The sequence below is a fragment of the Canis lupus genome, chromosome 13 (assembly GCF_048164855.1).
Source record: "Canis lupus baileyi chromosome 13, mCanLup2.hap1, whole genome shotgun sequence".
Taxonomy (NCBI): Eukaryota; Metazoa; Chordata; class Mammalia; order Carnivora; family Canidae; genus Canis; species Canis lupus.
Window position 1 is genome coordinate 31632440 of NC_132850.1, and position 288358 is coordinate 31920797.

Consider the following 288358-nt stretch of genomic DNA (forward strand, 5'->3'; position numbering starts at 1 on the left):
ACTGATGCCATATTAATCATAGCAACCTTTCCTCGGAATTTATAACAGTAAGAGTCTTGGCCTTCCTCCGTGACCCATTTGCCTGATTCATCCATCCCCATAAAAATTGATGACTTTAATGAGAGCAGGATAGAAACCACACACGGATCAACCTTTGTTATAGCAACACGGCCACTACCGTGTTCGCTTCGGCAGTACATATAATGATAGTTTGACCTCTACTAATGAAAGGTAACGTTCATCTGACACATACTGTAAGTCAGGGCCTAGGCTGAGTGTCTCAGGTAATTCTCTCCTCTAATCGTTCTCCCAACCTGTTCGAATAGGAATTATTATCAAAATCAAATCGAAATAATTTGATAATCAATTATTATCAAAACAATTTTACAGATGAAGAAATTGAGGCTTCGAAGGTTAACTGTGCACTCAACAACACAAAGCCATGTCAGGGTGGAGCCGGTGTCTGAAGCCAGGGCTCTCTGATGGTGGAACCCTCTTTCCTAATCACTGTTCTAATTAGAGGCACAGATTATTAGAGTCGGAGCATCAGCCAATTCCCTATTTGAGGCACAAGGCAACAGAGGCCCCAGTGGATGAACGGTCCGCTAAAAGTCAAACAATCGGCCTTCCCCAACTGGATGAGACTTTGCTTCCACCTGGTCTCCCCCAACTACAGAAAAGCCAGAATGAGGCTTCGGTATTTACCTCTCCATTTACAGAGGAATATCTTTTGAGAGTGTGAGTTGAGTCCATGCCATGTAGAGTCCTGACAAACATACTCAAGAATCTAATGATGAGGTTACTTACTCAACTATAAGACACATTTCTAAACAATTGTGACCTAGCCATTTTCCTACAGGAGGCTCTGACCCCACCTGGATGTGTTCTGAGAAGAACAGGCCTGGAGAATGATTAGCTGTTTCATAAGAGTATATTTTTCTCAAGCTGTCAAGGGGAGTCATCTTTGAAAAACCCATAAGCAGAAAGTTAATAAGCTGGTGGTGATAATGCAGATTTTATTACTTTTGTTGTTCGGGCTCTCTTTTCTTTTCTTTTTTCTTTTCTTTTCTTTCTTTTTTTATTTTAAGAGCTCAGTAACCACACTGTGATGTTCACAATCCATTAGCTCTAAAAGGAACATTTTTTAGTTCCCAGAAAACTCATTTTACCTCCCAAATCTGAACCTGTAAACACAAAAGCTCTTTGTCTTATAAAAAGCCTTAGTATTAGCGGTTTCCACAAGATTAGCCCCATTGATCTGAAGCAACTGCACTTCTACAAAAATGTAGGACATTATCAATTTTAACCATTTGTCCAGGAAGCTCCACGTAGACTAATGTTATTTATCCAGCTGGCTATCCTGACGAGGACGGAGAAGATCAAAGCAGCTGGCGATTGTGTAACATCTAAGATCTGTCCTGATCATCAGTCAAGCCCAGAGCACATGGGCCCGATTACAGACGCCCTCTTACACATCCGTTTAGGATGCTGATAAGGGGAAGGCGGGGCTCTCTGCAATGGCCACGGTCCACTTCAGGGAGGCCTAGGATCTCTTTTCAGATCATTCTGCACTTCTGCTTAGTTTCCACATGCTGAGCACACAGAAAGCATGAGAGGAAAACACTAACATGCAATTTGCAGCAATGGGCCCCTTGGGATTGTTTAAAAAAAAAAAAAAAAAAGCACATAAAAAGAGGTGTGGAAGGAGGCCTGCGGAACTGTGTGTGCCCCCGCTGGCTGGGCCTGCCTCAGCCCTCTCTGGGGAGGGAGCCTGAGCTACCACAGTCCCCCTCCTCACTCTCTCCCTAAGGCAGGAAGGCAGCCAAGAGCCCGGGAAGAGGCACTCATGGAGTTGGGGGGTAACGGGGGGTCACCCACAGTCCCTGTGCTTTCGGTGAAAGCATGAGGCTGGGGATGGGAGGACCCAAGCAGAAGGAGGGAAAGCACAAGATGGCTCGGCAAGAAGGGAGAAATGGAAAGGGTGGAAGACTAAATCACTGAAAATAAGCATGACATCCATGCAAAAGCCACAGGAGGCATTTTACCTGAGAAGCAAGCAAAGGGGACAACCGTAAGGAGGACAGTGTCAAAGTGACAGGCAGGGCAGGGAGCCCCCAGGCTTTGTCCCCAGGGCTGCTGGCTGGGAGGGCCCATTCCAGCCAGGCCCCGACCACTCCCCGAAGGACACTGGCCTCACCTGGAAAGGAGCTTGCTTGCAGGAAGGGAAGAGGGAAGGGGCTGCAGAGCACCTGCTGGGTCACCCCTTCCGTTTCCAAGTTTAAAAGCTTCTCAGAGACCTTTAAAGGTTGTACTGAATCAGGGCTAAATCCCTGAAAAGATGATCACGTCCTTATGCAACACGAATGACAAGTGAATCCGCCAGCACCTTCCCTCCAAGGTAGTGGCCCGGGCTCCTCGGGGCAGCCCCACCGTCTGGAGATGTTTCCAAGGATAAGGAGGCAGGAAACGTGGAAGTGCGGTTGGTTGCTAATGTCCTCTAGGGAGTGGGGTCCTGGAGGCTAAGCAGCCCAGGGCCCCAGCAGGTGTTCTTTATGGACAGTGCTCACTCGCTCTCAGTTCAGCAAAACTCTTCATACGTGGCATCCTGACTACGATCTATATTTAGGACAGCTGTTTTTCCTTAGGAACTCCAAATGTCTGCAAAAGGAGCTTGCATAAGCCGTGCCACCAGGGACTGGGACTGAATGAAACATGGGTTCATTTGGAGGGAGATGGGCAATCTGATTTTGCACCGGTTTGGTCGTTTTAGAAAACATCCAGGTCCAGTTTCGGTTCAGGCTGGCTAGCCACATGACTTACTTTCCTTAGTTGTCAATGTTCATAGCGAGAAGTCATGCACCCTTGATATGACGAGAAGGCCACTCTACCTCTGGAGGCTTCCTCCCCCAAACCCATAACCCTTGTCAAACCTTGACAAAGACATCAGATAAACCCCATGAAAAGCATCCTTTAAATCACCTAAGCAGTAATCCTCAAACTGTCAAGGTCATCGAAAACAAAGTCTGAGAAACTGTTACAGTCTGGGGAAGCCAAAAGATACACGACAACTGGGCAATGCGGTGTCCTAGATGGGATCCCGGAACAGAAAAGGACAATAGGTAGAAACTGAGGTCATCTGAATAAACTATGGGTTTTAGTAAATAATGGTGTATCATTTTCGGTTCCACAGCTATGACAAATGCACGATGCTGATGCAAGATATTAACGGTAGGGGAAACCAGGTATGGAGTATATGGGAACTCGCTGTACCATCTTCACAGTGTTTCTATAATTCTAAAATTAAATGTGCATTGAAAATAAATGTTAATGGGATGCCCGGGTGGCTTAGCGGTTGGGTGTCTGCCTTCGGCCCAGGGTGTGATCCTGGGGTTCCAGGATTGCGTCCTGCATGGAGCCTGCTTCTCCCTCTGCCTGTGTCTCTGCCTCTCTCTCTGTGTCTCTCATGAAATAAATAAATAAATAAATAAATAAATAAATAAATAAATAAATGTTAAAAGTTAGTTTAGCTCATAGTCCTGCAAAACCCATCATGTGAGTCCGTTTCAGGTTTCCACTTATGGTTGGCTTCCACTCCTATTCTCAGTGTCCCGTTATTACTGATATTTGACCAAGAGGGAAGTTGAAATAGAAAGACTGAATGCAAGGTGAGGGTTCATGTGGTCAAGGAGAAATTTCTCTTCTAGAACTCCTCTCTTTGCTTGTCCACTCAAGCACTTGGTGTATGGGCCTCACCAATACTTCCTGCAAGGATGCTGGGTTATCAAGGAGTGTCAGGTGATCCCATTTTAAGGGTCTGTGTCTTTTATCTGGATATTTGGGCATCCTAAGCAATGATTTTATAATGGGAGAATTTCCAAAACAAGAAGCCCTTGGTTAAGGAGAAAGAATGGCTCCATTGGCCGTCAAGCCCTTTCTACTCATCGGGCGGCCACTGCTCAAATGACACGACGTCAGCCATTCAGAATTAAGGCAGTGGCCATAAATCCTGATTCCTAAGGTCGTGCTCTCCTGGAGTCTCTCAGGGATAACGTGACTTCTCATCTTGCTCTGTGCCCTACAGTCAGTGTGGGAGTGAGTCCTGGAGTCCGTGACAGCAGGGAACTGGGGTCAGCCCTGCAGAGATGACCTGTACCTTGCTTTTTGGTCTTTAATAGCCAGAGATGTTGCCGCCAGCCAATGAACCAATTTCTGCAACTGCTAACCGTGAGGCTATGACAGACTTTGGACTCATAACATCCTGAGTTCAAGTCCCCATTTTCCACTTCCTTCCTGAGCTGTGTGGCCCAGGTCAGGCTACTTCACCTCACCAACCTTCTGGTTTCTCATCAGGACCCAGACTGGTCATTATCCTGCTTTGGAGGATTGCTGTGAGGAATTAGCCACATGGAGTGTTCGAGATCCCCTTGCCCAAAGGTTGGGACACAGGAGGTGCTGAACAAATGTGCTTTTCCCTCCCCTTTGGCTTCCTTTCTCACATAGCCAGGACAGTGGGGACAGATACGGCCTGGACAGCTCAGCCCCTTCCGCAAATGGTGCTCTCTGTTCTCACCAGATTAGCATTTCTAATAGGATCAGGAATTTTGCTAATTCGTTGATCATTAATCCCGAGGTGTGCAAATAATCTCTTCTGATTTGCACAGAGCCAAGCAAATGCTTACTTAAGGGTGTACATTTCTTTATTATTATTTTGTTGTTCTTCAGTTGGGAATGTCCCATTTTGTCCCACCAGAGATTGTCTGGGGGGCTCTCTTGTTGGACAACGAACGTCACTTGAATCCGGGAGCTATGCAAAGTACACACACACAAAAAGAGTTGTTCACACCAAGACAGGGCTGCCTGCTAACCAGACACGTGGCTGCAAAAGATGTCACTGTTTTCTGTAGAACTGTGGGAACAGATAAGCAAGAAGCGTGGTGGCTACAAGGGTGAGCGTGGTGGGGAAAAAGAAGCAAAACAATATATATATATATTTAAGGTAAGTTAACACAATCCAATATAATAAAACAAGGTGAAATAATAAAATAAAATACAAGTGGCCAGGTGGGGTGAACGAGAATCGAACCCTGAATGCAGAGACAATCCAAAGGTGCAAAGGCTGGAGAGAGCTCTGATCTGAAACCCTGACTGGGGCTCAGAAGGGGGAAGCTCTCCCAACACACAGGCCACTTGCATTTCTGAATGGTGGCCCCCTTCACCGTAAATGTGTTTCTGACATGCCGGGTGTATCAGTGTGTGGTTCCACTGGGGCCTTGTCTTTTCTGTAGCGTGGTCCACCGCACCCTACAGTGTACATCTAGCTGATAAAAGAAAGCACCTGTCTCCCTGTAAGCCCAACCAGCGTCAAACAACCAGACTCTCATTGTTGCTATTTTTCACAGTTTGCGTTGTAACAGAACAGTGACAGCTACCAAGTAAGCCATCATGTAGACCAAACATGATTTTGAGGGATTCTATAGAGACATTGAAAAATTTGACCCAAGTGGGTCTTCTGAACCCCAGGAGAGAGGGTGACATGAATGTTAATGGTTTTACTTCCAAGTGCCCTAGCTGTATATTTTATTTTTTTTAAGATTTTATTTATTCATGAGAGACACACAGAGAGAAGCAGAGACACAGGCAGAGGGAGAAGCAGGCTCCTCGCAGGGAGCCCGATGCGGGACTCAATCCCCAGACCCAGGATCACGCCCTGAGCTAAAGGCAGACGCTCAACCACTGAGCCACCCACGTGTCCCCCTTGCTGTATATTTTAGAAAACTTTTTTAATCAAACAGGTATAGATGTTTATGGTGAAAGATTTTGGCAGTGAGGACCAGCTAGATAAACAAGCATCACCCATTATCTCATTAACCGATGACAAGGTTGCTGTTTTCTTTTAAAACTATACTTACAAAAAATAAAAACAAAAAAATAAAGCTATGTTGACGTGCTTAATATAAAACTTTAATTTAAAAAATGTGAAAAGGGGGATCCCTGGGTGGCGCAGCGGTTTGGCGCCTGCCTTTGGCCCAGGGCGCAATCCCACGTCGGGTTCTCGGTGCATGGAGCCTGCTTCTCCCTCTGCCTGTGTCTCTGCCTCTCTCTCTCTCTCTGTGTGTGACTATCATAGATAAATAAAAATTAAAAAATAAATAAATAAATAAATAAATAAATAAATAAATAAAGTGAAAAGGTAGAAAAAATGTCCATAATTATTCAACCTTAACTACTATCAGAATTTTGGGATTTTTTGGGGGGTACTTTTTCCATCTCTACGAATAATATTCCTTCTTTAACAGGGTTGCATAGATACCACCTGTATACAAACTGAATGTACAGTTGAGTACCGGGACGTTTTACCTGACATTGTCACAAGTTTTTCAGGGTTACAAGGTTTCTCTCCAGCAATCTTTATTTCTAAAGTCACCCTGATATCACAGACTAGTTGTACTGTTGCTTGTATATTTAACAATTCCCCTATAGCTTGAAGATAGTTTCCAGATTTTGTTGTTAAAAATATCTCATATATATATATAAAGTTAACATCCTGCAAACACTATGATTTTGTTACCTCAGTTGTTTCTCTTTACATAACAGATATTTTCTGGGTGCCCCGTATGTACAGGGTGCTGAGATACCAGAATGAAGAAGATACAGGCTCTGAATTTGGGAGCTTGTAGTGGAGGCAGGATAGAGTAGAGACAGATGCTTGTACGACATATTTTAGTTCACCTTGAGAAGTACAATAACGGAAGGAAACACCAAGTTCTATGAACTAATGCATAAAAGTCATTTGCACAGTACCCAGTACATAGCAGTAAATGTTCAACAACAAAATGACAACAATGATGATGATTACACCATCACGTTGCTCGTAGAACCATTTAAAGCTGGTTTCCATGATTCACATTCATAGAAAAATGAATAAAAATCAAGACAGCAGGGGATACCTGGTGGCTCAGCGGTTGAGCATCTACCTTCAGCCCGGGGTCCTGGGATCGAGTCCCACATTGGGCTCCCTGCATAGAGCCTGCTTCTCCCTCTGCCTGTGTCTCTGCCTCTCTCTCTCTGTGTGTCTCTCATGAATAAATAAATACAATCTTAAAAAGAAAAAAAACTTAAAAAAGAAAAATCAAGACAGCAGCAACAAGTGCTCCTGGAATTCTAAAAATCAATGCTAACTCATATATGCCCAGGCTATGCTGGTAAATAGCAAAAGCTATCAAATTCCTTCTTCTTTATTATTTTTTTTAAGATTGTATTTATTTATTCATGAGAGACACGCAGAGAGACGCAGAGACACAGGCAGAGGGAGAAGCAGGCTCCCTGCGGGGAGCCCGACGCTGGACTGGATCCTAGGTCTCCAGGATCACGCCCTGGGCCAAAGGCAGGTGCTCAACCGCTGAGCCACCCAGGTGCCCCTATCAAATCCCTTCTAGGGAATTCCTGGGTGGCTCAGCGGTTGAGCGCCTGCCTTCAGCCCAGGGTGTGATCCTGGGGTCCAGGGATCAAGTCCCACATCGGGCTCCCGGCATGGAGCCTGCTTCTCCCTCTGCCTATGCCTCTGCCTCTCTCTCTCTCTCTCTCTGTCTGTCTCTGTGTCTTTCATGAATAAATAAATAAAATCTTTAAAAAAAAAAATTCCTCCTAGTTGCTAAAACAAAGGTCCTCATGGAATAGAAGCTCTTTCCATAGTAATGTTCTAATGCTATGATGTCATCCTAGCTTGAATGCTGTCACGTGGGATGACTTTGCTCTTCCGAACATGACACGGGTCAGACAGAGCTATTTGCAGAGACGAGGTCAATTTAGCTGTACTTTTCTTTCTTTAATACAAATATTATGTATGTTATACATACTACATATAATATATACCTATAAATTTAACATATGCAATATATGTATTACACATAATACACATAAAATAAAACTTGAGCGAATCGGGGCGGATATGAGAACTCTAAAATTTTCCATAGGTAAGAGCTTTTGCACTTCACTCCCGATTCCCGTCATTTCCTCCAGCAGCCAGGTCTGCAGACCTGAACAATGGTTAATGTTTAAAAAGGTACAGCGTGTTCTGCTTCACAGCCCTGCTCATTTCCTCTTCCTGAGGGTGCCGTTGTGATCGCAGGACGCCAGCCAGGCTTTCGTGACACGACTGCACGAGACGTGACGCTCGAGCCGTGGTGAATGGGAGATCAAGGTTGCCTGGAGATGGAGACCGAGTAGCCTTCGCGAAAAACTTGGATGGGCTCGACCTCTGTGGGGCAGGCAGAGGCTTAGGGTAGGACAGGGAAGCAGGCCGCAGCCCCCCTGAATTATGCATCAGGATTTCCGACAGGAAATGAAGGAAATGCTGCATTAGACTTTAAATCCCACTGCACAGTGGGATTTAAAGAAGCCGAATACAGACTGTCGGTGGGCATCTGATCGGGGCGCTGCTGGCAGGGCCCAGCCCCTCGTCTGCGGCAGCAGAGCGGATTACACGGTGTGCGCCTCAAATCCAGGCTGCACAGTGCTTTCAGGTCCTCCCACCATCCTCCTCTGTCGTGCATTGATCCTCTTCTCCCTAACGCCCCGGCCAAGGTTCCCTGAGAGGAGCAGGTGCAGCTACGGGTGTTTCCCATTAATGATCCGCTCTCTTCCTACCCATCCAGTTAGTTCCACCCCCTTACTCAACACCCAACTCCTCTGAGAGGTGTTCCCTGATGACCCCGGCCCTCTTCTCTGTCATCGCTAACCCTTGGCAGGGGTTTGTCCCCTGATTTGCTCTCTCATGATTGCGGGGTGTTTAATATGCTGGGCAGGCAGGAGCCTCTGTGCCCAGCAAGGCCTGGAGGAGGTCACAGCTCGCACGCCGAGGGTGCTAAGGGCCGGGGTGGGGACAGGCACGAGGAAGCGCAAGGACATGCATCTCCAGGGGTGTCAGGAGATTTCCTGGAAGGGCTGGGGTGAGTGGAAATCTTGCAGATGCAGGGAGATGGGCCGAGGCACAGTGGTTTGTGCGGGGGTAGCAGGCCCGGGGCAGGCATGGCAGGAGGGCCCGAGTGCCGCCTTGTGCTTGGCTGTATTTGGAATCTTCCACTTGCTGATGAGAAGTTCTCTGAATTTGGGTTCTTTTCGTGCAATTGAATGATAAGCTCTCCTAGAGACCATAGTGTCTACTTATTTCACCTTCTTCCCCAGTGGGGCTGCTCTTGGGCCTGGGGTTCACCGAAACTCCAAAGAGTGTTTCTGAAGAGTGTGTTCCAGCGTCGTGGGCCACACCGCTGGGTCACTGGTCACCCCCTGCACACCCACCAGCTCTAACAAGACCGTGTAGCCATGGGAAGGTGCACCGTGCTCTCCCCTGCACCCCGAGACTTGACTCAAAGCAAGTACTGTGCTGCTAAAAGGAGGAACCATCCAAACCCCTCACTCCACGGTCCTCATTCAATACCGGCTTCCTGCTATTTCATGTTCTTAGCCTTTGTGATGATGGTTTGCATTTTATATTCCAAACCTCTGCCTCAGTAATTCTATCACCATCTCATGCATGGGGTAATCAAAGAAAAAAAAAATCCACTGAGCAAGTAGGGAAAAGAAGTTTTAATCACCTACAGAAACAAAGTAATCATTTTTGTTTGCTTGTTCCAAAGATTTTATTTATTTCTTTGACAGTGAGACAAAAAGCACAAGCAGGGGGAACAGCAGAGGGAGAAGGAAAAGCAGGCTCCCCACAGGGAGGGGACCCCGGGACCATGACCTGAGCCAAAGGCAGATGCTTAACCGACTGAGCCACCCGGGCACCCCAAAGTAATCATTTTTTAAAAAGTAAGATCCTAGGGATCCCTGGGTGGCTCAGCGGTTTGACGCCTAACTTTGGCCCAGGGCGTGATCCTGGGGTCCTGGGATCGAGTCCCACTTCGGGCTCCCTGCATGGAGCCTGCTTCTCCCTCTGCCTGTGTCTCTGCCTCTCTAGCTCTGTGTCTCTCATGAGTAAATAAATAACATCTTTTAAAAAATAATAAAATAAAATAAAAGTAGGATCCTAGGGGCTCTCTGCTCAGTGGGGAGTCTGCTTCTCCTGCCCTTCACTCTACTCATTCTCTTTCTTTCTCAAATAAATAAATAAAATCTTAAAAAAAAAAAAAGCACAATCTCAAAAGCCCCCCTTTTATTGATAGGTTTGCTAGCTACCTCAAAAATTGCAAATGTTGGGTGATCACTATTGTCTCTTGATCCATTTTTTAAAAATCACAGCTCCGTGGAGTCCCTCTGCTTCCCAGCGGCCAGCTGGATGGCCACACTGGGGTCGAGGCCTGAGCTGGGCCTGTTGCCTCTGGCCTCACATTCGCCCTCCAGGGAGAATGACCTCCACATTCCAAGACTGCAAAAATTGCCTTTGTTCACGGATGGTTAAATCCTAACGCCTTTTCCCACTGCCTGGGGTCAAGGGTGGAGGAGGGGGAGAGTAGAATTAACAGCAACAGGGCAGAGTCATTAAAAAAAAAAAAAAAAAGGGAATGGGGGTGGAGTGGAGAGGGCAAGAGAGAGAAAGCACCAAACAAGTTTTACAGGCTCTGCGGCTCCAAAGCTGTCATTTCAAGGTTAGGGCTTGAGGATGGCAGAGGAGGCCGAGGAGGCCGCTTTCCAGCCCAGCACTCCTTAGTGGAAACAGCCAGGCGCTGGCTTGGCCCTGGAAGGAAGAAAGAAAAACCCTGCATCTTGTAGCCAGGGGGGGAATTTTAGCCACAGAATCGAGAACTTTTGGGATGACCTAATAATACTTGGAAACCTTTGTTTCTGATGGCTCGCTGGCAAGGCCCAAGTCCTCTTTGGTGCGAAAATCAACCTAATGGCCTGTTTTACATTCCCCAGCCGGCCTTTCTGACCACAGGTGACCTTCTAACAAGCAGACACTTGGCCAGTGAGATGGTTTCAGTAAAGCCACGTGCCCACCCAAGGCCTGATCGTGAGGGGAGAAAGGTATTTCTTTATCTGGGGAAACTTCTCCATTCCCAGGTCAAGGAATTCCTTTCAAACGCATCCGAACTTGTCTGTGAACACTCCTGGCGAGCAAATGATGCCTCCTGAACGGCTTTTGCTCTCCCCAGCGTCCTGATTAGAATTTGAGAGATGTTAGCACCTAACTCAGCACGAGAGAGTCCTGAAGACCACAGGAAATGAGATTTTCAAGTCCTCCCAGGACAAGATGATTGGCTTCTTCCTTTTCTCCTACCTTTCTGACTCCCAATGTCTTGGCAGTGGATGACATAACAGACTCGGGGCACTTCTTTGCTCAGGTCTTCTCTTCTAGAAGGCTCTGAACACTGACTGGGGGCCTGCATGGTAAAGAGCCAGGGGTGCTGGCGGCCGTGCGGTTCTGCACCCCCTATGAGCTGCTTCACTCTTGGGTGACGTTTCCTCAAGGACCTATCAAGGTTGGTGGTGATGAGGAAAACCAAGGCAAGCGAAATGTAGATAAAATTAGATGTCCTTACAGCTTGCAGGCTGCTGCTGAATCCCCGAGATGGGCAGAGTGGGAATTCCTCAAGGGACTCACAGCTGCCTCAGTGTCCTTGCTTCGCTAGGGACTAAAGGCAACCTTAGCCTGCTGCTAGCCAGACCACCAGGATCCGGGAAGTCTTCTTGAATGTATAAAAATCCCTTTAGAGGGACACCTGGGTGGCTCAGTGATTGAGCATCTGCCTGTGGCTCAGGTAATGAACCTGGGGCCCTGGGATAGAGTTCCACATGGGCTCCCCACATGAGAAGCCTGTGTCTCCCTCTGTCTATATCTCTGCCTCTCTCTCTCTCTCTCTCTCATAAATAAAAATAAAATATTAAAAAAAAATCCCTTTAGAGACTTCCTTCATCCACACCCCCTCATCCCCAAATATATAATCAGTCCCTCCACACTATCACAGCGCAGGGCTTTCTGCCCACGGGTCCTAGTCCCATGCTATAATAAAAGCCCTTTTTGCACCTTAAAACGTCTTAAGAAGTCTTTCTTGATTGTGGTGCTCAACAGCCCTGCATCAGTGGCAAGGCAATAAAATGCTTTTCTATACTTCTTCCCCACACTTAAAGGCAACAGGCCAACAGGAATGGAACAAAAAGGAAAAAAGTATTTCTTACCATAGGTTGATTTATTCAGATGGCAATGCCTCTATTTCCCAACCGGGACAGCATAGCCAGAGAAATTAGCCTCTCAATGGCTCTCTAAGTCCACTCCCAGCAAAACTGTAAGTTCAAAGCAATCATCTGGCCAAAAGGGCATTTTACAGATAACTCCGCAGATTTGCTCTCTGATCTTTTGCAAAAGACCAGCACCCTTGCAGCTGCCCTCTTGATACTGTCAACCAGCCGGGAGGGACTGTCTGGGGACACTTGGACTTCTCCAGACGGGTGACTCCTAGAGGCAGATAGACAAGGACATTTGAGATTGCCACGTCTTTCATTTCACAGATGAGTAAGCTGAAGCCAGAGAAGTTGTTTCGCCCAAGATCATAGGGCTAGTTAGATGTTGAGCTAGATGAGAAAAAAAAAAAAATCAAACAAAAACCCAAACCCATGGCCAGTAGTTTCTGGCCTGATTGATTTTATTCAAAAAAGGTTGATTACATGCTTACCATGTGCTTAATAGGTTGGGGATACAGAGGAGCATGATGCGATCCTTCTACTCAGGGAGCATGCAGTGTAAGAGGGGCTGAGGGACAAGAGGAACAGTTATACAGCAACGGATGGAGTGATGGATGTAAAGGGGAGCCAGGCGAGACGAGTGAGGCATTCCACTGGTGCTCAAAACTGGCAGGACACCAAAACATCAGTAACTGAGATAAGGAATATTTTCTTCCTGAAGACAACATCATTCCCACTAACTATTCCCCTTGGTTCGGCAAGGCACCCTTGCTGCTCCTCTCTTTATTTAACACGTGAATATTTTGTTCATTGTTTTTTGCATTGTTTTGGTTGTTTAAAATATTACATTAAAATAGTCTTTATTTTGATGACCGAGTTGCTCAGGTGTTCTGCTCTAAACTTTTGCAACTTGGGCAAGAACCTCACTCTAGCCTCCAGGGGGATCTAACAGAGCCCAAGTGGGGATGGGAGGAAGAGGAGGATCCTTTATGGGAGTTTCAACAGAGGTACAAGGTTTTTACATTCTGCTTCCTGGAGACCTACAGGTTCAAGAAGAGCCGCATCAGGGGAGAGGTAGGACATTGTCAGCCAGAGCGGCTCAGCCTTGACCTGTTGTGTTTGCTAACATTTGGTGTAAGGGCTTGTCGAATTCCTAATTTGGTAAAAAGGGATGCTCAGGTCTAAAACACTGAAAGGTTCTTATAGCAATGAGAAGGATTAGGTTCAAATCTATAAGACCTTTACATACATCACAGGGCCTGAGTTAGAGGCAAACGGATGGAGTAAACAGGTGGAGCAGAGAAGGCATGGGGCCCCAGGGAGAGACGGAACGGGTGCCGCTGACTGAGCCACCCGAGATGATGGTTTCAGAGCGCAACTCTTTGCTCTCTCTCCCAACTCCTCCCACAGTGCCCTGGTAGCTGACTCATTTGACAGACGTGTCTGGTCATTTCACTGGATCACGTAGTTTGCATCCCCTTAGCGGTCCACCAAAGAAAGGGTGGAAAAGAATAATCTTTCAAAGTTGATGATCACAAAAGAAAATCCGCTTTCCTTAGACAAATGCTGAATAGATGATGGGGAGTAGGGGAAGGGTAGAGCCAGAGAAAGACAACATCTTAGAAACAGTTCCTAAAACTGAATTAAGTAAGTCCAATCTGGGCAGATTTGGTGGTGGGGGGGGACCACATTATCCAACTCCGGGGGGCGACTTCTCGGTGTAGTCCATGTAAATGGCACCCTCTGGAGTCATGCGATATACAATCACTTGACTGCATGGGGAAGCTATCGTTTATGACGGTTGCCTAAATATCCACTAGGAAGTAATAGGTTTTGTCCACATTTGGCTAATTCACGCATCCTAATCCAATCATCCTACTTTAAACCATCAGGCTCTTTCAATTTTAGCAAGCTAGATTCTCAAACTCTGAAATTTTCTCTAGCCAGATTGTTCGACTTCCATTCTCTTGGATCCCTATAATTATTAGGGAAGAAGGAAGTGTGTGTGTACGGCAACAAGTGATTAAGGTGACAGGGGAATCTGAGAAGCCACAGAAAGTTGTCAGCTAAGAAAGTTTTCAAGATCAGAGTCAAACTGATTATATTGGTTGGATTATATACACACCAAATCTGATAATATCAAGTTTTGAAGGAGGAGATATAAAAATGGACCCTCATAAACTCCCAGCAAGATTGGGACTTCTTAAAGATTATGTGGGGCTATGTGTTTAAAATCTAAATTATATGCATGCCAATAATTTTAAAGCAGGTTTTAAAACTATGCCCACAATGATCCCACCAAAAATACATATGAATATAGGAAAAAAGAATGAGAGTTTACATGAATTTAAATGATGGATAGTGTGGTTATGTGATTTTTTTCTTCACCAGCTTTATTGAGATATACTTGATCTAAAGCATTGTATAAATTTAAGGTGTACAACCTGTTGATTTGCAAAATGATACATATGTATAATGAGATATATATTGCAAAATGATTATCTCTAGAACTTGAACTAACACTATCGTGTTATATAATTACCATTTTTGGGGGGCAGTGAGAACATTCAAGATCTATCCTCTTAGCAACTTTCAAGTATATATACCACAGTATTGTTAGCTATAATCACCATACTGTCCCTCAGATCCCCAGAACTTATAACTGGAAGCTTGTACCCTTTTATTTTAAAAAAGGATTTTATTCATCTATTCATGAGAGGCACAGAAAGAGGCAGAGACACAGGCAGAGGGAGAAGCAGGCTCTATGCTGGGAGTCCCATGTGGGACTCGATCCCAGGACTCTGGGATCACAACCTGAGCCAAAGGCAGATGTTTAACCACTGAGCCACCCAGGTGCCCAGGAAGCTTACACCTTTTGACCAACATCTCCCCATTTCCCCCACCCACTAGCTCCTGGTAACTACCCTCTACTCCCTCTTCAATCAGCATTTTTATTTTTTTATTCTTATTTTTTAAAGATTTTATTTATTTGAGAGAGAAAGAGAGAGCACGAGCAGGGGAGAGGCAAAGAGAGAGGAAGAAGCAGGCTCCCTGCTGAGCTGGGAGCCCAACGTGGGCTCGATTCCAGGACCCTGAGATCATGACCTGAGCAGAAGGCAGACACTTACCAGCCTGAGCCACCCAGGTGCCCCTCTGTAGGCATGTTTAGATTCCTCTTATAACTAACCTCATAGTATCTGTCTTTCTCCATCTTTTTTCGCTTAACATAGTATCCTCAAGCTCTATACCTGTTGTGAAAAATGGCAGGATTTTCTTCCTTCTCATGGCTGAATAATATGCCATTTTGAATTTATGGATGTTTCCCCCTCTCCCAGTTCTCTTATTTTACTTTTCTATCTCCTTTCTGAAAAACGTACTCACTCAACAAACATTTCTTGACCACCTGTCACATGCTGGGGGTTGTTCCAGGGACCAGAGATACAGCAACCAATCTCCTAGTGCTTAGATTCTAATGGGGGATGGGGTGGAGATCTAGGCAACAAAGGAAATACATAAAATATGTAGTGATATGAAGAAAAATAGAGAAGCCTATCAGGAGTACGAGGGAGGGGGTGACTTATGAATAATAAGTGTCAAGAAAAGGGCAGCCCAGGTGGCTCAGTGGTTTAGCACCACCTTCAACCCAGGGCCTGATCCTGGAGACCTGGGATTGAGTCCCACATCAGGCTCCCTGCATGGAGTCTGCTTCTCCCTCTGCCTGTGTCTCCGCCTCTCTCTTTCTGTGTCTCTCGTGAATAAATAAATAAAATCTTAAAAAAAAATAAGTGTCAAGAAAAGCCACAGAGAAAGGCGATCTTTATATAAAGACAGAAAGGAAGTGAGAGAGGAAGGCCTCCAGTGTCCTTGGAGAATGGTTTTGTGCAGAAGGAAGGACACTGCAGAGGCCCGAGTGGGAGGAGAGTGAGCAAGAGGGGCATGGGGACTGATTATGTGAGATTCAAAGGTCTTTCCAAGAAGTTTGCTTCCACTCTGAGCTTGGAAAGCCATCGTCTGATTCTGAGCAGAAGACTTCTAGAGCCTGGCACATTCCTCAGTGGTCCCACTCTGGCCGGTGTAGGGCATCAGGGGCAGGAACAAGAAGACCGGTTGTGAGGCTATTTCAATAATCCCAGCAAGACGTCCTGGTGGCTCGGATCAGAGTGATGGTGACACGGGACTGGATGTATTGTGACAGCGTGCCTGACAGGATGTGTTGCACATTTGGAAGGGTGGCATGAGGGATAAAGAGAGGCCAAGGAAGCCTCTGAGTTTTCCGGCCTAGTCGGAGTGGCTGTTGACTGAGGTATAGGGAAATCTGTGGGAGGAGCAGATTGGGAAGACTAGAGCTTCAGCTTTGGACATGTTCTATTTGCAATGTTAAGGGGTGGTGGGATTTGGAGTTCAGGGGGGAGGTAGGAGGAGGAGCCTGGGACTGGAGCTACATTTGTTTGTGAGTTTGTCAACATGTCTACATCAAGGCCACGAGCCTGGAGATCCCTAAAGGGCTTAGTTTAAACAGTGAAGAGGTACCCAAACTCTGCTTCCTGGGAGGCCAGTTCTTCTGCAAGAGAAGGGAAGGCAGGGCTTACGGCCTATTGCAAAGTGGGCAGATACTGTGGTGAGAGGAGTGGAGATGGTCTGGTCTGGTTGCATCTATCTGTCACTGAAATAGGAAGCAAGTTATTGAGAAGGTAAACAGATATTAGTTAAGGACAAGGAATTCAAGAAAACTAGAAAACTGAAATATGCATGAACTTTCATTTGACGGCATCACTTCCAGGAATTTTTGTTATGAAAACGATCAAGTAGGGCGTCTGGCTGGCTCGGTCAGCGGAGCATGCAACTCTCGATCTTGGGGATGTGAGTTCAAGCCCCGGGTTGGGTGTAGAGATTTCTTAAAAAAAAAAAAAAAAAAAAAAGGAAGAAAGAAAATGATCAAGGAACTTTGCCAAAATACTCTTTGGCAGGGCTGTTTGCAGGAGTAAGAAGTTAGAAACCCTCTAAGAGACTCACATAGCAGATTGGTCATGTTTAACCAATTAATTAATTAGCACAGCCTTTCAAAGGTATACATTCTGATCAAAAGCTATTGACCATTTATTTGGAGGAAAAGGAAAGTTTCCATGTTTGTAAAAAAATACTAATTCGCATCTATATAATCTATCTGTTTAAAATTGATGATCCTTGCCAGACTGGATTATGGATTGCTGATTCCTTTTTGTTGACTGTATTTTCTGATTTTTCTATAATAAACAGAGTGAAAAATTTGTAATGAGAAAGCAAAGTGCTCCGTATTTCCGTGCTATGTGGCACCATTATTTTATTTTTTTAAAGATTTTATTTATTTATTTATTCATGAGAGACACAGAGAGAAAGAGAGAGGCAGAGACACAGGCAGAGGGAGAAGCAGGCTCCATGCAGGGAGCCTGATGTGGGACTCGATCCCAGGTCTCCAGGATCAGGCCCTGGGCTGAAGGTGGCGCTAAACCACTGAGCCACCCGGGCTGCCCTATGTGGCACCTTTAGTTTATGACTCTCATGATGTCCTGCAGCCTCAGCCTCCTCTGAGCTTTCATAAAGGTAAAGCAAACCCTGGTAATGCCACCAGCTGGCGACATTCTTACCTACAATCCCCATTAGCCATCCATTACCACTAAAACTACTGAAACTAAAAATAATGTGATATTTTTATCTATATTATAATTTATTTTTAAAACTTTAGGGGCACCTGGGTGGCTGAGCGTCTCCCTTGGGCTCAGGTTGTGATCCCGGGGTCCTGGGATCGAGTCCCACATCGGGCTCCCTGCAGGGAGCCTGCTTCTCCCTCTGCCTATGTCTCTACCTCTCTCTGTGTGTCTCTCAGGAATAAATACATAAAATCTTTAAAAAAAAAACAAAAAGCTTTTCTCTAAGTCATTTGTGGGGGGGGCATTAACTCAAGTCAATGCAAGAGGCGATTAATTAGATGTGAAGAATCTGAATCTAAATCAACATCTTATGGTTGGTTACTTAGCATAGAGAGTATACTTACGTGAATCAACACTGAAGGGTAGTTAATGAACATAAGAATGTTAGAAACAATGTTTATAGTGAAATTGTGAGTCAGGAGCGTTGAGACAGGACCCAGTGGCCTTGCGTAGGCCACCACTCATAGACTCTGCAGCCCACGCCCACTCAGATCTGGGATCTCTTAGCCCTGGGTCCCTCCACTCCTTGGAGGACCCTCTTGCCTGATCTAACCCAAATGTCGCCTGTGCAGTCCTCCTGTGGGTACCAGCAAGTCGACCTCAGGTAAGATGCTTCTCTGGGAAGATGCTGGTGGACGTGTAGAGCCACAGTGCGGGAGCTGCCAGGCCACGAGTGCACATGCCTGCCTGGTAGTTACCTAAAACGTGTGCATATGTTGCTTTTTTGTTTGTTTTTTAAATAAACTCAGTGCCCAACATGGGGCTTACACGCATGACCCCGAGATCAAGAGTCGCACACTTTACCAACTAAGCTATGTATCATGACACACCAACTGGTTTGGATCAAATCATGCCTACTGGCCTGTTAGAAGAAACTGCAATTTACCAGGAAGAACCTTGTAAGCTCTGGTGACCAGATTGATTGGAGTCATTTGCTACAAATAAAAATAATTACATAAATATATAAATATTTATAAATATAAAAAAATTTATATATATATACACACACATATATATGTCATTTTCTCAGTAGTATATAAGGTGGATATAAAAGCATATTTAGAGAATTTTCCTACTTTTGTGATCTGTTTACATAATTTAAGTTTCAAAAGGGTGCTGCCAGTGACACAGCTTCAAGACAACCCTCGGCCATCCCTCTTTTAACCAGCTTGCTGCCCCAGACTCCTGCTCCATAGGGATTCTGGTGCTGCCCCCGCCCCCACAGGGGAGGCTGGGTGCTCTTTAGAAGGCCATCTGCCTTCTTTCCACAATGTGCCACTTACCTTTGAAACAGCTGCTCCAGAATTCAAATTTCCAGCCCCGAGCTGGCATTACTCTCATCCATTTGTAACTTATGTACTATTAATGTTTGGATTATACTGGATAAATTTGCAGGTTAAAATTGATTCATGCAAATGGATGACTGAGTAAGCAATAAAAACATGACCTAGAATAATCTCATGGTTTGATATGGCAAAAACACGTTTTATAATCTGTTTAACAGCAAACTTGATACTTCCTGAATGTGTCAACCATAACACACCCTTTTTTGTTAGCAGGGAGAAAAAGGAAAACTATATTTCTCTTTTCATTCACAATCAAGGAAATTATTAAACAAGAAAAGCTGGTTGTCCTCAGTAGTGCACTTTCTTATGCTTTTCTTTTCTTCCTGTTTTCTTTTTTCATCTTCTTGTGCAGGGCTGGAGCAAAGACAGCTCTCATACCTAGAATGGTGCTTTTTTTCCCCAAAAAAAGATTGTATTTTATTTATTTATTTGAGAGAGAGAGCATGAGCAGGGGGAGGGGGAGAAGGAGACTGGGAAACAGACTCCCCACTGAGCCTGACATGGTCCCAGGACCTGAGCCCAAGGCAGACACTTCACCAACTGAGCCACCCAGGTGCCCCTGGAATAGTGGCATTTAACCTCGCTTATTATTTTAAATACACCTGCCTGATTCTGACCAGAGACCAAAATGAGCATTGTCAATAATAGGACAGGTTGACATGATGGGTCCTTCGGTATGACACACGCAGGGGAACAGCACCACTTTCATGATATTCCTGGCAAAATGCCTATGTCATCAGAAAGAAATCCATCGGGGATCCCTGGGTGGTGCAGCGGTTTGGCGCCTGTCTTTGGCCCAGGACGCGATCCTGGAGACCCGGGATCGAATCCCGCATCGGGCTCCCGGTGCATGGAGCCTGCTTCTCCCTCTGCCTGTGTCTCTGCCTCTCTCTCTCTCTCTCTCTCTCTCTGTGACTATCATAAATAAATAAAAATTAAAAAAAAAAAGAAATCCATCATATGAACCCAAACAAAGGGAGAGTCTACAAAAAAAAAGTGGTGTGAAATCTTGAAGAACATTGAAGTCATGAAAGATAAAGACTAAAGAATACTAGAGAGACATCAAAGGTAAATATGATACATTATCCTGGATCAGATCCAGAAACAGAAGGAAAAAAAATTTTTCCCCATACTTATCAGAATAACAGGTGAGATTTGAATGGGGTAGGTGATTACATGGTGATACTGTATGTCAACTTCCTTCTTTTGATTGCTGAACTGTGGTTATCAGGGAAATGTCCTTGTCTTCTAGTAAATACACATTGACATTTCTAGTGGGACTGAGGCATCGTGTCTGCAACTTTTGTTTTGGGAAAATAGATGGTGGGGAGATGATAGATGGTAGATAGAAGATGGATGGATAGATATAGAAAGAATGACGGATACATCAATGATAATTAAGCAAAAATGGCAAAATGTTAGCACTTGGAAAACCTGGATTAAAAAAGTATATGGCTTCGAGGGGCCTGGCTGGCTCGGCTGGTGGAGCATGTGACTCTTGATCTTAGGGTTCTGCGTTTGAGCCCTACGCTGGGTGTAGAGATTCCTCAAAAATAAAATCCCCCCCCCCAAAAAAAATAGTATATGGCTTCATAGTCTTCTTTCAACTTTTAAAATGATTTCAAAATAAAAAGTTAAAAAAAAAAGAGAGAAATACTAAGGAGTATTAGAAAGCAAGAGTCATTAGGTTACTTCCCATTATTACTCTTAAAATGAGAATGTTCACTGTCCCCATAAAACAAATGGCAAATATCTCTATGCTATTATATATAAGATATAGAGACTATGTATCCCTGTCTACCATGTGCAGGTGTGTGTGTGTGTATAATTTGCCTGGGCTCCTGCAGACCCGCTGAATCGGAGCTCGGGGTGCTCCCAGAAGGCCCAGGGGTGACGGCGGCTCACAGCCAGCATGGCACATCAGCACCCCTTCAGCAAGTCTTGTCAGTTCCAGGAACCCTGGGGTAGGTGTGGGAAGGAGGAGATCCTGCTTCCTGTCTTCTCTCGCTCCCCCTTTCACTCAGTAAGGTGCAAACCCCCCAAGTGGATGACTCAGCACAGCTTCCCAACCTGTGTTCCTCAAAATCCTAACGTGTTCTATGAAAACAAAACCCCCCGAGAAATCCATCTGGTCTTTGGCTTAAAGAAGTCTCTGTGATGCTTCCTGTACTAGCTCCTTCCTGGGCATACACTTATTCTAAATAGGTGTGGTGTCTTTTAAGTCACAGTTGACAAACTTCCTAGACATTTATAGTATGCATTTTTTTTTTTTTGCTTTTTTTCTTTTTTTTTTATTCATGAAAGACAGAGAGAGACACACAGAGAGAGGCAGAGACCCAGGCAGAGGGAGAAGCAGGCTCCATGCAGGGAGCCCAAGGAGGGACTCGATCCCGGGTCTCCAGGGTCACGCCCCGGGCCAAAGGCAGGCGCCCAACTGCTGAGCCCCCCGGGGATCCCCAATATGCATTAGTTCATCAGTGTTTGACAAGCGATTGCATTTTGTATAATTTGATATTTTGCAAACATTCCTTGGCCACGGAGGGCTTCTCCCTCCCATGTGACACGGGTCACATAACGTCCGGGGACACTTGGGCTTCTCCCGGGTCACCCCTTCCCCAAGGGTGTGCGAACCATTCCGGAGGCTGAAGGGAACCGCCTCAAGGTAGCCACAGGCTGTGGCCCTGCTCGGGCTGCCCCTGGCCCACCCCCAGGTCCCAGGCCATCAGCCGGGGCTCACCCTGGGGCTGGCAGGGTCCCCCTCCTGCCCGGGGCCACACAGAGGGGCGGTGGATCGGAATATGCTTGGGGGGTGGGGGGCCTCAGAATGCTCTGCACCAGGTGGGATTTAAGCCGCAGAGAACGGGGGGCGCTGTGCTGTGACTCGGGTAAACCTCCCGGGCTCCCCGCTTCTCGGGCAGCCCCGAACCCCAGCTTAGGCCCAAGGCGACGCCCGGGGCGCTGTCATCACCCCACTTCCTTCCTCCTGCCTCCCTCCTGCCCCAGAAACGCTGTCCCCAAGGAAGGGGCCAAGAAACCACTGACAGTCCCTGGGGCAAGGGCCTCCCACAGCTGCCCCCCTTGCCCTTCATCATCAGCCCCTCCTGGGATACATTACTATGGGATGAGCTGTGTGTGTGTGTGTGTGTGTGTGTGTGTGTGTGTGTGTCTGACACACACACACACACTTTTATTGTATTTTTAAAGATTTTTATTTATGAGAGAGCGAGCGAGAGCAGAAGCAGGTGGAGGGGCAGAGCGAGAGGGAAACTCCCGTCCAGGACCCTGGGATCATGACCTGAGCCCAAGGCAGACTCAAGCCCCTGAGCCACCCGGGCGCCCCCCCCACCCCCACTTTCAATGTGAGATCTTCAACACCTCACTTCAAACCAGTGACAAGAGGGGAGGATCTCAGGCTTCCTCCTCACCGTCAAACGCTTGCTCCTCTCGTAAACCAACCCTGGCGGTGAACAGAGCAGGATGTTTTTAGGGTCACTCTGGGGGACAAGGGACCCTGTGCAGCCTGCAGTCTGTCAAACATCTGCCTCAGGGAAGAGTCAGAGCCGGATCCTCAGAGTCGCTTGAGGCTCAAAATTCTTGAAGGCCGCCTCGGATTTGTGGGACTCCACCCCAGAGCTCCTTCCGCATTCACCAGGTCAGCAGAGGTAAACCACAGGATCAGGAGATCTCAGGGTAGGAGACGATCCTCAAGGTGCTATTCTTTATTTCCAAGGCACAAACCCCCCGCCAAGTGGTAATCTAGCTTTCTCTAAGACATCGCCAGGAAGGAGCTCCTCTCTATTGCTCGAGGAAGTCCATTTTGCTTTCAGATAGCACTGACAGTGTTCCTCAGATCTGGTTTAGCTCTACCTTTCTGTAGTTTCTAGCTCCTTCTACCTTCTGAAATAATTTTTAAAATGCCCAGTGTTGAGGCACCCGGGCGACTCAGTGGTTGAGTGTCGGCCTTTGGCTCAGGTCGTGATCCCGGGGTCCTGGGAACAGGTCCCGTATCAGGCTCCCCATAGGGAGCCTGCTTCTCCTTCTCCCTATGTCTCTGCCTCTCTGTGTCTCTCATGAATAAATAAATTCTTAAAATATAAAATCTTTTATTTTTTTATTTATTTTTTTTAATATAAAATCTTTTATATTTTAATCGATCAGCAACATGAAACCTAAGGATTGTTAGAACCAAACCTGTTCTTAAATAAAATCTTAAAAAATAATAATAAATGCCCAGTGTTCCTATGTGGCAAGCTTATACCTGGAGCCTGTCATTTCCTATAACGGAATCTCATGCTTGAGCAGGTGGCCTGCCGTGTCCACCACTCCCAGCCAAGGGAAGCAACACGCTTCCTTGTACCCAAGTGGCCATGTTCCGTGTGGGCGATCATTCTGGGCGACCTATGGGCTGATCCCTGGCCTATGGGAAGCCTCGAGTAAGTATTTGGCTCCCTAGGGATGGTGATGATTTAATTCATCAATGGAACTGTTTCTCTCAAGCATTTGGACTAGAAAAACGGGGAGAGATCAATCAAATGGTAACATCAACAAAGCAGCGACAAAACAAAAATAGCCAGGACATGTTAGTGACGAAGCCCCAGAATCGGAGTTCTGTTGCTGGGGGTCTGGTATGACAGGTTACCTGGAACTGTGATGGGCTCTATCGGCACGGCTCGTATCCTGCACCAGATCTAAGGTCTAGGCTCAGTTAGGCCTGGCCAGACCACAATTCCTCTCTTTCCTGACAAACCTGACTGTGACTCTTCCCAGGTTGCCATAATGCCCGCATTGTAATTGAGATTCTTCATTTTCACATAGAGTTTTCTAAAATTTCTGCATAACCTAAAATAAACTAAATGAATCTCTAAGCCTTGAACCCACAGAATTTAAGAGTTCTCACATCTTCTAAGTCTTCTCTGCTTCAAGATAAAGATCTCCAGACATTTAAGCCATCGTTATGAAATGGCTTCCAATTTCTTCTGGTTCTTGGCCTCTCTCTATCCCCTCTCTCCTCTCTAAATTTCTTAGGCGCCCTCCCCCACCTCTAATAGCCAGCATCATAAATGAAGCAGATCAAATGGTAACCCATCCTAAGTGGCCCTGTGTGTCTCTAGCATGAGCAGAATGTTTGTATAGAATCAAATGTGCACTTCTTTCCATTTTGGGGATGATCAGTGGAAAGACCTCCCTATGTGATCAATCAGCAACATGAAACCGAAGGATTATTAGAACCAAACCTGTGAACTGAATTAAAATGGATGATTATGGCATGCTTTTAAAGGGAATATGGGGGATCCCTGGGTGGCTCAGCAGTTTGGCGCCTGCCTTTGGCCCGGGGCGCGATCCTGGAGTCCCGGGTTCGAGTCCCACGTCGGGCTCCCGGCATGGAGCCTGCTTCTCCCTCCTCCTGTGTCTCTGCCTCTTTCTCTCTCTCTCAGTGTCTATCATAAATAAAAATAAACAAATAAATCTTTAAAATAAATAAATAAATAAAGGGAATATGGTGTGGAGCCTTCTAGTCATCTCCTGACTACCCCCTCTCATTGGATGAGATGATCGAAAGTATCGGCTCTCATTTCAATTTACTTAGGTAGTATTAGGAAAGGACGTGAAAAAGAATCTGAACTTCAGATAATGTGTTTAAATTGATTATCTGAAAGAAAATGTAAAGGTTCTTATGTGTACCCGCTTTTTTGGCTGCGAGTAATAGAAAACCTAATGATTACATACACCATAGACCATTGTTTACTGGGGTATCTAAAACTGAGTTTGGGGGTCTGTTCCTACTACCCCACCCCTGAGGTTAGAATCTATAATTCTGCCTCCAGAATTTTGCTTAACATTATTTTTTAAGATTTTATTTATTCATTAGAGACACAGAGAGAGAGAGGCAGAGACACAGGCAGAGGGAGAAGCAGGCTCCCTGTGGGAGCCCCATGGGGGATTCGATCCCAGGACCCCAGGATCACGCCCTGAGCTGAAGGCAGATGCCTAACTGCTGAGCCACCCAGGTGCCCCTTGCTTACAATTTTCACATAATTATGTTAAAGACTGAAAGTCCTGAAAGTCTTGATCCACTCGAAGACGTCCCCTTCCATCTCATTAGTCAGAGCAGAGGCACTTGGCCAATCTGAGCTGTAACGGAAGCAAGGAAGTGAGTATTTGGCAAAGGGAAGTGGGCTTGTCATAACCAGGCCATGCATCTGCTTCAACGTGCTTAGGATGCTTTAAAATAGAATTTTGAAAATAAATAAATAAATAAATAAAATAGAATTTTGTTTTGTTATAGAAGTTAATACATAATTATTAAAGAAAGTCTGGAAAATAGAAGAAATTTCCTAAGGCCCCTTTGATTCTGCTCTCATCCTATTGCACAGAGTATGATTTTCCTTTTTTTTTTTTTTCCACATAACATACGATTATTTTAGAGCTTGATGGTTTTTGAAATATATTGACTGTCTTGAAATAAAATATAAAGTGAAGGAGGCAGCACAGAACGTGGCAAAAGGGCTGACTCAGGAGTGGAGGGGCCGGGCTGTGGCCTGGGTCCCCGCACCCATTTAGCACCACTGCATGCCCATTTCCTCAGGATGAAGAGCTCTGCTTCCTTAGTTCTATCATTTCCGAGTCTGCAAGCTCGTGAGAGCTGAGCCTTTAGATGCACAAGCCGCCTTGTTCAGACACTGACTCAACAGGGCAGCAGAAGACCGGCAGACAGGTGAGCTGGAAGGTGCTGCCAGGGGACACTGGATGCCCCGTATTTATCATAACATAACACACAACACAGAATAAAGGACACGAATACAGTGCCAGGTCTTCCCGTTTCCGATCAGAACCCAGAAACCTGGATTTTCACGAGCCATTGTTTCATCTTTAAGTGTCAGCACCTACTTGGAAATACCACAGACGGGGAACAAAACGTGTGTGCCCAGAGCCAGTTGGGACTCCAGCTGACCCGGCAGCCAACTTGAGCAACACCAGGGAAAAGGGTGTCTTTGGAGGTTATGAGGAGCTGCATTTAGACACTTGGCTCTACAGCAACTGGATTATTACATAAGCCTAAAACATCAAATGCTTGTGCTGCCGGTGAATAAATATAGTCTGGCCCATAGGATGTTATGGGCCCAGGTTTCTTACATCGGCCCCATAGGACTTCCCACTGCTGATTCCCAGGCCCCTGAGCGTACAGATGCTCTCTTGAATATCCACAGCATTGGGAACAAAGAGTCAGGACCCTCTTTGGCCACAACTCCTTTTATGTGTATTTTTCACGATCCCACCTGGTCCAAAACCACATCCGGCGTCTCTGGCCTGACTCACGCAGTTTCAGGAGAAATTAGAAAGGAGGACGCTGAAAGTCTCAGACAGGTGTTCCCTGGTGTAAAAACTGCCACCTCAAGCAGCCTGTTCTCCTTTCGCCCCTCACGTTGGGCCTTTAATCTCTCCCTTTCAGAGGAAGAAGGAACGAGCAACATCACAGGGACCGGGAGCCCCGGCACTTGGCAGTTCTGGCTCTCACTCCCTGAAAGCAGTGCAGAAAGAGGATTTAACGACTTTGAACTTTTTATGTGATTTTTTTTTTTTTTTTTTTTTTGCCTTTGACACAGTTGTTATTAAGTGAGTTCTGAAAAAGCAACAAACCTACAAGAACGTCAGGTTTCTAAATGATTCATCTTCTCAGAGACCTTGATATTCAATCCAGGTGTAGGAATAAACAGTACAGCCCTTGGGGTCTATCCGTGGGGCCTGGAAAGGCTTCAGTGAAATTCTATAGCAAAAAGCCCAGGCGCTTCCCCTGACTTTCTCTTTGTTCTACTACTAACTTTTTATCTCTGAAAAGCAAAGGGATTTCCTTCGGGGATTAAGCAGAGGAAACAACCTAAGGTGGCGATAGTGTTTCATTAGAATTATGAGACGCAAAGGTATCCTGGAGTCGACCTACCAGCCAAGAAGCCCTTTACCCTAGTCTTGGACCTCCTCCCTCCGACCCAGCAGAGAGCTCTTGGTCCCTGCCATTGGGAGTTTCTCGCTGTCCTTTCTCTGGGCCACAGGAAAATCTTGGGCACACACAGAGGTGTCTCATTCCAAAGTGATGACCTGCTGCTTTTTTTTTTTCCTTTGTATTTTTTTGAAAGTTTATTATTTTTTGTTGTTTTAACAGGTATTCTTTCGTTAACACAAAATCATTTTGTGATAGATATTTAAAAATCATCAGGGCCATTCTCCTCCTGTCAGGTCATGGTTTTGAGTCACTAAAAGGAAGAAAGGTTAGAAAGAAGCAGATGATTAATTTTCTTGATACATCTGTACAAAGAATGTGAGGAAAGAGAAATCCTTGTTAAAATACTCTTTGGCTCACAGAAGGCCAGTGTCCTGCTCTTCAAGTTTGTCCTAGCCACACTTTTTATGCCAAACCAGGGGTCTAGAAGGATTAGAGTACAACAGTGGAGAAAAGGATCTGTGTCAAAGCAGCTACACTAATGCCAGCCTGACATCCCCACCTCCCGCCAACACGAGGCAACATAAAAAGTACACACATACTGCCACTCCAGAGCCATGAAAAAAATCTTGAAATCAACAATTACATAACTCACGTATCTATTACATTTGTTTCCCCCAATTTCCCCACTCCGATTAGTGGCTGACATTTACTTTACAAATGTTCATGGTAACCCAAATGGCCAAATTCTAAGTTAGCCATCGTTTTATTAATTACTTTTGAACTAAAACAAGTTTTCTTCTCCTTTTGGGTAGCTTTAAAATTTTCAAAGAGCCAACTATTTTCCACATTTTTTATTTGAACTTTGTTATGCTTTCCTTTCACCTGTTATGACCACTTCGTACATTTTTAGGAAGATACTTGGCTCATACTTTCATTGTTTCGGTGGTATCCCATCAAATCTGATAGATTGCATTTCTAGTTGCATTTAAAAATATGCTTCACTACATTTTGGGGTTTCTTCACTTGGCCCAAATATTATTGAGGAGTGTAAGTTTTCATTTTCATTTTCGTATTTTACTGTGTGATTGGGCATTTTATCTTGTTAGTTCTAATTTTACGATTTGTTCTCTGGATATACGGAATATAGTATTGCAACTTACCATGTAATCCAGAACATGCACAAAATACACTTAGACAAAAAAGAAAATTTGCTTATATCTCCATGTAGTTCTTTGTAGCTATGCTAAGTCTGCTTTATTAGTTTTGTGTAATACTATGTCATGGATTAATACAATTCTGCTTCTGAGCTGTTGATATTCTCAATTATTTGTGTTGCATTTCTGCCAATTTTTTCCCCTCATGTACTTTTTGCTTTATAGGTTTAGAAATTTTAGATGAGTGAGCTATTTCTCCTACTGCTTTTGTTGTGAAATCTACTTTATTTATGAGAAGAATCTCAAAGCAGAGCCTTTATTTTTATTAGGAACATGTTTGAGATTTGGCCCAAAAGAAAAAGCAATTTTTGTTATTTTGCAAAGAAAAAAAGTAGTTACTCACACCCTCTTCACCCCCATTAACCTCTGCCTCTTGGCAAGCTGCTGATCTATTTCCTAGTAAGCCCACGCTGCCATTGTGTTACCTGACCGAGAGTCAGAGTTGGGGCTTAGGGAGGACAACCTGGCAATCACACTGTGTTCCTAGATTCGATGAACATTCATAAATCCTCTGGTGCATGAAGTCTAAAACCACATGACTTGCTACGGCAAAAATACTGAATAAGCCACAGTGGAATATGAATGTATTGAAGATATAATTCCACTCACATATCTGTTACAGACCCATCCACACACGTCTTAGTGAATTTGCCCATGAGTTGAACATGACTATCTGTCAATGACCTCCAAATGCTGGAATCATTTCTTTCTCTCGGCAGCCAAGTATTTCTACTCAGGGACAGAGGGCTTATCTTTCAATCCTCTTAGATGCACAGAATTCATCTTGGGAACAACAGACCAAGTTGGCCCCTCGTGAATGAAATGCTAAGTGAGGATCTGGATCGCTTTGTCTTTAAAGAAAAGGCAGCAAGCAAATGATGCTTGTTCTCCAAATGTCAAAGGGCGAGGATAGTATGAGTTCCGGGTAAGTCTTTGTCTGACTGGCACTTAACTCGGTTCACATGTTCACATTCCAGGCCCGTCTCCCACTTCTCATTTCTGCTCTGCCTCTATTTAGGATAATTATGGCATTTGTATTCTCAGGCTGAATTCCTCTGAAGTTGCTCAGAGGATGGCTTTTGGCCTGAACCTTGAGGTTTCCTGTGTATGGAACGCTAGTTTCTTTTCCTTATTTATTCTTTTTGTTGTGCTTTTAATTAAAAAAAAAATACTAATTTTGGATTAAATATCGTGCATTCATTCATGACCACTTACTACCTGTATCCTTCCCACAGTTATAGTTGAAATCATATTATTTGGAAATGCAGGCCAGGGAAACAAAATGATTAATAAATAGCAGTAATATCTACCATTTGTTGAGCATTTAGCTCTGTGACAGCTCCTGTGCTAATCATTTCACAAACATAATTCAATTATTATTTTCACTTTTTAGAGGTAAGGCAACTAAGCTTTGGGAGGATCTTTCCTAAAGGTCACAATGCTAGAAAAGAACAAAGCCGGAATGTGCACCCAGGTCTTTCCAGCTTCAAAGACTGTGCATGTGGGACGCCTGGGGGGGGGGGGGGCGGGGAGGTCAGGCGGTTCAGTGTCTGCCTTCAGCTCAGGTCATGATCCTGAGGTTCTGAGATCAAACCCCGTATCAGGCTCCCTGCTCAGAGGGGAGTCTGCTTCTCCCTCTCCCTCTGACTCCTCACCACCACCACCCCCAACTCCACCACTCATATTCTTTCTAAATCTCTTTCTCTCTCAAATCTTTTTTTTTAAAAGTCTTTAAAAAGAAAAAAAAAAAAAGACTGTGCATGTAACTAGTGAGTTTACAACAAATAGCAAGTCAGAGCAATGCCCACTCTGCCACAAACATCGAGCCTCTAAATTTTTACCTATGCTATTTCTTCCAGTCCGCTTGGCCTCCTTTTAACTGATGGCTGGCAGTGGATTGAAAACCAAATATATTTAAGACACTTGAATAAATGAAAATGCTCATTTGCTCAACAAGTAGCTGCTAAGCTCCTATGAATAAGGCGATGTGTTTGGCGGGGAAATCGAAAGATGACAGCACTGGCCTTTTGAGAAGGTAGAGCCACAGGGGAAGAAGTAGAATTACAACTGTGTTGCGTTGGACTAGAGACATGCAGGGAATGAATCAAAGTGAGGGATTTCATCCTGGCGGTCAGGGAGGGCACCTCTGAAAAGGCAACCTGCAGGGGTGCCGGGCTGGCTCAGTCTGTGACTCTTGATCGTGGGGTCATGGGTTCAAGCCCCGTGTTGGGTGTGGAGATTACTTAAGAATAAAATCTTAAAAAAAAAAAAGAGTCTTTGAGAGGCAACCTGTGAGCAGGGCTGGAATGTTATGAGGACTGGGGAGAGAGAGTTGCAGGCCCAGGGAATGGCAAACACAAAAGCCCTCAGGCAGGAGCTGTTTTGCTTTTTCAAAGGAAGGCAAAGAGTCCAGTATGGCCAGGGGGCCGTGACTGAGGGTGACCCAAGGCGGAGGGGAGAGGAGGCCCACAGGAGGGGTAGGGCTCACATTACTACTGTCAAGGCTTGAGCTTTTATGCTGCTGAGAAGGATGGGAAGCCCTGGAAAGTTCTGAGCAGAAGAGGCACACGTGTAAGCTTGCTTTTCAGTGACCGCTCTAGCCAACGATGCAAGGCCACCAGGCAGTCCAGCTAGCTGGGGGGCACTTGTGGCCATCCGGGTAAGGGACAATGGTGGCCTGGGCCCAGGGAGGTAGGCGGCAGAGGCAGTGAGAGGGGATCAGGCATTTCCTCCATCCGGACCACCTCTGCTGAAGGAATGGAGGGATGGGAGGCGTGGGAGAAAGGTCTTCAGCCTGGGCACCTGCCAGGACACCACACAGTCTGTGATGCCTGTAAAAATACAGGGGATACCACGTAGTAAGGAGTGGCTTAGCCCTGGCACCAGTTTCCAGAGCGTAGGCCGTGGGCCAACAAGCACCTTCAGCACCTGCGAACTTGCTAGAGACGCAGATGATGGGGCCCCGCCAGCCTGGGGGGCCCGCAGTCGGGGGGATAGGGCCCAGGAAACTCCGACAAATGCTCCAGTACAAGGCTAGTGCACAGGGGACTACGCTGGAGAAGAGGTTTAGTGTTTCAAGGTTTTAACCACTTAAAAAGAAAAGAACAACTTTCTTAAAGGTAAAATTTTGCCTTTATTGTTTGAAGCTTGAGACATTGTAAACAAAAATCAGTATGACATTTCATTTCTTAGTCTTTTGAATGAGGCTATAAAAATACAATGCCACTTAGTCTTTATAAACTCTTGAAAACGTCTAGAAGTTCACAACTAGTAGGATACAAAAAGGCACTTAAAACACACAATGAAGTGATTAAATAAAAAAAAAAAAAAACACAAGACCACTGTATAGATATGATTGAAATTGCTTGGGAAAAATTTATAAATACAGACTCCCACATAAATAGGACTTGACTTTTTCTTCTTTTTTCAAAACATGGATGGCATTTCCCCATTTTACCTACAGACAGCATAAATGTGAACAGCCCTCTCCCACCTTCTTTGTTCTTGATTTAGGTTAACAGAAAAACAAGCTAACATTAATTTGTTTTTCTTCAATTTAATCTCTTCTTTATTTATTACTATTATTTTTTAGGTAAAACAAAATTCTTAAGTTGTAACCAACCATCCTTAGCATTTTTTGGAATGCTAGATTCATTTCCATTTTGTTTCAAATCACAATTCATTTTCATTTTAAAAAGCAGGAAGACAATGATGCGACTATTATAGGTACTTATTACTCAGCCACCAAAATCACCCTAAGCAACAACATTTCTGAAGCACGTGGACATACGTGTATGTGTGTGTGTGTAAATATCACGGCTGCATCATTCAAGCATCAGAGCATACTGAAATCCCACTAGTGCCCTTTTGGAACCTGGGGTCATAAGTCTGGACACAACCCAAATCAGTAAGTGCACTCATCCACGAGAGGAAAGACGTGCACTTTACGCATCTCTAGCTCTTCATTTTCTTTCAGGCTGGGCAAAGGATAAGCCATGTACACCATAAATTAAGTAAAAACCCAATGCCCTGTGTCACATATATGCTGTTGTTAATTAAAATAAGTGTATTCTTGCTGTGGAAATTCTGTGCTTTGGGAATTTTATAAGATCATCATAACAGGGCATTGTTAAGAAAGAATAAAAAAATTTTTTTTTGAGCTGACATTAACATGAGTCAGGCTGCTAACTTGGTCCCTGCATACAGGATGCTGTTTTAGGGTTAACAGCATTACTTCACCCCAAGGACGTTTTTCATGAAAGAAATACATCCATTGCTTTAAGGAATTGCCTGAATGTGATCAGTTGAAAATAATTTAACAATGAAATTCAGAGATTTGCTTCCTTTCCTGGCAGGATTTGGTCTATAAACAAAAACTGGCATTTACAATAATATGGGGGAAAATATAGAGCCATGTGAATACTTACCACTTTATTACTGCAATTGTAAATGGTAATGATTTGAATTCTCCTTGACATTGATTTGTGTGTTTAAATTAGTCATTAATCATGCCTTTTCTGTCTTTTGTTCTGTGGCTCACCCTTTTAAGAAATGCCATGATAATGAGTACATGGTTGTGTTGCATGAAGCATCGTGTCCTACCTTCCTGAGCATATGTGCGTGTGTTCATTTAACATCTGCTCACACTTTTCTGGTTAACTTTTCTGTTGGATAATGTTGAATAGCCTTTGCTGATTTTCAAGGCAGTCTTTCAGCTTATCCTCTGTCAATGTCAGTCGCTGCTCCAAGATTGAAACAGTCTGCAAAAGGAGGACAAAATAATCAATGCCTGGTGACCTGATGGTGAGGACAATGATGGTCATCTCTGCATAGGAGATCCTTTTAGGAACGGGAACCTCCACCCCTCTGCCAGGAAGGGACTCAAAAATTAGCCCCAGAACTTGTCCTGCTTCTGGGCCCTACAATTGACCAAAGGTATTATCAGGAAATGTGAGGAGAAGATAAAAACTGATGCCTTTGGTGAGAAAACAGTAAAAAACGAGGCCTCTGTAGACAATTCTTGTCTGATCTCCTGAAGCACCAACGTCAGGGAAGAGGCCACAGGAAGCATTCAATGAGTCCTGCACGCTACACAGCAGTGTGGGGAGTGGGGAGGGTTGGAATGCCACATGGCCAGCCCAGGTGTTACTTGTATGTCATCAGTGATCACTGTCACAATCAATCCATGGTGCACCCTATCTATACCAGCTGGACACCTAGTTTACTTCGAAAATATTATAATGACCGGCATCAGTTCTCAAACCTTGAAGATAATCACAGCACCTCACAGGGATGTTAGGAAGACTGAATGAAGTAATGCACGTAAAACACTTTATATGAGTGCCCAGCACACAGGACTTGATGAATCTTAGCTCTTCTAACTCCTTTGGCTAATAAATGAGCATGTAATCTCACACACACACACACACACGAGTACTACTTTAAATCTGGCAAATCTAATTTTTTGTGATGTTGACCACTTCATCTTTGATCTCTTAGATTTCTTTTAAACTTTTTATTATAGAATAAAATGGATTCAGGAAGCTGCACAAAACACATGTCCCTGAATGAATCCTGAAGAGAAAAATCCCTTTATAACTGGCATCCAAGGTCAAGAACTAGAACTGTGCCAGCACCCCTAGACTTCTTTCCAAGGGCCTCTCAGAATCCCTACTCCTGCCCTCCCCTGACAATCGCCACTATCCCACCAATTAGAGTAATCGCTCTCTTGAATTTCTTTATGGTTTTATCTTTCAAGTGTACATTCTTAGAGACCATAATTTTGTCTCGTCCATTTTCAAAGTTTGATATGTCATTTAAAGTCCCTTTTACTTTATAGCCTCTTATCCTCTCTTTCTTAACAGTTTGTTGACAGACTCAGGCCATTTAGAGTAGAGTTTGTCTGTAGAGTTTTCACTAGACTGAATTGTAAGAACAGCATGCTAAGGGTGCAGGTCAGTCTGTTCTGGTCTCTTATTTTCTATAAATTGGCAGCTGGATTCAAAGGCTTGATTTGACTCAGATTAGATCTGTAAGACTATAACTCTACTAAGACCTATAGTTAAGACTACAGGTAGTGGTCTATTTCACTAGAAGGCATGTTAATAAGGTTTGATCATTTCTTTTCTCTTGACGTTGGATAACCAAGCAGTTGAGGAAAGTGTCTCTTATTTATAAATTATCCCAACTAATAAGTTTTTTAAATGATGGAATTAGAATACCATCATTTATAGTCCTCAAGAATGAGTAGATCTAGGCGTTAAGCTTGGTTATCCAGTGGTGGAATTCATAGAGGAAAGGCAAGATAAATGCCTCGTTATTTTAGTCCACAAGTTTCAAGATAATAAACTGATTCCCTATGGCTGTCTGAAGGTAAACAATTTTTAAAATATTATTATTTAATTGCTTCTGCTTTCATATTCTATACTATAGATTTTGACTAATTAAAAAGGACGTTGATAATATTTTCTACTATTTCTCAGTTAGCTTTATGGGCCAAGCATTTTGCCATATACATGTATTATCACAATTCCACATGCTAAGGCTGTTGGTGTGTATATTATCAACACCTTTAAGACTGGGTAACTCAATTTATCTACCATATAAAATGTAATTTTATTTTATTTCTGATTATAGTTCAGTGCAAATAAGTTATAAACACTGCAACTGAGTCAAGAGATGTTCAGTCATCTGGAATTAAAGTGAATCAAAACATGTTTATTTTACTTGCTATTTGCCCACAGAGGCACTGTTTCTATTTTGCAAGTGTGTTGTGCTTGCTTTAACCTCTTCAATTATAAAAGAAAGCCAGTTTTTAAAAATTAAAAATAAAAAATCTTAAGAGACATTTAGTAAATCTTAAACTACTCATTCAACCTTGAATCAGGTAAGAAGGAAAGATGGGTCATGAGGCTGAATAGAGAATGGAAAGATTCACTCGGGAGAGGCTCTAAGAAGGAACTGACATTGAATTTGACAGTGTATGTGAAGAAGTCATGGCGATATGGGAAATAAGTCAACCAAAGCCAACTTTGGCATGAGGCCAAAAGGGAAGCTGCCTTTAAAGGGAAGGCATATCTGATAAATACAGAGAGGGTCACCCCTAGCACAATACTGCAAAGTGAAAGTTAGTGATTTTACTGATTTTCATTAAATAAATCCTGTGATGACTCTAAGTTCTCACATGGCTCTTTCCCACAATCTGTCAGGACCCCAAACCCATATACATCCCCTTGCTTTGAAAGGCCCTGAGATGTCATCTATGGTTTTAGTATTCATTTAATTAGTGGCTCTAAACCTTGGCTGTAAAACAGAATCATATGGGGTGCTTAAAAAGACAAATGACAGGGCCTTACCCCAGACCAATGGCAATGGATCTTCTGGAGATGAGAACTGGCCATCTATGTCTGTATGTTTTATAACCAGGTGATTATAATATACGGCCAGTCTTGAGAACAGAATGAGACGGTTTCTATATAAGAGCCATTTCAACTTGAAATAAGTATTCTAGAAAAGTAACTAACATCTCTCTAGCTCACATTATAGCCTCTCTGTATAACTCGTAACAGGGTCTGCTCTGGCAAATATTGGCAACCTCATTCTATAGATCAGAGGAGCAATAAGACTTCTTCAGGGAAAACACTGAATCAGCAGAGCTGGAGGAGAAACCTTTGATGTATCCATTTCAATGCAACACTTCCCTTAAATGACATCTATATCTACTGACCAATGGTTGGAAGACCTTTGGTATATAAAAATCCACAGTATGCCTTCTTTGCGAAGGTAAAATGGTATCAAAGGATGAGGTAACATTCTAAAACAGGTATGCAAAAACCATCACCTCCAGAAGAGCACGACATCCACATAACACAGCTTTGGAATGAGGAAAGCTATATCCTGGATGGTGAGAATATTTTCACTGTGAAGAACTATACACATTGTCAAAATTTCATACTAACCAAATGTATTAATCATTTCTCTCATGGCCCTAAAGATTTCTTTGATAGTGTCCTAATCTGAACATGAGACATCAAAAATCTTCGGGTAAAACATTATTGAGCAGAATCAGAGACATTTATAGCATGGAGTACCACTGCTATCATTCCTAGTCTCCACTGTTCCTTCTGGCCTCCAGATGGCAGGTAGGGCACAATGGCAGGTGCGCACGTGTGCATGAGTGTGTGTCAATGCACACATGCATATGTACACATGGGCTCTGACCTTACCTGTGCGAGATCTTCTGATGGCAGCTCAGCCGAGCATGCCCTGCTGTACTGATTGCCACCCTGAGCTCTGCTAGTTCTGCAACCTGCTGTAGCCAGGACTATTCTGTATAACTTACCCCTAAGTACAAAGCATGCTAGCCCACCTGTGTCAAAACATTGAGTTGTTCCATAATGTGCTCTAAAGCGTCAGTCACAGCGAGCGGTATGCTTCTTTGGCTCTCAGACGGGAGGTCACTCATGTCTTCTGTTTTCTTTTTCAAGGCTGCTGGTGAACAATCCGGTGACAATAAAGAAGGGTTCAAGAAATATCTGTTGATCTCTTCACCCTTGTCTGGTAAGGTCCTAACAGTGGTATCCGTTGTCTTTGACATCATGGAAAAGATAGGAAGAGTTATATTTTCTAAGGTTTAACATGATACATATATATATTTAAATATATATATATTTAATATTCTTCTTCTAAATACCCAGCTTTTATTTAATTGTTTATCTTCAACTCCAGTATTATAGAAATTACGATTACAAGGAGAAAACAAAACTAATAATGAACAGAGAAAATACACCATTTTCCTTGATTTTTAAAATGAAATATGCTCTGTATGTATCTGAGAGATGAGGCATCCTACCACTAAAAGAACTGGTAGATGCAGTATAATTTTAATTAAAAACAAATACCACATCAAGATGACCATTATTTTTTTAAAAATGGGAAATAACAAGTGTTGGTGAGGATACAGAAAAACTGGAACTCTCATGCATTGCTGGTAGGAATATAAAATGGTGCAGCTGCTATAGAAAACAGTTTGGCTGTTCCACAAAAAGTTAAATGCAGAATTACCATATGATCTAGCAATTCCACTGCCAAGTACATGCCCAAAAGAACTGAGAGCCGGGACTTGAACAGATACTGTTATCAGCAGCTTTATTGCCAATAGCCAAAGGTGGAAACAACACAAATATCCACCTACAGATAAATGTAGAAACAAAACGTGGTATGTACATACAATTGAGTATTGTATATACAAAAATGACTGGAATTTTGATACATGCTACAACATGATGAACTCTGAAAATACTATGCTAAGTAAAATAAGCCAGACACAAAGGAAAATAGATATGAGCCTACTACTATAAGGTATGTTGAACAGGCAAATTCACAGAGACAGACACAGTAGAGGTCACTATGGGCCGGAGGGAAGGGGAAGGTGGAGTTATTGTCTGAAGGGTACAGAGTTTCTGTTTGGAATGATGAAAAAAGTTCTCAAAATAGATAGTGGTGATCATTACACAACACTTGGACTACTTCTTGCCAGTAAACTGTACACTTAAGAGTGGTTAAAATGGTTAACTTTTATGTTGTGTAAGTTTTATCACAAAAAAATAAAAATCAAAAAACCCCTCCAAATATATGGCAATGGACAATCTGAAAATAAAATTTAAAAAACAACTCCATTTATAATAGCACCAAAAAGAATGAAATACTTAGGATAAATTTAACAAAAGTGCAAGGCTTGTGCATTGAAAACTGTAGACATCACTAAAAGAAATTAAAGAAGATCTAAATAAATGACAAGGCATCCATGCCCATGTTCATGGACCAGAAGAGCTAATACCTTTAAGATGGTAATACTCCCCAAACTGATAATGTACAGATTCAATACGATTCCTATCAATACCCTAGCTACCTTGTTTGCAAAAATTGACAAACTGAACTTAAAATTCATAAGGAAATGCAAGGAACCCAGAACAACCAAAATAACACTGAAGAATAAACTTAGAGGATTCGTACTTCCCAATTTCAAAATTCAGTACAAAAGTAAAGTAGTCAAGACAGTATGGCAATGGGTATAAAGACAAACATGGCTCAATGTAACAGAACTGAGAGTCTAGAAATAAGCCCTTCGACTTCTGCCCAACTGGTTTTTGACAAGGTTGCCAAGATAATTTAATGGGGGAAAGAACAGTGTTTTCCACAAATGGTGCTGGAAAAACTAGGTGTCTAAACCCAAAATTATGGATTTGAATCCTTACCTCTCACACTATATACAAAATTACTTCACTATGGATCATAGACTTGAATATAAGAACTACAATTATAAAATTCTTAAAATACACAAGTAAACTTCCCTGGCTTTCGATTAGACAGAGGTTTCTGAGATACAACACCAAAAGTACAAATGACTAAATGAATAAATAAACTGGACTTTATCAAAATTAAAAACTTTTGTTCTTAAAATGATACCAACAAGAAACTGAAAGAAAAAAACCCCCACAGAATGGAAGAAAACATCTGCAAATCATATATTTGATGAGAGTTGTTGAAGAATGTATAAAGAACATGTAACTCCTATAATTCAAATATAAAAACAAAAATACCTCAAAAAATGGTCAAAGGATCTATCTGAATGGATGTGTCTCCAAAGATACACAAAATGACCAATAAGCTCATAACAAGATGCTCAACATCATTAGCCATCTGGGAAATGCAAATTAAAGCCACAATGAGATATCACTTCATGCCTACTAGGATGAATAAAATAAAAAAGACAGAATATAACAAATGTTGGAGAAGATACAAAGAAATCAGAACCCTCATATATTTGCTACTGGGATTGTTTAATGGTGCAGACACTTTGAAAAAGAGTTTTGGTAGTTCCTTAAAAATGTTAAAACACAGAATTACCAAAAGACCTAGCAATTCCACTCCTTGCTATATGCCAAAGAAAAATGAAAACATACATCCACACAAACTTGTACATGAATGTCGTGGAAGTATTATCCATAATAACCAAGACAATGATAACAATCCATATGCATCCAAATGTGGTGATAATGAATGGATTAACAAAATGTAGTATATCTCTACAGTGAATATTATTTACTCACCAAAGGAATGGAGTACAGAACATGCAGAACATGCTAGCATGTGGATGAGCCTTGAAAACATTAGGTTAAATTAAAGAAGCTGTAGGATACATTGTATGTACAATCATACATTGTATGATTCCATGTATATGAAATGGTCAGAATAAATAAATATATGAAGACAGACGGAGATGAGTGGGTTGCCAGGAGGAGAGAAGAAGAGGGGAGAGATTAGTAATGGTATGAGGGTGATGAAAATGTTCTAAAATTCTGGGGCGCCTGGCTGGCTCAGTTGGTAGAGCATGTGACTCTTGATCTCAGGGTCATGAGTTTAAGCCCCATATTGGGCAGACGTGGAGACTATGGGGAAGAAAGGAAGAGAGGGAGGGAAGAAGGGAGAGAGAAAAGAAAGGGAGAAAGAAAGTGTTCTAAAATTCTTTTTGGAGTGGTGAAATACTTTAAAATTAGATAGTGGTGATGGTTACACAATTTTGTGAATATACTAAAAACCATTACATTATAAACTTTAAAAGGGTGAATTTTATAGTATGTGAATTGTATCTTAATAAACCTATTATGAAAACAAAAATACAAATATACACATCAGAAAGTTAAAACTTTTTTTAAAGATTTTATTTATTCATTCATGAGAAACACACAGAAGGAGGCAGAGAGAGAAACAGATTATCCTCGGGGAGTCCAACGTGGAACTCAATCCTGGGACCCCAGGATCATGCCCTGAGCCAAAGGCAGATGCTCAACCACTGAGCCACCTGGGAGTCCCAGTTTTTAAAAAATTTTAATCAATTTTACATTGCTGATTATCATGTGAGAGTTCCTGAGAGAGGTTACCTCAAACGTGGGAAGTATACTGATGATGATGATGGTGGTGGTGGTGATGACAATTAGCATACAGAGCTTACTATGTACTTGGCACTGTTCCAAGTACTTTAACTGATTTAATCTTCACAATAATTTCATCAGGTAGGTTCTGCTAATATTCCCATTTTACAAATGACTAAACAGAGACTCAGGGAGATTGAATAACTTGTGCAGACCACAGGAAAGATGTATGAACCACAACCAATCATACATCTCAGAGATGCTGAAGTATTCCAGGTACTGTAACTTTGGGATCAAGGCCACTGGCCACTTTCTTTATGAGGCTCCCAACCATTTTTTTTTTTATTTTTTATTTTTTTGCTCCCAACCATTTCTGTAGGAAGATGAAAACTTCCAAGTTTCCCTCTGTCATAATCTTACAAATTCACCATTTGTTGAAAATAATAAAAATAAACTCAAAATCCACCAATCACAATTCGTTTGTTTTGAAAGGATGTATAACGCACATTTTCATACTCCTACCCAGCTAAGTGTATCTGCTCAAAGTCTCTCTGTTTGTTCACTAGGCACATACTCAGGGGGCCTTGCTCCGTGCTAGGCACCCTTCCAGGCCGTGAGAACCCAGCAGTGGGCAGCGCTCTCCTGAAGCTTTCATTCTGGACCCTTCAGAATGAAAAGTTTGGTAACTTTTCTACTTTTCACCCTCAGAAATTTATGAACTTATATTTTGTTTGATTGTCTAGCAGGCTACATTTATCTTCAAAACCCATCCTGGTCACTGAGTTTTGTCTGGGGTCAGCAACAAATAAATTACTATGATATGACATGTGGAGGTAATGGAAAAAAGCAAGGGGTAATGGCAGAGAAAGGGGGAAGTATGAAGTCTCCATCCCACATCCCACAACGTTAGCCAACAGATGTATCTCTCTCTCTGTTTCTCAGAGGTACCTAGAAATTAGATTATTTCTCTCACCAACCAACCCTAACTTTGCATCCTGTTTGGGGAAGTTTTAACACACTCACTCATTAAATTTAAAAAAAAATTGAAAAGGGAAAAAATACATTTGAGATTCTGGGCTATCCGAAGTCCCTCAAACGAGGCTGCTGTCCATGCTGCTCCCAATCACCTAGGCCCTCTCCTACCTCAAAGATGTTACTACTCATTTCCTGGGTAAATGTTTACTGAGCACCTATATCATACCAAGTATTTACCGATGTTAAATGGGAGTATGGTACAAGCCTTGCTCTTGAAGATTCTCTGTTGTGGTGAGAGAATTAAGACAGAGCAAGGCCTAGAACCCCCACAGCACCTGGCACATCACTGGCATTGAAGAATGAAAAAGAAACACGAGCAGACAAGTGACTGTAAGACTGCAAACAAGAACAAATGCTTTGGTGCTCCATAAAAGGAAGAAATCACACCATGTTCCCTTAGTGCCTACTTTTATTGCTGACAGTTGAAGTACAGTGAGGTAAAGGATTCATTCATTGATTGAGTCAGCAAACGAAGGCCTCCTATGCTGGGCATTAAAGCTACGGCAAAGAGCAAGAGGGATACGGTACTTTCCTTCGTGGAGCTTATAGTTCTCTGAAAAACCATTCATCCAAAAGGATGGCAGGACAATCGTTACCCCTAAGTTTTCCTCAGATAGGTCCACAGTTGCCATCTCAAAGATGGAAGTGGATCCTCACCAAGTGCGTGAATAAATCTGAGTGGCTGAGAAACCCTTACCTCTGCAGATTAAAAGGCTTGACTCTTCCTTTGAATGTACAAAATAAGAGAGAGTTGACTGATGCAGACAACTTTGATATGTCCTGAGAACTAGATACAAAGCCTCTGACATTCTGCGGGCCACTGACTCTTAACAGACTGTTCAGATGCCATGGTAAAATTAATGCATAATTTTTCATTTGTCACTTACATTAGAGAATGAATTTTTTAGATACATTAATAGAAAATGAAAATCGTGGCATTTGCAAGCAAATTTTTATCAGGAAGTGAACCATTCAAAAATGTAATCAAGGTCCACACATTTAAACTATTACTATTTATATCATTAACAATGGAACATTCAAGATACTGTGCTGCTCTGTTACACACTGAAGTTCATGCATTATATTTATTTCCTTCCTCCTTTCCTTCTTTCCTCCTCCTTCTCCCCTCTCACCGTCTCCCAATCCGGGCAAGGCAGCCAGAACTAATCACTGGTGCCCCTTCACTCTCGTAAGCCATCAGGCCTGCCATCAGTAGAGCACTGTCACCATCATTTCTTGTTATATTTGTGTTTACATGTCTATATCCCAACTAGTTAATGAGAGAGAGTATCTTGAGGGCAGAAGCCATAACTTCAACATCTTTTTTTTTCTCATAGTGTCTAGCATAGTGCATGAGATACTGATAAGGTTTGCCAGTTGTTGAGTTGAATTCATGGATCTGATTCATTGCATTTACTGTCCTGTGTCAGTTGAGCCATCAACAAAATATAAATGTTAATAATTTGATAGTATTTAGAGAGAAGTAAAAAAACTAAAGTTAAGCCAATACCATTCTCTACTGAAAATTACTATCTGAAATGCCCCTCAGAGCCACAATGAGGGAGCAATCGAAGTATTTATGACATAACTGCAAATTTGCAAATCACTTTTTGATTTTCACCCCCCCACCCCAGCATATCTGATGGTTTCTTTTCTTTTTTTTTTTTTTTTATTTATGATAGGCACACAGTGAGAGAGAGAGGCAGAGACACAGGCAGAGGGAGAAGCAGGCTCCATGCACCAGGAGCCCGACGTGGGATTCGATCCCGGGTCTCCAGGATCGCGCCCTGGGCCAAAGGCAGGCGCTAAACCGCTGCGCCACCCAGGGATCCCTATCTGATGGTTTCTGATGGCCTAGCATAAAGACCTTCTCAAAAGTAGGCATTTCACGTGTAAAGATAATCAATGATTTGGACTCCAGATATATCTTTAATAAATGGGTTAAAATAAATCAGTTTTGGCTTATAACTAATATTTTTAGTTTTGGTTTAATTCTGTAAGTAGAAAACCGAACAGACAAAAGTCAGAAAGTTATCCAAAAGTGGTTTTGATCTCTCCAGCTAAAAAGTGAGTTTCCCATCATTGAAAATTCTAAAATAGATTTGGGATGGCCACTTGTTGGGGATCTTATGAAAAATATACAAACATGAGGTCAGGAAATTCAACTGAATGCCCTTCAAAGTCCTTTCCATTCCAGAAATTCTGAGATTTTTAAATCTCAACACACACACACACACACACACACACACACAGTCACTTATAAAATGCCTGCTTGAAATAGACTAGGATAACAAAAAGTATCTTTTGCCTGGATAAAATAAAGGTAAATATTATTTTTCAAATAATATTTGAAATTAGTGAATTATTTCCAAAAATCTCTATATGAGATCTAAAATAATGAAGACATAACACTCATACGACATTTTTTTATTTAGCACTTACATGTCAGAAAAATTCTAAATGGCACTTACAGAAGTGTTTTAGTTTCCCACTGTTGATGGAACAAATTGTAAGTTTAGTCGCTTAAACAACACAGTCATTATCTGAAAGCTCAGGAGGTCAGAAGTCCAAGATAGGTTTTACAGGGCTAAAACCAAGGTGCCGGCAGGGCTGTGTTCCTCCTGGAGGCTCTAAGGGAGAGTCTCTGTTCCTTGCCTTTTACAGCATCTAGTGGCCTCTGCCTTGCTTGGCTCATGACCCCATCACTTTAATCTCTGCTTCCATTGCCCTGTCTCCTTCTCTAATTCCCACGTCTCCCTCCTTCCCTTACAGGGACTCTAGTGATTATATTGCACCCACGCCGATAATCCAGAATAATCTCCCTGACACAAGAACCTTAACTTTATCACATTTGCAAAGTCCTTTTTGCCATGTAAGAAAACACATTCACACAGTCTGGGAATAGGGACATGGACATCTTTAAAGGACCTGCATGCTGCCTACTGTAAGCAGTGAATAAACAAAAGAGATTCTGTTGACACAAAGTTATACTCAAGTGGGTGAAACAGGAAAATAAATATACAGATATGTGATGTACTAATGTCAGGTAATGACAAATAAAGCTGGGTAACATGCTATATTATGATACAGTTTCATTGATGATTTTTTTTTTTTAATGGGAAAAGTAGATAACTTCCAAAGGGAAAAGTCATGAATGCCATTGGAAGTATATGATTCTAGATTTCTGTGGGTAAGTTGTGGAGAGTTATTTGAAAAAAAAAAAAAAATATATATATATATATATATATATTTACCAGTTTTTACGAAGGATATGAAGGGACAGTCAGATGAAGAGATACACAGAGCAAGGTCTGGAAAAGTCCCAAGTACAGGAACTTCTGTTGCCTTGAAGTTGGGGCCCTTGGCATGTAAATGTTAAACGCATGGGTCTATGATCACTCAAGGAGAATCAAACAAAAAAAGGGAGAATTGCAAAGACTTCAAAAAGCAGGAAGAGAAGGAGCAGGAAAAATGACTAGGGGCCCATGAGGTGGGAAAGGGTAGTGACCCGGAAGCCAAGTGACAGGAGTTTCAAGGAGGAGGGGGTGAGGACCAGGACCAAGTGCTGTAGAAAGGCTGATTTAGACGAATCACTGGGGTCTTGACATCAGTGGAATGGTGGGGCCAAAAATTTAATTGGAAGTGGACTCAGAAGAGTGGAAAATGAAGAAATAGAGATCGAATAGAGCCAACTCCTTTGGGGAGTTCTGCTTTAAAGGGGAGCAGAGCCATGAGACAGGAGCTCGACAGGGATGAGGGGTCAGATGAAGTTTTCCTTTTTAAAAATGGCAAATACATTGTAAATGTATGCTGATGGAAAAGATCTAGTAGGAAGAGAGCACGGATGTCTTAAGACAGTGAGGTGATGACTATTCAGTAAATGGGTTGGCTAGGCAGTACTGAGTGCCCTGGAACTCTGCATAAAGACATTTCAAGTGCAATCAGTCAGCACGGTTGTTGGCGTATAGGAGGCAAAGAAATGGATTTAACCAGGTTGAAATCTCATGGGGGATACAACAGAGGGGAGGAAGGCACATGGGCATGGCGGTAATAATGGACTACAGAATCTAATGTAAAACAGAGGGACTGAGACACAGGAAGCGGGCAGTGAAAAGGCAGGAGGCTCAGCGGATTGGAGACCCTTCTGGGGTTGATGAATTATCAAAAGTGGAGGACTGGAGGAAGTGGTGGCCCAAGAGCAGGAGGCTTTACACTGGTCTTACCATCAGCACAAATGATTCAGTCACTGACTTCATCTGAGAATCCCGACTCAGAGTATGGGTGCCTTTGAGAAGTGACTCAGAGCGCTGCTCTATCTTTAGCTCTCTCCTTGAGATCAAAATCCTGTGTTAACCAAGGAGTGGATGTACCAATCAGGAAAACAGAAAAAGGAGCTAGAGGCTCACCCATGCGGGGTTGTCACAGGACCACACCAAAAGGTTCATTCTCAATTTCTAAAGTGGTTAGGAAGAAAATCCTGAAGAAGAAAACCACACCTATTTTGTACATCTGCCTAGTGTCTTGTGTATCTTTGTGCAAATATACCCCACCTGCTCGAGTCTTACTGATTTAAAAGTATCTCTTGGATAAAACCAGAGAATGCCATGTGAAATTTGCGTCTCCCAAACTACACTGGCTGAGCTGAGAAAGACTTCTGGTTTGTCCCTTGGGAGAAATCATACGTCTTTTTCTCAAAGAAAGAACCTTTGGGCTTTAGGGGTAAGGTTTTATGGAGGGCTTTGATTTTTGTTCTTCAAACCAAACTGGAAATTTCATTTTTGTCAGAAGATTTGAAAAACATACCCCTATGCAGTTATCAACTCTAACATCTGAATGCTTAATTCAGTCCCCTTGGAAAAGGCAGCTGCTGCAACAAATCGACTGTCTTTGTCTTTAATCTTTATTCTCATCTCTAAAGAAGCTTATTAATTTTGAAGGCACGAACATGTAGGATACAAGTAGGACAAATAAAATCTGTACAAAAATTTCCTTCTGTGTTTCACTTCTCACATGATTAGGCAAACACAAACTATGACACTTTGCTCTTTGTTCAAAAAAGCTGCATGCGTGTGTGTATCTAAATTTTGAGGCAGGTAATAGCTTATATTATACAATGATGTATTTCTTAAAGATCTTTTATATGCAAGTAAGTATTACATCTTGGAAAAAAATGGAAGTTTGACGTGGAAAGCCATATTTGGTTTAGTTTCACCCACATGTCTCAAAAGAGCCATCTGTTCACCTTTCAGAAAGCTGCCCCCTTCTCTGTGTGCACAACAGCAAGCAAGGGAAATGAATACGTGAGTGAATAAGAAATGCAACCTCACTGCAATACTAATGTTTTTCAATGAATCAGTGATCCTTCTTTTTTTTTTATCTAATAACTGTTTAAGTTGCAACTATGCTTTAAACCTTTCAATCAAAAAGTATAAAGAATAAAGCAACCTTTTCTCCTACCTTAAGATATAAAATATACCCTTTTCTGATCTTCTTTCCCTTCCCTCTTAAAGGATACCATCATCCTGAATATGGTATATGGTATCTATCATTCCAATTCACGTCGCCTCGCTCTTATCACATCTGTATCACATTTTTTGCATGTATTAGAACTGCACATAAAAAAAAAAAAAGAACTGCACATAAAATGGTATTGTACTGTATCCTTGCAGTACTTTTTGCTAATCAACATTTTTAGATTTGTCTATGGTGACGCAGCTAAGTCTAGTTCACTTCTTTGCACTGCCAAATAGTATTCCATTGACCATTCTACAATTTATATATTCTCTCTACTGTTAACTTGCTTTAAATGCTACAATGAGCAGTCTTATAAATGTCTCCTGCATACAGATGTGAGAGTTTCTCCAGAACAGAAAAGTTAAGTCAAAGTTTTACCAGATATTATCCAAAATATTGTTCAGATATTGTCCAAACTTACTCTTAAATGAGAAGGCAATCTCCCCTTTTTCTACAAAATCAATAATACTTTATTGTACATTTCCATGATTACTGGTAACTTAAACATATTTTGTGTTTATTATCATTCTTCTGTAAATTGCCTGTTTAAATCCTTTATCCACTTTTTAATTGGTCTACCTCTTTTTTTCTAATTTATATTTAACAGTTCTTTATATATTCTGGATACCAATATTTTGCTGTATATATATATATATATATATATATATATATATATATATATATATATGTCTCCTACTTTGTGGTTTGTCTTCATTTCTATTTTATGGGATTTCCTTTATTCATACAAGTTTTTGTTTTTATTTTATTTTTAAGTTTTTGTTTTAAATGTAGTCAAATTGATCAAACTTTCCATTGTTATTTGTGCATTTCATATGTTTCAGCAATCCTTCCCCTACCTGGAGTGTATAAATATATTGTTTTCTTTTAGAGGTTCTGAAGTATTTTCACATTTAAGCCTTTAACTCTCCTGGTATTGATTTTGTTTGTAGCTAAAAGTAAGAAAATAATTATATATTTTTTTCAATTAGCCGGTTGTCCCAGCAACGTTTATCGAACAGTCTATTTAGGGACTAATCCATTTTCAAGGGTCTGCAAAGCCAGGCCTTTCATATACCAACCATCTAATCTGTGTGGGTCTGGGTATGCACTCCCCATCGTGGACTCTGTCTCTCCCTGTAACAAACACCACATTTAGAGCTTAATGAATCTCCAAACCTTGTATTTCTTCAAAAGTGTCCTGTTCCAAAAATAGGCTATTTTTGGCCCTTTCTTTTCCATATGAGCTTTAAAATCACCTTTTTTTTTAGGTTTCATTAAAAATCTTACTGGGATGTTTATTGGAATTTCCTTGAATTTGTAGATTTAGTCAGGAAAACTAGCATCCTTATGACATTGAGCCAGCTTGCCCACAAACATGGAATATTTTATCAATTTCACATTATCCTTACATGAAGACCTTATACTCTGTATTTTCTGTATCATTTCAATTTTATTATATGTGCCTCAAAAGCAAACACATTGCCACCATGTTAGTATCATGATAATTATTCAGACAGAGCCCAACTTATGATGTTTCAAGTTACATTTTTTCAACTTTATGATGGTGCAAAAGCAATACACATTCAGTAGAAATCATACTTCCAATATTAAATTTTGATCTTTTCCTGAGCTAGCAATATGCATGGGGGATGATACTCTCTGGTGATTCTGGGCAGTGGCAGTGAGCCGCAGCTCCCAGTCAGCCACATGATCTCAAGGGTAAATAACTGATATACTTTCAATCATTCTATTTCTCACTTTTAGTGCAGTATTCCATAACTCACATGAGATACTCAACAGTCTGTAATAAAATCGGATTTGTGTTAGATGATTTTGCCTGACTGTAGGCATAAATGTGCTAGGGCAGGCAAGGTAGACAGGGCTAAGCCATGATGTTTGATAGGTTAGATGTATTAAATGCAGTTTATTGGGAGGTAGGTAACCTCGTTGTATGTCGAGGAAGTGCTGTACACAGAAAGCCAACCAAATAAACAGGTCAAAGTATATCCTCAAATAACTATCCTCAGTATTTTTGTAAAACATAGTTTTCTTAGAATCAAGGACATTACTTAGAATATATTTTTGAAAAATTATTTTCTGGGATCCCTGGGTGGCGCAGCGGTTTGGCGCCTGCCTTTGGCCCGGGGCGCAATCCTGGAGACCCGGGATCGAATCCCACGTCGGGCTCCCAGCATGGAGCCTGCTTCTCCCTCTGCCTGTGTCTCTGCCTCTCTGTCTCTCTCTGTGTGACTATCACGCATAAATAAATAAAATCTTTAAAAAAAAAGAAGAGAAAAATTATTTTCTGAGGTTGCTTATTCTCGCAAATAACTAATGCCATTTCTTAGCCTTTCCTACAGGCCTTGTTTTCTGTTCCTAAAAACTCTTCAAGTGCCAGATTCAAAAGAAGTGAGCTGTGTGTTAAAAATCATAAGATAATTCTTTTAAATTGTACACACAAAGTAAATCATGCTTTACTCAATTGAATGCGACTTTAGCTCCCTGAGTGTACTTGTTTCAGGGCTATGAAGAAGCAATTTTAAAAGAAGGATTTATCTAATCATTCAACAAAGCTACATTCAGAAAACTGGCAAGCTTTACAGAACATCTTTCAAAGAGCAAATATTGTATTTATTTATTGTTCTATTCATCATGTAGTATAATGTGAATATTATAGTACAATTAATAATAACTGTGATTGTAACAGTAATATATATTCACAGCTGGGTATGAGAACCAACCCTTCTATTTATTATTCATTAAATCATTCAAAAAACAGAGAATGAAAGCTTTCTATGAGAATTCAGTATACACAGTGTACATTGTATTAGTTGACTTTAATTTGCATTTGCTAAATAATGCAGTCTTTCCTTATATTCCCCAAATAGATGAAATTTGCCCCTCACCTAAATCTCTATAAAAATTCAATTTTGCTTCTTAAGGCAATTATCAATGTTTTCTTGCATTTTTGCTATTTCTGACATCATATAATTTTCTGTGCTCTCGTATAATACAGTGTCTATATGAATGGGACATCAAGTCACATAGACCCTTAACCTTCTATCTTTTGTGTATTAACCTTGTGACAAATTACTTGACCTGCCTAGGCCTTAGTTTCTTCATTTATAAAATGAAAATAATATTGAGCTACATTATAAGGTCATTGTTAGAATGTATAGAGTCTATAGTTTGTATTCACTTATCTATCCTCAATAACATATTATGTTCTCCCCTAACTCTTCTAAAATCTAATTTTGCAAGTTTCTAGAAGGGCAGAAGCCACAGCTTCCTTTCCTTCACACAGTTGACAACTTGCTGAGTAACTCCTATGTGTAAGGCATATGGTTCAAAATAATCCCTTTATAATTACATAAAGTAATTAATAAAATTTGTTGAATTAAAGATATATCTCTATGCAATATACTCCAAGTTTTCCTTTTTCTTTTTTTTTTTTTTCACCTCTTTATATGTCTGGTTTCTCAAATTAGATAACAAACCATATAAGGGCAGGTGGCAGTCCACCAAATAAATGAATGAACTATAATAAATAAATGCTAACTGGTAGTAAATAAATAAGTATATACTGAATATATATTTAAAATGAAAATCACTGACAAATGCAAAATAAAACATTAATTTTAATGTAATTAAATTTAATGTAATTTATATTTAATGTAATTAAAATGTAATATTAATTTACATTTGAGATGTAATTAAACACACACACACACACACATACACACACAAAGTTTCCATTTTCAGGCAGCTGCCTGAAAAATCTATATAATATTTTTAAAAGACATTTAGTAGAGAAAGATCCAACATCCACTAAAAGATACTGGTCTCATCATTTTCAGGGATAAAAAATGGTTTCCTAATAATAATGCAGGAAGTCAGTCTAACATCAAGAATTTAAATCTATGAATCTCATCTAAAATATTTCATCTCTTGATGAAGATTATATAACTGGACATAGTAGAAAATTACGGCATAAAGCTTCCAGGAAGAATAGCTTATAAGTAGAATATCAATAACAGATATTTCATTATAAATAGCTGAAAACAAGACACTCTGATTAACAATTTACTATTTGACAGAGATCCAATATTTTCCTTTCCTACATTTTTATGTATAAAAAGCTGTGGGTGTTTCTCCCTTTCTTCTTTAGCTGGTGGAAGAAACCCAGAAACCAAAGACAATAAAAACAATGACTGCATTTATAGAGAGATTTTTCTTTTATTTTTAATCAATTACCATGGGGAAAAATGGTCCAGGAGAAATAACTTACAAATATTGCCATAAAACTCATTTTCTACCCAGGGATGCCACTGAGCAAGCGTTGTTAAGGTCTCCCCTCCTACCACCATCATTTCTAAGTCAGAGTCTCCCAGGGTTCCAACAGTTGTAGAAGCTCTTCATCGGAGATTTGAGCTTTGAAACAACCAATGAGAGTGAGGAACCATTCTGAACAACCTGGGGAATGCTCTCAGACTTTCTAGTAATGAGAGATCCAAACACCAAGCACTGCTGAGCCTTTGGGTTTGTCACATGTGCAACTGTAGACAAGGTGGATGCAGCCATGACGCCAAGGCCACAAAAGGTGGACGGAAGAGTTGAGGAACCAAAGACAGCTGTCTCAAGAGAAGATTCTCAAAAACATGGTGCCCACCTAACTGTGAAAAGGATTTTTGTTGATGGCATTAAGGAAGACACTGAAGAATATCGCCTAAGGGATTATTTTGAACCATATGGGAAAACTGAAGTGAATGACATCATGACCGACCAAGGCAGTAGCAAGAAGACAGGCTTTGCATTAACATTTGATGACCATGACTCTGTACACAAGACTGGCATTCAGAAATCCCACACTGCGAATGGTCAAAACTGCAAAGTAAGAAGAGTCCTAGCTAGGAAGAGATGGCCAGTGCTTCATCCAGCCAAAGAGGCTGAAGTGGTTCTGAAAACTTTGGTGGTGGTCATGGAGGTGGTTTTGGTGGGAAAATCTTTAAAGGAGGAAATTCTGGAGGCAGAAGCTCTGGCTCCTAGGGTGGTGGAGGTCAATACTTTGCCAAACCATGAAACTAAGGTGGTTATGGTGGTTCCAGCACCAGCCGTAGCTATGGGCAGTGGCAGGAGGTTTAAATTACTGCCAGGAAACAAAGTTCAGTAGGATAGGAGAGCCAGAGAAGTGACAGGGAAGCCACCGGCTACAACAGACTTGTGAACTCAGCCAAGCACAGTGGTGTCAGGGCCTTCCTACTACAGAGAAACGTCTTCGACAATACTCATGTGAATGGGCAAAATTTCATGATTAATTAATTGTATAATAGGTTATTTCAGTTTCTGTTCTGTGGAAGATGGAAAGCATCCCAAGAAAGGGTTTTAATGTAGTTTATTTTTTGCACTCATGCTGCCAATTGCTAAATGTAATAGTCTGATCACAGAGTTGAAGAAAATGTGTCTTTTTAAAAATGTGCTGTGTAAAGTTAGTTTACTCTGAAGCCATCTTGGAAAAGTATCTGAACAGTGTGAAGTTAGAATTCCTTCAAGGTGATACCAGGTTCTATCTGAAAATGTATTTACAACTTGCCTGGGCACAGAAGCCACAGTCTCCAGAAAACCTGGTGTAGTTGGAACTGACAGTTAATGTGCTGCGGTCGGTCTGGAGTTCGTGGTTAAAAGAACTTTATTTGGTTATCTGGCTATTAATATGATTGCTGGCACATCCTATGCAATATATCTAAACGGAATTACAGTATCAGATAAAATTAGAGATGGGACTGAAGCTTGTGCATCATCCGCTACTACTGTATGCAATTAATAAATAATTTAATATCCTCTTGGGGAAAAAAAAAACACTATCACAAAATTCAAACATACTTTTCACAGATGGCATGAGTCAAAGAGAATACGAACTAGATTCTCTAACTTTGTCCAAGAGTGGTTAGCGATCATGATAATTTATGTGCACACATGGGTGCACACGCGCACACACACACAGAGGGAGGGGAAGGCAGTTCTTAAAAGGGAAGCTGTGCCACCACTAAAATGCATCCAATATTTCCTGCCATCAAACATAACCAGTTTCATGTGCTTCATATTTCAGTTCCGGTATTTACCAGATATGCAGCATTTCTCAAACAATCTAACAATCCGTCCTGATGAACGGGACAGGATCACGGTTCATCGTGATGGCTATAGTACTTACTACGAAGGCAGCCAGGGAACACGTGTGCAACCTGACGGCTGGATCCATCAGGTAAAGATGCTCCAGCCTCCATCTGGGCTGGATGCTCTACCCAAGCTCCGTGTCCTATCTTGGTAAATGATCTACATGGTGGATCCAAATTCCACGTCAGTCAGCTCGTCTCCATTCCCGAAGTTACTGCTCTTGATCAAGCACTCCCGTCTTGTGTCTGGATTGCCACTGTAAACCCCACGCCTCCCGCCTCACTTCCCTCTCACGTCCCTCCTTTGTCACGTTTTCAGAGTTCCTCTTCTGAAATTCAAATCTGCTCGTCACTCCCCTGCTTCAAATCCTTCACTGGTCCTCCTGAAATTCTCCAGGTAATTCAAACACCTTCAAATAGCATTCAGGGTCATTCACATCCACTTTCATTCCTGCCCAATCTCTTGCTATCCCTTCAACTCCGGCCAAGGCTGCAGCCAGTCAGGAGTGCCCACAGGATTCTGAATTCACCATGCCCTCTCCAGCTTTCTTGCATATGCAGGTACTGAGCTCTGTCCTTGCCTCCCAAATAATCAGGCAAATTCTTAAAGAATCTGTTTGGGGTATCAACCCGCCTAGAAGGTTATTCCTGATTAACTTTTTGTCCCCCACCTTCTTCTTCCAGTCTGCACACACATATGTGTACACACACACACACACACACACACACATTCCTTATTTGGCCATTCTGTTCACATCTTCCCATAGCAACTTAGGCATATATCTCTATTTTTGGACTTAGCTCTTCATCTGTACGTTCTCACTGCTTGGTGCATAACAATGTTCCACAAATGTACTGAATGAAAGAAAGAATGATCTATTCAAGCCGTCTCTTTTGCTCACCATTCTCCCCATACTCACTGCTCAACTCACTTCATACTGGCTTGCACCTGTATTGTTCCATCAAAAAAGCCCTCCCGATGGTAACCAAAAATCTGCCAAATTCATCAAACGTTTTTCAATCCTTCTCTTGGCTTTCGGCTACGTTGATATACCCATGCCCTGGAAACGCTCCTCTCTTGGCTGCCGGGACACTATCTACTCGCACCCATCCCCGGGCTCCTCTTTGCAGTTCCTAGGGCATACCAAGCTCTGCACACACCAGTTCCTTCCATCTGGGACACTCCAGACCTGCTAACCCTCTCACCTCAACTCCTGCTGAAGCTTTAGATCAGCATTTCTAAAACTCCAATGTATGTCTTATTCAAATACAGAGTCTAATTCAGTAGATTGAGGATGGGACTGGAGAATCTGCATTTCTAATAAGGTCCCAGGTGATGCTCCAGCATACTATTCATCGACCATATTTAGAATAGCAAGGTTTTATATCTCAGTTCAAATGTCTTTCCAAAAAAAAACCAAAAAAAACAAAAAAAAAAAAACAAATGTCTTTCCAGGAGAACCTTCTCTGATTCCACCTTACCCACACACCTAATGTAGTCAAATGCCCCCAGTTCATACTCTCACTGTACCGTGTAACTCTCCACAAGAGCTTTTGCTCAGATTTATAACCTACCTGCATCCTTCTCCCCAGCCCTCATTTCCCACCTAAGACCTGGTACATTCCTTTTTTGAGAAATGAATGAACAATATCTGTTGAGTCCAGATCATGTCCCTTCATGATCCTAACGCAAGGTTCACCACCCTGAGTTTGGCTCCTACAGAAATCCAGCTTGTCTGTGGTTAGTTCTCTGAGGAATTTTCTTTTCTTTTTTTTTTTTTTTAAAGTTTTTATTTATTTATGATAGTCACACACACAGAGAGAGAGAGAGGCAGAGACATAGGCAGAGAGAGAAGCAGGCTCCATGCACCGGGAGCCCGACGTGGGATTCGACCCCGGGTCTCCAGGATCCTGCCCTGGGCCAAAGGCAGGCGCCAAACCGCTGCACCACCCAGGGATCCCTCTGAGGAATTTTCTATTCCTCCCCAAGATTCATTCATTTGGGGTCCACCGAGCTATGGCCAGAGAGCAAATGATTCCATACTCCAGATTTTCTTGTGTCAGGCATATAAGAAATGGAGTTTAAAAACTAAATTCGGGATTCCTGGGTGGCTCAGCATGATCCCGGGGTCCTGGGATCGAGTCCCACATTGGGCTCCCTGCATGGAGCCTGCTTCTCTCTCTGCCTGTGTCTCTGCCTCTCTGTGTGTGTGTGTGTCTCTCATGAATAAATAAATAAAATCTTTAAAAAAGTAAAAATAAAACTAAGTTCTACTTGTTGTGGCCAGATCCAAATCTCCTACCCTGGTGTGAGAAATATTTTGGCACCAGGAGGGAATGAGGTGGGAGAAAAAGACAAAAACTTTAAGTACATTCTAATTTTTTTTTTGGCTTATAAATCATTGCCTAGCTTCTCATAAAATCTGTTTAGAGGAAAACTTTTTTGACTATAAAATACTATAGGAAAAATTATAAAAGTTAATGGCTGGATACAATAGCTAGAATATTTACATGAAGTAAGTGGTGAAGGGGAATATAATGGAAGAGCTTAATTGCGTAAGACACATGACTAGCAGCAGCAACACCACTGTTGCCAGGAGAACTGCCTGGAAGGAGTACCAGGCAAAAACTAAAAATAAACAAAAGAGAGTTTGAGATATAAACTCCATGATTGTCATTTCCTTTGACTAATAAATACACAAAAATAGTTACAGCACATAGTAGCACAAATAAAAAGATAATTAACAACTTGATTAAAAAATTATTAATATATCTTAGAGAAAATTGTTGCTCTCTAAAAAAAAGTCTTAAGTGTACTTAAGGGAAGAGTCATTTATTTTGAAATTAAACAATTTTTTTCCTCAATGCTATTTGGTATAAACCTATTAGTATACTCAATCTGAAAAATGGTGATGTATTGTTTTTAAATAATAATCGTATTTGTGTGAAATTGTTCAAGTCATTTAATTGTATACCAGAAAGTAACTGTTTTTCCTAGAGGTAGAGAGGAAAGGATAGGACCCTCTGATACATTAGTGCCCAAAATGTAAATAGCCATAGTTTTATGCATTCATAATTCACGGAACACTTATGGATATAAATCAATTCTTGAAAAAGAAAGAATAATTTTTAAGATAGCATTAACATCTTGAATTTTTCAGTAATTCCACTGTGTACAGAATAATACAGAAAGTATGCAGAATTTTCTAAAAGTACAAATCTGGGAGAGCACATTGCTTAGTCAAATTTTTCAAACTTTCAACCAATTTTCCAAAGCACACAATTGTCTTCACTTTATCTTAATAATGCATTTCCAATTCTGCTTCACATAAGAAATTATTTTAGTTATTTATCATCCCCAAATTTCATTAAGTTATTAATTATTATCCTCCAAATGCATATTTCAGAATTCAGAATGACATTCCTCAGTATGGTAATTTGCCTGATGCTAGAGGTCATTTAGAATTAATTCATTTTACATAATATTAATTTTAGGGAATGGACAAAGTAGGGCGCAGATTATTTTACTGAACCTGAAGCTTCAAACGGATGTTGTCCAAGTGAACTAGGAAATGTTTGCAAGTCCCTACCTATGGGGAAAAGGTAGAACATGGTAACGCAGTTTTGTTACATAATGGCTCTCAAAGAAGAGCTACCTGTGGGGCCTGGGAAGCAGTGACCATGGAAGGACTGGATCCCTTCGAACTGCAAGTCCTTGGGATCTGAGAACTAATAACGGTAAGAGAAAAGAAAGGTTGGAAGAGACCGTCTGGATTCTGCAAATAGGTGTGGAGTTGCAAAAGTGCCTCAGATCAATAGAAAGAAACAAACAAAACAGGAGTTTGAATATGTTTTCCAGCCTTGCCCACAAGATTTCCAGCCCAGCAAACTAGGGATATTAACCAAGAAAACATAGATAGCTCTGTTTAAAAATAAGTCGTGAAAAAATGTTCCACATCACTTGTCATCAGGGAAACACAAATCAAAACCACAAGATGCCACTTTACACTGCTGAGAATGGCTAAAATTAACAAGACAGGAAACAGCAAATGTTGGTGAGGATGTGGGGACCCTCTTCCACTGTTGGTGGGAATGGAAGCTGGTGCAGCCACACTGGAAACTGTGGATGTTCCTTAACAAGTTAAAAATAGAGCTACCCTATGACCCAGCAATTGCACTACTGGGTATTTACCCTAAAGATACCGATGTGAAACCAAAGGGCACCTGCACCCCAGTGTTCACAGCAGCAATGTCCATGATAGGAAACTGTGGAAGGAGCCACGATGTCCTTTGACAGATGAATGGATAAAGAAGATGTGTCTACACATACAATGGAATATTACTCAGCCATTAGAAAATATGAATAGCCACCATTTGTTTCGACGTGGATGGAACTGGAGGGTATGATGCTGAGTGAAATAAGTCAATCAGAGAAAGACAATTATATAGTTTCACTCATATGTGGAATATAAGGAATAGTGCAAGGGACTATAAGGGAAGGAGGGGAAACGGGAAAATTAGAGAGGGAGACAAACCATGAGACTCTTAAATCTAGGAAACAAAACAGAGTTGCTGAAGGGGAGATCGCTGGGGGGATGGGGTAACAGGGTGACAGACATTAAGGAGCGCACATGATGGGATGAGCACTGGGCATTATTCTTGTGTTAGCAAACTGAATGTAAACTAAAAATTTTAAATTTAAAAAACAAAAATCAATGTCAGTGGAAAATAGGATTCACTTTATAAAGATCATACATAACCGAATCTGATGGAAATGGAAGTTATCATCTATTCTACAAAGGAAGTAAACCTGCATGCACCAGAACTGATGGCAATAACACCACCAGAGAAAAGTTATGCACTTGCAATTCTTGACACAAAGAATATCCTTCCTTTAAAAACAATGAACAAACACAAATCAGAAATCAGTAGTAGGATGAGGTTGGGGAGCGGTAAAAGAAAAGTCACCAAAAAGCCCTCTCAAGAAGGTAAAGTCATTATATTATTATGAAAGTTTTAAAGATACGATAGCTCAAATAACTATTCTTACCAGGAAGCTATATCCACACAACTAGGCTTGAACAGCCCATGATGAGCACACCATATGGCACACCTCCTGGATAATCAATAAGAGACAGTGTGTCTTAAACACAATTCTTTTTGGTGAGGACTCTAAGTTAAGGATTTGTGCTTGTTAAAGTCTGGTATATGCCGAGGATTTAAGTACTTGGCAAGTAGAAATAGGCAAAGCAGGCTGCAGAACCAATTCCTTAATAATATTGACACTAGGGCCTCTTTCTCCATATGCTCCCAACCAAGAACTGAGGTCCTCAAAACTTGTCCCCTCTTTCTCCTCAAACAGATTCTCATTAGGTTTTTTTGGCTACTGTATTACACGATGGTAAAGAAATTTACTTAGGATAATAAGCCATGTTGATAATAAGGAAGCTAAAACTAGGATTCAGAATAAGTCATGTGGTGTGGGTAGTTTAACTATTTGGGGAGTTGTAGAGTGCAAGGGGTCAGAATTTGGGCTCTGAACTTAGTCCCATATGGATCCTAGCTCCCCTCTATCACTTCACAGTTGGTGTGACTTTGGGCAAGTTACTTAACCTCTTTTTTCTTTTCTTTTCTTTTTTTTTTTTTTAAATTTATTTATTTATTTGAGAGAGAGAGAGAGAGAGAGAGCATGCATGAACATGTGATGGGGTCGGGTGGGGGGAGGCAGAGGAAGAGAGAGAGAATCTCAAGCAGACTCCCCGCTGGGCAAAGAGCCCAACTTAGGGCTTGATCTCAAGATGCTAACTAAGATCATGAACTAAGCCAGGGACACCTGAGTGACTCAGCAGTTAAGCGTCTGCCTTTGGCTCAGGGTGTGATCCTGGAGTCCCAGGATCGAGTCCCACATCGGGCTTCCTGTATGGAGCCTGCTTCTCCCTCTGCCTGTGTCTCTGCCAGTCTCTTTCTCTCTCTCTGTCTCTCATTAATAAATAAATAAATTCTTTTAAAAAAAAAAAGGGCAATCCTGGTGGCCCAACGGTTTAGCACCACCTTCAGCCTAGGGTGTGATCCTGGAGACCTGGGATCGAGTCCCACGTCGGGGTCCCTGCATGGAGTCTGCTTCTCCCTCTGCCTGTGTCTCTGCCTCTCTCTCTCTCTCTCTCTCTCTCTGTGTGTGTGTCTGTCATGAATAAAATAAAATCTTAAAAAAAAAAAAAGAACTAAACCAAAATCAAGACTCGGATGCTTAACCGACTAAGACACCCAGGCACTCCTGGGCAAATTACCTTAACCTCTTTAGAGCTAATTAGTGGGGAGAGTCTATGTGCATCCTTAGTAAGGAGACAAAATGCTTAGTTGAACATAGAAAAGGTGGCTGTTTTTGTGGAAACCACACACATATAAGGAGAATGCTCCTAAACTTCCTTCAGTGAAACTTTAAAACACGTGTCTATAATACTATATTCCTAGATGAGCAAATACGAGATGCTAACATTGGCAATCCTCCTCAAATTATTTTATAAATAGAATGAAACTCCCATTGACATTCCAAAAGGATGTTTTTAGAGAACGGACAAAATAATTCTAAAGTTCATATGGATAAATAATAGGCCAGAATATCAAAGAAACATGTGATGGAAAAACTTGGGCCCTGTATTTTCAAGAAATATTTTGAAGTTACAATAATTAAAAAGCTATGAAAATAGATCAAGAACAAATAGATCAATAAGACAGAAGACAAAGTCCCCAAATAGACAAAAGTACATAAGGATTTAGTTTTAGGAAGGTTCAAATCAGCAAGGAAAGAAACAATACAAACGGAAGATAACTTTATTAACTAGAAATATGTACCTTATAACCAAAATTAATTCATCTAGAATTTCAGATTTAATTGTCAAAAATAAAACCTTAAGGAGTACCTGGGTGGCTCAATCGGTTCAGCGTCTGACTCTTGGTTTCAGCTGAAGTCAGTATCCCATGGTCCTGGGATAGAGCCTAGAACATCAGGCTCCCAGCTCAGTGGGGAGCCTGCCTGCCCCTCTCTTCCCTTGTCTCTCAAATAAATAATTTTTTTAAAAACTTAAAAAAAAATAAAACCTTAAGAAGAGTAGCTAGAGATATATTTGGGGAATAGGGAAGGACTTTCTTTGTATAAACTCCAAAGAAATCATAAAATTAAAATAATGATATATTTGAAGAAGTTAATGCAACTGAACCCATCAAAAATCAGAAAGAAGAAATAACAAAACTTTGTAGCACATGGCAAAGAGGGGCAACTCTATTAATTAAAATGACTTTAAGGATCAATTTTCAAATGAATGACACAATAGAAAAATGGGCAAAATACAAAAATAGGCAATTCTGAAAAATACAAATGAATAGAAATCATGAAAACAAGTCAAAGCACACAGGTCACTGTTCTTACCACACACACACAAAAGGTAACTATGGGAGATAATAGATATGTCAATTATTTCGACTGTGGTACTCATTTCACAATGTGTTCGTATATCGAAACATCACATTGTACACCTTAAATATATCCAATTTTTATCTGTCAAAATAAACATTTTTAAAAAGCTCACAAGTCACTAAAAATAAAAATTAACATCTCTTTCTTATTACACTTTTAAAGGCTTTTAAAAAATTAAACAATTAATAATTAAATAAGCATAACACCCAACAAATGTTTTAAAATGTAGGAAATGGGATCTCTCATATAGTACTAATGGGAACCCAAATTCATACATTCTAGAGTGAATTTGCTTTATAGCTTTTTTTTTTAAGTTCCTATCTTTTAATTCAGTAATTCCTCGTATAGAATATGTTTCTTGGTTCCAAATCCACCCTCCAAAACTCTGTTTTGTGATGCTGAGATTGGGCCTCTGCACACTACAGCTTTCTCTCGCCAGTGGGTTCCCTGATGGGCTCTGACAAAAGGAGCCATGATGTGGAGGCTGGAGGTCAGTGACAACAGAAGAGCAATCAACTCCTGTTTGATTGCTGCTCCAGTCAGCTTCTTCCCAGCAACAGCCTTGACCCCACAGAGACATTAGCACCAGGTGGCCAGCGCCCCTCAGAAGTCTGGGTTCAGCTCTGCAGGCTCTGCCAACAACAGCAACCTCTTCCTGGGCGACTATATTTTAAATGTTAACAACAGTTGTCTCCTGGTAATTTTTTGTTTCTTGTGTTTTCTCTATTTTTCATTCTTGATATAATTAGGAAAGTTACTGCTCTAAGAACATAAGGCATTCATACTACATAGTGGTTAAAAGCATTCTTTCTAAAGCTAGATAGAGTTCAAAATCCAGCCTGGATGACCTTGGGTAAATTTCAAATGCCCAGGTTAGTATACAATACATACAGGATGCTCAGAAAGAATTTCACTGAATGGATACACATACTTGTTTCCCTTGACGAAATCAGAATCATATTGCTTATAATATCCTTATTTCACTTACTAAAAAGATAAACAAAAATCATATTTAAAAGTTTTACAAAACAAAAATCATACTTTCCTATAAAGACATATAAGTGATTTTTAACTTTCACTTTGAAATAATTTCAAGCCTTTATAAAAGTTGCATGAATAATGAAAAGGACTCTCATATACCCTTCATGTAGATTTATGTGTTGATGTTTTGCCGTAACTTCTATATCATTATTATCTAACTTTTTTTTCTGAATCTTTTGAGAGAAGCTATAGGAACTATGCCCCTTTACCTCGTTACTATTGTGGGTATTTCCTAAGGACAAGACCATTCTCCCATATAACCACAGTACTATTATCAAAATCAGGAAACTTGGCATTGATACTATCATATCTATTATTCAGACCATATTACATTTTTGCCAATTGTTTTAATCACGTCCCATATAGCAATTTTCCCACTGGCCCATGAACAAAGCTGGAATTACACACACCGCATTTAGTTGTTGTTAAATATGGTATGAAAAAAATGAAAAAAATAAAAATAAAAATAAAAAATAAATATGGTATGGCTATATGATATTCCATCCATGGATATACTATACTTCTATTTAACCAATACTCTCTTAAAAGACATTTATGTTCATCTTTTTGTTATTATAAATAATGCTGAAATGAACATTCTTGAATAGAAGTCTTGGTCAGTACAACTTACTTTATAAAAGATGATTTAGGACATTTAGAATGATCATTCAGGATCCAACAGGAAGACAGAAACCATAACAGTTATCTTAACAGAGAGAATTTAATATAGGGAGCTGGTTAAATAGGTTTGGAAGTGTGTAAAGGCTAAAAGGGACCATGGAAGTAAGAAGAAACAGTCAATGCATGAAAAAACTACCTCTCTAGGGCTGGAGGAACAAAGAAAATATGTTGGATTACTGGACACCAGGCACTTCGAGGCCCCTAGCTGACTTGAGATGGTTTGTTCATAGGAGAGAAAGGAATGTTCATTAAAAAGACATTCTGAAAAGGAAGAGGAAATGCCTGGCATTCTTTCTCCATCTCCCCTTCAACTTAGAACAAACAAGTTAACTTGTGTGTGCTTTAGTAAAATAATCCAAACAAACACATGAAAAGTAAAAGAATTTTGCCACCATAAGCACTGAAACTCAGCAAAATTCTGTAGTGATTGGGAAGGCAATTTAAAATGTACATGTAATATACAAACTGGGCTTTGTAGTGGCCATCGTTATGCAAAAAGAAAACACTAGAGGAATTAGTTTTTTTTAAAAAGTTCTACTAAAACATTCTTCAACTGTGAAAATCCATTTAAGGGGCACCTGGGTGACTCAGTGATTGAGCGTCTGCCTTTGGTTCAGGGCATGATCCCAGGATCAGAGTCCCACATGGGGCTCCTCACAGGGAGCCTGCTTCTCCCTCTGCCTGTGTCTCTGCCTCTCTCTCATGAATAAATGAATAAAATCTTTTAAAAAATCCATTTGAAATGTACATGAGAGGGGTTGGTTGGTTGGCTGAAAGCAACAGAATCTTAGCTATGCATGGGAATGCATGATTGTGCACGCAGCTTGTTACCTTCTATGATGCCTACCTCAGAATGTAAAAGAAAGGAAATTGAAAGACACAGACAAAACTAGACAAGAGCCAGCACTGGGCCTTAACAGCCAGTTCACTCAAATTATCAAGGTTTTAATCTCTCTGAAGCCCTACCATACTGTACAATTCCTGATTTCATGAAGTACAAATGACTGAAAATTCATATTAGTAGACTTGTTGACTACTTTCCCCAAATAACTAACTGTCAAGTGGCTAAAAACAAAGAGAAGGGCAAAGCCAACTAGCTTTACTGTGTATGCAGCACTGAATAACTCAAAACCAGATAGGTAGACATGGACAGAACAGCTGAAAGCAGAGTTCACAATTCTCCATGAAACTCTGACAGAGCCACACGTGGTATTTAGCTCCACAGTGAACCATCCTCTGGGTCAGCAGCAGGAAGCTCATTAGGGGCTGACAGTCCAAGAGACAGGCACTTTTCAGAGTGCTACTGTAGTAATTTCCTGTGTGAAGAGCTCACTGCTGTTCTTGCATTCCTCAGGGTGCATTTCTTCTCATCTCAGAGGATGTTGCTCTTCCACAGGAAGAGGAAGGAACCAGTTGTTACTGGATGTGTGGGCGGAGAGAGCTGTTGGGCATTTTCAGCATGCCTCTGTCTCAGCTGTGGGAAATGGGGGTGCAGCTGAGATTCCCAGGCCCGGGGCCCTGGGCAGAACTGCAGCAGTTAGGAGACACAGCTTCGAAAGACAGTATATCTCAGGAAGTTGGAAGGCAGAAATAATAGTTCCCAGAAATCTGCTAATTTTCTAAAGGAAATTCTACAAAGTACTCTGTTGGGCTCCCAAATAGCATGTTTTATAAAATCTTTTTGTAGAGAGTCTCCTTTTTTCTTGTGTACATTTCATAAAGAAGCGTTTGAGTCCTAAATAATTCTTGTTGAAATTTAATTAGTATGACATTTTTTTTGGTAAAAGGAAACACTCATTAATGTAAGCTTTCTTTCTCTGTAAACTTGAAACCAGGAATGAAGCTCAAACTAGTATTTTTTTTTCAGTATGGCTAAATCAAACACTTGGAACTTTTGATCATTATGATTTTTATTAAGAAGTACATTTTAGTTGAAGGAAAAAAAGAAAGCCTCTAACCTACACTATTAATCTCTTTTTATAGTTGAACTATCTCAGTAAATTTTACAGATTACCAGATCTATGTCTTCCAAAAAAAAAAAAAAAGGAAGGAAGAAGTCATGTTCCTTTAACAGACTAAAAAGCTTTAGTTGGATTTTTTTCTTTTTACAATCCAAAAACACATTTTTTTTTAAAAGGTCAGCTACCACATGCACAACTGTTGGTAGTTTTTATAACATATGGGTCATGATATACTTTAAAAGCAAAGATACAACTAATTTGGAAATAGTCTCTTTCCATCTCTCATATTTTCTCTAAGATCATTTGTATTTGAGAGAAAAAAGTGGTGTTTTTTTCTAAATGGTAAAAGATCTATGAAAACATTTTTCTTCATTACTCCTGTTGATTATCATGTATGTTTCCTTTTCAAAATGTCTTTGACAATTTAATTCCTTCATTTCTTACAATTTCGAAGGACAGTGTTTTAAAATTATTTCTCAACCTTGATGAGAATTCTTGTTTTATTCCTAACGAAGCATCTTGGAGTTATATTTAACTTTTTGAGTTCTGGATATAAAAAAATTACTGTATCCTACTTGCTATGTTCACTATTGTTTGAAATGAAGGCTAAAAGTCTTTTAATAAAAAGAGGACAAAGTGTGGAAGGTGCCAGCTAGTGAGTCCGGATACAGATTCTACAAACATCCATGTTCATTTCCTTTCAAATTTTTAGAGCAAGATAAAGGAGAAAGATACCGCAAGGCCATTGAACCAATATCTAAAGATACCATTAAATTGTCTGTTTCCGAAAGCTTAGTAAGCAGCAACAAAGTTACAAACATATCTAGTTTCAGAAATCTATGTACCAAATTTATACATCAAATGCCACCTTAATAAAATATTGCAAAGTTTAAAAACTTAAAAAAGAAGATCCCCGGGCTCCAAATTTAGAGGCGGTTTATTTGTAAATCCAGCAATTGTTAGCATACAGGAAAAGTAGTGAAAGCAGGAGGTTTGTGCAACCTGATTTTTACTTATTTTCCTGAAAACATAAATGGGGAGTCTGAGGATGATAAATTGCATATTACCGTTTTACACTTTTAAAGTCACAAACTTTAGTTTTGAGACATTAGGTTTGCATACACCATGTTCTTTTGAGTAAGTCTTTCCAAATCTTTGCTTACATAAGCAGTTAGGAACTGGAATAACTCTGAACTAGTTATGCAACGTTGTTTAGTAACCAGGACAAACTGTTGCCACAACATCCATGGAAATACTCTCTCTGCATCTGCAAGTCTACTCTTTGTACGTCCATATATTTTATGAATGCATTGATATTTTTCAGAGAGCATATACCATAGGAGTGTCTCCATGAATGCATGTAACATTTTTCTTCCTAAAAATATGCAGAGGCAAAAATCTTTCCAACAGGGAAACCAGCGCACTTTGCTGAAAACCACAAATCTAAATCACATCGAGGAGGGAGGAGTGTGTTTTACCATGGCACGTCCCAAAGTCATGGCAACAGCTAGAGTATCACTTGCACTGATTCAATTGATCGGATCACTTTCCTGAGCCTAGAAAAGGATGTGGTAAAACCACAGTTCTTTTTCTCTCAGCAACTCCTCTGGCAAAATGATGCAGCCCCAGGAGATAATCTGGCTACCCTGAGGGTTAGTCAAGGCTACACCTTACTGTCCCTGGGGAAAGGAGACAGGGAATCCCACAGCTGACATCCAACCTGTCAGGAAATCCTCTTGGCTCTGCCTTCAAAATACATCCAGAGTCAGATCACTTACACCACCTCCTCTGCTACCACTGTGGGTCAAGGGACACTGGCCTCCCATCTGGCTATTCGTAATTGGCCAGTCTCCTTGCTTCTCTCCACCACCACCCCCAGACCCATTTTCAACACAACAGTAGCCACAGGAAGCCTATTAAAAAACCTAAGTCAAACAAGTCCCACCTCTGCAGGAAACCCTCTGGTGGCTCCTAGCTCCCCCTCAATCTGCCCTTCTAGCACTGCTCCTGGAATGCCTTCACAGATATCCACAGGGCTTGTTCCCTTCACTCCCCACATGTCACCTCTTGTCATGGACATACTACCTACAGCACACCCTTCCTCCTCCCATCTGCCTTCAGTGCTTTTTATACCTTTGAATTTCGGGGGCCTATATATGCTATGCTCTACCATACGACACAGTCTATCTTTTAATCTGTGAATTGCCTGTCTTCCCCACTAGAATGTAGAAAACAGGCTTTTCTGGGGAAGGTATTTTTGTTTTGTTAGCTTTTTCTAAAGATAATAACAGTGAATGACACAGACTAGTTATTCAATAAGCATGGATTGAGAGACATTTATGTTGTAGTAGGCATGCTCCTGGCATTCTATCACAACTGCTACCCATTGCGTCAAGCAACCTAAAGATCCCAAACCAGACTGATGCACTTTTATTACTGTGGTATGTATTTTCAATGGTTTCTGAGACATCTACTTACACTTTGCTTTCCCCAACTCGAATGTTCCTATCGAAATCCTACCCAACTCTGGTCAGGTCAAGAACTGGTCAAAAGTTTCCTTCTAGAGAAGTTCTCTAGTTTCCTCCAGCCCATTAATGATCTTTTCTGAGTACTCCCACCAATAACCTTTCGTGACAATCATATACAGTTGGCATCTACTCTACTGAAATCGCCACTTATTTCTTATACTCTTATTTCTATTGGGCTAGGTTGTAGGTTTCTTGAAGTCAGGTAGGCAGCTTGACAGCGCACTGAGCATCTCATGTAATGTTTTCATGCCCCATACTTTTAAATATTTTGACTGATGGAGCAAAAAAAGACTGTAAACCCTTGATTTTTTTTCTATAATAGAATAGCAAATTCTCATTTTATTGTAAAGAATGAATTTGACTTGAAATACTGTCCCCAATTCTAAAGAAAGGTACCCACTTTATGTTCATATTCTACACAGTTTGTTGAATGAAGATGAGAACTTCTTTTTTTTGTTCTCAGAGAAGAATCCAGTCTGAATTAATCAGAGGAAGACCAGCAAGATTATCAATTTCATTTTATTTATTTGGAGGACAAATAATAGTAAATAATAGTAAAATTAATACATCAAAACTTAGGAATATAGTTTAGCTAGAATAAAATATTTTAATAATCCTAGAGTATTGTATTTTTTAATTTTTTTTATTTTTTTAGGTTTTATTTATTTATTCATGAGAGAGACAGAGAGAGACAGAGAGAGACAGAGATACAGGCAGAGGGAGAAGCAGACCATGCAGGGAGCCCGATGTGGGACTTGATCCTGGGTCTCCAGGATCACGCCCTGGGCTGCAGGCGGCCCTAAACCACTGAACTACTGGAGCTGCCCAATCTTAGAGTATTTTAAATAAACTGTATTTATAGTCAGTATTGTTTTTAAAAAAGACTTTATGTTAGGATACAGAAGAGAAATTCCTATCTTGCCTGCCTTTTGCAGGGGAGAGGTAAGAATGGGGGACGGTCTGGAAATCTCAAATAGCCGCATCTCATGTCAGCACTAATGCTAAATGCTGTTTACTTTCATGACAAAATCTTGGGTCTAGTTCTACCTGAATAAATGAAAATATTAAAAGACTCAACGGACTCTTAGAAGAGCCTCAGAAAACCAGTAGATAACAAGTAACAATGTAATTGGAATAAAGATTTAGGAATTTGAGATCAAAATTTTATTTTATTTTATTTTATTTTATTTTATTTTATTTTATTTATTTATTTTGAGATCAAAATTTTAAAACTATGTCTATTTGACAGCCAGTATATTCCTTTACAAACTGCACTCCCCAAACTGCATTCCCCATTCTGTTTTTTGTTTGTTTGTTTGTTTGTTTGTTTGTTTACAACAAAGGTTTAAAAATGCAGATTGGTAACAGCTTATTTTGTTCCCAAAGTATTGTTATCAGATGTCCTGCCTACCATTAGAGGCACAAGTGAAGCCACAAAGATACCAACTTAACATTGTATGCCATAATTTGTAGTAAGAAAGCATCAGAGCCTGGGTATCAATACTCTCAGATCTATAAATCATTCTGAATGTAATATTAAATCAAATCAAAGCAGAAATAGAAGCCAACTGTTTCCTATACCATAACAAACCTGGCTTTTATCTTACTAGGAAATTTCAAATGAAGGCTTAAAGAATAATCTTTTTTATGTCCTATCTTGATGAAATGAATTCTAAGGAAAATTTCTTCCCGTCTTCTATGAAAACCAAACAAATCCTCCAAATAAAGAGTAACCACTACAACAAAAACCAAAACCACCTTTAAACACTGTTTTATGGCTTCCAGTATTTCTCTGGGTTTTAAAATTATAATCATACACAAAGTTCTTACCACAAATACTTAATGCAGTTGTGCTTCATGCCAGAGTAGAAACAAATCTTTTTAATTATGCCTGATTTGTTGTGCAGAAGCAAAAGAAAAGCAGCCAATGTCTAGAGACTACAGATTAAGAATTACTTACCAGTAGATTAATGAGAAGATGAACACTTAAAGTGATTTCACTTTGGTTTTCTTTTTTCTTTTTTAAGATCTTATTTATTTATTTGACAGAGAGGGAGTGAGTAAGCACAAGCAGGGGGAGCAGCAGAGGGAGAGGGAGAAGCAGGCTCCCTGCTGATCAGGGAGCCTGATGCGGGGCTTGATCCAAGGACCCTAGATCACGACCTGAGCCAAAGGCAGATGCCTGACTGGCGGAGCTACCCAGGTGCTCCTCACTTTAGTTTTCTAACCAATTCCCTATCAATGAGCTTAAAAGGAGGTATACGTATATTGAAAATTTAAAGGAAAAAATTTCAGAGATCTTTTTTAATAAAAAGATGCTTTAGGAGCATATATTTATGTCTTCAGAGACTGTCCTAGGAAAATAAATAAAATCAGGAGCCATTATACCTTGCCTGGAGGCAACTAGCTATCTTCCAGATTGTAAAAGAATCTACCTAGATGGGACTTCATTAGCTTAATCCAAAACTGATTAATAGCAAATACGTTTTTGTTTTCCTGTGTTCTCGTTTGTTTTCTTTTTATGAAGCATCAAGCACACAACTCAAAGTAACAGTAGAGAGTCTTCTTCATAATCCTTATATACTGGGTTTTCTCATCACGGGAAATCACTGACATTGGCCCATTTTTGCCTACAAAATGGCAATTTTATATAATCCAACCTAATATTATCCCTTATGTCCATAATATTTGTACTCTTGGGTCTTATTAAAGGTTTTGTAGCATAGCTGCAAACTTGTCATGTGTTTGTCATATAGAATTGCCCTCTCAAAGTTCCACATACATTGTAGTCCCAGAGTTAGGGTCCTATATCATGGACCAGTTGACTTTGGCACCTTTGGATTACCAATCCAGGGATAGATACTCTGCTATCACTTGTTAGGTGGTAATTATGCCACTTCCATAGCATACTGTAAAAAATACCTGGATTCTTCATGTCATGAGGCCTTGCAAAGCTTAAAAGTTACCATCAGGGAGAGTGAGTCTCAAAGTGTAGACCAAAAACTTTTGATGATCTAGGCCAGGAATACCCAAAAGTTGTAGACTAACAACCTCATAAGAAGGCATCACATTCTCAAAAACCACCTCTCTTTTGCTCCTCTTATTACAGGGGCAAAAATCCAACTCATTAGAATTTATAAGTTTCAACAGCATGCCTTTTGGGTAAGTCACTGAACATAAATGTACTGACTACCTATTATTATAAGCCACCAATCACCAACCAATTAGATGTCCAGTTAATTTTTAACATCATAAGTAAGCCATTAATGCAGAAGTGCTAAGAGGCATATTTTATAAACATGAATACTATAAGGGACAAGACCATAGACCTGCTTGAGGTTCTAGTTGTCACCACCAATTACTGGACTTATTTCCCTTTGACAATCAGCCTGCTGATTACCAGCCCCACCAGACCTGGGTGATTGCTGAAACGTCTCATGAGTGATGTAGGTCTTCTCTGCCTGAGATTAGCAGTGAAAGAACCCTTTAATAAGTATATTTCTTTCTGGTACAGGATAGGTTCAACATGGACTAGGCCCTCTACAGAATTCCTCTACAAAAATACTATTCTTGAGATCTGCTGGAAAGGGTGTAATGTCATAATGTCAAGCATTTTTGTTTTCTTTCTTGGCCACACATTAATAATTTCTCCAAAATATTTAACTACACTGACACCATCACAGTAGTGTGACCAAAGACCATGCACGCCATTCCTCCCATTCATTCTTATGACCAGTTTTGCATTGACTAGCAGGATTTGATGACAGCAATGATCTGTCTTGCAAAGTCTAACAGACTCAAATTGAAATCTTTGACTTTACACTGAGTAAATAAATTACAGACATATGGTTTTATAAACAAAATTGCAAATGCTAGAAATACTTAATCTCTGGATAATCCATCAAGAGGGATAAATGAAGGGAAATGATTACTTTTTTTAATAGCTTCACTGGAGAAAACACCAGAAGTGAGTTTAGCATCTCTGAAAGGCAATTAACAGTGAAGAAAATCTGTTCTGCGACAACACAGTGAAATGTCACCTGGATGGTACGTTTATTAGGGAACGCTACAGTAGGGATGTAGACGAAGCTTAAGGTGATCAAAGGAACGGTTTTTCTGAAAATCGGTGCTGCTCCCCCTCGTGGCTATTTAGACACACTCTAAGTATGACTTTATGTATGAGGTTTTTTAATGCTAAAATGTTAGGCTAGTTGGCCCACTTTTTATCTCCTCTCCCACACATTTTTTTAAGGAAAATTGATTTTGCCAAGTAATCAGATGCCACTTAAATGTCAAAGAAAACTTACTGTGGTAGAATCAAAAGACAGGATGTCCACAACAGGGGGAGAAGCAGTCTGCAAATCGATTACCTCAAGCTTTGGATTAATCTGTGTATATATATAAGAAAGGTTAACATTAGTTTTTTCTACCATAAGAAATGGGATGCTATTTGTAACAACCTAGAGGGTATTTTCTAATACATTCTAAAGCTAAAAGATATCACTTCTCGGCCTTTTAAGATCATGTGTACTAAAGCTAAAATATATTCCTATATTCATTAACATGGATGCAAAAATTTTAAACATAATATTAGCCTATTAAATCTATCAACATATAAGAAAAGATTGTTATGACCAAGTTGAATTTATCCCAGGATTAAAAAGTTATTCTTTCATTAGAAAATCAATATAGTTCACCTCTATGAAGGGATTTTTAAAATAAAATAAAATGACCCACCTCAAAAGATGCAGAAAAAGTCCTAGCCAGTTCATTAAAACAAGAAAAGGAAATAAAAGATATTAAGATGTAAGAATTGGAACAGAAGAAAACTGTCATTCATATGTAATTATCTATGGAGAAATTCAAGAGAATCCACTGCTAAATCATTAGAACCAATAAGAGAATTCACAAGATCCAAAATTCACACACAAAATCAAATGCATGTCTGTACTTCAACACACAGAAAATGTAAATTTTTAAAAGACATCATTTGCAGGGCACCTGGCTGGCTCAGTCAGTAGAGTATGTGAGTCTTGATCTTGGGATGGTGAGTTCAAGCCCCATACTGGGTATAGAGCTTACTTTAAAAGCAATAATAAATTAAAAAAAAAAAGAATAAAAAGACGTCATTTATAGTACATTAAAATTTAAATACATCAGAATAAACATACAAAGATGTGTAAGACCTTATGGGAAAAATAATAAAATTAATGTGAAAGATATTTTAAAAGACTTAGTTAGATAGAAAGCTATACCATAAACAGCTTAGAAACAGGGCCCTATATACATGGGAAATAAATACAAAAGAAAAATATCACAACAAATCAATAGAGAAAGGATGATCCTAGTTGAGAAAACTGGCTCACTATGACATACCAAAGTGGACAGCAGATAAATTATAAAACCTAAATATTATGTTAAAACTAGCAAGGTATAGACTATAAGGTAAACACAAAGAATACCCTTGTGACATGCGGTCAAGAAGGACATCTTAAAAGAGCCACAAAAGCAAAAACCATAAGGCAAAAAAATAACAACACTGCACTTTAAAAAACCTGATGCATTTGATTACATCAAAACTAGAATATTTGTTTAATAATGGACACCACAAAGTAAATAATCAGATCATGGAAAAGGAGATAGATTATAATGTCTAAAACTGAAAAAGTAGGTTTCCTTACACACCTACAAATCAATGTGAAAGACAGTGATCCTAAGAAAGAAAACTTATCTAAGAGAAATCCTAACAGTTGACCAGCATATAGAAAGATTTTCAAAAGCATTAGTAATTAGACCAGATTAAAGCAAAATATTAGACTCCAAAAATGAGAAAGCTCAATAATGCCAGCCTCGTTTATTATAGCAGCACTGTTTATAATGGTAAAAAACAACAACAAAAACACAACCCCAAATCCCTTCATGTTTATCAATAGTAGAAAAAACACATAAGTCCTGGTAATTACTACTCTGGTACATTCACTAGAATCCTATACAGCAGTGAAAATAAATGAAATACAACTATGTACAATATATGGTTGTGCAAATTCAGAATCCATACGTGTGACTCTCAGGATTTTAATTTTTTAAGATTTTATTTTATTTATATGAGAGAGAGAAAGAGAGAGAGAGAGATAGTGCGCACACATGAGCGGGGGGGGGGGGGGAGGGGGAGGGGAGGGACAGAGGGAGAGGGAGGAGCAGAGTCCTCACTGAGTGGGAAGTCCGATGTGGGGCTCGATCTCAAGACCCTGAGGTCATGACCTGAGCCGAAGGCAGATGCTTACCTGACTGAGCCACCCAGGTGCCCCACAGGATTTTACTTTTAAGTGAAAAAGCAGTTTATAGAGAAATACACTGAGTATGATTTCTTTTGTATAAAGCTTAAAACCATCTAAAACTACATGATATCTAATTATAGATTAAAACACATATTTAAGAAAGAAAGAAAGCAAGGGAATAATTAGCTAGGTTGGCAGTTACTTCTGATGGAGGTTACTTCAGAATTCAAGATCAAAGAAAAAAATTAAAAATCACATCATCATCAAATACTTACTAAAGATTGTGAATATAAATTAGTTAACAAAGGGCAACAAAGACAGAACTTTGTATCAAATGTATGGTACCAGCAATGAGTATGCAAGAACCTCAAAGAAGAAAGTGTTGATTGGGCACTTAGAAAACATGTGGAGGGAGTGAGGCTTCTAGTTAGGTTCTTTGCTAGCTAACCTCCAGGAATATTAACAGCACTCTGTCCTTCTTAAAGGGAAGAACTGTGTCGTAACTACACTCATCTTGAAATAGAGCGGGACTCTATTGAGGGACTGAGTTCTCTCCATCACTGAACCAGGATATATCACTGAGGCCTCAGCGCAGGAGAGAAGCCTCACGTGCACCATCCCATCATGAGGCTCTGTGTACCCACCTCACTGAGGAGTCCGGAGTTTGACTGTATCAAATGTATGGTACCAGCAATGAGTATGCAAGAACCTCAAAGAAGAAAGTGTTTCCCATGGAGGAAACATAGGAAAGGCTTAATTAAGATGGATCCTTGAAAAATAGGTTTAGAAAACAAAACCAGAGACAGAGATGAGGTGAAGAGCATTCCTGAGCACAGAGGCAGAATGCCCACAGGATACTTTTGCATTGGGTAGTAGTGAGAGAGGCAAGGGGCCTGGCAAGGGGCAAATTGTGCAGGCTGAAGGAATTTGGAAAGGCACCGAAGAGCTGGAGCCTGCAATGTGCTTAAGCAAGATGAATCTGACAAAGGCATGCAGAGAACCAAGGATAAGTCAGGGAACAGCGAGAACCCCACTGCAACAGTCCAGGACCGAGCTGATAAGGGCAGAGCCTGTGAGGAGAGCAGAATGATTCTAAGAGCACTTATCATGTTTGATGGGTACAGCTGGAGTTCTGGAAACATTAAGAGGTTTTTATAATTATCCAGCCACTTGTGTGTAGAGGTGTGTGCCCAGGAGTGCCCACACCCCAGAAAAGGGGTTAGCAGGATGAGGATGAGGGCCTCTCGGCTCAGCCTGCCAGCACCTTTGTTTCTTCCTGGCTGCTCCAGACAGCAGAAAACACAGCCTCCTCTTAGCAGCTCTGAGTCCCCGCTGGAGGCCAAGATAAGAAGCCTGACGATGAATCACTTTGCTTCCAATCTTAGCCTAGCTGCCCAGAGATTGCTTGTAGACTTTCATTCTCATTTATCTGCTGCCACCTAGTGTAGACATAAAATCATTTTTCTAGGAAAAATACAATCGGGTTTTACCATCTGAAATTGGAACTTCTCAAAAAAATCTAAATCCCGTGGAAACAGCATCTCTCACAGAGAATCCGTAAGCTTCTATGAGTTGGAAAATTCTTAATGTAACTAATAAGTTGCTGCCACATATGTTAAATGGAGCAGGACAGTCTTACTGGTAACACTTTACAGTCTTCTCCAAAAGAAAATATGTGGAGGGAGTGATGCTTCCAGTTAGGTTCTTTGCTAGCTAACCTCCAGGAATATTAACAGCACTCTGTCCTTCTTAAAGGGAAGAACTGTGTCCTAACTACACTCATCTTGAAATAGAGCAGGACTCTACTGAGGGACTGAGTTCTCTCCATCACTGAACCAGGATATATCACTGAGGCCTCTGTGCAGGAGAGAAGCCTCACGTGCACCATCCCATCCTGAGGCTCTGTGTACCCCTCACTGAGGAGTCCATGAGCACAAAGACTGCTACTAACAAATTCTGAAGGGCAAGGAATACACCTGTTTTGTTCTTTGTTGCATACTCTAAAGCTAGTACAATGTCCTCCTGCTCATAGATACTATTAACAGATTAAATTCAATTTTGATTATTTTGAAGCATTACATCAAAATGGTTAAAAGCACAAAATGGAACCAGAGTGCCTGCACTGAAATTCTAGCACTGCCACTTACTAACTTTAAGTTTTAACTTACATGTGCCTCGATTCCTCAAGGAATAAAAATAGTACTTCATTGAGTTTTTAAGGAACATTTAATGACAATTTATATAAGCTAATTAGAATAACTTTGTCTGTAATGTTATTATTATTATTACTGGTATTATTACATAATCTCTGAAGAACACTTATTGAGCTCCAAAACAATATGAACATATGCCATAGCTAGAAATAAAATACAAGATTTGTAGAGAAGTACATATTACATTTACATATGAAATTACCCTTTTAGAATGAATGTTTAGTTTTATCTGGAGGTGCAATTCAGCCCATGCCAGTCTGAAGAAGATAAAGACAGCATGAATTAATCATGTGCCATAGCACAGCATGGTCAGAGTTACGATACCTTGTTTTAAAACTGGACTTCTTTCCCACCAAAAAAAGAAAGAAGCTGTTCTCACATTTTTAATTAAGATGGAGTGCCTAGGGGACACCTGGCTGGCTCAGTCGGTAGAACGTGCAACTCTTGATCTCAGGGTTGTAGTAGGTTTGAGCCCCACGTTGGGTATAGAGATTACTTAATATATTTTTTTAAAAGATGGAGTGCCTAGGCCAGAAGTGCTACAAAGGATCTGCAGTTAGATCAGTGGAAAGGACACAGGAGGGATCTATTTCACACAGCTGGAGTTAGGATTGGATACTTCGCGCCTTCTTTCATGTGGCCTCCCCTCTCATCTGTTCTAAAAAGCAATCCGTTATCACTCTCTCTATCCATGTAAGAATTAGTAATTTACAGGGATCCCTGGGTGGCGCAGCGGTTTGGCGCCTGCCTTTGGCCCAGGGCGCGATCCTGGGGACCCAGGATCGAATCCCACGTCGGGCTCCCAGTGCATGGAGCCTGCTTCTCCCTCTGCCTATGTCTCTGCCTCTCTGTGTGTGTGTGACTATCATAAATTAAAAAAAAAAAGAATTAGTAATTTACATATTTATTCAGCTGGAACCCAAGGTCCAAGACTGCAGGTTCCCCACCTTCAAACAAACAAAGCACCTAACAATGGCATATAGGAAGTTTTTTGCAAAAGGCCAAACAATTTCACCCAAAAGATTGAGATTATGCCACTCAAATGAACCTCACAGAAAATACAATATATGAATATATATATGAATATATATATATATGAATAATAGAAGTACTATGTTGCTTCAAACTCAGAAATGGAATACTCGTGGTTACGATAAAAAGATTAGGGAAATCAACTAGATCATTATACTATTAATCATGAATTCAGACCTCAAAAAAATTTTCTTTCTAATTTTCAAATATTTCCAAAGTAGCTTATCATATATAAATTGACCTTGCCTGAACCTTTGAAAAAAATTAATCCACCAAACATAGTAGTTCAAAATAAAATGTACTAATCTTAACTGGACATAGTAGTAGTACAACTTCTATTCTCATTCATCCTCTTTCATTCTAAGTAATATTTTCAAATTACTAGTCTTTTGGTTCTATGAGGGGTGCTTGGACATTAACCTGTAGCCTTTAAAATTTTTTGATATTTAACATTTACTTCTAATATTAAAGAAGTCCTCTGTCTAGAAAACTTTACACCCTTGCTTGACTATATAAGAGCTTTCAAGAAAAAAAGGGGTGGGGGGGAGGCAAACAGCTGTTCATATGCAGCATCCTATCACTTCATTTCTCTGGCATTTTAACATCACATGATCTGAAGATGTTTTAACAAATACATGTCATACTGGGCACTTAATTTAAGCATCTGTGAGTGCTTTACAGGTAATTTAAACCAGCCACACAGAGGCTGACATTCTTAAGGCCACAAACACAATTCCATCATAATGCTCAACATTCTGTATAATATAACTGAACGCTGATTCTAGGATGAAAAGTTGGATTTTAATAGATTTTTCAAGTGTACCTGAGAAAATCATGGTTGAGAGTGACTTTGCATGGCCTGGGTCATCTCGACCTACCAAACAAAGCAACCTAGCTGTTTTTACTGCTTTCTGGCTGCTCTGTCAGAGCAGAGCTTCTCGGACAACTTGTTGACATTTTAAAGAAAGTCTAGCACTCTTAAGTGGGCTGGGGATGACAGTTAATCACACAGAAAAAGGCTTAGGTCTCTAATGTGGGGGTAGTGTGGTGTCATGGAAATATCACTGAATTAGGAGTCAGGGGACCTGGGCTGAGCCTGCAGCTCTACCCCACCACCACTCTGGAAAGGTGGCTGAGTGGATGACAGGGCAGCAGCAACGCTGATGATCAAGCCCAGCCAAACCACAGAAATGCTAGAATAAAAAAACACCACGAGTCAATAAAACCAGCTGGGGTAAAACAAGAAAAGGGAACTCAAGTTAAAATATATTTCACTCCCTACATGGAGCCTGCTTCTCCCTCTGCCTATGTCTCTGCCTCTCTCTTTCTCTGTGTCTCTCGTGAATAAATAAATAAAATCTTAAAAAAATATATATATATTTCACGTATACATTATACATGTGATCAGAGGAATCCACAAATACATCTATCATTGCAGAAACCAAAACAAAAATGTGATGAGCCACAAATTACATTATTTCTTTCAAAGAAATTTTTAAAAAGATACATTAATCATGTTGATACAATAACAGCACAAAGAAGCAATAAGGCACATGATAAATACTTTGTTTAGAAGAACTAGAAAGATGGTCAGAGGATGGGAGGAACAAAAATTAAAAGGAAGAATTGAAAATAAACACCACCAAGAAAAAACTAGGACAGAAATCCCCAAATGAGGTTAGACTAAACAAAATCTAGAAAATACCCCAAAAAACTTTAAAAAGTTTTAAAAACTTAAATGCACACACACACACACACATACACATTGTGGCTAACAGAATCCAAAATCAAAGACCTGATTGGGTGGCGACAGAGGGACTGTGGAAGGGGGTACGGATCCACCAAAAAAACCGTGTGGGGTGACTGAACTGCCACTCAGGAATAAGTGCTAAGAACTCAAAACAGCTACTCCAAAATCAAAGCAAGGTTCTGTCAATGATGAAAAAACAATTCAGATAAATAGGTAATAGTGATTTCCAGTATCAGCTCTTGGGAGAGAAAGGGGCTTAAGAAGAATCATGCAAAATGGAAAGAAAACAAACACCAGCCAAGTATCCAGCAAAGATGAATTCTGCCTTTGAACAGAGTAGAACATTTAAATCCATAGGACCTAAGAGAACTTGTCAACGAAAACCTATGGCTAAATAGATAATTATATATTTGAAAATATGTAGGCAACGTAGGCAAATAGTAAAATGGTCTCAATTACTAGGTTTAATGCCTAAATCTCTTCTTTTTTACTGTCCATGAAACTTTTTTTTTTTTTTTTGGTCATAAAAAAGGCTTTAAGATACCCATTCTAGGAACTGTTACAAAAATTCTTCCCTTCAGTCCTGTTCTTGTGACAGCCATCACAGGTGCTCCCTAAACACATCAAGAATACGAAGTCATTCAGGCTTCCTGATTATCACAGGCCTAAGGTTTGGTTTCTCATTTCTATTATCACTGACACAATACTTAACCTTTATTTCTAGGCCTTTAAGCAGCGAACCTGAAAGGCTTCAGCAGAATTACCCACTGTCATTATTTATAGTCTTATTGTATTAGTGAAAAGAATTGTCTCTCAAAGTGCTATTGTTTTAAGACATAACTAGGTTTTCCATAATAAAGTATAATTTTAAGCATCTAGTTGACCAATTGCCCCAAAATGTACATTTACAAACAGTAGGATGTCTATGCCACAGTACTCACTTCAACAGTCTCAATTTTCCCTTCATGGGGATGTGGTGTTCTTGGGTATATGTCGACAAGATGTGGTGATGAATCAAAATGTAACCTTTTGAGATTTCTTTTAATCATGTCTTTACAATTCAAATAATCAAAATTAGTCCTCCATAATAAGACCTATAAAAAAATTAGTAAGTGGGCACTTAATTGACTTGCATGTAAAAGCAACAAAACTGATTTTTTAAAAAACCAGTATACATAATGATTGTTCTTCATAATAGTAGTCAGGAAGGCTAGATGTATATTTCAACAGCAGTGCTACTATTCCCAATACCATGTTTTTTAAGGGTGGGAGGGAGAGATTTAACACTTTGAGTTGCCTTCATGTCCAATTTAAAATTCATACTAAGAAAGTAACTCAAAAAAAAAAAAAAAAAAAAGAAAGAAAGAAAGAAAGAAAGAAAGAAACTCATTACTTTAACATCCTCTCTTACCATTTCAAAGTTCAAAATCATGTTCTTGGCTCGGCAGTCCACCTCATTCAATACACCTACCTGTGAGTGACTTTTGGTCATTTCCCAAAAAAATGCATACTGCTACATTAACAATTTATATTTACCATCCTCCAGGAGCTTAACATTTGAAAAACAAGACCTAGAGATAAAAGATGGGGCAACAGTTCAAATGGAAGTGCCACATCAACACTGGGAATTCAGTAAATTACATGTGTAACTGAGCATTGAGAGGAGCACAAGAAATAATTGCTGTTTGAGGTCCAGAAAGTACTAGAACTGGCATTGTTTCAGCTATGAGACAGCAGACTTCCTGGCATTAAATTAAAATATAAATTCATTGATAATCATCTTAACACATACAAAATAGCTGGTTGTTAAGAATCTTAGCCAAGGTCTCGGAATCCTTCACCTTCACCAAATCAAGGAAGGAGCTGAAAGATTTACAAACCTGTGTGTCTGCACCTCCTGAGCTAAACAGCTCTCCACCTTTTGAAAATGAGACAGTAAAGACAGGTCCCTAAGAAATAAAGGGAAACAAAAAAGGAAAAAAAGCACTTGGTATTGTTTTCTCATGGCCAGGAAGACTGTATAAATTTTTCATCCTAATCTATGTAGACTATTTATGCAGTAAGTCTGATAAAACGTATCCAGTCACTGCCAACTAATGTAGGCAGAGTAAAGATGATCAAAGAACCAACTCAATTTTATTAAAACACATATAAATGATACTAGATTTAAAAAGCAGTACTAATAAAAATATGGATATACACTCTCTTTTCATTTGAAGAAAAGCTTGTTACATGTGTCAGTTTATGTCTGTTAAGATCTTCTGGTTTTGGACTCTTTATTCAACAAATTACTAGCAGAAACTGAATGACAAGTCTATAAGGTGATATGAACAAAGACTATTTCCTGACCACAACAGGCTTCACTGGGCTCTTTCCCCTCATGTGGGCAACACTGAGTCACTGCAAGTTTTGCCAGCAGGACACAGATAGGAGGAGAGCTGTGATTGTGGAACACTGAGATCACCATTGTAAGAATGATGAATTAGAGCAAGAATTAATGGTTGGAGCCAGTTAAGAAATTACTGCAATTATCCAGGTGAGAGGTAGTGAGAACCTGAAATTAAGTAATGACTCTGGAGTTGGACAAGTCACAAGATGCATAGCCTCTAGGTCAATTTTTCAGTCAAGATAAGAGTAATTCTTTCTCATCTCAAAAGTATTAGTATATTGTTTGTTATTAATGTCCTTAATCTGTATAAGAAAAATCTGGGGGGAAAACCATACATCTTTACTCTAGACTGTGAAAAATTCCATCTTTGTGTGCACTGTTTTTCTCCTGAAATATTGTCTTTTTCTCCTATTATTCTGATTATTATTATTATTCTGTATTAGTCCATGGATATTTTAATCCTTGATCACTTTTATTGGTTGTTTACTCAGCCTAAATCCATGGATACATATATATCTGAGCTGGGTAGTGTCTATTTCTGCTTCCCTCTAACACAGCTGCAGAACAAATGATAAAGCAAAGCAGGAAGCCAGGCAGGATATATGAAGGCAAAAAGAATCCCTTCTCCCATAGACCACAAAGCCTATTCTATTTCTGGAGATAAACAGCTTATACTTGGTTAAAAGGAAGTACCTAGTACATCTTTAAAAAAGAGGATGCAGGATGCATTCTAAAAAAAATTTAGAGAAGTTTGAATATTTACCCAGAAAGGAAGAATAGTTTATAAACTTAAAAGTTTTTATGTAGCGCATTATTTGCTGGTGTGTGTGTGTGTGTGTGTGTGTGTGTGTGTGTGATTGAACAGGTTCCATAAATAGTAAGCCTCTTCCTCACTGGGTTCTAAGTCAACTGAAAATCAATGCATAGGCATGTCATCTTTCTTACTGTTAAAGGCTTGTAAAGAGAACATGTGGCTTTATCTGTGGGCAAATGGGCTGAAGAACTGAATCCCAAAATGAGTCAGATTTGAATACCCCATCACAGGCAAGACAGGACAAGGGCAGGCATGCCCACAAGAAATATCAGAGAAAAACACTGGCGGCAGTCTCCTAACAGAAGGCACTGGGCTCTACTTGTTGACTTTCTCCTTCTAAACTCACCAATTAGATTAGTGAAAAGGAGTGAGTGAGAGGGTGTGAGAGGCTCAGTGTCAGAGCCCTGGGGCAGCCTCCACATAAGCAGAAGTATCACAAGGAAGGACACTGCTTATCCATCATCATCTGACCAGTCAAACCTACCCTATGCTGAGGAAGACAGCAGTGAAAGATTAATTTAATGGCTGTTGAAAGATACACATTGATTTTGACAAGAACTACAATAAAATAATATTTCTAAGAGTTGCTTCCAGAGGATAAAAACAAAGCCCTGAAAGCAAACATCTGTGTGTGTGTGTGTATGTGTGTGTGTGTGTGTGTGTGATAGTGGCAATGTGTGCTACACCTGGGAGGACAACAATAAAGACATATAATAAAATGGATCAACACTTTAAAAATATATATTATTTAAAAAGCACAAATCTTAGTGTTAATACCGTATGTCCTTGAAGTGTATATATGAGCCTTCCTTCTAAGAGATCGAGAATCTTAAGTGTGCCATCTGAAGAAGCAGTGATGATGTAGTTGCCCGAAGGATGGAATGAGACACAATTAACTCCACCACTGTGAACTGATTCATAGAAGATAAAAGCAAAAAGTTCAGAGAACAATTTTTAATTCTAAAGATGTCCCTTTGCCCTATTAGCATTATTAGGTCGGAAACAATAATCTGTTAAAGGCAATGTCTCCGCAACACTAAAATTCCATACAGTGCACTAAAACAAGTAAGTAGCTTGCCATCAAACAGCTTAAACTTCCAGCTAATGAGACAGAGTAGCTTTAAAAGTCAAAGTGTGGGCAGCCCGGGTGGCTCAGCAGTTTAGCGCCACCTTCAGCCCAGGGCCTGATCCTGGAGACCTGAGATCCAGTCGCATGTCGGGCTCCCGGCATGGAGCCTGCTTCTCCCACTGCCTGTGTCTCTGCCTCTCTCTCTCTCTGTGTCTCTCATGAATAAATAAATAAAATCTTAAAAAAAAAAGTCAAAGTGTGTCCTGGAAAGATGAGCTTATTAACCACATAACTATAAACTCTTCAGATCCATAACCAATATAATATAGCCAACAGCTGACCGCCGCCAGCTCACACAAGGTATATGACCTAGCCAGAAACAGGAATCTCATAACCAGCTAACGGGGCTTGAGGCTCAGGGGTGAAGGGCCTAGAGGTCTATCTGCAGACGTGCACAGTCTCCCAGCTTGTCCAACAATTCATTCCTGGACACGATCCGTCCAACAGGAGGCAGTACGACACAGCCATCGGAAGGCTGTTCTTCCACATGCTTTGAAAACAGAAAACCCTACTCTAGTTCTATCCATTATTGTAGCACGGGACTTAACCTCAAGCCTCAATCTCCTCATCTTTAAAATGGGGGCAGTAATAATAATTACTTCCCAGAGCTATTGTAAGGATTCTGCATGGTGTCCGCTACATGTGGGAAATGTGGATTTTAAAAGGGAAATGTGGATTTTAATGTAAATCTAATACAAACCAAGAAATCAATTCATTTCTCTTCTGGTTTCAATACATAGGCACATTAGGATGTTGTTCTCCACCAATTATAACACCTATTTGTGCTCACAGAACTCCTGATTCAGAATTCAGAGTCAATTTCTATCCCTGATCTCTCTTATTATGCAGAGAGCCAATCTGTGAACATCTCACTGTAACTTCATTTTTAACAGCCCTGGCATCATTTTCAAGGTTCCTCCTCCTCCCTCTCTACTCTGACACCCATCCCAGCTTCTCAGGCTACACTGTTAATTGAATTAACTGGTCTCTAGTCAATTCAAAGGCAGCCCCTGACTCTCTTTAAGAGGGCCGTACCACACTGAGAAGCACAGTCTGTGGGTTTAAGAGGTTCCTGGAGGAGGCCAGGCATCAACTGGATTTTGTTGTCATGGAAATTGTTACCTTGATAATGCTGGAGCAATTTGTTTACTCTTATATCCCAGATTTTTACCGTATGATCAGAACCTGCTGACGCTATGCATGTACCATTAGGGTTAAAATCCACAAAATTTGCAAACCTAGGAGGAAAGGATTAAGATAGTCTTAGATTCTGATTTTCTTCCCTTCATTTCTTTATTTGAATTTTAATAAAGAAATGTCTCCTTAACAAATTAACTCATACAAACGCACAGAGAGAAAGAACTTACCCTACAGAATCTGAGAAGTTATTAACACACTGCTTATTTGTGGTATCCCAAATTTTAATAGTTTTATCTTCACTACACGATACAATTAGCCTCCCATCAGGCGAAAATCTGGAAAGCACAAGAAAGAAGACTGTCTTTGTGAAAGGCTTCTAACAATCACACACACTCCCTACACACACACACACACACACACGCGCGCGCACACGCACACGCGCATGCGTGCACATCAGAGACCCTAGTTACCACACCATGGCCGCAAAGTCATATTCTACAGCCATCTAACTAAAAATAAGCATGACAAATGACAATGACAGACCATATCAAAATATACTATATAGACCAACCAGCTTTCTTTTTTCCTTTTATTACTTGATTTAAATGACTTCGTTTTATGGCAGTTGTTCTAGGTCTTCAATTCAACTCTGCATTCCTCCTAAGCCAAGTACCTTGTTTTTTTTTTTTAATTATTCTTTATCTCTTTCTTCTATTTTTGTCATTTTCCAGTATTATCCGTATAACCTATGAGAGCCTTTACTACTCATCCCACTAACCCTGTACCGAAGCTTTTTGGAAGAAACAGATTGACATGTTGAGGATGAAAATTAAACAATACTACCACCAAAAAAAAAAAAAAAAAAAAAAAAAAATTGATTCCCCAAGCCTGTAACTTCCTGGACTTCAGGAGGCTGGAAATCCAGTCAATAGCTCACTTACTCAGAATTGAAGGTCCTGATTCATGGATACATCTACCTTCCACATGTCTCATTAAAAAAAACAAATGAGACAATTCTCAGACATCTCATCTACTGTTTTTATGCACTCTCTTGCTTTAAGAACCTTTCTATGGTTCATTTTTTTCCCCTAAGTGATAGGGGAAAAACAGAAGAACATAAGACCAAGAAAAAAACCCCCAAAATTTTATACTATTAGGAAACTATGAACAGTATTTTTTTTTATTTTTTATTTTTTTTATTTATGATAGTCACAGAGAGAGAGAGAGAGAGAGAGAGAGGCAGAGAGACAGGCAGAGGGAGAAGCAGGCTCCATGCACAGGGAGCCCGACGTGGGATTCGATCCAGGGTCTCCAGGATCACGCCCTGGGCCAAAGGCAGGCGCCAAACCGCTGCGCCACCCAGGGATTCCGAACAGTATTTTTATTATTAATACTTTAGCAATAACAAAAACCAAAAAACACTTAGCTCATAGGCAGATTATGTTTCAATTTTCTTTGTACTTTTCCTCTATGCCCAGATGACTATAAAGGTCATCGATTAAGGATATGAGTTATAATTGAAGGAGTTTTTTGTTTTGTTTTGTTTTTTTTCCTTCTCTCCTACTCTCTCTGTTTTGTTTTGTTTTTGTTTTTAATTCATGAGAGGCAGAGACCTAGGCAAAGGGAGAAGCAGGCTCCATGCAGGAAGCCCAATGTGGGCCTTGATCTGGAGACTCCAGGACTACATCCTGGGCTGAAGAGAGGTGCTCAACTGCTGAGCCACCCTGGGCGTCCCCTCCCTCCCTGTTCTTAAGGCTGACCTAAAAATAATTCTTCCTGACAGAAACTTTTAATCTGTCATTTAGACTTGCCATATAAAAAAAGGGTGCACAGAAGCATAATTAAGTTCTATGTGAGGTACTTTTTAAAAAATTCCAGAAAGTAATCTTCCATGCTGGGTAGGTCAGTTTGATTTCATAATAACACAATATTTTATTAATGTTTTCCTACAGAAAATATGTGAGGAAGATCCACATATGAAGGACAGTATTATAGAAATGCTTCAAATAGATAATATGCATTTTACACAGATCCTGGGGAAGGAAAACCTACTCAGTATCCTCATGAAAATAAATTTTGCATAATAATGCAACTAATACAAGGATTCAAATTGTTTCTTAGTAAGTTATCTTTTAGAAATCATTTAATGTGAATATTTTTTAAAGTATTTCTAAGAGATTATTTGATTTTTATATTTTAAGAAAGCAATGATGAAAGAATGGTTAATAAAATAGAATGCCTAGACTGAAAACAAAGCCTAATAATACTCACCCTTTGACATTACTGGTCAAATACCACCAACTCCATTATTGTCATTACCCTGCCTACATTTACTGAGTACATATGTCTTAGAATAGTTCCTAATACATTACCTATAGCAACTCACTTAATCCTCCAGATAATCCTATAAAACAGGTGCTACTGGTAGCCTCAATCTACGGGTGAATGTACCCAGCCACATTAAGGATCAGTAAACGGCCGGAGTCACACAGCCAGGAAGATTTGAACCAGACAGTCTGGCTCCACAGCCAAACCTCTCAGCCATTCTGCTTAAGTACCTGACAGAAAAGACACTTTCTTCAACTGGCTAAATGATTTAGAGCACAGTTCAGTGTGGCTTCTGGGTAACCACAGCAAACCCTAGAATGAAGGGAAACCATGTGGTAAGTGCTCTCAGGAGGCTATGTGACTGGGCTCTGACAGGCTAGCGGCTGGACTAGGCTTTATTTTTTTTAATTAATTAATTTATTTATTTATGATAGTCACAGAGAGAGAGAGAGAGGCAGAGACACAGGCAGAGGGAGAAGCAGGCTCCATGCACCAGGAGCCCGATGTGGGATTCGATCCCGGGTCTCCAGGATCGCACCCTGGGCCAAAGGCAGGTGCCAAACCGCTGCGCCACCCAGGGATCCCCTGGACTAGGCTTTAATAAAAACCTGTCTGTGTTGCCATACGCTGTCAGTGTCCTTGAGGAGTTTATGGGGTAGATATTCATTCATTCATTCATATATTTACTGTGTACCTGCCAAGACCTCAGTCAGCACTAGGCATCGTCCTGGGTAATGGAGACAGAGTGGTGAATGAGACTGGTAAGATTCCTGCCCACATGAGGTTTTCATTCTAGAAAGGGCACACAGATAATATCATTTTAGATAGTGCTAAGAGTCTGTCACAGAAAGGTGCCAATTCGTCAGCGGAAGTTCCATGGGAGCAACAGGATTTTAAAGAAACTAGTAAATAAGGAAAAGGAGGCAGCTTGGCTGGCTAGAAATTCATCCTGAGCAGGAGGAGCTAGAGGCCGGGAGAATTTCCGGTGCTAACCAGATGAAGGGGATGAGAATGGTAGGTAAGTAGAGAGTGAAGGAGGTGCTTGAGAAGAACCTGGTGTAGGGCGGTGGCTCTACTCCCAGCTCAACACAACCAAAGGCGTGCTCAGGTTTAAGGCTGTTTCCCTCCCCTGGAAATAGGTGAGCACCAATAAAACAGGCTTCTCTTGGTCCTGACTTTGGTCAGGAAAGAATCGTCCTTTCCTTTGTCAGGGCTTACACGTCTAACTGGGTTATTACTTTTAAGAATGTTAAGAGGATATAACATTTCTGCTGAGACATCAACAGATTTCTACCTAATTCAGCACCACGTAACTACCTTTTAAAACCTTTAGAGAAAAAAAAATAATAAAAAATAAATAAATAAAATAAAACCTCTAGAGAGGGGCACCTGGGTGGCTCAGTCAGTTAAGCATCTGCCTTTGGTTTGGGTTGTGATCTCAGTGTCCTGGGATCAAGCCCTGCATCGGGCTCCCTGTTGAATGGGGAGTCTGCTTCTACCTCTCCCTTTGCCCCTCCCCCAGCTTGTGCCCCTCCCCCAGCTTGTGCCCTCTCTCTCTCTCTCTCTCTCAAATAAATAAAATCTTTTTTAAAAAATTAAAAAATAAAACTTCTACAGAGTGTGTCACTGAGAAGGACATCGTATTAGTCAATAGTGACTAATGGATTAGCACACATGAACTGTCTGCACACATGAACTGTATCCAGGAAATTAACTCAGCTACTATTCAATCTCTTAAACATACTGATACTCATTTGAGAGAATCAGGAAATTAGTGAACTTCTTTCTAGAACAAACGGTTCACAAGTCCCTGAGAATAGCCCAATTGTATAACAGGATTTCTTTAACTTGTAATCTATGGAGTTTCTGAAACTGCATGTAAGATTGTATTATTATATGCACAGCCATAGGGTTATCCCCTCATTAGAGAGCCAAAGGGGTCCATGAACCATGAGAAGTTTCAAAATGCTTTCATAAGAATTCAAAATTTTCCTTTGGAAATTTATTATCATGGGAATGAATATTCTATAAAAAGACAATTCCAGGCCTCGAGGGTCTGACACCAAACAGAGTAGGTGTCTGTTCCATTAAGAAACAAATCATTAGTAACCGGTACTCTGAAGCCAGCAGCTATTCAATAGGACGGGGAAGCAGTAAAAATAAGTGGAAATAACACTGCCCTGTCAGTACACGGTCCTGAATTCTAGGGCCAATTCTGCAACTGCCCAGCTATGTAACCTTATAAAATTCAAAACCACACCGGCCACCGTTTTCTATTTGTATAATGAGGGAGTTTGGATTGCATTCAGACCTAAACTTTCACAGACTCATTTAAAAAAAAAAAAAATACACTGGCAGTCTCAGAGTTTACTTTGGTGGGATTTTGTGTTTGTATACTGAAGGTGAAGTTCAAGGCAATAAACACAACATTTATGTTTTTTTTTTTAAGTGCTGGTCAGCATCAGAAGGGAATCCATCTGTTAATGGCAGTAACAGGATTCATTCCTACAGCCGCTGAGAGACAAAAAGCAGATGAAAGAGATATAAAAAGATTTAACTATGCCATGAAACATACTAATTATTTTTTGGGTCATTTACCATTTATATGCCCAGACTTCTCTCCTGGGATCTCCACCCACAAGTACGACTGCCTACTGGGCATCTCCTCTTGGATACCCTGCAGGCACCTCCAACTCTAAACTTGTCCAATTCTGAACTCATCGTCTTTTTTCCTCAAACTGCTCCTTCTCCAGTGTTCCTTTTCTCAGTACTTTCTAACAGGCCAGAAACCTAGGAGTCACACTTCGTGCCTCTTTCCCCCCCTTAACCCCCCACCCCACACACACACACTCTCCAATCAATTATCAGGCTCTGTCTCTTCAAACCATTAAGGGAACTAATGTCTTCCCTCCTCTACAGGCAATAAAAGTGATCTTTAAACATTAAATTAAAAAAATAAAATAAAAAAATAAACATTAAATCAAATTTCTCTGATTAAAACATTTTGATGATTTTGCATTTCCCCTGGGAAAAAGCCTGGCATCCTTACCACTACTTGCCAGGTCCTCCAGAGTCAGCCCTCCTGTCTCTGCATCACCCTACTTACTCTTCCTGGGACACACGCCTTTCCTCTCAGGTCCTTGCTCCTGCCTCAGGAAGTTTCCTCCGTGCTATTCCCTGTGCCTCAAATGCTGCCCCCTACTCTTTACCTAGTTTAAAATACTTAAAAGGATTTTACTCATTCAGCAAGTCTCTGCTCAGTGTCACTTCCACAGGAAGTCTTCCGGGCCACCCCCACCCCCAGGTTAGTTCCTCAGTGTGTATTCTTAGAGCAGCTCATCTTCACACTTAGGTCACACCAAGCATTCTGTTCACTTCTCCAAAAGACGTAAGCTCCAAGAAGACAGAAACCACATCTGTCTCATTTACTGTTGCACCCCCAGACACAGTATATGGCACTGAGTAGGCCTTTAGTAAATATTTAAGGTAGTAAAAAAAAAAAAAAATTTAAAGAAAATTGGGGGCAGCCCGGGTGGCTCAGCAGTTTAGCGCTGCCTTAGCCCAGGGCGTGATCCTGGAGACCCGGGATCGAGTCCCACGTCGGGCTCCCTGCATGGAGCCTGCTTCTCCCTCTGCCTGTGTCTCTGCCTCTCTGTTTCTCAAATAAATAAATAAAATCTTAAAAAAAAAAAAAAAAAAAGAGAGAGAGAGAGAGAGAATTGGGCCCAGTTTAATATTATAGCCAATGAAAGCTGATGTCTTTGCAATTTGGGGGTGCCTGGGTGGTTCAGGGATGGAGCCACACATCAGGCTCCTTGCTCAGGGGAGAGCCTGCTTCTTCCTCTCTCTCTGCCTGCTGCTTTGCCTACTGGTGCTCGCTCTCTGTCAAATAAAAAAAAATAAAATGTTAAAAAAATTTTTTGTAATTTGTTATGCAGTGTGAATATATCGAATGACACTTAACTGTATACTTTAAAAGGTTAAAATGGTAAGCTCTATCTACCACTATAAAGAAAAACCTCTGCAATTCAGATGGTCAAAGATCACTTGTAACCACCACCACCAACTGAAAATTAAAGGCAGATTTTTTTCCCCTAAAAATTAATACTGGAAAAGCAATAATGTTGGAAAAGTTGTCTCAATAGGCTGTACTTATTTTTGATGGAGGATACCACAAAAAAGCATGTTATCCTAGAGTATACATTATTTTTAAGAACACAGGGCTATAATAATTTTACCTATTAAAAAAATTCTTTGCCACTGGAAAGAGATAGTATTTTCTCACCTACACATATATTTCAAATGATAAATGTTTTCTTCATTACTCATTAAAGAAAAACCAGATGTTAAAAAATGGGAAATACAGTAAGCAAAAAAAAAGTCCATAGTCTCATCACTCAAAATCACACTTAACATTGCATGTATGATAGCTACTTTATCTATTATACTGTAATCATGAGTTCTGAAATTTGCCCTCCCTCCCTCACATAAACATTTTCATGTCATTACTTGCCTATAGACCTCTTTTAATGCTACATGATCGTCTAAATTTACTTAACTAGCTTTCTTTATTTGGAAAATTGGTTCTTTCCAATTTATCATCATTATAAACTATACTGAAAGCAGTATCTTTGAATACAAAGCTTTTTCTTCTGCACACAAAAGAGTATGTACTTAGAATATATTTCTAATTGTGAAGTCACTGCAACAAAGACACCTGATATATTTTGCAAATTCATTTTCTAAAAAGACTACTAATCTATGTTTAAAAGCATTAATATATTTCCCAATAGAGAGCATATCTTGAAAATATTTCTGTGGATTAAAATGTACGATCATAAACAACGGTTACCCCAAAGAACATAGTTAGCTAGTCATCACTTTTTAAGTGAATAGACACCATCTCTATGCCACATAGAGAAAGACTAGGCTCCAAGGACAAACTTATGATAAGTACTAAGCACAGACAGACACAGAATTTTAATTATTAAAGTCCATGCCATACTTTTAAAATTCAAATATTAAAGGGAAAAACACTTGCTCTGCTGACCCTCTATACTCATCTAAATAAACTGCCTATGTATTAGAAGGAAGAGTAATATCACTTGAACATTTTTTTAAGATTTTATTTATTTACTCATGAAAGACAGACAGAGAGAGAGAGAGAGAGAGAAAGGCAGAGACACAGGCAGAGGGAGAAGCAGCTCCATGCAGGGAGCCCGACGTGGGACTCGATCCTGGGTCCCCAGGATCACACCCTGAGCCGAAGGCAGGCGCCAAACCACTGAGCCACCCAGGGATCCCCACTTGGACAAATGTTAATGTTTTAGTTGTTTAATTCATCTGAAAATTTTGTAAATGTATGGTATGCAATAAAGATCCCACTTTATATTCTTTTAAACAGAAATCGAATTATCTTAACTATTTATTAAATAGTCCATCCACTTCCTCACTGATTGGAAATACCATCTATCATAAGCATACATGCAACTGCTTTTAGACTTTCTGTGACTTATCTTCCTAATACTATACTATTATCACCATATTTTAACTTCTATAATTTTATACTGTGTTCTGACAGCTGGTTGGACAAGTTTCTTCTCAATTTTTTCCTTGTCATTTTTTTCTTGGCTATTCTTGCACATATAACTCATCCATATGAATTCTGAAATTGGCTTGGTAGGCTCCACTAAATTCCTTTGGCAGAACTTCTAGACAGAGGGAGTAATGGTTATCAGACTTACTCTCCTACTAAAAACAATCATACAACTGGGGAAAATATATGAAGTAACTGTTTTCAGGCCCTGGAGAAGAGACAGCACAGGGTTGCGAATCTTGAGAGATAGATCATATGTGATGAGCACCAAATCTATCCCAGATTTATACCTAGGAGCATTTTCCAAACCACAGCTTAAGGATGTAGAGCCCAAAGATACAGTAGCAGTCTGACTGGGCAGATGACACAGAAATCAGAATTCAGAACTGGCCTACAGGGCTGGAATATTGAAGGCAGGATGTGAGTGAGAGAGGAGCTATGAAGAGCAGAAACCCCCTCCAAAAAAACATGCCTCCAAGCCCCCTTGAGTCTGGTCAAATACAAAGTTTCTTATGCTCTGGGCAGCAAGGCTCAGCAGAGAAAAACCAAGAGCTGGAGATGAAGAAGTGAACAAAGATGCCAGAGGTTACAATACTGAGAGGTGTTCAAGTTCTCAGACTTTGCTAAACACTTCAGGCATTTGTTTGAAGCCCTAGAAAGGCCACTAGTACTACAGCACAAATGTAAAGACTACTCTGGTTCCACTTTAAAGTAGCTTAAGTCCAAGCCTCAAGAGAATCTAGCTGAGCCAGCAGAAAGTTAAGTGCTTACCAGAAGAAAACTCAACATTTTTCTTTTAGAGATGATAAAGTAATCCATATTCTCAAATACTTCGCAATGTTTGGGCCCACAATTTAAAAAAAATCACAAGACATACAAAGAAGCAGAGAATCTAGACCCAGATGGGACAGAGATGTTAGAATTAGCAGACAAAAACTTTAAAACAATATAAATATGTTCAGGATTTAAAGGACACGATGGGCATAATGAGCAAACAAATGGGGAATCTCATCAGAGACACTGATAAGCTTATAGTAGATAAGACACTCCAGAAACAAAAATGCCAGGGAAGCTGAAGAAAGACCAATAGAAAGTATGCAAACTGAAGTGCAAAGAGAAAAAGTTTGAGAAAATGAGCAAAGCTTCAATAACCATGGGATGATATCCAGATTCAACATATGTGAATTTGGAATCCCAGAAAGAGATGAGAAAGAAATGAGGGCAGAAAAATAAATGAAGAATAAACACAATTTTTCCAAATGTGATAAAAATATCAATCCATATATCCACATCATCCCATAAGCCATGAGAAAAATATACAAAACCATACGTAGGCTCATCATGGTCAAATTGCTTAAAAAAAAAAAAAAAAAAAAAGACAAGACCTAGAGTACTAAGAGTAGCAAAGAAAAAACAGATACATTACATACAGAGGAATAACAATACAAATGACTACTACCTTCACATAAAAAAACTGCAAAGTAGAAAGTAGTGAGAAGACATCCCCTAAGTGCTAAAAGAAAAAATTATCCACTAAATTAGAAATCTACATCTCAGCAAAAATATCCTTTAAAAAGGATAAACAAGAAGAGAGAATTCATCACCAGGAGAAATTCATCACTACAAGAAATAGTACCTGAAGTTTTTTTTAGGCTGAAGGGAAACGATAACAGATGGAAACTTGGATCTACCTACACAAAAGAATAGAGTACTAGAAAAGGTAATTAAGAAGGCAGATGTACAGACTTTTTGTTTCTTATTTTCTTTAAAAGAAAATGGCTGCTTGATGTTTTGTGGGCTCATAACATATACAGAAGTAAAACTGTCAACTGTCAATAGTTGGGTAAATGGAGAAAGATTTTTTAAGTTCTCACATTAAAACTTTTTTTAAGATTTTATTTATTTATTCACGAGAGACAGAGAGAGAGAGGCAGAGACACAGGAGGAGGGAGAAGCAGGCTCCATGCAGAGAGCCTGACATGGGACTCGATCCTGGGACCCCAGGATCATGCCCTGCGCCGAAGGCAGGTACTCAACCACTGAGCCACCCAGGCATCCCTCACATTAAAACTTTTATAAGGATATAGACTATAACCTCTAGAGGTTGCTACTAAATAAAATCCAAGACAAAGAGCAAAGCTAAAAAGCCCAAAGAGGAGATAAAATGGAATACTAAGAAACAATCAATCTGAAAAAAATGGAGGAAAAAGTAAACAAATGAGACAAGTAGAAAACACAGAGTAAGAATGCAGACTTACACCTAATTATAGGAAGAGTTACATAAATATAAATGGGTTATGCTCTCCAATTAAATGGCAGAGATTTTCAGACCCAAATGCTTAGAAACAGTTTCCCTCTGATAGCTAAATACATAAAGCACATTCAATGGATGATAGCAGTTACCTGTAGTAGCAACCCCAAACACTGTGTGCAATTGTGTGAAATGACTTGTGAACACAACCTAAAGGTGACTCCAGTATAATCCACAGGAGAAAAAACTGGAACGTGAGGGTAGTTGATAGGTGACATTAACTGACACTTTATATTCATTCACTTGTTTTTAATTTTCACAAAGACTCTATGAGGAAAGTACCTTTGATACTCATTTTATAGGGGAGCAGACCAAGGCCCAGAGAGATTGAAATCATGTTCCCAGGATCACATGCCAGTGAGCCCATGCTCTTAACCACCCTGTACTGCCTCTCAGCTGAATCTAACCAATTATACTGCTGCACTTGAAAGGTACTAGGTCACCCAAGAGGAGGTGCCCAGCAACCGTAAATGGCAAGACTAGTCAATGTGTCTCCTGCCTGGCCCCGGGGGAGGAAGTACCTGACATGCAATTTCCTTGGCAGGTGTGTGCACATGGCAGAGATGGCCCCATCACATGACCCAACCCTGAGGAAGCTATTCATCAAGATATTTTTTCAACAAACTTCCTTGCTTTATAGTTCCAGGGCCCATCGACAAAGTCAGCAAAGTAGGAAAGCCCTGACTGAAGCACACAAATATTCTAGTCCCTTTGAAAGTTAGCATTGTTATCATAAATAAGTAAATTGGCATCTGGGTTATGTTTCGGGCTCTCCTAAGTTTATTAAGCATGACTCAGTGCCCCCAGAACATTCTCATCTCTGAGTAAAAAGTGAAAATAGCACTTCTGGACCTTCACACCTTTGGAAGAAAGTCCTAGACTGGGCTGGCCCTGGCAAGGCTAAATGCTCACAGGAAGTTGCACAAACAATGGAGACAGGCTGGGTCTAAGTGGGCCCCCTGAACACTCCTGTTGTCAAACTACAATAGCATGAGCCAAGAAAAAAGATGATAATAAATGCATGAGCAAGAATCTCTAAGCATGTTGTAGGGCATATACATGGAGAGTTGCCAAAGAGATGAGATCCTTATTCATTAAATTTAACCAAATTATTTATCAAAGAACATTTCCCCCAGGGAGGCCTCTGCAGAGTTTCACATGAATCACTCATGCCAGTTAGAAAACAACTGATTAAAAAAGAGAAAGAGAGAGAAGAAAAAAGAAAACCATTTCAGAACAAGGTACCAGCGAGATAAAGGCATTCCAATGAGACCAGGTGAGCTCAGTATGAAATTATCAATCTGAACAGGGATTGGCCAAAATGGGGAAAGAAAGATAGTGAAGCCCCATAAACATTCTCCATCACAATGAGCATATACAGTCCTCTTATATTTGATATACAAAATCCACAAAAATGACTCTTCCTTGAAAAAGTCCATGAAAACTCCCACCTAAGCTACCTGCACACCTCTCACTGATCCATTCAAGCCATATTTTTGCACAAATCCTCTGAGCCTTCCCCACCCTATACTGACACTGCAGTGCTTCTCACACTGTATGACTCCCAACACTCTTCCCTGTTGTTGGGAGATGGCTCACTGGCTCCCTCCCTTCAGTCAAAGTCACCTGAGCAGGGGCACCTGGGTTGGGTGGCTCAGTGGTTGAGCATCTACCTTTGGCTCAGGTCATGATCCCAGGGTCCTGGGATCGAGTCCCACATCAGGCTCCTTGCAGAGGGCTCCTTGCTTCCTCTGCCTATGTCTCTGCCTCTCTTTCTGTGTGTCTCTCGTGAATAAATAAATAAAATCTTTAAAACAAACAAACACAAAGTCATCTGAGCAGAGATGCCTTCCCTGAGCTATATGTAAAAGCGCACCTTCCAACCCTACTACTCTCTAACTTGTTACCCTATAGTATTTTTTTCAGAGCACAAGCACATATCATTAACATATTTTGTAATTGTCCACCTTCCATGTGTAGAAGGAACTCTACAAGACTGGGAATTTTGTTTTGCTTTCTATGATATCTACAGAATTTAGAACAAGGCCTCTCAAGAGAATACACTATGAATAAAATATTGTCATTCAAAGTCTAATAGGGAAGAGAATCCTAAGCAGACAGATCTCATCAACAGGATAACGCGGTGGCATAAAGGACTTATAATAAGCTTGGCCTGTGAGAGTCAGAAACATTTCCTGGGGGGAGAGAGGCAGGGTGGGACTGTGAGGGGAGGGTAGATGCAGGGGCATTCCAGGCAGGGCAGGCAGCATGTGGAAGAGCCACAGAACATAACAGAACATCTCACACAGGAACTCTGTGGAGCTGCAAGGAGGGGATGGTGACAGGGACAAAAGACAAGGCTGTAACAGGAAGGCAGAGCAGCATGCCAGAGCAAGGAGTCACTGACTGGTTCTGACCTGAAGAGCAGTATGACCAGATTCGCATTTCACAAAGGTCTCCGTGGAGACAGTAGAGCAGTGGTGGTAGGGGTGGGGTGTGGAGAATGAAGGCAAATCTGTAGAGAGGAAGAACATTTAGGAGATTACTGCAAAGGTCTCTGCAAGGGCCCTTGATGCTAAAAGCTAAGACGATGGCACTGGGGATGAACAGAAAGCAGGTGTCTTGAGTGCACATCACTGGATGCAACAATATCTCCCACTTTTCCAAAAATGTGGCTCCATCCACTATCACATCTTATAGAAAGTACCTCTAAAAAAAAAAAAAAAAAGTGAGAGTTTTTGAGGCCCATTTCTCACACATGCATACATGCAACACACATAAACACATCTAGCAAAACCAGGTAGGACCGTGTCCAGAAACCACACCAAGTAATGAGGTAGCAACTCTTTCTTTCTCCACTCACTGCTCTGCTGTCCCCTGAGTCAGCATCTTTGTCAGGTGGGCTCTTTGCCTACAGTGTCCCGCAGCAGCCACAGGCTTAAATAAGTCTACGAGGCGCCTGGCTGGCTCAGCTGGAAGAGTATGTGACTCTTGATCTCAGAGTTATGAGTTCAAGCCCCATGTGGAGTTCAGAGATTACTAAAATAAATAAATAAACTTAAAAAGAAAAAGGTAAAAATCGCAAGGGAAAGGCCTCCAACGAGACTCACTAACACCCACGGGCAGGAGATGCCCTGTTCCGGATGGCAAGCCTGAGCTCCACGCCCTGTGACAGCAAAGACTAACATGGGGGGAGGGCTGCCCGGGGGGGGGGGGGGGGGGGGCTGGTTCCTCAGGGATGACCCAGGCACCGCCACCGGAAAACAGAACAGATGCGGGCAGACGCCGTGGCCTTCTCTGATTCCTTGAGGGGGACATTTGCAGGTGCTTTTCCCTAATTCCTGAGTTCCTCCCCGAGTGATGTTGCCCCACCGGAGGACTGGCCAACTCCTGGGAGCACTCAGTTCTGAGCACAGTCTTCCTCACGCTCCCAACAGGCCATGTGAGGAGCCTCCTTACCGTCCCCTCCCACGGAGATGGAGAGCCGTACACTACCTTGCCCAGGGGTCGTGATGCAGCCCAGGGAGGCCCACGAGCCCTGGGCCTGCTCACGCCAACCCTCTAAAGCAGCCGTGCTGTGGGAGGTAAGACCAATCGGTGGAGAGCTCGGGAACGACGGTGCTTCCTCCCCATTCCAAGCCCTCCAGCATCTCCGGGTCCCTTGGAGGATGAAATCCACAGTCTTCTTCGTGACATCCATGACCCTGAGCCTTCCACACCTTCTTCCCACACCCCCGCTCCAGCCAACCCGCATCCCACTTTACTTCCTGGGCCAGGCAACAGCTGAATAATTAACGTTCTCAGAGCACAAAACGTTTTCCCAGGCCGCAGTGCCTACTCCTGCTGCTCCCGTCTGCGAATGGCTTGCCACCCCTCCTCCCCACGTGGCAAGACACCGCTGCTTCTTCCTCCCCTGCCCATCACACGGTGCTGGGCCTGAAATGTCTCCCCCGGCTTGGCTTTTCCTCACACAGGCCTGGTTCAGTGCCCCACCGCACACTCTCTCATCCCCTTGTCCATCATCTTCCCATAGGACACATTATTTTATAATTATTTTATATCTATTTTCATTCCATTGAACTATAAAACATAAAAGCTCCTTGAGGCTCCGACTGCGGTTTTTATCTCTCCCTAACACGCAGCACGGATATGTGGTACGCAGCAGTGCTATGCTCATTAAATGAATATTCTCAAGACCAGAATTGTACACTATTGGCAACCTTTTCAACCTTCATAAGTTCTCCTGCCTTATATTAGCGATACCTTTTCTTTTGCATGTATAACATACATAGATGATTCAGGACCAGGGCAAGGAATAAAACACTCCTAGAATTTACTACAGGAAGAATTTTCTCCTATCTGAACAACTTGAGAGGATTCCTTTTTGTTGTTAGAACATGAAAATATGTGAAATCATCCCATTAATACCTTGGCTGCAGGAAACCCAGGCTAAAGCTGCCAGGCTTTAGCACTAACCGAGGTTACACGGTTCTAGACAGAATCGTCTCTTCATTCCCCCCATTGTATGACAGTTACTATAAAGCACCTTAAGTTATTTTGGGAAGGAAATAGAGCCACATAGGACACACTAGATAATTAATGGCTCTCATTCGATGTTTTTGCTTCCTGAAGAAGGTAACAGAAACCAATGTCTTTGCCAAACATGTTTAGAGTCTGTTCCAGTGGGAGCTAAATAATGACTCCCAGTCTCCGGCCTAGTCTCCTGTGCCTCTGTCAGTTCTCCGGGTCTGATCCACTGGATGGTAGATCTCTGTTCCCAACATCATTTCATAAATAAATACAAATGATTTGACCGGCCTCTTGGGACCATCACACGTTACCTCCTCAGGTGGGAAAAAATGATCAACTCAAGTTACACAATGTTTTTAAAAATGAAACAAGATTGAAATGTCCAATGATGAGGATGAGGATGATGGCTAAGATTTAACTAGTGATTACTCAGTGGGAAGCATGATTCTAAATACTCCATGTATATTTACTCATTTAAATACCATGACAACCTATGCAGCGGGTTACTCTTATCATCAGGCTACTGTTACGTACAGGTAAGAAAACTAAGGCAGTGAGAAGTTAGGTCACTTTCCAAAAGGTCACACAGCTGCTAAGTGGTGGGGCTGGAATTTTAACCTATATATTTAGGTCCCAGGCCCATGTTCTTGACCACACAGCAAGGTGGCATATATAGAAATAAGACTGAGATGGCCAGAGCCAAAAGTAAGTGAGACCTTTAGAAGAAAAAAGAAACTACTGACTAAAAGTATAACCTTCGGTCTATCTCTTTTATTCCTAGACTCATTACCGTAGATTATAATCAACACCTGAACAATAATGTCCCACTGAGAGCATGATGAGAGGAGTGTGGGACATAAGGCAACACAGAGCTGGGCTCCCACTCCCCCTCCAGCGCATCCTAGCTGGGGATGCCGGGCACGTTGTTTCACACAGAATGCACAAAGTCTGCTAGTTGCAGGCTTTGCAGACTCTCCCCCAGTGACCATGACTATGCCAGTCCCCTTCTTTTAAGGGCTGTCCTCTCTCTCCACCTCCAGGATGCATGGTTGGTATGGACTCAGCTGGCTGGGATACTGGTCTCAGGGGCCTGGTTCACCTGAGACAACCACAGTATCTCACTGCCTGGGGAAGGGATGGGCACAAGATCCAAGCTGGGAGCTGCCCCTGGTACTTTCCTAACTGGAGGAGGAGAAGTTTTTCCTGTCCAGTTACAAAGCTGTGAGGACTTCAGCCTCAGTTCCAGGGTATTTGAGAAAATAGAGAGGCCATATAGAGGATTAGAGAGAGACTGTGGGCATCGCAGACCCTGGTTCTAGGGGCCCCCGCTCTATTCCAAGGTAACCAAACATCAGTCAATTAGCCACCCTGAGAGAAGAAAAAGAATTTCTCTAGGTTTCTATCACTTTCAACTAGACAAGCTTTAACCTGAACTCTGAAACTCAGTTCCCTCCTCTGCAAAATGGGGAAAATAAAACAATAGCCCAACCCTCCCAGGGCAGCTGGGGAAATATCTGAAGTACTTTGCCAGCGTGTCTGAAGAACAGAAAAGGCTCCGTGGCTATTAGCTCTTGTCCCAACAGCCTACCGCCAAAGACTGTGGAGTCATTCTCAGTTTCTCTCTGTCACATCCAATACATGACAGTAAGTTCTGTTGGTCCCTCATACTACATCTATCACCCAACCACTTCTCGAAATCTCCACTGCTACCACCCTGGTCCCAGTAAGGATGTGAACTACTACCCATAACCTCCTAACGACGCCCCCTCCCCCTGCTTCTGCCCTGACTCTGACAGCCTGTTCTCCACACAGCAGTCAGAGCAATCCCATTCAGGTGTCGGTCAGAGATGAACACGCTCCAGGGGCATCCCATCTCCCTGAGAGTAGATGGCAACCTCTGCCCATCTGGCTGCAGCCTCGCTCTGGGCTCTCCTCCTTCCCCACACTCTGCTCCACAATAGGCTTCTTGCTTGTGCTCCAACAGTCACCAGGTTCCCGCCCCAGGGCTTTTGTGCTGGTTTCCCCTAATCCAGGGCAATCCTTTCCTACATGGATTCAAGCCTTGACCCTTCTCCTCCATTAGGTCTCCTCTCGTGAAGCAGTCTTGAACACCCTGTTTAAAACTGCAGCCCCCTCCTCCCCAGCCAATCCAGGTCTTTTTCTCCATAGCACTTACTTACCACCATCTGACCTAATTTATCTATTCCCCTACCTGTGTATTGTCTATCTCCTCTTTCTAGAACGTAGGCTTTATGACGAGGGGTTTTGACTGTTTTGTTTCCTAGTCTTCCCAGCACATAGCAGACACACAATAAATATTTGCTATATGAATGAATTAATGAATTTGTCATCAATCCCCTTTTCTGGGGTTTGGAGGGAGGGTAAACGTGGACTATAACAGGAAAAAAAATAGGAAAATCTTAACTCGAAATTTCACTTACTTGGCACAGCGTACCCAATGTGTATGTCGGTACAAGGAATATAAGAAGCGCTGGCGATACATGTTCCATACTTTGATGGATTTGTCTTCAGAGGCTGTAGCTAGAAACTGGCCGTCAGCTGAAAAGTCTACACTTCGAACTGGAGCTGTATGAGCTTTAAATTCAGAGGATTTCCCTCTCCTGGAAAGAAATAGTTTAATACTTGTAACACTTGATTTAATTATAATCAATATCTAATCAGTATACAGACTTTGAAACATATAAAAGTTTAACTCCTATAAAAAAATTAACAAAAGTATAAAAAGTTTCTACATCAACACTCTTTAAAAAGCTGGTTTTATTAATTAAAGTCACAACTGAAATCTAACAAGAAAGACCCTTGGTGGTCCCACCCAGAAATGCACTTGCTGTTTTTGTTTTAATTGGAAGCTAGAGAATAATATTTTGAACAAATCTCAACTGTGAATTTTAAGCTCCTGCTGTTCCTCTAGAAATAGCAATAAATACTCTAAAGGGCCTGCAACCTAGAAAAGCTAACATAGATTAAATTAATAGCTCCAAGAGGGTGCTTTCAAACTGGGGTCACGCGGAACCTGTGTGGACGGGCTGTCTGGGCTGGGAGGGAAGAGATGCCCCTCGTGGCATTTTCCCCCTGACAGAATGTAGGTCTAGGTGATCTGACCTTGGGGTTTCTGTTCTCAATGAGAACTAAGACCCCCCGGGGTGCATCGAAGGCCTTGCTCAGCCCAGGCCCAATCTTACACTCACAAGCAAAACACATTCCAGTTCTCAACACTTTGAAATTTCAGATGCTGCTTCTTCTTCTTCTTCTTTTTTTTTTTTTTTAACTAGAGTGAGAGAAAGAGAATAGGAAAAGAAAAGATGGAGAAAATAATATGTGGCACTTAAGGAGAAATGTTAAAATAGGGGCAGGCTAGCAGATACACTGGAGTTGGAAGGTGGCATTTGGGACATACTACTTTGTGTCAGCATTCCAAAGTCCCCAAGACACTCTCTGAAGTGTCTTAGGGAGACACCTTCCTTCCCATCAGGAAGTCATCTTTATATGCAACTGTTTGAAAAACATCGGGAAACAGAGTTTGCAGAGCCTGGAAGGCCTTCTCAACTGCTCCACTTCTCCCACAAACGGACTGAGTGATAGTGATACTGCTATCCCTTCCCAAATACCCTTTCGATAGCTCTTCTTTCTATGCCAGCTGTGCTTACGTTAAGGGAGACACAGCCTCCATATCACTCACCAAGATTATTGCAAAAGCTTCTTACCTGGTCTCCCTGCTCTAATCTCTTAACCCCCTCCAGTCACCTACATACTCTGCTTATTACCTTGCTGAAAGTGTCATGCTCAGCACGTAAATCTCAGCATGGACGTGTCGCTGGCTGCCCTCCAAGGAGAAGTAGAATGCTCAGGCTCTCCGGCAAGGCATCCTGCCGGTACACTGAACCTTGGACTCAGAACAGTCGCAGAGCTTCAAATACACCTCTGGTTTTGCACTTACTGCTTTTTCTCAGCCTGGATTGCTTCCTCTGCCCCAACCCCCCTTGACCAACCCAGGCAGGCTTAATTGTTCCCTATCTGCTGCATCTATTTTGCTTATTACATAATACAGTACTTAAAAAAAAAAAAAAAGACCTATTCTCTTCTATCAAGCCATGAGTTTTTTGGAGGACAGGAATGATGATTTATTCATCCCTATAAAACCAGCGTCTAGCACAATATCAGGCATATGAAAAGAGCTCAATACATTTTGTTGAATTCCACTGGGAAGAGTCACTACTCAAAGCTCTCAGATCCATCCTGGCTTATCCCTCCAGCGGTCTGTAGAAGGTAAAACTGACTTTGTCCTCAGTTTCCATCACCTGATACATGATCACATACTAGGAAAAATGAAAATTAATATTAAAGAAAATGGGAAGGAACATTCAGTGACGTTTTGCCAGAAAGTTATATGAGTGGCAGTGAGGAGTATAGTTTGGCCTGAATTCAAGAATACAGCATAGACAAAATAAAGGAAAGAATGGCATCTGCCGTGACCGGGAAGCCAGGAGACAGCCCGAATCATCACAATCTGCCCTGCTCTTGAGTTCTACACTCCACTCTCCAGCAGGCTACCCTGCTTGCCTTCTTTCTAAAGGGCCTGCCTCTTGGTGACCCCTGGATCCGGTCTCAACAGGAAGCATGTAAGAAACCATAAAAGGAGTGCCTTGTGTTTGTTATGCTGCCATTTAACTGGTTTGTACTTCCCCCACCTTGTCTTGGCATTTGCTCTCTGCCTCCCACACATTTACCTACCCTGTCTGCCCAAGTTCTCTTGATGGCCTGCTGTGAAGAACTCCAGGCCAGAACTGCCTCCATGCTTGTTCCTACTATTCTTCCTTAGCCTGCCAGTCACCTGGTGTGAGTGATGTTTGTGAATATGACCACCTACCACCCCTCTTACCCCTGTTCATGCTTGCCCCTCCCACAGGAGGTGGAATCTATCAATCTCTCCTGTTCAAACTGGGCTGTGACTTACTTTGACCAATAGAATGAGGGAGAAGTGACACAGAAGTGTCAGACCCAGCCTTTCAAAGGTCTAGTGGCTTTCATTTTTACTATCCTAGAACGCAGTTGCCATGCTCTAAGGAAGTCATTATCCTGGTGCAGAGAGGGCAGAGGGCCAGGGTGCCCCAGCCAATAGCCAGCAGCAGGCCCCAGGCATATGAGTGAGGTGCTGGACCTCTAGCTCAATGAAGCTGCATGAGTAAGAGCCAACATTAAATGGGGTAAAAGAACCATCCAGACAACCCACACAATTATGGAAAAGGACAATTATTGTACTAAGTTTTGAGGATGGTTATGCAGCAATAACTGATCTATCAGTTTCCATCCCAATGCTATGATCCATGATTTCCCTGGCCCCAAAATGATATGATTTGGAAAGTGGACCAAGAGATAGCTACACAAGCCTAACTGTTACACTTAGATTAACGCATACAAATTAACAATTTGGTGTGCTTTTAGCACATCTACCCTTGTATAGTTTGTTCACTGAGAATTCCTTGAACTGGTAATGGAAGACTGAAGCTGTGTTATGCTGAATACAGTAGAACCACTAATCCTAAATCCCCCAAATTAAAGATTTTAGAACAGCTTCCCTTCTGGACCCCAAACCAGTCTCCCTCTTTCCCACTTCCCCTCTACGTTGCCACCCACAATGGCATTATAACATGTCACTTCTTTTCAGTCATTTTTGCTGCCATCAGGTTAACGTTCAGATTTCTCAGCATGGCGTTTCCCTTGGGTGGTGGCAGAAAAAAAAGAAGGGCCTCCTGGCACGGAAATGCCCTGTGAACTTTCATTTGGGAGTGCCTGAGACTGTTTAGTCATATACCACAAATGAAATCCTGCCATAATAGAGCCAAGGAAAACGCTCAAATTCTTATTCTCTGAGGTATTTAGGGAGGGGAAATGATATGATCTGTGGGATTTGTTCTAAAAATACTCTAGCTTAAAAAAAAGAGAGAGAGAGAGGGAAGAGAGCAAGAGGATGGGTGAAACAACTAATAACTACTGATACCAATAGCTGCTGGATGTGGTGGAGGAGTAAAGGGGGGAGGGACTGCTGTGCTATTCGTTCTATCTTCATGTGTGTTTGAAAACATATAACTGAGAATTCCATAAAAAAAAAAGAGTTCAAAAGCTTTTAAAAAAAATCATGGGTCAATAATTGCTTAAAACAGGTAAGCTATCACGTCTGGGATTTAAAAAGCCTCCTATAGAGAGATTTGTTGTAACAGGATTGGACCTTACACGAATGCAATGATTCACACATTTGTCAGAAACTTTCTTTAGCAAGAAAACTCTGGAGCCCAATAATGAATGACATGCACCAAAGAATAGTTCTGGTACAGGATTAATAGAGATCCAAAGGCCCCCAACAGATCCACAAATGGGCAATAGTAGAATAAACTAAAAAATTTCAGTTATATATGTCAGTGTGTATCTCTCTGGGGAGACAATCTGAAGTTTACCATAGATTTATAAAGAGATTGATAACCATCCCCCTGCCAAAAACAAAACAAAATTTTAACCCCTCCCCCCCAAAAATCAAGCATATTTCCATAGTTAGAAATAGGTTTCAAATAGAAGAGATAATTATGAGTTAAAGATGAAGAAAAAGTAGTATGAAATAGTTTGCTAGCTTTCGGAAAAGGGCAACACATCCTGCATGTGACTCAGACTAGGTATGGGAGTTCAGGCATTCCTGAGAAGTGGAGGAGCAGCCAGGCTCGTTTTCTTTCACATTCGTACGTCCACAGCATAGCAGGTATTTATTTGTTGCTCTTACTTATCAGGAATCCAGAGTCTAACAGTTCTGTCTCGTGAAGCTGATGCCAATAAGTTTCCAAGTGGAGAAAACTGCACGCTGGTTACAACATCCTTGTGACCCACGTATCTGAAAGCTCTGGCTTGTGGCTTGCAATTCCATAGCATGAGAAACGTATCCCAAGAAGCCGTAGCTATTAGGAAAGAGAAGAACAAACCACTGATTGTTGAAATGCAAATGTAGGCATGTCTCATTACAATGGGGCAGCATATCTAGTAACAAGACGTCCAGGTACCAGAGGACTGGACATTGTAGGGCTGACCAAGCAGTGGAAAAATATTTTTAAAGTAACCCAAAGCCACATCATTAATGTGTGAGCTTGGCTGCATCCTATGCTACCACAAGTCAGGATCACTGGCCCCTGCCATTGGGTTGGAGCTCAGTGACAATTTACTAGAAGGTGGCGGAACAGTGTAACACAGTCCACGGGACTAGGAGAAATTTGTCTCTAACTCTCAGGCTGCCTGGGAAAGTTACTTAACCTCGTTGTCACAGAGTGAATGCTTTTCCTGAGAGGGTCGGATGAGATGAGTTTTGAAAACTGTTGATGTGGAGATAATTTCACACTTAAGAGGAAACATAAGAATAGTATAAAGAAGATTAATATACCCTTTGCCAGATCTGCCTGTTGTTAATATTTTGGTTTATAATTTACTCTTCTGTTCACTTGTGCTCACTCTTTCCATATGCTTGCAAGCTCGCACACACAACACACAACACACACACACATACACAAACACAATTTTTCTTTCCTGAACCATTGGAAGTAAATACACCATCATGGCACCTTTATTCCTAAATACTTCATTGTGTTTTCCTAAGAATAAGGATATTCTCTCACATGCCTGTGGCAGTATCGACCTCAGGAAAGTTATTATTGACAATACTTTAATCTACCAACTGTTTTCCAATTCTGCTAATTGACCCAGTAATGTCTTTTATAGCTCAATAAGGTGATCTTGAAAGTCTCTTTCTGCTCTCTTATGACATTCTACAATTAATAAAAGAATTGTGTATGTCAGACATTAGCTTAAGGCTTTAAGGAAATAAAAACAAGTGCAATCAATGGTGGAAATAAATGCTTCAAAGAATAAACGAATAAACGAATGAAAGATAGATCTAACTCTTGCCCCCAAACCAAATTTTATTTTATTTTTATTTTTTTTCCAAACCAAATTTTATATATGCATGGAGACCAAATTATCTCAATAACAGGAATCAACAGGTCAATGAGATTCACTATCTAGGTTGTAGAATTCCTAGAAAAAAACGCAACTTTATAAACTTGAAATACAACTAGTATTGCTGTTAGAAGAGAATATAAAGTCACTGAAAATCTTCTAATTTCTTTAGCCGTAGATAAAATTCACCCGGACTTAGCCTATGCACGTCCTATGCAAGTTCTATGTAAAATAGTTAAAGTGAGTTTTGAAGTTTCAAGCTATAATGCTCTCTACTACCCCTTTTTAAAAAAATACAAAAAGTTGATGTTCTACCACAATTCATAATATTATTAAATATTTATATTAAAGTCTAAATTTTCAGGAGCTAATGTAGACAAAATGGGGAAAACAATGAATTATCATACGCATTACAACTTTGGACCCTATTTGAGTTCTAAAGTATTATGCTGCAAATAAGATCTACACAAAGAATTAAGACACAATCCCTTACCTCAAGGAATCACAACAGCATAGGGGAGACAGTTCATTAATAAATCATACATGTTCAGACGACTTTTATAAATTATCCTATTTTCTGTACGTCCCACTCCTCTACATCTGTTGTGCCCCTCCCCACTGGCAAGCACAATTTGTTCTTTGTATTTATCGGTCTGTTTCTGCTTTTTTTGTTTGTTCATTTTGTTTTTTAGATTCCCTATATAAATGAAATCATATGGTATTTGTCTTTACCTGACTTATTTCACTTAACATAATACCTTTAAGGTCCATCCATGTTGTCACAAATGGCAAGACTTCATTCTTTCATATGGCTGAGTAATATTCCAGTGTGCATGTGCGTGTGTGTATCACATCTTTACTCATCTATCAATGGACACTTGGGTTGCTTCCATTTCTTGGCTATTGTAGATAATGCTGCAGTAAACGTAGGGGTATATATATCATTTTAAATTAGTGTTTTTATTTTCTTTGGGTAAATACCTAGTAATGGAATTACTGGATCAGATACTTTTAATTTTTTCTGAGAAAGCTCCATACGGTTTTTCATAGTAGCTGCACAATTTATGATCCCATCAACAGTGCATGAGGGCTTCCTCTTTCTTCACATCCTTGTCAACACTTATGTCTTGTCTTTTTTATTCTAGCCATTCTGACTAGGTTTAAGGTGGTATCTTGTTGTGGTTTTGACTTCTGCTTTCATAATTGGTGATGTTGAGCATCTTTCCATATGTCTGTTGGCCATCTGTATGTTTTCTTTGGGAAAAAAATGTCTATTCAGCTCCTCTTTTAATCAGATTATTTGTTTTTTGGGTGTTGAGTTGCATAAGTTCTTTATATATTTTGGATATTAATCCCTTGTCAGATATATCATTTGCAAATATCGTCTCCCATTCACTAAGTTGCCTTTTTGTTTTGTTGGTGGTTTCCTTCATTGTGCAAGCACTTTTTTTAAAATTTATTTTTATTGGTGTTCAATTTGCCAACATACAGAATAACACCCAGTGCTCATCCCCTCAAGTGCCCCCCTCAGTGCCCGTCACCCATTCACCCCCACCCCTCGCCCTCCTCCCCTTCCACCACCCCTAGTTCGTTTCCCAGAGTTAGGAGTCTCTATGTTCTGTCTCCCTTTCTGATATTTCCCACACATTTCTTCTCCCTTTTCTTATATTCCCTTTCACTATTATTTATATTCCCCAAATGAATGAGAACATACAATGTTTGTCCTTCTCCGATTGACTTACTTCACTCAGCATAATACCCTCCAGTTCCATCCACCTCGAAGCAAATGGTGGGTATTTGTCGTTTCTAATGGCTGAGGAATATTCCATTGTATACATAGACCACAGCTTCTTTATCCATTCATCTTTCGATGGACACCAAGGCTCCTTCCACAGCTTGGCTATTGTGGCCATTGCTGCTATAAACATCGGGGTGCAGGTGTCCCGGCGTTTCATTCCATCTGTATCTTTGGGGTAAATCCCCAGCAGTGCAATTGCTGGGTCGTAGGGCAGATCTATTTTTAACTCTTTGAGGAACCTCCACACAGTTTTCCAGAGTGGCTGCACCAGTTCACATTCCCACCAACAGTGCAAGAGGGTCTCCTTTCTCCACATCCTCTCCAACATTTGTGGTTTCCTGCCTTGTTAATGTTCCCCATTCTCACTGGTGTGAGGTGGTATCTCATTGTGGTTTTGATTTGTATTTCCCTGATGGCAAGTGATGCAGAGCATTTTCTCATGTGCGTGTTGGCCATGTCTATGTCTTCCTCTGTGAGATTTCTCTTCATGTCTTTTACCCATTTCATGATTGGATTGTTTGTTTCTTTGGTGTTGCGTTTAAGAAGTTCTTTATAGATCTTGGAAACTAGCCCTTTATCTGATACGTCATTTGCAAATATCTTCTCCCATTCTGTAGGTTGTCTTTGAGTCTTGTTGACTGTATGCTTTGCTGTGCAGAAGCTTCTTATCTTGATGAAGTCCCAATAGTTCATTTTTGCTTTTGTTTCTCTTGCCTTGGTGGATGTATCTTGCAAGAAGTTACTGTAGCTGAGTTCAAAAAGGGTGTTGCCTGTGTTCTCTTCTAGGATTTTGATGGAATCTTGTCTCACATTTAGATCTTTCATCCATTTTGAGTTTATCTTTGTGTATGGTGAAAGGGAGGTGCAAGAGCTTTTTATTTTGGTGTAGTCCCAATAGTTTATTTTTGCTTTTGTTTCCCTTGGTTAAGGAGACATATCGAGAGAAACATTACTAAAGCTGATGTCAGACATTACCGTCGATGTTTTCTTTTAGGAATTTCATGGTTTTAGGTCTTACATTTAGGTCTTTAACTCATTTTTTTTTTTACTGAAATTGAATTTTTATTCCAAATGACTGTAATGGCTGGAAAGACAACAGAGAAAACTGAAAATGATTTGTTGAACTGGCAATTAGAAATGGTTGATTTCAGGAGAGCAAACAGTACAATGACAGCCTGGCACTCAGATAACAGTTCTAACTAAGAAAGCTTGAAAATAACCAATGTCCCTTTATTTTTTTTTTTTCTTTTCAATGTCCTTTTAATACACAATCTGGAGGTGCAGCATTTATAGCAAATAACTTCTTCTTTGAGGAAAGAAAAGGAAAGAAAAAAAGGGACAAATCCACAAAATCCCAAGCCTCAGAAATTAACATTCATTTAAGAACACATAGTGGTGAAGGTTTTGGGTAGCACAATTTTCACAGTTCTTAAAATGGAAGTCTTCAAAATTACTTCTTCAAATTCAAAAGCTAAAAACAATGAAGAGAGAACAGTTACACTGGCGTAAAAGAGCTGCTACCTGTCACAAAGATGATAATTAGTCCTGCTTCCAAATACAGTGAGAGCTGATGAACCTGACAACAGAACAGAGAGGCTGCCTGGCATGCACTGACATCATCGTGAAACAGTTCATTGATAAGATCACACATGTTCAGAGGACTTTCATATATTCTTCCTTCATAGTGTTATGTGGTTAGTGATCCTTCCTGAGAAAAAGGCTTTTAAAAAATGTATTATTTATTTTAGAGAGGTTATATGCACATGCGAGTGGGGCAAGGCAGGGAAAGAGGGAGAAAGAAACTGAAGCAGACTCCACACTGAGCACAGAGCCTCATGCTGGGCTTGGTTTCACGACCCTGAGATCATGACCTGAGCTGAAACCGAAAGTCCGACGCTTAACCCGCTGAGCTACCCAGATGCCCATTTGAGCATGGACTTGAGTGCAGTGAGGAGCGATTTGGGCTAACACGTAGAAGAAGAACACTCTCGGGGCAGAAAGAACCCCACAAATGACTGTCCAAGATAATAATGTATTTGAAAGACTGAGGAGCAGCAAGGAGACCAGCATGTCCACAGAGTGAGAACAGTGGGGGTAAAAGCTGAGAAGAAAGGAGGTGCCAGGCAGAGCCATGGTAAGAAATGTGTATTTCATGCTAAGTGCAATGGGAAACCTTTAAAGGATTTTGAGCAAGGAGGGGATCTCATGATCTGAGTTAAAATTACCACTCTGACAGTAAGAAAAGGATGGTCTTTACAAAATATGATGTTAGGTCAATTGGATATTCATAAGGGGAAAAAATATATCTTGACTTTTTCAGTTTATACTATATACAAAAATAATTCCATATATGTTATAGATATAAAAATACAATAGGTAGAGTGACATGGTTTTAGACTAGAACACAGGAGAATACCTGCATGACCACTGGCGTAGGTGATGAACATGACATAAAAATGATTAAATTACTAAAGGAAAAGTAATAATCTGTACTACACTAAAATTAAGAAACTGTGTTCATTGAAAGATACTACCAACTGAGTGAAAAGGCAAGCCACAGAGTGAAAGAAGATATTTACAACACATGTATCCTACATTTAACACAGAATCTGTAAAGAATCCCACAAAAATAAATTTTTAAAAAGGCAGGAAAATAGGTAAAAGGCTTCAATGGGCACTTCATAAAGGAAGACATCCAAATGGTCAATAAATGTATGAAAAGGTGGTCAATTCAATTGGTCACCAGGAAAATACAAATTAAAACCAGAAGGAATGAGTTAGCACTAGTGAGATGACAATGAGATAGTCAGAATGACTACAGTGAAAAAGAGAAATAATACCAAACCTTGATGAAGACGTGAACCACTGGAACCCTCATATAATGCTGGTGGTTATAACTATTTTGGAAAATTATTTTGATGTATCTGCTGAAGCTGAATATACACTTACTGTTTGAGCAATCTTATTCAGTGGAACAGAAATTCTTAATGTATGTTTAGCAAAAGACCTATAATAATGTTTGTGGCAATATGATCCAAAATAGGCCAAAACTAGAAACCAAATTATCCATCAAAGATGGATACATAAACTGTCTTATATTCATAGTATGTACCTCCTGTGCAATGAAGTTTCATTTGAAGTCCAAGAAGTAGAAAAACTAATCAATGGAGTTAGAAATCAGTATGCAGATTACTGGGGGACAGGGAGGGAGGACAGCGGCTGCAAGGCAGCAGGGGTGGGACTGCTGGGGGTACTAGCTCTGGGTGTCAGTTAGATGGGCACGTCATGTTGTAAAAATTATTCAAGTTGTCCAACTTGGGTGCGTATCTTGTATTTCAATAAAACATTTAGAAAAAAATTTAAACTATCACTCTAATTGCTCTGTGCAGAATATACAGGAGGTAGGGAGACAGAATTGAAGAAGGAAATCAATTAGGAGGCTACAACAATTATCCAGTTAGGAGAAAGTTGTGGTTTGGACTAAAGGGGAGGCCGTGGCTCTGGGTACACTCTGTATTTCTTCCACATTTTTCATCCATACTTCCTTAACCTGATCCCACCAAACTCTCACACCATGATCATAAAAGGTATTTGACTATCGATGTCAGTGTTGTATAAGGTCAATGTGGAATTTGCTTTCATACATTTCTACTGAGCCACACCTTATATAAACATTACCACATAATTTAAAATGTCAAAGCTTGTACCATTCATCATCTAACTGGCCTATTTTGAGATAAAATGTCAACAGCAGGAAGTCAAGAGAAAAGACTAACAAATCTACTCATTTGAAAAACTATTTATAAAAAAAAAAAAACTATTTATATCCTATAACAATAATTCACTGTTTCAAGAAATCTTCATCAGGACAAAGGAAAACATAAAGTCCGTGCTCACCTAGGCCAGTGCTGAGTCTCTGGAGGTAACAAGGAACATACTAATGGAGAACATGTTTGCTTTCCATAATGTCCAAAAGGTCAGTAGTTATTGTGTCACCCTAAGCAGCAATAACTTTAGTCAACCTGAGATCTCTTGCACCTTGATTTAACCAAAACTGAAGTTATTTTAGAGGTTTGCTCCATCAGGAATACTATATCCTGGAAAGAAATGGCATTGCTTCCAATTTTTGAGTCTGTTGTCAAAGTAGCTTAGCTTTTCAATTGGTAATATATGTACATGATATGGGTATTTACCAAAATCTCCTTCCAGATCTTGGCCACCTGGTTCCACTTCCTTGAGGCAACCAATGTTAACCATTTCTGGAGTATCCTCCTATGTGCTTAAATATATGTCTGTTCACATGTATTTTTTATACAAATGGTAACGTTATCCCTGCCACTCTGCTTTTTGCTGCTGCATCTTCTTCCCACCAGCCCACTTAGTATAATATATTGGAGAGCAAGTTTTATCAGAACACAGAAGTGTCTTACTCTTTTCCTATTTTGGTAAAACTTTATTTTGATTATTTCAAGCTTACAGAACAGTTACAAAGTAATACAAGAAACTCCCTTATATCCTCTACTTTAGGTTTCACCATCATTGACATTCTTATTTGCTTTATAGTCTCTTTCCAAACACTCTTATATATGCATTTTTTTCCCTAACGATTTGAAAGAAAGTTAGAAATGTAATGTCTCTTTACTAGCAAATACTTTGGCATGTATTTCCTAAGAACAAGGATACTCCACTGACATAGATCATAGTACAGTTAACGAAGTCAGGAAATTAAGTGCTATTTAATATATTCTTAATGCTTATCCACGGTCTATATATAGACCTTGTCAATTATAGCTATTTTCCTCAGTCCATGGTGTAATCCAAGGACATGCACTGTATTAAGTGCCAAGGGTCTTTAGTCTCCTGTAAACTGGAAAGATGTCCTAAGTCATTTTTTTGACTTGATATTCTTTATTGACCTTGATATTCTTAAAGACTACAGATCTGTTACTTTTGGAGGTTGTTCATCAATTTTCTTCCTGATGCTCCTCACGATTAGATTCAGGATATGTATTTTTGATAGCAAATCCACAAGTTTTATTGTGCCCTTATCATCCATATTAGGGTGTATGTGACCTCTGTTCCAATTTTGGTGAGATTTACTTTAATGACTTGGTTTGGGTGGGTTTTGCCTCTTAAAGTTAGTATCATTCCCCTCTGTCATCAGTAAGTTGTTTGTAGGGAGATAATTTAAAACTATTTAAATACCCTATTCCTCAATGAGCTGTCACACAATTTGAACATCCTTAATGTTTTTCTAACCCATCCTTCTTTGCACAATTTACTAATTCATTAGAAATTATATTAATTAATAATTTAACTAATGAACAAATATATAATTTAACTTATTATTATAAGGAAGAACTTTCCCTTTTCTTCTATTTATTAATTTATCTTTTCTATTTATCTAATTTTCTTCTATTTCTTTTATTTATCAGTATGGACTCAGATTATAATCCATAGCTGTCATTATTTATTATGACCCTCCTCCTATTCCAAATTTGGCTAATAAGAGCTCCTTAAACTTGCCTCCATGCCCTCTAATATGTGTCCATGTTCTTGGAGTACTTCTTTCCAGAATCACTTCTAGAACTACGATTTCTGCTGCCGATGTTTCTGATGTACCTGTTCTGGGGTTCCCCTTGTGTGTTTCCTTCCTTGCAAGGGATCATTACAATTTTGCACGCTCTGTTGCTTAATGCCTGACTATGGTTGCCTCATATATTTTGTATCATTTTACAGTTGTTTTCAGGCAGGCAAGCAAGTTGGATTACCAACTACCCATTTGTGACTGGAGGGGAATATGCCATCTTTTTGATAGCTACATAGTATTCTATTGTAGCTACACCTTAACTTATTTAACCAGTCTACCCCATGTAGGTTGTTTACAATCTTGCCCTTTCACAAATGATACTGTACTGTACCTGTGTCATTTCTGATGTGTGCAAGTTTATCACTGTGATCAATTCCCAAAAGAATTATGAATGGGTCAAAGAGTACATGTTTTTAAACTTACCAAAAAGTCTGTAATCACAATATAGTATTTTTCACAACTTTGTGCATTTGGATTATATCCCTCTCAGGCCTTTCCGCCCCATATTCAAGAGAGTCCTAATAATTCAGATCACCTTATATACAAGTTCTTGAACCTTTCAACTATTTCAGAGGTCCTTCTGATTATGTCCCATTCATACCCCACTATCAGAAACTCAGATTTCTAGTTTGAGGGCATCAAGATTTTGTACTTCCTGTTGCATTTCCAGGTTCGTACTGGTCTTTGGGTCATAAAAAGAAATTCCAGGCTGTCTTCTTCAAGGAAAAATACACAAGGACATCTTCTAAGGAAATCTACAAGAAGGAGTTCTCTATAATTATTTTTAAGAAAAAAAATATGTAATTCCCAAGCATATACATCTATAAACTTAGATAAAAGAAGGCTGCCCAATAAAAAGATAATATTCTAATCTTCACTAGATAAACTTTATTACTTTGAGAATTAGTTTGTGCTATTCAAGTACTGTATAATAATATAAATAAATGATGGCACTAACTGAACACTCCTCTGCCCTGAATGTGGGAATATTTAATTATGTGTTCCTTCTAGCTGACACTAAGTAATTATCTTACTAGTGTAGTAAGCATGGTCTAAAAGGAATCAGACTCCAAACTAGCCCTATAGAGTTCAGCAAAGTTACTGAACCTTCATCTGTAAAAAAGGATGGAAACACTTCACAGGTTACTGAGTCTTCCCATCCCCTTTCCTCGATCCTTCCCAACCCACCCTGTGAAACCCAAGAGCCCACCACCTTCTAAAAGGCTATCAGGTATAAATCTGCCATACTTTATGTTCTGTTTCTCTCAGCCATGACCAGAAGTAGAAGCCTTGAGCCCCTCTGATCATCAATCACATGTACTCACCCCCAGAATGCTTGGATATCCCCCGGGCTGACCCAACACCTATGCTCTCCTTTCCAAAAGTTACCGCTGGGCCAGACAAACACCCACTAGATGCTCTCCCTATACCCACCTTCTCCTCCCTGAAAGTCCCTTCTCCTCAACCACTTATGCCTGACTCTGCTTGGGAGCCCCAAGTTCCCTGAAACCCTCTCAAGGGGCAATCATTTTCTCTTTCACATTTCACCTACGTCGGGTCACAATTTTCCTCTCCAACTCCTGATATTATTAGCTCATTCAACAGATGTCTCACCCCTACAACACATAAGGCATTGTCGGAGGGGCGGGGAAAGTCCTAAGTAACAAAATACGCAAAATCTCTAACCAGGGAGCTTGCATTCAGATGAAGAAGAGGCAAACAAGTCAATAACAGGCAAACATCTCATTTTAAATTGTGCTAATAGACATGAAAGATAAGTCAGGAAGTCATAAAGAGAATTTTGTGTGGGGGTGGAATACTTAATTTAGATGAGTTATTAGTAGTATTTTAAGTAGAGGGATGAAGGACAAGAAGGAGCCAGCCAAGCAGAGTGAAAATGAAGAGCACTTCAGACCAAGGGGACAACCAGGACTCTCCAAAGCCCTTTTCTTCCACACTTCCTCTGCAACTCGTTCAGTGGCCACACCCTGCATCTTGTAATCAGCAGAACCTGAACATTCTCAGATCATGAACTGAAAGCCAGCATCCTGACGACCAGTACTCCTTACAGCAGAGTCAAGTTACTTCTATCTTGGGCAGAACTCCAATCTGTTGACCTATATTCTCTCCTGAGGCTCTCTCATTGTCTTTATTTCTCTCTCCAACTTATAATCACTCTCTTACACATATATTCAATCCCTTGGCCCTCCCTCTTTCCTTCAAATTTCCCCAGCCAAGTCCCAATCACTCTGCCTTTTTTTGGGACCATATCTGTACCAGTGAAAAGGGCTAGATCCACCCCCAAACAGGCTGGAAACACTGTAAATTCAGAACCACTCATTTCACATGGATCTTCTACACTACCCAGCAGTGCTTAGTTCTGCGACAGTCCCCTCCCCGCTCTCCTAATGACGCAGAGCCTGATGTGGAGCTCAATCTCACGGCCCTGGGATCATGACCTGAACCAAAATCAAGAGTCAGGTGCTTAACTGACTGAGCCACCCAGGCCCCCACCCCCACCCCCTTAATGACTATCTAGTATCTTCTCCTCTCAATTCAACAATTCTACTCCACCCTGGACCTTGGCTTTCGTGATACTCTACTGTCATGGTTTTTCTCCTATCTTTCTGATTATTCCTTCTTAGATTCTTTTGCCATTTCTTCTTCTGGTCTAGAGGTTGGAGATCTTTAGGACTCAGACTTGGGCCATTGCCCTCATTGTTCTACGTTCTTCCCAGGTGATCTCAAATATTCCCATTACTGCTAAAAATCAAAAACAAATGGAGGCCAGCCTTGAAAATTCCCTGAGCAGACAAAACCTATTTAGTCATACAAACAAAGATTAATTTAGCTTATTTTGTAAAACTAACTTGACCTGGGTCATTTCTTGCTTATGTCTCTGGAAATCATAAGCAAAACTTGAACTGTTTCCCAAGGTTAACTGCTGACCAATACCCTATCATTTAAGAAAATTCTAATATTACAAGCAATCAGCGTGAAGAATAAAGTCACTGCTCTCTTACTACAAAAGCTGCTTTATAATGTACCTCTGAGCCTCATTCCATGTTTTGAGTATTCTCAGTTTGCAAACTGTCTTTATGGTATACACACAACAAACTTTTACTAATTTCTATTTCAGAGATTGCTTGGTTTTACTTGTTATTTCTGAATTTTTGACAACTTTAAATACCATCTGTATGCTAACAACTCCCAAATTTCTCTTTCCCAGAGTACTGCCCTAATTTGAAGGCCACCATCTTAATTTGAACCACCATCATCTCCTGTTGTTGTTACTAAAATAGCTCCTAACTGATTTCTCTACTAATATAGTTCAGTATCCACATAATAGCCACAATGATCTTTTTGAGGTATAAATCAGACCATGCCATTCCCTTACTTAAAATCCTTCAACAACTTTTTACAACTTTCAGAACCAAATTCCTAAAATATGGCCTCTTAAGTTTCCTGTGGCTGCCATAGTAAGTTGCCACAAACTGGGAGGCTCAAAGCAAAGGAAATTTTCTTGTACAGTGCTGAAGACCAGAAGTACAAAATCAAGGTGCTGGCAAGAATCTCTCTAAGTTCTAAAGGAGATCCCAGTCCTTGCCTCTTCCAATGTCTGATGCCTCCAGAAGATCTCTGGCTCATGGCTGCATGACTCCAATCCCTGCCTCTGGCTTCACACAGCCTTCTTCTCTTATCTCCTCTGTGTGTCTCTCATAAGAACGCTTGTCATTGGATTCAAGGCTCACCAAGATAATCCAGGATGATCTCTTTTGAAGATATTTAACTTAATTACATCTGGAAAGGACTCTTCCCCCCCCCCCCCCCCAACAAGGTCACATTTACAGGTTTCAGGGACATAAACTTATCTTTTAAAGCACCACCATTTGACCTAGTCTAACCTCCAAGACCTTCCCCAAACTGCCTCCGCCTTCCCGTGGAAACTCAATTCCCAAAGCTACAGACTCTATCTCTTCTGGTCTTTTTTTTTTTTTTTTTTTTTAAGTAATTTTTTCTGAAAATTTTTTACATACATAATATATAAAATATATATGTATATATATAAACACACACTATATACTTTTTTTTTTCATTTTTCTCCTTATACAATTGATAATCACTCTCCACAACTGTAATCTCTACACCCATCTCTAGGGCTTAAACTCGCAACCCTGAGATGAAGAGTTGCATGCTCTTCTGTCCGAATGAGCCAGCCAGGTGCCTCTGGCCTTCTATTTCCTTGATCAAGGACAAGTTCTTCCCCACCCTTTGTCTTTGCATATGCTATTCTCTCTCTAGTCTTTGCCTCGCTAACTCCTTCTTCAGGCCTTGAGCTAAATTGAACTCCCACAGAGGAGTGTTCCTTGATCCCAAAAACATATGTCACCACTGTTATTCTTCAAAGAACTCTTTCTTTTCTTTACAGTGTGTTCACCTTTTCCTGTTTCCAGTTGTACCTGCACAATTTGTGTGTTTACTAATTAATATTTGTCTCTCTCATTGGACTGTGAATTCCATCTGAAGAAGCATATGTGTTTTGTTCACTTCTGAATGTATACCCAAGGCATAAAGCAGCATCTGGCACACAGCAGCATTAACTAAATAAAGAAGTACTAAATAAATAGAGTACCTCCCATTTCCCCCTTTGAACAAGATTAGATACATGCAAACAAGAGAGTTAGAATAGTAACCAGAGAGCCAAGGACACCCCCTGGCCTGCAGTAGACAACTCTACCAGGCCAACCTGAGAAAGTGACTGAGCTTGGCACAAAAGGAAAAGTAGTGTCTGATTATTAGCAATTTGTAAGGACTTGTCTACTCTTCAGTTCTACACAATTCACAAACTCATTTCACCTTTTATAATAATTCCTACTTCCTGTTCAAAAGGATTGACTGAAGTTTTTCCTTAATTTTAGGAAAAAATTCCAATAAAAACTGATTTCCACTTACAGCTATAATTCAATTTATTACCCAAAGTTGTACAACGAGGGATGCCTGGTGGCTCAGTGGTTGAACATCTGCCTTCAGCTCAGGGTGTGATCCTGGAGTCCCAAGGTCGAGTCCCACATCAGGCTCCTTGCATGGAACCTGCTCCTCCCTCTGCCTGTGTCTCTGCCTCTCTCTCTCTCTCTCTCTCTGTCTCTTATAAATAAATAAACAAAATATTTTTTAAAAAAATCAAAGTTGTACAATCATTGTCATTATCTAATTCCAGAACATTCTCATCACATCCCCACCTGCCCAAAGAAAAATCCCCATCCTCATTAGCAACAATTCTCTGGTCCTCCCTCCCCCAACCCCTGGCAAACACTATGTACTGTCTCTATGATTTTCCCAGTCATTTTTTACTTTCATGAAACTGAAACAGAGATAAAATGATTTGCACAGGATTGCCATCACTTAGTAAGAGAGCAAGATTATAACATATGTATTTATAGTAATTTTTTAAACTATATATAAAACAAAAGATCAGTAAAAGTAACATTGAGCTCAAGTACGTGGCTGTAAGACATCTGACGTCTTAGCATAGTGATTCCCCACTGCGCACTCAGAAGAGAAATTCCCAGGCAGCATCTCAGGCTGCGGAGATGCAGGGGTATAGGGCAGTGGGCAGAATCACTAAGGAGGAGGAGAGACGTGACTGGTGGACAGGAAAGGCACTTGGGATGGGGTGATGCAGAGAGGAGGTTAAGGGAAATGTGAGGCTATGTGCTTTACAGAAAAGACATATTTCTTTTTAGCCTAAGGTTTTGAAATTGGTGTTACTGTGCCCAGGTGCTCACTTGTTTCCCCAGTGGGTCCCAGAGCCCTGGGGGATCATTTCCTGTTTGTTTATAAATAGTTAATGCATGCATTAATAGTGCTAACACCACTTCAGAATACTTGGTTAATGACACCTTGCAAAATAATGCAGGAACTTTGACTTTTTAATATTCTGTCCATATTTTCAAACAAGCAAAATAATTACAAACTTAACTCACCTCTGTTACCATCAACAAATGTGCACAATAGAAACAATGACCCCACAGACTAAAATCATTAGAATCCATTTGCAAAAATAATTAGCCACACATTTTATTTTATGTCTTAATCAATATTGCAAAAACCATTAACAAAGGGAGAAAAGAGGATGGAAACTGCTCATCATACAGGAAAAAAAATTCATTGTTCAAAAGAGATTAATCTGAACCCCAACATTTTTTGTGCTCTTTTAAAAATATGATTAAAACAGCAATTTAAAGGGACAAACAAGTCAACACTAAATATTTTATTAATTAAAACTGAGATCCTAAAACCACTAAGACTATACAACTTAAAAAATAACTTCTTGACTTCAACCTGGAAAAGTCTGATTTGCCAACATAAAATGAATATGCAGGAACCTACCCCCGGGAGAGTAAACAGATCTTCTTTTACAAACAAGTTATTCTGAGTTACAGAGATCCTGCAGATGACTAGGTTACCATTTGTTTAAAAGAGGACTGCTAGAAATGCCGATTTTTAGACAATCTACTCATATAACTGGACACTAAATGACAGTGACGATTTAAAATGGAAACCTCTTGTCTACCAAATATCGTACTGAAACTGTTATTAGTATGTAAAGTAACTTAAAAGGTCAACTCTTAATTGTCTACAGCAAAAGAGAACTTTGGTACCAATAAACTGGAACTAGGGAATTCAAAATAAATTTTGTTTGCAATTTGACCGTGTGTTTTTGAAATTAAATCGGAAATGTCTATAGATGAAAATATGGAAGTCTCTTTCTTCTGCTACCTACACTATCAGGAGAAAAGAACAACCAGACACTTTCAAGTTATTGATATACATAAGACACTTTCCAAAAATTCCTTCCAAAAACATTAATAGGTCACGTCCTGCAATTTAGGCAATAGGTAAACAATCAAGTACTTTACTTTTCAATGACCCCTTAATTTTTTGACAGAAGCAGCAAGATATTGGAATAAAATAATTCCAATAAGTAGTTTCAGAACACATCAATTTTAGTTTTTTCTGTTTGATAGGGGGCTAACAAGAACAAAAAAAAAATAAACAAAAAGAGAATGGGTCATTTAAATTAAAAAGTAGACTGGGCAAGAGGAAGAGGGTGGGTTTAGGAGAACAACTGCTGTCAACCATTTTTGCAACATTCAGAGTATTATTATAAGTCCTTCTTAAATTACACCCATAGCCATGTATGTTGCACATGAAATTTGGACAATTCTTTGATAAACTTTAAGGGTGCTAAATAACTTAATGAAAGTTATTAACGCACTTTCATTTTAAGAAGCAAAAGAGAAATAAAATATTCAAGATACACAGCACTTTTACTTTTTGAAATTAAATTCACATTTTGCCAAGCTTCTTCCCTCCAGTCATCATGTACACACTGAAAAAACTTTACTTATGAATACTGTGGGTTAATTCTCTATGGACTATGCATTTTTCATAAATCTGGACCAAAGCAAACTAATTGAGATTTAATCCTAAACTCAGCCTGTGATTTCTGGATATGGCATTGAAATAATAGTAGTAAACATACTTTTTTTCCTTTAAAAAAAAAGTATACTTACTTATCGGATAATTTGTTTTGGAAAATATTCATATTCTTAGGCCAAAAGATTACTTTTAGAGTTTGAAAGGGTAAAGATAAAAACAAAATTGGTTCAACAACTGTCAAAATAAAATGAATACAAACACTGACCACAACTTTCCACTTAATTCAAACTAAACCACTTCAGTTGAGCTCAGCTCACTTAATTTTTGTTTAGAGATTTACTCATTCGAAAGAAAGAGAGAGAGAGAGAGAGAGAGAGAGAGAGTGTGGGGAGGGGCAGAGGGAAGGAGAGGATCTCATGTGGGAGCCCCCCTTAGCACAGAGCCCACAGATGTGGGGCTCGATCCCATGACTCCAGAGATCATGACCTGAGCTAAAATCAAGAGCCGGACCCTTAACCAACTGAGCCACCCAGGTGCCCTTCAGCTCACTTCATTTTAAAACTCCCTCTTTTCCAGCTTCATAACTGGACTGAAAGTTGCTCCACATTATTGGTGTTAAAAGTGAGGACATAAAAAGTGTTATAAAGACTGCAAGATTGATTGTAATATGTAATCACAACATTTCAGAGCTGGAAGGGATCTCTGAGATCTAATCCAGCACCCACGTTTTACAGATGAGAAAACTAAAACCCAAACAGAGTCTTTTGGTCAAATGACAGGACCAAAATCATGAAAGGACCACGGCTGAGCTATTCATTCATTCATTGATTCATTCATCATTCATTCATGCACCCACTTTCTGAAAGCTGCCTGAAAACAGGCTGCAAGGCAGCATTATTCACCAGTGCCCAGGCAGTCTTTCTCCTTGGTTTATGATAAATCCTTCCTCATCAGGAAGAATGACTCGAAGAATCCCCCACAGCCTTTGTAGCTTGGGGCCCACTTTCAGTTTCACACATTTCAGTAAACACAGTTGGGTTTAACTTCAGAGAGCCAACAACTGTGTTTACTTTAAACAATCAAGCATTAACAAAGGGAAGCACAATGTTGTGAATGAGTCCCTCTCCAGGACATTCATAACTTAAGGAAGTGCAACCAGAAAATGCCCGCCACACACAAAAAGAGTTCACAGAGAGGACAGCTTACAAATTCAGAGCAATATGAGGTATCAATACAGATCAGTGAAGTGTAATAGCTCACCGAGTGTGGAATGTAAATACAGCCCCGTTTCATTCAGATGCGGGTGTACTTTTTTCCGAGATGTCTGCATGTTAAAAAGACCTCCAAACTCACATTCGAATTAATGCCCTCTTCCAATGAAACATACATCTAAACTTTTTTCCTTAAGATCAACTTTCTTTGATTTCTCGTTGATTAAAGAAAAATTAAAATTAAAGAAATAACACCTAAAATGTAATGTGTTGGCTAAAAGAAATTCAAATCCTATATACAACCGAAACAGCAATAGCTCAAACCCCGCCATTTGCGAGTTTTGTTGTTAAAGGGATGGGCAAACAAACTTACTCGTCAACATAAATCATCCCTCATTCTGCTTAGACTTTTACATTCTTTAGTATCAAGTCTGGCGCTTAAATGTTTTGTGTATCTCAATTCACAGTCAACTTCTTTAAGGAGAAGAAACCATACTGACAAAGCTCTTAAATAAAACAACGTATGAGTAAGGCACTTTGAAATATTAAACAGCAGCTCTCTAGGCACCCACTTTCAGTCTTCTATACCAAAATGAAACACAGCTTTCACAGAGCTCTCGCAGATGACCAGTGAGTGATTTCTGATAAAATACAATCTTCACTGAGATTCTTTAAAGGCTCTTTGACTTTCTTGAAGCTATTGTCAGCTCAGAAAGAAAAGTGCTATTGTGCTCCTCTATTTCTCAAACTTCCAGATTTGATTTTTATCTAGAGCATCACAAGTTCTCATCTGAACATCAGATCGACCCTCAGGTGTCCGGAAGGCACTAAGACACAGCCCCGAGTGTGGATGAAAAATGGTCCCGTCTTCTCTAAAATGCCAAACGATGTTTGCTGGAACAGGGAACCCGTCTTTTGGACAATTTTGCATCCCTACGTGTTTTTTTTGCTCAGGAACCTCTGCACATAACTCTGTCACAGAGTTAAACCTTATCTCTTTGTTTGAAGTATATTCAAAGAATTGATTGCCTCCTTGACCGTGGCATCCAAACAGTGAAAGGTTGGCACCTGTCGGGTTGTTGTCGGGAGAATTATAATCTAAACACTCAGAAGAGATTCCCATACTGCGAATAGCTCCATGCCAGCCTGGCCTATCCTCTGGAACGTGTAAATTAGAAAATACGTTTTTCAAATACCAGTCAAAGCTCTTGCACTTCAGCCGATCTCGTAGTAATTTCCTTTCAGAAATATCACCATAAGCTTCTTTCCTCGCTGGGGGGTTTCGGTTGTAGAAATGCTCTTTGTACTCATCCATCCACACTTCCGCTGCCCGAGCAGTGTTCTGGAGGAAATTGGGCCGAGCATATGGTGCCCGCTTGGGGAACACATGGCCCACATGGGAACACGGGTGGATCTCCAATTTCCCGCCACACTGCCACACCCTAAAAGACAGCTCAAGGTTTTCACCTCCCCACACTTCCATTCCGGTGTCGTATGTTCCAAGGTACTGAAAATATTTCTTGCTGACGGCAAACAGTCCTCCAGCCATGGTGGGCGATCTGATGGGGTCAATTCTCGATTTCCGTCTGTCCCTCTCATGTTTGGGGACGGAATGCCATTGGAAGGTTAGGCGCCAGTCAAACCCACCAATCATGGGCTCCCCGGTCTGCATATAAAATTCAAAAGTATTCCAATCGATGGTGTCTATAACGGGACAAACGATTGCTGTTTCGTCTTCACTAATTCTTTCCAAGAGCGGTTCTAACCAGCCCGAGTTGCACTCGCAGTGACAATCCAGGAAAGTGAGGACGTCCCCAGTGGCGAAAGTGGCCCCGATGAGGCGGGCTCTCACCAGCCCCTCGCGCTTACTCGTTCTGATCAAGCGGACTCTGTCGAGGTCGCTGATGTACGTTTCCAGCTGCGTCTTCAAATAAGCTCGGTCGCTCAAGTCATCCACCAGGACGATCTCCTTCAAAAGGACTGCAGGGGAGGTCTCCAGGACACTGTGGATGGTGCGGAGCAGGGTCGACCAGGCTTCATTATAGAAGGCGATGATAACGGAGGTGGTGGGGAGGCTGCGATAGTCAAACGTCTTGGCTCTGCACTCGTACATTCGCTTATCCTCTATGTGGCGGTGCAGGGAAATCCTGTCACTGAGATAAATGTTAATGGCATATCTCTCAATAAGTTCTTCTTGCTGCTTCAGTTCACCCTCGCCGAGCTGCAGTTTGCTGGCCTTTCCCCACTCCCCGAGCGCGTGGGAGTCTGCCGGCGGCTTCTTGTACAGCGGCCGGGACAAGTCCTCTGCCTCTCGCCGGGGGTCTGCGAGCTGTCTGGGGCCCCGCTCCCGGGCGAGGTCGGCTGCGGGGGAGGCGTGGAAGGTGGAGGCCGAGAGCTCCACCACGATATAGGCCACGGAGAGAAGCGCCAGCAACAGGCAGCTTTTGCGCGCCCAGGTCCACCTCGCGGCCACCCGGACCCTCATGGCTACGGGCGCGGGCGCCGCCGGCAGGGGGGCTGCGGCCCGCGGAGGGGGCTCGGGCTCGGGCTCGGGCTCGGGCTCGGGGCTCCGGCAGGGGCGAGCCTCGGGGCGGCTGCCGGGGTCACCTGCCGCCGCTCGGGCCTCGGCGTCCGGCGCAGCCACAGCTTCTCTCTCCCCGCTTCCTCCCGCTCCGCTCACAACTTTTCACAAACTCTGCAGCCAACACCCCACCCTCCCCCCGCCCCCCTCCCGGGCCGAGGACAAACCCCTCCCCTGCCCACTCACTCCTCCTGGTGGTTAGTCCGCGAAAGTCCTCGGAGTTTCGAGGGGAGGGGAGGGGAGGGGAGGGGAGGGGACGGGGTAAGGGGGCAGAGGGGACGACCGGGTAGGGGAGCGGAGCGGAGGGGAGGGGGTCGGGAGGAGAACAGAGGAGCGGAGAGGAGCGGAGGGCAGGGGACGGGGTAGGGGAGCGGAGGGGAGGGGAGCAAAGGGGAGAGGAGAGGAGAGGAGGGGAGCGGAGGGGAGCGGAGGGGAGCGGAGGGGAGGGGAGGGGAGGGGGGCCGGGACCCACGGAGCGCGGGGCCCGCCCCTCCGGCCGCGCAGCACCTCCGCCGGGTCCCGGGGCGCCCCGCGGCGCAGCGTGGAGCGGCTCGTGGAGCATCTGCCCGCTCGCCGGCACCAGCAGCAGCAGAGAGGCCCAGAGCAGAACTCACCAAGCTGTTTGCCGCTGGGACTGAAGTCCACGGAGGTGATCGCAGCTTTGTGGCCCTTAAAATACCGCTCCAGGACCGGGTCCTCCTGGAAGGGGAGCGGGCGGGTTTGCGGGCGAGCCCGCGGGACAGGGGCGCCCCCCCCGGGACCCCGCTCCCCCCGGGCCGCCCCGCCCCTCCCCCCCGGGGACCCCCGAATGCGCGTTCCCGGGCCCGGGAGGCACAGCGCGCGGCCCGGCCCCGCTCGCGGCGGAAGCCCGCGGGCCGATTCTGACGCAGACGCTCCACGGGAAGCCTCGGAGAGTTCTGGGGGCCGCGGGGCGCGGCAGGGGGCGGCCGGGGCCCCGGGGGCGCGGGAGGAGCGCCGGGGACGAGGCCGGGGCTCGGGGCTCGGGGGCGGGAGACGCGGACACGGCCTCCGCCTCCCGCCAGGTGCGGGCGAGGCAGCCCCGCCGAGGCGCCCCCAGCCCCTCCTTACCGGGGCGGCGGCCATGGGAGGAGCGGTCGGCGCCGGGCTCCCGCCGGCGGGGGGCCTCGGGGGGAAGGGAGGGGACGGGGCAGGAGGGGGGACCGTGCGGCGCCCGGAACCGTGCGCCCGGAGCGGCGGCGCCTCCCGGTCACTACAACAACGGCGGCCCAGTCAAACCCCGCGCTCCAGGCGTGGCCAGCCGAGCCCCGAAGCGTGCCGGCGCGGGGCGGGGGGCGGGGGGGGGAGCGGGCCCCCGCCGCGGGGCAGGCGGGACGCCGCGGGGGCAGGTGTGGCCGCGCAGGGACGCCGCGGCTTAGGGACCCCGCGCTTGGAGCCCGGCACGGGGGGAAGTCGAGCCGGGGCTGGAAACGCGGCCGCTTGAGAGGCTCCTGATCGATGCGCTCGGAGTTCTATTGCATGTTAAAGAGACAGCGCCCACCGGGTCGCAGGAGGTCTGCGCCGGCCCCAGGACGGAGGGACGGAGGGACCGAGGGCGGGCGGGCGGCTTGGTGGTCGCTGGTTCGCGCGCGGGGGCTGAGCCCCCGGAGGACACACCTGTATTCAGGTCGTCGCCACGTGGGCCACGAGGAGCGTCGCGATGTGAGTCACAGATGCTGGTGGACGGACGACGCCGTGACCGCCGCGGCCGCAGGGAGCCCCGCGGAGAAGCTCGAGCGGCCGCGAGGGCCCCGGGTCGACCCGATGGCGGCGGCCTCGAGGACGCGGGTCCGAGATCCCGGGGCCAGAGCTCGCGCCGCGGGGTGCGTCCCGGTCTCCGGCCTCCCTGAGCGCGGGCGGGACGGCGCGAAACCTACCGAGATACGCGTTACCGGCAGCAAAGGAAGCGAGGCGGCGGCGGCCCACGCCCGGGAGGGCAGGTGTGTCCCCGCCTGCGGCCAGGCCCTCCGGCCGCGGGCTCCGGCGCTCGTCGACACTGCACGTCGCAACCGCAACCGCAAGCAGCCGGGAGGTGCCTTTGGGTCTCGGTCTCGGTTCAAGTCCAGGTTTGTGGACTGGCCGCCGGCGCGCTCCGAGGGCCCAGAGGCGCCTGTTGCGGCCTGTGCGGGACGAGCCGGGGCCGCGGGCGAGAGACGCCGACGGCGCGGGCTCAGGGCCCCGCAGGCGCGTCCGGGCCTCCGCCGGGTGCGGGTGCGGGTGCGGGAGCGGGTGCGGGGACCGTCACTCTAGTCCAGGATCTGCCGTAGCCCGGCCGGCCCCTCCCAGCAGCCCATCAACGCGCTGCCGCGGGAATCTAAGCTGTGCTTGTTCCCAGGCTAGGTTTAGCTTAAAAACAAAAAACAAACAAACACACATACTTAAAAACAGTTTTGGGGTGCTGGTTTGAATGTAAAATGTGGTAGCTTTGTGCACAGCAGTTTGGCACTTCCTCCAAAGGTTAACTCCTGGGTTTTGTTTTGTTTTTAAGATTTTATTTATTTATGAGAGACGCAGAGAGAGAGAGAGAGAGAGAGAGGCAGAGACACAGGCAGAGCGAGAAGCAGGCTCCATGCGGGGAGCCCGACGCGGGACTCGATCCCAGGACTCCAGGATCACACCCTGGGCTGAAGGCGGACGCTCAACCGCTGAGCCACCGGGGATCCCACCTCCTGGGTTTATACAGGAAAGTATTGAAAGCAGAGACTAGGGGAATCCCTGGGGGGTTCAGCAGTTGAGTGCCTGCCTTCCAGGCAGGATCCCAGGGTCCCGGGATCGAGTCCCGCTCGGGGCTCCCTGCATGGGGCCTGCTTCTCCCTCTGCCTGTGTCTCTGCCTCTCTCTCTGTGTGTGTCTCTCATGAATAAATAAATACAATCTTAAAAAAAGTAAAATAAAAAGAAAGCAGAGACTAGAATAGATGCTTGTGCACCAAGGTTCATAGCAACATTACAACAGTCAAAAAGTAGAAACAACTCACCTGTCCAACAGATGATACTACAAATGTGACAGGTACCTACAACCACCGTTACTTGGTCATAGGAAGGAATGACATTCCAACGCTACTACAATGTGACTGGAACTCGAAAACAATACACTAAGTGAATAAACCAGATACAAAGATGCACACATTGCATGGTCCCATGTATATGGGGTTCCTCAAATAGTTGGATTCAGAGAGACACAAAGTAGAATGGAGGCCACTAGAGATGTGAGGATAAGGGAGAATGGGGAATTAATTTTTTTTAAGATTTAATTTATTTATTCATGAGAAACACACTGAGAGAAAGAGGCAGAGACACAGGCAGTTGGAGAGACAGGTTCCCTGCGGGGAACCTGATGCAGGACTCGATCCCGGGATGCCAGGATCACGCCCTGAGAATGGGGAATTATTGTTTAATGGGAGCAGAGTTTCTGTTTGAGACGATGACCTTCTGGAAATAGGTACTAGTGGTGGTTGAAAACATTGTGAAAGTTCTTCAGGCCACTGACTTGTACGCTGAAGAATAAAGTGGTAAATTTGATGTGATGTAGATTCGACTTCGATCAAAACTACTAATTCTGGAAACTATGAGGAATAACCAGGACGTCAGGATTTCTCACAGCCAAGAGAGGTCTAATCGTGGGTATAGCAGATTTAGAGAAAGAGAAAAAGATAGGGATGTAGAAACTAGTTCAAAAGAAACAAGAAGTTTTTAAGTACAGGTTTTTCTCTCAGTCTTTTAGTAAAAAAGTTTTAGACTTGTAGTTGTCAGAAAATACATGTTCTTAACTTAATAGAAGGAAAATGATCACCCACTGGCCCATCACCTAAAAATTGGCTTTTTAAAAAATTAAAGATTGATTGATTTGACAGAGGGCACAAGCAGGAGAGCCAGGCAGAGGGAGAGGGAGAGGGAGAAGCAGTCTCCGCTCTGAGCAAGGAGCCAGATGTGGGGCTGGATCCCAGGACCCTGAGAGATTACCTGAGCTGAAGGCAGATGCTTAATGGACTGATCCACCCACGCACCCTAGAAATTGACTTTAGAAACTTTTTTCCCTCTACCTATGGTGTGCTCACTACATGCAGAGTACTCCTCTAAATAACTTACAAGGGCAGCCTGGGTGGCTCAACGGTTTAGCACTGCCTTTGGCCCAGGGCCTGATCCTGGAGACCCGGGATCGAGTCCCATGTCGGGCTCCCGGCATGGAGCCTGCTTCTCCCTCCTCCTGTGTCTCTGCCCCCCGTCTCTCTCTCTCTCTCTCTCTCTCATAAATAAATAAATAAAATATTTAAAAATAAATAAATAACTTACAAATTTGACATTTAGTCCTTATAAGGATCTTATCAGAGAGATGCTATTATTACCATGTACATTTCTATATGGGGGAATTGATATGCGGAGGCATGAAGTAACCGGCCCCAGGTACACAGGAAGGGGCACAGCTTTTGATTTCCGTGGGTACCTCCAGACTCCACCAGTGCCCTTTGCATGATTGCAGGCCTGTTGTTAAACATGTAAAATTCTGTATCCCAGCCTAACAGTAAATTTTACAAAAAGAAGAATGGAACATGTCTGTTTCCATTCCACTGTTCTCTTAGTAATCCACACTGCTTTTCCACGTTTGATTTGATTTTGTTTTATTTGTTATTCCTCGCCTTTGCAAACAGCAAAAGCTCAGAGATAGATATTTGGGAACATGGCCAAATTGGGATTTTTTTTTCCCCTAACTTCAAGCCTGCTTGAATTCATGTAATTCAGGGCACCTGGGTGGCTCAGTGGTTGAGCATTTGCCTTCGGCTCAGGGCGTGATCCCGGGGTCCTGGGATCAAGTCCTGCATCGGGCTCGCCACAGGGAGCTTGCTTCTCCCTCTGCCTGTGTCTCTGCCTCTGTCTCTCTCTCTCTGTGTGTCTCTCATTAATAAATAAATAAAATCTTTAAAAAAAAAAGAATTCATGTAATTCCACTTGCTACAGTAATTTGGAACCACTCCAAACTGCAAATTTATTAGTCTGGAAGCAAGCCACAATATTTCACAATATTCAGAAGTCTACATAAAAAATCTCCAAGATATCGTTGGAGACAAGGTACTAAGTAAGACAAACTGATTCTATAATTAGCTCTCCTCTTTCAGATTCCGCTCAGATTAGAAATCAAGTTTATCCACTTGAGCACCATATACATTTGTTTCTCCCTTAGGAGTCATTCGTCAGTTAGTTCCCTTCAAAGGTTGAAAATTTGGAGATAGCACAAAAGTGCCACCTACTGTTCATATTCCTGTGTGGCACTTGGAGTGAAGCAACTTTGCAGCCTATTCCCAGACCATGTAACTCTTTTGGATTCCTTTGCTCCAGAGTATAGGAGAGGACACAGAGAGGACGGACATACCAGGTCTGTTTGAATCACCAAAGTGTTAGCTTTTGTTTTGTTTTGAAGACCATCGGTGATTTATTTCAATCAAAATTCAGTTTCTAAATCCATATGAACTATATCCTCCAATAGATTTATCTTCCCAGTTTTTTAAAAGATTTTGTTTATTCATGAGAGACATGAAAAAAATGACTCTTTTCCAAAGAAGACAGACCAGCTGTTATATGGAAAGGTGTTCCACATCACTAATCATCGAGGAAATGCACATCAGAAGTGCTGTGAACTATCACTGCTCATCTGTTCAACTGGCTACCATCAAGAAGATAAGAGACAGCATGTGTTGGTGAAGATGTGAAGACAATGTGTGCTGTTGGTGGCAATATAACTGGCACAGCCCCTCTGGAACACAGTACCAAGGTTCCTCAAGACGTTAAAAATAAAAAATAAATGAAAAATAAACATTAAAAATAGAAATACCATGTGCCCCAGTGATCCTACTTCTGGGTATATATCCAAAGGAAATGAAAACAGGAGACTGACAAGGTATCTGCAGTCTCAGGTTCATTACGGCATTATTTACAATAGCCAAGGCATGGAAACAACGTAAGTGTCCGTCAAAAGATGAGTGGATGAGCCTGTGCATATGTGATTATATACACAGTGGAGCAGTACTCAGCCCTGGACACAGGAAGACCTTCCGTTTGCAACAATGTGAATGGACTTCCAGGGCTTTCCTCTAGGTGAAATAAGTCAAAGAAAAATACTATGTGATCTCTCATATGCAGAATTTAAAAACATCAAACTCATAGAAACAGAGTAGAATGGTGGTTGCCAAGGGCTGAGTGGTGGGGAAACGTGGGGAGATGTTGGTCAAAGGGTACAAACTTTCAGTTACAGGACTAATAAGATCCAAGGATCCAATGCACAGCATGGTGACTATCCACAATACTGTAGATTGGATCCTTGAAAGTTGCTCTGAGAGTAGAGCTTTAACGCTCTTACCATAACCACAACGACGACGACAAAATGATGTGTTTGCAGAAGATATGTTAACTAACCTTACTGTGGTAAACATTTTGCAATATATCCGAAAATCAAATCATCCCACCGTACACTGACCAGTGAGCTGGACCTGGGGGATCAGAGGCTCCACGCCCCTCCCCTTGGAATGTTCCGCTTGCCTTTCCTGTCTAACAGCCTGGAGATGGTGATGTGATGTTGAAAACAGCTGCACGGAATACGTACATACGTAACCGAACCCAGTGAGGGCCTCTTAAGCTTTTAAGATTTGGAGGACGTATCCTGGGACCCATTGATCTTACTGCCACCTAAGACAGGCCTCTTCTGTAAGTTCCCTTTGCTGTTATTAAAATTGCCACCCACCACCTACCTGCCTCTTTGTTTAGTGTCTCGCTGCTCCCTGCACATGGGGGCCAGTTTCAGCTTACACTGCAAGACCCCCCTGGGGGTTGTAAACCTCCATCTACCTTACAAGAGCTCAGACAGTAAGTAGCCTGAAAACGTTCATTCATTGCCTTTAAACGAGCGAGAGCCACCCACGTTAGAATTGAGCAACTCAGGGGTAAAGCAGGTGTTACTAGCTGCTGCCTGGCAGATAGTGCTTGATGCGAGTTAGATTCTTATCCCTCTGTGTCCTGACACTTTTAAGGTTTGAGTGAATACCTTCCATCAGAGAAGGGAGGCGGGACAAGCAGCAGCCCTGTGATAGCCTAGTTTCCCCAGCCCCACAGACCCAGTCTGGGTCTCTCGGAGCCCGGGGATACAGGAAGAGAAGTAGAAGAAACAGTGTCACGTCATGGTCGAGTCTGGTGAGACGTTTGGCACAAGCTATACTGCTTGGGTAGCCAGGAGACTAAGGGGAAACCAGAGTGACAAAGGAGGAGGCTCCCACCCGGGTCTGCGTAGACCACAGCATGACCCTGGCACAGCGAAGACCGCGGAAGCCTTACTTTGCTGGGTTGTTGTGAATTATTTAACTCAACTGGATAATTGCAATCAGTAGTTCTTCACAAGGACATCCTCCTCATCCCCCCATCCCAGGATGTTTGGCAATGTCTGGAGACACTTACAGTTGTCATAACGGGGGGTCTGGTGCTCTTGGCATCCGGTAGATAGAGCTCAGGGATGCTGCTAAACATCCTACCATGTACGGGACAGGCTCCACGACTACCCAGCCCCAAATGTCAATAGTGCTGAGGTGGAGAAACCTTGATTTAAATGAACGCATTTCGCACATACATGCTCAATAAATGTTGATTCACCCTTCTGGCCTGATGTCCTGCTGTTCATAAGGTTTCCGATAATTAGCCATCTCCCAAACTTCCCATATATACCAAAGTATCTTCATTATAAGGCATACCTTTTACCAAAAATATCACTGTTCTAGCCTGGTAGCTGCACTTCTGGTGAGCATAGCATCATGTATAGAGAAGTTGAATCACTGTGTTATATACTTGAAAATAATGTAACATTGTGTGTCAACTAGACTCAATTTTTTTTAAAGATTTCGCTCATTTATTCATGAGAGACACAGAGAGAGAGAGAGAGAGAGGCAGAGACACAGAGAGGCAGAGGGAGAAGCAGGCCCCATGCAGGGAGCCCGACGTGGGACTCGATCCTGGGTCTCCAGGATCACGCCCTGGACTGAAGGCAGTGCTAAACTGCTGAGCCACCCAGGCTGCCCTAGACTCAAATTTTTAAAAAAATCAATCACAGTTGTAGTGTTTTGAACTGGCATCAGATGTGATAATTTGTACATATTTTCCCTCTAAGTAGCGGTCATCAAATCATGGTGGGCATTAGTTAATGACCTCTTAAACTCCAAAAGAAATAGTATACTATATACATTTCTAAGGTTCTACAATTCTATTTCATATTAGATCAGTTCTTGAAATGGTGCCTGGGGACATGAAAAAGTAACCTATTCACGTGTCCACTGATTTATTATCCCCAATTACATAGTCCTTAGTTGGGGCTCCAGGGAGGCTCATTGACATGCTCAACTCTGTTCAGTTAGTGACCCAGTCAAACCTACAACTTGATGGTCCAGAATTTTAGTTCAGGGCTGGCTTCCCCTTGCCCCTCGAATAACTGCAAATGTATAATCTTTATCCAAAATGAGTTTAGCAAGAGGTTACCACTTTTTATTCAACTTGTGAGACTTAATGACATTCTCTATGGGACAGAATTTTGGTCCCCAGACTATATTCCATAAACATTGAGCGTGCTATTAGGTATTAAAGATATGAAGAGGGATCCCTGGGTGGCGCAGCGGTCTGGCGCCTGCCTTTGGCCCAGGGCGCGATCCTGGAGACCCGGGATCGAATCCCACGTCGGGTTCCCTGCACGGAGCCTGCTTCTCCCTCTGCCTGTGTCTCTGCCTCTCTCTCTCTGTCTCTGTGTGTGACTATCATAAAAAAAAAAAAAAAAAGATATGAAGAGGGGCGCCTGGGTGGCTCAGTGGTTTAGCATCTGCCTTTGGCTCGGGTCATGATCCTGGGGTCCTGGGATAGGGTCCCACATCGGGCTCCCTGTGAGGAGCCTGCTTCTCCCTCTGCCTATGTCTCTGCCTCTCTCTGTTTCTCAAGAATAAATAAATAAAATCTGTTTAAAAAATAATGATATGAAGACAAGTAAAAATGGGTCCCAGGGTAGGAAATGCTTATATTCTAAACCCAAGCAGACACCAAGAAGGAGTGAGGGAGGTTAGATTGTAGGGTTGCCAGACACAGTAGGAGGTATCCTAAATGAATTGCGTGAATTATAGGGGACATACACTAAAAACAAAACCAAATCAACGTTTATCTGAACTTCAACTTTAGACCTCTTGCATTTTTATTTACTAAACCCAGGAGCTCTGCTGGAAACTGGGGAGAACGGGAAAGTGCAGGCCTCACCGAAAGGGGGGGCGGCTGCGTCGTGTCTCAGGAATGGTTTCCATGAGGCATGCAGCCCCAGTGTTGCCAAACCATTGAAATTACCATAAGCTGGAAATCCAGAATTTCAGTTAAAATCTCCCTAATTTTAAAAGCTGAGGGCTGATTTGAGAAATTTTAAAGACTCAGGGGGCCCCCAAAATCTCTACGGCTTGTGAGGGTGTTTAAGTGAGCCCCAAATAAGACCTCTTTCCCACCAGGATGGAGAAGGCCCTGAGTCCTACAGATTTCCGACGGACGGAGGTCAGACCATCGCCAATGATACTGCTGATAGAACAACCAAGGATCTGGCCTGTGTACAGCCAAGCGGGCCTGCTGGCAGGCTCTTGAGGTGACCTAACCCCCCTGTCCCAGCTTTGCAGCCCAACAGAGCAGCGTTGCCCTCCAGCCAAGAGGGCAAACCAGAATATTCCTGCTCTGCAGACAGAAGGGTGTGAAGAGAGAGGAGGGTGGCAGGGGCTGAGCTGAGTGGGCCCCCCTTCTCCTCAACTGTCTACCCCCACCCCGCTGGGGCACCCCTCAAACCCACCCCCATCTCAGGACAGGGAAAGGGAGGCGGGGAGGCCAGAAGAGTTCCTGGGGGCAGCGCCTCCTTGCGGGGAGCAGGGGCCGGGGAGCAAGGCCCGAGGGTCTCCGGGTCTGACAGTGGACTAGGCCACTGACTGTCGAAGTTTCCAGCGCAGTAGAAGGACCCATGGCCCTGGGTTCACCGAGGTGCTGCGAGCAGGCCAACCGTCACCCACCAGGCATCCGTCCCCACAGCTGGGCCTGCAGGCTGGGGGGGGACAGGAGGCCTCGGGACAGCAGGTGGGAGGCCACGCAGGACTTGCCAGCAGGGTGCGGGGAGGCAGGAATGGCCTTCCAGCAAACACCCGGCTCCGGGTTGGGTTTGGAAAGAAGAGGACTGTGGTAGAGGGAGGGGGTGTGTTTGGTTCCTCAGCACCCATTCCCGTGCCTGTGGGGACAGGGTGGGGGACAGCTGGCCGTGGAACCCTTGGGGTCTACTGAGCACGGGATGCGAGGTGACACAGGCCTGGGAAATGGAAAGGCTGGAGACCCGGCTGCCCTGAGCACACCCCCTGGGGGCAAGGGTACAAGAGTGTCCTTCCAGGACCACATGTGACCTGGGGGGGGCGGGGGGGGGGGCAGGACTGCAGCCCGAGAAGGCCTGAAGTGACGCCAGAAACCCAGTCCCAGCATAGACTGCCCGAGTCCCGGCAGCTGGGGAGGACACGGAAGTGACCTGCAGAGGAAAACGCACTGCTCACACCCCGGGGAGTATAGCCAAATGCGGGGGGGGGGGGGGGGGGGGGTTGGGGCAGGAGCCCCCAGAAGTGCCCACGGTAATAATCCTTTCTGGCCTCAAACCCAGGGAAAGCTAGTTTGAAACATTGAAAGAGCAGGACCGGGGCAGCCCTGGGGGCTCAGTGGTTTAGCGCCTCCTTGGGCCCAGGGCATGATCCTGGAGCCCCGGAATCGAGTCCCACGTCGGGCTCCCTGCGTGGAGCCTGCTTCTCCCTCTGCCTGTGTCTCTGCCTCTCTCTCTCTCTTTCATGAATAAATAAATTAAAAAATCTTAAAAAAAAAAAAGCAGGAATCCTCACCGTAGGACTTTGGGGAGTCCATCCCAGCGAGATCTTGATGTACCTCTCGCCTCCCTCCTGTGCTTCTACCCAGGAGTCAGAAACCTCCTAGCAAGTGGGAAGGAAGGGGAAATGGAGAGAATAAAATCCACCATTCCCGACCTTAGCTGGGGGAAATAGAAACACTCCCCGGCCCCAACTAGCACCGACTGTAGCTTCCAGGGCTTGGAGATTGGGGAGCAGAGAAGCTTTGTGGTTTAACTTCACATAGAAATGGGTCTTTTGGGCAGCCCAGGTGGCTCAGCAGTTTAGGGTTGCCTTAAGCCCAGGGCCTGATCCTGGAGACCTGAGATTGAGTCCCACGACGGGCTCCCTGCATGGAGCCTGCTTCTCCCTCTGCCACTCTCTCTCTCTCTCTCTCTCTCTCTCTGTCTCTCATTAATAAATACATAACATCTTGAAAAAAAAAAAAGAAATGGGTCTTTTAATTACTGAAATGAAACTATTTTGTAATAATGAGGGAGCAGACGGCAAAGCACCAGCTGACATCCCTCAAACCCCACTACCCACCCCACCCCCGACCGCCCCCCCCAACAACCCCCAACCAGGTGGGATGTGTGTGACATTCCTCAGGCACTCCAGCCTGCCCAGAAACTAGGGGAAGGGAAAACCAAGTGGTTAACTAATAGAGGCCACAGCACAGCAAGACCTGAGTCTCCCTCAGTTTACAAATGTCTTAGTGATTTACAAAAAAAAAAAAAAAAAGCATTCTTATCAATAACCTAACTTCCAGAGGGCAACTCCCAACTGTCTTCCTGCTACTGCTTTACTAGAGGGAAAACAATCTTAATTTGACAATGGCAAGGTCTCCAATACCTTGTAGGTCCTCTTTAGCATACAAAAACCCTTTTGAAAACCTCCCTCTTCCCTAGTCCCCCAACTCCCAAGTCACCCCTCACCCCCCAGGGCAGCAGCTCTTTTCTGCCCCCAGGGGTCCTGTCCCCGTGCTTTAATAAAACCAGCGTTTTTGCACCACAGGCATCTCAAGAATCTATAGAGGCCAGGGTGGAGAGGGAAATGCAAGGGAGGGGGGTGGGCATGGCATATGTGGGGGTGCTGCAGACGAAGGAATTAATGTGAGCATCCTGGGGTACTGAGCAATGTGATTGTATCACAGGAACCATGAGTAGTTGGCTTGTTGGAACGCAGCGTACAGGGGAAGCGAGGCAGAGATGAGACTGCCAAGCTGATGAATTGGGAGAGACACGGTGAGTAGAATCTGGCAGGAAGCAGATGGCGCAAGTCAACTGAGGAGACCTTAATAAAGGGACAATTTACAAATGTGTGGGCAGGATTAAGGGAAACAGGTGAGACGGGGCCCCGCCCTAGCGCTGGCAACAGCAGGGAACCACTTCCATCCTTGATCTGAAGAGGTAAAGAGGCCAACACCAAGACCCCGAGACCCTAGAGTCTGCTTGTTAGGAGCTGTGGTCTTTGGTAGAAGGGTATTGTCAACTCTGAGCAAACTCTGCTGGGGGGGATCTGAGGAAACACAGCACCCCAGTCTCTCTTCTTCTCGGGACTGGTGATTTCCACTGGTTAAGATGACCTGGAAGTCAGTGGGCAAGGGAGCCAATGGGTGCAGTCCACAGAGGTCAACCTCTTGGGACCTAGAGCAGAGTGGAAAGGAGGGAAGAGTGGATCCAGAGGGACAAACAGAAAACACCCAGCACAGAGAGAAAATACCAGAAAGCATCCCATTGGTCCTGGGATGTCATTCAAAGTGTCAAAGTTGGAGCCTCGTTGGCCTCTAGAGGGAGCCCAAGGATTTCTTTTCCTTCACCCCGGCTTTGGAGAAGGAACCTCTGCAGAGGCTGAGGGCTCAACAGACCCCAAGATGATCCACTAGGAATGGAACTGGCAGGTGTCCTGAGACTGCTCCTGGAATGAAAAATGTCCCCTTTGCACTTAGATTTACGCATGTGGATTGATTTCTTTTCCCCCAGTAGGCTCCATGCCCAACGTGGAGCCCAACACGGGGCTTGTACTCATGACCCTGAGATCAAGACCTGAGCTGAGATCAAGAGTTGGGTGCTTAGGTTGAGCCTCCGAGGCGCCCCTGAATTGATTTCTAACAATAACAATCAAAATAACCAAAGCAAATACTAAGTATTCATCAGGTGTCAAGTTCTTGGCTCGCACTTAGTACACCAAACTCGTCGGGGGTAAATTCCATTATCACTGCCATTTTATCGATCAGGAGACTACTAAATAGAGCCTGAATTTGAACCCCATTGGATGAGTCTCTGCTCCTCTGTCCTCCTGTCCTGCTGGCTTAGTCAGCTGGATGGAAAGTTAGCCTGACTTAGAAGACCCAGGGCAGGGTCTACGGATGAAAAGACAGGAAAATTCCTGTGTTAGGATTTGCCTGTATTTAACAACTTGAAGCGTGTATTTACTGATGAGCATTGGCCACCTGCCAAGCTGAGCCAGGTGCCAGGGATCCCCAGTGGCCACGATGACAGGCACTACGTGCCTACAAAATCTCCAAGCCCGACTGAGCAGACGATGTGAGTCCCGAGTCTCCTCCACCACTACCTGTGTCACCCAGGGCAAGTCGCTTAGGTCACCTTGCTTTGCTTTCTCCTCCCTAAAATATAAGTAATAAATCAACACAAAGCACTTAGAGCAAATCCAGGTGTAGGGTGGTGTCATCTGCTATCCTTACAACCCATGCCGCCAGCCTTTGAAGCTTCTATATTGGATGCAGAGACCCAGAGAGACGCGAGGTCAAGGTCTTGGTCAAGTACAAGGGAGCCCAAAAGGCCGCCCTGTCTGCTCTTTAGCAAGATCCAAGATTATAAGGGCAAAAGGGCTTCCGGAGGCCCTACTTGGTCCAGCTCAGCTTTTCATTCTGAGCTAAAGCTCTAAATTAGGCCTGACAAACAGGTTCGGACCCGGATCAATCGACACTGGCTGCCTGAACCACTGTGTTACAAGGGATTCTCACTGCACAATGAATGAGAAAGAATGCCACGAGAGATCAAAGCGTCTGCTGTTGGTAGAAGATGGGAAGGAGGCAGCACATGGTTCTAGAACAGTGTTCTTTGGCCTGGGATGTCTCTTCAGCAGGGGCATCTGAGCAGGCCATAGGGGACCCAAGTGTAGTCACAGACTAAGGTAACCAGCTGTCCCAGTTTGTTCAGGATGGTCCTGATTATAGCACTGAGGTCCCACATCCCAGGAAACCTCCTCAATATGGGGGCACAACCCAATTTGCTTCACAAGCTTTTCTTCTTTACAATAGCTTTTAAGAAAATTAACTATTAACACTGATCTAGGTAGAGATTATGGTCTGTTTTTTGTTTTGTTTTGAATCTCAGCCAATTTCAGCCTGTGAAATGCATTGTACTCCATCCCATCACCTGATACCCTCCGGGTCCCCCCACCTCACAACAACGGACAGCCCTCTCCTTTCTCAACACTGTTCCCTGCCATGTCCATCCAAGTCTTAGCAGGGAACAGCTGGCACCCTCAAAAGGCTTTAAGGGAAAAGCATTTCATGCAGGGATTATTTACAGAGGCCCAATCAGGGTTAATGGAAGCCACGAGATCTAGGGAGACACCCAAGGATTAGCCCTCAGCCCTGCAGACCTGCGGGGACAGGTGAGGGAATGCTGTCCCCAGCCTGCTAGGAGGCAGAGCTGAACCAGACAAGCCTGGTGCTGGGAGGCTGAGAGGCAGCCGGGATTTGGGGCCTGTGCTGAACTGCGGGGAGGCCAGGAAGAACCAGGAGGAAGGAGGGGAAAAAATCCCTGACCTTGCCCCGCTCCTGCACGCTGGCCTCTTGCCAGGGCCTCCTTGCCAGAAGACAGGGAGAAGCAGGTGAAATGGCAAGTTTAGTAGCCGTCAACCTCCCCAGCCACAGAACATGGCAAGAAAAGGCAGAGGTGAGAGCTGAGAATAACCAGGCCAGGCCACCCTGTCGTCACTCGGCTTCCACTCTAGTCCTTTCTGTAGCTGAAGGAACTCAGCTCCCCAACATAGGAAAACCCCAACATCTCATTCACCACTGCCTCAAGGGGATGAAGTTTAGTCATTCTTCCTGGAACCTACGCTGTCCACAGCACCCACTCCCCCAGGTTAAGCAGCAAGGAAAGGGAGTAAGAGAAACACTTCCAGTAAAATAGGTCTACACTGATCATCCTGACTTCCTCCTTCCACCTCTCACCCCATAATTCCCTCCCTCTCAGCTAACACCCCAGCAGTGGACATGCTCTTACCTGATGGGGTGAGCTTGTGCCTTTATGTCTATCGAGTTGCTGCTGCTCCCCATTGCCCGTTGCTATTGGACATGAGAGTGCAATCAATCCCATGCATCACAGACAACGTTGTCCCCATTCTGCAGCAACAATCCGATTTCTCCTTGATAAGCAGATTCGATCGTGCTGCCCCAGATGCACACCCAATGCACTGTCCTCAGTTAGTGGCATGAACAGCCTGAAATGTCCAGGGGGCATTCCTGGTGTTGTATGGTGGCAATAAGCCTCTCTGGTTGGCAGAAGGACTGAGGTCCTTCTAGGGAGTTTGAGAACTCCCTAGATACAACATTTCAGGGACAGGAAGAAATTCTTGAAGCAGATTATTAAGTCTGAGAGAAGCCGCTTCTACCTTCACTCTTGGGTTTCTGGAACAAGGTATTCCACACCCTATGTTAACCACTGACCTGGTCACTTAAAGGACAATACACGACCTCAGAAGATAGTGTCTCTCAACCGGCATCATAACTGAGACTTTGGTAGGCCATTCCATTATTCCATCAAGCCAGCTGCTTCCAAGTGATGTAAAAACAATGAATTCTGTCACGTGAGCCTAAAGTCATAGCTATTTTACTGCGAATGAGTTCCTAGGTCAGAGCCAACAACGTGTGTGATACCATTAGAAAGCAAGAATGTCCCGTTCTCTTTAAGGTCCTTCTAGCTGGACTGAGAATTAAATTGGCACAAAACAGATAAGTGGAGAAAATCGAATTCAGTTTCATATGTACAGAAATCCACACAAACATGGAAATTCCCAAGACAGGCAAAATGAGATATATATGTGGTTCTCATATCTCACTCTCTCCCACTAAGGAGGAGTGGGTGGCGATCTGAGACTTCAAAAACAAGAAATGCAATTCACGGGAAGGTGAAAAAGAGTAAATGTTTAGCTAACAAATGTTCTATGGGCCACTCTTACTAGGTTCCTCCTTTTCCACCATAACTAGCTCGTAGTATAATGTAATTATTCATGGTAATAGCTCCTCTATCTCAATTCTTTTTAGGCAGTTGTGGGGGACATAAAGAGCTTTTCCTTAATCTGCTGGGCTTTAATGGCTCTTTAACTCAAAATAGTCTTCAAGACAAAATAGTCCATGTTGGGGCAGTCTGCCCTTGGTCCCCACGATACCATGGATGTGATAAGGCAGTTTATCACCCATCACGTGGTGTTGGCAGAAGCATCACGGGCAGTAAAGGGAAATCACTCTCCAGAATATGCGGCGATATTCCCATGAAGACCAACTGTTGCCCCTTCTATAATGGAGCTGTCCCAAACAACCTGGATGGCTGGTGTCCCTGGGAAATGGTGCCAAGCAAGGGCTCAGTGTTGGCTGCTGTTTTACAAAGTTGGTCACTCAGCACCAGTAGAAGTCAGAATAACTGTGGTAAGAAGGAGTCTGTGTTTTTCTTTGCATTTATTACCTCTATCTCTGTTTCCATGGTTGCTTCGTACATGGGCCATTTGTGTGAGCATACAGGTGGCCAAGAAAGGAAGCTCACTGACAACCAATGCTTGGTCATGTTGACCACCTCCGTATTTTATCTCTTCTACACAGTGGATGTCCTCTGGGGGAATGTTTATGTGGGGCTCAAATAGCTTCAAGAACGGTTGGCCTTCTTAGAAGTCCATGATATAATTTCTCTTTAGGTGATGTTGGCAACAATCTTCCAATCGTGTTTAAAAGCTACCAAGTCCTTGGTAAGTTGACCAACACATTAGTTATGGCCCATGAATCAGTATATTTCAGGAAAACTCAGTTGTCTCTTTTTTTCACATCAAATGGCCAACCGGAGGTAGTGCCTGAAGTTCCGTCCACTGGACATTTCCCTCCCACTGGTAGAGCCTACCACCTACAGATACATCCTTAAACCAGACAAGGTCTTCTCATTAATTGGTCATGGGGAATTCCCCAGGAGGCCAGAGGGCTGGTTTGAGGGAAAGGCGGGAAGCAGTAGGAAGTCTGAGTCATCTGCTTCTGCAGGGAAGAGAAGTGCTGAGAATAGAGCCGGGTTGTGAGGGAGAAAGAATAACAGCTCACCCACGCAAGTGCAAGTTCTTCACCCTGAAGTTTAAACGGAGTGATTCTTCAGCGAGCTCCTTACTTTCTGTGAGAAAATCCTTATAGTTATAACAACAGTGGTATTACAAGCCAGTAAGGCAAAAAAAGAAATATCTTAGTGTTCAACATAGATTTCTGGCAAATAACGTATTTCATAGACCTTCCTAAATGTATGCGAGGTAAAGGCAGATGCATCTAACATCTATGTTTAATTGATTTTTCCCAGAAAGCTTATTTTGAAATGTGAGCCTCTGACACATTCCTATGGGTGTGCTTTTTTTTATGTTTTAAAGATTTATTTATTTATTTGAGAGAGGGACAGCAGAGTGCGGGGATGAAGAGCAGAGGGAAAGGGAGAAACAGTCTCAAGCAGACTCCATGCTGAGTGTGCAGCCGACATGAGGCTCTATCCCAGGGACCCTAAGATTATGACCTGAGCGAAACCAAGAGTTGGCTGCTGAACTGACTGCACCACTCAGGCTTTGCCACCCCATGAGTGTACTTTTTAAAAACAAGTTCCATTTTCATGTTTTCTTTGTCGGTGAGGGGAAAAATCAGCTTAATTCCATAAGATTAGTTTTAGCCTAGGGGAGCCTTGGGTGGCTCCGTTGGTTAAGCATCTGACTCTTGATTTTCGCTCAGGTCATGATCTTTATAAGATCATGAGATCAGGCTCTTATGCTGGGTGTGGAGCCTGCTTAAGATTCTCTATCTTCCCTTCCTTTACCCTCTCCCTCCACCACCACCCCCCCCCCCGCCCCGTACATGCTCTTTCTCTCTCTAAACAAAACAAAACAAAACAAAACAAAAACAAAAAACCCAACACATTAGTTTTATCCAAGCATTACTGAAACCATTGAAATCCCAATATGGAGTCTTTAAAATAAAATGTGCCCAAACTAACCTATGATGTTAGAATTCAGAAAGGGAAGGAAAGGAAGCATGAGGGATTATCTACAGGCTGCTATTGTCGTGTCCTCCCCCCCCCAGCCCCCCCCCCCCCGGGGATTGGTCCAGTGGGAGACTTCATTTTATGAAATTACAATAAGCTGTGCCCTTATGGTAGATATACTTTTCTATCTGTGCACTATATTTCAATAAGAAGAAAAAAATGAAGCGTGCTTTATAAATGATGAGCTTGTTGCAAGTTTCCGTGAACTAGAAACTATATTAGAAAATTTCATGAACTGCTGCACAACTCAAGCTAAACAGTTATGAAAGGCCTGCAATGCAAGATTAAGACATATAAATTGCAGTCTTGTGGGGAGGGGGACATATCTATGTACAAACAATTCACAAAGCCAAGATTTGTTAGCGTGCCTATGACATACCAGACACTAGTCTAGGGGCCTGAGATTGGATACAAGTGACCAAAACAGACAGAAGCCCTCTCGTGGTGGAACCGAAACCTGCCAGAGAAGCTGCCAGCAATAAATAAATTGCTGAAAACTGAGTAGATGTCCGCTCTTTGTAAGAGAGACATTTCCCGGTATAAGGGAAATCCCCATTTGTAAGGTTGTCTCCTCCTCTGTACCAGGAAGAGGAGGATGACTAAATCTTTAGAGGCTCTTATCAGTGGAGAAGGTGTGGACTTAAATCTGCATAACAACCATATGCTTGTTTACTGGGCTTTGCCTGAAAACCTGGTTCTCCCAGGCCCACACTTTTGTCTATAGCTAGAGATCCTACTTGACATGGTAGCTTGGGCCTTTTTAAGGAGTTACTTAGTTTTCTTGACCAGTCCTTGAACACACAGGAAGTATATACATTATTAAACTTCTGTTTGTTCTTCTCCTGTCAATCTCTCTCTTATTACAGGGGGTCTCAGCCAAGAACCTACAAGGGTAGAAGGAAAATTATCCGTCCTCCGCCACGAAAGCAAGAAGTCTGTGTGATTAGGACAAGGTGAGCAAAGGGGAAAGGAGGTCAGGGAATTAAGGAAGGGAAGATAATTGGATATTTGTAAGATTTTGATTTTTACTTTCAGTGAATTTGAGCAGGGAACGGGATGAGCTAACTTACATTTTCAAAGAATCCGGCTGCCATTTTGAGAACAGACCACCGAGGATGAAGGGTAGTAGCAGGGAGATCAGTCAAGAGGCTACTGTAATGATCCAGGTGAAAAATGATGGTGGCTTGGATCAGGCTGCTGGTGGTAGATGTGTAAATAATTGTCAGGATGTGGGTATATTTTGGATTGAGCCAACAGGATATGTTGAAGGACTTTGATATGAGAATGTAGAAGACAGGAGTCAAGCACAATTCTGAGGCTCGGGGCCCCAACAAGGGGGAAGCTTTCATCAGCTCAGATGAGGCAGACTGTGGGTAGAGCAGGACTGGGGAGGACGATTAGCAGTTCAGTGTTGGGCACATTAGATTTAAGGTGTCTATTTTTAAAAATATTTTCTTTATTTCTTCATAGTGACATAGAGAGGCAGAGACATAGGCAGAGGGAGAAGCAGGCTCCCTGTGGGGAGCTGGATGTGGGACTTGATCCCAGGATCCTGGGATCATGCCCTGAGCCACCCAGGCTCCCGATTTGAGGTGTCTATTAAACATCCTAATGGAGAGGTCAAGTAGGCAGTAAAGTATATATGAATTTAAAGTCCAGGATAAATGCATCGATGCAAATATAAATTTCAGATTTATAGGCATAGAGATTGTATTTATAAGACTGGATGAAGTAACCAAAAAGAAAGCATTAATAAAGAAGAGAACCAACAATTAAAGCCTGGGGCACTCTAAGAGAAAGACCCGGCAATAGAGAAAAAAGGAATAGACCATTCTGTCCTAGGATATTCTAAGCCTGGAACAGGACTAGTTGATTTAACACCACTTACCACTGTAATAATTACCTCCCAGGAAAATAAGTCCAAGGACATTTTTCCAGTTTCTATGCCAAGACATGATCATGAGTAATTGCACAGTGCTTGGCACATAGTAAGGGCTTCCTAATTATTGCAAATTGTTGATTGAATTATTTCAGGGCTCTGGAGATTAACCAAATCTCTTGAGACTTGACCTCTTATTAGAAAAACCTGGTATTATAAATACATTTATATTTCCTCCCCTTCCCTCCAGGCACTTTGGGGACTGGATGGATAAAGGTGGTTCTTACTGGGCACCTAGCTAGAAGCCTATAGGCTATTTCACACAAAGTGTCTGTTACTCATCCCTGATCTACTCTATCTGGATCCCTTTTTCCCCCCTTTGGTCCTTAAACATCTATCCTGCTGCAACCAAGCATCCTTCTGCCCCAGAGCCTCTGTCTCACTGGGTCTCTCAGTCTGGACCATTGCTGCTTTGAACAGCATACTTCACTGAAGCCTCTGCTTAAAGTCACCTCTTTAGGGACACCTGGGTGGCTCAGCAGTTGAGCATCTGCCTTTGGCTCAGGGCATGATCCCGGAGTCTGGGATCAAGTCCCACATCAGGCTCCTTGCGGGGACCCTGCTTCTCCCTCCTATGTCTCTGCCTCTGTCTCTCTGTATCGCTCATGAATAAATAAATAAAATCTTTTTTTTTAAGTCACCTCTTTAGAGAAGCCTATTATCACCATTCCACCTCAAAGTCACTAGTCTCTTCCACTTTTGACTCTCTTTATACCACTCACTATTTACTGCCATTATCATTATCTGCCTGCCTAAATTCATATATGCCTGTATGGCATATGTCTGCCATAATCATTACAATGATTTGGATTTGTTTGTTTGTTGCTGTGGATTGAATTGTGTATCCCACCCCCCCAAAATTTGTATGTTGAAGCCCTAACCCCTCAGTGAGCTATATATAAAGAAAGGAAGGTTAAAGAAGGTAATGGGGTAAAGCCCTCATCTAATAAGAGTAGTGTCCTTATAAGAAGAGACACTGGAAAGTCAGTTCACTCTCTGCCATATAAGGACACAGTGAGGAAGTGGCCATGTGCAAGCCAGAAAGGGAGCCCTTGCTAGAAACTGAATCAGATGGCACCTTGATCCTGGACTTCTTAGCCTCCAAAACTGTAAGAAACTATTGTTTCATCCACTTTGTCTAAGGTATTTTGTTATGGCAGCCCAAGCTGACTAAGATCGTTGTTGCCTTCTAACTCTCCCACTGAAACAGTCTCTTTAAAGCAGGTAAAGTCTTTTGTTCTTTCTTTTTCCCCAGTGTATAGATCTAGAATGAAGCCATGCCCATAGCAGGCAACTCATTAAATGTTGATGAATGAATCCAGTCTCTCAGATCTGGTCAAGATACAACTTAATTAAATAATTATATGGATTACCCACCTTGCAGAAAGATCTATGCTCAGCATTAGTAAAAGGAAAGAACATGTGATCCCCAGTCCTAGAAAAGTCTGCAGTCTGGTTGCTCTGGGTTAGGCTGTTCTCTTGGTGAGTTGATAGCAACTCACTTCCTCAAACTCCTAATTTTGTTTCCAGCCAGTCTCCTGAGAAGGGGGAGAGCGCTTTGGGTAATAACAACCCTCATGTTAGCAGAGATTCCAGGGTGTTTTCCATGAGAGTCATCTCCGGACAAACAGAGCAGGTTTTCAGAGTAAATTTAGCTTCTCATTTGAGATGAATCGTCCATTTTTGTCTTATAAATCATGCCCAACAATCCTTTCCTCAACCTGATTCCTTGAAGAGTGGAAGAAATGGTGTTTCTGACCAAACGAGTTACAGGACGGGAGTCTATTATAGAGCCACTTGCAGGAAAGGGTTTGGAGGAAAACCTATGATTCCCTTGTCAGGAAACTTTCAATTCAGGATCTTATATCCTTGGTTAAACTCTGTTTGAAAAGTTCCCAAAGCGCGCGCACGCGCGCGCGTGTGCACACACACACACACACACACACACACACATGAATTACTGTGTTCAGACTGAAACCAGCTAACACAGTGGCACATTGTGTAGAGGTTGATCTTTATTGTGACCTAACTTCATGGACATGGACATGAAAGCCAAAACTAACTATTTGTGTGGGAAAAGGTAATGATATTATGGACCCATAAGCACAGAAAAGAACAGAAGAAAAGAAGCAGAAGCAGAAGCAGAAGCAGAAGCAGAAGCAGAAGCAGAAGCAGAAGAAGAAGAAGAAGAAGAAGAAGAAGAAGAAGAAGAAGAAGAAGAAAAGCAGTAAGAAAAGCTTTCAGCAGTCTCACAGTTCAGTCCCCTGTTAGGAGGTGGAGGGTTTTATTTCTGTCTCAAGCGTAGGCTCAGGCAAACCCAAGTCTTGCTCTTTGTGGTGGGCTTCTGAGCAGGGTAAATGGAAACAGGGAAATTCCTGGCAAGCCCTGGCTTGGAGATGGTACAAAAAAACCTCAGTAAGTATAGTGTATTTCCTTCTTTCCTGAATCCATACGAACTTGCCCAGTAAAACTTTCTTTAGTCCTTTACTGATTCCAAAACTTATTTTAATTCTTGCCTTTCACTTCTTATTTCCTTCCCCACAGATGGTACTGGGTAAAATATATGCCTGTAAAAAGTAAAGCTTAAAAGACTTTCTTTTCTTTTTTTGGCTTTGAAATGTTTCACATGACTACATGATAGTCCCACCTCATCCACCCACACTTACATTTTTCCTCTTCTTAGCGTTGATAGGTCTAAACATTCAGTTAGACAGGAAATTAGGAATAAGGAGCTTTGCCTTATTCTCTTGCCTCTTGAAGGAGCTTTTACAAATATTGAAGAGCAGGCAGCCCGGGTGGCTCAGCGGTTTAGTGCCTGCCTTCGGCCCAGGATGTGATCCTGAGGACCCAGGATGGAGTCCCATGTTGGGCTCCCTGCACGGAGCCTGCTTCTCCCTCTGCCTGTGTCTCTGCCTCTCTCTCTGTGTATGTCTCTCATGAATAAATAAAATTAAAAAGTAAAAAAGAAATAAAATAAATATTAAAGAGCTTCAGTTCTAGGTACAATGCAGTAAAGACATTCATTCCACCCTGTCCCTCCTATAAAGTCTGGCCAGAATACACGGGTCATCTGAGGACTCTGAAGGTACATGGTAGTAAGTCGGTTGGAAGAGACAACTGAGATGGTGAGTTTATCACTTTTACCCCTCTGATATCCTTTGGAATGAACTCAGGGCTGCTGAAAACCCAGAGTGGGTACCAAGGCAGAGGCAGAGAGAGCTCCAGGAGAAGCTTTCTCATTCTGCTTAAAGAGTCAGAAAGGGAATTCCTAGTGCTCAGAGATACTGGAGGAAACCATTATTATGATTTTTGTTGTTGTTGTTCACTGGTGCCTCCAAGAGATCCTGCAGTAGTGGCTGTAACAGGAGCCTGCAGGAACCAAAACTGAGAAGGGAGCACATTCCTCTCCAGTTGGAGGAGCTGTGACCCCAAGGGGATAAGGCAAACTACAGTGGCGTTGTCTGTCTCCGTGTTTTCTCATCATTTGGCCTTAGATGTGCATCAGTTGCAGGAAGTGAACAACAGAGCAGTTACCAAAATCCCAGCTTTCTGACCAAAGACCAAAGAGAGGAGCCCCAGGAATCCAGACAGTACCAAGGAAATGACAAAGAGAAAAAGTTCAGGATTGCAACTCCTTAAAGTTATTAACAAACTCCTGAACTTACACCTGATTGCACACATATGACTCTGACTTTAGACCACAGGAACATTGAAAACCAAGCAACAGGAGTTACTAGTGTCCAGATCCTGGACTGGATACTGGACAGCATGTACATGGGACAGATCTGAATACTATTGCAAAGGTTTTATAAACTAGACTCACATTGGAATCATAAAACACACATGGCTGGTTGGAACTTGCCACTTAAGCCCAATTGTGCCAATTGTCTGCTAGAACAAAAATATCAATATTCTTTGTAAGATTTATCCAGAATCTCGTAAAATAGTATTCGAAATTTCTAGAATACAGTCCGAAAGTACTCAGCACACAAAGAACCAAGAAAATCATGACTCATTTGGGAAGAGATAGTTAAGAGATGCCAACTCCAAGATGACATAGATGTTGGAATTATCAGACTCACTAGTGGAGCTCTTGCAAAAATGCTCTACCAAGTAAGGAAGTAAATTCTTATATAAATGGAATGATAGAATGCCTCAGCCAAGAAATAGAATATATAAAGAAGAACCATTTGAAAATGTCAGCACTGAAAAATATAACAACTTAAAAATAAAAACTTACTGGATAGGCCCAACAGCAAAAGAAGTTAACAAAGAAAATGTGAACTTGAAGATAGATCAATAGAAAGTATCCAGTGTGAACAACAACAACAACAGTAAGATTTTAAAAAAACAAAACAAAACTTTTTTCCATTGAAAAAAATGAAGACATTCAGGGGCCTATAGAAGAAAACTCCAAAGCTTCACACGTGTTTCATCAATCTCAAAAGGAAACAGTGCTGTGCAGAAAAATATTAGAAGAAATAATAGCAGAAAACTTCCTAAGTTTAGCAAGAGATGTAAGCTTACAGATTCAAGAGCTTCAGCATACCTGCAAAGAGGGAACCTCCAAGAAATCCACTTCCAGGCACAATAGAATCAAAAATCTAAAGCTTTTTAAAAATCATAAAATCTTAAAGGCAAAATTTAAAATACTGAAAGAGATCATTGAAATGATGGTCGTATATGATCATCATATACGTTACTTATAGGGAAATCATAATTTGAATGCCTATAGATTTCTCACCAGAAATCATGGGCTAAAAAGTGAAACATTTTTAAAGTGCTGAAAGAAAAGAACTATTAACCCAGAATTCCATAACTAGTGAAAATATTCTGCAGTAATTAAGTGAGAAAAAAGACATTTTCAGATGAAGAAAAAAATAAGAGAATTCCCTGAGGGCAGGCTTGTTCTAAAATAACTACTATAGGAAGTTCTTCAGACAGAATGGAATGATACTTGAAGGAAACTTATAACATCAATCATGAAAGAAGAGCAACACAGATGGCAAATATCTTAGAAAACATATACTCTTAATGAATATTTCAAAATATGTTTGATGGTTGAAAGCAAAAATTATAATACTGTCTGATGGAGTTTTAGTGTATATAAATGTAATATATAAGACAGCTACAACCTAAAGCATGAAGGAAAAAAAGATCTATATGGTGGAAAATGTTTTATATTCCACATCAAGTAGTAAAATATTGATTCTAAGTACATTTTGAAAAGTTAAGCATATGAATTGAAATTTATGAGATTCGGCAAAAGGAGTGCTTACAGGGAAATTTATAGTAGTAAAAATTTATATTAGAAAAACAGAAAGATTTCAGATCAATCATCTAAACACCTCATTCATGAAACTAGAGAAAAGCAAAGCAAAATAAACCCAAAACAATCAGAAGGAAGAACATAAAGATAAGAGTACATATCAATAAAATTGAAAACAGAGAAACAATAAAAAAGCCAATGAAAACAAAACTTTTTCTTTACAAAGAATATATATGTAAATACATATAGATTTAGATCTAGATATATTTAGATTTTTATATATTTTATGCACACATACAAAGACACACATACCCACCTCTAGCAAGACTGAAAAATGATACAAATTACCATTATCAAGTATGAAAAGGTATAACACCAGACTCAGCAGACATTAAAAGGATAATAAGGGAATAAATAATATGAGCAAGTCATCATATATAAATTCAGCATCTTATAAAAATGGATTAATTCATAGAACAACAACCACCAATCCCACCCCACCCCCCAACACTCAGACAAGAAGAACTAGGTATTCTGAATAGTCCTCTAACTATTTAAGAACTTAACTCCTAGCTAAAAACCTTCCAAAAAGGAAATTTCCAGGTGCAGATAGTTTCACTGGTGAATTCTACCAAACATTTAAAGAAGAAATAGCACCAATCACACAAAATCTCTTTCAGAAAAGAGAAGAGGAAATAATACTGCCTAATTGATTGTATGAAGTCAGCATTACTCTGATTAAAAAAGAAAGACAGTTCAAGAATAGAATACCGGAGACCAATATTCCTCATGAAAAAAGATCCAAAAACCCTCAACAAAATCAAATTCAACAATAAGTAAAAACAATTAATATACCATGCCAAGTGGAATTTATCCTGCAAATGCAAGACTGATTCAAGGTTGAATATCAGTCAGTGAGATCCACCGATCTACCATATTAACAGTCTGAAAAGTAAAATACACACACACACACAAAGGACACCAAAAACATGATATGTAGAGAAAGAAATCTATAAATTGGACTTTATCAAGTTGAAAAGCTTTTGCTCTGCAAAGGACATTAAGAGCATGAGAAGACAAGCTACAAATTTGGAGAAAAGATTTGCACATCATGTTTCTAACAAAGGACTTTCATCCAAAATATATAAAGAACCCTCATATATCAATACTAAGAAAACAATCCAACTTGAAAATGGACAAAAGACTTGAATAGATACTTTACCAGAGAGGATATATGCAAGGCAAATAAGCTCATGAAAAGATGTTTAACATAACTAGCCATTAAAGAAATGCAAATTAAAACCACAATTAGACATCTATTAGAGTGGCTAACATACAAATAAAATACCAAGTGGTGGCAAGAGCGTAGAGCAACTGAAATTCTCACACTTTGCCGGTGGGAATACAAAATGATACAAGCACTCCAGAAAAATGTTTGGAAGTTTCTAATAAACGTAAACATATTTACACCCACCATATCCAGCAATCCCTCTCCCAGGTGTTTACCATAGAGAAATATATACGTTTCCAAAAACAAAACCAAAAACAAACCCCTTTGTACATAATTGTTTGTGTAGTGGCTCTAGCCATCATCACCCCAAACTGGACACAACCCAAACGTGCCTCAACAGATAACCAGATAAAGTGTAGTACATCTAAATAATGTAAGACTCCTCCACAATATAATGCAACCTACTATTGAATCATGCAACAACTTGGATGAATCTCAAAGGCATTAAGCTGAGTGGAAGGAGCCGGTCTCAAAAGGTTACCTACTAAATAGTTCCATTTACGTGAAATTCTCTAAGGGACTCAATCATCCATGATGGGCAACAGATAAATAATTAGTGATCTTTTAGGGCTCAGGGTTTGGGGGAGACAGTAATGGCAAAGGGATAGCATGAGGGAGTTTTTTGGGGGTGATGGAACTGTTGCGCATCCTGCTCTTGGTGGCGGCTGCATGAACTCGTACACGTGTTAAAATCTATGAAATCGCACATATAGAAAAGGCAAATTTTGATTGTGTGCTAATTAAAAAAATAAATCTAGAAAAAAACACAGAAGGTTACGCAGCTGTATTAAAAAAAAAAAAAAAAGTCCAAAAATCATCATTCTATTCCGTTTTCCTTTGCCATTTGTCTTGGATAGAAAACAGTTCAGGCCATGTACTTTCAGATTTAGTACCCTACATGTTTGTTCATTCCCAACTTCCATCAAAGTATCCATGCAACTTGAGTCACCAAGTACAGATCTGGAGCAGATAGCTGGGGGAAAGGACAGGCTATCAGAAAGTTAATGACTTGGCCTAATGCCATCTTTTAAAAGAACAAGGAGGACATTCAAACTTAATGGAAGTATTCAGTCCATGAGACAAGGAGACATGCTTTAGCTTTAATCAGCCTTTCCTGCAACGCGTTCCAAGAGATTGCTAGCCCTGCAAATGGCCAACTCCGAGTTCTTAAGCTCACAAGGAAGAAACTATTACCTTTCTATGTTCCTCAAAGCAAAACTCTGTATACAACAGAACTGTGCGACTGGACTCAAAATAAGATGACAAGTCTGGTGATTTTTTTTTTTTTTTTTTTTGGATAGACTAATGCTGCCCGAGATCTTACTCGCCTTAGACATAGTTGGTCCCAATTGCCAGCATGTAATAGACGTTCACTTAGTGTTGATTGGATTCGATTGGATATTAGGTGATGGTTTTAACCTGCTAAGATTTAACCTGCTGAGATCCTTAGTCCCAGGCTGGGTTAGTGGTCCTAGTAAAAATAAGAAGAAGATATCTTGGAGAAAAAAAAGAGGATTTGGGGGAAATGCTTTTCATGGGGAGAACCTCACCTTTCATCTTCTAGAATCGCACTGATGTAAGTCAGGGGAATTGGCCTTAGGGAGCCTCCAGCCCGGGGTCTGGCTTGCCAGCACGCCCGGAGCAGACAGCCACAAGGCCGGCACAGGCAGGTGCAGATGGAGACTCACCTGCGCCATGTGGAGCAGAAGGCGGTATCTCTTGAACCCATCGAGAGTGACCTGGGAACTTGCTTTCTCTTGGCTTGATTGGCTTTTAAGGTACTTCTGGAAAGACGAGGACACTTTTGTAAGAGTACATTGCATCACCTTGGAGAGCAGTCAGCTCAGGCTTGGAGGCAACACCAGCCTGGACCAGCACCGTCCTGCCATATCAGCTCTGCTCAGCTGTTTGCTCCCTTTCTCTCCCCAGCAGCATCCTCTGCTTATGCATTTGCTCTGGTTCACATTACCAGCACACAGAACTCTTAGAATATTCGAGTTCCTGTGCGTTAACAGAATTTTAGGGGGCTGCAGTAGCATATCGCAGCCTAGCCAGCGCATGGGCGGCTCTCGGGCCGTGAGTGCCTGGACCTGGGATCACAAGGTGACATGAAAGCTCAGGGGCTGGGAGCCAAGCCGTTTCTTTCACAAAGTGTGTGGGGGCAGCAGGAACTGATATTTCAAGGACAGAGTTTCCTCTGGAGGCTGGGGCTGGGGCCAACTTGGTGCTTTGGAGCCATCCTTCTTCTTCCTTTATATGACATAGCGGGCAGAGGGCAGGGCAAGGGAAATGGCTCTCTTTAGGCTGGAAGGACACACCGACAAAGAGAAACTGTAGCATGTGGTTCTTGTTGACCCTCAGGTCCCACCAAGACAGAGAACGTTCCTCTTCTGGCAGATGAGACGCTCGGTGCTGCGTGCATACTTTGGAGGAGATGGGGCTTGGGTGGACTAAGAACATGAACGTGAGCTGTCTTGGGTTCCAATCCCAGCACGGGCCCTGGCTCTGTGATTTGGAATAAATAACCTTGCCCTCCACACTTCAGTTTTCTTAGTTACAAAATGGAGATAATTATCTCTCAGCTTGTTTCCAAATAAATAAATAAATAAAATCTTAAAAAAAAAAAAAGCAATCAATCAATCAAAATCCTGACCATCTTACTCTACTACCTAAAACTCTGCGTGGTTTTCCCTGGCTCAGAATCACATCCCAATCACATCCCTTCCTAGCTGCCAGTGCCCTGAACAGTGTCCCCACCTCCTTTGCAGGCCCCCTCCCCGTCTTGCCCCATAGTAGCCACACGCCTGGGCCTCCTGGCTTCCTATTCCTTGGATGCTTTGGGTGTCCTTCTGTCTCAGGCCCCTTGCAATAGTTCTACCACCCATCTAAAGGCAGCTTCACCCACATAGTTCAGGGTGAACTCCGTGATCACCCTCCAGCCTGCGCTGACACAGGACTGCATCAGTCAAATCTCCCCTGACAACTCAGTTTAAAATTGTAACCTGTGGCTCTTTCTCCTGCATTCTAGATTCCTGCCCTGCTCTACTTTTCCTTTCTAACACAATGCATAATTAATTATTGATCTTGCTTGCTCTCTCTCTCTCCCACAGCAGAAGAGAAACCCTGGAGAAGGCAAATTCTGTCTGTTTTCTTCATCGCTCCGTCTCCAGCACAGGGTAAGCACAGGGCAGGTGCTCAGGCAATAATTTTGAATGAATGAGTGTGTGTATGTCACCTGCCTCCTGGCTTCATTTCTTCCCATCTCAAAGTCAACTTCTGATAAACACTCAAGTCACTCCCTTCGTTCATTCATTTATTCATTTGTTGGTTCGACGATTATTCATGTGGCCATTCCGTACCGGACATTGGAGATAGATCAATGAGCACAGCTAAGTAACTGCCTCCTTCCTTTCCAGGAATGCAGGCGATAAATACCTAAGCAAGGAAAAATGTCCTATAACGTCAAGTGTTGTGGGATACCAGAGCGTGCGACCCCAAAATAGGACTTTAGGTGACCAGAATATGCCCCCAAATATGCCTCTTTGGCAAAAGGGTTCCTTTGAGCTGATCCATTTGAGACACAGCAGATTCAGAAGAAGCTTTGAACACAGAGTAGAAGCTACCTTCCTGTAAGGGTGATTTGCGTTTATAAAATACATCTCCATTCGAGAAGGTGTCTCCCTCTCTGATCCAGGAAGAGAAGGATGATATCACAAGATTCCGAAGTCACAAGAGACTCCCATCCAGGCCAAGGAAACCAACATAATCTGCATAACAAAACCTCCCTTGTTTACCATACCTTTTCTGATCACTTTCCCTTAACTTGCCTCACCGCCCACCCCCCATCTTTCTTCCTTTGTTTTAGTCAAAGATGGCGGTTAAGCTCAAATTCCAAACCACCTCTTTGAGTTACTCTTCCCAGAGTTTCTCCTGGATGTGAGATAGACGTGTTAATGAACTTCTGTTTGTTTTTCTCTTACTAATCTGTCTTTTGTTACCCATCTAGAAGTGAGATTTTTTTTTTCTCTCCCCTCCGGGTGCTGATGAAAATATCAATCAGGGTAGGGTGGAGAGTGCTACTCTAGGTGGGGTGGCCAGGGAGGCGTTCCTGTACAAAGAATTTGAGGAAGAGTCTGAGCAAAGCGAGAAGGTGAGCCACGCAGCTGGGGGGTGGGAGGTGTTCCTGGCAAGAGAAGAGTAAGAGCAAAGGTCCAGCAGCGGCAGCATGACTGCGTTTTGCTGCTCCCACCGCACTGAACATGAGGTGGTACAGCCTGCCGATACCTATACCTCGCCACGTCTATACCTGCTCAGCTGAATTCTGCTGGAGGAACGTCTGCCAACGGGCACCTGTGGCACTGTAGATCTCTGGTCTCACCTCTCACATGGGTTCTCAGCACTGCCATGGCAGCTACTCCAAACATTCACAATCCACTGAGCCAAAAATAATATGAACAATAGCAATGACTGAGCTTTATTCACACATTCTATGGCCCAGGCCACATGCTAAGTTATTTTTCTTTTTTCCCCCTACATTCACTTCACTTAATCCTCACCTCAAACATAGGGGTTAGATGGAAGTTAGGTACTACTCTTTTATAGACAAGAAACCTGAAGCTGAGGGAGAGAGAAAGCAACTTGACTCAGCACCCTGCTAGTCACTGGTGAGCCAAAAGTCAATCCACAGCCAGGAACCTATGACTGAACCCCAAGTTCCAGACCCATTCCTAGTAGCAAACTACCTCATCCCGTCCCCTATTCCATTTGCTCAGAAAACTGAGAGCATGGAGGGGCTCAAGCATGAAAACCATCAGATTACTTGGCATAATGACTGGCCAAGTTTCCTCAGTTCAAAGGGATTATTAATTATAAGAAGCACCATCATTTCACATAACACTAAGAGAAAAACTTGGAAATTAAATTGTGAAATAATATTAAGACAAATCCTAATACAAGAAATGTTTCAAAATGAAAATAAACCTTTTTCAAGGTTCAAAACTTGATAATTTTTAAGTATGGTACATCCACACCCATCAAAACCTCTTTCCTTCTTATGTCGAAAGATGAGATGTTGCTCTCCAAGACTAAAAGCCTCTTCCTATGTTCTTTATTCATGCTTCCTTAACTTTTTCCATTGATTTTTCCTTTCTCTCTGGTGTTTTTAATTCTATCTCCCCCAGACTAAACACATCTTCACATCTCTCATCCTGAAAATCATCTGCTTGACCCACACTATGTCATCCTCTAGCTTTTATTCCATTTTTCTTATTCTCTTCATATTTCTTCTTCCTTCCTATCTTGTATTTATGTTGAGAGCTATAAAAGCAATCACAGAGATATCAGATATTTGTGTCCTAATTATAGAGCCTGATATTTGTTTGCAACGTCTTTGCTGCAGTCACATGTTGTTGTGGTTCTCTGCCCAGCAAACCTTCCACTGGGGATCCAACTCTCCCCCATATCAACCAATAGAAACACTATTCAGTGTACATGGTTCAGGAGGACTGATCCCTCCAATTCCTTCCTCCACGAGTGGGCACATGATCCAGGCTTGGCCAGAATATTACATCAAGGCTGGCACTGGCCTCAGGTTGCAAGGATAAGCTAGGTCAATCAGAATTCTACCCTGGGGGCACCAGAGTGACTCAGTGGTTGAGCCTCTGCCTTTGGCTCAGGTCTTGATCCTGGGATCGAGTCCCGCATCAGGCTCCCTGCTTGGAGCCTGCTTCTCCCTCTGCCTGTGTCTCTGCCTTTCTGTGTCTCTCATGAATAAATAAATAAAATCTTTAAAAAAAAAATAATAATTCTACCCTGAACTTTCCTCTTGGAGTTCTACAAAAGATAGACTCTTCCTGCAAGATCATTCTTGCACTGCTAGAAGCCATTTTGTTTACCATGCGGAAGCAGCCTAGGAGGTGGAGAAAGATATACATTCCTGATATCATAGCTTGATCTCCTAAATCTGCCTAAAACCAGGCTCCTCCTAGACTTTTCAGGTACATACGCTAACAAATTACCTTTTTCTTCCTGCCATTTGATTTGCGTTTCTGTCACATGAGATCCAAAGGGCTAATGTGGTCTTCTGTGGTCTTTGATTGTCAGTCAGGTATAGCCACAAAAGGAAACACGGGAAAGGCACCAGAAAACAAAATTTATTGTACTCATAGGTCTAGAGTATAGTAAGGTCACCTCTTGCCTCACAGGGTCACAGAGGAAGTGCCGGGTTTTGGTCAGTGGCAGAAGACAGAGCAAAGAGGAAGCTGAGGCTAGAGTGCTTTTGGGTTTCCATGTGAAGGGAAAGGCAGGGCAAAGTGAATAGTCTAGGATCGGCTAAAATGTTTAAATAACTTCCACAGGCTCTGAACCATCTGGATGGTTTCTAGTTGCCTCACATCTGTCTGTGGGGTAATTAAGGCAAAACAGTGTTGTCTCCGAGGGTGTAGGACCAGCTAGAGGAGGTGTGGCTCTAGATTGGTTAGTGTACCAAAGGCATGCTCCTCTCTAAGAATTGGCTGACCTCAGAAGGGACAGGCTGTCCCCAGCCAGAAAAGTGGTTTTTTTTTTTTTGTTTGTTTCTAAGATGTCAAAACATCACAATATATAGAAAGCTAAAAATATATACCATACCTGAAACTTTACAGTTTCCACAGAGCTTTGAGATGTATTATTTTACTTGATCCTACGGTTTTGGGGGGCAGAGTATCTGTTTGTCTAGCTCAGGAGGAAATTTCTGGGACTTAGCACATGCTGGGCATATAACAGGTATTCAAGACTATTTATTGAATGAAGTAAGCAGCATATGCGTTATCAATTACCCCATTTTATAAAACAGGATACTGTGATCAGAGAGCCATTTAGGTGTAGGTCTGGGTTAGCGTGGACTAAGTTAAGAAGCTATGGTGGAAGCCTAAATGGGGGGGGGGGCAATGTAAACAAGATAAATTCGGGTTACAATACTGGTGCCAACTCCACTTTAGTCTCTTTTTCTGAAGTCTTACAGCATCTCTTAACATTCTCTCCCATCAACGTTTGCTCCTCTACAATCCTCTATCCACTCCACAGCCAGAGTGATCCTGTTAAGCATATGAATTTTCTGCCTTAAGCCTTCAGTGGTTTCCCTTTACTTTCAGGGATTAGAGTCCAAATCCTCACCATATTGTACCAGGTCCTTATGGTCTGACTGCCTGCCCCGCAACCCAAGGGTTTGTTTCCTCCTATCCTTCGCGCCAGCCACAATAGCCTTCCTTCCATTCTAGAAAAATACAGTCCTCTCCGAACTCTAGGCCTTTGCCTAGAGCACTCTTCCTCCTCAATATTAAGTTGTTAGTTCCAATATCATTTCCTCCGCAGTCTTCCCTGAGTTCTCCTTCCACACTCATTCTAAAGCAGGCCCCTTGTTACCCACTCTTGTTCCTGTGTTTTAATTTCATGGCACCTCTCCGTTTTCAATGGTTATTGATTGTAGTGTCTCCAAAGACCACAGCATGAGCTGCTGATCAAGTAAACTTATAAAAATATCTCAGAAATCAGGAGCTGATATTTATAGGGTTTTGAGGTCTAGACTCAACTTTGTTTTAAGGGGATCTGACTGAGATCACGCAAAGTTCTTTATACAATAATTTAGGATTGGTGAATTTAGGATGAGATGAGTCTTGAAGCAAATCTTGCTAAGTAAACAGGTGTTTGATGAAAGGGCAGTGTGCCAGTTAAGTGATCTCTGTTATGAGAAATTGTTCAAGCAGCTAAAGTTCAGATACATTGGGTTTTAGAAAGTTCCTAAAGCAGACAACAGAAGTCTTCACTAGTAGAAAGCCTTGGCTCCCCGGACAAGAGGTGGAACAAATTCCTGGAGCAAATAGTGAAGCCACATTGACATAGGTGGCCTTAGTTCTTAGTCCCCACTTAAGGTGAATGGATGCAGGCAGCCTCAGATCTCAGGATCCACCTATGTTTACGTCATCCCTCCCCCAGTAGCACTTGTACAATGCAACTTTAGTCATGCCAGAGCCCATGTGCTCTGTGAGGGAAGGTTCCATTCCGTTTTGCTCACCATTTTATTCCGTGTATTGGTTACAGCACCTGGAACACAAACCTATACAACAAATTTGTGCTGAATGAGACCTTGGACAGTAACCTGGGTGGGAGGATGGAGAAGAAATCCTAGATTACAACAGACTCTTGAACAACGTGGGGGTCAGGGGCCCTGGTGCTTCTGCACAGTGGAAAACCCACATATAACTTTTGACCGCCCCAAATGTAACTACTAATAGCTGGCTGTTGATCAGAATCCTTACCAATATTGGGACATCTGGATGGCTCAAGTGACCATCTGCCTTTGGCTCAGGTCGTGATCCCAGGGTCCTGGTTGTAAGTCTCTCATCTGGCTGCCTGCAGGGAGCCTGCATCTCCCTCTGCCTGTCTCTGCCTCTCTTTGTGTGTCTCTCATGAATAAATAAAATCTTAAAAAAAACAAAGAATCCTTACCAATATAAACATTCAATGAATACATATCTTGTAGGTTATATGTAATATATGCTGTATTTACAATAAAGCAAGCTAGAGGCAAGATAATCATTAGGAAAATACATTTACAGTTCTGTACAGTATTTGTTTTTAAAAATCTGCATATGGGTAGACAGTATAGTTCAAACCTGCACTGTTCAAGGGTCAACCATATTTTGACTTCAGTTCTGTTAGATGGGAAAGATGAGTCAGGAAACTAAGTTTTTTCTTCTTCTTCTTTTTTTTTCCGGGGAAGAAAACTAAGTTTCAACAGGAAATACACATCTGGAATTCAGGGCAGATAAAAGCCTGGGCATGTAAGTACATTTTGTGAATTTGTTCAGAATGACTTAAAGAAGCAAAGTAATGCAGAGCTGTTGCATGACTATCATTGCTGTAAATCTGACTTTATTAGATAAAAATCCTCAAAAATCCATTTAGATTGAAAGTCTTTCTCAGTCTGGCAAGAGCAAGACTAATTAAAATGTACTAGGTTGTAAAGATGATAATAAATACATACACAGCACCTTCTGTGTGCCAGGAACCCTTCTACGTCCTTTACCTCGATTAATTCATTAAATATCATAATAACCCAATGAGGTAAGTGCTATAATCATTTCTATTTACAGATAGAAGACATAAAGAACTGAGCAAGATCTGCTTGCAACCATATGAAACAGGACTGGCTACCTTAGCATAACTTTCTATTATGGGAAGTTCTTGCCCAAGAAGATGAAGTTGCAAAATATCTGGTTCAAGAACACCTGAGTGTTCATTTATCTGGAGAATAGACTGCTCAATTGTGAAAAGCAGATTGCTTATCAAAGTGTTGTTTACTTACTGAGGGTTACTTCAAAACCCAAACCCTGCTGAGTTCATCAATCTTAAACTATTACATCACAAACTTGGACCAGTCCCAAGCAGGCCCCCATGCTGAAAACCCCACCTTAAACCAGAGAGCCTGCACCTTATAAATATTCATCCTTGAAGTCCCCTCTTTGGGACACACTAAAATTTTCTCAGGATGTTACTCTCCCTCACTGCAGTAAGTAATGAACTTGACTTTCCTTGACCAACAGGTTATCTAGGCGGGCTTTTCAGGGAGTTAGTAGTTAACAAAACCAAGGGATCAATGCCTCATGCCCATTGCTTTACTAATGTGTCCACTAATTTTGTGTGGAAGAGGAGATAAGGGCGGGATTTACTATCCAAATGGACATGCACTTCACTTGGGTAAAGAAAGTTAAGTTTTAAGTAAAACTAAGAGCAGAATTCTATTTTTTAAAAAGATTTTATTTATTTATTTATTTGAGACAGAGCGAGCACATGAGCAAGGGGAGGGAGCACAGAGGGAGAGGGAGAGACAGACTCCCTACTCAGCGGGGAGCCTAATGCGGGACTCGATCCCAGGACCTGGGATTGTGACCTGAGCCGAAGACAGATGGTTCACAGACTGAACCACTTGGGCGCCTCAAGATTCTTCATGTCTGTTATGTAGCTCAGTAGGGCAGGAAACTGAATTAAATATGAATGTAGACTAAAAGAGAGGCAAATACTTAAATGAGTATAGCCAAAGACATCCTCCAAACTGGCCAGGTGACAATGAAGGTGATGGTGGAGGAAGGTCTCAGGAAGTGTCAGGCACAGAGATTAAAAGTACTAGCTTTGGACTCAGAGATGGTTTTGAGTTCAGGCCTCACCATTTGCCAGCGATTTGACAAACAGTTAACTTCCCTGAACTGCAGTAGTAGCTCACTCGTAAAATAGGAATAATGTTAGTACCTACATCATCGACTTAATAGAAGGACTGAATGGGACAATGTGTGCCAAGAGCTTATCCCAGTGTAATTGGTGGTATTTATTATTATTATTATAATTCATTGCAGGGGGCTTTAGGGGTTGGGAGAGGGAAGATGAGGTCAGTGGTATACTTGCAGGGGACCGGAGAATTCAAAGAGAAGGAACAAAATATCTTACAGGCTGGGGATCAAGGGTTAGGTTTTCCTGTAGTTGTCTGGTATTTTTCCAGGAAGCCTGTTTACCAAGGCCAGAAGGGTAGTTTCCCAGCTAAACTGTCTCTCCATTTATTAAAGCACCGTTTACCTCTCCAAAGGGCTGCCTCAGCAGAGTTTAGGGCTGTAGCAGAAGCTTGACCCTAGAAGTTGAAGAATTTAGAACCCTGAGAGAGCAGATGAAATCTGTCAGGGAGAAACATCTAAGTGTCTTTGTGGGGATATGTAGGAGGTGACTACTGTTGTTTTTTAGATGTTATCGCTGGTGATGTGAAAGAACATGAGCTCACTGAGTCCAAGGTTGTTCTTTTCCAAACTTGCTTATTCACCAACCAAGCCAGTCCTGCCCAGAAATATAGAGAGGAGGTGTTAAGTGATCCCAGTGCTTACTGCTTGCCATGCCAATTTAATGTCTGGTCTCCACTCATGAAGGCTCTTGGGGAGGGAGGCCATATTTCTTCCGCATTATTTGTAGAACTACAGAGCTAATGTTTATTTTGTATTTACCACGTATCCCTAGAGGATGCTGCTTTACATGTATCAGCTTTATTTAATTATTTAGGAAAAAAGAACCAAGTCTTTTATTTCTTCATTCCTTGCATTTGAAGTGTTCCTCGATGACACCCTTGGCCCGAGACTCTTTGCGGTAGGCCTTAAACACCACACAACTGCAGCCGGCCCCTTTATAGGGTTTTCCCTCTCTTTCAGTTTTACAGAGGCCTACCCATTCTTGTCATCAGCCTTAATTAGGTTGGTCTAGTGTTCAGCACAAAGGGCCTCCACCAACTTGACATACAGAGGCTCATCACAGTTGGATGCAAGCACTCAGAGATGGGCTCGACCCTTGTCAGAAGCTTTGGCAGCTTTGGGAATTCCATGTGCGCGGCTGTCACGGATGAAGGCGGTCTTCACCCCCTCTTGTAAAAGCAGTATTAACATCCATTTCACCTCCAGCAGCAATGCCTTCCTTGCCCATGGTGGTGGGTTATGGGTGGAGCCATATATGGATTGCACCCACCCTCTGCCTGTGCATGACCCAGCAGTAGCCAGGAAAGAGTGTGTCATCTTATGTAACCATTCTCACAGAACTTTCCAGGTATTATTACCCTCATCATTGAACTCTCACTTGACTTACTTTTGGTTTCTGAGTAAGTACTCCCAACTTGGCGAAAGAGCCCTGGGGTCAAGAAAATTCAATACTTGGCAAGCAGACAGGAAAAATGTGATGTGCTGTTTGATTGCATGTGGGAGCAGAGAAGAGTATAGGGAATCAACACTAATAAATTCAAAGCAGAAGTAACAGGATGGAAAGATGGTAGGTTGCATAAGAAAGGTTAAGGACTTCTATTTTAACAGTGTGGCCTTAAATCATAACTACATATTCAGGGAAGGGTTTCTAAATGTAAAGACAGAAGTCTTGCAGGCAGGACGTCTGGGGGGCTCCGCCATTGAGCCTCTGCCTTCAGCCCAGGGCATGATCCTGGAGTCCCAGGGTTGAGTCCCGCATCAGGCTCCCCGTATGGAGCCTGCTTCTCTCTCTGCCTGTCTTTGCCTCTCTCTCTCAATCTCTCTCTCTCTCTCTCTCTGTGTGTGTGTGTATCTCATGAATAAATAAATAAATCTTAAAAAAAAAAAGGAAGAAGTCTGAGGGTGATCTTGAGACAGACTGGAAAGGGTGAGCTATTGTCTGATTCTAATGTCCCACTTGGAAAGGTGGGCAGTTTTCCAGACCCTAAATGAATTATTGGAATAAGGTTAAAAGATGTAAAATAGAGTATTTTTATATTCACCTTCGATTTTATCCTGTGCGACTTGACTTTTTAAAGTTAATATCATCTTAAGACGTAGTTCCCACAGGTTTTAATAATTTTAATTCTATCTCTTATCTCTTTATAAGAAATAGAGGAGTGATTCATTTCTGTGCTAGCTAATAGCCACCCTTTCTCAGTACTGGTTAAAATGTAAATAATAGTTCTTCAAGAGTAACCCAAGGGGAACAGCTGAACTGTGCCAGCATTGTGAGGTAAACAAATCCTTTCACAAATGTTCTAACTTGTCAAACTGTGCGTTTCCAAGTTTCAAACCTTAAAGGATTCAATAAGCAATCCTGAAAGCAAGGACACCACCTTAGAAAAGATGAGGTTTGCCAAGCTCTTCATTCCTCCTTCAACAACTCACCTGACGTTCACGAGCGTCTTCTATGGGCAATGGTCCGTGCAAGTCTCCATGGGGATACAGAAATGAATGAACATGAACCTGAACAAAAATTATAGCACAAATTGGGGAATGAGTCAGTGTAAAGCTATGCAAAGTTTTACAAAAATCAGAGAGGAGAGAGATTGTTAGATGGAAGGCCTTAGAAAGTAGGCGGGATTTGAATTTGGTCTTAGATGGGTAATTAGGGTGAGGTGCGGGGGGTGAGGAGTAGGGGGTTTGGATGCTCGGTAGCCTATTTTGATGGAAGTGGAAATTACAGCTGTGTGGCCTCGATGACAGTGTGACCTATAAATGTACCTGTTTGTTTTCTAGAGAAAGCCATTAAAATGAGGTAGGGTAGTTCTCTTCGCTGTCACTGAATAATGTGAAAAGTATCAGTGGGAGATACATCCCTCTGCCCTCTGGACACACCCTCCACCCTTCTCCTCCTCTCCTCCCTGGCAGGAAGGCCTGTAGAGACCAGTGTCAAGGACCTTCTCCTTACCTGTTGGTTTGGCCAGTGGGGTGACCTCTAAAAAGGTGAGTGAATGGGGGAAAAGTGCTGAGTGAAAGGGGGTGGAATTTATTTGCCAGGCTCCCTTCTTGCAGGGTCATCCTGGGCTCTTGCAGCCCACACAAGAATTTCATGATGCCTCTCAGCCTTTGGGTTCTGAGCTCCTTCTCCTCTTCTGGTTGGGTCTAGTGAGGAGCCTGGCTGGGGTCCTACTTTGACCCTATTTGACCGGATTCCGTACACCCTGTCATGCCTTTGTAAATAATCCTTTTATTATATTTCCCTCGAGTTGTCTGAAAATGAGCATACTCTTTTTTCCCTGCCAAGACCTCCATCAGACCGGAACTGGAGATGCACTGGGCATCTGTTTACCTCTATCCCAGAGGGGGCACTGAGGTCCTCTCTTTATGCTCTGGGGTCCCACACTTTAGACCAAAGTTTACTGGAGGATGTTTACACACCTGAGCAAAATTAGACCAATGAGATACTCTGGGGGAGTCTGCATTAAGAGCTTCTTCATACAGACCAGGAGAGGTGAACCCAGGAGTTGTGGGGGCCATTTTTTTTTTTTGAATGAATGTTTATCATACCTTCCATGACTCCTTTGATGGGTGAATTTTTCAGTTTCTGCAAACTTGAAATATTTTCACCCACTTTTCAGGCTAGTTGTATCCAGTTGATTTCATAAATAGTTTTTGTTTTGGGCTTTTTAAAAATAAATTTATTTTTTATTGGTGTTCAATTTGCCAACATATAGAATAACACCCAGTGCTCATCACATCAAGTGCCCCCCTCAGTGCCCGTCACCCAGTCACCTCCACCCCTGCCCCCTCCCCTTCCAACACCCCTAGTTCGTTTGTGGGGGCCATTTTTGCACAAGAAGTAGACTGAGAAGCAGAGAAAGTTGGTCTGTAGAGACTTTCACTTATTGAAGTTGTTTGAGCTTAATGGTTTCTCACTCCTTGGTTCTAGTCCCTCCTGAGAACCGAGTAAATTCTTGTCCTCAGGTCCTGTGAGGTGACTCTTATTTTCTTAAATAAACACCACATACACACACTCATGCATGCAGGCACAAACACATGGTTTTGTTGGTTTGCACATATTCAAGTTATTTTGTTTTACTTACCTCCAGACACTAAACTAATAGGGGCCTCGATACCTATGATCCCAGCTACCACTTGTGGAGTTGTGGTGCATGTGCCCGATTCTGGGGACTTAGCTTGCTTAATGTTCACAATTACTCTGAGAAGTTGTTTTCTTGTGACCCAGATTTTTCTTGGCTTACAAGTTCTCTCCAATAACTCCAAGTGCCCCTCAATTTTTTTCTGGGCGTCCCCTAAGGGGTGCCTCATTGAAGAGCTTCTGATCCCCATCTTCCTACAGGGGAGGTTTCCTCATACCGCCAATAAGCACTTCTTGGACACAGGCTGGGTGTACTACAGTGGAACTCCATTCTGACACTACCCACCCCCAGAGATAGTGGCAGATGTCACAGGTAAAGGGCTCAGTGCCACTCGATCACCCTCCACTTCAGACACCAGAGGCAAGCCAGGGTTGTTACCTGTACTTCTGACTGACCAGCTACGAATCAGAGGTTCCCACTGATTTGATTAAGTTCTTTGAGTTGCTCAGAGAACTCAGGAAATGCATTTACTCACTAGATGACCAATTTATTGCTGAGGATTTTAAAAGAGGGAGATCAACAGGTGGATGAAGAGAGGCCCAGGGCAAAGTTTGCGCAGAGACCACAGAACTTCCACGTTCTTTCCAAGTGTGCCATTTCCCTGCATCTCCTCATGCTCACCAATCCTGAAGCTCTCCGGACCTCGGCCTTTGGGTTTTTACGGAGGCTTCATTACAGGCATGAATGATGAAATCATTGGCCATTGGTGATTAGAGCCAATCTCCAGACCTTCTCCTCTTGCCTGGGTGCTTTCCAAAAGTCACCTTGTTAACATAAACCCTGTAGTGGTGGAAAGGGGCCTCTTATGAGTAACAAGAAACCCATTTCACCTTGACTGTTCGAAGCATTTTTAGGATCTAAGTATGGAAGATCAAATATGACAAAAGATGATCCTACTGCTCTTATCACTCAGGAAATTCCAAGGATTTTGGTTGCTGTGAGCCAGGAACCATGCATGAAGCACTCCCTCTCAGCACTCCCTTCAGGAGGGAGCTATTGTCACAAGGAGTACAGTCAGGCCACGGCCTCCAGCTGCAGCCACTGTGGGGTTTGGCACCATGTTTGAGGCCAGGATACACTGTCTCTGGGTAGCTGCAGCTGGAGCTACCAGGCTCTGGCTACCTTTGTTCAAGCTGAGACCCCCCCTGTAGGAAATCTATGAGTGGGAGCCCCTCCTGGGCTGACCCGAGTGGGCTTAGACCTGCACTGTGGCTGAAAGGCCTACCGTGCCGGCTCCCTGTCCTCTTTATCGTTCATAGGCATGACCCCCAACACATCTCAGACTCCTGCCTCTGCCTTGGTGTCTGCTCCCTGACACATGCTCCTTAAAGGGGAGAGAAGGACCATGCCACAGCTCCTAGTGCAATACTTTGCACAGTATGAGCTTCTTGGCCATCATAGTCATCGTCATCATCATCTTCTTCTTTTTTGTGAATAAGCAGTTTGATATGGTGGTGATGAGCAACTTCAATGCTTTCTTATACTAGCTCTGAGGAGACATAGGGCCCAAAGGCCCAGAATGCTATAGATCATTATGGCCTCAGAGCATCAAGCCATCAGAGTTTATATGAGGATTTCTGGGGCCCCTGCTCAAGGATTTTGTCTCAGTGGCACGTAGGGCCAAGATACTGCATTTTCAATAAGCACCCAGTTTGTTTAGAGTCATACTGTCCTCAGAACATACTTGAGAAGCATAATTTTTGAGAATTGCTACACAGCTCTCAAGTTCTCTCCTTTCCTTTCCCCACCACTCCCATGTTCAGGAGCATGGGTGTCCCCATGAATTTGGGAGATTCTTGGCATATTGTAGGATCACATTTTTTTTTTTTTAATTTCCTGGATATGTTCCAGCCTGCATTTAAAAATAAATAGGTTCCCAAGGGCGGAGTGTAAAGAATGCCTTGAACCTGGAAGAGGCATAAATTGGCAGTGCTACCAGCTGACATCTGGATGTGAGCTGGGATTGTGAAAGGTAAGCAAAGCAGTTAGCCTCAGGTTAGTTACGGTGTGGATTGCTGACGTGTGAGTCATCATGGATGTAGGAGTTCAATCTAGTCTGCCCCACTTCTTTTTATCTAAGCAGAATGTTTTCTATTCATCTCTATTCCTCCTTCAGACATAACCTCAAATATACTTTTCTGACTCCTCCAAGAGCATACCTCCTTCCAAGAGCCCCTGCTTCTCATACTGCCTTCCACAGCAGTACATAATATTTAAATTGCTTACTATATGTGTCTTTTGTACCCATTCACCTGAAAATTCTTTGGGATTGAAGTATGTTTCTTTTCATCCCTTTATTCCAGTGCCTACCCCAGTACCTAGAAATGAGAGGAGCTCAACTGACGGAATGGATGGGGGCGGGCGGGGCATGAGAAAGGGGGGACGGAAAAAAACAAAGATGGGAAGATGAATGCAAGAATGGCCTAAGATGACCAGATGCCTTCATTTCTCCTCTGACTTTACTTCCCACGCCCATATCCAATATTGCATCCACTTCAAAGATAAATGACTATGAAATAAATATTCATTTTCTTTGTGGTTTCAAGTGATTTAAAGTTACTTGAAGTGAATTGAAAATATTTGTGAGGACATTTTTAAAAAGTAAAGTAAAAACATTTCTAGTCAGGGTGAAACTTTGGCTTATAGGAGGTAGTGTGATATAGCAGGCTTTGGAATTGGTTAGTATGAGTTTAAAATCCCAGCTTACCTATGTAGCTTCAGTATCCTCATGTGTAAAATGTGATCCAGAATGTTTATAGCACAACAGCTATGGAACCCTAGCAAAGTGCCTGACCCATAGTAAGGACTCAACAAATATTAATTACTTTCTTTTTCTTTTTGGCAGAAATTAAGAGAGAAGCCTTGTATTTGGAGATCAAATGCATTTCCTCGTATTCAGAAAAGTTCTAAATGCATGCACATGGATTAGATGCTCATAAGTACATGTTACATGAATGAGAAAATTGTTGCATTGCTTCGGTCTTATCTCAAATTCTAATTTTAGTTCACTTCAGTGTTAGGAAGCGAATTTAAAAGCATGGCAACATGACTCAAAAGATTAAGATTTTCTATCCAGAAATCTTGATTTAAATCTTCAGTGGTTGACTTTTGAGAAGAGTGCAAATGTTGGCATTATCTTCTTTATTAGCAATTTGTAAAGAACTGGGATCTCACACAGCTGTGTGCAGCTCAAAGATGTACCAAGCAAAGAATAAATTTCCTGCCCACGCAAACTCAAGGCAAAAAACCCACAAGCTGTCTTACATTATTCTGACAGCCTGAGCAAGGTTTCTTATTTTTCTCATAAAGCAACTCGACAAAATTACAAGAATTTTCCACTATGTCGAATTTTTACCTTGTGGGATTGTTAAAGCTGATGATATATTTGTTTTAGGAGAGAATATAAGGCTTGGAGTTACAGAAATGTACAGATTTCAGTCCAGCAATTTAGCAAATAAAAATTCCTCTTTTAAGCTTCAAAGTGACCGGTGGTATGATCTGAACCAGGTCCGCTCACACCCCTCTCCAAGATGCATTCCAAAGGATACAAGTGTTTCACACTCACAATTGTAGTGTACTTAACATTTTTCCCCAGGACCAAGAGGGACAGGCATCCCTGAAATCCTGCCAGAGTCCACCTCTTATTTAAAAAGGACACCAATGGAAATAGGGTTTCGATAGCAGACATTCTGCTTACAGCACCTTTTATTGGAACCCATCAATGTAGAACATGGAGAGGACCAGAACATCTAATATTTTCAGCAAAACTAAGTACCAGGCAAAGACCAAGATAACTCATCTTTTGGGCACTGATTCTGTGAGAGGCACTTAACATTATTATGTATTTGTATATCTATTTTACTTATACTTCCTTACATTCTGGAATAGATGGTTCTAGGACCACTTGTATTTTCTCTACCATATACCCTAATATCAGTCATTTTCATAAGGATCCCTGGTTCCTTTTATTGGAGAACGCATCACCTCTTATGACCTAGCCTCAGGTCCTATAGTTTCTCTTTGTTGGTTGAGTCACAAAGGTCCACCCAGGTAGAAAGGGAGAAGGGACCCAGACTCGGTATCTTAATGGAGTAGAAAGGTGGCACTGTAAGAATTTCCAGATGAGAGTATTGTTATGGCCATATTTGGAAAATACAAGCTGTCACAGGTGGCCAGGGTATCTCAAAGAGAAGGTAAAATCTGAGCAAAAACTTAGAGGAGGTGAGGAAGTCGGCCTATCTGTGGGAGCAATGTTGCAGAGGGAAGGAAGAGTTAATGCAAGTGAAAAGACCTTAGAATGAGATTCTATCTTGTGTTTTAAAGGAACAGCAAAGGGGCCATCATGAGCTAATGGAGGAGTGGTTTGGAGAGTCATAGAAGAGGAGGATGGTGAAGTAAAGGGAGGATAGATGAGATTAATTATAAAGAACCTGGAGAAAGTGGTGAGGATTTAAATGAGCAGCCGTTGACGTGTATGGAGTGCTGACGGGATCAGACTTATTTTTTAAAACGTAGGACTACCCTGTTGAGAACTGACTTCAGAGGACAAAGGTAGAAGGAAGTAAGCCAGTCAGGGTGCTATTGAAGTAATCTGCTACACAGAGGTGATGGTGGTTTGAACCAGGATGGTAGCAGTGCAGGTGGTACGGAGTGGTTGGATTCTGAACATCTTTGTAAGCTAGAGCTAACGAAATTTCCTGCAGGAATGAAGATGATGCCAGAGAAAGAGGAAAAGCAATGAAGACTTCGAAGTTTGGCCTGAAATGCTGCAAGGATAAAGTTGTTGTCGATTGAGATGACTATGGATGGAGGAAAGATCAGAAGCTTATTTTTTGGAAGTGCTGATTTCCAGATGTCTATTAGACATCGAGGTAGAAATGTCAAGAAAGCCTTGGGTACACACATCTGGAGTTCAGTAAAAGGGTCTGGGCTGGAAATACACATTTGGATGTGATTGCATGTAGACTGTATCTCAGGTCACAATGGCATCACCAAGAAAGTGAATAAAGGAGAGAATCAAGGACTGATCCCTGGGGTACTCCAACATTAAGATGTAGGAACCATCAAAAGAGACAGAAGAGGGAGTAACCAATAAAAGGGAAGGGCATGTTGTGTCTGGGAAGGAAATGAAAAAAGTATGCCATGGCGGAAAGAGTCATCAGTTGTCAAATGATATTCATTCAGTTTAGTGGAATGAAGATCCAGAATCTGACCACTGGGTTACACAATATGGAGGTCATTGGTTTTTCTTGACAAGAACAGCGTAAGTGGAATCATGGAGCTGAGTGTAGTGGGTTTTTTTTGTTTGTTTTTTTTAAAGATTCTATTTATTTATTCATGAGACACAGAGAGAGAGAGAGAGAGAGAGAGAGAGGCAGAGACACAGGCAGAGGGAGAAGCAGGCTCCGTGCAGGGAGCCCGACGTGGGACTCGATCCCGGGTCTTCAGGATCACACCCTGGGCTGAAGGCAGGTGCTAAACCACTGAGCCACCCGGGCTGCCCTAGTGGGGTGGTTTTTTTTTTTTTTTTTTTTTTTAAAGATTTTTAAAATTTATTTATTCATGAGAGATACAGAAAGAGAAGGAGGCAGAGACACAGGCAGAGGAAGAAGCAGGCTCCATGCACCGGGAGCCCGACGTGGGATTTGATCTCATGTCTCCAGGATCGCGCCCTGGGCCAAAGGCAGGCGCCAAACCGCTGCGCCACCCAGGGATCCCTAGTGGGGTGGTTTTAAGAGAGAATGTGAGGAGAGGATTTAGAGACGGTATAGACAGCTCTTTGAGCATTTTTAGTGCAAAAAGGAATAAAAAAGAATTTTGTGGTAACTAGGCAGAGGAAATGAATTCCAGAGAAGATTTACATGCCCATGGGAATAAGGCAGTAAAAAATAAAAGACTGATGATTTAGGGGAGACATGGCAAATTGCTAAGTAACGTCCTTGTGTAGGTGAGGGGGACAGGAGTCTGGTGCACAGAGGCTTTCAGGGGAGCACATATAATTCCTCTGATTCCAGGCAGAAAGGCAGGGTGTGTGGGCGCAGATGCTGGCAAGTCAATGCAGGGTTGGGGGTCAGTTGAAATTCCCTTCCAATTGATTCCATTTCTCCAGTGAAGTGGGAAGCTAGGTCATCAGCTCAGAGCGAAAGTGTGTGTGTAGGGGGGTGTTAGAGGGGGGTGTTGAAGAGGAGGAAAAAGTGTAGAATGGGCACCTTACAGCCTGGGAGAGTGAATGGATTGGGGACACACAGTATGACTTCCTGGCAGCACCGTGAGGCCATTTGGGGACTATTGTCTTACATTCAGCAACCCGTGTGACAGTCAGCACCTGTTTTATGTTTCTCCAGCTGCCTTCAAGGGCGGGTGTGGGTAGGCAGAGAGGTGGATGTGACCAGAACATGATGAAGTGAGAGCTGGTAATGGAGATGAAGATGTGAGCAAGGGAGTGATTTTTTTTTAAGATTTTATTTATTCATTTATGATAGACAGAGAGAGAGAGGCAGACACACAGGCAGAGGGAGAAGCAGGCTCCATGCCGGGAGCCCGACGTGGGACTCGATCCCGGGACTCCAGGATCGCGCCCTGGGCCAAAGGCAGGCGCTAAACCACTGAGCCACCCAGGGATCCCCAAGGGAGTGATTATAATGACGGACCATGGACCCCAAGGTGAGTGGGGAGGACAGTGAGGACACATCAAGGGGGTGAAAGACAGGTTTGTAGTGTCATTGCCCTGAATGTTCTAGTGGACAAAAAGCAGAAGAGTGTTGTGCCTGAAGGCTGGCACTTACACTCCGTGGGCTGCCCACTAGTAAACTCTAGTTTACTCACCATAGTAGTCGAGAACTCACTCCTACTTGGTCGAGCTGGAGAACTTCCTGGGGGAGAAACAGAAATTAGCCTGAAGTGGGAAGGAAGACAGAGACGCCTCCCTGGACAGTAATAGCCCCAACAATTAGACAAGGTAATAAATGACTTTCCCAGGGCATGCAGGGAATGCAACAATGAGTTCCATCATCTGTGTTTTCTTAGGATAGCCCCTTACGACGCCTTCTGGTTCCGCACCCTAAGGCTCAGTGCTGACACTTCATATCGAATTGGGGCTGTCCCATGAAGGGTGGGATCAACACCACTTGGCCCAAAATGTGTTTGGAGGAGATAATGCAGCACGAACACCCAACTGTGGGGAGAGTTATTACTCACATAGTGAGGCTTCCTCGGGGGAACAGGCCCGCCACCCGAGCTGGGCTGAACGTGACAGGAGAGAAGCGAGGAGGGAGTGGCTTGTGTGTGTGGTTAGGAGGTAGGGTCGGAGTGAGGTGAGCTTCCCCCTGGCACCCAGAGAGGAAGGGTGCAGACTCCACAGAGGCTTGCCCAGATCAGATGTGAGGCAAAAAGGAGCAGGAGGGGTGAGGGCCTGAAAGCTGTCAGCTGTCAAACATCAAAAAATGCGGTCAAGTCTTTATTACGAGTATCTGTCACACATCTATAGGCAACAAGTTTGGCCTGTGCTGAAGATCTGAAGTTTTGGAGTCAGGCTGGCAGTTAAAGGCTGGCCCTTTAGCTGTGTGATTTTTTTTTTTTTTGAATGATTTATTTATTTATTTGTTTAGCTGTGTGATTTTTTTTTTTTTTTAAGATTTTATTTATTCATGAGACACAGAGAGAGGCAGAGAGAGAAGCAGGCTCCATGCAGGGAGCCCGACGTGGGATTCGACCCCGGGTCTCCAGGATCAGGCCCTGGGCTGAAGGCGGCGCTAAACTTCTCAGCCACCCGAGCTGCCCATAGCTGTGTGATTCTTAATTACCTCTTTGACTTGGGGCAAATGAGGCAAATTGCTCAGTTTCTCTGCCGTGTCTGTTTCCTCGCCTGGCAAAGGGCCACCGAAGTACGCAACTCCGGGTGTTGCGAAGCATAATGATGTTGGTAAACGGCTTAGCGTGGCTCTGCGATTGAGCAAACCGCATACTAATTTCTGCAAAGTCTGTGATTGACGTTTCTAGTTCAGATATGCGTGTGTGATCCGCAGAGTTGAGCCGTGTCATCTTGCCAGTGGCTCTGAATATTTCTCGGTTATTTCTTTCCATTAATTTCGAAAGCATCACATATTCACTACGCAAAACCTTTCTCTCCCTTTACGCTCTCTTCTGTTGAAGTTAGTGAGGAAGCACAACTTAACACTGGAGAAATAAGGGAAGGAATCTGGATGGATCAGGCGGTGAAGTAAAGGGCTCTTTAATTTAGATACCGTTATTCATTTATCTCCAAGTTTCCATTCTTCGGAGACAGATTCTCTTTTATTTTTTTAATTTTTTTTTAGACAGATTCTCTTACATCAGAATTAAAATTAGAATAAGTTTAACTTAAAAAAATTAAAAAAATAGAGTAAGTTTAAGTAAGTCTTGAGGAAGCACAGCATGACATTTCGAGAGTGTTTATTGGCATCTCCTATATGCTCAACACTCGTTCATTCATCAAATAACTTGAGCAGCGACATTTCTTGACGCAACGGGACAGGCCCCAAGGATTGTGCCATGTGAACAAGCGGACACGGACTCTACTCTCATGGGACTTTGTAGTTCGGTGGGTTCTATGGATAATTGAACAATCCCATTGTCACGGTCAGGGTTTTTATTTTTTTATTTTTTTATTTTTTTATTTTTTAAATTTAATTTTATTTTTTTTTAATTTATTTTTTATTGGTGTTCAATTTACCGACATACAGAATAACCCCCAGTGCCCATCACCCACGGTCAGGGGTTTTTATTTGCAGAAGACAGAAACTAAGTCTGGTTGCCATCAGGGGAGGAGGCAATTTTGGAAGGATGCCGTGTGACCCGTGGATCACCACCGGGGAGCCGGAGAGCAATTGCACTTAGAGAGGGAGTTCCCTGGGGAGCCTCCGCTTCTGAGCTGGGTCAAACCCGTTCAGGGCGGTCCTACTACTGCGGGGAGGTCGTGGCCACCACAGGACATTGGTGCGGCTGCTGCCCTGGGCTGCCCTGGCTCCTTCAGGGCCCTTGCTCTGTATTCATCCAGAAGCAGAAGCAGCCAACGGCTGCCCCACTGCCCACAGCCTTGCTGCCAAGTTGAGGAGCTCAAAAGAAGATATTTTGTTTTCTGTGCTGGGAAGTAGGACATGCCAGGCAACCAACTGAACAAATACAATTAACATCTACTACACGTGTAACTAAAAAGGCCTAACAATCAAGAGCACATGACGTTCTTGGTGATTCCCAGTCTTCTTCAGGGCTGGAACTGCTGGTGCCACTGCGTCTTGGGTTGGCGGCTTCATCCAGAGTGGTCCCCACGCCTCCGTCATTCCTGCCCCCCTCCCCATGTGGCCATATCTGTGTACCATCTGCATTTATAACCACGGTCTTTTACTTCATTTTTGGTTTTGTTTTTGTTTTTGTTGTTTTTGTTTTTTTTAGTCTTTTACTTCAGTACATTGACTTTACGGATTACTCCTGTAAAGGGAAAGTCAGCATCATTTGCCATAAAGAGAAGGTGAAGGTAAGAATAAATACAATGAAATGAAACCAAGCTATGAAGATCTAGCTGGAGGGTTTAGCTGGAGGTTCTGAGGCTGTGGCTCCCTCCCTTCCATCAGGTGTTGGGTGTTGAACACATGAGGGCACCAATCCGAGATTTCATACTTGACCTTATTAGAAAAATTAAGGGCAGCCCGGGTGGCTCAGCGGTTTAGCACCACCTTCAGCCCAGGGCCTGACCCTGGAGACCTGGACTCGAGTCCCACATCGGGCTCCCTGCATGGAGCCTGCTTCTCCCTCTGCCTGTGTCTCTGCCTCTCTCTTTCTCTCTGTGTCTCTCATGAATAAATAAATAAAATGTTTAAAAAAGAAAAATTAAAAGAGAATAGTAAACAGACAAATCTTTAAACTTGGTATTTGAGTGTTTTTCTGGGCACCATTTAAAATTAACTTCCATTCAGCCATTATAAACGACAAATACCCACCATTTGCTTCGACGTGGATGGAACTGGAGGGTATTATGCTGAGTGAAATAAGTCAATCGGAGAAGGACAAACATATGTTCTCATTCATTTGTGGAATATAAAAAAATAGTGAAAGGGAATAAAGGGTAAAGGAGGAAAAATGAGTGGGAAATATCAGAAAGAGAGACAGAACATGAGAGACTCCTAACTCTGGGAAACGAACCAGGGGTAGTGGCAAGGGAGGTGGATGGGGGGTGGGGGTGACTGGGTGACAGGCACTGAGGGGGGCACTTGATGGGATGAGCACTGGGTGTTATGCTATATGTTGGCAAATTGAACTCCAATAAAAAAAATTAAAAAAAAAAAACCAGCAGACGCAGCTGCCAGGCCACTCAAAAAATATAAATAAATAAAAATAAAATTAACTTGCACACCACTACAAGTACATAATCTACGTTTTGGGTGATAAATATTAGAAAGAGCACGGGCTTAAAAATGGACAGGATTTGAGTTTGAATTTCAGCTCCTGCGTTTATTAGTCTTGTGATTTGAGGCACGCTACATGACCTCTCGGAGCTTCAGTATATCCACCCGTGACACGGAGGCAACAATGCCAAGCTTCTTGGTCGCGTTAAATAGATCAGTGCTTTCCAGACTATATTGTGTGTGCAAATTACCTGGGGATCTTGTTAAAATTGCAGATTCTGATTTGGTAGGTCTGGAGTGAGGCCTGAGATTCTGCATGGCTAATAAAATCTCAGGTGACACTGATGCTGTCATCAAGGTTATAACTGGGGCGCTCTCAAGATGCTAGTCACCAGCAACATGTAGCTGTCGAGGCCTTGATGCGAGGCCTAGCACACCTAGGGAGTGGAAGGAAAATCTTTATTTAATTTCAATTAACTTTTGAACATTGCTGCTTGGCTAGTTATTGGCAAACAATCTCTAGTATACTCGAAACAGCTTGTAAGTCTATCTCTTCAGCTGTTAATTTTATGAAATGTAGTTAACTGAACATCTATTTCCAATAGAAAGTTAATGTCTGAATTGAGATAGGCTCCAAGTGTAAAATAAACAACACATTTTGAAGACTTAGTTTATAGGAGGGTGAATTTTTTTTTAAATATTTTATTTATTTATTCGTGAAAGACACAGAGAGAGAGAGAGAGAGAGAGGCAGAGACACAGGCAGAGGGATACGCATGCAGGACTTGAACCCAGGATCCTGGGATCACACCTGAGCCGAAGGCAGATGCTCAACCGTGAGCCAGCCAGGTGTCCCAAAGACTTAGTTTAAACTAAGGTCAAATATCTTGTTAATAAATTTGCTATTGATTTCACGTTGAAATGATGATATTTTGGATATGTTGGGATAAAGGATTATTAAAATGAGTTTCATCTGTTTCTTCTTACTTCTTTTTGATGTAGCTACTAGAAAATCTGAATTTACCAAAGTGGCTCACATGATATGCCTATTGGGCAGTGTGGACACCGACCAGGGAGCACAGGGCCCGGCTCGCCAGCTCCTTTCCTCCCGTCTCCACGGGGTGGGTGACCTCTGGGTGGAAAGAGGAAGTGAGGTGGTGGAAAGAGACAAGGTTTCTTCCTTCCCAGCAGGAGGCTGTAGCAAGAAGCCAACATTCACAGCAAGGTTCTGGGCTTCTCTGGGGCCTTCTTCTGCGGTGGGTTATTTCCACTACGATCCCAGGCAGGCTTCGCTTCTCACAGAGGTGAGAAAAGACCGTGTCAGCAGCCCCCAGCTCAGAGCTGGCTCTCCTAAGAAGATGCTCACTTTTCAAGAGTTAGGGGTGGTGGCCCAGAGCTCCACTTGACCCAACCTCCTCTGTGCCATTAAGGGGAGTTAATTAAAACAGTGTGGGCTCCTGTTCATGCGCCGCGTTATTTCCTGGTTGATTCAGCAGTTCCAAAGGAGGCTAGAAGTTTAATGAAAAGCAGTAAGGAAAACCTCGTTGGATTTGATGACGACCGAGAAACTAGCAAAAAGAAGTGGGTAGAAATGAAAGTCAGTTTTCTCATGTCATGAATTACACTATGGTAACCTCCCTTCCCCCACTTTTGTGCAAAAAAAATTTTTTTAACCAATGCAGGCAAATATTTACATGTGGAATCAGACCTGGCAGTAAATTCAAAGAAAACTATCAAGGCCAGAAAAAGCTGCTTCTGTATCAGAGGCTTGGAGACTCCAAGTGTTAATTAACCTTTCTAAATAGGAACTGACAGCCGTAGATGGAAAATGTGGGGGTTGGGGTGGGGCAGAAACTAAAATGTTTTTTTAAAAGATTTATTTTTAAAGATTTTTTATTTATTCATAGAGACAGAGAGAGAGAGAGGCAGAGACACAGGCAGAGGGAGAAGCAGGCTCCATGCAGGGAGCCCGTCGTGGGACTCGATCCTGGGTCTCCAGGATCACGCCCTGGGGGGCAGGTGGCGCTAAACCGCAGCGCCACCGGGGCTGCCCCTAAAACGTTTTTGAAGAATGTTGGACTACAAAGTAAATAGCCCGAATAGAAAATATTAAATTAGACGCTGCCTCCACGTTCTGTAAAACCGAGCATGCCGTACAGCGCACTGTATAGTCCAAACGCTTGGGTAAAAGAAATCATGCAATAGGTTTAGTCTCCTGATGATTCGAACTTCATGGATCCGGTTATGTTGGCATAAGACAGAAAATTTATTTTTTGGATTGATGTTAGATCTCGGCATGAAGTTGTCGAGGTGGCAGTGGAGAAATGACTTGACAGATGTTTATCTTTAAGCTTTCTTGTGTTTCCTGTCACCAAGTCAGACCACGAGGCAATATTTACTAGGTAGATTATGCACTAAAGAGTAGAAGGGACATTCTAGATTTTGTAACCCCTACTCCCCATTTTTAAAAAAGATTTTATTCATTTATTCATGAGAGACACAGAGAGAGAGGCAGAGACACAAGCAGACACAGGCAGAGGGAGAAGCAGGCTCCCTGCGGGGGGCCCCGTGGGGGACTCGATCCCGGGACCCGGGGTCACGCCCGGTTAAGGCGGCGCCCCAGCGCGGGCCCCCGCCCCAGGGGAGAGGCTGTAAGAGAGCAGGACCCGCTGGAAGCCGCATCTCGAAGCCAGTGTTTCACAGGCCGTTTGTGACATCAGGCGTCCTCCGGTGCGTGTCGTGTGCACGCCTCCCCCGCGTACCGGGCGCGCAGTCCGGCACCCCGAAGGACGTCGTGCTTGCCCCGCTCATTCCAAGCCCCTCAAAGGGCGGCGACGGGAGCGCGGCGCTGGGGGGCGAGCTCGCACCCCGCGGGGACACGGCCTTCGCCGGCTCGCTGGTCCCAGCAGGGCGGCCTGTGTGCGGGGCCGGCCCTCGCGGCGGCCTGAGGCTTCGTGGGGAGCCTGGCCCCGGGGGACGGGGGAGCCTGGCCTTCGGGGCGGCCTGGGCCTCTCTGGGGCTCGTGTCCCCCCGGCTCCGCTGCTCCGCGCCCCTTAACCCCGGCTTCCCGGCCCTCGCGTCCGCGCATCAGCACCCTGAGGCCTGTGTCCTCCAGAAAGCGGGTGTGTGCGCGCGTCTGTGTGCGTGCGTGTGTGCGTCTGTGTGTGCGCACGCGCGGGGGTGTGTGTGCACGGCTGTCCGAGCGCGCTTGCCTGTGTGCGCGCGTGGGTGCGTGTGTGCGTGCACGCGTCTGTGTGCCTGTGTGGGTGCGTGTGCCTCTGCGTGCACGTGTCTGCGCATGCGTGTGTGCACGTTCGTCGCGTGTGTGTGCGCGTGCGCGCGCGTGTTCCCCCGCAGCCGCCCAGCAGAGCCCGGCGCGAGGAGGTGGCGGTGCGGCCGCGGCGCGGCCCCGGGGTGACCCGAGGTGGAGGGGCGCTGGCCGCCGCGTGCTGCAGGCCCTGCCCCCCCCCCCCCCCCCCCCCCGCCGCCGGCTCGGGGCTTCCGCACCGGCCCCTCAGGACCCCGAGGCGGGATCTGCCCCGAGCCGCCCGCCCGGCGCCCCCCAGGCCGACCGAGGACCCCCCACTCCCGCTCGGTGCCCCCGCCTCGGCCGCAGCGCGCACGGGAGGGAAGGCCTGGGCCCCGCTGCGACTCCGCGCCCTCGGGGCGCCCTCGACCCCGGGGTCCCCCCCGCCCCCCGCAGCTCGCCGGGCGCCTGGCATCGCGGGGCCGCGCCTCGGGCCTGCGTCCGTGGGGACGGCTCCGGCTTTACAGTCGGGCTGGCGGGGTTAGGGCGGGGTTAGGGCGGCGTCCGCGTCACCGCCCCTCCCCTCCCCTCCCTGACCGCGGCGGCCAGCGCCCCTCCACCTCGGGTCACCCGGGGCCGCGCCCGATGAACGTGCAGACGACAGATGGGCCCCGGGGGCGGCCTCGGCCCGGAGGGACCCGGGTCAGCGGGCTCGGGCCGCGTCGGCTCTGCCTGGGCCTCGGCGTCCCTCCGCGTCTCCCACGGATAAATGAGCAAAAGTAAAATGAAATACAAAGCGAAGCTATTTCTTGGGGGAAGGTCTCGTGGCAAGTCTAATCCCAAACCTCCCCGACGCGGCTGTTTCCAATCTGGCGGCACAAGGCCCCGTTCCCGAGGGAAGAGCCCAAACGCTGTCCTCTTACTGTCCCCGATTCATTCCATCCCGCCGTTTGCTATTTGTGTGAAGTCCCGTTCTGGGGAAGCTTGAAATTAGCGGGTAAATAAGTCACAGGTCCACATGCGGGCCTCTTATCCCGGGGCCTTGCCCCACAGGTGACCACAGGCCCCCCGAGTCCAAGGCACGAGCCCCTGAAACAGGAACCGGGCCCGACACACGGTACCTTTCAAGCGGTCTCTTTAGATCCGCCACGGGTATTGGAGCAACCCTGAGGCTTCGAAGTGCCTCGAATTTCTCGGGAGAGGCTAAAAACCCACATTTCGAAAGCCGTGAACTACACGTGGGAAGAGAGACGGATGGTTTGTTTGCTCCAAAGGTGACTAGTTCACACTAATCTCCTGTATTGACATCATGAAAAAGACATGATGAAACTCTGCAAGCCCAGGACTGCAGAGGAGAACACTTTACAGTTAGATTCAGCCTCAGCTTTGTTTGTGGCCAGAGCCCTGGGCCAGTCTGTCTCCCGAGGTCTTCGCTCACTCATCTAGACCCGAAGGAAAGATCCCACCGTCCGGCCCAACATGCTGGTGCCTCAGGGCCCTAGGATTTTAGAGGGGCCACCGGTTCCACACAAATGCCTCTGGGGCAAGGCGGGGGGGAGGGGAGTGAAAAAGACCAGAGTGAGAAGAGTTTTTCTTGAGCCTGGAGCCTGGTATCATCAAGCTTTCATTCTTTCACACTCAATAAGCAATAAAAATATTCCACTTTCGTCTTAGTTTTGCCATAAGAGAAACAGCGGTAAAGGGTCACCAATGCCAGTAAATGGCAGTGGTGGTTTTTTTTTTTTTCACATGGTCTCCAGAAAACATTGAATAATTGATGAGAAGAAGTATTTCTACAACACTTGAGACTCTGCTCAAATGCCATGTCCACTCAGAAAACTTCTCTAGACTTTCCAGCTCTTACTCCACCCCACAGATCTCAAGACTTGTCTGGGTCTCTCATAACAAGCACTTTGTGGTCTTCAACCCTGCACCCCCCCACCCAAGCTCCACAGGGCCCACCGTGGGGCCCCGAGATGAAGAATCCAGTCCAGGAAGTGGGCACGCAGAACAAAAAGAGTACACTCCCCTAGTTGAAGAACACTCAAGATGCTTTGTCCTGAATTTTAAGCAGCACATGTGACCTGGTCCATTCTGGTTTCAAGTTCAAGGGCATCAGGCCGGTCCTGTGGGTTACCAGCTAACATATCCTTCAAGAGCTGCTGGATCGCCTTGGACGCGGAAGTCCTGCGTTTCTGGGGGATATGCAACTCCATCACCATAGGGATGGGCGGGGACTGTGGCAAACTAGAGCGGGCAGGTAAAGCAGCAAACGGTTATATGGGACGCAGGGTCTACTGCTGCCTGATGCCAACAGTTTGGGTGCTTTTAGTGAAATTTAATGGTCAGGCAGGTAATCGATTAAAAACATTACACGACCCTCCCCCCCCACACACACACAGGGGGCCGTCACCACTGGTCCAAGCACCTGGATGACCTGGATGGGTGGACCGGGGCTGCCAGGCCACCGACCTACTTCGCCTTCCTCAGTGCCCTGGGATCAATCAGCCCATGCTACAGAATTTGCTAATAACACCACTTTAATCAAAGTTCTTACTATCGTAACCCAGAGTATTTACCAAATTCTCTGTACACGCGGTGCTCTGTGCCCAGGACTTTGACTTTTCATCTCACTTTATTGTCACTAGAACCCTGAGGGACAGCTATTATTGTCCCAGTTTTACAGAGTGAAGTAATGCTCCTAGAGACCAGATAGCATGTCCTACTCACACAACTTAGTTTTCCTACACAACTGAGTCTAAAATAGTGACAGGGAAACGTTTACAAGAACACGCTGGATGAAAAAAAAAAAAAAGGCAGCTATATGAAGTGTATATGATTTTTAAACTGTTTTTTAAAACATTTTTAATGATTGACTATTCGAAGATATGCTATTATATACACAAAGAAGCTATTGTTAAACACTTGAATTGCTATTAAAATCATGTAGGGAATTTAAAAAAAAAAAAAAAAAAGACAGGATTTCATTGTTTAGGATCAATTGATGGCCTACAATGTCCGTCACTTTATTAGATGCTGTCCTCAAAGGGGAGTCTGATTCATCATGTGTCTGGTATACATGTATTTTTTTTTTAAGATTTTATTTATTCATGAGAGACACACAGAGAGAGAGGCAGAGGCAGAGACAGAGGGAGAAGCAGGCTTCATGCGGGGAGCCCCATGCGGGACTCGATCCTGAGACTCCAGGATCACGCCCTGGGCCGAAGGCGGGCGCTAAACCGCTGAGCCACCCAGGGATCCCCCATATATACATGTATTTTTAAACATACACAGAGCTTCTTTGAATTTTAAGCAGGCACTCATATCAGCTATGTGAATTTTTACAATATTTAAGCAACTACCCGTGAATCAGCAGCTAGGTCCCAAGTGACACCCTCAGCCTCCTGGGTGGCAAGAAGGTAGGCTCCCCAGATAGTTTAGTCTCAAGAACTGCACAGTGTCTAACCGTGGCCTGCTCAGCTAGACTAGAGACTCGGAGATCTACAAACTGAACTTTGAGAGCCATCCTGTTGGCAGGATATACTTCGGAGTCCCTCCGTGATCTATTTAGAGACGACGAAGGGTGCGCTCTGCATCCTTTCTCAGTATCCCACTTGTCACAGCAGTAGAATCCCAAAGAAGACAATTTCTAAACAGCTGCCATGCTGCAGACACAGACACGTAAGCCCATTAGAGGGAAAGCACCAAGAGTGATGATGCGACTTGAAACTAGATAATGTTCTTATTCAAGCTGGACCACTTCTGAGTGAAAGGGGGAGCTCTTACTACTGACAGCGGGGTGGCAGGCTCACCCACAGACCAACCCTGGGAGCCTGGGGTGCACAGACGGTCACCCTACTGTGAAGAACAGTGCTGCATGCTGGAGATGGCTGGGGGTGGAAAAGTCTGGAAAAGTCTGGCCAGGGAGCTTGGAGGCTTGGGGACATGCAAGCTCCCTTTAGGCATCTGGAAAGCTCCACGAAGAACTGGTTTGATAGGATCTCAGTTCCTGGACACTTTGAGTGACTGGACCATGCTCAAGAGGCTTACCAGTCTGATGCACTGGTCTGTGCCTGGTTGCTGAGCAAGTCTGGATTCAAAACCCACATGATGCTAAGTAGCTGTGTGGCCATTGGCAAGTTCCTTAATCCTTTTTTTTTTATAAAAGTGGGGGATAGAGTTGTAATGATTTACTGAGGTAATAAAGTGAGTGACCCAGAAGAGGGGCTCAATAAATATTGGTGTATGCACTGTAACTAATGCTGGGAATATTCAAGCATAGGAACAGACCACCAGTTGGGTAATGTTATGGGATCTTTTAGGGATTAACTAAATGGATGGATGGAGGCGACCTTTTTTGACTAACTTAACTTAGAAATTGTTCTTAGAAGCAGAAAAATTAGTATTTTTTGAGATATAAGGTGATTTTATGTAAAATCTTCAAAAATAATACTAAATGTATTATAATTTAATATTCATCATAAATGACATTTGCCTATGATACATGCTGTTTATTTTCAACTATGTAAGAAAAAAGCATAATGCACTAGAAATACATTTTAAAATGACATATTGCTTGATTTTGAGACTGTATCTACCAATATAGACTAGAAATCTCAAAAACAGGTAAGCAGTGTGACCTGATATCTGAAATCCTTTTATTTTGCTTTCACAAAACCAACTAGCTTATTTTAGAATGTTCTAATTTGTTTTTCAAATAATGAGATAAAGAAGTTTAGCTTATTAGTAAGCACATTTCAAAAAAAAAAAACTATTTCAGGTTTTTAAAGTAAATTTAAAAAACTAAATTGAATATAGCCTATATACCCTCTTAATGTTGAGTTTAAAGTATTAGAAACAACCTGATGTTTTAAGACCAAGTAAATAGACGCTGGTACTGAACATCATCTTAATGGGCCAATTTACACAATTATTATGTTTTTCATTAACTGCTTGCATTTTAGCATTGTAGTTCTCAATGCTTCCCTCTGCTTAGCCAGTAGTTCCCCAACTTTGGCTGCATATTAGAATCATCTGGGAAGATTAAAAAAAAATTCCCTATAGCCAGGCCACAATCTTGTCCATACTGCCTGGAGGGTAGTCAGGTACTGGTGTTTTTTAAATCGCCTCCGGTAACACCCCTGTGCAGCAGTTTGGGGAATAAGCATTTACCCCATGGTCCAGTATAGGGACACCGTTACGACCAGGAACAAAAGAAAGCGTTAAAACTAGGTGATAGTCCTACACCCTCAGAGCACCTGGTGGTGTTCAGCTGAATTAGTTTAAAAAGCCTGAGTGACTGGGTCACTAGCACACTCCCCTGGTCTCCACCTCCTGGATGTGCAAGAGGCAAGCAAGCTGCTTCTTTTTAAAGGGGAAAATGTTTCTGTGGACGACTAAAAACGCAGGGAAAAGAGGAAACAGAAGCAAACGCTTCTATGAGACAAATCTCCAGGGTAATCTTCATAAAGCCTTGGGTGTTTACAAACCAGCTGGGGCTTAAGGGTCCTTTCGACCTGGAGACTGTCTACTTAAACCAACTTATTGGGGAAGGCAGGAACAGGTCTTCACGGGACTGTTTCTGTTGCTATTGAGTGAAAAGTACCATCTAGCATTGCCCTTTGTAATGGTTAAAGTGCTTTTCCGTTTTCAAGTTCGCCTGAACATCCAAAGCTAGGCAGGAATTGTAATACAACTCTGTTGAGGAAAACGAAATTCCAAAGTAACAACTGATACTGGGACCCGAGCCCAGGTCTGCTGATTCACAGGCAAATGCTTTTGGACCTAAGGCTGCCTCTACCTAAAGAGAGACCCACTGTTTGAGCCTCAGCTCTGGGGTCCTGGGGGTGATCTTCCTCTGCAAATAGCACTTTTATCATTTCCCCCCTCTGCTGTGGGTTGTGTTGAGGGAGGCTGCGCGGTGCAGGCACTGTGCAGGGGTAGAAAGTGCAAGAGGCGCTAGGGATAAGAGGAGCTTCAAGGGGGGATTTACAGGACAGGGAAGAACAGAGAACACGTGTAGGAGCAGAGGAGGGGGGGCAGGTGACAACTATCTAAGACTGAGGAGTCGTTCAGGAGCAATAAAGAGCCATTCCAAAGTTCATCATCAACTTTTCTTGAAGGAAGGGATGATGTAGGCACGTGGTGATTTAGGAAGGTTTGGGTTACGTGTTGGATAGACTGGCGATGGGAGAGGTGGGAGGGATGCAGAGAGAACCACCGAGAAACCTAAGTGTATGCAATGCGTCTGAGGAAAAGAGGGAATAGACTAGGATAGTAAGAGTGAAAAAAATAAAGACCATCAAAAAGAGCACCTGGAACCAAGGAAGAATTATTTATAGCAAGAATAGGAAAGGTGGTAGGCCGCAATTCAACAAGACATCATCTACTTCTGGATCTGATGGCTATTTGTGTATAGAGTGAAGAACATTTTAAAAAAATTGTTTTAGACTCTACACCCAATGTGGGGCTTGAACTCACGACCAAGAGTCACTCTACTGACAGCCTGTCAGGCACCCCAGGTGAAGACTTAATTAGTGATCCCTAAATGGCTGAAGGACTAAATTAAATGTACATGAAGCTATATATTAATATGTAGTATAAAGTGCAAAATAAGGCAAAAAGGTGGTTGGTAGACTGTCCTGCTTATGTCTTGTTTTTCAGTTTTGTTGTGAAATAGTGGCTTCCATAAAGGGGAAGGAAAGCGAATCATGGTCTTGGGCAACATTAAGCAGAGAAGGATTGAGAATAAACTAGATGATATAATTATTAGTCAAATAGAGGCTAGGACAATAGTTAAAAATAGATAGACGTAAGTAAACTCACTTTAGGACCCAAAACTAGTAACAAAAGCACCAGGAGAGGCAAGTAGCTGCTATAAAATATGTGAGAAAAACACAGGACTGATTGACCGTGAGAGGCAGGATGGGAAAGGAGTGTTCTAGAGTCAGACAAACCATCCCCTGAATCCTGGTTCTGAGAAAAATGCAAAGGTCTAGAGCAAATGCAATGAAGAATGGCCCTGAAGAGCAGGAGAGACCAACTAAAGGTTGGTTTGGACAGCAGCGAGGAAAGTCAGGAAATCATGTGAAGCTTGGTCACCAGTAGGTTGTGAGCACACTCTGAAACAGAGGACAGGTAGGTCAAAGGTGATTCAGATTTAGGTCCCCAGGTAGTGAAACGTCAAGGAGGCCAAGCCATCAGCGACAGAGCAGACGTGAGGGAGCCAGCTCGAGTGCTTTGGGGAGGATGAAATCCTCCTGAAGGGTAGGAGGCCAAAGACTGGAGGGTGATGGAGGAAATCCGAGAGACTAGCAATCCTGCCTATTAATATGAAGAAGTTGGGAGGTGTAAAGAGCTTTTAAAAGAGCCAGCGATAATCCTGGAGACCGAACAGCTGAGAAATGGGCATCTTTTATCTGTGACCATGTTGCTGAGTGACAGAGCAAAAAGCAGAGGCGACTGTGATCCACGTGGGAAACTGCATAGAGCCTAAAGCAAATCAGAGTAGGCGGGTTCCTCAGGTTGACTATGGAAATGACGCTAGTCTTGTGTCATCTCAAAGAGCGGGACATACAAGCATAAAGCTAAATGGATGAAGTGGTCCGTGGGCTCCTTAGAAAAGGGCTACCAAAAAAAAAAAAAAAAAAAAAAAAAAAAAAAAAAAAAAAAAAAGCAGAAAGAACTAAATTGGAACAAAATGAGTCTGAAAAGGTTAGCTTCCTAACTGGTTTCCTAACTACCAATCTCTCTCCCCCCGGAGCAGCCAATGATCCCTTCCGAGGTCAGATTATGTTGTTGCCCTGCTCAGGTCCTCCGGTGGCTTCCCGTTTCACTCAGCATAAAAGCCAGAATTGGGCAAGGTTTCCCAGGAGGTCTCTAAGCTGGTCTCCTTCCACTCTCCCGCGGGTTCACGGTCCTGCAGCTCGTGGCCTCCTCGAGTCCCTCAAACTTGCTAATAAGCAGGATTTACTGGAACCTCTCTCTGGAAGGCTCTTCCAGACAAGCAAGCAGCTGGTTCCTGCACTGCTTTCAGGTCTCTGCTGCCACGTCACCTTCTCTAACAGAACCTCCCTGACCACACGGACACAGCATCGTCCCCTATACCAGGTGGCCTTGGTCTTTATCCTACGAGAACATGAACTCCCTGAGACGAAGGACCTCGCTTGGTTCTCCCGAGTCCAGGACAGTATGAATTCCCCAGGCCGGGTTCCAAGTATTTGTTGACTGAAGAAATGGAGAACAGGAGATGGGAGATAAAAAGCAGGAAAGCAGCTGGCAGTTAGGTCATTTGGGGGGCAGATCAAAGGACCGGCAGTGGGGCAGCGTTCGAAGGAGCCCCCGAATCCAGAAATGTGGTGTGGCTGCACTTGTTCCCGTACCGCCTGCCTCCTCCCCATCACACTTGAGATGTCGAGAACTACACCAGCCTGAGTCTACAGCATCGAGAAAGCAAAAGATTAACAGACACATTCCCCCTCCTCAGAGGGTTTGAAGCTAAATGAAAAGAGCAGACTATGGTCAGAAGATTTCTAATACTAGATAAATTAGAAGCATCCTTATTTGAATTGCTAACCTCAGATACCACGGGTCTCCCTAAGGTCTCATTCTTACTTTTTTATGCTCATTCTCAAGCAATTCGTGAAGGTATGACTTAGACTAAATATTTATGATCTCAAAAGTGGCCTTACAGAAAGACTGCTTTAGTATCTCTTACCTTAAGATAAATGTTACCTTAGAGATTATACAAATCAGCGGGCATCTCCTTCTTAGACCATATAGGGGAGGCCAGCGGACTCTTCACAAACCATAAACATCGATGTGAAGTGGAACTAAAACAGTACTGAAATATCGGCTGCAGTTTTTACTTTAAACACTTGCACATTTCAAAAGGACCAGTTTTTCAAAAAGTGCAAAACAAGGTAGGTCTTATTCTTTCACAAATTTCAAGCAACACGCAGGCCATAGCCTCAATGTGATAAATTTATTTTCATTCCAAATTATTTAGGCAATAAAAGCAGTGACCCGTTAAATTCTTAGGTTATCGATGGAACTTAGAATAAACATACCTATCTTGGAAGTAATGAACCACAAAATTCTCTAGTCAGAGTACGCTAGGAAAAACCCCCTTCTGCTGCGTTTAACCTGGCCTCCTCAGTTACAGGCAGTCTAAGGAAAATGTGGGTTACCTAACTTAGTTGGGGACCCTGCATCTGTCTGAGCTCCTCCAGTAGATTCTTAAGATGATCTCTGAAGCATTTGATATGAGAAAAGTACAAAGGAAGACTGAAATTTAAGCACAGATTTTTAGGTATAGGGGCCTGACTCAGGTTAGCAAGGTGCTAGGACTGCAGAAAAGACCAGGAGCTCCCCGCCGGGGCTCGAGAGGCCTGCCTTAAGAGCGAATCCCCAGCTCGCCGTGTGACCCGGAGCAAGCTACTTCAACTCCGCAAGCCTGTTTCCCCGCATGTAAAATGGCAGCAGTAGTACACGGGGCTCTTCACATCATCTCGACTTAAATCAAGAGATTCTCGGGGTCCTTCCTGCATCGAACCCATACCCGGACTTGGGGTGCTGGTTCTGGAACCAGTCTTCCTAGGATATAGTGTCAAGAAAGCTGTGCCAAAGACCGATACTGTATAAGCCCATATGCAACATTTCTTACTTTAATTTCCAGTTTGGAATGTCCTGTAGTTCAATAAGGATACTCAGAATTCAGAGAATACAGATTACATATGCCTACATTTAGTATGACTTCTACAGGCTGAAGTGTTTTTCTAACAGAAAGTGAAAATGTTAAAGTAGTTAAGACAAAAAGCATAAAAGTAAACTCCCAATTGAGTTTAAGGGACAAAATTATCAGTCTGCTGAAAAGGAAATTACATTAGGAAGATAAAGACAATTTCCTTTTTGACATGTACTGATGAGAGAAGTACAGAAATACAGTGACAACTTCCCTTCCTGCATGAAACACTCTTTATTATTATGTTTATTCTTTAAACGATATTTTTTTCAAGAATGTTTCAAGGATTATTTTTAGTTTATAACTAATTATGGTAATAAAAGTATCCCCTTTTTCGGTCTATGAATGAGCACAACATCATAATTTGAAAACATGAAGGTTGATAAAGGATTCGGGCAACAGAGTCTGAGCAGGGGCAGAGGTTGGAAGGAAGAAGGCAGCTGCAATAGGACAATTCTCCAACACACAGGGAGGAAGACTCTCAATGAGCAAAGACGAACAGAAACTCTCCTTTCTTATTCAGCTGATTTTACAAAGGGAACGTAATTCAAAATTTAATCCTAATACATAATACATATATAAAATCTAACTTGATAAAATGGAAAACATCTCTCCTGCCATAAATGTGGTACTTACACAGACTCAATAATTTACTAATAATTTCTACTACTGGGAAAATATGGTATTCATAATCACTTAAAGTTCAGTCAGTATATCCACAAAGTTGCTAATTTATGTTAATAATTTATTACAAAAGCCAACTCAGGGTAATTTGATTAATTTTGTCACCACAGAGTTCAGATAATTGCTATTGACAAGTTTGGATCATTTAATGAAAAAAGAAGTTGTAACAGTTATTGTGAAAAACTCATCTTTTCTAAGACCGAAACATTACATGCTCGTTAAGACTGTAGTAGAAATGACCTAATATTGCTGTACAGATCAAAGAGTATGGGTAGGAGAGTAAGGACAAGATACCCACTTTTGGTCTAGGGGCAAGATCATGCGTGTTAGAACACTGATTCACTGTAACACAACCATAACATTTCAAGTACATTATAGAATTTTCATCAACCAGATTTTTAAAATTTCAAGTAGAAAAAAGTAATTCCAAAATATGATGTTCTGATCAATTTCAATATTCAAAAAGTTCAGTCCCCATTCAGAAACAGATAAACAGTATATTTATTAAATGAGTTAAGACAAATAAACTTTACAAATAGACAAATAATAAAAGGCTCAGTGGCTAAAATAGATGGTAAGCATCATTGAAAGAAATCAACACCGTCACGGTATCTCAGTTGGCTTACACGTGTAAAAAGAAATTTTCAAAGAGCAATTTCACAGAAATGAAGCCAGTTTTTTTTCTTATAAACAAATCACCATTTCTTGGTTCAAAACTGACATCTGTTATGAAAATTACCATATCACATATTTGTAAGATGACAAGGAGTAACTCATCTTCAAAGTGCAAGTAAGTCTATTTACAACCACAAAAAAGGCAATGATGAGGAGAAAAGGATTTTTAAAAAATATACAAAGATTAAAAACATTTGGGATGCAAAATTAAACAATTTTTTGGTTAGAGGATAAAAGAGAAAAAGTGATTGAATTACAGATGCTGATTTCAGCTATACATACTATATAATGGGATCCAAGATCTTTAACAGCTTGCTTGCATTTTTTTCTACTTACATAATGCTCTGGAAATTTCTGGTAGAAATTACAGTGTCTCAAAGAGAGAAATACACACTAAGCATGTCTTGCTACTACTTCATGGATGTCGTAAGACCCGTTTATGGATTAGAGTTGGTGTAAAAAGCCATTGCCTTGAGTTGAAAAATGAATACTGTAAAAGCTCAATACAAATCCTCCAAAGCACATGCACGTCTAAATCTTTTGGAAATTACATTCATATTTAAGCATAACCAAAATAAAAAAGAAAACTGAAAACATTTCCCTTTTCTCTATTCCCTATGCCTTGTAGGCTCTCCAGTTGCTAGGGTCAATTTTTAGAGTTGAAAGGGTTCTTCAAGATAGTCTAGTCCACCACCCTCATTTAGGGTAAATGATTTTCCCAAGGTCATGCAGCACGTTAATGGCAAAACCAAGACTAGAAACCAGTCGTGACTCCTAGCCTTGTATGCTTTCCAGCATATCATGCTACCTCTTTTTACAGTATGATTCGCTATAAATACCTGATGAATAAATGTACAATTACAAATGCTGACAGAGCCAATGTGTTTCTAAGACTTGCAGAGGATTACTGCAAAGGACTGATGGAGAGAAAAAGATTTTCCCCCACCCACCAAAAATATCAAGCACCATCGACTAAACGTTTCTTTGCTAGGTCAGCATGCTCAGATGTGGTAGTCCTCGTAAACTTAGTATCAGCCTGAGGATCGTATACCCGGTGAAATCTGGGCCCTAACACAATGCCAGTTCCTAAAAGGTAAAGACAGAGGCAAAAAGGGGGAGAAGTTCGACAAAAGAGAGAAACAAAGACTTCAATAACCCAATTGGCTTAGAGATGGGCATTCCAGCATATAGTTAATTATTTATATCTAAATATACACATTTTAGGACCTTTTCCACCTTTTCGTATAATCTCACTTTACCTAATTTATTTGGCCACTTACAAATGAAAATAAATGTACCAAAGATAATGGTGATCATTATTATTTTTTTTGAGACTGTGAGACAATTTTAGAAAAACCAAATTCTATGAAGAATATGTCAAATGGTGAAATTGCAATGATTTTCTTAACGTGATTCTATTAGATTTGCCACCGGGGGAATTAAAGCGGTATTTCATGGGGCTGTTACCATCTTGAAATTTATTCCAATTGTGGTTAAAGAGAACAGATTGATGCACGATATATGCAGAATTAAGTGAAGAAGCTGAAATTTCTTTTTAAAAAAAACTTTGTCGTGTATTTATTTAATAAAAGGGCATATTTATGTTTACAAACAAGTTTCAAAAACAAAAGGAAAACATGTACGCTTCTACCTGTTAACCTTTTTCAAAATGCCAACAGCCCTCATGCTGTATGAAGATTTCTAAGGATTTATTAGAAAAATCAATACAGTTCACTCACAGTTCACCAAGACATCACTGAGCTAACATGTTTAGACAAAAACAAAAAGGACTAAGGTTCTCTTATAGTTGGATAGTTTGATTTAATTTGATTTGCCTGAAATAACAAAAGCATTTCAAGCATCTTTCATTATGTAGTTATGTCCCACATTAAACAGTCTACTAAATTCTGAACAAAGGTTATTAGCAAGTTTTCAAAAATTTTAAAAATTAAACAGTTGTTTCAAAACCATTAAGTAGTAAATGTATTTAAGAAACTAATTAGGACAGATGCCATAACTTCATTAAACACCACTGCTCATGTTTTTTTGTTTTGTTTTGTTTTGTTTTGTTTTTTGTTTTTTTTTTAAACAAAGCATTAGTGTTATCTATTTGGCTATTAGTATCAGCAATTTATCTACAATATTTAACAAGGTAAATTGTAGGCAAAAATTTAGTACAGTTTCAATAGAAACACCCCTTTTTGTTTTCCTGAAAATACAGCAGTATTTGAAGGACTAATTTTTCTCTGCATCAGTTATAAGGAAGCTTCCCATCTATGAACAGGAACAAAAAAAGTATCTACAAACCTTGTAAACAGATCTGTATCATTTATAAACATAAATAATCCAAATTATTAACAGCCAACAGCAGAAATTAAAGTATCAATTCAATGATCCAGGGCTCTTTGCTTGCTTGCCCAGCTGTACTCCTCCCCCTCTCCCATCAAGGATTGAGATAAACTAAAGCTCTGCTAATACACTGTTCAGGACCATTCTTAGGTACTACTGATGATCCACAGGTCAGCATATGCTGAGTTACTGTTTATCTGTCAGTTCATTTCTCCCACCCCCCAAAAAGCACCCTCAGTCTGGCAGAAAGCTTTGCTTTTTTTTTTTTTTAAAAAAATAAATCTACATTCGTACAAGTATGTCTTCTGTTTGAAGTCCAAAGACAAGAATACGATCTTGTCCATCACAATATGTGAAAAGACCCAGTTTCAATTTGTTTCTTTACAATGCAGCTAGTGTGTTAACATTCAGCTTACAATCAGAGTGATGTTTCCAAACTATGTAGTGGGCTTCCTGGGGATGAAGAGGTAGCAGACTTGTTCATTTCTATTGTAAGGTGAATCCCGCTGTCAACAGCATTGTTATTTTTGTTGGGAGAGGGTGGAGGACTGGAGTTACGTTTTGTAGGAGCATCATCTTCAGCATCAGTGTCATCAATTAGGGGGATATGAGGCTCTGAATCTTCTATCCTAAACTCAGGATGTGTCATAAAGTTGTGAATCGAACTTCTTGATTCCGGTTTTTCTAACCCTTCATATAAAGAACTACGAAATGCATTCACCACTCGAATCTGTAAATATCAGAAAACACAGAAAGATGTCAGTATACTATTAGCTTAATTTAAAAAATGGTTCATTTATGAGTTTGAATCCACAAACAGCTAGGTATGAGTGAATCATATTTGCATGTAATGCAGTGGAACTTGCAATACACTGTAAAAAAAATGAATATTTTAGTAGGACACTACAGAACAACAAAACCACATACTCTAAGAATTGAGAGTTACAGAATTCAAAGTAATACTGAGAAAATCTCATTGTCACTGGCTAAAAATTTAATAGCCATTTTATAGGACTTTTTTTCCCTAAGAAAACAAAAACAAACAAACAAAGCAAAAACTTAATCATACACAAGCTTTAGCTGATTTTTAAAATAAAAAAATGTAATTTTTGAAAACAATTCAAGTAAGTTAAACAAAGTCAAGCACAGAGGGTTACTATTTATCATGCTAGGAATTAGGGTGTCACCAACTATGAAAAAAGCCAAGCAAATATAAGCTGAATGCCACAATGAACTCACATCTACCCCACTATTATTCCCGTAATTAAAAAAAATTTAAAAAAAGACAAAACCCAAATAAATATCTATAAAATGCCATTAAACAGCTATAAATATTTGAGTATATGCCATTTGTCTATAAAGCATTAGTGTTTTTCTCTATAACCATTAAAACTTAAATCACCTTATATACTACAGTTCACTGGGAAGAACAGATTTAAAACAGAGCAAAACCAAAACCCTCTGGGCTTCTTCTGTCAACAATTTTGCAAAAACACAAGGTTTTTTGGTATTTTTGCCCCCGTATAGCTCAACTAGCCCCCGTTCTTAGAAGTCTACTGTATACATACAAAGAGGTTAATTAATGGGTAATTAACTCAAAGACATGGCTGCACACATTTACTTTAGGTCTTATTAACCAGGTGTCATTACAGACTTTCAAAACAAAGAAGAGGGACAAAATCCAAATAGTTGAGCATCTACTCACTATCCCAACATAACGTTTGCTTTTGCATGGATTTTAATGAATCCTGTTTAGTAATGAAGACATCATTTACTCAGTGTTAAATCACTAATTATTTACGACATTCCAGGAAAAAAAAAAAGTCACCAAAATCATCTCATAGAACAATAATGAAAACTTAATACATTTCTTCAAATGGACATTCGAATATATTTTTTTTAAAAGGTAACATTTATTTATGCCCACTTTTTAAAGATCGTATACATCGAAGATGTACGGATTGATGACTGATATACCCCTATGCACTACGAGATAACCAGGACAGTCAAGCTAACTAACAGAATGCATCAGCACACATGGCCATCATTCGTGTGTGTGCGGAAAGAATGGTTAGGATTCCATCCTCTTAGCAAGTTTCAGGGACCAAAGTACTGTACTGTCACCTGAAGTCACCCTGCTTGCTACACATGGCGTCTCCAGAACTTACAGGTCTTGCATGAGCTAAAACCTCATGCCCAGGACGAATGCTCCCCCAGTTCTCCCCATCCTAACCATCAGTCCATGCTCCATTTCTAGGGGTTTGACTACTTCAGGCCCTCAAGTTCTGGGAATTTACCCAGAGGATTAAAATCAGGATCCTGATGCGGTACTTGCATTCCTTTATTCCTTGCAGCATTATAAACAGCCAAGATATAGAAACAACCTAAGTGTCCACTGACAGATGAACAGATAAAGAAAATGTGGTGTATATACTGCAAGGAAATATCATTCAGCCTTAAGCAGGAGGCAGTTCTCCCATTTGCAACAACATATGCTCAGTTCTGATCAAAACATCGTCTCTCCTCAAAGCTGTCTTCCCGCATTTACCAAGCCCCGTCTGCTGTAGGCTGCTTTGCTTCTTGCTCACTTAGCTACAGCATGGTGAAGTGGGGAAGAGAGAGGTTAGAGGTCTGGGTGTGAATCCCAGCTCTGCCACCTGCTAGCTGAGGAATCGTAGACAAACAATTTCCTCAACTATAAAATGGGAAATAACAATAGCACCTTACAGGGTTGTTACGGGATATTCATTAGTTAGTTAATCCATGGACAAACTTAAAACAGTGTTAGTTTACAAGTAGCAATGTCATATCAGGGCTTGTCACACTTCAATGAGCATGCAAAGCACCTGGGGATCTTGTTAAACTGCAGATTCTGATTCAGGAGGGGCCATCAGTAGGTCTGATATTTAATGTAAAGTCTGGAACACAATTATACAGAAATATAGTAAAGATAGCATATCTAAGGTCATGTGACATCCTCCAAATGAACTCAATCATTCAAAATTTTGCTAAAATAATAAGAATGAATATATACCACCTATGAGATAAATTTGTCTAGAAAATTTAACACAAAGCTAATAATCCTAAGGAAACAAATAGATCCAGAATGTAGGATGAGACAATTGGCCTGGTTTCTTCAAATAAATAAATTAAATAAATAAACAGATAGATAGATAGATAGATAGAAGATGGATCAAATATGCTATAATATAGGGACTGTATAGGACAGAACGATATCAATGTTAAATTTCTTGGATGTGATAACACAGTACGATTATATAGTTCTTTTTAGGAGGTATGTGCTTAAGTATTAAGAGGTCAAATGTCAGGGTATCTGTCACTTTTAAATGGCACAGAAAAAATGTATATACTAATATATGTGTATATATACACATACACACACAGATAAAGCAGGCATCATAAACTACTATGAAGTGGTAAATCCAGGTGAAGGGTATTCATGCATTCATCTTTCCACCTGGCTCTACTTTGAAATTTTTTAAATATAAAATTCTGAGGGAGTCTTTCAGGATGAAGTCTTGTTTTACCTCCCTCTTATGGGATATACAAGACACCTACGTACCCCACCTTCCACTTCAGTCTCCTCAACACCTGATACTACTTTTAGTACCTGTCACTGAGGCCTGCTTTCCTCAACTGGTAAGTTTCTATCAAAGATCAGCTCAGGAGTTCCTTCCTTCAGGTTACTTTTCCTGACTTCCCAGAGTCTTGGACTCTGTTATAATAGTCCATGCTTCATTACCATGTAGAAATTTGCAACTACTTGTTTGCTTCCTATACTAGACCCCAAAGTTTGGAGCTTCTAGCACAGCTTTGGCATCCGGCAGGTCTTCCACCAGTGTTTACAGATCACAACTAAAGAAACATTAATTAATAGCAGGGGATGAAAGGATGAGTGGTAATAAGCCCTCAAGAGCTAGGAATGACGTGAAATCCATAGATACAGGGAGGGAGGGACGGAGGGAACTGACATTAGCCGTCCTAGGCAGAATGCCAGGCAATTTACATACACCATTTCATTTAGGCAGGTGCAGAACCAGGGTGATTTTTAAGAGAAAGATTCCTATCTGTTCATGTATGTAAATTTAACATCCTGTCTAACCTAACAGAGTCGTTTTTGTCCTTAGAGGACTTGTCCACTCTTTTGCTCTACATCATGCTGCTTCTGCTTATTAGCCATGGGCAAGTCATTTCAACTTCAAGCCAGTTTTCGCACCTGCAAAATGGGATCATTCCTGTTCTGCCTGTTTTATAACACTGTCAAAAATGACAAATGGAAATTACTTAAGGAAACGGTAAACAGGCACTGAGTGAGCTGTCCTCCTTAATATAGGATTATTTTCTTCTTCAGTCCATTCTCTCCCCAATTTTCTCATGTTTCCTCATCCTTAAATTGGCAGGGGACCAAATGGCAAAGACAGGTCTCTGCCTAAATACAAGATTAAGCATAGCTATTTCAGCTAATTTGAGGGATGGGCTCAAGGATGGGGTGGGTTTAGATCTTTAGTGCCTCCAACATTCTGAGAACCCAGTTGAAGTAAAGACTATACTGCATAGTAAGGATGACAGAGTTGTTAAAAGGCTTTTGGGGAATGGCCATTTACCAAGAACCTGAAAGAAAATGTTATTATTCTAGTCAATTAACAGAAATGATGACATGTAATGGTTTAAGAATTAATCAATGGTACACTTTCCCTACTTCTTGGAAAACTTAATAGAACATTTCTTATGTAGGCTGCAATTTTTAAATTAAATTGATAATATAAATGAGAAAAACCCATAAACACCACAGAACTCTGAAGCTTACACAGGGACCCATTCTCAAAAATAAATAAGTAAATAAAATCTATAAATTCAAAGCAAGGCCACAAAGTCTAGGCTAAGAAGGCAAACAACTGGCTATATACTGAGATCTTTTCTTCACAGTACTAAGTTAACTTTTGCAAACGGAATAAGTCAAAATGTTAGATTCATTTTTAGCTTTAAAAATGTAATTTCTTGGTTCTGTTAAGTTTTTAAATCACATGCTTTTGGAAATCATGCAGTATGAACATGTTTAAAGGCATATACTCAAAAATTTATAGTAGTTTCACAAATTCTAAGCTACGATTCTACTCCCCATATTAACTGTCAGAGTTAGCATAGAGACAAGCTCACAAATTTCATATCTAATCTTTGGTTGCAATTGTTCCACCTGTTATCTAGCCCTCTAAGAAATAAAACAACAACAACGACAACACTTTGAGGTCTCAATCCACTTTACGAAAAGAAAGCTTTATGAAAAGCCTGAACAATGAATTTAAACATTAAGGAGAAAATGAGAAACGTTAGGTGTGTGAAGTAGGAAATGTTAATTTCATGCACTTAGGAACACACACTCACACCCCACAGTAGTAGAAGCAGTAGAAGAGGAAAACACTACATGTGTAGGGGTAGAAATATTTGTTACATCATGATGCTGGCTGGCGATGGAGGGTTGCCGCCTTAGAGCCCCCTGAATGGAACTTCCACTCTGGAAAGCATTCACTACATCCATCTGCAAGGAATCAGAGATTGTGACAGCTTGCTCAGCAAGAGAGAGAGAGAACAAGAGAAAGGACCATTCCATCTATCAACATATAAAAGTAAAGAAAAAGGCACTTTTTACAGAGCAGATAAATAGGCAAGAGTAGCATTTTGAGATGAAGGAGGGGGGAAAAAGCTAGGAAAAAAGGAGCTGAGGGGCATATAGACACATTCCTTCACCATCAGTTAAAACTTTCACTCATTCCAGGCACCAGTATTATTTCTCAAAAGAATAAGTTTTGTGGGTTGGGAAGGCTAGAAAGGAAGTTAAGGAGCGCATTCAAACCTCCTCCCCAGGTCCCAGAGCCTTTGCCCAACCCCCCCACCCCACCCCACCCCGACTCCCATCACCGCGCCTACCTCTCTACCAGACCCATACCTGAGTTTGGATTCTGTTCAGACCTCTAAACCATAAGATCTGGCCACGCCGCAGTTCCCTTTCAGCATGGTCAATCTCTTCCACATCCTCTGCGAGCTCCTCCTCTGGGATTTCTTCCTTTTGTGTTCCATGGCCAGCTTCTTTTAGGAATTTTAAACGGCTAGTTGGAATTGTTGAAATAAGCTACAACACAGGGGAAAGAACTTAGAAATAAATCAAAACCGAGCAAAATTAAACCAATCAACCGTAATACAAAAGGCATAAGAAGTTGCATGTGAGGCCAACTATCGTCACCGACAAAGCAATGAGATTCTGTCCGTCAGGCTTTCCTTCTTAGAACAAAAAATAGTATGTTCTTTTCTTAGCTACAGAAAAGATCTAAGCTGGAATGGTAAGAAGTTTTCCTGAGTGGAAATAACCTGATTACAACTTTCATATTTTAAGTAAAAATTTAAGACCGTAAAATATACAAACATGCTCTGAGATATATATGAACTTAAACTCACATTAATTATACTGATTTCAAATAAAACAAAAATAGCAGGTGGTCTTACTGGATGCAAAACAAGTTCATTTTTCATTACTGCTGAAAGAGTTCAATGAGAAAAAAACATGCCAAAATCCAGAACATCTTATCTTCAAGGTTAAAATGAAAATAGTTTTTGCTTATTAAATGTATTTATTTTTATGAAATGAAACTCTTTAAAACTGGATTAATAGTGACCGCTAATGACACCAAACAGGAACAGGTGCCCCAGGAAACACAAAAGAGCACAAAAAGTAGTAATAATAAAGTAGTAATAAGTATGTATTAACTTTTAAGTGTTAACAGCCACTCCTTCAGGAAGTCAGGCTTCTTGGGAGGAAACAGGCACAGTCAGAATCAGATCTGCTTCAAGACCTTCTTTTTTTTTTTGCTTCAAGACCTTCTTGACCAACCACCTCATTTCAGAGGTGGAGCAGATTCAGACACACGAAACCTAAGGTTGCCTGACAATGAAAACCAGTGCTCCTTCTACTGTGGCACACATAAAATCAATAGACAATGTCAACCAAAGCCAGGAACTGATCCCCATTGGGTGTGCTGGCTGTACTCAATTTCTTCTCCCTGAAACTAGCCAGAGGTTTTTGGAGGTTGTGGGGTTCTGTTTTGCCTATGAGGGAATATTATGAAATAAACAGAATGGTCATCAATAAAGAAAGGCGGCCCAAGGATGGATCCTAATTCTTAAGAGAAGATCTCTACTAATGAGTAATGCAATAGAAATAAGAGAAACTTCAGAACTTAGAAACACCATTAAGAAAAAGGAGAGAAAGGCACGTAAAGATGAAGTTTCAATAAAACCTGGATGTTTGCTTAGACTGACTTGCAAATGACAATACATCAGCTCACACCAGTTACACACTATAACATGTTAATTTTCATTTATGAAAATATCAGTACAGACTATCAGTTACTTTTACACTAATGGTAACAGACTTGAACGGTGCACATACCATCACCACTTATCTTTTTAAACTAATGACATGCCTTTGTAAGTCATTGGCCTTTACCAAACATGAAATACATCTCATTTTTCAGGCACTGTATTTTATACATCTATTGTCAAAGCCAATCAATCCAAAGAATTGAAAATGTCACTTTGTGGCTCATTTATCCAGATACCACAATTTTTATGGAAACATTCCTCTAAGTGAACTGAAACTCAAGCTTTTTCTCCTAGTTATATTTTGGATTAAATTACACAACAAAATGATGCAAAATCTTAAGTATATAATATTGTAATATTTTTGTAAAATTATTTACTTTGAGTACAAAAATAGGTCATAGAGCAAAAAATACAGATACCAGCATCTTAACCAGTTATAAATGTATCCTCTTAATAACTGCTATAAAACTCGTTCAAAAAATCAAAATTAAAAACTATGTAGGAAATTTAAAGTGTTTTATTACATAGGTAGGCAGAACCATAACAAACAACAACATATGAAAACAAATATTACATTAAAAAAAACCTATATCCGTGAATGCCTTTTCTTGACTCAGAATGGCAACCACTTAAATTAAGTAACAGAATTAAGGAAAACACACACGGGAAACTTAAAAATAATTTTTAAAAAATCACTTTATAGGTTTGAACAAAAAATGATGAACTTTTTACCTGGCCCCAGAGTAACGTCCCCATTCCTAGGAATATTGACCATAGCCACTGTTCTATTGAAAGTTCTGAACAACTGAAAGGTTTTCCACCAAACTGCACAATTATTATCTGGAGGAATAATCAAGAGTAAATTTATTTAAATCTTTTAAACTTTACAACTCATACACTTCAAAAATTACCCAAATTTGTATCCTTTAAAACTCAAGCTGAATAACGATTATCCCGATGGTGACGTGTATTAACATATTCACAGCTGAAAATAAGACAAATGAAAAGAAATTGAAATCTCTGCTCAAAATTTTAAATGTACATTTGATGTTTAAATTAGGTTTATAAAAACTTAAAAAAATCTCCTGATCAGGAAGTTAATTTTATACTGTTTCCGATATGATCCAAGTAACTACATTCCCTTGTATTTAGTAGAATTCTTTGAATAATTTATGCCTTTCCCACAAGAGATTGCATACTTTTGTGGAAAAGACCATATATTATGAAAAGTGAACATAATATTCCATCTTCCTTGGTTTCCTCCTACACAGCTGTTCTTAGTTCACACTTAGATGTTAGGACAAATAGGAATCATTACAGAGGACAAGCAATTTGCAAAGTTCTATGAAATATGGTGCTTACTAAGGTGGTACACACCCTCAGAAATTTGCTCTCTCTTATAAATAGAAGTCCAATGATCTGCATAAATAAAATCATTAATATAGTGCTTACGTTTCTCTTATCTTCAAGGACCTAAAACCATATATAGGAATATTAAGAACTAAATATCAATATTCATCTTCTTGTGAGTCTGACAAGCTTCTCTTTGATATGGCAGTCAGTAGCTGCCTAATATTGAAGTTAAAGACAAGCAATTCGGTATTGACATCTAAAAATTCTTTGTTATGAACTCCATTCTGTGTAGCTGTACTAGATTTCAAATTCAAGTGGTATGTATTTGTCAATTCCACTGTTCTTCAAAGTCAAGATTGTATACTTGTTTAGGTAGATTCCCAACTGTTTTTTCAGTAGCCCAACTGGTCAATTATAACTAATTTGGCAGTCTTGCCCAGATTTTAAGATATTAACCTAAAATAATTTTCTTTGGTAAACCAAGAATATAAGCCTGAAATCTTTCACAACATTTATTTGTGTAAACATTTTCCTTTTCTTCTAATTTAATTTAAACTTTATCTTTTGGTAGAATAAGGATGTGAAAAGCCTATCAAGATGCTGGGCAAATAAACAATGATTAATATGACTGGACTGTTTCAGTTTTGTAAGAAATAATAATCTTTTCATTTTACAGTTGTAAGGAATAAAACTGTCTAATTACTTGTGGCATTTACTTCTGAGAACAAGAGACTAAGTTTCCACTTAGTTGTTAATATATACCTGACTCTTTAATATATACCTTAGATCAACAAGATACTACAGAATTGGATAACTGCACAGATGCATTTCTTAAATGTGTGCTGAGGGAGCCTTGAATTAGGTGCTATCTTCTAAACTTTAGAAGTAGCTGCATTAAACAGAGTTCAAAAAGTTTTCTAATTGCAGGATTGCCCAAAGCCTTTGAGTTGTAGAAAGAAAGAAAAGAAAAGAAAAGAAAAGAAAAGAAAAGAAAAGAAAAGAAAAGAAAAGAAAAGAAAAGAAAAGAAAAGAAAAGGAAAGAAAGAAAGAAAGAAAAGAAAGAAAAGAAAGAAAAGAAAGAAAAGAAAGAAAAGAAAGAAAGAAAGAAACAAACAAACAAAGAGAGAGAGAAGGGGGGTTGGGAAGCAGCTGGCATTTGAGTCTTTCCCTTCCACGGAGTAAGCTCAGAGCTTCATGTCCATGGTATGGTCTCTTTTAACGCTTCAGTAATTCTGCAATGTGACCTCATATTAGTATCCCCATTTCACAGATGAAGAAACTGCAGCCTGTCAAGGTCACAATTAATAAAAGACAATGATCTGACCCCAAGCTGACTGACTGACTCCTGAGCTTAAAGTTCTGTTATGTTATATTGCTTTAAGAAACCCCAAGTAGTGAAATAGGCAGTATCTCCTATACTTATCTGAGGATGTAAGAGCAACTGAAGGAATCAATGTTTCATGAAACACTATTTTGAAAAAACTTATTGTGTTAACTGCTACAAAGTAGAAGAGAGATAAAATATTTACAAAGAATGAAGGATTATTATGTACTTCGTGATCTGTCAAAAAAAAAAAAAGCTAAGAACAAAAATCAATCAGTAAATAAAAAGAAGCTAAATTTAATACAACTTATAAGGCAAAGCCCTTCAGGTACCTTTGTTCTACAATCAAGATTTTGGCTAGACAGTTCTAGAAACAAACAAAATGAGATATGTGTAAATCAAGGGCCATGTTTTCCTACCCAGCTGAAACTGTCTACAAAAGTGCTATTCAGAGTGTTGATCCATGATAAGAAGATAAGGAACAGGCACTAGAGTACAAATCGATGCACCATTTGCACAGCAGTACCACTGCTACTACTACCACAGACAATCCCCCTGGCAACAATACAGAAAAACCCTCTGCTGAAATACTGTGTGATTAATGAAACAGCTGATTTATATTCTGACACATGCTCCTTATCTCACTGTGAACTGGTAATAAATGGACCAGTTGCTGGTCCACAGACCACACTTTGAGTAGTATTGGCTTATTTATAAGGCATTGAAGGATGATACTTCACATTAAACTGTTTGGGGTATATCAATCTTTGTTGGAAATCAAGTTACCAGATTTGCTTGATAGAGATAGGCAGTTAAATTTTCTGCAATCCTCATATATTAAAAAGATAAGATAAATCCAATTTTATAGCAAGTAAAAGCTAAAATTTTAGCTTGTCATGAACAATGATTTTTTATAAACCTGAATAAAATGCTTCCAGAAAATTCTTGTTACAAGTAAGCAACATTTCTCCTAAAGTTTATGGAAACTGAAAGCTAAAACAGGAACAATTATTACAGAACAATTAAGTCTAGGGTTTTGGCACCTAGAGTACACAAGCTGTGGCTGAATAAACTGTTTAAAATTCTTCAATCTTCATTTTGAAACAAGCTCCATCACTGTCTGATTCCTTCTTTGAAAAAGCTCACTGTTTAATTTTAAATCTTTTTTGTTTGGACGGTATAGGTGACCCGTGAACAATAGGGTTTTAATCCCACAGGTCCACTTATATAAATTTTTTTCAGTAAACACAGTACAGTACTGTAAATGTATTTTCTTCTTATGATTTCTCAGTAACATTTTTTTCTCTAGCTTACATTATTCTAAGAATACAATGTATATAACATATATAACATGCAAAATATGTGTTCACTATGTTATTGGTAAGGCTTCTGGTCAAGAGTAGGCTATTAGAGTTTTGGGGGAGTTCAAAAGTTATATTCAGATTTTCAATTATGTGGGTGGGCTGGGTAGGGAGAGGGGGTGTTTGGTGCCCCTATCCCGTGTTGTTCAAGAGTCAACTGTATAATAAAATCAAAAACTGGCACATACCAAATCAGGAAGCAGCATTCAGAATCATGTGAAATTCAGAATATTCATTTCAAGTACTATTAATTAATAAACTCAACCACAGACATACAATTACTATCAATTGCTAGAAGCAATTAAGTGATCACTCTAGCTAGACTAGAAACCAGGAAACAGTAAGATTTACCTTAAATAACATTAAAATTATAATAGTTTTGATAATGATATAGAATGATCAGTAATAGATTATGTGTAAAGTACCACAACCACAGAATCAGTAGTGCAGTTAACATAGTATTAGCTAATATGCTCTGCTCATGTGGAATTTCAGGATAGAGCATATTTCCACTTGAGGCAGGATATTTAAAACTATTTAGGCATCATTAAGACAATACAAAGAAGCCCCACACATACAGCAGTCAAGCAATTTCTGGAATAAGCTACCTGTTTATCTAATATTTCCTACATAATAATCAAATTTGAAACTATCTTTTCCAATTACCCACCTGTACCACAAAAGTGCCTAAAACAATTGTGCAGAAGATGGCATTATTAAAGATTCCTTCGAACACATTTCTTTCACCATGAATTTTCCGGGCATTTATTTCGTTGAAAAGTTGCATCAGCACAAAGGTATTAAAAACAATAGTATAATGTTCTGAAGGAGGAGCATGCAAAGGAGCATTTCTTCCACTATCAATATCGAAAAACTTTTCTCCTGAAAGAATGAAAAATTACTATTCTGTAGTTATCATACAAAATAATTTAACATTTTAAGAAAAGTATGCAATAATACAACCTGGCCAAACCTTTATTTGATCTCAAATGACAGCATAGGGAAAGTTGGAAGAAACCTGGGGTTATCTTGTACAACTCTCTTATTTTATAGATGTGGACACCAAAACCCCAAAATTATGATATCTAAGTTATGGCAGAGCCAGGACAAATAAAATAAAATAAAATCAGGCTCTCCTTATTTCCTCCCACTATTTATCATAGCTCTTCCCTAAGCATCATCCACTGACAAAGAGGATAAAGTAAAGATAAACGGGCAAACAGAACAACTTATGTTCCTGAAGAATTTGTAACATCAAAACATCTGGGATTATATTAGCTTGGAACAAAAACCACCGAAGCTTTATCAGGCATTGAATTCTTACCAGCAAATAAGAGTGTAAAGACTACTACAAGTTGATAGAATGCATGACCCAAAATATTCTTCATCATCGTGCGTGAGATGAGAGGCTTATTTCTACCATAAGGCTTCCGAAGCAAGAGAGATTCAGTGGGGGGTTCAGTTGCCAGAGCCAGGGAAGCGAGCGTATCCATTATGAGGTTTACCCACAGCATCTGCACAGCCTTAAGCGGTGAATCCTAGAAAAGATAGGTTTCCTAATAGACATTCACAACTATTCAGGGACTCAGCAATTCTCAGGAAGCCTTTTGTATTTAAAAACTTAAAGAACAGAACAGGATTACATTTTCATATTAATTAACCTACAATATTAATAAGCTTCAGGTTATTCAAATATTTAAGTACTTTAAAACAGAAGATTATACACACACTTTTGCTTTAAAAACAAGTATGTTTTAATAGAAAAACTGTGAACCTACTTGAGTAATACAGGCGCCCGTGAAAGCAACTATCACGGCTACCACGTTAACAGTGAGCTGGAACTGAAGAAATTTTGAGATGCTGTCATACACATTTCGTCCCCACATAACTGCCTTAACAATGCTTGTAAAGTTGTCGTCTGTGAGAATAATATCAGATGCTTCTTTAGCTACATCAGTTCCAGCAATACCCTATTAAAAAAAAATTCTGTGGATTAGAGTAAATATTTAAAACATAACTTTTAAACATCTGAAAGAGTGGTGTACAATAAACCAAAATTTACCCTTATACTTAACCAATGACTTATAATTTACTGTAAAAGAAGATAATATTCGAAGAGATCTCTAAGAAAAATATTTCATCTAAGCAAAAATCAAAGAATAAGGTACTGAAAATAAAGTTCAAACTGGGTTTAAAAAAGAAGGAATGAACACAGGCATCATCCCAAGTTCCTCCCAAATGTCACACAAGAAGTAAAAATTCAAAATCAGACTTAGTGGGAAAGGAGATACTGTAAGGAAATATTTTTTTAGGTTTTTTTAAAAAGATTATTTATTTATTTATTCATTTATTCATGAGAGACACACAGAGAGAGGCAGAGACATAGGCGGAGGGAGAAGCAGGCTCCGCATGAGGAGCCTGATGTGGGGACTCAATCCCAGGACCCCGGGATCACGCCCTGAGCGAAAGGCAGACACTCAACCGCTGAACCACCCAGGCGCACCCCTATCTTAAGAGGCTGGAAAGGAGATAACCAAATAGTAAGCAGGTTGCAGACCCCAGAGAGCTGAATCCTAAGCCAACAGTGGGGAAAGCAGAGAATTAACTTTTTTTTGTACAACAGAACTCTCCTGTGTAAGGCTCAGTACTTGGCAGCAGCACTGGAAGGAGGGTTGAAGGTGTGAATAAAAACAGAAGGATTTCTTTAAAGTCTACCAAAGACACTGAAAAAGAACCCCGAAGGTTCAAACTAAGAACTATGTCCACCTAGAATGGGATGCATTAATAAGTTGTGGATTGATAAAAAAACAAGTGAACTATGGCGACAGACAACACAGATGAACCTCATACGCATAATGATGAATAAAGGATGCTGAACTCAAACACGTAATACAAGATTTTTATGTTCACAGTTTGAGAAGAGACAAAAGTAATCTTCAGAACCCTAGTTATGTGTGCAGACAGACAGGGCAATGATTAGAAGACAGTGTGATCGAAGCATCTACGGGTACAGGTAATACTCTATTACTTGCCTTGCACTGAACAGGTCTGCTCACTTGTGATAATCCATTTAGCTGTGCATTTATGACTTAGTCACTTTTCTGTACATGTGTGATATGTTAATAACAAATTTAAAAGAAACGGCAAGTAGATCAAGGCCTCTTCCCAAGTCCATGCAACCAAGTGGCAATTTGCTATGCCCTCTGGCCTGTCAGAAGACTGCCTGCTAACCTATCTGAGAGGGTATGATATGACAAAGAAGGTCCGGGCAGGAGGTACCAAGCCCCGCTGAGTATAGGGGGTTGAGAGCAACTGTTTGAGTGTTGAGACCACCACCCTCTTTTCTCTACTTGTTCCTCAGAACATCGGTATTCAGGAGTGTCCTCCACGTAGCAGATTTGAAGATTCTTTTCTGGAAAATCTGATCATCTGAAGAGAAACAACCTAAAAATACTGCTACTCAAGGTACACTAAAGGAACTAAAACAGCCAAGCCAGATCACTTTACTGAGAAGCTTCTGGTTAACAAATCCTACCCACAGGCCCAAGGCTTTCCAGCTTCCTGCCGCTAAATAAGCATAGACAACCAAGAATCAATCACCTGACATCTGAAGAAAGGCTAACCTTAAAGACAGACTAAACCAAAAGGCAAATAGAAACATGGACTCTGCAGAGACAAAAACTTATTTAAAAAAGTCAAATCCTTAAAAGAGGTAAAAGATACATCAATGAAACATGAATAGGATGCTAAAACAAGAACAAAAAACAGATCCAAAAATAACTCTTGGAAATTTAAAACAATTTCACAAAGTTGAATATGAGTTTATTTCACAGTAGAAAGTTGTTCTGCAAGAAACCATCATTACATTTCAGAAGACTGGGGACTAAGGAGAGACGTATATATCTCCAAAAACAGAGAGGTTCAAAATTCAGAATGGTATGTGACAATAAGGGAGGAATGAATTCAAAATTCTGAGCGAAAAAATGATTTTCAAACTAGACTTTTATATCAAGTCAGATTAAGAATCAAGAGTGAGAAAAGGGGAGAGAGTTCAGTCATAAAAGTTATGAAAAAGTTTAACTCTCATGACTTTTTTTCTCAGGAAGCTACTGGAGAAAATAGTGTTACTCCATGAGGGAGTAAATCAAAACAGACGATGACATCGAGTCCAGGAAATACCAGGTCCGACATGAGAGAGAAAAAGGAAATCCTCAGGTACAGAGGAAAAAAACAAGACAGCTGGTAGCAGGCCTAGCAAAGAATCCACATTCAAACATGTTGGAAGATCTGGGAGAGGTATATCCAAGAAGGTAAAAATTTTAAAAGTGCCAGGTGATTCTAACATAAAGAATGGAGGATTTGGTGATGAGTCACAGGAGAACTAAGCACAAAAGTGAACGAATTTATTTTTATTTTTTTTAAAGTGAACAAATTTAAAAAAGCACAACGGATTTAAAACTAAAACAAAACAGATTTAAAACATGAATGAAAAAGAATTTATAGAGACTATTTCAAGGAAGTAAGAGTCATGGCAGACTATACGGTTCAGCTGAGAACAGCATCTACAGTCACAATAAGGACTGTATACTGGTCTATCCGAAAACACGATCGAATTCGGGTGGAGGAGGACAGGATAGGTGGTGTGCAAGTGCACATTAGGGAGGTGACAGTGGTGTGTGCCCAGTGTGCCCACAGAAGTGCTAAATCCTTATCTTCTTTAGTGAGAAGTCAATAGCAAGTGCTTTGTATTAAACAAATAAAAAAAAGCACCATCATGTCATGTCGATATATAGGGGCAAATAATTAAGGGAAACAAACAGCTAAAACAGTTGGTTTCCTTTTGTCAAAAAAATGAACCGAGAGAAATAATATGTGGTAGGGGACTTAAGCAGTAAATCTTATAAAATGATTTGACTCTTTAAATGCATTTACTGTTTTGATAAACACCAAAACAGAGTTCAAATCAAGCTTTTTTTCAAAAATATTCAATGGGGGAACAATCTTAATTTAAAATTGTAGCCTCTAGCTTCTAATCGGAATATTTTACTTTTAATGTGCAACGTACTTGACACATCTAAGCCTCACAGGTTTTCCTGTCTCTAATCATTCCCTGTCTTTTTCAAATGCAAATCTCATCACTTCCTTGTTCAAAATCCTTCAAAATTTAAAAAGTAATTTTGAGATGTTAATTGGTGTCCAAATAAAAATGAGTTCCATTGTCAAGTAAGTTTGGGGAACTTCCATCAGAAAAAGTTAAATAGCTTTTTTTATGAGCTTCCCTGAGCTATGTGCTGCCATGTGAGTCTCTAAACTTCTTTTATTCCACCGGAAGCCTGCTCGGGAAGGGCTGCTCTATGGATGAAAGAACAAAGTCCTTATCTCAGTATTCGAGGCCCTTTGCAGGTGCCACTTGTCTATCTTCCCTGCTTCGTAGTCCATTCCCCTCCAAGAGCACACCCTCTTCTGGACAAGTTCAACTTCTTATAGGTCCCAAGGGTCTCTGGGCTGTACTTCTGCATCTCCTCTTCCCCATCCCTCAACCCAAATGGCACTTCTCTCATAAAACCTTTCCCAGTCTCTCCAGGCAGTCTTCCTCCTTGCTGCACTGAGGGTCTTGTTTGGCAGCACTGGCCTGCCACTACACTCTGATTATTTATTTCTCTGCATGCTGAGCCTTCAGAAGACAACTACTCACTTTTTTTTTTAAATTTTTATTTATTTATTTATTTATTTGTTTATTTATTTTTTATTTTTTTTAAATTTTTATTTATTTATGATAGTCACACAGAGAGAGAGAGAGAGAGAGAGAGAGAGAGAGAGAGGCAGAGACATAGGCAGAGGGAGAAGCAGGCTCCATGCACCGGGAGCCCGACGTGGGATTCGATCCCAGGTCTCCAGGATCGCGCCCTGGGCCAAAGGCAGGCACCAAACCGCTGTGCCACCCAGGGATCCCAACAACTACTCACTTCTATGTCTCTGGACCAGAATACTGAAAACAGCTTCTTAGTGTTTGGAGAATAAACAAACAAACCCTTTATTGATCCAAAATTTAAAAAGATAGTATTTTAATTACCTCAGGGAAGAGTTTACTACCAAAGATGTATTTGGTTATAGAAATCCATCATGGCATTTAGGCTTTGAAGACAGAAATATCTGCATGTTATGGTTTACTGAATTTTGATAAGAATAATGAAATACAATAATATAATCATATTTTAAATGTACCATAGAGGCTTGCAATTGAAAGGAATTTATGGAGAGTGGCTATATAGAGATAAAGCCAGAGCTCTTTGCAAGCTAGTAATGTACTTAACATTAGAGTCTTTTTGTAAATCTTAATTTTGTCATTCAGTTTTAGAATATGAAATTGAAAAACTGAATAAATACAGAGTAAACTCAAGCTTGACTGAACAAAAGTACTTTGAAGTTCAATTATTCTTTCTGTCTTTTAAAACAGATTGAGATTTTTGATGTGCTTAAAAAAAAAGGTGGTAAAATGGACTAAAACCTTAGGACTTAAAAATGAAACAAAGCAGGGACAGGCCCAGTGGCCCAGCAGTTTAGCGCTGCCTTTGGCCCAGGGTGTGGTCCTGGAGACCCGGGATCGAGTCCCACGTCAGGCTCCCTGCATGGAGCCTGCTTCTCCCTCTGCCTGTGTCTCTGCCTCTCTCTCTGTCTTTCATGAATAAATAAAATCTTAAAAAAAAAACAAAGCAGCCACTGTACTCTATTTGTAATACTGTATTAACCTGTATGTACTGAAAGCCCTTAGCATATGCCTTAAACACTGAAATTTTGGGAAGAAAGCTTTTTATTTTTAAAAATGTACTGTATGTAAATGCCTTCCTGGTCAGCTGTCCTGATGAAAGGGAGAGTCCTGCTAAATGCTCAAGAACTGTAGAGAGTGATTTTGTGTTCCTAAAGTGAACAATGATCCTATTTGCCCACAGCCAAAGGAACAGGACTTAAATATTCCTTTCTCCCTTCAGCTACTTTTCACAAGTCTTCAGAAGTTCAGACAAATGTGCTGCCAACCATAATGAGCCTGGAATAGGGTAGGGTGGGGATCTCTGGGTTCACAGCTATTGGCTGAGGGCAGTTCACCCACATAATTTCCTCTTTCCATCTCTCTCATGCCTGTTGAAAGCTGCCACCATGGTGATGGTTCTCCTAAACTCCTATTTTAGCAGTCACAATATCAGGGGGACAAATCATACAGATAAACACTGGTACACATAAATATTCTGGTCTCTGAAATCTGTGGGGCAGGACTACATTTCAGAATTCAAGTTTCCTATATTTTACAAAGATAATGAGGCACTTATCTTCCATCACAAGTTTTCCCAGAGGGGGTTAGTATCCCATAAAAACATATTATCTATATAATGGCTATGAATGTTTGTTAAGTGGGACAAATAACTTCCTCATATCTGTTCAGAATAAGTTTTGGAGTCAAATGAGTCTATCGCAAATTTAGAAAGAAATTTCAGTTTTCAGATTTTTAGATTTGAAAATTGTGATTACGGACTTGTAGTTTCAAAAACTTGAAGAGAATACTTAAATTTCCTATGGCGCTGAAAGTACAAAGATTCATTCCAACACTGAAAAGCTTCAGGAAATCGATTCAGAGATATAAAACAACCTAATTTCAATCATTAAATATTTACGTAGCATATGTATTTCATGTTATAAATTTTAAATACTTCACCCATACTATGGTTAGAGTATAAAAATATAATAATGAAATGCTGAAATTTTCTAGCACTTTAAATAATCAAATATAAATTGAAGAATCTGGGGGGCGGGAAGCAGATTTTTTCCAATCCAAATAGGATTAGAGCTATTATATATGAAATAATGACATCCAGTTACTCTTAACAGATGTTTGCAGTTGAAGGGAAGATTCTCAATTATATTTTTAACTTACACACACATACACACACAAAGACAAATACTTTCTAATTGTTCAAAGCCTGTCTCCTGCTTAAGAAGACCACTGTGTAAGGTTCAGATCAGACGACAGATACTTAAATATTTTGCAGAGTACAAGGCAAATGATGATGCTATAGTTCTTTCAGAGTCATCTTCTAGCCAGATTTCACTGACAAAATGAACGTGGTTACAAGCTACTCAGACTTATAAGCCAGTTTAGGCGCAGATATTTTCACTCAAATCTTGAGGGACAGTGTATACAAGGGCGCCTGGGTGCCTCAGTCAGTTAAAGTGCCTCACTTTGGCCCTGGTCATGATCTCAGGGTCCTTGGATCAAGCCTCTGTGTCAGGCTCCACCCTCAGTGGGAGTCTGCTTTTCCCTCTCTCTCTCCCTTTGCCCCATCCCCACTCATGCTCTCTCCATCAAGCTCAAAAATAAATAAATAAATAAAAACTAAAAAAAAAAAAAAAATCAATAGCAATCTAGCAACAAACAACTCAGCCAGAAAATTACAGCTGAATACTTAAAAATGTTAGTTAGGTTCCTACCATTGCAAATCCAACATCAGCTTTCTTTAGGGCTGGGCCATCATTTGTACCATCACCAGTTACAGCTACAACCTGGCGTTGTTCTGACACAGTGCTGTCAATTATACCTGAAACAAAAGTAAATATTTGTGCTGTAAAAAATATCACCTGTAATTAATAAGGTGATTCTGCAGAGTACCTTGACCAGCCAGTTTTACAGACTTGAGGTTAAAAACAAACAAACAAATATAGAGAAATGAAAACTGCTGAGATGTTGGACAAGGACCCAGTCCAGAAACTAAGGTTACATTAGGAGCAATATCCTGTTTTAATGAAGATAATCACAGTTCACTGAAGGTGTCAAAAGGAAATGTATTTCGGTTTTATTGGAAAAGATAATATCCAAGATTCAATCTATTATTCTCAATCTATTACCGCTTTAGGAAACAGAACACATTTCTGTATCAACAGATTGTGAGGTAACTGGAAAATCTACTCACCTTTAACCAGTGTATGTTTGTCAGTAGGAGATGATCTTGCAAGTACTCGAAGCTTTGGCCAAATCTTGTCTATCCGCTCTTGCTCAATCTATAAATGTTTGTGAAAGTTATAATGTACCCAAACCTAGTTTTATAATTCCCAAATTAGCTATCTGGCATATGTATCAGCAGTTCTCAACAGCGTGGTTAACAGACCAGCACCATCAGCAACTTGAGAGAACTTGTCAGAAATGCAAATTTTTTATAGCAAGGCCCCAAGCCTATCATCTTCTCAAATCCTTTGGGTTGGGGACCTAGCAATCAATGTTTCTAAAAGGCTCTCTAGGTTACTTTAATGCATACTCAAGGTTGAATACCACTACTGTATATACATATCATTATAAGATCAAATTTTAAAAATCTTACCACTGCCTATGAAAATAAAAACTCCTTAACATAGTATAAAAAGTGCAGCATTTGAGTGCCCTAAAATATGTTCTATCTATCAGCCTTTTCAAACTCTTCCTCTCATAGTTATTTGTATTATACTTCTGAAATTGACCTAGACTGGGGCGGGGGGGGGGGGGGGAGGAGTGCTCACTCCCTTTAGGATAAATTTATCACTAGTCTCTTTCACTTCCTAAAACGTTAGTGTTTTTGCTTCTTAGATGCAGGCCACATTTCTCCACGTGTGATGCCTAACATAGTGCATATTTAATGCTATTTGTTGAGTGAAATTCCTAATACATGAAACATATAGCAACATAAAACCTAGAGAAACCCTTACCTCTCCTTTTTCATTTCGTATTCTTCGGTTGAAATCTTTACCTTCTAGGCATAGAAAATCTTCCCCGGGATGTAAAATACCACATTTGGTAGCAATCGCCCGTGCAGTATTAATATTATCACCGGTGACCATCCGCACAGTAATTCCAGCCCTCTGACATTTCTTTATTGCATCTGGTACCTGGTTTATAAAAAAAAAAAAAAAAAAATCATATTATAAAGAAAATTAGTACTTCCAAAGGAAAGAAAAATCCCATTGAACAAGTAATGCATGACTTGCATAGTCCCACACATAATGACTATTTTAATTTCATCTCAAGATACTCAGTATTTCTTGAATTACTCCCAATAATCTCTTCTTTTCTTTTTTACTGCCACAGTCCTAGTCCAGGCTTCATTTTCAGTTGTGATCCCATTTAATTTGTTTGCATTATTTATTTGTAGAGGGCTTCTTAAAGTGTCCCCCTCCCCAAACATCATGCAATTCTTTTCTGGCTGGCTTTCTACCTTTCTGGTTTTACTGCCCAGACCACACCACAGTAAAATGTTGGTGTGTTCTTTAGGGTTGTGAGTGGCTCACTTAACCCTCCTCTCCCCTCTTCCACTGACGTCTTATCTTCTAAGGATGTCTTTTCTTATTCTTGTACCTTTAAATGTCATGTATGTGCTAATAATGTTCAAAACTACATTTTGTCCCACCTCACTGCGATGCTGCATTCCTAATTCCATCAGAGAAGTGGATAGTGGAATCTGGGTGTCCAAAAAGGACGATGTTTTTGAAAACCTAACAGAAACCTAAGGGTTACCTGACCTCATTCATCTCTCTTACCCTATTCATCTTTAAAGGACAAGGAGTCCCGTGGATTCTACCTCAAACCTACCCTGTGCCTTGTCTCCCCTGCTGGTTGTTTGTACAGAAATGTCTTTGTAAGTGGTATCCCTGTCCTAATGTGTGTTCCTCCTGTAAAACATCTGATGTATTTAATGACAGAATTATTTTTCTAATAGGTTTTCTTAAAAATACATGATTCCTCTACTGTTACACTATAAACTGCAAAGTTCTTAGTATAATAGAGTATCACACTTGAACCTCAGAATAGTTTTCTAGATTTATCTAAAAATTTTCTCTACTACACAATTGATGGATGAATCATCTATATACTGTTTGTGTCTCCGCTTCTCATGATTCCCTTTGCCTAGAAAATACTTCCGATTCTTCCCTAACCAGGAACTCCATACTGATTCCTTTTGAGCAGAAGATTCAAATGCAAATTCCTATAACATAAATGAGAGAAACACTGACAGTTACAAACCCAAGACTAATGCCTAATGAGAGCTATTTGGCTTTAGCCTTTATTTTATGGTAGAACAGACATCCAATGTTGACAGAACCTACCACTTGAAGAGAAAGCAGAAACCTACATTTGTGTACACTCTCTCAATATATAATGCTTTAAACACACATACACACACACACACACCCCCACATGGTCCAAGGAAAATCTGACTGAAGGCTAAATTTGGCTTTGCAGGTGGATGGTTTATGACTTCTACTGTAAATACAGTTTAACTGTAATGTCTCTGCAAGCAGCTTTCATGGCCTATCTAGACAAAACTGTGTTTTCACATAGCACATACTTCTATTACTTAAAAAGAAAAATCCGTATTCAATTTTGAAAACATCAGTTTGCTGTATAAATGTAATATATGCTCTGTTACCTCATGAGATAAAAAGTAACCCAAAATTGTTCACCCAAGCACTCACTGATTGGGTGGTATATCCTGAGATCATGTGGAAAAGGGGGACAATGAATAATTGGGAGAAACTGGTCTCAGGTTAAAACCATGTGACAAGTAATATTTAAGGGCAAATCAACATTTATTAATGGCTCACTAACCATACCAAATACCACACAAAGCTCACAAACCACTTCCATTTTTACAGATAAGAAATTGAAGAGAAGCCAATTATTTGTTCAAGTACCTATGCATATGCAATAAAGCTGGATTTACTCTAGATATCTAATTAATCAAAATCCTCTATATCAGAAATGCATAGTCCAGAATACCCACTCAGAGAAAGCTGCTTTATATTACACTGCCTACTTTAGTTTCAAAATACCCATCTCATTTTGTGATACTAAAAAAAAAATTAAGTGCCACTTTCATGTTTAAAAAAAGATGAAACTCTCCATCAACCTCAATGATAACAGCAATCTATTTTCCAAAGGACAAAGTTGTAGACACCCTGATTTAATACCACATTTAGGTAGGAGTTAAGCCATAAATCAATGTATAAAACTTTGGTTTCCCTTTGACCAAAAGTTGGTAAACATTACCCACCTGGATATTTCATCATTTCTAAATAGGCTTCTGATTCTTATTCCATTGGTAATGCCATCTACCACTCACCCAGTGATGCAAGGAGACTGACTGTGCCTCCTCTATAAGACATCTAATTGTGGAGCTCTACTTTCCTCAGGAAATCTCCCAGAAACCCTCATGTGACTATTCCAGCCTAGGCCACTTTCAGGCTACTAGGTCCAAATGCCTACATGACATACATTTGGATGTTTCAGACACCTCAACAATGTCAAAATAGTAAATTCCAACCCAACAGGTTCATTCCTATTGGTTCTACCTCCATTTATTTTGAAATTATCCCTTTCTTTTCATCTTCCCTGTCACACTAAGTGTAGTGATATGTCATGATCATCTCTTGCTTGGAATCACTGCAATAATCTCCTGGCTTCCCTGCTTTATTTCCTCTATTTCTTACACAGTATCCAAAAGAGTATTTTAACACAAATTATGTCACTTCCCAGTCTGAATTTTTTTAATTACTTCCCAGTGAGTTTTAGAATAAAATTCAGAACTTTCCTTGTCTTTTAAGACCAAAGGTAATCTTATCTGCCCCTTCTTGTCTAGGCTTATGGCCATACTGGCTTCCGTTCTATCTTTGAAATAGCTAATATTTCCTCATACTTGGCCCTTTCTCTGCATTTTCTTTTCCATTTGCCTGGAATATTCTTCTTGCAACTGTTAATATGGCGGGCTCCCTTTTAGCCATCAGATCTCAGTTCAAATGTCATATCCTCAGAGATTTCCTGATGTGGTCTCTCTCAAGTTAACTAATTTCACCCCCTTTAAGCACATCCTTTATAGCCTTTTCATGCTTGGAACTGTCATCTGATATTACCCTCCCAATCCCTTCATAGGCCAGCAACAATATAAAGCCCCTGAGGGCAGGGACCAAGTCTTATTCCTTACAGAATATATTTTCACTTGGCATATTATCCAAGTACTTATCATTTTGTCTGTTTGGTTGTCTTACTTCTCCAGAAGACAAACTTCATCAGTATTTTGTTCACTGCACTATTTCCAGTTCCTAAAAATATACCTGGTACTACACATTGGATGTTGAATCAACTAGCTGAGAGTCACTGAACAAAAAAGCTGTTATTGCCTTTGTGCTTTTACTCATGTTACTTCTTTGCTCAGAATGAACTTACAACTGTCCCTTGTGGTCCAGTTAACACTGCATCCATTAAGACTCAGATCAGGTAATTAACCTCTCAGAAGTCTTACATGACCCCTTGAGTGGGTAACAGAGCCAGCGGTCTTTTCAGTACACATGTTTTAGACAAAGACAGGATTTGAACAGACTAGTTTAGTTCTGTGGTCCAGAGCTAATGTCTACATACCTCAATTTTTTTTTTCATCTGTTAATTGAGTAGTAAGTCACAGAGGTGAACATTAAATGAAATAACACACGTAAAGCAGGTGGCATAGTATCTAGCACACAGTAAGAATTCAATAAAAAGATGCTATTGCTTTAAACAAAGTTGGGAACTCATGTTCTGTGCCTATATGACATGCTCTAAATAAATCTAACGATGTACTAACATCATGGGTTATATTTACATGTTTGTCCATTCTCACCCAAGTGTGACTTCTTTGAGGCCAGGGAATAGATTTCAAAAATCTTTATGTCTATGGTACCCTAGTATAATGCCTGGCACATAGCAGACATAGTTGCTCAATACATTTTAAAATAAATGATTTAACAAAGAAAAGAAAAGTCTAGAGATGCATACTGTCAAATACGACAACAGGATGTTTATATTTAAAATAATAAAATTCAAAAATTCCATTTTCCAGTTGTACTAGCCACAAAAACTCAGTATTCACATGTGGTGAGGAGCTACCATAGTAAACAACATATAGAAAACTTCTATCACTGTAAGAAAATTCTACTGAACAGGGCTGGTTAGAAACTGAAAACAAGTAAGTTATTGCATCTATTATTTAATATAAATATCAATTGAAAGGGAAGCCTGGGTGGCTCAGTGGTTGGGTATCTGCCTTTGGCTCAGGGCATGATCCTGGGGTCCTGGGATCGAGTCCCACATCGGGCTCCCCACAGGGAGCCTGCTTCTCCCTCTATGTTCCTGCCTCTGTGTGTCTCTCATGAATAAATAAATAAAATCTTTAAAAACAAAATAAAGATGTAAAGGACTTAAAAATAAAAAAATAAGTGAATAAATATCAACTGAAAAACCCACCCAGTTCAAGGCGTTGTGCTAGGTTATGGTACTATCAGTACATAAGATCCCAAAGAGAAGTGGTCTAATTAAAAACTGTCAATAAGTAGCATATACATCACTAGCACTATTTTTTCACCTGTTTTGGATTCACCCAGGAAAAGAGTAAAATCACAAACACCAAGAATGTACTAGAAAGCTGGTTCCAGTCAGTGCCTGGATCCCCTAGGGTTAAGAGATTCTGCACATGCAGAGCACAGAACGTTTCACCACCTCAGGTCTCACAGGGTCTTCAATCCCCACAACAGCAATGCACGTAAGGCCGGTGACAATATCATTTTCATTATCCCACTCTGGTTCAGGTTCTCCTGCTGGGAAATCTCTGAATGCAAGACATATGGTTCTCAAGCCTTCTGATGCCATCGGTTCAATCACTGTTTTTACAATATCATCACGGTCCCTTGGTCTGAATACTTTTGCCTCACCATTAGCACTCAAGATTTTGAAACACCTAAAAGGAAATGTTGAATCCAAACATCAATAATTAACAAAATTAATGGTTAATGCCATTTAAGTGAATTGGAAGGGCTAGAAATCATGGGATGTGACATCTGGAATTTAGAGAATTGTGTATGTTGCATTTCTACAGACTTAAATCACATTTGCTTTTTACCCTCCCCTTTACACAACAGTTCTAATCTTTATGGTTCTCATTTGACAGTTCTCCACTTTATCAGTTACTCTAGATATTCTCTAAACCTTTTCTTTTGGAAATGCTATGCTTTTAAATTTTCACAAATAATCTGGTTTCCTCTAGTGGCAGAGGAGAATAAACTACACACCTGCCCACCTTGGTACAGAATTCAGCATTAACTTTAACACAAAATTCACAAGTATTTTTCTTTTAAAGTAAAAAGTCAAGTTCAATCAACCCCTTACCTGAGATGTTGTTTCATCACCTATATTGTTTTATATAACCATGAAAGAAAAAAATAACTTATTGTTAAAATAAGCATTCTACTGGAATGAGAGAGATAATGACAAAAGTTTTATTTTCAGTGACACTAACTACAAACTTTTAATTATGTAGTAAATTGAAGTCACACTATGTACACTTCCCTATTTAAAGTTTATTTTTCATGACTCCTTTCTCTGAGGCTCTCCCTTGGTGATGCCACCTCCTCCTGCTTCTAGGTGGGGGACTGCCAAATCCAAATCTTCTGTTTTATTTTCCAAAGCTCTCCATCACTTTGAGGACCTCCATTTGGATGCTGTATCAACACCTTAAACCTACTGCATGCAAGACTAAACACTGCCTCAACATTAACATTCACATTAGCCCCAATAATTTCAACGTAAATCTAAATCTAAAGTGTTTACCTGAACACTTCCTTTTGCCACATCCACTATATAGCATCAGCTCCTAAGTCCCATTGTATTTGTTTTCTTAATGGTCTCCTAAACGTTGCCTCTCCTTTCTGTTTCCACTGCTACTGCATCCTTCTGGCTCTTACTTCAAGCTAGAGCCACTGTAATAGCTTCTTAATTAATATCTGTCTCCTGTCCATCCTTTCTTTCACCCCAACCCACCTTACTTCCTGATATAAGAATTGTCTTCAATCACAGATTTGATCCTTCAACTACCTGATAAAAATACTCCAGTTACATCCTCTGGCCCACTTAATTTGTCCTGCTTATTAGCCTAATGTGTAAGAGCCCCTACGACAAAATATAAGTATTACTGTGGGACTATTTTCTATCAGACTCCAAGCTAGATGTTTCAATATGCATTATTTTATTTCATTGTTGCAGTGTTGGTGGCCAAAAAGTTTGATTGGTTTTGATTCAGAATCTCTGTACCACCTATCTGCTGTTCAGCAAGACACGGATGAGACAGATTTCGAACCTTTCACACTGACATCAGATAACCAAGTGTACAGTAAAGGGAAGAAGGCTCTCTGTGGCCTGTGTGTCACAAAAGCCCATTACTACCCAGCTGAACTGTGCGACTAGCCACCTCCCCAATATGGCCTGTGTACTCTCACCTCCTTTCCCTTACGTGGCTTCCTTTACCCTGATGTTCCTACTTCATACCAAAACCTATCTAAAGTGCCACAGCTTTTATATGACAATGATCTCATCTTAAAACTCTGCAACCATCTGTCATATGCTGCCTTTTCAGTAATTTATTTATAGACCTGTTTCGTAAACCTGTTAGAATATAATCTGACAAGTGTTCATCAAGATAACACTGGATTATAATCTACACAGAAGCAAATTAAAAATAAAGATATTTTAAATGTTATAATTTCAAATGAGCTCTAATTCTCCAAGGCTGCTCTCAAACTGTGTTTTTAAATTCTCTACTTCTCCAGTGGATTTAAAGAAACCAAAATAATTTTAACACCTATAATAACATGCAAACATTAGGGAAATTACACATCAATATGTAATGTCAAAATTGAAACTACTCGTCTATAAAAGGACAGTAAAAGAGAAAGATGGTCATTCAAAATGACAGAAGATATTTAAATATGACAATGCAGCAGCATAAACATAAAACCTCACTCTGATATAAAAGAATTCTTAAGATCTAGTGTTCACGCTTTGCTATTCTAAACACTTATCTATAATTCATCACATATTTTGAGCTCACTATCTACAATGTGGTGTTGAAGATCTAGACTTGAGTTTTTCTTCCCAGGCAGCCTTTATTTTTCATGATCCTCTATAACAACGGAATCCACATGTCTCAAAACAAAGATCAAGGTTTACTTCATTACGTCTACCCAATTGAATGTAATGGAATATTTTCCCTACAGCAAAATACTATGAGATAAAAGGAACCTAAGTACCAAAATGGCAGAGTAGCATGGGCAAGTATCTAGATAGCATTAAAAAATACTGAAAAGCTCTGAAGTCCTATCAAATGCCTGATGTGCACAAAAAAGGAAATAGCAACAGTAATAACATGTAGGTAATTCCATAAAGCAACTACGAGCAATTTATTCATCTAAGCATTTTACTCTTACTTTTTCAGAATTATCTCAGATGCACCCTTGCTGAATATTCGATAACTTCCATCTGAATTTTTCAGGACAGTACTCATGGACTTCCTAACAGAATTGAAGGTGTAGACTTTGTACAGTGCTTCTTCTGGTATTTCATTTCTAACATCCTGATAATCTCGTTTTAAATCCAAAAGAAGTCCCAACAAGGCACATTCAGTTTTATTACCAACATGACGAGGTAATCCACCCTCTTTCTCTGGTGGCTATAAGAGAAAAAGGTTTAGAAGCTAGTATCATCTTGTTTCTCTATGACAGTTTAATTTATAATGTAAAATAGAATGAGACATTCTAAAACAAAACTATATAGGAAATTTCTAGTAATATCAGCATTTCAAAGAGGGACATAAAAAGGTACAGTAGGAAGGATCTCTGGGGCGAGAATGACATGGATTCCAATCTCAGCCATGCCAGTTACTAGCTACGTGAATTTTACCCCACTGCTGTGGTCCTTGGCTTCAGCATCTGGAAAACAGTTGCACTTATGACCCAAGAATTGTGTGAGATAAAGGCATGTAAAGTTTAAAGCTGGCTCCTAACACACAGATTTAATAAATTTTAATTCTTTTCCTTTTTCTCTTCCTGTTTTCATTGAACATTTATGTTGAATAATTCAAAATTAAGTCTACTATACAAGTTTTTAAACTTAAAAGAATATGCATTAAAATAAAGCACTGTTGCTTTAAATATATATAAAAGCTTTATTTCCTTCATAGAATCTTCACAAGTAATTGAATTATCACTACAGTTATAAGGCCAGATGTGATCATCTTTACTTAACAATTGAAGACAATAAAGCTCAGGCTTTCAGCTAGTAAAAGGCAAAGCTAGATCTAGAACCAGGATCTGGTAACTTTTCAATCTAATAATCCAATTCATGCATATTTTTGCTAGACAACTTGTATTAATTCTGTTCATGGTCTTCATCCATAAATCACTAGAACACATACCAAACTCCAGCAATTCCATACTTTATGTTGCAAATAAGACTTTTAACTTGCAAAGTTAAAAATATTTTATTCTAAGGCAGCACAAAGTCTAAAATTACTTTATTGAGTTAGTTTCAAAAGGTCTAAAGATGAGCCCATTGGTAAGATCTACTAAGAAACCAAACAGAGAATATAGCAAGCATATATAAAAACATATTCATTTAAGTTAAAGTCTGGCTTCAAAATTTTCTTGAGAAAATTGAGTTTACTTTCTATATAGTAAGATAGTCTGGTCTTTCACAAAATAAGCTAAGAATTTAAAATTAAGAACTTGTTCTAGTTATAAGGCTTGAGAGTTTCTGAACAGGGGAAATTCACAATAAAGGAGGAGGAAAACACAAGTAAACCAAGTTTAAGCTGATCAACAGGTTTTACTCGTAACATAAATGGTATAACTATATGACTTTTAAAACCTTAACACATTCAGCTCTCCAATTTATATATAATAAGGGTAGGTCTGAAGAGCTACATATAATCTATTATTACACATTTTAAAACTAATTTTCATACGTAAATTATTAAAGAAACCTTACCAATATTTTTGATGTATAAGCACAATTCACAGAAATTCCTGTTACAAGATAGGACAAAATATTTGGTGGAATAGCTTCTGGTTCAGGAATCTTTTTATAGTGTTTTTCATTTATGTAAGCTTGAACAACAGTCATTCTGTTCATTGTCAATGTCCCTGTTTTATCTGAGCAAATAGCTGTAGCATTTCCCATGGTTTCACAAGCGTCCAGATGCCTTACTAAGTTATTATCTTTCATCATTTTCTATGGCGACAAAAAAGAAAAATCACACACATACACACAACAACAACAAAAAAACACTAGTTAAGCTATATATAAAACCAATCATCTCATTACATAAAATTGTAAAGTCCTTTAAATTAAGAACTAAAACTCTCAGCTATATACAGGTATACAGTATAAAGCACCAATTTAATACTGGAAGAATTTTACTATATTTGACCTACTTAAATAAGCTAAAGAGCATACTGCCTTTCTGTAGTCTCAATTTTTTTTTTTTTTTTTACCAGTGCCTAACCTAATCTAGTAAGTGAATACAGACACCTGCACTCATATGCAAATCATGTTGACTCTAAGCCTCCCACAGCCTCTGTGAAGTGTCTTCACATTATATAAGAGCAATGACAATCTGTCCTCCAAGTACAGTGGTACTTGAAGCATTGTAAAAGCATATGACATTTAAGGATTAAGTCTCCTTATAAAGTGGAAAACAAATCACCACGGAAAAAGTAGCTTTTATCAGTTAAAATACAGATTTGTGGGTATACGGCTGCCTGATTTTTTTTTTTTTCACTCTAACAGACTGAGATAACATATCAAAACCAGAGTGGGTCATTTTTATCTTTTCCATATGCCAGTATACCTGGTATTCTCATCCTTATGATAATCTTTTCCTCTTATTTACAAGAACAAAATAGTTTCTAAAAAACCAAGAGTTTTCACAGTAGCCCCAAAAGGCATTTAAATGAAAATGCTTGATAATTCATTTTCAAAAATGTAGAATGGGTTAAAAACTACATAGAGCTATTTTACAAAGTATGTTCTGTGACTACTAATATGTAGGATACTGCAAAATAGGTTCCTTGAAGAAATAAATATAGGGAAGAAAGGTGTACCTCCCAAATTACTTGTGATTTGCATGAATGTTCAAGATTAAAAGAATGAAGTCCTACAGTGAAAAAAAGGTGCTCAAAAAAGAAAAAAAAGGTGCTCAATTTTGCACAGTACTAATAAAGGATGGAGAAAAAGAACAGTAATTAATAACATATGGGCTAAACATTTAATAAAAACTTAAAGAACAGTAGTTAAAATGCTCTTTATTCATTTTCTATTAAAGAAATATAAATTAATTCTGCCTATATCTTTTTGATCCACTGAAAAATTAATGTTATTAATGACTACTCAAAATGAACTGACAGAACTGATAAAATGAACAGTATCTAAAACTTGTCTACCCTAATTATTTCTAATTATTTCAAAACATCAAAAAAAGACAAATAGGTGATTACACTATATTTCATCACACTGAAACATTTACCATTTGAAAATGAAAGATATACTTAAAGAAAATAAACTCAAACAGTAAGCAAACCATATTCATATCATAATAGGTTTATTATAAAAATGTATTGGAATACTGAGGATCAGAGTGCTAAAGCAGAAACTAGGACTATTAATATTTCTCATCACCACAGCAATACTACTTAAGAATAGCAAATTTAACATCAGAAAATTAACAAGAGTAGCATTCTTCTTCCCCATTAAGTATAATTTTATCTGCAAAGCCATTTTAAGAGATCAAAATTGCCCTAGCTAAACCTTTTTAAAGATCTAATTCACCTTTTCCATATAAGATATAAAATTAATTGAAGTATTAGTAATCATCAACCAGATTACAACTTCAGGTAAACAGTAGTGAGCAAAGGAGTCAAAGCTCATTTTTAGCATTCTACTTGGAAAACAAGAGCTGAGCTACCACGGGTAACACTGGAAGAGACTTGAATAAAGAGCGGGTAATTCACAGGAAGGAACAAGTAGGCCCCAGATTCTGTGACACATGTCAGTGAGGCTGAAGAGTGTGACCAGAGGGAGACAGGTACAAGATGAAGCCCGAGAGGTCAGGAGGGCCACTCCGGGTAGGATTTTTTCTAAGTGTTTTATGCTTAGGAAATAATATAGCTGAATTATATTTTAGGAACCGGAGTCTGTCTACTGTGTGGAAGCTCAGCTGTGTTATGATGAGGACAGGAGAGCAGAAACAAGGAGGCTCATGAACTTTGGACTGGAGAGAAGCCTCTTCACTGTTTTCCCCACAGGTCAATGACAAGCATTCTTACTTTAACTATAGAGATGGGGGATAAGGAGGTGATGTGACTTGCAATGGAACTACCATACAGTGAAAATTAAACTAGAACTTTGCCTCGCAGTGTTGTGCTTGGTTTTGTGTCAAGAATGCCCTGTGAGGAAGTGTATACATCTTGATGTATATAGACTTTCAACTTGGGGGCAGGGGCGGGGAGCAGCGAGGATGAGGAGACCCGTGATAGCATTTATAAAGGGAATTATAAATTTATGGAAAACTTCTACTTTCAGAACCAGAAAGAAAAGAGTAACCAGAGATATGAATTTTCTCCACCAAGGAAAGTTTTAAACTTAGTAAATCCACTTAACCCTTTCCTGCTTACCTTGACTGAATACGCCAGCGAGATAGTGACCGCAAGGGGAAGACCTTCTGGTACCGCAACCACTAGAACTGTAACTCCAATAATGAAGAACTTCACAAAATATTGTATGTAAATTGGTGTGCACTCAGCAAGCCATGGTCTCTTCTGAACCCAGAATGTATCAATTACAAAATATAATACCAGAATGATAACTGTGATGGCAGACATCAACAAACCTTTCAGTATATTAAAAAAAAAAAAGAAGAAGAAGAAAAATAAGAAGAAGAAGAAAAAAGATGCCATTATTTCAGTAGTCAGACACTATTCATTGTCAGGTACATATTAGCCACTGGAAGAAATTACCACTGGTTTGATGATACTTACTTAAATTTCTCTGAGAAACTGTTAACTTTTTTTTTTTTTTTTTTGGCACCTAACTCATCATTTGGCATTGTCAGATTTAAATTTCTGCTTCCAAGTATAGCCCTTGTCCCCAGGAGCGCTGGTAGAAAGTGTGATTCCTAGACTTAACTGTATCTTCAGCCTTCTACTAAAGCTAAGACAAAATAATAGGCAACGACAAGGAAATACCAAAAGCTTAGAGTAAGCAGGTACTTTATATGCTGGCAACTGCTTAATGTTGAAATAGAAGCTGGTAAAAATCTTACCAATGGGGAGACTTGGAATTAAATACTCAATCCTATGTTTTTTATTAATAAATTCTCAATTGTTATTTTTTCATCTATCCTTAGTGCTTCATGTTTTATAAGCCATTTACCTATTTTGTGGACTATTTAGCCTTTTACAAATGTTTACTAAAAAATAAGACAAATCTACATATTTGCACCTAATAATCCAACCATTTTCCCATTCCCCCAAACAATCCACCCTTTTCCCCAACACTGAGGCAGGATTACTATTTGGCTATATATTACAAAAAGCAAATATTGGCTATTGGATAAACTTAAGAACAGAAACAAAAGCCTCACTTTTTCAATATACTTTTAATAAAAGATGCTGATTCCTCCACTTGTTCTTTCACATAGATGATACTGGAGGGCATGCTCTGTTTTTAGCTAAGAGCTCTGCTTCTGCTCTTTGCCCCCCATAAAAAGTGGTTGTATTAACAGGTGTTTTATAGTGAGGATAGCAATTTGGAAACTGGTCTCACCAGGATGGTGCTCTAACTAATCAATTCAATTTAAGTAATTTTAAGAAAAAAAAATTTTTCATCTTCAGTAAAAAGATGAGCAAAATGTGTGGTGAAATTTCTTATTAAAATATAGTCATGGGGTACCTGGGTAGCTTAGTTGATCAAGTGCTTGGCTCTTGACTTTGGCTCAAGTCATGATCTCAGGGTCCTGAGACTGAGCTCTTTATTAGGCTCTGTGCTCAGTAGGGAGTCTGCTTAAGGATTCTCTGCCCCCTTCCTCTCCTTCTGTCCCTCCCCTTCACTCATACACATGTACTCTCTTTCTCTCCAATCAATCTTTCGAAAAAATAAAACACAGTTGAGTAATCTGTTCTGAGAAACTACACTACTAGCATTCTGTCTACTGCTCTCAGTTATCATGAGAAATTCACAGATAAGAAAGAGTATGGGCTTGTGAACTGGGCAGTCTTCATTCATCCTAACCTGACCACTTATTATGAGTTCCTGCCACATAAAATGGGGATAAGAGTCCCTAAGCTACAGTGATATTATCAGGATCTGTAATAACTCAAAGACCTGGTATATAATATAATGGATAAAACTGAAAATATTTTTAACCCCCTCTCCACCCACAGAGCAACAATTTGCAGCCTTAAGTGGGTCAAAAGATCATTTTCAAGCAGGTTAGCATATTTTAAAAGCAAAACACCTTATTTTCTTCTGTACATCATACCTGCTTTGCCAATCTGAACAGCCAGCTTTGTAAGTTTCCCTTGTAAGACAGATTTTTCCTTTTTTGGCAAATTTGCTTTCTTTTTGTCTTTTTCATCACCATCTCCACCTTCTTCACTCTTCAAAGGCTGCATTTCCATGGCTGCACCATCCTGGGCTTTTGCTAGATTTAAGAACAAATAAAACCTCACTACATTTTTAAAGGCACACAAAACTATTAGCATTTTGAAATGATTTCTGAAACCAATCAGTTTCTTACAGAAGCTGAAAAGATTTAAACATTCAGCTTTGTGTGTGCATAGGTATATGTCTAGCCAGAGAAAATAAGACAAGAGTGACACTACTAGGCTGTGAATCTTCATACCAGATTTGAGTATGTTGTGTCAGGTAATAGGGATGAGGAAGAGGAAGAAACATGGGATCCTTAAACTAAGAACTAAATACCAAATCATTTCTCTTCCCCCCTGTTGTGTTTGATGAGATTTACCCCAAACACTATAAATCCCTTCCACATGTGACCATAATGTAGAACATTATATGTAAACCATATAAATAGAAAAATGTACATGTTTACAGACCTAAACAAATGCAAAAAAAAATCTAAGTTGTTTCTTACACATTTTTCTTAGCAATACTACAGTAACCGATATTAAAAAACCTGAAGTGTTCAAGTTGAAAGTTACCTACATCTGGATTTTTCTTAGCATAATACCACAAATCACAGTTAAAATCTTACTGCCATTGTAAAGGCAGCCTGAGTAAGGCAGTGGCAGGAAGAGAAGTTAACTCAAGTTAACATTAACTGTTTACTTCCCCTGGTACCTGTATCCTACTTTTGGATGAATACAGTACATAGTAGATATACTTTTGGATACAATGAAAACAAGCTAACTGTACTTTCAGCCTTGTGAACTTACCTTTATTGCGATTCTCAATAGCTCCATCTTGTTTCTTATCTGTAGGAACAAAATGGGAATTAAAGCTTTCCAAAAGAAATGAAGACAGTCATGCTAAATTATGCAGAGGTAGTTCACATTTCTATAACAGAACTGTTACACGATGGTGTGCGCTCTTATAGATTAGAAAGCATTTGGCTTGTAATGATCTTCCTGCGTCAATCACTCCCTAGGTCTTAACCAGGGGAAATACTCCAAAATGATTTGGGGCATCTGTACTTGTTTGTTTTCTCCATAAGACTTTACTCTTTTAGATGCTGTAATGAACCCAAATATGGTATAAGAGGGCCTCAAACTAAATACACATGCAATTCTAAGAAAAGAAGAAAAGGGCAGGAATAGGGAAGGAAGGAGAAATGTCATAAAGACAAGAGGCACATGAGAAGGCTGTGATGAGAATGAGAGCCCAAACTATGTAGATAGGAGGCATAAGTAAGTAAAATTCGAGTATGAGGGTAAAGAATAGGCCAATAAGACTACCAGTTAAGGTATTCCCCAAATTACTTTAAATTTGGAGAAAAAAGATGGGAACATCTGAAGCAATAAAAGTAATCAAGGAAGGAATAAGTCTATTGTTTGGAGAAGGCAGTATAATACTGAAAATAACAAAGAGGAGGCATTCAGCCAATTTTTCTTCCAATTTCTCTATCTAGAAGACCATCTTCAAACTGGGAAACATGGAACAGAGTCAAGAAGGAACAGATGCTCAAGATAGACGAGGAGATAGTAAGAGAGTATCTAGCTACTTTCAACAAGCTGAGTTCAGAGAGGGACCAGACAGCTACATTCTAGACTAGGCAGAAAACAAGAAAGATTACCCTGAACTGCTTCTGAGTAACAGCCAAAGCAGTTAAGGGAATGAGAGAAGGACTGAAATCCACAGATGGAAACATGGCCCATTCTATGAAGAAAAACAACACACCAAACAGAAACACAGTCCCGACAATCAAAAATGAGAAGATGCAACTTAGATGTTCATTCCTGGGAACATTTTTGACTGGATTAATGAAAACAGAAGTTTAAGATCTTAGAAAAAAAAAAAACCCAAAACCGTGCTTGTTAGAAAAGATATTGTGGGGGTCAGCAAGAAAGCTGCAAGCTTCCCTTCCTTTTTAAACAGGGTCCATTGACCTTCGACTCCTATAAGTCAGGATGCAGCACCATGTATGGTTAAGAGCACAGACTCTTGAGTCAGACAAGCAGGTCTGATCTGTCACTTACTAGATCTCTGACCTGGAGCAAGTACATAACTTCTGTAACCAGCAGGTTACTCATCTTTAGGTCGTTGTATGGTTTTAAGGATTAAGGAGATAATGCACATAGCATTCAGTAAATGGTCATTATTACTGGTTTTCAAATTGCCTTCCACTCCACCTTAAGAAACCTAAGGAAGCACAGGGAGGGCTACGTGAGGACTGGGGCAGGAGAACTTAGAATGGGGGTCTTGCTACTTTCTCTTCCAGTCAGAACTTTTCAAGTATGTTTTTGTTTGAACGAAAAATCCTGCAACTGAAGACAAAACCCAAAGAACAAAGCATCCAAATATTAAAAGCATGGCTGTAGTTACAGCAAACCAAAATTTTAGCAAGGTTTTTGTTTTAGAAGATCTCAAAATACTTATGTTTAAGAAGGAAATATGGGCTTACTATCCTAAGTAAAATTAAATAAATCCAAGTGGTTAAACCACAGTAAACTGCTGTCAGCCTAAAGAGAAATAACTGTGGAGGAGCAATCCTGAGTGGGAGAAAGGGGTGGTAAAGTAGATACTTAGAAACAGGGTGGGGAGAGCTTTTTAAAAAAAGTAACACGCTTGAAGCACCTGGGTGGCTCAGTCAGTGAAGCATCTGCCTGTGGCTCAGGTCATGATCCTGAGATCCTGGAATCCTGTCCTGCATCTGGCTCCCTGCTCAGCAAGGAACTTCCTTTTCCCTCTCCCTCTGCTCTCTCTCTCTCGAATAAATAAATAAAATCGAAAGAGAAAGAAAGAAAGAAAGAAAGAAAGAAAGAAAGAAAGAAAGAAAGAAAGAAAGAAAGAAAGAAAGAAAGAGAGAGAGAGAGAGAGAGAGAGAGAGAGAGAGAAAGAGAGAAAGGAAGGAAAGGAAAGGAAAGGAAAGGAAAGGAAAGGAAAGGAAAGGGAAAAAGAAAAGGAAAAGGAAAAGGAAAAGGGAAAGGGAAAGGGGAAAGGGGAAAGGGAGAGGGAGAGGGAGAGGGAGAGGGAGAGGGAAAAGGAAAAGGAAAAGGAAAAGGAAAAGGAAAAGGAAAAGGAAAAGGAAAAAGGAAAAAGGAAAAAGGAAAAGAAACATGCTTCCAGCAAAGTAATTTTGAGCAGTCACCCAACCTTCTTGTATGATCCTTGTGTATAAGCTATGCTTATAAATTTTTGTTGAGGATAGAACTCTTGTAGGGATAGCAGATACAATGGGACAATATCAAATTTCTAAAACTTTGATATCAAATATTTTGGGCTAAATGCAATAAACATAATAGGAGTCAGAGTAACGTTTTCACCTATTTAAGTATAGAGTGGGAAATGTGAATAGTAGAAAACTTGAAATAGATGAAAAACTCAATGAGACCAAAATGTGATATGGTTGACAAAGCTATGAATTAAGAAGCAAAAAACATAAGCAAATAGGAAGTGAGAGTTTACATGTTGCTCGTAAAGTAATAGAAAGATGCTAAAACTAAAGAATAAACAGAATAAATAAAGCCAATGAAAGTGTTCAAGATGCTGAACTTGTATGGCTATGGTAAAGGAGATTAATGTGTTCACTAAAGGCTCTTTATGGACTACAGTGTCTACAAGGAAAATTGGGAAATGGAAGGGACTCCATTAATTCTACCACTTAAAAGTACTATATCGAGTAACTTTTTGTAGATCATTTCCTATAAGAACCTCATAAAAGAAGTACATTTTTCTGTGTCCTTTCTTATGACCAGCTGCCATATTTCCAAATACCAATTCTTACAGAAAACTGCCAATCTTACTTTTCTTTTCCTTTTTCTTTTCATCCTTCTTTTCTTCCTCTTCACCTCCAGCTCCAAGTAAGGTAAAGATAATTCCAGTTTGAGAATTAACACCTACAGCAGTAACGACCATTCTTCCAGAGCCTTCCATTACATGAGTACCTACAGCAACAGAAAATTTTTTTTTAATTGCTATGGCTTTTTTCCTCTTACCCTCAAATTTCAAACTTTACTCAGAATTGTCTTTGATATCCGGTATTTAATAAGATAAACTCAGTAAGACATTAAGTAAAACCCAAATTCTTACACTTAAGGTTTTAACTCTGTAATCCATCTCATCTGAATTCAAAGCTCCCTGCACACTCATGTATCATGGGATGCTGGGCAAATTCTAACATCTCAACTATTCACCCATAAAATGAGGATAATAGTACCTGCTGTTTATAAAAATAATGAGGTTCAAATAAACCTACAAATGTAAAGTGCCTTTGCACACTGTCTGAAATTTGTGGGTGTTCAAGGAATACATATTAATTTTAATTGTAAAATTACCTTCACCATTACTGACATTTCTGAGAAACACATTGCTTAAAAAAGAAATATGCTTATAAGCGAAAGGATTCTGCAGCAACAAATGTCCCATTTACCACACCAAAGCCCAAATCTGTGCCTAAACCAGCTTTCATCTCAGTCAGCCTAGATTATTGCAACAGCCTCCTAGCTAGTCTGTCTTTCCAGTTTGCCTGACATCAGTTTTAATCTTCCTAAGATATGAATTTTCTCAGAAGTGTCTCATGGCTCAAAACCATCGGATTCTAAACTGCATACTGGATTAAGTCCAAAGTCTTCTCCCTGAGATCAGCTAACCTCTCAAACTTTTTATCTACTACTCTAACATAATATTCCATTACAGAGAGCTTTGGAACAGAAATGGGAACACTGATTGTATTTTAACTGTTCCTTACAACAATCCTGCAAGTTGGTAAGCATTATTTTTCTTATTTTCTAGAAATTTGCCCAAGGTTATACAACAATTACAGGTCAAGACAAAGATTCAATCCAGCTCAGTCGGGGGTAAAGGGCATATTCTTATCATACAATACCAGTAAGTTTGCTTTGCGTTCTCCAACGTGTACATCCACATCTCTACACCTTTCCTCACTAATTAAAAGGCTCCCCATCTCTCTATTGTAATATTTTTGTGAATTTTAAGTAGCTTTCAAAAGCAATTCTTTTTCTAAGCTCTCAATATAGTCTTCTTTACAGTTATCGTATTTGATCTCTGGGTTTACAACCATATGGGGGCACCATCTTATATACCAAGTCAATTAATGCACAAAGGTTATTTGCTAAATAAAATCATAAAGCATATGGACTTATTCCAGTAGTTAAAAACGTAAATATATTTATTAATTATTGGTGAACTTATCCAATGTGAATTTTTTTAGGCCTCTGACTTTCTTGCTTTTATTCTTTGTTTTATTGTTAAGTAGGCCCCAGCCCCAGCGTGGACCCCAATGTTAAGCTTGAGCTCAGACCTGAGTTGAGCTCAAGAATCAGATGCTCAACCAACTGAACCACCCAGGTGCCTCTGATTTTCCTGCCTTTTAAAATTTATATTCTGAATATTTCCTAATTACCAGCTTGTCAGTGAAAAAGCAAAGAAAACAAACGAAATTCAGGACAGTTTTTACTGAGCAACTTCTACATTTAAAAGGCAATTTCTTTCTTTTAACAATTCTGGCTTTTAGAAGATTTCTATTTTTTTATGTTCTATTCCTCCTTAACACAGGTAACCAGATGCTGGTGGTTAATGTGCTCAGGCAAAGTAAACAGTTTTTGTTCTGGTCATATCCCCACTGCTAACTGAATAACTGCTTTTAAAAATCTAAATTTAAAAAGCCAAGAACAGCAGTGAGAGATGGCATCATGAGAATAAATTTAAAAATAAATGCATTTTATGTTTTTTAGTACATTTTTGGAATAGGGAAATAAATGCAGAAAAACTTTCCCACCCACATTACGATAAGGGACTCTGCAAAGTTATTTCAGTCTTTTCTTAACCATGGAAAATTTACAGCGTTCTTGTGGGGTACACTTGGTGTGTTCGGAACCTGAGTCTACATAAAGCTTACTAGCAAGCTGTTAAAATAAAAAAGGACCAAAGTTCAGTTAAAGGACACCAATCTGAAGAGCTAAACACTTTGTAGTAAGCTAGATGTACATAAAGGTCCATGCAGTGCATATGGCAAAAAGTCAAAAGAGTACCACCTCAGTTTGCCAAATTCTGTGGCTCACGCAGTCTATGGTATTAAGGTATGATCAAATTGCTTTCCCTTCCTTGGAAAGACTATATATATAGACTTTACCGGCTAACAAATACAATTTCTCAGAAGTATGGCACGGAGTAAGCTAAATAAGTATAAGTTGTACTTATATATGCAAGATATATGTATTTGGAATGAATTACAAATACAGCCACGTAAAGAAAAAACCAAACAGGATGTTCCTGGTAGTGTAGGATTTTGAAGGTATACAAATCCTAAGATGTTTCTGGATAGGCCTCTATTATAACTGAGACCTCTACCCTTTAATAACGGTGTTTATAAATGCATACATATGTAATTACTCTGATTTTTAGTAGTGGGATATTTTATAATAAGCTTTTTAGGCACATATTTGCAATCTTAAGAATGAAAAATTGCAGGTGCCAAGTTATTACATAGTTAAATCAGCAAACATCTCCTTATGATGTATAAAATGTTGGCATTCCATTAACACCTGAAAATGGTAATAGAAGATAAATAGGCAACACTCTGCTTGTTCTGGTATAATTCAGTCTAACAAACATATGTAAACAACTGTCTTATAGACAATTTTGTAAATTCTATAAGGAATACTAAAAAATTAAAAGAGTAAAAAACTGGAAATCAAATGTGAAAGAACTGGCATGCTTTTGGAGTCAAGTTGTGATACTCTGGTTTCCTCTCATTCAGCATTTTTAAAGGCCAGTTTTCCCATCATTCCTTCATTCCTTCCCTTTCATTTCCAATTAACCTCAGGTCAAGCTACCAGTTACTGCTAGAAAAGCCTCCCAGTTAGACACCCAACTGCCCATTTCAAACAGTACCCTCATCTGTAAAAATCGTACTCTTTATTCTCAGAACATCTCTTACCTATGTGCAAATTCAATCCTCCCTAGTAGATGTGGTGTTACTGCTACGTCTACTGTTGATTAGTCATGTAATCTTTGATAAATTTTAAGGATTTTATCAGTTCTTAAAAAAAGTCTTTTGTAGATCACCATCGAGAATTCGTTAATTTGCTTTAAAAACAATCATTCTTTAATTTTATACATCAATAGGCCTTAAGAATAAATGTAAGATAGAAAAAGAGAAAAGTAGAAATCATCAGGCTTATGTTTTAGTTTTATCATTACACTAACATGAACAATGACTCTCAAAATCACTTTTTTTTTTTGGACTCAAGCTCCTCATTTGTAAAATATGGCTCTGGATTCAAAAATCTCTAATATCTCTGCAAACTTACCAAAAAAAAAAAAGTCCCTAAGGAATATAAGGGTGGAATCTAATATAAAATACAGAATTGGGGTAGCCCGGGTGGCTCAGTGGCTTAGTGCCACCTTTGGCCCAGGGTGTGATCCTGGAGACCCGGGATCGAGTCCCACGTCAGGCTCCCTGCACGGAGCCTGCTTCTCCCTCTGCCTCTCTCTCTATGTGTGTCTCATGAATAAATAAATAAAATCTTAAAAAAAAATAAAATACAGAATCTTTCACATCGTCGACTCTTAGGGAAACTGTGTTCAATGACAAATGGCATATAGTTGTGGAAGACAAAAAAGTTCAAAGATACAAAAGAAATTCATACCTGATAGAAGTAAGGGATCCTTATCTAAAGACTTCTTAACATGATCAGATTCACCAGTCAATGAGCTTTCATCAATTTTAAGATCATTGCCCTGAATCAATATGCCATCGGCTGGAAGAAGATCACCTAAAACAAAAAGCAATGGTATGCTAAATTATAAACAAAATTACAGTAACTTTACCTGTAGCGTTAAGAAGTATTGGTCGTTTTTTACTTACCATATTTCACCTGAGCAATATCTCCAACAGTAATGTCAGCTACAGGTATCTGAATGACCTGACCACCCCTGATGACTGTGAACTTCTGTTCTTGTTCAATTCGACTCTGCAAACCTCTAAACTGTTTTTCCTTACTCCAGTCATTGAAAGCTGTTACTAATACCACACACACTACTGACAAGAGGATTGCAGCTCCTTCAATCCAACCAGTTTCACCTTCACCTTCTTCCTCTCCAACAGAAACTTCTCCACAAACTATATGGAAAGAAAGAAAATGCTGATCAAAAACAAAACAAAACAAGATTCTGAACTGATGACAACAGACATGCAATAAGTTAATTATGATGTTTACATACCTTGTTAATTTTACTCTAAATACCCTACTGAACCCAAAGCATTCCACAATGATAAGAATGCTTACTATGTCAAGTTCCCTGCCACTGAAGAATTCTCACCCTAAGGATAGGGAGGCAGTCGAGGGTACTAGTTAAGAGTGGGGACACTGGGGAAGATGAAATCTTCCAGAAGGCAAGCTACTGATTTTTGAGACTCAAGTTTCTTCAAATTACGATATCACCTTCTCCAGAGATGTAAGAATTAAATGAGAGAACACTTTAAAGTAGGTAGAGCAATGGTTGAGAATTCCTTTGCACTTGACCCATGGTTAACGCTATTATTACATGTGTTAGACAAGATGTACATGAAAACTTAAGAATTATGTGCTACCCATGAATCATGTTTTATTTACTGTACAATTTTACAGGAGTACAAGAAAAACTTAGTTTCCATAACATGAAAAGGTAAGCCAGATGCTACTCATTAATCCAACTATATGGGCACCTACTCTAGGTGCCAGACACTACTTTAGGAGCTGGGGATATAGCAGTAAATAAAGCACACAAGCTCCCTCTCCACATGAAACCCATATTCAGATTGGTATGTGCAGATGGTATACGAAGAATTCAGGTCATAAAACACAAATAATTTCAGATATCGTAAATGCCATAAAGAAACTAAAGGATGGTAATGTGCTATCAAGTGAAGACCGAGGACTGCGGTTTGTGTGAACACAGAAGGCCCCTCTGAGGTGTCCCTGACATTTGAGCTAGGAGTCAAATGATAAAAGGGAACTAGCCATATAGTTGCTTTAGAGCATTCCAGGAAGAACATTCCAGGGAAAGATTAAAGAAAGAGCATTCCAGGGAAAGATTAAAATCAGTACAAAGGCTCTATGGCGCAAAAAAGTTCACATAAAAACGGGGGGTGGGGGGGGAAGAACCCCCAAAACCTCAAATTTAAGGTCAACAATGTTGAAAAAAGAACAATTAAATAGCACTGTTTAGACTTTCAGCTTTAATCTATTTGTGAGTCTAAAATCAATTCAGTGGCTCATGATCCAGCATTTTAAAAAATAAAACACAACAAAATAAAAGGGATATACATGTAGTAATGGTAAGCATTGTTTCTTAAAAGTTTACCACTTTGGTTACTTATAAATTTACATGAAGGAAAATGTTCTTTTGCATTCTTATATAGAAGTTCTTTCTTACTGAGGGTTGAGCTGAAAAGCCTGAAAAATTAATAGTTCTCTTAGGACAGGTAAAGCAGGAAAAAAGATCATTCAAAGAAAAGAATGAGTAAATGAATGATACCAGATATGATTAAAGCATATTTCAGAATAGAGAGCATGAACCAAAGAAAATGATCTGAAGTATAAAGATGCTGGATAAAGATTAATCCAGGAGGGGTATATGGGAGATGAAGAGAGAGAATACAGAGACTGGAATAAAATTAACTGGTGGTGAATTTGAAGGGATGATATAAATTAATAATAATTAATAATAATAATAATAATAATAATAATAAATCCTGAGGCCCATCAGCAGGATTCAACCATCAATGGGTACAAAAGCAAGTTCCCCAAAAGAGATGGCAAGACAACCCGTTGAGAGCAAATATTAAAACTTCTCTCTGAATTACATTTGAGCTAAAGAAATGACCACGTATTATTGTACACAATAACCAGTTAAATGAATTTATGGTTTACAATGTTCTAAATGGCAGGAATGATAGGACAGTTTCTCTTCCACGTTCCCCTTGCCCAAAAGATAGATTAGCTCTCTGCATTAGGTAAAGCAACTCTGGACTCAGGGACAGATGAAAGTTGAAATACTATGTTGACCACTTTCACCAACTTGAAATGCAGCTGAAGTATTATCTTCCAAATGAAGCATTTCAATGGGTTTTGATCTTACTGGTTAAAAATTTAAAAATGCAGTACTTGTAACAATGTGCAAGAACAACAGATTGAGAGAAGATGCAATTTACCAGTCATATGTCAAACAAAAAGGTTTGTGTAACTGGTAGATGGGAGTGAAAATAAGAATCATTAGTGAGTAGACTTCTTGCCATTTGGATTTATATAATGTTTTAAAAGTTTCTTTTCAGCTATAAGAAACATTAAAACCAAGTTCTGAAATAAATTAAACTCAGACCTAAATCAAGGTTAAATCAAAACTATAAAATATAATAATGTGTATTCAATCATGTTATCAATAATGACATTTTACAGTTATTAAACATCAAAATTTTAAACCTCACTGCATCTTGTAATTATCTCAATTTATATTTTTGCATATGTTTAAAACTATGCACATTATAAAAATACTGTATACACATTATGTAGATGACTTTAAGTCTATATAATTCATGAATGGATCGTTTGGAGATACATGCTCAGATTTCTTCCTGATTAGGCATATATATAATCAAAAAAGCTTAAAAATCAATGCAACAGAGATTAGAGGGGAAGGAATTATGAGACAATTATATCATTCCCAGCTTTAAATCTCACATGCATATTTAGAGGACTATTCCAAAAGAGAAAATGAAACAAATTGGTGTCGTATTTCCATTTCATATATAGTTCTACTTTAGATTATACAGATAAAGTTAGAATGAGTTTGAAACAGATGGTAGTAAAATACTTATAGAAATATTTCCTACTGATGATCATTACAAATTTTCAGAGTAGCTGCAACAAAAAATAATTGCAAAGGCCAAGTTACAAAAGGATTGTAGTTCCAGTTTTATATCTATTTGTATTTTAATAATGCTTTCAGTAAAGTCCAAGCACAAATATTATAATAAAAAAATCTATTTCACCACAGGGTTCTCTGTAAACATAGTCACCTAAGAGAAATGCACAATCTAAATTCAGTCTATGCTCTCTACTGTTTAGCAAATATTCCTTTCTTAAAAATCACCACTGGAGCTACTTCGTGGATGGTGCATTATGTGTGTACATTAACAGTATATAAAAAGTAGTTCTGAAAAAGTATTGTCCAGGAACCCCAGGAGGATCTCTCAAGGTCAAAACTGTCTGTAATAAGACTAAGATGTAATTTGCCTTATATTTTAGGAATGTGTAGAATTTTCCAAAGCCATGGATACACAACACACTAAATGCAGAAGCAGATGAGAATCCAGTTATCTTCAATTATGCCAGACATTAAAGAGATACAAGGAAATGAAGAACACCATTACTACTCTTTTCGTTATTTCATTTAAAATTTCATTAATAATAATTATAGTAATTATAACAGCACAGCACTTAGTTATAATTTTTAATGCAATGATAAAATGCTTTTAAATTCCTTGATTTTAATTAAAAATACAGTAAATATCTACAATATAAAGTTATATAATCAAAAGTTCTTTTGAATTTTTAACTTTGAATGTAAAGGTGTCCTGAGACTAAAAATCTGAGAATCATTGGTAGTGACTAAAGACTAAAGACTCCTTTACAGAGGGTTTTAGTGCTTATTTTCACACGAAACAGCACTAGAAGAAATTTTGAGAATTTACATTTCTAGGACTACAGATTTACAATTAATGGGTTTCCTTTTCAAACAAGTTACTACTTAGTGTTAAGACATAATGTGATAAAAAGATACAAGTACACTAATAGATATTTAAAAAATGCAAACACTAACATTTCATCACCCTCTAGATTTTTGACTCTTTTTAAAGTGTCCTATGACAGACACTGACAACTCTAGTGTATCTTTCCAGTTGGATATCTAATGCCAGTATTTTCCATAAGCAAATTTGGGAAAGGGCTTGTCACTATATTCTACAACTGAAAGCAGTGCAAGTTCCAAAAAGATTTGTCCTTGTAACAAAATCCACTCCCACTGAAAATAGTTTTTGTTAATCCTCTTAGGATATTGGGGGGAAAAGCTTAAAAAGTTAAAAAAAATTAATAATCTTCCAACTCACTAAATTCTAGAATACCAATTCCCAATATTCTATCATGAGAGTTGGGTAAGTTGAACACTACAGAACTTAGCTGTATGTTGCTGAATATGGTATGACCTTTCTGTCATATAACAAGATAAACACCTTTCGGCCTACTCATGTGTGCACACATAAACCTACCTGAGTCAACTACAGACACACAAAACAAACTTTAAAAATCTGTGAGAATACAATAAAAAATGGTATATAGCAGTAATCCCTAAGAAGTGAGATTCTGGGTGAATATTATTTCCTTCGAATTGTCATTTTTCCCTCCCATCTTCCTATGGCAAAAAAAGTATTTAATACAAATATGTACAAGGTTCAAAAATAATTTGGTTTAATGTTATAAGAATATTGCCTAAATTTCTTATTTAGATCAGAGATTCTCAGCCACCGGCAATTTTGCCCCCTATGAGAAACACAACAATAACTGAAGACATTTTGGTTGCCTCAACTGGTACGTGGTACAATGCACGACAACAAAGAATGTTCTGGGGCAAAATGTAAACAGTGCTACTGCTGAAATACCCCAATATATACACTGATCTCATGTAAACTGACCTACTCTGTGGCCAACTTTCTCCAACAAAAAAAATACCCAAAACCCAACTCTCACATGAGCTCCAGGCATACCTTTAATGGAATTACTTTAAATCACTGCCTAAGCCAACTTTTAGAGTTAGCAAATATTTATCAAAGTCTTCATAACTTGAAAAGGCTAAGTTTTCACAAACATATTGGTGCATCACTCTTCTGATATATAAAATATTAGTGGTTTACTCTATAGTTATTTAAATATAGTCACCAAAATCCAAGCTAGATTTCTCAGCAGTTATAGAATATATTGTCAAAGAATATTCATTTTAAATAAACTTATTAAAAAGAGTAAGAAATTTAAAAGAGAAAAGAAGAACAAAGAAAAGTGGGAAACAAAACCATTTGTAGCTACAAGTTAAAGTAAATATACCATCAAATAATGTATTTTTCCATTGGTCAAGACACTTTGTAGTACAAACATTTCTAGAATGGCAAGGCAATAATACCCCAATCATGCATATAGCAACACAATTTAAGAACTTAAAAAATAATGAATTAGGGAAGAGAATAGAATTTTGCTTTCATAATTATTTCCAAGATCAAATAAAAATCAAAACTATTTCAATATAGTGTTCAAAGACCTTAAAAACTGATGGCACAAATCACATCATCTGTATGGCTTAGCTCCTTGCCAACACATGGTATGCACATTTTGGCAGGTCTTTTAACCTCCATATTTCACTTGGAGATGACATTATCTCATAGGATTACCATAAAATGATCTGAGATGGTATATTTAAAGAACTATTAAAAGTACTACTAGAATGGTATTTAGCATGGTCAATGAATGCTGATCTGCTATTGTCATTACATTTAAGTAAGCAAATGAACTGAATTTATTAACATCACACATAAAAATCTTTTTCCCCCCCTTCCCCAATTTACTTACGTGCATTATCCCCTTCTGGAGGTTGATAAAAAGAAAGGCCCAATGATACTATGGCTGCAATTTCTAGTATAATTAAAGTGACATCTTGTAATGCTTCCCATACTAATTGAAGAAAGGTTTTTGGCTTTTTAGGAGGTATAAAATTCTTTCCAAACACCGCTTCTCTTCTCTCTATATCTGCAGGGTTTCCACTTAAACCTAGTGAAAAGAAACAAATTTCAGTGAAAAGTTTCACTATTTACAAATGAAAATACCTATTTAAGACATATTCATTATACTTTAGATTCCAATTCATAAAACCCTATCAAAAAGATTTTAATGTATTACACCAAATGTACAGAATTTGAATCACTGAAAAAAATGTGTACAGTACTTTAAAAAGACATTTGAGGTAGCTCAAGACTAGATTAAGAATTCTCACTTTTCCAAACTGCTTACTTTTTTTGTACTATCTTATACCATCTTTTAGACTGCCAGAGACCAGAACTGGGATGACAGTTGGATTTTATATTGTAATTAAACACTTCTTTGACCTTTACTTAGGATTTTTTCCATCCAAAAGTGGGTAATTATGTATTTATTTGATTGACTTAACAGCATCTTGGTTATTAACTCAATCAGTGAAAATTTTAGATTTTTACTCTCATTTACTAAAGAACAATGAGAAGTTAATTTATCACAAACCCTAAAAATTTCTCTACTAAAAATGGCTGTCATACTTGGACTGATAAGAGATTTGCACGTCACAAAGAACCAGGAAACTTGGGCTGACTTTTCTTTTGAATTTTATATTTGGGATTTATTTCCGGCTTAAGAAATATGTAGTGCTACTGACTGCACCCACTGTCACTGCAAGGGAAAAGGTGCATTACAGGACATGTATTTATTACCTGAAGTGTGGAATTGAAAGCTACGAGGGAAGAGGTTAAGAGCTGGCTGGATGAACATCAATTTTGCCTTTCCTTCACCCTATCTAGCAGGTCCTCCTATAATTTAACCCTGCTGATCCTATCAAACCTAGATATATTCCCATTCACTAACGCAATGTATACATTTACCTTTTTGTTGGGGATAGGTATGAAAAGACGGGCAGCAGTGTCTTATGACTTGTTTCCTTAGTCTGTTTAAAAATATCAAAGAAGGAGGCAAAGGTACCAGAATGATACACCTTTCAATTTATTGTCATAAATTTAAAGGCATTAATTTAGTTAACTAATCTCTCTCTCTCCCTCTCTCGGCGGGGAAGGGAAAGAACAGCAAAGGAGGAAGACAGAAAACAGTAGATAATGGAAGGCTCTTGGTTTTAAGCGTTTCAGCTAGTAATCCCAATGTAGAGGCAGGCAAAGAGTACAAGAGAGAACAAAGAAAGTATACTGTTAGAATAAAAAGTAAGAAATGAATATAAACATTTTAAGGTAATTATTTACGTTGTTAAAGGTATCAAGAAGATTCCAGATGTTTTCTTTAGCAACTGTAACAAGGTCAATCCATTCTGGGCATTCGAAAGCATTTTAGATTTCTGATGACAAAAGACATCATCTAAAAGTTTCCCCGGAGCTCCAGGCTTTGAGACAGAGTTCAACAGGAGAAAGGAATCAAAGGATTGTACTAATTGTGACTGGGGGAAAGACAGTATGAGAGAAGAAACTGGCAAATTATAATTTAAGATCCACACAGTTTCTTCAGACTAGAGCAATGCCCTCTAATCACACCTGGCTGCAACCAGTTAGCACTGGTCCATGGTTTAATTGAGGGATAGGACAATGTAGTAACATTTTCCACAAAACAAAATTTGTTTTAAAGTTTAAATATTGTAATGTTCTGAGATTATGTGCTTGTTGCTTTTTGAATTGTCTTTTTTTTTCATAAAAAGATATTAAATAGTTTGTTTTGCCTTATGTTTTAATGATTTTTAAAGATTATTTATTTATTTATTTATTTATTTATTTATTTATTTATTTATTTATGACACAGAAAGAGGCAGAGAGGCAGAAGCAGGCTCCATGCAGGAAGCCCGACATGGGACTCGATCTCGGGTCTCCAGGATCACGCCCTGGACTGAAGACAGCGTTAAACCGCTGAGCCACCCAGGCTGCCCATATTTTAATGATCTTACTAGCAAAAATGAAAGACTGCATTCCTCTCCCGTGTCTCCAATTTTTTTCCTAAGGAATCTGTCTGAAGATACTGGTTTTAGCAGTTTAACTCACGCTTAATAGAGCCGATCATTAATTATCTGTATCTGACACCTAGTAGTTTTAAATGTCAGCATTATAACCATAAAAATAACTGACCAAAACTTACATTGGTTAAATAGAGGGCAATATTTTATGTTAATGTGGATAAAAACAGCCAAAGATTGTTTAAAAATGTAACTGGAGGGAATCTGGAAAATGAAAAAGCAGCTGGTCCTAAAGGTTACTGTCATTCTTCTACACCACTGACACACATATGAACACACACCTAGGACATGACATCAATAAAGTCATCTGGTTTAGGGGATCCCTGGGTGGCTCAGCAGTTTAGCGCCTGCCTGAGTCCCAGGATCGAGTCCCGCATGGGGCTCCCGGCATGGAGACTTTCCCTCCTCCTGGGTCTCTGTCTCTCTCTCTCTCTCTCATAAATAAATAAATAAATAAATAAATAAATAAATAAATAAATAAATAAATCTTTAAAAAAAAAGTTATCTGGTTTAGGAACCATCAGATTTCAGTTCACCTACTGAAATTTTGCCTATGTGACTTAACTTCTGTGGTAGTTGGGGGACAGGCATTAATATTTGTTGGTGTAACTTAACAAAGTTATTTAGAAGGGCCTAAGAAGGCATAAAGCATCAAGTTATAAACTATAGTGTAATAGCTATTAAGCTAAATTAAGGGGATGATAAGTTACAAGTTGAACACTACAGGTTTTAATTGCACTGGGGGCAGGCAATATATTTCTATTAATATAAAATAAACATATAATCTAAATATAATGAAATTAAGACTTTTACAACAATAGTCTGTTATCCAGTAGATATTTACCTAACATCTACTACTTTCAAGGATTATTCTATGTCCTGAGGAATCACTGTGAACAAGACAAGTCATAATACATTCACCAAGCTTATATCATACTGGAGGGAAACAAATAGACAACTAAAGTAACACAGAGAAGACTAGTATTTATTCTAAGTGTAACAGAAACCTTTCTAAAACAGAAGGGTTTTTTTTTTTTTTTTTTAAAGATTTTATTTGTTTACTTGATGGAGAGAGACAGCACAAGCAGGTGGAGCAACAAGCAGAAGGGGAGGGAGAAGCAGGCTCCCCACTAAGCAGAGAGCAGAGAGTGGAGCTTGAACCTGGAACCCTGGGATCATGACCTGAGCCAAAGGCAGACATTTAACCGACTGAGCCACCCAGGTGCTCCAAAAGGGTTTTAAAGTACCACAGTAATAATTGATCTCATTTAAATTGTTGTGTGAAGTATGAATTGAAGAGTTCGAGAGCACAGGGGAAAAAACCAGTCCGGTAGCTATGGCAGTGCAGTGAGAGATGATGGTGGCTTGTATATGAGTTTTTAACTGGATCTGCCAATTATCTTATAAAAAGATTAGACAAAACTTGCTAAACAATTCGACACGAATGAAAGAGAAAGAAGAAAGAATGTCTAGGTTGGGGGGGGGTCTACACATTTATATGAATGGATAATAAAGACATTTACCAAAAAATAAATAAATAAATAAAGACATTTACCAAGACAGAGCAGGCTTTGGGAACTGCAGAATTAAGTGGGAAAAGAGAAGCAAGTGCTAATGGTTTTCGTTTTATAGATTTACACATGAGATGCCCAATAAATAATCAGGTAGAAATGCCTGTAGACTGCTTGCTAGCCATATTTGGAACTCAGCAAGAGGTCTAAATGTCTAAATCAGGGAATCATTAATGCATAGTTGATTCTGGAGCCATGGGCCCAATGAGAACTGCCAGACAAGGGAGGAGGGCTGAGGACAGAGCCTTGGAACTCTCTCAACATTTGAAGGTCAGATAGGGGAAGAAAAGCCAAGGCAACCCAAAGAAATGGGTGGGGGTAAGGAGGGGCTCACAAACAGGCTCATTTATATGAAAACAGGCTCATTTATATGGAAGCCTAGAAAAGTAAGGTTGTTTTTTTTTTTTTAAAAGATGACGATGATGTGGATGACTATACAAAGGAGTAGCATGAAGACAGAGCATGGATAATTGCCTTTCACTAGACGGAGGCTGATAACCTTGAAAAAGCTTAGTGTTGTGAAGAAACTGATTAGAAAGAACTGAAGATAAAATTAAGAATTAGAAAGTGAGTGGAAACTATGATTATGGAACATCCAGGAGTATGATGCAGTAGAGAAAAAATAAAGCAGTAAAAGTGAATTAAAGTAGGTAAATAAAACCCATAAAAAAAGCCCATTGGGTTTTTTTCCAAATGAGTGATAAGATATTAAGGCAAGTAATTTGCCAGTGGAAATAATTAAATAGAGAAGATAACACAAGATGCACAGGCTAACACCAGAGCAAAGCCTTTGAAGAAGGGAAACAGAATCCAGGATATGTTAGCCTGCTTGCTCTAAGTTCTAGAAGAGGCTTCTGCTGTTAGGAAACAGAAAACAACAGTCCTTGGGGGAAGGGGATGGCTAAGTGGGTGAAACTGGTAATGAGACTACATGGTCCTAGTTTTAAAAATAAAGTGGATATAACATGAAATCATTAAGTATAGCTTATGAATAAAGGTAACGACAAATCTTCCACCCAGTCCCATTGGCTCAGTTGATTGTAGTGTAGTGGTAACGAGGTGAAAGGGATGTGTGGCACTCATCTCCTTAGGCCCAGTCAGCTTCACAAACAAAGTATATTTTTAAAAACCATCAAGCAGCTGTAAGAATGAATAAAGAAAACCTGATTTAAAACAGAGTTGGGGGGCATCTGAGTGGCTCAATGGTTGAGTGTCTGCCTTTGGCTCAGGTCATGATCCCGGTCCTGGGATTGAGTCCTGCATCAGGCTCCCTGCAGGGAGCCTGCTTTTCCCTCTGCCTATGTCTCTGCCTCTCCCTGTGTCTCTCATGAATAAATAAATAAAATCTTTTTTAAAAAATCAATGTTAATAAATAAAAAGGAGTTGGGGAGCCATAAAGGGAGAATTCTCATACATGTAGCACTCATGTCAACTTAAAGGACCAGCAGGAAGGAGGAAGATTTCCACATGCCTCAGTAAAAACAAACTGCCCACCATTCCTAGTCAATGAGAAAATGCCACAACCCCGAGCTCTTGCTCTTCTCCAATGAAGTTATGTTCAAAATAACTCTCCCCATCTCCTCTAGAACCTAATAAAAGCTAGCCTCCCCTGTCTCTTCAGACTTGCCTCTGGTTCACCATAGTCTGCTTCTCCTTAATTGCAATGCCACTATTACTCTTAAATAAACTCATCTTTAATTAAATTACCATTTGTTTCATTTAAGGTAGACATTACCTGGTGTCAGAAGGGGGATGAGAAGGCGCTGAACCTCTACTGAACTAATGACACTCAGAACTGTTTTGTGGGTCTCACTTGAGTCCCTTGAGCTCTTCATTTCTGTGAGTTGTCTCCTTCGTTTCAGTTCAGTGAGTCTCCTATTCGGATTCAAGCTCCCTCCTTTTGGTTCAGCTCTCCAATTTTATCTGGGGTCTACTTTTGTGAAGGCATTACCCTTCTTGGTGAGTATTCTTTTGTTTTCTGTACTTTTATTTTGAATAATGGGATCGATCTTCAAGTTCAAAAAGTTAGGCAAGCCACCTTCTGACATACCTGCCTATTTTATGTCTAAAAACTATGGTTCCAGAAGCTGTGAATATCTGTAAAAAATGGTAAAATCTTACTAAAGACAACCTAGAACCACAATGGCTATTATGAGAAATGTTCCAGTTCAGTAAGATCATTTAAGTAGTGAACTTGAAAGCAAGGACTATCAAATTATAAAGAACGGGATACTTTTATTTTTATTGGCATGCAGAAGCCTCCAAACTTCAAAATTCCAAAATAGCTTCACTGAAAGACTTTTTGTAAAAGGCTAATAAAAAAGTGAAGATATAAGAGGTACCTAAAACAAAAGGCTCTAAGATTGACATAATACTCATACTGCCTGCCTCCCTCTTTCTTCGAGTACTCATTCTAGTAATATTCCACCTGAATTGCCTCTCTACTACTCTGATGAGACTATTAAACAATTTACCCTTTTAAATAAGACCACTTGATGCTACAGGCAAATTCTCTTCAGGTATCTTTCACTTCTTGGTCAAAGGCCATACTAAGGACTTAGTTAAATAATTTCTTAATTTCTTAAACAGAGAAAATCTAACACTTTAATAATTGGATTAACTCCAGAGATAAGTGGATACATAAAAAGGCAGAAAATAAAATTGGGGGCAACTGAGTGGTTCAGTCGGGTAAGTGTCTGCCTTTGGCTCAGGTCATGATCCCCAGGTGCTGGGATGGCATCCCACATTGGGCTTCCTGCTCAGTGGGGAGCCTTCTCCTCCCTGCTTGCTCGCTCGCTCGTTCTCTCTCTCTCTCTCTCTCTCTCGTTATTCCTGTCTCTCTCAAATAAATAGAATCTTAAAAAAGAAAAAAGGGAAAGAAGAGTGGAGGTACTGGTCAGTGCCTGATATGTTTGTTAAGGCACTCTCCCCTATGCTAATTGAGGATTACATTATCCTGGATGGGTCATCAACCTATGACATCACTTCAGATACAACCCAATTCTTTGAGGAATTGAGAGCAACTATCCTTATCTTAACAAATCTCTGTAAAACTAGAAATGCAACTCTATAGAGGCAATTCAAAGTTTGCCCATTTCTTTTTACCAATCCCCAAACCTCCCCTATTAGTCTTTAAAGGCTTGTAACTTTGCATTCCTCCTTGTGTCTCTGAGGTGTGAATGCTAAAGTACAAACTCCAGGGAAGTAATTCTTATCAGAAGAAAAACAAAAGGGGGAAAGGTCATTTAAAACTTAGCTTTAGCCATCTGAGTAGGTTGCCTTAACTTATTCCATCTACCAGAACACTTAGGTCCAACTTTTATACATGAGTAAAGTGGAAACCACGAGGTCTCTGTTTATGTCTATATTTAAGCATGTCTGTATGTGTGTTGTATACATGTATTTTCATGTTGTATATATGTAGCATTTTCTACCTTCAGTAGTATTACAATTAATTTGTAGAAGTTCTACTTAATGGACTCAAATGTGAATTAAGTGTTCTTAGAAATTCTCAAAAATGTATAGAAAGTAACTCAAATGTTTTTCAGGTTCGAATGATTTGGGATAATCTGTGGCAAATAAAAGCTAGCTAAGCTTAAGCGTGGTTCCACTACAACAGGCACATCTTCAGAGTTACCAGCATTAAATGTAGAGATACAACTTCTACCAGTTTTACTAATCAAATAAATTCATGTTATATCTGATATAAAAGTTGTCAACATGAGTAATAGCTTGGAAAAAATGGTTGACTTTGTCTAATGTCTCATGAAGCTTTTGTGGGTGATCTAAACATAACTGTTAAGAATGAATAAACTAAATAGATGTAAGCAGGATAAAAAGGTTTTTAAGTGAACTTTTCAAATAATTTCCCCCTATTTTTTGGTAACCTGAAACCTTAAAGTTTTGTTAAAGTAAGTGATGAGTTAAGCTAAATTCATTAAAGATACAGATCATTTCCAAATAAGATAAAACACTGAAACATATATTACTGAACATAATATTTTGCTTCATTTTACAGAATTAAAGATAGGAGTCTAATAAACATGTTTAGCTATGCTTAAAAATACTCTGAAACAAATGTTTCTAACAATCATAAAAAAGTGTAAGCCTGCCAATTCACAGAATGGTAATGTAAAGGGCAGTTCACAACTGTTTACTTCTTATTTAGGTTGCTAAGGGTTAAGAATTCTAATTAATATGTGTGCTTAAAGCTACTAGAAATAATAAAGGAAACACCTCCAGATGAAAACAAAATTTGGATGTGGGCTTTTGGTAAAGAAGGTATAAAGAAATAGACCTGCACTTTTGTCAAGGGAAAATTTGTTATAAAGTGAGGCTGGTTATTTAAAAAGAGAAAAGAGGTGGTTATTTGAAAAGAGGAAAAGTATAAAATCTGAATGTAAAAAAGTTGTAGGTTTTTGGAAAAGGAATCTTTGAATGGAGATTTTGATGTGTAGTCAAGCTGGTTAAGATTAAAGTAAATTAATTTAAAATCAGTTTTAGGGTGGCTCAGTTGGTTAAGCATCTGCCTTCAGCTCAAGTCATGATCTAACAGTCCTAAGATAGAGCCCCACATGGGGTTCTCTGCTCAGCAGATAGTCTATTTCTCCCCTCACTCCCTCTCTATGCTCCCTCATCTCTCTCAAATAAATAAAATCTTAAAAAAAAAAAAAAGGTTTAGTATGGGGCACCTAGGTGGCTCAGTGAGTTAAGCATCTGACTTTGACACACAGGTCATGACCGCAGGGTCCTGGGATTGAGGCCTACATGTCATCACCTTCCCCCCACCCCAATTCATCACAGAATCTGCTTATCTCTCTCCCTCTGCTCCTCCCCTCCGCTTGTGCTGGCTCTCTCTCAAATCTTTTTTTTTTAAATGAGCTTTATTATCAAAAGTACAGCGGTATAAAATTAGAATTTTTTTTCTGATAAAAGAACAATGTTTTCTTACATTATTGATCTGCTCTTAATAAGATATTGTAAAAAAAAAAAAAAAAGTTTTTCTTTACTTTTAATGTAATCTGCCTAGAAAAAAAAATGACTGTGTTTTGCCCTCATCGGGTCTTCGATTAAATCAGCTAAGGCTTTTTTTTTTTTTTTTTTTAAGATTTATTTATTCATGAGAGAGAGACACAGGAAGAGAGACAGAGACATAGGCAAAGGAAGAAGCAGGCTCCCCAAGGGGAACCCAGTGCGGGACTCCATCCTGGGACTCTGGGATCATCCCCTGAACTGAAGGCAAAAGCTCAATGCTAAGCCACCCAGGCATCCTGAAGCTAAGGCTTTTTACAACTATTTACCCTTTCTGTATTTTCCTGCAAAGTCTTTGTCACTCTGGTTAAATCAATACCTAAGTATTGTTTCAGAGTGACCTATCAACCTAAGTGTTCAAACCTTTCGATATCTTTGACAAACTTCCCAAAAATCAATTCTAAAAGAAGTATGTTGGCCACTTTGCACTAACTTTTTTACAAAGGGCCCCTGGAATATATCAAAGGATTTGTTCTCCTTATAAAGAGGGAGATGTGGGATACCTGGGTGGCACAGCGGTTTAGCACCTGCCTTTGGCCCAGGGAGCGATCCTGGAGACCCGGGATCAAATCCCACGTCGGGCTCCCGGTGCATGGAGCCTGCTTCTCCCTCTGCCTATGTCTCTGCCTCTCTCTCTCTCTGTGACTATCCTAAATAAATAAAAATTTTAAAAAAATTTTTTAAAAAAGAGGGAGATGTGAAACTAATTAGACTTATTTGGTATGTTAAATTATATGGGAAGTATTGTCAAATAGGTGATGTTAAAGCTTCTTAGAATATATTTGTGTGGAAATATGTTATTAATGTAAGCAAAAATAACATGAAATGTCTAAAGACCTCATATGTCCTTATATCACGTCAACACTTAAAATTCTAGCTACTACCTTAAAGCGTATGTCACAAAAATAACCAAATTTCCTTGTCGATTGCCTTATAATGAACCCCCAACAGGTCGTTAGCCATGGCCATTTTTAAATCTTTTAGTCATTTACAGACATTTACTGTTCTACTCTGAGGCTTTTACAAGTGTTCCTGCAACAGTACTTCACCTTCAAAGAGATTCAGAAAGGGAAAGTTCTCTGATAAGTTTATGATAATAAAACTGAACTGGGTAAGAATTTTCAGAACTTCTCAGAATTCTGAATTTTCAGAATTCAGTGGCAAACTGAATTCAAGCAGAACAAGAATTAAAAACATGAGACTGAATGAACTGACGATGATGATCATAATTTTTATGACTTCTTGTTTAAAACATTATTGGTTCTCTAATGTTTTCCTTCTTCGAATTTTAGGAAATCTTTTCTCTCTTAAGCTATCAACAATTTGGTAATGTGCATCTTTGTCAATAAATATAAAATACCTGCTTTTTTTCTCTCCAAATTATCCCTCCAGAATTCGGAAACTCTTAGTTGAGTATTTTTATCTTCATGCCAACTATCTGCATAAATTCAGTAAGAATCTGTTCTCCTTGTATCAGGACTGAAAAACATTGGTCATATTACCAAAGCTTTGACTGGAACATCATATTCGAGAAATATGCATAGATTCAGATAAAGTCAGAGAGTTTTAGGAACGAAGTTTGACTTTAGAGAGCCAATAAAGTTCTTTGAAAGAAAAGTCAATCTGGTACTTTGCTTACAAAATTCCAGCAAAGTCATCTTAAAAAGAGCTTAGATGGCTAATCACTATTTTTGCTGCACTAATGTAAATAATCAGGCAAAGTTTAATGCAAAGAAATAGTTTTATTATAAAAAGGGGGTACTTGCACAGAGAAGAAATTATGTTTACTTTTTTGTCTATATTAAATTCTAATCCTGTTAATTGTCATTGAGTTTCTTTTACATACTTGTAAAATGGACTGGATTCCGAATTCTAGTTTCTTCAAAAACCTGGATACAACTTTCCAAAGTAACATTTCCAATTTTCTCTCACACTTTTGATTTGCAATCAGAGTATGAACAAAGACTGTCCATGAATATACGTGGAAGAGACTATATTATACCAGGTCCTCCTCACTACCCAGATAGCGGCCAAACTCCAGAGAGTTAAACCTTGAATATGTATCTCACAAATGAAGAAGGTTCTATCTGATCCCACACAGACACTGGAGACCTCTAAATCAAACTGATTAGAAAAAGAAGTAGCTAGGGGATTCCTGGGTGGTTCAGTGGTTTAGTGCCTGCCTTCGGCCCAGAGCATGACCCTGGAGACCCAGGATGGAGTCCCACATCAGGCTCCCTGCGTGGAGCCTGCTTCTCCCTTTGCCTGAGTCTCTGCCTCTCTCTCTCTATCACAAATAAATAAATAAATCTTTAAAAAAAAAAAAAAAAGGAAAGAAAAAGAAGTAGCTGACATAAAAAGGTTGACCACTTACTCCCCTGATGCCGAAGAATCAAGACTTCAAACTTTCATCTATTTCTCCAAGGCCACTGCTAAGGAAGGGTTCACCTTTCACACTGTTGGATTTATCGTGAAAAACTCTTCACTATTAATCATTATCAACTATGATGCCACCTTCATGAGAGTGGTCTGTGCTGGTTATCATTCTCTCTGGGCCTATAAATGCTTCAATAACTGGTGCATAGCAAGGTGAAGTCCTCTTAAGTTATCTGACCACACTCCTAATTTTCCACAAACCAACCAAGGCACCATCTTTGATCAAATTCCCAGTATTTACACCATCAAGTTAGAAGGACCTAGCAGGAGGCTTTCAGGATTCAGGATTCAGAATTCAGAATTCATTTCCTTTAGCAAGGCCATAGTTGCCTGGTTAGGAGTAAATGTAAACAATATGATTAGAAATCTCTCTGTAACTCTTGGAGATATTGCAGAATCAGTAGCCAAGAAAATAGCTTCTCAGAACAGAACCTTAAGAGTCTCTGGATAAAGTTGATAATAGGACAGTCTTTGATTATCTTTTAGCTGAGCAAGGAGGGGTCTGCTCTGTGGCCAATACCACCTGCTGCACCTGGATTATCACTTCTGGGGAAGTTAAAACTCAGTTACATAAGATCATTGAGCAACCCACTTGGCTTAAAAAGCAAGATGACCAGCCAACCTGGAATTTCCTAGTCAGCACTAGGAGATTTGGTGGCGACAGCAGGACCAAAGGAGATTTCCAAGCTCTGGCGACAATGAGAAATATATGAGACAATGACAAATGAGAACTTTCTGAGTTCAGTCTTTCCTGCTATTTCTGAAGGCCATGAAAATAATGTGGCAAAAAGAATGCTAGCACAAGTCTTTGAGATGATCCAATGTTTACAAACTTGACAAGATATGAATTTATGAATGGGAAATGCCTGAGAGCCTCTCCTTCTATCTTCCCCGTTACTCAAACGTGGCCTCCATGGTTTCCATTTGCTACTGAAGTCCCCACTCGCCCATCCCTATATGGGACACGACTCCTGGGAAAGATCCTTCCAAGCACCAAAAGACACAAATAGACAAAAATACTGCAATCAAAAAGAACAACTTGATACTTAATCAGCGATGCTTTCTGAGAAAGATCTTAATCAAATGCGGGAAACATGAAAATGAATCAAGGAAATCTAATTTAAAATGTCGTCCGGAAGCCATGAAGGGAGAGTTCTCATGCACGTAGCACTCTTCTCAACTTACATGACCAGCAGGAAGGAGGAAGATTTCCACATGCCTCAGTAACAACAAACTGTCCACCACTTCGAGCCAGTGAGAAACCACCACAACCTCGAACTCCTGTTCTTCTCTGAAGAAGTTATGTTTAAAACAATCCTTCTCAATTTTCTCCCAGAACTTAATAACGCTACCCTCCCCTACTCTGCCTCCTCAGACTTGTCCGATGGTTTGCTATAGTTTGTTTTTTCTGAGTTGCAATTCCCCTGCTACTCTCAAATAGACTTATCTTTGTTTAACTAAATTACCATTTATTTAAAAGGTTGGCAGTCTCCGAATTATGTGCTTTTGGGGTCTGGATTCACCATTGTGCTAAGTAAGGGGGGAAATAGGCAGGGAGCCTATTTTCATTCTATGAATAGATAATGGCTCAAGAGTATTGTCTATAATATTTGAAAAAGACATAAAATTCAAAATTTTATCAATAGCTTGACGTTTTCTAAGAAAACGTAGCACAACTGCTGTGACTAATAAAATAATGTCTCAATTTGGGAAATGAAGAGGGGAAAATACTGGAATGTTGGAAGGAGAGCTCAACTGAAAATCATGGCTACTACACAGCAAATACTACAGCCTTATCCAGTTCCGTACATATGTCTGCGTGTGTGTGTGTGTGTGTGTGTGTGTGTGAGAGAGAGAGAGAGAGAGAAAGAGAGAGGTGGTGGTAGCAGCCACTCTGACTTCCCTCAATGAAGGCTTCAGGAAAACTTATAGACCTAGAAAGCATGTGAAAATTTATATTTATGTGCATTCTTATTGGGAAAAAAACTATAGTCTCAATTTCAAAGGAGATTCCCCCCACACCCCAATTTATGAACCATTGGTCTAAAGTCAAACTTTCACATTCATTTCCATGGCTCAGGAGCTGTGATGGGCACTAAGTAAGCATACAAAGGGAAATGAGTCAGTGTGCCTTTCTCTGGCCCTTGCCCTCAAGAAACTCATAGTTTAGTGGGGCAAGCTGACAAGTAACCAGTTAATCATGGCTCGGTGTGCTAAGTATTATGATGGGGGTGATGAGATATTATGAGAATATACAAATGGAACTGGAATCCAAAATTTGGGAGATGGGAGTAGATGAGGAAATTCTAAGGTATCTAACTTGAGATCTTAAGAATGATTATGAGATAGGGTGCCTGGTTGGCTCAGTTGGTAGAGCATGAGACTCGATTTCACGGTCATGAGTTCAAGCCCCACACTGGGTGCAGAGCTACTTAAAAAAATTATAATAAATAAAAATAAGTAAGTGGAGCACCAAGAACCCCACTCGGCTACTCTGCACCTTTGTTCCTAATTTTAAAAAAGTGATTAAGAGATACAGAGTCATAGGAAGGATGAAGTACAGTACCTTAGATGAAGAGATAATAAGAGACTCAAAACAAGAGTGACCTTGGCACAATCATATTTAAGAAAACTGAAAATCCTGCTATGCCTCAAACACTGAAGAGAAGAGTGGGAAAGAAACAAGAGATGCAAGCAGGGATGAGATCCCCAGAAGATTTGTTAACCTAAGTGAGAGGTCAGAATTTCATTTTAAGGCTAATGATAAACCACTGCCAGCTTTAAGTAGGAAAGTGACAGGCAACATACAGGGAGATAGGGAAAAACAGGACAGTTTAAAAGGGAACATACAGGTGGCTTGGCGGGCTCAGTCAGAAGAGTATGCAACTCTTGATCTTGGGGTCATGAGTTTGAACCCCACTTTGAGTGTAGAGATTACTAAAATAAACTTAAAAAAAATAAAAAGGAAATGGGGGCACCTGGGTGATTCAGTGGTTGAGCATCTGCCTTTGGCTCAGGTCATGATCCTGGGGGTCCTGGGATCGAGTCCTACATCAGGCTCCCCACGGGGAACCTGCTTCTCCCTCTGCCTCTCTCTGTCTCTCTCATGAATAAATAAGATCTTTAAAAATAAATAAATAAATAAATAATAATAAAATAAAAAGGAAATATATCTATTGTATTTAAAAAACAAACTAAAAACTCTAAGGTACAGTGCTCCTGGGTGGCTCAGTGGTTGAGCGTCTGTCTCCGGCTCAGGGCATGATCCCAGGGTCCTGGGATCAAGTCCCACATCAGGTTCCCTGGGGGAGCCTGATTCTCCCTCTGCCTATGTCTCTGCCTCTGTGTGTCTCTCATGAGTAAATAAATAAAATTTGAAAAAAAAAAAAAAAAAGGAAAAAACTCTAAATGCTATGCTACTTCAGACTCTATCATCAGGTACAAGTTTAAGAAATAATATGTAAACAACAAAGTTAGAAGAAGTAGTGTTGCAACTATCTTCAAAAATTTTATAAGCAATGAAAACTAGTAACCTGAACAGGTATTAAATTAAGTGTATAATTCTCTATTACAGCAGCAATAAATCTCTAGGACAAGGTCATGCAGGATTCTCAATAGAAGACTCTCGTTGGTAACTCTATACAAATATTAAAATATACATGGCTGCATATCATTGCGATGGGATTCCTTGCTGAGTGCCTGAAAGCGCTGTGCCAATTTGTATAACCAAGCATACCCATCCGGGTATCAGAGGATTCTTGTGGTAGGCTATAAGTCAACAATGATTCATGCCAGGCAAAGGGCTGACTTTTTTTTTTTTTTTAACACAGTTAAAATTTATTTCCATGTGTGAATGTTAGTTTTATTATATTACATCATGAAGACCTGGTTAAAGCACACCATTACTAACAGTGTTACTTCAAGGAGTGCAAATATAAACTGCCATCTGAAACATTATGGAGACATTAGTCAGCCAGGGACAATTACTGTTAACTTTACCCTGTTTCCTACTACATAACTCTTTTGTTTCTTTCTACCAGTTTCCTTTTCTTATTCCCTTTGCTTTTTTTCCTCTTACACCTAATTTTAGCAACTACCACTTAAAAGCCTAGAGTCTTACTTATTTTCCTGCCCCTTTACAAGACCATGAAGCCATCCACACTCTTACAGAGAATATCACTCGGTACCTGTCTTCAATTGGCATGCATTCGTTGTCATTCTTTATTTCGTGGATTACTACTGAATGATAAACAGGACAGTATAGAGATATGCATTCTAGAAATCTCATTATTAGACAGTCTTTTCTACCACCCAATATAAAATATAGATACCGACCAAAAGCTAGTTTAAAAATAAAAGGATCAAGAAATAGGATTTATGCTAGGAATGAATAAGGAAGTCAATATAGGAAAACAATGAAGGAAAAAAAAAAAAAAAAGGAAAACAATGAAGATAATGGGGGGGAAAAACCACAGGGATAATTGCATACATTTAGGATGTTGCAAGTAAGTAATTCTGTCGTAAAAGTATACTTTCAGATTCTGAGGATTCTAAGATAGGTGCTTGCTCTAATAGATAAAGATGAAACATGAAATGATAAGTCTTGATTTCAGTTAACCTCAAAATTTATACTTCCAATTCTTTTAAGAGTAAAAGATGGAAAAGTTTTTAATATGAAAATCATATCTGGCTCAAAATACTTCTATTGATCAGGAGATATAAAGTAGCCTTCAAATCCAGTTAAAGGGCTACTCTGCTGGAAGACAAGCAGTGAATTAGCAGGCCAAATGGGGAAGCTCACAAATACCATTTCCAGAACAGGGCATATTTTATCTTCTATTTCACTTTTATTTTTTTAAAGATTTTATTTATTTATTCATGATAGACAGGGAGAGAGAGGCAGAGACACAGGCAGAGGGAGAAGCAGGCTCCATGGGCGCTAAACTGCTGAGCCACCCAGGGATCCCCAAGGGCATGTTTTAAAAAGACTAATAGATCATTTCTTTTCACCATGAAATTCCTGCCAACAAGCAATACTATCTGTGAAGACAGAACACAGGTACCTCTCTTTCCATATTCTCAGTTGCATGAACTGAACTTTTGTTAACAGGCAGTGCAACATGGGGGTTAAAAGCATGTTCTCTGTAGCTAGAATGTGAAGGTTTGAATCCCTACTCAGGCACTTAAGAGCTGTGAGACTCTGGGTAAGCCGATTAACCTTTTTGTGTTGTGGATTCCTTGGCTGCAAAAAAGGGGAAGGTTGTTGTGAGGATAAAAGGAGTTAACATTTGTAAGTGCCAGCAACAACAAATCTGGATATGGATACAAGCTTCCTCAAGATTATGCCACCTTAGAAAAATTAATTGCCTACCATTAAAACAATTAAGAATTCAAATACAATTATATATATAAGCAAGTTAAAGAATTTTTAATGTGATTTTAAAAACTGTAACAATTTTGGAAATAACTTTTTGTTATTATTTTAAATTTTATCAGAAGTAGTATGGCATGGCATGAGATGTTCCAAAAAAAAAAAAAAAAAAAAAAACTAAAACATTTTTGGGGGCACCAAGCTTGCTTAGTCAGAAGAGAATGTGACTATTGATCGTGGGGTTGTAGGTTCAAGCCCCACATTGGGTGGAGATTACTTAAAAACAAATAAACTTAAAACAAAAAAGGAAAGAAAGTCATTTCTGCATAATTTCTCTGGAACTCGCTTTGGAATATGTACTAATATACTTTAACTTTTAACAGTAATGATTTCCCATCCTTACTAAAATCACCATTCATCATCATGTATCCTCCTCCCTCCTTTGCAATTTGCAAAAGCCTTTCTGAAACCTCCTAACCGTAATTTTCTATTCAACATGATGAATGTATAAAAGGTCATCTATCTCAAACCATTTCAAAGACCATAATGCAATGAAGTTATAATGACTTTTTCTTTTCTCAAAAAGAAACTTACTGCAAATTGAGAATTATGAAACCAAAGACTTCTTTGAACACAGGGAAATTGAACATAATTCTGAGGCTGAAAATTAGTTTTAATCAAAGGAAATGTCTGCTAGGTATAAAAAAAATGGCATCTAATTTACTCCATTTGCTTTAGGACCTTCTGAACTCATTATTAAAGTTTAGGTTAAAAACAACTTGGTGATCCACTGGCTGTGACAACTATTTCAAACTACCTTATAAAATGAAGGATAAGTGAGCAGGGTTTAATTTCCACTGAATCCCCGGGGGGCTACCTAGCTTGGCTCCATCTTCTATAGTTCCAGTGGAAAAGCAATCTTGTTATTGTAAACAAGCAGCAACAATATGTACAACAATACAAAATACTTCCTCCCACCAACCTAAAATATAAGTATTAATTTGTAATATTATTTCCTGATCTAAAGTTACTTTAATTGAACCAATCTGATAGCTAATCCATTTTAATATCACTAAAATTATGACATAATCATATACTAACCAAGACAATATACACAGGTTTATGGTTTATTCATGAGCCAAATTTATAATACTCTCCATAACAAAGAACTAAAAACAAACATAACACAACCTACCTTCATTGGGAGATGTTTTCAACCTGCTGCAAATTCCAGAGACGTCTCCATAGCTTTCTTGTATTTTTCGTAATGCATCTGTAGACCTGAGCTCCATGAGAGCCCGCAGCTCTGCGAGCGTGATTCCAAAGTCTCCGTCATGATTAGCTTCCTTCAAAGAGTTTTTTACTCCACTATATGCAAGTGAGTTGTTTGCCATGTCGCCCATTACAAGTATAATTTATTAAGAGGAAAATGTTTCCCAAAGACTCTAATTTTCACTTGATGTATTTCCAAGATGAAAATCTTTTAAATATGAAATTCTTTCTTAAACCAAACACTCATTGTATGACTTTGTAGAGCAGCATCAACAGCATTTCCCAGAGAAGTATCTTGACCTTTGGCCCATGACTAGTTTCTTCGGATCAATCATGAGATGTACACATCTGTAAGAAAATATTTAAAAGTTAGTAAAATCCCTCTCATAGTATTATGCATGCAAGCATATTTTCTAAGTATCATCTGGTAGCTAATCAAAGTACATCACTTAACTATAAAAATATTTTTAACTGTAGTCTCATGCCTTAGTGTTTTGCATGACAAAAGATCAAAGTATAACTCCTAAATAAAATTGTATTTCAAGATGTTACATCTTACCATTATTAAATGAAACAGCATTTCACATGACTGAATTTTATGTTCCATTCAGTGTCACTGTTATTAATAGTTATCACTCAGCACTTACATTCCAAGCACTATTTCTTTAAATTCATTCTCATTTAATCATCACAATGTAATCCCATGAGATGTTATTACTCCTTACTCTACTGAGAATAAGCTTTAGAGAAAGTGAGGAGTTTCTGCAGAGCTTACAAGTGCCTTTTAAAAAAAAAAAGGATGAGCTGGGATGTCTCCAAACCCACGTTCCTTCTAATACATGGACCCTTGTCTCCAAACCTTTCATACAATATAGACCCTCAAAGGTCAAAAAACCACAATGAACAATATGCCTGCCTGCAATTCTCCTTGACCACCTGTAACACTAACCTCTTGGCTTTCTAAAACTATCTTCCACCATGATTTCTGTCCTGTATCACCTCAGATCTTCCCTAGACCAGCTATCCCAAGAAATTCTCTACCCCTTATCCCTCTTTATCATTACTCTCTCTTTGCTGGCCTTTAGTATTACCTAAAATTACCCTGTTCCCTTATTTGTCAGGTTTGCCCATTCGTATATCCTGGGAATCTAGAACCATGGCAGACATTTGGTATTTAACCAATAAATGGATGCATTAATTTAATTTTCCCTATAATTCTTTCAAGTTCTCTTTGTACTCTAAGTCACCTAAAGATGAGTGTTCAACTCGTCTCCATCTATGTCCTTTAATCCCCCCCAATGTTAACATGCCCAACACTGGATTCATCTTATTCCCTAAACAGGGAATTCCCTTCCTCAATCACCACTATTCTAATCACCTGGGCTTGAAACCATCAGTTATCTTTGATTCCATCCACTTTAGCTTCAGTCAGTTACTGAGTTAATTCTTCCTTTGAAAAGTTCCTTTTAGGCACCCATGTGGCTCAGTCAGTTGGGCGGTAGTAGTCTTCAGCCCAGATCCTGATCCTGTAGTCTGGGATCCAGGGAGTCTGCTACTCCCACGGCCTTTCACCCCACTCGTGCTCTCTCTCTCTCAAATAAAAAGTTAGATTTTAAAAAGTCCCTTTTATATAACCTGTCTTTCTGATCTTCCAATGCCTCCTCCACAAATTATAATCACTACCCCCCAATGTTCTTTCTCATTCTAATTTCTGCTTTATCCAAAGGTGTGCATTTTGCTGCTACATATAGTTTTTGAAACAGGCATCATGCCACTATACCTAAACTTAGAGGGTGAAAATACAGTCCTACTGCTCACACCTATTTATTAGCACTTAAGCCCAAACTCTACCTATTCAATCTCTCTTCTTCCCCAAATACCTCTCTCCCCCATATTTAATAAAATATTCAATGATTGGGAACTAGTAAAGAATACTGCCAAGTGCAATTAATCTTCATGTATTAAATTGTTATGAGGATTTTGCAAATCATGGTATGTGGTTCTCATACTTCAATATGCATCAAAATCACCTCCAGGGTTTAGATTCAGGAGGATTAGGATGTACTCCATCATTTACTTTTCTAACAAATTCCCAGGTGAGACATGGGCTATCAGTCCAGAGAGCACACTGTGAGAACCAGTGGATAGGAAAATGGGCTAAAAACTCCGAATTCATACCAGGTGGTTGAGGAAAAATTCCTTGCCTTGGGGTTAAATATGCACGGACGGATATGATAGCTACAGATTCCAGGAGACATTTTTTTTTTCATAGCCTTTTTCCTCCCACTTCACAAATCCTTCTTGCCTGCCCAATTATTACCAATTTTATTCATCTCCGAGGCAAAGTGGGTTCCCTCCTACTCACACATCAATTATTATAATAACCCAACTCCAAAGACTAGAGAGGGTGATTATTTGATTATCTCCTTGAGTTTCCACACTCAAAATTTGCTGGCATCTGAATATCACACCAACCTTAAAATAAGTTATTTGTTGAAGAGATAAAATAAGATTCCTAACTAAATCTGTGTGTTGAGGGCATGCATGTTATCAGTCTCTGGTTTCTTCCAAAAAGAGGACCTTCCTCAGTGGTAGCTTCCTATCCCATCAATTACCACTGAGGTAAAATAAGTTACCTGGCAGATTTTCCAAGAACTGACATATGTAATCTCTTCATCTTTGTGCCTTCTTTTGGGAGCCAGATTTCTGCAAAAACTCATACATTCTGGTCTGAGTTATTAGGGTAGGGGCAGATCCCCAGGTTAAAAAAAAACCTGCTACTGTTCAAAGCATCTGGGTGGGGTAAATAACTGATGTGTTTTAGGTTTGAGTGCAGAGCTTCATTTTTGTTGCACAAAAATCAAATCCTCCATTTCAGCTTCTGTCAATATTAAAACTAATATTTTTATTCTTCTCTGCCAATCGTTGTCTTTTCTCCAGACAGAATGCAAGCAGGAGAAATGGGTGTTCCTGGGTTCTCTTTTTCTCGACAATATGGATACAAAAATAGAGCTAGGATCTGAATTTCTATTTGTGACTCAAAAGCCATGCCTCTACTTTGTCTTCATGTTTTCCTGGGTTCAAAGAGAAACTGTCACAGGTCAAAAAACAGTCAAATAATACCAAATGTACCAATTTATATAATAAAGCAGACTTCAGACATTACAGTGGATATCTGTTATCTGCCAGTGCAGTAGCCTTTCCCCCACTTTTCAGGACTAGTCCCCACTTTTCCTTCAGGGATCTGCCCTTCCCTGACTCTCAATGTAGTCCCTATGAGGTTCCCTCCCACATCCAAACATTCGGGCCACGATGAACCCCGATTGAAGAATGAAGAATGCACGGCCACGATGAACCCGAGCTCCCCCCACCCCCCCCACCCCCCGCCCCCGGGTTGAATGAATGCGCGTATGACCCAACAGGGGCAAAGGGCAGGAAGGAGGCTTCTGCTGTGACTCTGGGGCAGAGACTTGCCTCTTCTTACTGAATTTAAATCTGAGATGTGGAAAGCCTCTGCGAATGGATCCAAAAGGGAAGGAGAGACAGAGGGAGGAAAGGAGAGGCAAGAAATGTGCCTGTCACTGCTGGATCACTTGAGCCTGCTGGTCAGTGTCAAGTCTGTCCTTTCTTTGATTTTCTTGGTAATTTATCAATAAATTCCCTTCTGGGGTTGAGGTTTCTACCACTTTGCAACAGCTTTTTAAGTACATGATTATCAATTATGTCCAGTTCTCCCACTGTTTAAAGAAAGAGAAATCAAAGCAAAAGCACCAAATGCAAACGAGCCACTTTCCAAAAGTGGACTAGTTGAATTTACAATTACGTACAAGTTATACAGCAGGCTGGTTCTGTATTTCTAGATTGTCTATAGCCTCTTTTACAAGTTTCCTTTCTACTTTCACCCCTCCATCCACTGAAGTAGCAAATTCACAAAAATGCTTAGGACTTTAAAAAAGTTTTGTTTTTTGTTTGTTTGTTACAAAATGACAATCAAGATGGGGACACACTATTTGGAACTGAGATATAACAGAAAGTAGAAGATCTGTTTTTGCTTCTTTGTGTTGCCTAACAGATTCTGATCTTCCATTTGAAAAGTTAAAGAAGAAACTACTATGAGGATGCAGAGGCCCCCAAAGCAGAGGCTGGGAGAGGGGGTATTTTAAAGAAAACACATTGCTACTCTATGGAGGCCTCCTGGTCTACAGAACTTATCCCTGAATCCCTAGATGGCATCTCTGGCCAAGCCACTACTAGTCTTTGGGGGATTACAAAAAAAAAGAAAGAGGTAGTTTAAGACTGGAGTTGGGCAAAAAGTTACATTCTTCAAAAAGGAGGGTAAAATGGATTTCAACTGACACATAAGCTTTACTATGAATGAGCAGGGCCCTTTGAAGAAGACCAAAAAAACCTGTGAGGTCCTACTAAGTAATGAGTGAAGCTCACAAGGAGACAGCTTTGTTAATGACAATTTCAAATCCTTCTTTCAAAAGAAACACTTGTAGATCATGAAATGATTATCTACACTCAACAATGATAACCACAAAAAGCTGCATTATCAGAAAAACTCAAAGAAATACAGGGCAATAGTTAAGTTATGGGATGAAATATGAAGCTGGATGAAACTGAGCACTCTAAAAATATTATATAGTAACATGAGATTCTTGCAGACAAGATACAAAATATATGCCTCCATAACTAAGTGTACTATAACAAAGAGGAACAACCTGCAAGACATTACTAGGTTCCTAATTCTTGACTTCTAAACCATTGTTGGTGATTTACAAACAGAGAAGTGATGTTTCTCTACTCCGCAGACAGCTTGAAGGTAAGTAAGCCAGCAAATGTTAGATGACAGAATTGGGATCCAGATAGGTAGGAATGAGAGGACACATGAATTGTTACAAAATACACTAACTTAATGTTAGTTAACATGATCTAAGTGCTTTCCACTGGGCCCCCGAAGAGAGTATGTTCTTAGGCAACAATGACAGGAGCCTAACACCTATAAAGATGGGTAACAGACTACTCTGCTTCACCTTGGACAAACACACCAGTAATACTGCCGGCTCATTCATAAAATACAGAAACAAATACAGTGCTCACCTCTTTAAATGTGTTAATATATGTAAAACTATTTGAACTTAGCTTGGCACACAGTTAATCATAAACATGTCAGCGATTTCTATTGTTAAGAATATTTGCAGACAATAATCCTGTTCTCAGATGAGGACTGCCCAGCCATTTCAGATAAGGAATGTTTAAAAAAACTAAGATTTCCGGACGCCTGAGTGGCTCAGCGGTTGGGCTCCTGCCTTCAGTTCAGGGCTTACAGCATGATTCTGGGGTCAGGGATCCAATCCCAAGTTGGGCTCCCAGTAAGGAGCCTGATTCTCCCTCTGCCTATGTCTCTGCCTCTCTCTCTATGTGTCTCTCATGAATAAATAAATTTTTAAAACTTAAATAAAGATTTCTAAACCTAGAGGAAAAGAGGATTCTGATGATAGTCTAATATAAAAGAAGCTCTGCTATACAGATAAAACATGATGACTTAATCTAGCAAAAAGATGGATAAATGAATGAAAGGTACCAACTTTTATTTGTATTACACATAACAGGCCCACTAGGCTCTGCATTGGTCTGGTATGAACACCATGAACTGCATACTGTAAAAGAGTTAATAATAAAGAGAATGTTAGGAGTCAGGAAACCAGTACATTGAAGAAATAGAGAAAATTTAGTCCAGGGGAGGAATGTGATAGCAAACTTCAAACATTTGAAGTTTTATAGTGTAGAAAAGGGACCAGATGTATTCATGGCCTCTTGAAGACAGAAATAGAATGAAATGAAATGAAGAAAGCTACAGAGAGGTAGTTTTTGGCTACCAACGTCAAACTCTATAACAAGTCATCAAAAATTGGAATAGGTCTGTAACAGTTAATTTTAAGGAAACAAGACTGGTCACAGGGTACTCAGATACCTGGTTAAACATTATTTCTGTGTGTACCTGGGAGGGTGTTTCTGAAAGAGATTAGCATTTGAATAGGTAGACTAGTAAAGCAGACTGCCTTCCCAGGGTGGGTGGGCTTTGCCCAATCCATACGGGGTCTGAACAGAACAAAATAGGAATGGGAATTCATATCAAGGCGGGCCCACAGAATGAAAATGAGACCACTGGCTTTCTAGCGTCTTTAGTTTGCAAAAGGCAGATAGTGGGACCGCTCAGCCTCCATAAATGTCTGAGAAAACTCCTCATAATAAAGCAAGCACTGTTTGTATATATTTCTGATTGGTTCTGGTTCTCTGGAGAACCCTGACTACTAAAGGGCCCCTGGGTTAAGTGAGAACTCCCTAGCCTTGGAGCTGACCAAGCAAGATACTAAAAGAATTATATGGAAGGATGCTCAATACCTGGAAACAACCCGTACCCTTTGTGTGACAACTCTAATCTTTAAAAATCCATTCTTAATTTAGAAGGTAACTCCACAGGCTAATGCAGTAAGCATGCTTTATACATATACACAACTGACGTCCTGTTCTGCACTCCATTCACCATGGATTCCATTTATCTTTTAAAAATAAAGACTCCTTTTAGGCAGGATTACTTCAAACACAACAAACCCCAGGGGAAAAAATATTTCTTGTGTGTAAAGTATGAAAGATACCATCTAATTTGAAGATCTGCTAATTGCAGTCATAAGTTTAAGGAAAGTCATGTGGATTAATTTCAAGCCTAAATTTAAACAAATTAGTTATAAATCAAAAGTAATGTGTTAGAAGCCAATCCTTTCGCTTAAACTTTCATTAATCTAAAATTTTTTTATATTTTATTTATTTATTTATTTATGATAGTCATAGAGAGAGAGAGAGAGAGAGAGAGAGAGAGAGAAGCAGAGACACAGGCAGAGGGAGCCTGACGTGGGATTCGATCCCGGGTCTCCAGGATCGCACCCTGGGCCAAAGGCAGGCGCCCAACCGCTGCGCCACCCAGGGATCCCAATCTAAAATATTTTTAAAAGATTGTATTTATTATTTACTTGACAGAGGGGGGGGGGGAGTGAATGCGCACAAGTAGACAGAGTGGTAGGGAGAGGGAGAAGCAGGCCCCCAGGCTGAGCAGAGAGCCCTAGAGGGAGCTCAATCCCAGGACCTGGGATCATGACCTGAGCCAAAGGCAGATGCTTAACCTACTGAGCCACCCAGGCTCCCTTAAAATATCCTTTGAATCAACTAGCTACAGGTCCACAAGTAAGCTTAATTGTTTTCAAATCCTTCCCAATGCAGAATGAAGTTTCAAAACATGAAAAAGTTGTAGTACTAAATCTTACTCTTCAATTTTCTAAACTTACATATTTTGTATTTGTAATTACTTCAGAATATGAAGTTAATTTTTATTTCATATATTCTTTCAAAAATTTTTGAACAGTTTTCTTAAGGTATCCACACTGAAAGAGCTCAACAAAATGTCTGGGTTTTCATTTGATATACTACAATAACTTCAGCATGAACTCAAATTTCTATTTACTAACTCTAATAGGTCTCAATACATTTTTAAAAATTAATATTTACAAAGGTTCTTAACTGATTTTATAGGAACACAAATTATGGATCTGAGGTTAAAAAAAAGCTAAAGACGTTATTTTTTTTTCACTTAATAAGAGAATTGTTTAAGCTTCTAAGTCAAATACTGATCATAAACAAGTCTTAAAGCCAACATTCTGTTAAAAAATGGTTACAAAGGAAGAACCATAGAATTTAATGGCCAAAAGTGATGTTGATCAAATCCAATTGCTCATTTTATAGCCACTGAAACCAAACACACATAATCATCTACTTCCAAAAAGAATAAAGATACTTTTAATAAAAGAGAGCAAATAAATACTCCCCAGAATCACTAAAAATAGGAGTAAAAAAACAAAACTTAAGTCAAGGGGTAAATCATCACAATATACAGGCTGTAAAGAGGCCACTACCACCTAAATAGCTGGCATTGTACTTCAAAGTGGATCGCCACACCCTAGTTGTTAGGCACAACATCTGACTGACAAAAAGCTAAAAACTTGCTTTTGACTGCAACCTTTCAAAAAAAGAACACTCAATCTCCATTTTCTTAGTTTCTTTTAGCATAAAGATTAATCCAATTTCTTTTGCAGACAAGTAGTTGTGAGGAGAGGGATAACTAAGCTTTTATAGCTGTTTCTCACTGTGGCTGATTAGCATTTTATTGTCAGCACTATCTTAAATGAAGAAATCTAGCCCAGCACACCCTGCCCCACCCCACCCCATTAGATAATAGCAGTGACCTTCAGACCTCAGGCAGGACAACCTAAAACTCACCACCTTAAATGTCCCTGCAAGGTTCAGCAGTATTAACTACTATAGAAGTAAGCCTAAATTTAGGCCCACTAAACTTAAATTTATTTAAACGCAAAAACCAATGCCTTATTCATCTTTGATCTCCATATCTTACCATGATCATTCAAAATATAGACACTTTCTACAGAAAAAAAAAATTACCCTGATTCACACCCTACAAATGTAAAGTCTTCCAACAATTAAAACAATTTTTAATAGAAGTGATAAAAATGTACTGTAACCTACTAAATATAAAAGCAATGATGTGTAATATCAGATTAATGGCAGAAAGAAGGGATGGCCTACCATCAAGAGGCTGCATATCAAAGAGAAGATACCTCAAGATCATGGAGTCATGTTTCTTTTACAAAATTTTGTTATGCTCAAGTTATATCATTAAAGCACTCCAAAGAACCAAGGGATAACTCAATTTTAACATTCTTAACTCACTTTTTTATTTTTTAAGAGGCTTAAAGAAAGCATACACACTGCACAAAGGAACATAAAGACTATAAAGCCTGTTGAGAAAAGTAATTTATATCAGGTGAATAAAGAATGATACATAAACAGGATTAAATTCACCAAACATGATTTCGGTTTTATAGAACTGATAACACACAGAAAATAAACATTGTCTACAATGTCTGATTTATTAGTCTCACAGGATTCATAAATACCGTCGCTATGTCTGAGATGACTAAAATTAGTCTCACTCCCCTCAGTAAATTACTTACCATCTACCCAGAATCTTCAAGAGGCAGAGACTAAGTACACCACTTGAAGGGCAAGCTACAGCTGCTGCCAGTGATAAATTCAGCACCATCACTTTGGCAAATCTCTCAGGGTGGGCAACAAGTAGATTAGAATAGTGGAGGCACTAATTTGTTCCTCTATTATAGCTTTTATTGCACAGCAGCAATGATTTGTTTACCTCTCTTGTCTTCCCCAATGAACTGTGAACTCAAGGCAGGATTTGTGGTATTTTAATTTTAACCCCTCACACTGTATGGAATACAGTAGGTGCTTAGTGTCTATATTTGATCCTGAAGCTAAAAATCAATTTGAAAAACAGGTTTTATAACAGTAAGCAAGGACAATTTAAATAGAGCAAAACAAAACCTCATAACCCTATGTTTAAAATAATATGCTATGTACGCAGGATTAGTCAAAAGAAAGTCACAGTATTTGAGGAATTTCCAAACCACCTTGATATGTAACACATACAAAAGGTAACTTTTCTTTTCAATCCTTTCAGACAATATTAGTTAAACGTATTTAAGATTTTTCAAATGAGCTATATACAATGACTGCTACGGAGCAATGGCTTTTAACCAGGGTCTTAGATCCTTGAAGCTATGAAAAGTAATAATGCTGAGTTTCAATATTTCAGAAAGGCTGGAGTAAATGATACAGTTGCTTGAGAAATAGTTTGCTAGGATTACACTAAATTAAAGCTATACCAAATCAATACGGTAATAAGGTTAACAATTACATATAAATAATACATAAAAATCTTACCTAGTTAGGGCCACTGGATAAGACTCAGAATCTACCATCTTTTCTGAAATTTACTATTTCTACTTCATCTTCAACTCAAAGATCAACCCACTTCACTCTAGCTTCTTCCGTGCTGCAACTGAAACTACTCTTCAAGGTGACCACTGACTGGTCTTGTTCTAAATCGAAGGGACAAATGTAGTCCTTCTTATCTAACCTACTGACCTTTGCCACTGCTAACCACTCCCTCGCTCTTGAAATGTCCTGCTGCCTTAATTTCTCCGATGCTCCATTTTTGTTCCCACCACGCTGCCATCTCTGGCCGCTTGTTTTCATTTTCCACTGCTTGTTCCTATTCTTGAACAACTGTCAAGGGAGTGGGGGGGGGGGGGCGGCGGTGGCACTGTAAGCCTGACCATAATTGTTTTCATCTGTTTTTAGTGTGCGCATGAGATCAGTTTATAGATAATAGTTAAAATTTATTTGCATGTGCATTTAGAAGTTTTATTTTTTCTGTCTCATATTTTAGAATTTCACAATTAAAATGGTAAAACCGCACTATAGCCGTCTGGCTCAGTACAAGTGTGAATAAAATCACCTCGTTTCCTTTTCCTAGCCTGAAACACAGCTCCTATTCCCCACAGCCTTGAGTTTATAAAGAAATATGTCAGCCCAAAGCAGAAGAAACTCAATAAATTGATGATTCATCCCCTTCCCTGGGGCTATAAGACAATTACTCTTGCTTTTGATAGTACAGATTATCTGTTTATGCCAACAAAGTACTTAATTAAACAGAGTATGTGATAAAATTTTAATGTGAATGATCCCAAACACAGATACCTTGAAGTTCACAATTGGTGTTTTTGCTTTATGGTCAAATCAGTTGGAATCATCTTATCCCAAACTCTGATGATAACCTGTATCTCTTAAAAGGCTGTTCTAGCTTTGCAAAGTTGTACAGATACAGACCGAAACCACGATCTTCTGAATGTACCCCCAGGATAAACTGAAAAGTGCTGGGTCAGTCACATACTGGATTATCAAAATCATTTATATACTAATTCCATATACCTCAGATCAGTGGTTCTCCAACTTCAGCAGGCATCAGATGATGTCAAAGACTCCTTTAACCGGTGGCTAGACTCCACCAGCAGTGGTTCAATTCGATAGTAGATCAGGAGTAGGGTGCAAGAATTTACATTTCTAATAGCTTCTCAAGCGATAAGGATACTGAGGCCACTGCCACTGGTAGGGAGAACCACTGCTGTAGATCTATGTGCCCTGAACTTTGGCTAAGGAACAAACTGTTGGATTACCACCTTCATCCAGAATTCCCTGTCAATTATATAAGCCAATTACTCATGGCTCCTCATTATGTTATTCTCAATTTGCATGAGTAATTGAAAGCAGACGATACTCTAAAAATATTCTGTGAGCTGTTACTTTAAATTACTTTGGTTTTTAATTCCAAGTATACTGATAGACAAACACTGAAAATAATTTCTTTCATTGAAAGAAATATGGAGCCTCATTATTTCATTTTGAACATGTGAAATGATTTTAAACACCTAAAACAATATTAAATTGTAAGAACTTTAACAGAGAACTGTAATTTATATACCTACCTTTTCCTGCTGTCCCCCCAAGCTATATCCTTTTTTGAGACATTTCAGGAACTCTCATCCTTAACACTGAGTTTCCTAGTAAAGGGTAATAAGCCTTTGAAAAGCTCAAAATTAAGGAAAGTTAATTTTATATAATTCTGTAAAGCTTACCACCAAATGTAAGAACATATTATATCTCCAATTACATATGAGAACGAAATGTTCTATCATTTTCTAGTTTCACTGGTTTTGAGAATTTGAGCTATAGTCAAGGAAGAGATTTCTAAATTAAAACACTGTTGTTTTTTTCCCCCCCTTCTGTTCAGGAGCAAGAAGGCAATATGAACACTTGAATGTCACACCAGCTGCTGTAGCAGCCTACTCAGTCCTTAAGAGAATCTATCCTGTCAGTTCACAAGAACCTACACTTAAATGCTTAAGGAAACAGGATGCTCATTATGTCACTGAACGAGCGCACAAAAATAAAGTTGGCAATATTCAGTGAGGCAGAACTCTTATCTGTAAATTTAACATGAGCTTTCTGTTTTCTTAATTAAAGACTGTAAATTTCAAGGATTTTTTATCCCAATATTTAAACAACTGAATGCAGAAATAGGGAGAGACAACACTCCCATTTCTTTAACTTCTTTCTCTGTATTTACATGATTTGATAGCCGATGGTCTTTTGCAATTTCCAGCTGTAGTTACTAAAGAATAGCACAGTAAATCAATACCCACTTTAGCAGCACAAAGACTCTGAAAAATAAGGTAACCAATATTTTAAGAGGATGTTAGGCAAGAATCTTAGAGTGCAAAGCATAATGGGAGATCAGGGAATGTGTTCAACCATAACCACTCCAACCCAGCAAGCTGATGATCCTTCACAAACTGGTTTCACAAAGTTTCTGACCTTCATTCCAAGACTTTGGAGTTTTGTTTTTTTTTTTAAGATTTTACTTATTTATTCATAAGAGACACAAAAAGACAGGCAGAAACACAGGCAGAGGGAGAAGCAGGCTCCCTGCAAGGAGCCAGATGTGGGACTCAATCCCAGGACCCCGGATCACGACCTGAGCCAAAGGCAGATGCTCCACCACCGAGCCCCAGGCACCCCTCGTTCCAAGACTTTGATTTGTACTCTGTGACTACTCTTTGAGGGTAGAGCCACATATTAAAAATCATCATTTGGAATTGTTCTATTTTCAAGATTCTTCTCTAATACAACTAACTTATCTCTATTTCTTTTCATTTACACAGAACCTTCTGTACACATTCTGACCTCCAGACTCAAAGGCAGTTCAGACCCCTTCTGATCATACTTGCCTCCCTAAAAAAGCTAAGTTCCCAATGGTAGTGACTCCAGTTTTGCTCTTATGTCTCACTAGTTCTTTTATCCTCCCACTTCGCCCATTCAGTTAATTAGGTGCCCCTGAAGAGCATACTGTCTGGCTGAGCAATGCTGGTTAAAATTTTAAAAACGGAGTTCCTTAGTTCCATCAGAAACTTACTGTTCTCAGACACCTGCTATTCACCGACACATCTCCGTCTTCCTAGTACGTTCCTCTTTCTATTCCAAGTCTCCTCAATTACTCCCGCTCTTGTGTCTATCCAGGCTACAAAAAGTCTCCTCCAACACTTTATTTCCTTGACTGTCATGGCAAGCCACTGCCACCACTTGGCACTGGTTCCTTCACTTAGCCTAGCCAATATTCAGATACATTCTTACCACAAAAAAGGCTCCTCCCTCCTCATCTCCCCAAATAAGCCTCTCCTGGATTGTTAACCAAGCAAGTTATCCTCCTCCCCCACCCCCTTGCCACACTTCTTGATAAGGTCCATCCTTACTGCTTCCTGGTTACCCTCTCACCTTAAACCCTGGCAAACTGGATCCAACCTCACAGTCCGAAGCTGGCTGCCTATGGTGACTCGATCTCTGGCTTCTTCTCAGTCATCATCCTCCTATACACCTTTGTACCATTTGCTAGTACTCTTCACATTTGTCCCCTCTGTTGCTAACAGTTCTCCAAGGCCTCCCAGAAATCATCCTCCATCCACATTCTGTGGTGGTGGTGGTGGTGGTGGTGGTGGTGGTTTTAATGACTGACTAGTCTTTTCTATGCAGAAAATTTAGGCCAGATCTCTTCATCTGCTGCTGGCTCAAATCTGGCCACAAAGGCCAGTGCCATCAGATGGGGCCATGATGGCAGGCTGATGTTTTGGGATACAGGAGGCTCAAACCACGGCAATTTGGGAGAGAGAACTCCTCCCTGAGACCAGTCTTATCTGACAAGGATGAGAGTAGAGCACTCACTGAACCATGGAAGCTCATCCAGTCCACAACATGTGACAGTTACCAGGAGGTGACTCCTCCCAGCAGGAACTGGGTGGGCACTTTTTCCTTCTGGATGCTCAGCACCCCAAACAGAGCCTGGCACGATGACACACCCAGTGAATGACTACAGACCAGAACTGCACAAAACCTGGGAGTCAAACTCTCAGAGACTATGTGTGGTTAGGTGACCGGTTGAGAAGAAAAAGTCCATTCCTGCTGCCATGACAAATTACTACAGACTAGGTGGCTTTAGCAACAGAAATTGATTTCTCAAAGTTCTGGAGTCTGGGGAGTCTAAGATCAAGGTGCCAGCAATTTGGTTCCTGATGGTGGACCCTCCTCCTGGCTTGTGGACAGCTGTCTTCTTCCTGTGTGTCCTCAATGGTCTCTTCTGAGTCTCCGGTCAAGGGCTAGGCTTGCTTTTAGGGACTCCTTTTGCTGCAACTTGTTGTGATTGGGTGGGTGGGCAGGCGTGGGGGGAACCAGACATATAACCTCTTTCTGTGCGCCTCAGTTTCCTTTCCTCTCTTTTCATTGCTTCTCATTGTTGTTCCTTGACCTCTTTCTCTGCACTTAAATCGGGGTGCTCTGGGCCTTCTGGACTGAAGGTCAGCTGGGAGCCACACCTGCCTCAGGTGGTTAAGGGAGAGACCTGCACAGAGGTGAAGACCAGATTCTCTCACTTTCTGGGGGAGTTTTCTGACTGTGAGTGCAGGATGAGGGGTCATGCTCCCCATTAAGCCAGCTGCCCTGTGTTCCCACCAGTCCCTTGTCCCAAAACAAAGGTCCCATTGGGGCTGCCCCCAGATGCCCCTCCTTAGCTTTTTAAAATCACTACTATGCCCTAAGTGAGGTTATCATGCAGGGATCTATCTGCAGACCTCTCTTCACTCTTGGCAGCTGATTCCACATCATGACCTAAATCTAAGGCCTTGATCAAGCTCTGGGCCTATGTTTTCAACTGTTAACAGACATCTCTATCTGAATATCTTATAGCAGCACAAACTCAACCACCAATATTAAACTTATCACAGACCCAAAGCCGTTGTTTTTCCCTGTGGAGTTCCTATCGGTCCCAAACATGTCCGAGTAAGCCCTATGTCCAAGGCTCTTCAAGGAGTTTACGGACTACATGAGGGAAAAAGTATAAAAGCAAATACAATTAACTATTATAGACAACATCATAGAAAATTTGGTGGATAAAATGTTAAATGGGTATGTGGCTTCAAGAAAGGTTTCACTGTCTAGGACATCTCCAAATTGAGGCCAAATGGGGCCAGGGTGGGAAGAGGATGGAAACACAGAGATGTGACTGACAGCTAAGAGAACTGAGCACAGGACAAGGAGGCAGCACAGGTGTGTGCTGATCCTGTGATTTAAAAAAACAGTATTTAGGGGCACCGGGGCGGCTCAATCAGTTAAGTGTCTGGCTTCGGCTCAGGTCATGGTCCTAGGGACCTGGAATGGGACTCAGGCCCTGTCACTGGGCTCCCTGCTCAGTGGGGAGCCTTTCTCCCTCTCCTTCTGCCCCACCCCTCTGCTCATGCTCTCCCGTGCTTAATCTCTCAAGTGAAGAAATAAAAAATCTTTTAAAAAACTGAAATAAAATCAACAGGCACAGATGTAAAAAAAAATAACCAAAATTTCAGGTTAATATAGTACTGAGAGGGAGAAAACACACAGTTTTCAAAAACTCCTGACTTCCTAATTCTTTCTGATAACTGCTGAAAATACGATTTAAATCATCTTATAGGGCAGTGTGGGTGGCTCAGCAGTTTAGCACCACCTTTAGCCCAGGGCGTGATCCTGGAGACCCGGCATCGGGCTCCCTGCATGGAGCCTGCTTCTCCCTCTGCCTGTGTCTCTGCCTCTCTCTGTGTGTCTCTCATGAATAAATAAATAAAATCTTTTTAAAAATAAATAATAAATAAATAATCTTACAAAATTAATAAGAAACTTGCATCATCTTTTAAGACCATCAGAACTTAATTTCCTTTTGTAGCAATTGCAGAAAGTAAAAGGAAGGAGTAAGGGAGGAGACTGGAAGGAGTACTCTGAGGGATCCCAGGCAACAGCAGCGTCTAGCTGCAGAGGTCTTCAGCAGAGGCAGCAGCGTGCACAAGGACAGGTGCAGCCTGGCAGTCACGTGCCAAATCTGCAAACTTCCTCTTACCCATTTGTTGCAGCCCTGCTCTCAGACTCGCCACGTCCTTTCTTCTTGGACAAGTTTCAAATAGCAGTCTCTTACTGTCAGTTTCCCTAATGAATTTTCCCTAATAAAAGCTGGCCTCTTTACTTTAACTTTCTATGAACTTCTCCATCAAGAACAGTTAAAATGCTCTCTCTGCTCTGATCCTATGACGTGAAATTAGTCTATTTCTCTCGGCATCTGTCGTCTTTTTCAGATACGATGACATTCCATATGTACTTGCACAATTACTTGGTGTGCATAGCTTTCCTTCTGACTAAACTGTAACCTCTGAAGGCAGGACGGTTTTGCTCATTTCTCTATCTCCTGATGACCACTATAGCAACAGCACCTTGCCATGGAAACTGCTCACACAGGATAATTGAACTGAACTGGAGCACATGTGGCAATTCACTGAAGCTACGGGTCCAACAGCGAGGCACATTTGGGTGCCAGCAAATGAGCATGTCCATTCTTGAGAAGCAGAGATCTGTCAGCACTCAAGTGTATGCCTAGCCCACCACCAAACAGTAACTACTGGGCAGCCCAGGTGGCTCAGCAGTTTAACACCACCTTCAGCCCAGGGTGTGATCCTGGAATCCTGGGATCGAGTCCCATGTCAGGCTACCTGCATGGAGCCTGCTTCTCCCTCTGCCTGTGTCTCTGCCTCTCTCTCTCTCTCATGAATGAATAAATAAAATCTAAAAACAAAACAAAAAGCCAGTAACTATTCAGCAGGTCCATAATGTCTTTAAATTTTTCATTCCAGCACTTTTCTGTACTTGCTGACTAGGCAATTTACCCAGTGTTTCAGCTTCCTCATTTGTAAAATGGAGATAGCACCATCTAACCTCCTAATTTTATAGGAGGTTTAAATGAATTGATACATGAAATATCTTAGAATCATCCCTATGTCTTAGTGCCTGGCACTTAATAGTGAACACTCAATAAACGACAACTATTTGTTATAATTAGCAGCAAAAGATTTTAAATTAATTTCCAATAAACTGTCATATTCAGCACACATTCTACAGTACCTAAGTTAGCCTACCAATACAGAAGACACTTAATAGATATTTATTAAATGAACAAAGACATTTAATTCAATATTTCAATGTGATGGGGACACCTGGGTGGCTCAGTTGAGCATCTGCCTTTGGCTCAGGGAGTGATCCCAGGATCCAGGATAAGGCCCCCATGGGGCTCTCCACAGGGAGCCTGCTTCTCCCTCGGCCTGTGTCTCTACCTCTCTTTCTCGGTCTTTCATGAATAGATAAATCTTTTAAAAAAAATTTCAATGTGATGTCCATATATATAATGACATCTAATAGTATTTAGAAATTAAAAAGCAAGAGGGGCTGTATCACACAACCAGAATTTTATAACAGCTGATCTATAAACTAGATGGGTCTACTTTTAAAAAGAACAGGAGAAGGACACTCCAGAGAGAAAAAGACTTTCTTCTTACAATTAAAATTAGATGATTAACTATTGAAGATTCTTAGAGACTTAAAGATAACAATTAAGAAAATTAAACAGCAACCTGGAAAACTCTTTGTGACACGATACTCATGGAGAAACACAGAAATACACATCTATCCAATTATTATAACCATGCAGAATTCACATAGTATAAATAGACACAAACCAGAAAATAAAGAAGATGAGTTAATTTGTCAGAGTAAGCTACAGATTAATTTCTTTCCTAAATGCTTTGGGTGTTATTTAAGAATATAAAACCAAAGAATTTCTCTTCAATTGTTAGGCATTGACTTTGATCTATCTCCATTTTATTAAAATTGCAGTGCAACAAAAGAATTTGCCAACTCTGATACTGACCTACAATATCCCTATCAAAACTAGGAACAGTTCTTAAAGTTGTTAATACCTATGATCTAGGTTATACTACGCATAGAATGTATACTGAGCAGCATTCACTGGCTTAATAATCTTTAGTTTAAAAATGCACTAGAAACTATCAAGTACAAATGATCATTCTCATATCTTCAGTGCTGGCCTGAGCAAAAAAAAAAAAAAAAAAATAAGAGAACAAATGTAAAGAGAAGAAAAATGGCACGCTACACAAAAGACACAAGCACACATAACAATGATACAACTTTCTCAGAACTTGATCACCAGAAAAGGAGCAAAATGGTACAGCCCTTTGCATGGAAAGGAAAAGCTTCACGCACTGTCAACAGACTTACTCTCTCATAATAGGAACTGTTGGGACCATCTGGGAGGAATTAAATGTTAAAACTAGTATATTAGATTAAGCCATATGAGACTGCTATTTTTATAGATGAAAACCAGTACAGTATCAGCAGTTTCATATGGCTGAACCTAATACAATTGATTGAGCTGAGCATCCAGATTAAGTATCCTAAAAAAGAGCAAAATGGAACCCAGGACTCAAGATCCAACATTAGCTAGACAGAATGAGTCAATTTAACTTAATGGAGGAAAAAAAATAAAAATGCCTCACAATCAGAAATGGACTAGTCAACCAGGAAAGCCCAGGCAAAGGACAATCATTAGAACAGAAAAAGAAAATGTGGCCTTTCTCATTAAGCACTGTTTAGGAGAGAGTATTCTAAACCACAATGAAATTCCAATAGTATTTGTATCCTGTAAAGAATTATAACACTGATATTAAGATTTTTTTTCTTTTGAGTTATCAGAATTAAGAGCAGAACATTTATGGTTTAACTCTACCTAATGCTCCCAAAACACTCTGAACAATGCGTTATTATTGCTCCCAAGTCCTAGGTGAAGTAACCAGGTCTGTGAGAGGTTAAGAACAGCCTGACTACGTTAAACGTTCCAAACATACTCTACTACTTGTGCTGCCTATATACTCACTCAGCAACCTTCTAATTATAATGTGGCTTCCCAATGTGGCAAATCTATAGGGAAGGGAATGTGCTAGCCAAGACCTGAGAGTCTGTTTGCAGAGGCAGGTTTTGTTTTGTTTTACTGTAAATTAAATAACTTGACATTGTGATTTTTATATCCATCTCATGAGCTTTGATAATATGAGCCTGACCAAAAAAATCAATTATTAGAGTTTAGATGAACTGGGTTTCAAAGCCTGAAAATCTCAGACACTCTGCCATGGTAAATCTACTAAGGGATACAACTCCCATCCTGGGAGGGCCCTTTGGGGGGATAGTCAATCTTCATTCTCCCAGGAGAAGAAGAGATGTCTCAACATCATCATTAGCAATCTCTTCCTTTCTAAAGTCTCTATAGAGTACAGAAGAGGCAATAAGGAAGGGACAAGATCCTAATCCTGACTCTACGTACTAATATTTAATCCTAAGCAAATCATTTCTCTTATTCCTTGAGCTCACTTTTCTTATGTATAAATAGTTGTTATTATCTTAAACCTTTCTTATCTAACACCTATGGCTCCCTATCAATTTCTAGTCCCCCTCACCCTACTCTCTGAGCATTCCTTCTTCTCTGCCATCTACTTTCTGCTTCTGCACCCATCCCAGCAAAGTCTGGGGTCCTCTACTCTTATCAGTACTCAAAGTTAGGACTGTAGATCTGTAATTATAAACACTGCCTAGTCCTCATTATCTGACTACTATGGATTATATAGAATCTAGCATAATGGAACGCCTGGGTGGCTCAGTGGCTAAGCGTCTGCCTTCCAGCTCAGGGCGTGGGGATCGAGTCCCACATCAGGGTCCCTGCATGGAGCCTGCTTCTCCCTCAGCCTAGTATGATATTTGTATATACGTGATATATTGAAAAGCTATGCCTTTATCTGAAAGACCTACATGGAATGCAACTGTCTTAGGGTCAGGGTTTTAACAGGTTACAAGTGTTTTCTTTTCCAAGTTTTGTCTCCTGCTTCCATTCAGTGTGCCTATGAATCTATACTTTCAAGTCTCATTTCTCTCTCATCTCCAAAACCTTGATGGTAATTTAATTTTTAGTTCTAACCTCAAGTTCAAACCTCAAAACTCCATTCCTATTACCAAAAGCCAAATTCCTCTAGACCAGCCTTTTCCAAACTGGTGTCTTAGGGAAGGCTAATTTATAGCATGGTAATAGCTATGATGTGAAAAGGTCAGCACAGTACATAGGTTTCTTTAGTTAAACTTTTCATAGCCTTGCACATTTGTGAATTTACAAGAGGGAAATATTATATGTAGCATTTCCTGAACTTATTTTTAACCACTCTTTTTTTCCATGGAGCACCTATTAATATCTCCTGGAACCAGTGTTTCACAGAATACTTTAGGAAACACTGTTCTATTCTTTCCTGTTTCTAAGTGTCAACCACTTAAGCTCAAAAACACCTCTGATTCTCACTCTCCCCCCAATATCCAGTGAGTAGCTCAATTCCTTTTCCTTCCAAATCTTGTATTTATCCATTCTATTCTCTCTATAACATGGGTTTTCAGACTCTGTCATATGTAAGAGTTATAGATCAAGTCTAGAAATAAATATTAGAATTGTTGCTATCAACTCCTTAAAGGCTGCCATAGGATGAAAAAAGAATGAATGTAATATCCTTAACATGCCTCTCATAAGCATCCAACATTACTCCTTTATTACTCCTTTATTAAAATTTTAATTTTGGGGATCCCTGGGTGGCGCAGTGGTTTGGCGCCTGCCTTTGGCCCAGGGCACGATCCTGGAGACCCGGGATCGAATCCCACATCAGGCTCCCGGTGCATGGAGCCTGCTTCTCCCTCTGCCTGTGTCTCTGCCTCTCTCTCTCTCTCTGTGACTATCATAAATAAATAAAATAAAATAAAATAAATTAAAATTTTAATTTTAATTCAAAGCTTAAGGAGAGCCATCCTCATGATAAGGGCAACTGGGCTTATATGTACCATCCATGATTGGAAACTTTTTCTTTCAGTTTTTATTTAAATTCCAATTAACGGGATCCCTGGGTGGCGCAGCGGTTTGGCGCCTGCCTTTGGCGCAGGGCATGATCCTGGAGACCCGGGATCAAATCCCACGTCGGGCTCCCGGTGCATGGAGCCTGCTTCTCCCTCTGCCTGTGTCTCTGCCTCTCTCTCTCTCTCTGTGACTATCATAAATAAATAAAAATTAAAAAAAAAAAAGAAATCCAGTGTGTGTTAAAAAAATAAATAAATAAAAAAAATAAATTCCAATTAACATACAGTGTAATTTTAGTTTCAGATATACAATATAATGATTATTTAACACTTCCACACAACACCTGGTGTTCATCACAACAAGTGCACTCCTTAATCCCCATCACCTATATCACCCATACCCCCCCAACACACACCCTCCCATCTGGTAACCAACAGTTTGTTCTCTATAGTTAAGTCTGTTTCTTAGTTTGCCTCTTCTTCCCATTTGCTCATTTGTTTCTTAAATTTCACATATGAATTAAATCATATGGTATTTATCTTTCTGACTTATTTCACTTAGCACAACTGATTAGAAACTTTTAAATGACACACATTAAGAAATGCAAATAATATGAGTATAGCATGAGTACAAACAGTGGCACATACCTAGCATTGGGTACAAACAGTGGGTGTCATACCTAGCATTGGGTCACCATGCCCTTCAGATTATACTCAGGCAGTAAAGAATCAGTAACAGCCTATACCTCATTTCTCATTTATTCAAGGTCGTAAAGTTGCATTTTTCTAACTCAATCTATAAACTGCATACCTCCCTCAATGAGCCTAGTTACAGAAGAAGTAAAGACCAACATTCAAGTACATTCATTTGTGATCCCTTACTAAGACTAGCATGAAAAGACAGAGATATTCAAACACTTTCCTCATTCAAGGTGTATCTGAGGGATAGGTTGAGGACACAGTAGAGAACAAGATAATCATCCCTTTCTGTACAGAATACATTCTTCTGGAAGGGATATATGTGAAACTATAATTGTATCATTATTTAATTGTAATTGTAGTAAATATAAGTCATTTGATTCTTTTAATAATTTGGAGGGAAGGAGGAAAAAAAAGTGGGCATTAAGTTCATACAGGGTTCAAGACTGTCTCACTAGAAATTTTCAGAACTAGCCAGAAAATGCAAAATAACAAGTATTTGGGCCAATACAAGGATGGACAGTTAAGGGTGGGAAGGAACCTTTGGCCACAAGGTAGCATTAAAAGCAAATTCTTTGAAAGTGTATCTGAGAGCAAAAACACTTCAAAGTACCTCTTTGGTTTGTTGCCAAATGTAAAAGAAAAACCACCCAATTTTGGATATTTACTATATAGAAAACACTGTGCTATCAATTTTACGGGAAGCTGAATGATTATCATGAAGACACCAACAATACCAACTAACAGTTCCATAGTGTTTTAATTTACCATGTGGTCCTACGAGATTGGTACCATTACTTTCCATTTTAGTAAGTAATTTGTACAACAAAGCTGGAACTCACCCCCAGCCAGTGGGGTTTGCTTCTCACCACTCTACCCTATTTTTGCATGTACATTCACAGAGGCATGGTACCTGACTTCCCTGAGATGTTCACCCACTCAAAACTTCAGCACAATTATCTGTCACTAAAATTTTCTGGGAGTTTTAATTCTGAAGGATCCTATGTTGAACAGATCAGGAAATTTCATTACAATCAATATTTGCTGAAGCTCATTAGATGAAAAGCATTATATGTTATAAACATAAAAACATATAAAAAAACAGGCTAAAAAAGGGAAAAGGTAATGTCGAGCTTACATACCAAGAAGAGAATTCTTCAAAAAAAGACTAGAAAACCTCAATTTGTTCCAGCAATTAGGCTTATGCTCTCGCTTTTCACAATTAAAAGTGTGCAGTCTGGCACAAGGTAGGCACTTAAATTTTCACTACATGAACTGAGTACTATTTAACTTTATTTTCTAATGCTAGAAAAAGTATGCAAATATTCAATTTATACCCTTCCCAACCACTGTTAGAGAATTCACAACTGAAGCAATGAAGTATTTTTTACTACATTCCAGAAAAGTGGCCACAACTCAAGTTCATGATCATCAAAATATTTCACGTGATCCAACCACTGGTTACCAATATTAGAAACATGAAGGAAAAGAGTCCTTTCTAGGTTGCCCATGCTCCATTACGATTCTAGTGGTTAGGTATGCTATTTATCTTCTGGGAGAGGATACTACTTTTACCTCAGAGTCCTAACTAGTCAGGACTCACTTTTATGTATAATTATTTCAAAAACAAATGATAAAAGGTTCTGAGAAAATAATGTTACTTAAAGAATACTTAAATCTATATAGGTCAAAAGATTTATTTTTACAACCTCAGAGATTTACTGTCATCAAAATGTTTTTCACTGCAGGAAAGGGGTTAATTAATAGAAAGGTGTTGACTTTTCCGGCAGCTAATCCATTGCTTGTGAGTGCCTATGATGTAAACAGAATCCAAGCTGTAGATGGGTAGTGGGGATAGAGAACCTCCTGATCTCCCCTCTCTCACTGCAGGAGCTCTTGACGTCCCAGAAAGTACAGAATAAAAGGCTAAAACCAAAAGTTTTCCATTTACTCTCAACAATAAATATTTCCTGAATTCACCTGGGATACCCAGAACCACAGCAAGCACTGTAGGGAAAAAAAAAAAAATACAGACACAGTTTACACAACTTATGGTTGCAGAATTACTGGTGATATATTTTGTTAGACTGTGTGTGTCAGTATCTGATATAACCGCATGACTTGGGATGCTCATTTAAAAATTATGTTCTACAAAAGATCTGAAAAATAAACATTTACTACAATTTTTAATGAGAGGAGTGTTTCTACTTTGCTGTTTTTGTAGATATCATTTACAATAAAAGAGTAACAAAGTGGGGATCCCTGGGTGGCGCAGCGGTTTGGCGCCTGCCTTTGGCCCAGGGCGCGATCCTGGAGACCCGGGATCGAATCCCACATCAGGCTCCCGGTGCATGGAGCCTGCTTCTCCCTCTGCCTGTGTCTCTGCCTCTCTCTCTCTCTCTCTGTGACTATCATAAATAAAATTAAAAAAAAAATTTTAAAAAAGAGTAACAAAGTGATACATATGCAAAGTCTGGGGAACACAAAGTCTTCTCTAAGGCACCACTTTTATTTTGCCAAAGGTACAGAAGTTGCAAATAGATGGAGCTTATTAGTTGTAGACCTGCTGCCACATTCACATAAAACAAAATTTTCTCTCTCCCACATTCTTAAGGTAATTACCCTTCTAAATTCACATAAAACAATTATAATTCCCAGATTTACAAAGCAGTCATTTTTAGTTATTATTATTACAGAACAAAAAACAAAAATAAAGTGTTTTTTGGTTTTCTAGGGGTTTAACAACTTTGAGTCACAAGTTCTCCTTAGAAGAAAACTCCATAGGAACCAGTCTCCATTATGAATCAAAAAAATATTCAGAACCCTCCCAAAACCAAAAACCACTACCACCACCATCACCACAAAACCAAATCAAAATAACAAAAAACCCAATCACAGAGCCAGTCTAAAAAGTATTTCACCATTTTGAATAGTAACAAGTACTTCATATACCCAATAGTGCCAGGAAAGCAATAAAGAACCAACAGATAGCTTTCTTTATCACTGCCAAATGATACTGAATACAGACCCTGCAGGACATTAAACACCTTGTATTTTTCATGGATTCAGGGTCCAGTTTTTGAGGTACTCCTATGCAGAGCCCAGCTGTTTTGAGTGATTTATCCACAGGAGTTTAATTTCGATTGTGTGCTGGGAAGTGGGAGGCAGTGATTATACCCTCCCCAAATCTTTCTAGCACACTAATGAACATTTTAAGAAAGTTTCCAACTGAGATTAATTTGTCTTTCAAATATTCTCCTCCTAACTCACTAATGGCAATATCTGATTCACCATACCTTAAATGGAAGAACACAGGACCAAGCTTATAATGACACTTTACTCATTTTAGGGCTGAAAATGCCACAGAACAAATCTACTTCCTCTACTATCTTCACAGGAAAACTGCACTGGCGGAAATACTACTTACACTTCCTTGAAAATACATGAAGCGGTTCCTTCCATTCTTTTTGTCCTTGCTTATTTCTCCTGGTACTAAATGGCACCAGTGTTCATTTCTTCTCTATAGTATCAGAAAATCAGATGTGGCTATTCATAATTTCACCAGGAGTAGACTATCAATTAAATTATACGTTCATCCTGTCCACTGTCTTTCCGTCAAAAACCTAAATGAAAACATGGAAGACACACAATTTTCAGATGCCACAACTAGGGGAGATCTCCTAGATTGGTGGCAGACTGCATGTTCGATGTGCGAGACAAAAAGGGAAGTAAGGTGAAATCGTATAAATGTTAAATTCTGCACTTAGATTTCTTTAGAGGGGGGAAAAAGCCATATGTAAGTACAGAATAGCGAAATCTGGGGAAAAACAAAACAAAACACAAACCTAAAAGGTTTCAGTTCACTGTAAATTCAACCTAACCCTGTCTGGTTACCATTACAATAAATAGGTAAGGAAGACAGCAGTGGATCTTCAAGTTTCCTAGAGAAACTAATTGAGGAAAAGAATGATTTGCCCGAATAGGTCCTTTGATACTGAGGAAATAGCCAGTTTTAGAGCACGTGATTATATATTCAGGGGACTCTAGGGGTTCCATGCAAGACTGAAACGCCAGAAGAACTCCCTCTGTGTGGGGGGCAACAGTCAAGGAAACTTCATGGTGAAGTCATTTCTAAAGAAATCTCAACGCAGTCGTTCTTATGAGAAAGCACACAAAGCATGCTCCTGTTAAAAACGAGAAACAAAAGCCATCTTCACGTTTCCTGGTAATCAAACAAAAGTCTCGGTAAATGCAACTCCTCATTACCTAATTCATAGGACTAAATATTAAACATTCTAAAAAGGTAACTGAATAGAAAACAACATTCTTAGTTATAGTTAGAGAGAGAGAGAGACACTATTAGGTTTATCCTTAACGCTGAAATGTTCCTTCTTTTAAAAAAAAAAAGGGTTACTGGTACAACTCACGGATCAGAGATCAGATAGGTAAGAGGTGCCACCAGGTACATTCATTCCCAAGCTCAGCTGAATAAACTAGCCCTTGATTAACACTGAGGGAAGCGGAGTGGAGTTAGAGGAGTTACACTACTGTTCTTATCAATAATGAAAGAGATTATCATTGAAATAAAAATTATATAGACTGGCAAAAACTTTCCTTCATTCCTCCACATGAGTGTTTACTGAGTGCCAGGCAGTATTTTAGGAACCCGGAACTCAGTGGTGTAGATGACGGTGTTCTGGCCCTAATGAACCTTGAATTCTAGCAATTATCTGTCTCTTCTGTCTTCTAACAGTGACAAATACCTGAAAGAAAGTGTGCAAGGAACGGGCACTATTTTAGCATGGGGTAACAAACAGCAATTGAGAGTGTCCTCAATAAAGACAAGGAAGCAGCTAGAATTCACTGTGGGGGAAGAACTTCCCTGGGGAAGGTCCTGAGGTGGGAACGAGACTGAAATGTCCCAAAGAGACAGAGGGAAGGCCAACGCGGCTCGTGCACAGAGTCCGGAGCAAAGACCCACGGCGGGTAAGCTGGGAGAGTTGGAGAGGGCCAGATTCGGAGTGAGGGCCCTGTGGGATGTGGCAAAGCATTTGATAATTTTTTTTTTTTTGCGTTTGATAATTAATTACAACGTGCTATGGTCTGATCTGTGTTCTGAGATCACTCTTGCATCTATGAAAAATGGACCCTGGTGCAGGAAGAGGGAATGAAACTGTTAACTAGTTGTGTCCCCTTTTCTTGTTAGGTAAGGAAATGAAAATCATAACATCTTTAAAATAGTGGAGGAGTCAAGGACATTGCATCAGGCAAAATTACAAACCTACTAACTACCCCGCCTCCCTACACAAACTAAGAGTTTATGTGAAAGACTTTTTTTTTTTTTTAATTTTTTACTTATTTACTTATGATAGTCACAGAGAGAGAGAGAGAGGCAGAGACACAGGCAGAGGGAGAAGCAGGCTCCATGCACCGGGAGCCCGATATGGGATTCGATCCCGGGTCTCCAGGATCGCGCCCTGGGCCAAAGGCAGGCACCAAACCGCTGCGCCACCCAGGGATCCCAGGGATCCCGTGAAAGACTTTTAAATGCTGACTTCATCAGTGAATAATGTAGATAAATAGGGTGACTTGTGACCAAAAATAAAGGTGACTGAGAGAGTACTTTTTTTTTTTAACCCTATGTTTCAAACCAAAGTGATTCTACAATTGGGCAGCCCGGGTGGCTCAGCGGTTTAGCACCGCCTTCAGCCCAGGGGGTGATCCTGGAGACCTGGGATCGAGTCCCAGGTTGGGCTCCCTGTGAGGAGCCTGCTTCTCCCTCTGCCCCTCTGTGTGTCTTTCATAATAAATAAAATCATAATAAATAGAATCACTTGTTTTAAGTGATTCTACAATGGAAACCAATCCTTTCATGGAATACAGAAGGATTAAATGATGTGACTCTAGAGTTTAATAAAGGCATTTTTAAAAAAGTGGCCATTTGACCTCTATTTCATGTTTTCTTTTGGAGGGCGGAAAGAGAATCTGTCAGTGACTGACATTCAGAAATGGCTCAATGAGTAATGAGCCTGCTAATTAAGCCTTACTCCTCCTCACCTCCATGCTGTTATTCATACTTACCCTTCCAGAATGATCTCTTTGCTCCTTAAGTGAGTCTTACACAGTAAAGCCTGTTTAAAAGTAACTGCTGGGGAATCAGAAGTGGTAGAGATAGCCATACAGTTAAGATTTCATGCACCTTCTCCAATACATTTAGACAATATGGTAACAGCCTTAAGACTAAAAACATGCCCTCTGGTCATGGGAATAGGAAGCTATTTTGCGTCTGTCTTACACAAATCAATAATTGCCTTAAGAAGCAACTGAACCTGTATACTGCCAGAGAAGCTCAATATCAGCAGTGCAAAAAGTCAAAAAAAATTGGTATAAATTCTTAAAATTTAAATAACTCTGGAAAGATATCTGCAGTTTACATATCCTCCAAAAGCTCCTCATTCATGTACTGACACACAGTGTGGTGGTCAATATACTCGGCACCTATCAAAATGCAGTATTCTGTCAAATCAGGTGTTTTACAGGGACTATATAAAGTTCTTTTGTTGTTGAAGCAGCTACTCAGTAACATCTACATTTACACTTGCCATTGCATATTGCTACTTCCACCTGAAGGCCTGCACTGGAACCCCTATCTTGGTTTACACTAGTGAGTAGATCCAAAGTTGCTTACAGCATAAAAAAAAAAAATTAAAAAAAAAATACTTTTAGGCGCTCAGAAAAAAGTAAACATTACATGAACTCTCAAGCCAAGTTCGGAAAGAGACATTTGAAGATGTTCTTAAACTGGAGTTAACCAAAATTGCCCGCAGCCTGTTTTTGCAAGGCCTAAGGCTAAGAATGATATTTTTTAAAAAATAGTTTTAAGGGTTTTTAAAAAAAGGAAGGATATGCCATAAAGACTAGTCATGCGCTCAAAAGCCTAACAGCTGACTCTTCATAGAACAGGTTTGTTGATCCCTGGTCCAAGGCAAGCAGTTCCCAAAACTAGCTGTGTAACCAAACCATCTAAAGAGCTTCAAAATAAATACAGAGTCCTAGGTCTCTGAGTCTCTTGGTCTCATACCAAGAGAAGCAGTCCTTAGGACTAAGAATCTGAATTTTAAAACGCTCCTCTAGAATTTCTCACTCAAGAGGGTAATGGTAGCAGCCTTAATACCAATCTCTCCCTCTCTTTCTTCCTCTCAAAAATACGAAAATCAGAGCGCAAATAAAACTACACATGACCCCACCCCCCCATCCTCAGCATTACCGGGAGACTGAATACCACAAATTTCAAATTA

General features: G+C 40.6%; 3 protein-coding genes, 1 long non-coding RNA gene, 1 other non-coding gene and 1 pseudogene across 20 annotated transcripts in view; 3 read left to right on the forward strand and 3 right to left on the reverse strand.

Moving 5' to 3' along the window:
- Nucleotides 1-31415: 31415 nt before the first annotated feature.
- On the reverse strand, nt 31416-126011 carry POC1B (POC1 centriolar protein B). 9 transcript variants are annotated; one of them, XM_072773020.1, is made up of 12 exons: nt 125876-126011; nt 125401-125485; nt 104944-105115; nt 100595-100774; nt 83616-83723; nt 83371-83486; nt 81897-82030; nt 79797-79865; nt 78858-79010; nt 70951-71031; nt 36675-36893; nt 31416-33066 (listed from the first exon to the last, which is right to left on the reverse strand). In XM_072773020.1, exons 1-12 carry the CDS (start codon nt 125888-125890, stop codon nt 32962-32964), a joined length of 1437 nt encoding a protein of 478 aa, XP_072629121.1. In that variant the 5' UTR covers nt 125891-126011; the 3' UTR covers nt 31416-32961. The 9 variants fall into 9 exon arrangements, 8 of the variants coding, with proteins under 8 accessions (XP_072629121.1, XP_072629120.1, XP_072629123.1 ...); XM_072773019.1 differs by having other exon boundaries at nt 36675-36902; XM_072773024.1 differs by lacking the exon at nt 31416-33066 and adding an exon at nt 58009-58074 and having other exon boundaries at nt 36754-36893.
- TRNAK-CUU (transfer RNA lysine (anticodon CUU)) lies at nt 39674-39746 on the forward strand. Its single transcript has one exon. It is a non-coding gene; the product is annotated as a tRNA-Lys (tRNA).
- Nucleotides 125278-160343, forward strand: LOC140602843 (uncharacterized). 4 transcript variants are annotated; one of them, XR_012005779.1, is made up of 5 exons: nt 125278-126870; nt 134309-134439; nt 143889-143975; nt 154632-154697; nt 160280-160343. XR_012005779.1 is itself a non-coding variant. In XM_072773029.1 (2 exons), the coding sequence occupies exons 1-2, from the start codon at nt 126263-126265 to the stop codon at nt 134436-134438; spliced, it is 738 nt and encodes a 245-aa protein (XP_072629130.1). In that variant the 5' UTR covers nt 125278-126262; the 3' UTR covers nt 134439-135238. The 4 variants fall into 4 exon arrangements, 2 of the variants coding, with proteins under 2 accessions (XP_072629130.1, XP_072629131.1); XR_012005780.1 differs by lacking the exons at nt 143889-143975; nt 154632-154697; nt 160280-160343 and having other exon boundaries at nt 125278-125435; nt 134309-135712; XM_072773029.1 differs by lacking the exons at nt 143889-143975; nt 154632-154697; nt 160280-160343 and having other exon boundaries at nt 134309-135238.
- Nucleotides 160344-162624: 2281 nt separating this feature from the next.
- Nucleotides 162625-163011, reverse strand: LOC140602192 (small ribosomal subunit protein eS12-like; annotated as a pseudogene).
- Nucleotides 163012-164693: 1682 nt separating this feature from the next.
- LOC140602194 (uncharacterized) lies at nt 164694-171093 on the forward strand. Its single transcript, XR_012005164.1, has 3 exons — nt 164694-164771; nt 167780-167900; nt 168774-171093. It is a non-coding gene; the product is annotated as an uncharacterized lncRNA (long non-coding RNA).
- A 19363-nt stretch (nt 171094-190456) lies between these two features.
- The window catches only part of ATP2B1 (ATPase plasma membrane Ca2+ transporting 1), a 128474-nt gene continuing 30572 nt past the window's right edge, over nt 190457-288358 (reverse strand). For 2 of the 5 annotated variants that reach the window (XM_072773032.1, XM_072773033.1), the window contains exons 2-22: nt 259447-259871; nt 241661-241858; nt 235873-236127; nt 235655-235780; nt 231788-231928; nt 228761-228799; nt 227845-228006; nt 225980-226194; nt 223296-223538; nt 221738-221979; nt 218979-219216; nt 214163-214342; nt 213397-213484; nt 212918-213024; nt 206215-206406; nt 205761-205974; nt 205107-205318; nt 201131-201238; nt 198969-199151; nt 198474-198560; nt 192203-193733 (exon numbers count right to left, since the gene is read on the reverse strand). In XM_072773032.1, the coding sequence (XP_072629133.1) occupies nt 193422-193733; nt 198474-198560; nt 198969-199151; nt 201131-201238; nt 205107-205318; nt 205761-205974; nt 206215-206406; nt 212918-213024; nt 213397-213484; nt 214163-214342; nt 218979-219216; nt 221738-221979; nt 223296-223538; nt 225980-226194; nt 227845-228006; nt 228761-228799; nt 231788-231928; nt 235655-235780; nt 235873-236127; nt 241661-241858; nt 259447-259654 (3750 nt within the window). In that variant the 5' untranslated portion in view covers nt 259655-259871 and the 3' untranslated portion in view covers nt 192203-193421. Of the gene's footprint in view, nt 193734-195849; nt 195922-198408; nt 198561-198968; nt 199152-201130; nt 201239-205106; nt 205319-205760; nt 205975-206214; nt 206407-212917; nt 213025-213396; nt 213485-214162; nt 214343-218978; nt 219217-221737; nt 221980-223295; nt 223539-225979; nt 226195-227844; nt 228007-228760; nt 228800-231787; nt 231929-235654; nt 235781-235872; nt 236128-241660; nt 241859-259446; nt 259872-288358 lie in introns of all 5 variants that reach the window. The other 3 variants (XR_012005785.1, XM_072773035.1, XM_072773034.1) reach the window with 3 other exon arrangements.

Excerpts from the sequence above, each read along its gene's own strand:
- LOC140602843 (XM_072773029.1), top strand. The coding sequence starts at position 126,263 with ATGCGCTCGGAGTTCTATTGCATGTTAAAGAGACAGCGCCCACCGGGT. Across the intron at positions 126,871-134,308 it reads CGGTCTCGGTTCAAGTCCAG|GATGGAGAAGGCCCTGAGTC; the intron begins GTTTGTGGACTG and ends CTTTCCCACCAG.
- POC1B (XM_072773019.1), bottom strand. Across the intron at positions 82,031-83,370 it reads ATTGCTCCAGCATTATCAAG|TTCACAGTGGTGGAGTTAAT; the intron begins GTAACAATTTCC and ends TCTATGAATCAG. Across the intron at positions 33,067-36,674 it reads AACTCAATGTTTTGACACAG|ACTGTTTCAATCTTGGAGCA; the intron begins GTGGGCTAGCAT and ends CTCCTTTTGCAG.